Source organism: Microcebus murinus, chromosome 27 (assembly GCF_040939455.1).
Source record: "Microcebus murinus isolate Inina chromosome 27, M.murinus_Inina_mat1.0, whole genome shotgun sequence".
NCBI classification, from domain to species: Eukaryota; Metazoa; Chordata; class Mammalia; order Primates; family Cheirogaleidae; genus Microcebus; species Microcebus murinus.
Genome location: NC_134130.1, coordinates 8,636,945 through 8,925,302, shown reverse-complemented (window position 1 = coordinate 8,925,302; position 288,358 = coordinate 8,636,945). Strand labels below are relative to the sequence as shown.

At 38.1% G+C, this 288,358-nt stretch overlaps 1 protein-coding gene, 1 long non-coding RNA gene and 1 other non-coding gene across 4 annotated transcripts; 2 read left to right on the top strand and 1 right to left on the bottom strand.

Annotated features, from left to right (window-relative positions):
- Nucleotides 1-91,500: 91,500 nt before the first annotated feature.
- On the top strand, nucleotides 91,501-101,939 carry LOC142864848 (uncharacterized). The gene is made up of 3 exons (XR_012915153.1): nucleotides 91,501-91,566; nucleotides 96,950-97,064; nucleotides 101,852-101,939. It is a non-coding gene; the product is annotated as an uncharacterized LOC142864848 (long non-coding RNA).
- On the bottom strand, nucleotides 101,447-272,252 carry PRDM5 (PR/SET domain 5). 2 transcript variants are annotated; one of them, XM_012745854.2, is made up of 16 exons: nucleotides 271,915-272,252; nucleotides 259,123-259,206; nucleotides 220,237-220,359; nucleotides 201,305-201,473; nucleotides 197,958-198,132; nucleotides 196,501-196,593; nucleotides 196,118-196,239; nucleotides 191,754-191,833; nucleotides 187,057-187,141; nucleotides 185,682-185,839; nucleotides 180,842-180,935; nucleotides 177,602-177,762; nucleotides 173,595-173,688; nucleotides 150,579-150,664; nucleotides 114,006-114,110; nucleotides 101,447-103,281 (listed from the first exon to the last, which is right to left on the bottom strand). In XM_012745854.2, exons 1-16 carry the CDS (start codon nucleotides 272,005-272,007, stop codon nucleotides 103,117-103,119), a joined length of 1,887 nt encoding a protein of 628 aa, XP_012601308.1. In that variant the 5' UTR covers nucleotides 272,008-272,252; the 3' UTR covers nucleotides 101,447-103,116. The 2 variants fall into 2 exon arrangements, with proteins under 2 accessions (XP_012601308.1, XP_012601310.1); XM_012745856.2 differs by lacking the exon at nucleotides 196,501-196,593 and having other exon boundaries at nucleotides 271,915-272,251.
- On the top strand, nucleotides 190,215-190,321 carry LOC142864952 (U6 spliceosomal RNA). Its single transcript, XR_012915246.1, has one exon. It is a non-coding gene; the product is annotated as a U6 spliceosomal RNA (small nuclear RNA).
- Nucleotides 272,253-288,358: the final 16,106 nt, after the last annotated feature.

Genomic DNA, 288,358 nt, shown 5'->3' with positions numbered 1-288,358 from the left:
TATCTCAAGAATGGAAAAACAAACACCACATGTTCTCACTAAGCAATGGGAAGTCAACAATGGGCACACATGGGCACAAAGAGATGTAAAGGACATTGGAAACTAAAAATGAGGCAGGGTGGGGGGCAGGGATAAAAACTTAACCTATCGATACAGTGAACACTGTCCCTGTGTGGGGGCACACTGAGAGTCCTGACTTTGGCATGACACAGTGTACCCATGTAACAAAAATATTTGTATCCCCTTAATATTTTGAAATTTAAAAGAAGAATATTTATATTGCATAATAATTAAAACAACCTTTTTTATGATTAACCTCACAGAATAAACAGAGAAAGAAACAATGGACTTTGCCTAGACCATTCAATATATTTTGCTTATTATTTATAGCAATAAAAGGAACACATCAAAAATATAAGTGTATTGAATAGAATATAGAAGATAACTTACATTATGGTACATTTATCATGTTGATAAATGGTTGCATTTGCTTACTTGCAAAAAACATAATTTTAATTAGAAAAAATCTGAGGCTATATCAAAAGTTTGGCTCAATTTTTTTCTACTTTTTCTATATATCTTCTGTATCTTATAATATATTGTTTTGTAAGACATACAAGAATATAGCACTCACTGCATCTTGGAAAAACTGCTTAAAGTGTTCATGATGTGCCCCAGCAATAACGTTGCAATGGGTTTTACCCAGTTTGTTTTTGAAAAATTAAATGTTACATAATGTCCATAAGATTGAAAAATAATTTGCAAATTTAGAAGATAAAGTTTGGCTCCTATTTCTATTTTGAAGAAAGATAGTTTGTTATCTGAGATATAATCTCATTTTGTAACTCTTTCCTCACTGAGATGCTAGTGAAATAAATTGGGAAACACTGTACACAAAAGCCCCTTTCAGAGGCCTGCAAAGGTAATTATCATATGAAAGTCAATTTCCTACGCAAAATGGCAGTGTGAAAAAAAATTATTTTCTTGGTGGAATTTCTGGAGACAAGGAAATGGTGGGTCAGATTGTACTGAATGCCCATATACTCTGCTGTAGCGCCTGGCTAGCCGAAGGCTTGATGACAAATAACATTTCATAGTATTGGTAACCTATTCTGGGTCCCTGTTATGACTTGTAGACCATGAATTCAAACATAACTATTGGAATGATTTAATAGGAACCAGTGATCATCTAGCAAAATGAGCTCAGCTAAAGTAAACATACATGCCCAGGCACCAAATATAGATGCTGAAGCAATGGTGCTTATTTATTTCCCACTTCTCTTTTCATAGGGAGGAGAAAATTTCTAATCTCCCCCAGGGAAGAAAAAAGTATAAACTATATCCATCCAGCTTCTCCCTGCCTCCTTGTTCATTTCTTCCGAAGAGAGGATGAAGCTGGGAGACAGAGCTGCGCATGCTCAGCTAAACCCAGTCCACAGTCCTCTCTCTCATGTGTCTCAGCTCTGCCCACGTGCAGACGTGACCGGCTCCCCTTACGGTTGATGCATACACAAACTGCCTAGCTGCACGACTTGCCAACAGTGTCTGTAGGGTTTTGTGGTCAGCCTCTAGGCTTCCTAAGCAACAAATGTGTGGCCCCCAGTGGCTAATCTTGGCCTGACCTCATAGGTGCAACTTCACCTAAGAAGGCACGGCTCCTAAATTAAAATCATGAATAATGACAGCAATCATAACAGGGCCCACGTCTTTTGATTCCACAGATTTCTACTTCACAGTAAGATCTTTCGTCCTGAATATATTCAAATTGTGTCCCATTTCTGATACTTCTCGCATAAAAACAAAAGGAACCAAGCAAGTCCTTTGTGTTCTGTGAAAATAGATTATATGATCCAAAATCAGAAACAAATACTACATGGCATAATGCCATGATGTAAAACTGTTCTCGCAGCACCTAGAGATGTATATATAAATACACTTGAAAAATGCCAGGTGCTATATAAATGTAAGACATTATTGTTGTTGTTATTCATCCTTTGTTTATAAAGTTATTTGAGCCATTTTTTAATTCAAAATATCTGCTTAAAATTTGCCATTTTGAGCTTTCAGTGCAAGAGGATTTTGTGCATTGGCAAAATCACCCACCTGGCCCTTATGAGGTTGCTGTGATTGTGCCACTTGGATTCATGGCCCGATTTTATTGAGTCAGCCCTTTCATTTGGACTCTGCTTCCAGGGCCCTAATTATCTGGCTCAGTTCAGGTTCACAGATTTGTCAGACAATACTATTTGGCAATTCTAGAGCAGGAAAGGCCCCAAACTAAATGGAATTGGGAAATCGCATAGGGGTTTCATGCCAGGGCTTTCTGGAATGGGAAAAGATTTTTTTAAAAAGGCAGTAATGCATCCCTTACTCCTGGAGATGAATTAGGAAGCCCCTCCTCCTCACTCCTATCCACCACCTGCCACAAGACTACACACACATACACACACATAGACACACGCACATGTGCGCTCTCAACATTAGCATATTGCCTAATAATTTATTCTCTCTTTGGAGCATGAGAAAGCTAATGAGAATAATTCAAGAATGAAAAGGGACTGGACCCTGATGCATGTAAGACTATTACAGCACCATGGTAAGAAAAATCTTGTTTTATGTAAATGGGCTTTGTGAAACAGTTAAGAGAGCCTGAGCTAAGATGTATTAAAACTCCCAGTTATAGGCCGGGCGCGGTGGCTCACGCCTGTAATCCTAGCTCTCTGGGAGGCCGAGGCGGGCGGATTGCTCGAGGTCGGGAGTTCGAAACCAGCCTGAGCAAGAGCGAGACCCCGTCTCTACTATAAATAGAAAGAAACTAATTGGCCAACTAATATATATAGAAAAAATTAGCCGGGCATTGTGGCACATGCCTGTAGTCCCAGCTACTTGGGAGGCTGAGACAGAAGGATCGCTTGAGCCCAGGAGTTTGAGGTTGCTGTGAGCTAGGCTGACGCCACGGCACTCACTCTAGCCTAGGCAACAAAGCAAGACTCTGTCTCAAAAAAAAAAAAAAAAAAAAAAACTCCCAGTTATAATTTATACTAAGTTTGATTTCCATAATTCTAGACTGTATATATGCCATACACATTCCCGGATGCCTTTGGATGAAAACACCTTCAGGCCGCATGACACTGAGTCCTATTGCGTGGAAAATACTCTACTGGGCCCTTCTTTAGCAAAGCAGATGGACAGAGGCACGACTCTGAAGCAGTCCATGGTGGCCCTGAGAGGTACGGAGGCTCATCCAGGAAGCTAAGCTCCCAGGTGAGTGGTGGGTTGGATTATGGGAAGGGGCAGCTCTTTCTTCACTTCTTACTTTAATGGCTTTTGTTTGTCTTGTGGATATAAAACGTATGTGTCCACAGGTCTGCGTAGGAAGCACATTGAAATAAAGCATGCTTGTGGCTTGCAATGGGCTGCAGAACTCACCAAGTATTAATAGATTTTGCTGTTAAAACATCACTCCAGTCCAAAGCACGTGTACCATGTTAGACTACTCCATGCTGTCTCCGGTATACAGCAACTGAAACGTATGGGACCTGGACCCAAACCGCAGTTGGCCCCTCTGCTTCTGAGGTTTAGGCAGTGCCTTAGGGGGCTGCCACTTAGTAGGGTGGAGGAGAAAAATGACATAACCTGAGATGCCAGTCATGAGACTCTACCCTGCAGACTTTCTATTTTCTTGAAATCACACACCATCACTGAAGATTTTCCTTCCCCTAATAGATACGTCCATGCTTGACAAGTTTCTACACGTCTACACAACACATGCACGATGCACGTGCCATTTCAAGTGACCTTTTATCTAAATTCTTGTCCCTCAGCAAAACAGCTGTCATATCTGTTATAATGGTCGCTCCAATCACTAACTGCCATCATGAATTCTACAGCCAGTTTCTCAACGCAAGTGTCTATCTCTTCTTTACCTGCATCGTGGGACCCATGGGATGAATGTCTTCCAAAAGGTAAAAGCATCCTCCGACCAAGCATGTGACTCCATTAGAGCTGGGGTCTTTGTTTTGTTGACTGATATAACAAAGTACATATTGTAGGTGTTTAGTAAACATTTGTTGATTTACATTGTATTATTTATTTTAAGTGTATTTTTATTCTCCTACCTTTTGTTCAGTACTGCAAAGTTTCGCACAGCCAGGTTGTGATCTTTTCTTGTCCCCATTTCAGTCTCAGCTTCGGCCTCTGGCAATACAGAACACATTACCACGTGGTGAAGTCCCCTAGAAGCTCCTATTCACTCATAACCCTTTGATCTGTTAAGGACCACTAGTTTAAATAATTTCTAGCAGTAAATATATTTAAAAACACCAAGCCTTACATTTTTTTATATGAATACTTTTCAGTGACAAAGCAGTTTTTTTAAACAAAATAAGCGCACTTTTACAACTGGGAGAATTTTAGCAATCATTTAGTTCAAAACCTTATTTTTTCAGATGAGGAAATCACGCATAGAGAGTTTCAAAAAATATATTGATGATCACATTACTAATAGTAATTTTTCAAGAAATAATTGTTGCTTAATTGATTCAAAATATATAAGCACCTCCTCTTCTTTACATGCAAATTCCAAAACATTTATGAAAGTCTACTCTGAAATGAAACAGGATCTCTTTACAATTTAGTTTAGGAATGCCAAAAAATAAAGGATTTATGTTATTTGCCTGTTGTCTTATAAGAATGTAAGAGTTGAGTTCAGGAAAATTCGGCAAAAAACCCTTCGAGCTCTTGACATTCTAGCTTCAGCTTCCAAGAGCTTCAGGCTAATTTTCTTCCACTGGGAAGACAAATGGTTATTAAATTTCTTCAAGTAAGTATAACATAAGGGTTTAAATGGATTCAAATTTTCAAAATTGCACATAATTTCTTAGCTTGGTAAGACTTTACTTCAATTAAATAGTATCACATGTAGCTGGCAGCAGGAACAAACAAACAAAATTGATGACAATTACATATGTATTTAAAAAATACTTTCTGTGCATTCAATTTTAGGTCAGGTTCTAAAAGAATGCAGAGATGGAACAGGTAAAACGCTGTTTCAAGAAGCTTGGAATTTATTAGCACAGATAAAGAACATCTCTAATGGCAATATAAGACAGAAAATTAAGTATGCCATGCGTGGCTCTAATTTTATGGCTCTAATTGTTGGGTGAGCTAAGAACAAGTCTGAGCATTTGGTAGGTCTGGGTAAAACAGAAGTTAGGAGAGGAGAGAGAGAGGAAAAGAAGTGGAAGCCTAGTTCATGACCTAGACGTTGCTCACATCATTGCTGCTCAGAGTCTATTGCCAAGAACGTAGTCACATGGCCACTGCTAGCTGCAAGGAAAGCTGGAAAATCAGTTTCTAGCTGGCAGCCCATGCACTTGGCTAAAACTCAGAGAGCTTTAAGATGAATTTTAACTAATGTTTTTTCTGCATCTATTAATATGATCATATAAATGTTCCCTTTAATGTATTCTTGCAGTGAATTGTATCGTGTTATTAGATATTCTAATTGAAGCAATTTTGCATGCCTGAAATAAACCCCAATGCAATAACAATGTTATCTTTTATATACATTTTTAGATTTGTTTTCCTAATTATTTTAAATTTTTGCATTTATGCTGATTTTGTTTTTTTACCAGTTAGATATATTTTTTTCTCATTAACTGCAGTAGACTTTTATTTTTAATCTCTGGACTATTTCTGTTTTTCCTTAATACTCTCCAAATTGTGCAAATTTCCCCAGGATTTTCCACTTAGAAAAATATGCATTTAAGGCAGGGTGAAGTTCTTCCCTAAGTGTGATTCAGATTGATGGGTATGGGGGTCTGGTGTGGTGAGAAATCTGACCAGAGCCCGGGGGAACTCTAGCCACAGACATGACACACCATAGTATCCGAGAAAAAAAATCTTTTAAAGTCACCTTCTATAAAGGAATAAAAGAGAAAGGGATAGCATTCCTCACTTAGGATCCTTAAGCTCTCAGGGATGGCAAATGTCCCAGAGCCACTGCCTGGTACACCTTCTCGAAGGTTCTGGCCTCTGACAAGTCCCTCATTTCACTCAGCCATGCATGAAAGAGGTGGTTTTTATTCAAAGTCTTACTCATATATATTTTGCGTGGTTTTTATATGTGTTATAACTAAGAAGTAAAAGAGTCTCCCACTCACTCTTTGCAGCCAGTTCTTCGCTATGGAGAGTCTACTTCTGCTTCCAAATCCAAGCCCAAGAGCTTGTCTTCATCTTGCTCAGCCTGTTGACGACTGATTCTGTCCTCTCTTCTCTTCCCTTCCTTGACACCACCCTCTGTGGAGGCTCTTACACCTCTCTTACTACTCCCTCTCCCATTTCTTTGGCTGTCTCTTCCTTCTCAATCTCATTTCTAAATTTTGGAATGCCCCGTGGTTTTTTCCTGAGGTTTCCTCTAGCTCTACATTCTTGCCCTAAGAGATCTCACCCAGTTTGATTTAAAAATGCCAACTCAATGTAAATCCTCAGAGCTCCAAACCCATATTTTAATTTGCCCATGTCATTTCAACGAGACGGTCACAGTTCAATGTATCCTTAAAATCTGTTTTCCCTCCCGGCTGTCTCTCTTCCATTAACTTCCCCATCATGAGCGCAGATGCTGGGGTGAGAAGTACCTGGATAATCCTTCTTTCCTTTCCTTTTCTTATCCCCTGTCTCCAACCCATCTGCAATTTCCGTTTGTTCTGCTGTCAAAATGCAACTCAAATGTCCCCTTGCCTCTACATTCCCTGCCCATGCCTTATTCGAAGTGCCTTTGCTTTTTTGCCTTTGCTGTTGACATTGTCCCTTTTACTTTTGAATGGTCTCTCAGCTTCTAACCCTTTCATCAGAATCCATTTCCCACAGAGCAACTAGAATAACCCTTGGAAAACTTAATTCACATCAGTTTAATTGGCCTCCCTAAAATCATGCCAAGACTTTTGTATTTACTTATAATAAAATCCAGCATTGTAGTATAGTCAAGAAGCTCTGCAAATCCAGAAGTCTGTCTCTTCCCACCTCCTGCCATGCCACAGCCTGTACTTCATGCTGTCCTTGCTCTCTCCCAGCCCTGCTGGGATCCTTTTTGTCCTGCGACCCATGCCAGCCTTTGTACTGCTCAGGGCCTTTGCACTTGCTATTTTCTCCTTCCATCCTGTCTGGTTCTTTGGATGGCTTGTCCCTTTTCATCATTCCAGCATCAACTAAATTATAATCCCTCCAAGAGTTTGACCCTGGCCATCCTAGCTCAGTGGACCTCTGCAATTAAAATCTATCATATCACCTTGTTCATCTCATTCAAAGGGCCGATCAAATCTCTAACTCTCTTGTTTATGTGCATGTTCATTGATTGCTTCTGCACAGTAGAATATAAGCTTATTGACACCAGGACTATCACGGTCCCAATCATCCATGCATCGCCAGTGCCAAGAGCCATGCCTGTTACATCTCAAATTCAATAAGTATTTATTGAGGCCAGGCACGGTGGCTCACATCTGTAATCCTAGCACTCTGGGAAGCTGAGGTGGGAGGACTGTTCCAGGCCAGGACTTCCAGACCAGTCTGGACAACATACCAAGACCCCGTCTCTACTAAAAATAGAAAAATTAGCCAGGTGTCATGGTGCACCCTTGTAGTCCCAGCTACCCAGGAGGCTGAGGCAGGAGGACCACTTAAGCCCAGGATTTTGGGTTGCAGTGAGCTATGATGACACCACACTCTACCCAGAATGAGACTGTCTCAAAAATAAATGAATAAATAAATAAATAAATATTGAGTGCATAAATAGGTGAATACATTACTAAGTGGCACTAAATGCCTATAAATTGTTGGGGCTAACAGTCTCATATAACTAATAAATGTGATTACAAGCATGTATAATTTTCACTGTTTTATTCTGATCTTGTAGATAAATCTGTTTATTCATATCCCCAAAGACATTTTACAATATGATAATGTGGGTGTTAACTTATAATAGCTAAAATTAATAAACGACCTAAAAGCCCATCAGTAATAAATAAATAATTATTAAATAATTAATAATGTATAATATTATATAGCCTTTTAAAATGTTGATTAACTCTCTGGTTATGAAATTAAACAATGACCATCATATATTTTTACATGAAAACACAAGGCTACAAAAGAGCTTTGTATCATATTATAATATGATCTTATTAGTAGTAAACATGCAAACACATAGAAGAACATCTGGGAAAAATATATGCACAGATACTAGCATCTTGGATAGTGAGATTATAAGTGACTTTCACTTCTTTTTTCCCCCTTCCTTTATGATAGCATTAATGCATGTTCTCAAACAACTATATCTTGGACAGGTATTATTTTGTAATTAGAAAAACAGCCTGTAGCAATAGTTTTATTTTGGAAAAAAAAAAAAAAGATAATATAGATGCTAAACACTAATTTCTGTCATTTTCAAATTTTTTTTCTCTGTTTGGATCTTTAGCACCAAAACAAAACCCTTCTTTCATGTAATGTAGAAGGAAAAGTAAATTAAAGAACTCCATAAAGAATATAAAAACATCGTTAAGGTTTTCCAGTTGTATTTTATTTCATTTATTCTTAAACATTCTATACTCGTTCCACATTCCATCGCTCTCTTTTTCTTTCATGTTTTCCACACACCCTAATGTCTCTGTCACCTTTAAGTCAATAAATCTGGGGCAAGAAAATAAACCTCTCATTGATTTTCCTCCATTAAATCTGGATGAACTAAAGAGCAGGGTTTGTGTCTGCCCTGGTTATGAGACTTCTACTCTTGGCCGCAGAGGCCAAGAACCCAAAAGAGAAACGTGTGGAAGCAGAAACAGCTATGGAGCAGCATGGCCCCTTGCCTGTGCTGCTAAAAGCTGTGACTCAAAAGGGACAACACACGTGTCAAAGAAAGCTGTTTCCCCCCCTTTTATGCATCTTACAAGAGCCAATGAGAATCCCAACGAGACAGGATAACAGGGGTGATGGAACTTTATGCTCGGTCTTCATGCCCTTTCCTTCATATGCACGGACTGCCCACATAGTAAATATTTAGGTAGCTAGGAAATATCTCAACCAAGTTATTCTCACAGTCATTCCAAAATGACATTAGAAATAAAGGCCAAGGTTGATTTTGTTCTTCCTTTATTTTTGTAATGCCACAAATCTGAAGTTGTCTTAGTTTGAGCAACATGACATTCTAAGGGACATTGAGGATTAGCATTCATGCCTCAGGAGCCTAATGAGGTTCCATAGGTGAGTTTCGACTTGATTTGGGAAACGCTGCCACGCAGAAGGTGACACAGTCTGGATTCATGCCATCTAACCCACTGCTCCTGGATTTGATGGTTAACTCCTTGTCTTCTAAATCCAAGTTGTATGTTTCAGTGTGACAACTACCATTCCTAGGCACAGTGTCGAGTTCAGAAGGAAAGTCTCTCCTCCCATGTTCTCTTCTCTGTCTCCCTCCAGGCTCCCAGAGTTCCCTGACTGCTTGTCCTGCAGCTCCAGAGAGAAACCTGTCCTGCCACGAACGAGGGATCTTCCAATACGCATGTCCCAGGTACCAATGGAAAATAAAGATATATCTGTTTATGATCAACTGCAGCTTATCTTGGAAATATTACTAAATAAAGCAGAAGCCAATACTTCCTGAATCACAAATGGGAGATTTAATAAGTGTGTACATTGGGAAACTAGTTCAAGATGCAAAAATAGTGACAACTCTTACTATATTTGTGAGCCAACGTAAAATGTCTATTGTAAGTTTAGCAAATTTAATAAAACAAATAATATCAGAGACTGGTAAAGGCAAGGCTCCTAGCAATCTTTCATGCAAGATTCAAATCACTTTTGTGTTTAGGAGCAATCATAATGAAGAACAATTTTCTATATTAAGTAGTCATAATGGAAACGATTGACTGATGCCATGCCTGCAAACTCCTTCCTTGTCGCCAAGTGAGGCCACTTGACCCCTCATTGACACTTGTGATTTTTGGCTAGGAAATTAAAAAGAATCTTTAGAGACTAGATCAACACTCTAGCAGAAAATCATTCCTTTTTGATAAGATTCCCTGATAACAGGCCCTCTACTGCATTCCAAGGAAAAACTCTCCACCTTATCTCCAAGTCTGGGACTGATTTCCCGTCTCATTCACAAAGCCAGTGCTGCTGCTTGGCAATATGCCCAGTGCCCGGTATTTGCACCCTTCCACTGCAGGGGTGCCCTGCTTTTGTTGGCCGACACCATTCCCAGCACTGCCATCTTGCTGCTGCCCGGCTGCCCTCCCCAGACATCCTCAATGCCAGGTGCCAGCCTCCGCCCTACCCAAGACTCTGAATTTTAGCTACTCTTCTAAACCTGGCACTTGGCAGGATGAAAATAGTTATTTGGTGCTCACCCATGAAGCTGGTTGACTTGTGCTGGTTGTGCTTCTTGGTAGCATTCCTTGGATGCAGTGGTCTGCTTTCTCTGTTGGAGAAAGTTGGACTTTTCTCCAAATTCCAGCAGTTGGATGTTTCTTGTGGCACAGGGTGGGCAGGTGCATAGTGAGAGATTCCAGGCCTCAGGGGCTGCCTTGTCCAAACGCAGTTAAAAGACATGAGACCCACTGAGTGACACGTGAGCTCCATCTCTAAAGGCTAGTGAACATGGAACCATAATCCTGGAACAGACATTGAGACCATCCTGAGAGTCAAATAGTTGCTCAAAAAAGAAGAGTTCAAACTCCTGGCCAGGGGTGTGGCTTCCTCCTACCACACCACCTGCAGATAGATCTATCTACCGGCAGTTCTAAAAGCAACTCATGGTGGGGTGCAGTGGCTCACGCCTGTAATCCTAACACTCTGGGAGGCCAAGGCAGGAGGATTACTTGAGGTCAAGAGTTCAAGACCAGCCTGAGCAAGAGTGAGCCCCCGTCCCTACTAAAAATAGAAAAATTATCCTGGCATGGTGATGCTTACCCATAGTTCCAGCTACTCTAGACATTAATACAGGAGGATCACTTGAGCCCAGGAAGTGGAGGTTGCAATGAACTAAGATGATGCCACTGCACCATAACCTGAGTGACAGAGTGAACCTGTGTCTCAAAAATAAATAAATACAACTCAAAAAAACAAAACAAAACAAGAATGTGAAAGAAAAGGGAAAATAGTAAAGTGACATAAAGTTTAGAGTTTTAAGTTATTAAGTAAAATAAAAAAGAAAAGAAAATTCAATTTAATAAAATAAAATAATTAAGTATCAAAGATAAAAATTCAATGATTAAATATTAGGATAAAAAGTAATGAGATTTTCAATAAATAAAATAAAAGATTAGAATCAATGGAATACAAATTTAAAGATATGAGAGTAGGTGAACAAAAAATAAAAAACGAAATCTGCACAGTAACAACAATCTGTTACAACTTCATGGGAAGAAGGTGACTACATTAGGATTGGGGAGCAATGGCACAGAAATCTTTTCTGTGGAAGATTTAAAGGATTTTTCAAAAGGAATTTTGAACCCCAAAGTTTATATTTGTTGACATTAGAGTCTAACCCTCACATAAAATATAAGTTCAGTCCTTACCATAAATTATTTAATTTTGTCTTGACTATTTTGATTGCTTACATTTTCATCATTATACAATACTACAATTACTGACTTAGAAAGATACCTTTCTGATCCTTTCCTTGGAATTATTGGGTCAAATGGTAGAAATAATTAAACATCTTGAGAACGTATGACCAAGCACATTTTCAGAAAGATTATGCTAATTCATGTTTTTATGAGAAGTATATAAAATGCTTTTCTCACTGCATCCTTGCTGGCATTGGGTATTATTATTATTAATTTGATTTGATTATTTATTAATTTGACAGGTAAAGATAGTATCACATTTTACACATTGTGCACTAGGAATGTGTCACACTAATTTTCTCTAATTCTTGAAAACCTGGAGAATGAAGCATCACAAATGTGACAAGCACTTTTTCTGAGCATGTCAGCAACCTTTAAATACCTAATTAATGAAACATATAAATGAAATATTTAACAACCTCTTCAATATTTCAACATTCTATAAGAGACAAATATTCATATTATACATAGTAGCACCATGATGATAGGAAACCAGCATTGTTAAACTTCACTTTGTTGATTGTTGCCTTTGCTATGCAGAAGCTTTTTAGCTTGACGCCCAGAGTATACAAGGAACTCGAACAACTCAATAGCAAAAAAAAAATAAATCAACTTAAAAATGGACATAAAATCCAAAAGAAGACATACAAATGGCCAACAGGCATATGAAAAAATGCCTAACAACTCTAACACCAAGGGAATACACATCAAAACTACAATGAAATATCATTTCACCCCAGTTAAAATGACTATTATCAAAAAGACAGAAAATAACAAACGCTGACAAAAATCTGAGAAAGGGAAATGTTTGTACATTGTTGGTGGAAGTGTAAATTATTATATAGCCACCATGGAAAACAGTATAGAGTTTTCTCAAAAAAACTAAAAAAAACAAAAATAGAACTACTGTGTGATCCAGCAACCCCACTACTGGGTATCTATCCAAAAGAAAGGAAACTAGCATATCAAAGAGATCCCTGTACCCCAATGCTTAGTGCAGCATACTCACAATAGCCAAGGTATGGAATCCACCTAAGTGTCAACAGATAAATAGATAAAGAAGATGTGCTATAGATGCACAATGGAATATTATTTCATCATTAAAAAAATAATAAAATCCTGTCATTTGTAACAACATGAATGGAAATGGAGGACATTGTGTTAAGCAAAATAAAAGCTAGGCACAAAATGACAAATACCACTTGTTCTTATTCATATGTGGGAGCTAAAAAAATTGATCTCATGGTTACTAGAGGCTGGGAAGGGTAGGAGGGGTGAGGGGATAAAGAAGGATTGGCTAATGGACACAAAAATACAGTCAGATAGAAGGAATAAAATCTAGTGTCCAATAGCACAATAGGGCAATTATAATTGACAATAATGTATTGTGTATTTCAAAATAACTAGAAGAGTGGATTTGTAATGTTCCCAACACAAAGAAATGGCAACAGAGGCGATGGATATTCCAATGACCCAGATTTGATCGCTACATATTGTACGCTTGTATCAAAATATCACATGTACTGCATAATTACGGACAACTATTATATATCCATAAAAATTAAAAACAAAAATTAAAAAAAGAATAAGCTCTCTAGAAGCTTCTCTCCACAAGGCTTCCTGGGACTGACTGGTGCTATGAAATGCAAAACTAATGCTGGCCGAAGACTTAATGAGACCCCCACGATGATTTCTGGAAAATTCTGAGCCACTCACTGCTTAGCAGCCCCAAAGTCCCGCCTGTGACTCCTCGGCTCAGTGAGAGCTATGCTCTGCCCACGCTCCAGCTCCCTGAGCCACCATTTAGAAAGTGACCCCATACTGAAAGCTGGGGTGATTATAAGCTAACCACATACACTTCCCTTCTCTCAGGGATATCAGTCTCAAGAGTCCTGTTGCTGAATACCTGGAAACAGTTACTTCTTTTATTTCCACCAGGTCTGTCTTTGTGAACAGCATGAGTCTGCTACCAGTCACTCCCCTATACAAGTTTCTAAATGTTCTCTTTTCTATACTCTGAAGTTCTTTGCAGATGTATGCTAGACCTTCTCATTCTATTTGGTGGGTGGGGAGGTCTTTTAACTTCCTTACATATATTTCATTTCTTTCTCTCTGTGCTGGATTCTAAATAATAACTTTTGACTTGTATTATAGTTCATTAATTTTCTCTTCAAAGGAGTCTAACATGCTGATAAACACATGGATTGCATTTTTATCATTTATTTTTAACATGAAGAAACAACTAATGTAATATCTGTTTAGTTACTTTTATAGTTTTTTGCCCCAGGGATATCTCATCTCATATTTTTATTAAACATAGCAAAAAAATATATAATCTCTGTGATAAACTCAAACTAAAATCTTTGTAGGTCTCTTTCTGTCATCGTCTACTTATGTTGCTTCTCACTCATATTTTTGTTGCTTTTATCCATAGGTATTTTTTCCCACTGAGCTATTTATTATCCTAGGAATATTATCATTATTATTTTTAATTCTTTCATGCATTTAACAAATATTTATTTAGGACTTACTATGTGGCAGGTAACTGTTGGGATACAGATAAAATAGACATACGTCTCATTGTTCACAGAGTTTATATTCCAGTGGGAGAAGAGTCAACAGACAAGTAAATTATGAGACACGTACATATTCACAGTTAACTTGTTAGATTGTGATGGGGGTTAATGGATAAAGTAATTAATTTGTGGAAAACTGCAATGATTGAATGGGTGCAGGATATGAAGCCAATGGCCTGGGAAATTTCTGGGGGAACAGCACTCCAGAGTAAGCAGGGACAGCAAATGCAGCAGCCTTGGAGCTGGAGCATTCCGGAAATGCTGAAGGAACAGCAGGAAGGATAATCCAGTTGCCTGGATGTTTTATTTAGTGTCGAGACAAGCACCTGAGTCCATCAGATCATTTGGGCGTAATGGGACACAGGCGGGGAGCTGGGGAGGGAGTCAGGGAATGGAAGGCATCAGTAAGTTCAGGCCAGTTGATGCTGTGAGTGTAGAGGATTGATCCCAAAGAGATACTTCTGGGAGACAGAGGCTGGGGAGCTGGGATATTTATGTAATAATTCCCATCAGTCATTCGTCAAGGTCTGTTCCAAGAGGGCATTCATTCCTGGCATTTCCAACCAGCCTCACTGTGGGCAATCAGGATCCACTACAAGAAAAAGCCATCAGGCAAATATATCAAGGCCCTGACATGTGGAGCTAGGCCTGTGTGCACTGAAAGGTCAGCCAGAGGCAGTGGGCAGAGCACCCGGAACATAGAGGGGAGGAGCAGGAAATGAGGGCGGAAATGCCAGGGAAGTAGACATCTGGGGTCTCTTGAAGGTCATCAAAATGACTATGGATTCTCTGAGTGAGTTAAGAATCATTTCAATGGTTTCCAGCATAGGGATCATGCGATCTACATTTGAACAGGCTCACTCTGACTGTTTCATGGAAAATGTTTCCAGGGAGACAAAGACAAAAGGAAGGAAACCCTTTAGAGGACCGTTGCAACGTTCCAACAGGGAGAAAGACGAAAAACATTCTAAAGGTTCATCCAATTTGCTAATAGACTGGATGAGGTTGGAGAAACAGGGAATTGTCAAGAATGACACCAAGATTTTTGGCCTGAGTACCTGGAAGAGTTAAAGTCCCATTCACTGAGATGAAGGAGATTTCAGGAGAAGCTAAGATGAAGGCAGATCCCTCCAGGGACAATCTGTGATTGCTTCTGCCAGGCACCTAGATCAAGACCATTTAAAACAAGTTCCTGACTTGAGGGTTTTGTACCACACAGGAGGACAAAATAAATTTAAGAGTCAATTTAAGCATTAAAGGATTCATGAATCAGGCAGCACTCGAAACCAAGTGAGGTCCAGGGAGCTGTGCATTAGCCGTAGAGCAGGAGGTTTTGCAGGCTGAACTCGGAAGCAAGGTAAAGAAATGACTTGATTGGCTACAGATAGGCATTTGCCTTGTGTGGGTATGATCTGGTGAAAAGTCTCTAGTTAAAGGATAGCTGGCAGTTTTGAGTTAAGTTTAATGTAGCAGGTTCAGTGCCCTACTTAAATCTCTGGATTCACTTTCATTTAGATTTAAGAAGGTTTTTTTTTTTTTTTTCCCCAGCATTTCTAATTATTTTCTGTGGGAAAACAGCCTTCCAAATTTCAAGACCCATCTTTTCTTAAATGTGTCATTGATCTTTTAGTAACTGACAGTATTCCATTACTCTTTCACTTAATATAAAAATATATTTCCAAATCTACCCTGAATTATGGCAAGACTAGGCCAAAACAACATTGCACTGCTATTTCCATGAATTATTATTAGAGAAAAGTCAAGAGACATTTAGGCTGCAAAAAACACTCTGCGTACATATAACTCCCTAGTAAGTTGAAAAGCTGGATAGAAGAGTAGTTAAGAGCTCAGATTCTGAAACAGATATTATGGACTTGTATTTTCACTCTACCATTTCTTTCTGTCTAATCTTGAGAAAGTTATTTAACCTCTCTAAATCTGTTTCCCCAGAGGAAAATAGGGTTGTGAGACATAAATACAGCATGTAAATGACTACGCCCTGTGCCCAGTGCATAGTAAGTACACAAGCAGTGTTAGCCACTGTATTACATTTCTATTGCTGTCATAACAAATTACTACTAATTTGGTGGCTTAAAACAACACAAATATACTTTTTACAAGGTTCTCAACATTAATCTCCCCATCTCCAATTCCTTTTTGCCATAGAAGGTAACATAATCACAGGCTTCTGGGATCAAAATATGGATATTATTGGGGGGGCATTATTCTGCCTATCATAGCCAAGATTATTAAGTTTACTCAGCAAAAGGGCTGCAAACTTTAACCAACCATAGCCCAGCATTTTAATATCTGAAAAACTAGCACCAAAAAAAAAAAAAAAATCAGAAAAAGCCACAAAAGCCTCCAAAATGAGACTGTGGTCTTTAAGAAGAAAGACAAAATGAACTTTGAACTTTGGTGATGGTAGAGAGAAAATCTTAATTAAATTTTTCTAAGCTCCATACTCCACTTATGTTGGGGTCATGAACATCCTCAGCAGTAGCATGCACAGTTCTTTCTCTCTCCTTTCTTCACTCAATTATCCCTCATTCTCCATCAGTAAATATTGTATGTTTTACAATAATTATTTGAATTTAATTTTAGTTATTAAATACATTCCCAATAGGCTAATCACAAATAAAATGCAGATCTCAGTTTATCTATAATGAGTGAATTTGTTTGCTCTATAGTAGATTGATTTGATCTATTCCCTTAAATTTCAATTTTGTTAACATTTGTACTTTGGTTGGATATTTTGATCATTTTATATGTTTCAAATGAAGTTTTAGTGGCATATGACAAAATAATGAATATTATAAAATTTCAGTGAGACCCTACACTGAATAGGAGGTGTGTAACCTGGAGTAACCTGGGAAGAATGACACATTCTCCTTGGGTTTGTCTGTTTTTGTTTTTTTGTTTTCCCAAATCATCCATAGTCTTCCACCGAATCCATTTGGAAATTAATTAACCCACAGAACATGGTAAGTCATACAGCATTTGTCACTATGTCTCCTTGCAAGTGAAGTCACTCAGGGACAGCTTAGGGACCAAATTCCTTTTCATACTGTGAAGACATCTGGGTCTATTCAGGTCAACGCGGGCGTGGCAGGACAGTAGATTGCACTGCTACCTCTTGGGGGTGAGAAACTGAAAAATCTTTAATGCTAACAGCCTTTGAAGTTTCACACTCTGAAATGTACTATTTTCAGAGCTAGAGCCTTCCCTTCTCTGGTATAGTATCCTTGGAAGGAAATGCATGGACGCACACGCATGCACGCACGCACGCACACGCACGTACACGCATGCACGCACGTACACAGTCTCCTCAGGTGTAAACTAGTGTGTCATAAAGCCTCATGCTCCATGCTTACTCTTTCTTTTAGTAATGACGTTGAGTCTATGTGTCCTTTAAGCGCCTCCTTTATACAATTATAAGTAGATATATAGACACATTTTTGAAATATGTATGTTTTCCCTTCTTGTGCCCTTCTCCTTCTGAGATTGACATTGAAACAACTTAAAAATATTCTGCAAAGGAAAGAGAGCTCATCTTGATTTCATATCACATGCTGAAACCTCAAATGTGCGAACCTCATGTTGGCTGAGCAGATTTATTTGTGCTCCTACCCGGATCAGCAGACCTAAAGCATTTTCCAACACCTGATTCAGGTACAGGGATGGAGGCTGATGGTAGGGTATCATTTGTAAAAAGTAAAAATTTAGAGATACAGGCATGATAACATGAGTAGCAACAGCACAGATTTTTTTTTTTTTTAAATAGGTGTAATGGTTACTTTTATCTGTGAACTGGACTGAATGAAATGATACTCAGATAGCTGGTAAAGCCTTATCTGTGTGTGTGTGTGTGTGTGTGTGTGTGTGTGTGTGTGTGTGTGCGCTTCCAAAGACAGTAGCATTTGAATCAGTAGACTGAGTAAAGAAGATCCACCCTCAGCACTACGGGTGGGCACCGCCTAATCATGGAGGGCCTGGATAGGACCCAGAGGAGGGGTGAATGCACTCTCTCTTCTGAATGTAGAACATACATATTCTCAGCCATTGGAGGGAGCTTCTTTGTTTTTGTCTTTTGAAAATCTTCAGGCTTCAGGCTTGGGCAGAGAGTTACACCATTGGTTCCCCAGTTTCTCCAGCCTTTGGTCTCAGACCGAACTACGCTACCAGCTTTCTTTGTTCTCCAGCTTGCAGATGGCCCATTCTGAGCCTCCATGATCACGTGGCCCAATTTCCACAATAAATCCCTTCTTACATATATATCCTACTGGCTGCTTCTCTGCAGAACCCTGATATCATAGACTATTTTTAGTGTGGTTTTAGGTTCATGGCAAAATTGAGCAGAAGTACAGAAAGTTTATATGTACCCCATGTCCCACCCATGCATTGCCTTGCCATTATCAAAACCCAGACCAGAATGGTACATTTGTTATAACTGATAAGCCTACGCTAACACATCATTATCACCCTGAGTCCATATTTTGCATGGGGCTCACGTGTGGTGGTGTATATTCTGTGGGTCTGGGCAAATGCATAATGACCAATATCCACCATTGTAGTGTCATACAAAGTCATGTTACCAACCCCAAACTCTGCTGTGCTTCCAGTATTCATCCCTTTCTCCCCCTAACCCCTGGTAACCACTGATCATTTTACACCTCTATAGTTTTGCCTTTTACAGAATGTCAAATAGTTGGAAACATACAGCTTGTATACTTCTCGGGTTGCCTTTTTTTGATTAGTAATAAGCATTTAACTTTCCTTCCTCCATGCTTTCCATGGCTTGATAGATCATTTCTTTTTATCACTGAGTATTATTCTATTATCTGGATCTACCAGAATTTGTTCAACTACTAAAGGAAAGAGTTAATTGCTTCTAAGTTTTGGCAGTTAGGAATAAAGATGCTATAAACATCCATGTGTGGGTTTTTGTATGAATCTAAGTTTTCAACTCCTTTGGGAAAATAGCAAGGAGCATGATTGCTGGGTCATATGGTAAGAGTGTGTTTAGTTTTATAAGAAACTGTCAAATTATCTTCCAAAGTGGTTGTACCATTTTGCATTCCCACAAGTAATGAAGGAGATTTCCTGTTGCTCCACATCCTCACCTGCATTTGTTATTGTCTGTGTTTTAGATTTTGGCCATTCTAGCGTAGTAGCATCTCATTGTTGTTTTAATTCAAATTTCCCTAATGACATATGATGTGAAGCACCTTTTCATATGGTTACTCTTCATCTTTGGTGAGTTGTCTTTTAAAACCTTTAGCCTAGTTTTTATGGGGTTGTTTTCTTACTGTTGAGTTTGAAGAGTTCTCTGTATATTTTAGATAATAGTCCTTTATCTGATGTGTCTTTTACAAATATTTTCTTCCAGTATGTGGCTCATCTTCTCATCCTCTTGACAGTGTTTTTCATAAAACAGAAATGTTTCGTTTTAATAAAGTCCAGATGACCCTTTTGTTTCATGGATTGTGCCTTTGGTATTGCATCTGAAAAGTCATCACCAAATCCAAGGTCATCTAGATTTTCTCCTATGTTATCTTCTAGGACTTTTATAGTTTTGTGTCTTATATTTAGGTATGTGATCAATTTTGATTAACTTTTATGAAAGATGTAAGATCTGTGTCTAGATTCATTACTTTTTGCAAACGGATTCCTGTCATTACAGCACTATTTGTTGAAAAGACGATCTTTTCTCCATTGTATTACTGTAGCATAGATTTTTTTCAATCCCCAGAATAATTCCACAGAGAAACTAGGCTGACAAAATAAAAACAAACAAAAATCATATTAAAACATCTACAACCCGATGAAGTGACAGTATCCCACACACTGAAAAATATTTGGCTGGGCCAAACCACCAAGCACACCAATATCCATATAGTATAAAATTAAATGTGTGGAGTGGGAAAGAAGACTAAATGATATAAGGCTCTGAAGGCCAGGAATTCCCAGAATCACTAACAGTATTACAGATTATGGTAAGCAAAAAAAACCATTCCTACCAACACCAAAGGCATATGTTCATTTGATATGCCTACAACACAAATAAAAGCTATAATTCAATACTCAAATAGAGCTAGAAGTAATTAAGAAGACTTAGGAAACCAATAGAAGCTATTAAAGGATAATATATTGCTGAATTAGAAAAACATAAGAATGGACAACAGGAAAATATGAAATATTGCTAATATCTCAGAAAAGAATAAGAAACAAAAGGAAAAAAAATCATTTCAGGAAAAAATTAGAAGGAACAAAAGAGCCAAAGACAAGGGGGTAACATCACAAAGAAAATAGAGAACAACAAGGCAGAAAATGGGGAAAGAATTAAAAATGAGATTAAAAGGATTGAATATAAAGTGGTAGATATAAAATTTATTCAAAGAAGATCCTACCTAGGTAAAAGAATACACAGAATGCTTTCATTGCCCCAAAAAGAAACCCCATACCTATCAATAGGTGTACCCCATTTTCCTGACAACCACTAATCTACTTTCTCTAGGGATTTGCCTCTTCAAGACTTTTTACATAAATGAAATCATACAGTATGTGGCCTTTTGTGTCTGGCTTCTTTCACTTACCATAATGTTTTCAAGATTCGTTTCTGCATAGCACGTCTCAGGACTTTATTAATTCTGAAGGCTGAATAATATTCCACTATGTGAAGCCCCATATATTGTTTCTCTATTCGCCAACCAATAGACGTTTAGGTTGTTCAAGTTTTCTGGCTGCTATGAACGTTCATGTACCAATTTCTGTGTGAAGATATGTTTTCAGTTCTCTAGGGTATAGAGCTAGGACTGGTTTCACATTCTGAGGACCTGCCAATCTGCTCTCCAAAGCAGCTGCACCTTTGTTCATTCCCCCAGCAGCCTGTGGGGACTCAGTTTCTCCGCTTGCTCCTCAGCACTTGCTGGGTGTGGCTTCCTGATCACAGCTATCCTGGTGGGTTCGGATCCCCATTGTCCTGCTGGCTAATGATGAGAATCTTTTTATGTGTTTATTGACCATTTTTATGCCTTCTTTATAGAAATGTCTCTTCAAACCCTTTGCCCATTTTCTAACTGGGTCATTTGTCTTTATTATTGAGGTGTAAATTTTCCTATTCTCTATAGTATTCTCCATCAATCATCTTTTAAGTCTTCGAATGAAAATAGTTGCTGAGATTTGTCGTATGTTTTTCTGTCTTGATGGAGATGTGTTCTATTAATCTTCTTAATTATATTAAAGATTCCCTGATATTAAACTACACTTGCATCTTTTGAACAAACTAAGGGCATATTTTTCTTCTTTTTTCTATAATGTTAGATTTATTCTTTTTTTTTTTTTATTTCAGCATTCTATAGGGGTATAAATGTTTAGGTTACATATGTTGCCCTTGCCACTCCTCCCCAGTCAGAACTTCTAGAGTGTCCATCCCCAAGATGGTGTGCATCACACTCATTATGTATGTATACATCCATCCCCACCTCCCCCCTCCCATCTGCCTGACGCCCGATAAATGCTATTCCTATATGTCCACTTAGGTGTTGATCAGTGAAACCAATTTGCTGGTGAGTACATGTGGAGTTTGTTTTTCCATTCTTGTGATACTTCACTTAGTAGAATGGGCTCCATCTTTATCCACGAAAATACAAGAGGTGCTATATCACCATTGTTTCATATAGCTGAATAATACTCCATGGTATACATACGCCACATTTTATTAATCCACTCATATATTGATGGGATGGGCACTTGGGTTGATTCTACATCTTTGCAATTGTGAATTGTGCTGCTATAAACATTAGAGTGTAAATGTCTTTTTTATAGAATGTCTTTTGTTCTTTTGAGTAGATGCCCAGTAATGGGATTGCTGGGTCAAATGGTAGGTCTACTTTTAGTTCCTTGAGGAATCTCCATACAGTTTTCCATAGAGGTTGTACTAATTTGTAGTCCCATGAAGAGAGTATAAGCATTCCTTTCTCTCTGCTTCCATGACAGCATCTCCTGTTTTTGGACTTTTTAGTAAAAGCCAAAGCCTTATTCAATAAATGGTGCTGGGAAAATTGGACAGCCACATGCAGAATAATGGAACAGGATCCATATCTCTCAATAGTCCCTCAAAATTAATTTAAGATAGACAAAAGACTTAAATGGTAGGCATGAAACAATAAGAATTCTAGATGATAATGTAGCAAAAACTCTTCTAGATATTGGCTTAAGCAAAGAATTTATGACTAAGACCACAATGGCAATTACAGCAACAAGAAAAATAAATAAATGAGCCTTGATTAAATTTAAAAAGTTTCTGCACAGGTAAGGAAATAATCAACAGAGCAAATAGAAAACCTACAGAATGGGAGAAAATATTCACAAGCTATACATGTGACAAAGGGCTGATAACCAGAAACTACAAAAAACTCAAGTAAATTAGCAAGAAAAAACAAACAACCCCATTAAAAAGTGGGCAAAACAAATGAACAGCTTTTCATAAAAAGATGGACAAATGGCCAATAAACATATGAAAAAATGCCCAATGCTACTAATCATCAGGGAAATGCAAATTAAAACCACAATGAGATATCACCTTCCTCCAGTTAGAATGTGTACTGTGTTGATGTATTTTCTAGATAGAACCTTGCCACTCAAAGAGTGGTCTGTAGACCAGCATCATCATCACCTAGAATCCTGTTAGAGACACAGAATCTTGAGCCAAACTGCAACACTACTGAGACTGTGCATTTTAGCAGGATCCTCAGATGGTTCATAAATGCACTAAAGTGTGAGGCGCACTGCTCCAGGACTTCAGTGCCATAACTTCATATGTAATAAAGATACCAAACTTTGGTATTTGGTTCCTGCTTTAAATTGGAATGTCTCTAGTGATTTCAGCATGAAATACCCTTTTGAGTTGTTTTCAGATAGGTACTATTTATTCTGTTAAGAAAGGACCCTTTGATTTGAAGATAATAAGAATATTTTATTGTTCTATCTTGTTCTTCCCAAGAATAACTGTTGGATCTGGGTTTTAGCTCACATTCTACTAACTACTAATTGCATTATCTTGGGTAAATTTATTAACCCCATTGTGTCTGTTTCCTCCTCTGTAATATGCAGATCATAATAGTACCTATCATATCAGATCATTTTGATGATTTAATGAGATAATGCTTTTAAAGCATTTATTAAACACTCACTAAGTAAAATATTAATAATTACTATAAGGTTATTTAAGCAGTAAATCACATAGTGTAAACTTTAACATTTACAGATTCATTTTTGGGTTCTTTCAATATTTTCTTATTTCATCTTGTTCCTTTTTATCCTTCTCTTCATCGCCTCGTCTCTTCTCCTTACAGTTTTGTTAATATTAAGACCATTTAATTACTATTAAAGTTTAATTAATATTGAAATATTAATTTTGTTAATATTAAGAGTAGTCCTGGTCATTTTGGGGACATCAAGCAGAGATCTCCTACATTGTTTATTTGTTGCTTTTAAAAAATGTTTTCAGAGGCATATGTATTCTCTGACATTTTGTGATACAGGATCCCTCTTCCCATTCACCTGCTTGCTAGTTAGGAGTTGGAACCTTTGCTTTGGTATAGAGCTGAAGGCACAAATTGGCAACCACTGGACCTGTGTGGCCTCAGACTTCATTTACTTCCCCCATTTATTTTATTCAAATGCTAACTTTCTTTGTATCAGCAAATGCCAATTTAATTAGGTTCTACAGAAGCCCCCAGCCTTTTTGGCACCAGGGACCGGTTTCACAGGAAGACAATTTTTCCCGGGGACTGGGGGTGGGGTAGCAGCTCAGGCGGTGATACGAGCAACGGGGAGCGGCTGTAAAACTAGATGAAGCTTCGCTCCCACGCCTGCCGCTCCCTCCCCCTGTGCGCAGGCTCCGCCCAAGTTTCCAGGGAAACAATGTTTCCATGGGCTGCGTAGGGCCGGGCAGTGATGCTCTGAGACCTGGTCCCTTAGCAGGCTGCTGACCCAGGGCTTGGGGACCGCCCGGTCACAGTGACTCATGCAAATTTAGTGGAGTTATGAATAAACTGACCTCCACCAAACTTCACAAACGTATGTCAGCACATGATGAAAAAAGTTACTTTTCCCTGAGAAAGCAAATCTGTTACCTCCCTTTACCATTCACTTTCTCAGTCTAAAATTTGTTTCTCAGTTTTAAGTATAATCAGGAAATGCAGAGAAAAGTGAAATCACCGCATTTTATTTTCCGAAGTGTGAGACTGTGCAAATCCTGGAATGAGACTGAACATCCGAACTATCACACCGCAATCGTGGCTGGCCTTTGCTCTTTGCTCCTAAGTGACATGAGGCCCAAGACTTGGTTTTGAGTCTTACAATTTTACTTTCTTACTTAGGGTAGCTGTTTGCTAAATCTAAATCTTGGACATGGAGGCTGTGCTACAATCCGATTTGTGGGATTTCTATGTCCACTTTACTTTTTTTGGATATATATTTTTGGCTGACTTTTGTTTCAGGGGTTTTTTTTGTTTTTGTTTTTGTTTTTCTTTCTGATCTCAAAGGATTTTCCTCATGTCAAAAGACAAAATTCTAACTTTTCACATATAAATAAAAGAACACAAGCTCTGTAACACAAAGAGAAGCACAATGCTTTGCAGAGTGTAGACATAATCTTTCTTACAGGAAAAATCCCTTTCAGATGTGACCAAAATCGGAAACATATTCCCCTGTTGTCAGATAACACCGGCTTCCCTGATGCCTGAGAAGCAGCCTTCCGAATAGGTCAAGATTAAGCAGCGCAGCCAACGGCAAGCCCGGGCACTGGGCATGCGCAGTGACTAGGGTTACTGCTTCCTGGGTGAATTTCAGAAACTCTCTGTGGTCTTATTGCAGGGTTTCTTGCACTAAAATATTCTACTTCCCACATTTCTAATTTATGCCTTTTTAAAATAGCATTAAAACCAATGCAGGAGGCTAGTGATTAGAACATTCACATTTATTTTCCCACTTGATACAACACTTCAGGGCAATAGTGATGTTTAAGCAAAAGCAAAATTAGCCATGGGATATAAAAAGTTATACATCTGCCTACATTTTGGTGTGGGATAACTGGGATCTCGTGATTATAGGAGTAAACATAAAATAAAAATCTTGCTGAGTTTGGTCTAGCTCACCTAGATGTGGCCATACAAGCACAAATGCTTAATTATTATGGGTTATAATAGCTGTTGTTCTCACACTTAGAACTGTGTTATTTAAATATATGCATATTCACTTATGAATGTGCTATAATCTTGAACTTTAAGAAGGCACAACCTAGAGCACTCTTGTCAGAACTCTATGTAGAATTGATGAACTCTTATTACAAGTCATACACCAGTAAAACCTAATCCACAAAAATGTTCTCATGAAATGCTGTCAAGAAATAGATGAATAGCTATCTGTAAACTTCAGAATAAAAATAATTTCATATGTGCTGAATATTTGGTCATCACCTCTGTCTCACTCAAAAAGTTTGCCCTCATTGAATGAAGATCTCTGAGTTACAATACTAGATACTATACCAATTGGATTTTTCATTTGTGAAAGATGTTGAAATTGGAATATTCTGTGCTTTGTTTCCATAGAGTGTTTGAAAGACAATCATAGCCTGTAACATTAAGAACATATTCCTATCTAAACCTTGAAAGTAAGTGTCAGCTATTTGTCCCTTAGGTATTTGCCCATTGGAAATACTTAGAAATTATTGTTTGACTTATGCATGCAGTTTATGCTAAAAATAGCAATAGCCAAAATAGGTAGTAGAAATAATGTTATATAATTAGATATGTTTGCAATAACAAAATCATTCTTTATAATAAATTAAAAAACAGAAATGGAAAAATTTCTATGCTCACAAATTGGAAAATGTAGAGGAAATACTTAGTATAAATTTTTAAGTATCTATTCAACAGCATGTTCAAATGTGTAAAATAGACTTTATAAAGACCATTAAAATTGTTTTAATGGTTTGTATGTATAATTTTATTTTGTCTATTAAAAATTAAAACATTTTAATTAAAATGTTAATTAAAAATTAATTAAATGTTAATTAAAAATTAAAACATTTCTGATAAGGGTGTTTTTGCAACCTTAATGGAATAATAGTAGTAAGGAATAACATTGTACCCAATTACTAATTGATCTAGAGTTTAAATTATTAGATTTAATTTTAGAAATCGACATTATTTTAGATAAACTTTGACTTCTTGCTTTTGAATAAATTGTATTAAAGACTTGATAAATGCAGACGCAGAGCAAACTGAAAATGGTGTCAGCAAGAAAGCTTGACAGCTAATCTCAATTCTCACTAGTTAAGTGCTTTGAGCATCGTAGCCAATAATACCCATCTAAAATCTAACTAACTTGAAATGGACTACTTAGTAGATTACTTAGGCATGAAAATATTTTGCCCTGAATGTGTTGTCTAGTTACCCTGCCAGCATCTCATCAAAGCATGCTAGCAAGGTGTCTTGGTTTGCAGTAGCTGCTATGGGTGAACTCTGCTCACTGTCACTGCTTAGTAACAACCATTTCCTGGAAACCCAATGTGGACTATTACAAGGTGCAAGTTATGAGCTTCCCCAGTGACATCTCACATAGTTTATCCTTGCAAAACTAAATAAACCCCTAATTTTCAATGCTCTCCAAAATTAATAGCTGTCCAAAATTAATCTCTGATGTGACAGGTCTTAGAACTGAAAACTTGTTATCAATCCATACTAATAATGGAGATTATTCTTAAGAAATTTAGGTCATGCAGTAGGTATGAGCAAGACAATTGTTCTTTATCTAAGACAAGACACCTGGTGTTACTACTAAGGCTATATCCTCTTTTCACACACAATCGTTAAAGATAATTCAGCCAGATACACTATTTAATATGAACGGTTAACAAGTTGTTGCTTAAAGTAAAATAATTTCTCAGGGGAAAAAAACAACTGCCTTAATAGGTACTCTATAAACTTGGAATAATCAGAAAGAAAGTTAGTAAGTGAATATTATTTTGCTCTTTAATATTGTAGAGGCTAATCACATCCAGTTATTTTTTCCATTTTTTCTTCTATATTTTAGGTGAAAAAATATACTTGGACTATGGTGACTTGGGGAGGGGAAAGAATGTTATGAAATTTCACTCAGACCAAAAGATGAATACCTACTCTATCCATTGTATATTTTCCTCATTTTTGTCTACTATTTTTTGTCTGGCATATATTCTTAGACTGCCAATAAAGTTATCATAAATTTCCCATGATACAGACACACATCTGGGACATTTCCAGATATTCAATCACAGCACATCTAAGAGTAGCTTTTGTATTTGGCAATGACCCTATGGACAGCAGAGCCTTCTCACTCTGAAGAAACCTGAGTCTTGTTACAAAACAATTTCTTTACTTTTCAACTCAGTGGTTAACTCTAATTATTATTGGCCTTTAATTCTTTTATAGTCAGCGTAATTTTTTAGATTCTCTCCTCCAAATTTCTATGTTTCTATCATAGCACTTAGGGAACTGAAATACTTCTTAAACTAAAGACAGTCTTCATCTTATGGGACTCTGCCCATCGGAGCCAAGAGCTTGGCATCTGGCAGGCACTGGGATAATCATTGCTGGATTAAGTAGAACCACTTAAGGTAACAGTAGACTTCTACCTGTCTGCATCAAAGATCCCACCTGCAGTGCTGACTCTGCCTTTTGTAGAATCTATGGGGACAATGGGAATGAGGCCATACTGTCCCTGAAGAAATGTGGGGCTGAGGGGAGGGTGGAAATTAACATGCGTTTTGACCCGCTATTTTTTTACAGGTGAAATCTTCTGAAAGCATACCTTAGTGGTAACACCGAACAAAAAGTGAACGGAGGTGGACACCCAGGACGCTGGCGGATGTAGTGCCCCTGGTGATGCCGAACAGGGGGCCACGGGACAACAGCAGGTGGCTTCAGACCAGCACATGTTGGTAGAGTGGCCTGAGGACCTTAGATCATTTTTCAGTGCTGGCTGGCGACAGTAGACTTCTCTTCTGCTTCTTTTCCTCCCTCACCCAGGTCAGGAGTTCCAATCCAGCCCTAGACGTGGGTCCTTTTAAGAGGATGGAGCATGGAAGGCAAGAGCCAGGACAAGCCATTCCAATCTGCCACCCACTGGGCCCATCTGAGGGACATTTCCAGGGAAGGAGGCAGGATGAAAGGAAGTGCAGTGAAGGATTTTTGTTTTCTTATTGTCCCCATTTCATTCAAATAGAGTTTTCTAGGATCCCTTAATCCCGTATCTTCTCATTCTATCCTATAATTAGAATTAAGTTAATCTTAATCCTTCTTCTTTGGCTGGGTAGATAACAGTTTCATTCCAGTACTCAATTTGCTATTCTACGAAGGCTCAATGGTGTGTCCATAAGGGAGAACACACATTTTTTTTTTTTTTACAAATCTTTCCAAGAGACCCACCAGGAATCCCTTTAGAACATCAGAACCCCTTTAATTTCAGCAACTCTTCTCCATTCAGAAAAGGAAGATCTTAGGGAAAAATTAGGCCTGATCTTCCTGAAAACTGTGAAAGGAATAAACAAATTATTGGATCCCAAACTCTCTGTGGTCCAGTGTCTCCTCTTATCAGTTTCTGAGTGGTCCACACACATATTAGGGGTATTTTCTGTGATTGCTTTCTCTTTGGAGAACTGTACAGTCTGTGAGGGGCACAGTCCTTGAGCCCATTGAGTTGTGCTGCTCAGAGCCCTCATGAATCGTCACCCAAATAATAAAGACAGTCCCAGAAGACGGATCTCTAACTCAGTGCCTGCCACATGCTGATGTTTTCTTTTGTCCTCAGTTTTTCAGCATAATAGCTTGTCACGGAACTTTCTAAATGAAATATTTCCATTTTGGAAATTCTGTTTATTTTCATTATTTTTCAATCATAGTAGAGACATTTTCAATCAAACATATGAAAATCATACTGCACATTTTTATACATTTAAAAATGTGCTTAAAGTTATAGCAGATAGTAAATTTTTCTTTCCTCCCCTCTCTCTCTCTCTCTCTCTCTCTCTCTCTCTGCCATGGATCTTAACTTTCCCTCTTTGTATTTTTATGGGAAATTGAAGCCAGAAAGTTACTGAGTTTTGAGCAACCTTATGTTCAAAACTTTGGTGCAAAGCTTGGTGACAATCCTTATATAGATTTTGTTTTCACCAGAATAGGGTCAGCACACACATTTTCCACCTTATTATAACTTATGAACTACTCATCATCACTCCATTAATGTGTTTATGCCCACTTATTTCCTAAGAAGAAGCTATATCCTTTTCAGAAATGAAACTCAATGCTTACTTTTCTCATCATAAAGGCTTATGTACTGATTTTCCAAAAAATCGGTTGAGCCGAAAATGCCCTCCTTCCTAAGACCGGTCAAGACAGTACATCTCATGCCTTAGTTCCTCCTACACAATTAATTTCAGAAGACATTAGTGGAAGGAAAATACTAACAGATGGGCAAGCTTTTTGTTGATGGTGTTTTTCTTTCTCTTTAAGTAGGAGTACATTGTAATCTGTTGCAGAAAAAAGGGAGAAAAAAGCAACTAAGCACCTTTTTCTCCCCCAGATGGGCTGCAAGGATCTTCCTGCATGTGCTTTTGGTTGCTAGGTCAGCTCTTCTTCAGAGTTCAGGAGCAGGTCATTTGCAGAGTGCTGGCAACATGTGCTAGGTTCTTCAGAAACAGAGTCTTCCCTGCCCACTGGACTTCAAACACAAAGAAAAATGGCGAACCGAGAAGCCAAAAGTCATGTGAAAAGTAAAACAGTCAAAGCTCTTTTTTAAGCATGTGCTGTTAAAAAATAAATGTATCGGCCGGGCGCGGTGGCTCACTCCTGTAATCCTAGCTCTTGGGAGGCCGAGGCGGGAGGATCGCTCGAGGTCAGGAGTTCGAAACCAGCCTGAGCAAGAGCGAGACCCCGTCTCTACTATAAATAGAAAGAAATTAATTGGCCAACTAATATATATAGAAAAAAATTAGCCGGGCATGGTGGTGCATGCCTGTAGTCCCAGCTACTTGGGAGGCTGAGGCAGAAGGATTGCTTGAGCCAGGAGTTGGAGGTTGCTGTGAGCTAGGCTGAGGCCATGGCACTCACTCTAGCCTGGGCAACAAAGGGAGACTCTGTCTCAAAATAAATAAATAAATAACTGTATCGTGCAGATCAATTTTTATAATTCACTCCCTTCTTTTAGCTCTCTTTCTCTCTGTACACAAATTCATCCTTGAATTTATAAAGTATATTTTGAAGTGAGCCATCTTGTTCTGATGCTGGCACACGACACAGGTAGACTAAGGTTTGTAACCTTACCAGGGATACTGGTTTACTGGTACAAAACCAGACCTCATGAACTTTTCCCAGCAATCAGAACGGCATTGCTGGAAATACCAAAAATCTATGGTGACGACATGTCTCTAAGGCCACTTGGTGCTGATTGAAAGTCATTATAGCTTCTACTATGTGAAATGACCCAGGTGTGAAAGTATTCCCAAACAGAGAGGAAGGCTGGATGCAGAGATGAAGTAAATAAATATGTGGATTCTGCTGAGGAGTTTCCACAAATAATTAAAAAAATTATTTCCACAAATAATTACATTTTTCACACAACTGGATGTCTTCAGGGAGAATATGACAGGACTCACATGATTTGCCATTAGCTTTAATATTGGCAAAAAGTAAAACAACAAACTGGTATGCTCCGGATTTCAATTTGCTACCTCCTGGTTTTAGCGACATTTGTAGGTCATTCTTTGAAGAACAATCATACAAAATGGCGGAAGTGTAGTGACAGTCCCTGGCACAGTTACTATACCAACATATTCATCATCTATCTTATAATAGGTTGTAGAAGTTTTGGAGACTTTTATTTTAATCTACTGCCTTTCCTGATTCATCAAGAGAAGCCAAATAAATTATTATTTTATTTAAATGTGGAAGGTGTTTGATCACTTCATATAAAAATAGTAAGAACCATAATCTTAGTTAATATTTATTGATTACTCATGATATGCCAGGCACTGTGCTATGTACCTCATTTCTATGAACTCATTCAAAGAACTGTGAGTACTTTATAGTCCCATTTTATTGTCCCCATTTTATGGACATGAAAATTAGGAAACCCAACCAAAGTACAAAGCCAAACTCTAGAGGAGCCAGGTTTCCCTGCAGCTTTACGACAAAAGAAATTACACAAGCAAATTTCTTATTCTTACTTCAATACAAAAATAGAACGATGTAGTATCGCATCCCCAGAAAAAATAAAGCCTTGAAAAGGAAAATTGAAAATTGGTAAGAAAAAACTCAGAGCTACATGCAAAGCTGGCTGCTGTGTTACTCACAACTCAAGTTGTCTGAACCTATTACTTCCGAATTCTTTATCACAATCCATTGCATAAAACACAATTCTATCCTGTCCCAAGACATTTGTATGCACACAGAAAACTACATAATGGAAACCTTTTTTAAAAAGCAATATTTGGCCTTATTCAGATTATGCATTTTCTTCTGTCCTGCTGTATTTAATGTAAAAATGTTTGCCAAGCCTAACTCAAGTCAACTTTATGATTCTATGGCCATAACTGTGAGCAAAAGCTGATGTGAACTTCATAGGGCATGGTATCCGTGTCTACTTTGAAAGGAACGGATGATCTTCTTTCCTGGAAATCATGCTTTTTCTTCCTTCCAGAAGTAAAACAATAAGAAGTGAGGCATATGGAGCTTTTTAAAATATATTTTTAACCTTTTTAATAAGGTAAAACAAGAATATTGGCTGTACTGATTGATTATACTTTATAACCAAGATATTGCGCTACAGATCATCCAAATAAAGCAAATACATCCCAACCTAACCCTCAAGTATGACTCTCTCTCTCCCCAGTTTAAAATTTTTTCCTTGCCTTTACATGGCCTGTAGAATAATATTTAAGCTCCGTTTTACAGAGCACAAGGCTCTCATTCTCTACTCCCTAACTTGCATGACTATCGTTATCCTCCCTTTAAATTCCACTACTCAAAGTAAATAACACCCAGCACCCATAGAGATCTTGCATACCATCTCATGCTGTGGGTCTTTGCACATGCTTGTCTCTCTCTCTCTAGAACATCACTCTTTAACTCTCAGCTCAAACGCTGTCGACGACGTAAGCATTTCTTTGAATCCTTTTAATCTCTTTCCCCATATATGAACCATACAATATGGTCATTTTTCTGAATATATTTCCTGTCCACTGTAAATTTCAAGGGAGGAAAAAACAGTAGATGAACTTTGGTCTACAATATTTTACACCTGATCTTTTGGGATTAAATATGATTCCAAATTTTAAATATCAACTAAATCTATATCTGTATAATGATAAACAAGTCACAATTTTATACATACATTTCTTAAGCTTTTTATATTTTATTGTGATATTAATTGATGGGATAATAAATAATACTTCAATACAGGTTATATATTTTAAGTGATTAGGTAGCAGCAACACATAAATAAATGGGTGTCACCACAGCTCAAAATTTGCCAACCAGATTTCCATGTTTGAAATCTTTCATTATGGAATTCACTTTGACATACTGATTAATCATTTGAAACCCAAGAGATCATATCACCCAAAACCAGGATCTATAGCAAATTGTCCCTCAATGATTACAAAGATGTGACTTTAGAAAATGGGAAATTGTAAAAACAATCATATTACAATAATTCTATTTTCCCATGCCATTGCAGACTAGGGGTGGCCTGCTGGCATTGCCTCACCAGCTGCTGCAGGTGACCTTCCTCACTGTGAGTGCTGCCTGTTACCTGCTCAAAGCTGCCCCATTTGGGCAGAATCTCTCTGGGCTAAACAGAAGCCATTTCACCAGGATTACCACACTTCCCAGAATACCGAGGCAGCCTGCAGCCAGCTAATGACCAGCTGACGTGGGGCTGCACAAATAGGTTCCCACTTTCCTTAAGGTGGAATCAACTTTGTGGTGTAATCCATCCTGCAGAGCTCCATAAGGGATCAGGCTCACTCTGGACTCCATCTGAGACCACATCTTTGCTTAGCTCCCTTCCCTGGTCTCCCCTCTTTCCCTGGTTCCCCCTTTTCCTAAAATCATTCCCTCAATAAGTGTCACACATGCAAATCCCTGCCTCAGGCTCTGCTTCAAAGGAACCCAATGGAAGAAACATCCTCCCTGTGTTTTGCTTCCCAACAGTAACTGAATAAATAACGAGGGGGTGCTATGTTGTCCACCATTCTTGAAAAGACAATTGATTTTCATTTTGCTATGTTATGTTTATTGAAAGTTTGTTGTTTTGTTGAGTAAGATTTCCCATTATATGTGCAATTTAACTCTTTTCCAAAGAAATTTTCTTTGTTCTACTGTAAGCTTTCCCAGCTGCCCTCCTTAAATGTCATGTAACATCTTATAACCATCAAATAAATATGGTAGAGAAATGAACATACTTTCCCCAAATAAGCATTTGTCCTCATGCTTATAATGTCAAAGCTTATGTAATGACCCGCCACCTGCCCAATCCCATGAAAAGATATGTGGAGCTTTCTCTGAATCACTTTGCATAGTTTTTAGACTTTCCTTCTATAGTTTCGCTTCTTCAGTTTCAATTTTTTTCCCCCAACCAGTGCCCACATTTTCTGTTAGTTCTCATTTCCAAAATTACATACTAACAAGCTGAATTGCTTTCGATCCCTTCGTGCATTAGTGGAATGTTGAAATTGTCGTACACTAATCAGTATTTGCTAGCAGTTCACTCGCACTGACCCCCCTCAGCACTTCCGGGTCCCAGTTAGGATAAAACCCCAGATCGTTTCCTTTCCTTCCAGTTCAAAAAGGCTTTCTCTAAAAAATGACTGCTGTACCCTACATCGTTTCTTCAGCAATCGTTTTTTCTGGATTCTTGAATTCCATCGTGAACATTATATGACATATCTTTTAATATTCCCGAAACTCTTTTTCAATTTAAACTCATTGACTTTATCATATGCTTCCTAGTGATGCTGCCATAGCACTGTCATTATGTAAACTAGGAATATTCACACAATGAATCTGCAGGAAATCTTGTATTTAGCATACTGTGTTCTTCTGGCATTTATATTTTCCCTTATAGGTAATTTATCTTTTTCTCCACCTACCCACATTTATTATGGCATACATGCTTAGACATATCACTGGATCTTTGGCACAGCGATCATAACACAGACTTGTGGAATGTTGGAAATAAAAGTATATTTACAATTTATAATTGTAATCCCCTGTCTTTAAAATAAAATAATTAAGAGAAAATTCTACCACAGGCATCTTCCCATTGTAATACTCCAGAACCTTCTTCTCCCATTGACGTGTGTTCATTGTGCTTTTCAAGTATACAATTCGGTGACATGTAATGTATTCACAGAGGTGGAAAGCCATCATCATTGTCTGTTTTCAGAATGTCTTCATCACCCCCCAGGAAAAAAACCTAATACTCATTAGTAGTCACACCCCATTGCCCCATCTCTCCAATGCCTGGTAACTACTAATCTACTTTCTGTTTCTATGGTATTACTTGGTCTGGATATTTCATAAAAATGAAATCATATAATATGCAGCCCTTTATGACTGGTTTCTTAGCATGTTTTCAAGGTTCCTCAAGGCTGTAGCATGTATCAGTATGCATTCATTTTTGTGGCTGAATACTATTCCATTGCATGGATATACCACATTTCGTTTCTCTATACTTTATTGGGTAAACACTTAAATTTTTTCTACTTTTTGAGTATTATAAATAATACTGCTATGCATATTCATGTACAAGTTTCTATGGATACATATTTTCAATTCTTTTTTGGAGAATATACCTAGGAGAGGAATTTCTGGGTCATATATTATAGTCACACTATGTCTCCCTTTCTGAGGAACTGACAAAATGTTTTTCAATGTGGCTGCATCATTTATAATCTCACCAAATTGCCCCATTTTTAAGGGGCTCTGGTTTTCGTGCAGTAACACGCAATCACAGTGTCATTACAACCCTCAGTAAAAGTAAATTGTACAATTGAGGATCATTTACTCTTCCACCCCATTTACTATAAAGCAGAACCATTCCAGCAAAGCCTTTGTAAATATGAGCCTCATATTTTTTTTATTTTCTTTAAACTTCCCCACAGTTTTCTAAACTTTCCCCAACACTACTTCAACCTTGAGCATTATCACTTCGGTGCAATATTGATCTACTTGGAGCCCTTCCTGCAGAGGCTTTTCTTGTTCCTAAATCCCTGAGTTGCACCAAAGATAAAACATTCCCTCATGAATCACTGGGAGAGTTCAGCATCGAAGCTCTGGCCCCCTGCCCTGTCCCACAAGGTTTGAGTATTGCCAGACAGAAATATAGATATTAAAGTGATTTACAGACCTTCCTTCAAACTCAAAGTGGAAAAAAACAAAAGGAAATTTGATGGTGAAACTTATCAATGTCTTTTCCTTAAATTCAGTTGATGCTGCATAGGCCATTAGAGTAGCAATTGAAGAGAAAGAATGACCTAACACTGCAACGGACATCTCTATTTTAAGACATTAATAATTTGAACAATGTTTACAGTCTTTCTGATGTGTTCTTTTTTTTTTTTAACTGAAGTTCATAACATCATATGATATGCAGAAGACATAGCTATTATTAACAGTAAACCTTTGGTCTGCTTCCTCACCTACATATTTCCTATAATTTTTTTTTTTTTTTTTTTTTTGGTTTTCAAATGACTCAAGTAATAGGATCTTACCATTTCCTGTTGGTAGTAATTTTACAAGTTGATGCTGGTCCTAAAGGTTATAGTTATTCATATCTGATATTCAGTTGGACTAGATAGTTTAACATGCTCAATTTCATTTTGTTTCTTTAACTTTTTTATGATAAAAATGACATATTTACCTACTGTTTTATTCCTCCTTTTTTAGCTAATATATAGTCATGGTTTTATTTCTTTTTTTTTTCTTTCTTTCTTCTTTCCTCACATATCTCAAGATTTCCTGAGATGTCAGCTTTAAGATTTGAAAAGTGAAGAACAAAGCAGGAAGAAAGCAAACGCTGCTGAATTCCAGCACCATGGAAAAGTGACTGAGTGGGTACCAGGGGAAGGCATTACCAGCCAGTAGCAGACCATGGTACGCACGAGAGGCCAGAGTGTTCTAGACTTGCCACGTGAACTACCATAAAGCTCAGAAGTGAGTTTCCAATTCCAAGAGCTGTTTTCTTGGAGGTGCTTTGAGGGATTAGAGGAGAGAAGAAACTTCCAACTGCAAGTCTGTAAAATACCCAAGATGAAAAATTATTGTCCATGTTGTCCATACTTCATGTACATTTTGCTCTTACAGTTTAACTTTATTTGTCCTCATGTGTGGACTATGGTGCTACCCAGGAATTTATAAGTTTTGAGCTGAAACTGGTATTTCTTATATGGAACAAACCATGCAAATGTTAACCTTTAGGGCTTGTCACCTCTTGGTTACATTTAGGATTTACACATTGAAGTCCCCTGCAGCGAAACTATATTAGATTCTACAGACCTCATAGGTCTGATCCCTGAGTTTCTCTGGTTTCTATGGAGTTGTTTCATTGCCGAAACCGAGGTAATAGAAAACAAAACAAAACAAAACAAAAATCAAAATTATCTGATTGGGAAATATTATTTGGAAAGAACAAAGAACACGACAGTATAAGCCTATCGAGATGACAATGGGTTATATGACCCTAAAGAATTATTTCAGGAAACTATGGTTTATAGATCAGAGGAACAGAATTTGAAAATTGTGCTTAGCTTCTTTTCATAATGTAATTTGAGATTAAATGTTTATGTTTTATCTCTAATGCATTATGATGGGTATATTCAACACTTGAAAAAGTTAGAATTTAATTATTTTATTTATAAGGATGGGTATATAAAAATGTAAGTATACATTACATATATGATACGTACATGTAATATCATTTATATATATTGATATATGCTGTGAAAATATATGTAATTAATCTATCAAATATCAGAATAAAAGGTGTTTAATTATTTAAATACCTTATTTAATCACCACATATTTTCAGAAAAAGTACACTTATTTCAGATGTGCTTTCTAAAGATGTACATTCTTTATTCATTATAAGATACTATGGGATCCTCTTCACAGCCATCTGCATATTTCAATCTATTTAAAAATGTTTATTACAGAGTGAAAAAAAAAGGAATGCATGCACAGTATAATGTGAATATGTTTGTATCCAGAGATCTTCTACATCTAAGAATGTTTGGGTTTTTCAGTAAATTTCCACATGTTCTTCATTAAAAAATGAATAAGTGTGTCCAACCTGAATTTAGTAATAGACTTTAAATCATATTACTGTACCAGCGAATACTGTGTACTCTATCACCCTTTTTATGAGAGCAGGATAGAATACTGACAATACAGGCACTCCTGGGATTGAGTCTGTCCAAAGGTGATGAAAATCTTCCAACCAAGTTTGTGAAGAGAAATACTATTTCATTATTCGCTATTAGTCAATTAATGTTCCTAATTTTTTTAACTTCCAAAGAAACAAATGGAAACGCTTATACTTGCCAGATTCTTTGAAAGCACCGATTTTTCTTGTCTTCAATGTCATAATGAAGAATGGCTTTTAAGCATTTCTAAGTAACAATCACAATGTCACTACATTCGAAATGTTTCAAACAAGCACTTCAGAATAATCGCATTGTTAAAAGAAAGAAATCCATAGTTTTGTGTTTTGTCTATATATCACAAGTGAGTGTTACTCAGAAAGGATTTGAACTCCCTGAGCACATGTGTCTACTTCCACCATTAAAGTGGATTCAGGTGCTTGGCATGACTGTCTCCAGACAGGCTTTCTTTAAATAATTAATGGCTGTGGTCTTATTGCACCATCGAACTATATCTGGATACACTCACGTTGCTTTTACAAGAGTTTCATACAATTCCATGGTCTGCAGAACATGTGGGAAGTACCTCATAGTTTCTTTTATTAATATAAACTATTTTCACTTTCTCCAATGACAAATGGCTCCAAATTAGGTTTTTTACACCTATTATGACTGAACATGATGAGAAATTCATCTGTAGACCACAGCTGTGTATTGCAAGCGCTACGAACCCTTTGGTGGCCAGGGAGGTGACTGTTAGTTAATGCAAGGACCAAGCAGAAAGAGGGAGTTGTTTATTTTGCCAGGAGACAGAAATCCTAGTTTTCAAAAATTTTCAAAGTCATTAAAACATTTGTTCTTGGTATTCAAATTAGCCATTTTAAACTCTATCCAAAAGTGTATTGCTTCAATATATTATGAGATGGCGTTTGAAATCTTCTGTTGAGCCACTATATTGAAAAAGAAAAAATTCTACTCTTTTGTTATTATTTCAACATCCATTGAATGCCAGAAATGTGGCAAGGAAGCAATGCCCAGTGAGCGCACCATTTACATGGAACAGAGGAAATAGATCTGTGAGAGGACAGGGATGTCATCCATGCACTCACTGATGCCACATGTCCTACATGTATTTGACACACACGTTTACAATTACTCTCACCTGGCACAGTTAGTGTTGTCTGGTGATTTTCCATAGATGACAACTGTCCTCCTACAAAATATACCAAAAGAGCATAATGGTCTGACTTTTGAAAAGTTACTGATAAGGAACAAAAACATTAAAAAAATCAGATTAGATACTAACATCAAGGACCTTTGCAGTCAAAATTAGAAAACGATTGAGAAATCACAAATAAATTCTATAAAATTGAAAGAGACTTAAGCCCCATTCTTTTGCTGGATCATTAATGCATTTATTAGAGACACTTCCGATTTGACTACTCCACTGTAGAGTAAAAGCACACGACTGGTCATTGTTAATAAGAATTTGACATCAATACAGGATGATGCCAATCTCTGAATTTCATGAATTTCAGGCATTTTCTTTTCACATATCAAGAGCACCATGAATATTCTCAGTGTCTGAAGTATACTAAAATAAAAATATATTAATACTAATACTTCATGGAATAATTATAAAAATGCAACAATATCGCATTCACTGACTAACCATTTACTAGATCATTATTTTATTCTTTAATTATAGGTATGAGAACGTAACACTGTCAGTTGAGATGTATTTCTATAAGAAATACAAGATAGAGAATATGTATTTGTAAAGATGCTAACATCCTTTAAATTAATTATAGTCAACCACAGTTTTAATCAAGATAGAACATACGGCAGTAAATAAATAATTATTTAGGTTTGCCAACATAAATACAAAAGGAATACTAATTGTCATAATTTTTCTGTTTGTTCCATTTTATTTTAACATTAAACAATGTTTGATATTAAACACATCATACTAATTTTCTTTAATTTTATTTAAAACTTTTTAAACTATTAAGTTATTAAATTGGTTCACAGAATACCTTAATACAATTTATTAAATTCATCTCATGACTCAAAACCTTTTTTTAGAAATTAGCACACCAAAAATATTTAAAATCCAACTCAATACTATGTGTCACAAAATATGCAAAAACAAAATATGGAATGATTGACCCTGTAATGGACCTAATAATTAATAAATTAATTATAAGGGGTTTTTTATTAGTCATTTTAAAAGGAGTGATGAACATTGTAATTTTAAAAACTAAATAGTGTCTGTCAAAATATAATGGAACTTGAAAATTCTAAGTTAAAAAATATTTTTCTCAAGATAAATTTTTTCAGACTAGAATATGAAATTGCTTTTTGGATTGTAATTTTCTCAGAGTCATGGAGAATCAAACCCCAAAAAATAAAAAAATTCTTCAAGAATGTGATATATGCTTCAATTTATTTTTTTTAGAATAAGATAGATATAAATGAACAACAACAAAAAAAACCCCACATTCTATAAAGGAGGTGACACAGGTTTTCTTTAGAATATAAATAACAAGAAAGGAAGAACTATTTCCTATATATGTTCGAAATAATAAGTAATACCAAAATGCTCAAAAAATATTCTCTCAATAACAAACCAGCACAAGTACCAAGTATTAAAATAAGAACTTAACATCAAAAGGTCTTTCAATTCATCATCTTGAAAGAAATCTTAAAGGACTTTCTGTCGTGATGGTGATTCTTTACACATAGGCATAAGTGACCAAAGAAAGACATTGGGGGCTGGAAAATTTTTTAATCAAGGCAAAATGTTTTCCCTCTTAAATAGATGCAACTCAAACTTAGAATATTTAAAAATCATACTCATAAAAAAGCCATAAGACATAAGCCATATCAAAAGGTTATGAGATCATAATTCACATTCTGCCAAGTGAACACTTAATAACATTTATTTACATAATACTCATTAAAATATGGTTATGTATAGAAATAAAAAACCAATAGGCATCAACAGCACATTATGGCCTAAAAAGGAGATTTATTAACATATTTTAGCCAACATAATTTTCTATTTAAAATGATCTTATAAAAATAAAATATTGACCATTGCTAACATAGTGACTCTGTAGCTCACACTGACTTGGGGCATTTCTCCTTGCCTATTGCCTAGCCTGGGAGTAGACACACAGCTGCCTGCAAGTGCCTACTGCTTAGTCTCAAAACGTCCAGTGGCCGGGATGTCTTGTCACTCTCTGGTGTACATTACAGGCCTGCCCTTTTTATCATTCTGAGACGAGCTCTGATGTGATTGGCCCTGACAGCACAGAGTATAATCAAATGCCCTTTGAACCGAGCAAGCAGAATTTATTGCTGTTAACACATTTTGCAGTTTATAGGGTCATCAGCCCCTTAGCTTCTGAGACTTTTTTTCCAAGCGTGGCTTTGAATCTATAAATACAACTGATTTATATCACAAAATGGGCATGTAATAGAATACTTAGTGTTTTATTTTGTAAATTCCTTACCTCTTATAGGAAGTATAATTTATAAAAAATAGTTAATGGGATTATGTTTTTCCTTCTGTCATCCATCTCGGCAAAGAATAGTAACACAGTTCTTCAACAGTGAATTTTTTGTATGGAAGAAAAAGATGTTTTAACATAAATGTAGTCAATTTTTGAATAATTATAAATGTATCTTATAAGCCTTAATGAATACTTCTTAGGGTTATCGTTGAAAAATAAAATAGTAGATAAATTAAATAAAAAGAAGATATTATTTTGAAATACTATAGAAATTTTATGTGTCTACTTTTAGTTTTACCAACCACAACCTTTAACATTTTTTTGAATATGAAGAAATTCGATTTAAAACACTGAAAGCCATGTTTCTGTTGAAATCCAGTCTGAAGTTAGCGGTCTAAGGCAAGAGCCAGGTGCATATAAATGGAATCCAAGTCTTGAAGAACCTCAAAAAAGGAATTTTTAAATCCTTCCTTGTACAAATTAGCTGTTCAAGTTAGTTCCCAGTCATTTCAATCTTTCTAAATAAAACTATTATTTTTATAATAAAAATTTTAAAAATAAAATATTATCTATTTGCCAACAGTATGTGTATTCTAATATAAGATCTGTGATTTAAATTAGTAATGGATTAGGAGACAAATTTTTTAAGCAAGAATAATTGAAAGTATTCTTAAATTCTGAGGAAAAAGAAAAAAATGAAAATAAGTAACATAGACCAATAACTTTTTCTTAATTGGAGGTCAGTTGGAGTTGAATTCAATGACATACATTACTTAATCATCCTATAGGATTCATTTGCCCAGACAAAAGTTCAGTTTACCTTGAACTCAATTAGAAGCAAAACCATATTAGTTCTAGTACAATGGGAATCTGTTCATTGAAGTGGCTGTTTTAACATTAAAAGTTCAATTAAAGAATTTTCTGGACTTATGCCATATTGTCTTGCCTTTTAACTTAGGATGAAGCGTGAAGATGTGAAATAGGATAGAGTATATGTACTTACAAGTGTTCTTGGTTATAAACAACAGAAACCAACTCTGGCTAACTGGAGCCAAACAAGACTTACTGGATAGTTTCAACTTATAAATTTGGAGGAACACTGGCAAATAAAGCTAAGACAGCAAGAAAGAACCAAGGGAATGGAGGTCACCAAGAACCCAGGCACAGTTCAAATACTCCCTCTGCTGAAGCCACCACTGTGTCCTCCCCACTGAGCCCCCCAGCTCTCAACCCTGCTGCTTCCACTCTGACAGAACATCAGCAGAGCAGCACCCACCAGAGTGACACTAGTTGACACTAGTTGACACTTCTTGACACTAGTTGTTCAGGCTTAAAGTCCCATGGAGAAGGCATCTCGCATAGGTTTAGAGAGACCAATCCCATATTGGAAGCAAATCTCTAAAGGGTTTTGGATTGAATTGTGCCTCCCCAAAAATGTTTATGCTGAAGTCTTAATCCTGAGTCCTTTAGAGTGTGATGTTATTTGCAAATAGTGTCTTTGCAGAAATAAGTAGCTAAGAAGAGGTCATGTTTGAGTAAGGTCCTTATTCAATATGACTGGTGTCCTTATAAAAAGGGGACACTGGAGACAGACACACAGGGAGAATGCCACGTGAATATCAAGACAGACTGGGGTGATATAGCTACAGGCCAAAGAGTGCCAAAGACGGCCAGCAAACCTCAAGCAGTTAGGATAGAGTCACAAAATAGAGTCTTCCTCTCAGCCCTCAGAAGGAACCACCCCTACTGGTTACCTTGATCTTGGCGTCCATCCTCCAGAACAGTAAGACAATATATTTCCATTATTTAAGCCATCCATATACTTTGTTATAGAAGCCTTAGCAAACTAATGCACTCCACCAGTAGCAAATTCTCCAAAGATTAGCAAAGGGCTTATCTTCTGAGCAGTATTTTATAAAAGAAGGAAATAAAATGGCAAAACTAAAGAAACTGTATAATTTTCTGATCAATTTCTTTACTATAAATAATAAGCCTGATGCTTTAAATCTATAAGTAGATTTTACATATCTAAATTATTTAATTAAGATATGTACACTGGTATTATTTCATTATTGACTCTGGGTAAAAGTTTCTGTTTTCATGTGCTAGACCTGGCCTTCTTATTTCTTTTAACTTTTTTTGGAAGAACTTTGTCCTATTTGAGATTTCACCTCAAATTATTTATCGCTACAAAGTATAAACCTACATAAATGATGATAAATAGCTTGAAAGAATACATTAAATGCACTGTCTACTCCATTTTTCAGCCTTTTCTCACACAAAAGAGTCTAGCTTCCACTCCTCCTCCGTGCTGAAATTGCTCTGTTGAATTACAATGACCTTCCTTGTCAACTTAAACTTAATCTTTCTTACCTCTAAATCTGACTCTAACAACTTCTCCAAATTCCTTTCAATTGCTATTCTTTTCTCTTCGGTTCAGCCTTCACGTTCCACAGTGTTGAAGGTAAATTTACCATCTTGCTTAATTTTTTTCCCTCTCCTATCAGGCCCCTTGGTTAAAGATACCTTCAGCCTCTTGGTCACATAAGAACTGAACATAAGTAATCTTTGGTTTTTCCATCTCTTTCACCATACAAGTTCAGATGGTAGCCACAGCAGATACTTCTTATTATCTCTTTCTCCAATTTTCTGGTAACAGAATTTCCCTTTTTTGACAAAAGTTCCACTGTGCCTGTCATCCTGCACTTTGCAAGTTCAAGGCATAACTCTAAATGAGATATATATGTAATGTCTTTGAAGAAATTTATTCGTATGTAATTTTATTCATATTATGAGATTTTATTAACCTGCTGTGTAGCAAGAAAATTCTATGGTGCCCTTTCGTCAATATTTTTCTGAGAGTCATAGACGCCAAATAGCTTTTGATAGACACAAACCAGAATTTGGACCAGTGTGGATATTCATGACCTGTGTAGGTTCCAAATCATGTTCATGTTGAATCAGGCCCCATCATCAGCCAACCAAGAGTTTGTCTGAGAAACCAGAACGAATTGTGTGTTCTTTTCTAAAACAACGTGGACAGCAGAAGCAACTGACAGCCAGGGCTCTGCCTTAAATTTAGAACCCCTGGTGATGTTCTTTCTAAAGAACAAAAACCAGAAGTCTTGTCCATCCACCCAGAGTGACAGGAATTCCGTGGACGTGCTGGGTGGACCCAGGCCTGGTTGCATAACCAAGACCCTCTTACTGTGCACAACTTTCCAAAGTTGACTCAGTGAAAAGCTAATTCCTTCTTTCACAACGTACTCTTTCCACGGTGTCTTCAGCAACTTTACAATGAGCAGCTGTCCCCTACACTGGTGGAGAAGATTGGCCCATTCAGAATTTTAGGTTTGAATTTAGACGAAAGAGTCTCATTGTCAATTTCATTGTTATCATATCACAAATACCCTGCAGTAAAATAACCATCTGCTTGGCTGGTGAAGCAAAGCAACTCTTTCATGACAGCATTTTTGCCTTTTGTGGAAAAATTAAATCTTCTTGGGAAGAGTTCCCAAGGCCACCGAGAAAAATTTAACTATCTCTTGTCTGAAGAGACTGTCTTGTCTGTTAGAAAGAATTATGTCAATGTTCACAACAACTTGTGGAGGGGCAGGTTAATTTGTAAGACCCAATCTACTTAAAAATAAAATGAGTTTTGTGTTTTTGGTTGCTTGATCAATAGAAAAAAAATTACTCAGCATTTACTACTCAGGCTGATAATCTCTGAGACCTCTAGGTTTTTTCCAAATGGTAGCAATTGTACTTTAATAATGAAACTGATGGGGTGTTTATGGTATAAGACCAGAAATCAGAAGTCACGGGGTCTACCTTGGGCTGGAGTTGTCTCTATAACCTCAGGCAAGTCACTTTGCCAGTGTATTCCACAGCTTAATCATCATCAAAATTGTGATTTCAGAATCCTCACAGTGCGTCCTGGGGTGTCATGTAGTTTGATACTGTTTGTCTTTCTGCTGTCTTTGCATCTCACATTCCAGAAATTTACTCTCAGGCTCATAAACGCACAGGTACTGCCGGAAGTACATGCTTTGGCAAAAGATTTAGTAGTTGCAGAAGTCGGCTCTGGCAGCCTTTTATGAGAAATGCTCAAACCCTGTCTGTCCGCAGGACTGTGATCTTTGAAATGAGTTGTTGGGTCATTTAGAATCACCCCTACACATAGAAAAGGCATGACCAAAGATTGAATCTCTAATGGCTCAACAATGTCAATTGGCCAAAAGATATCTATTATTAATATTACTATTTATGTACTTTAATTCAATAGTCTTAATGCTGTGGCAAAAGATTAACAGGGCCATTTTCTCTGATCTGTTCAGAATTTTCTAGAAGGAATTTAATACTTACTCCTACTCCTCTTCTAGAGTCCCGTTATAGGAAAGGGCACCTCCAGTCTCCTCTCCGTCTGCACCCTGGTCAGACACAGCCCTGAGCATGCCAAGAGGTGCCTCGTGCCCTCTGTCCCCTGGAGTGAGAGCTATTTCCAGTCCAGCAGCAGGGACGAGCAGGAGGCTGGCTTTCTATCGCTCACACTTATTTCTTTGGGAACCAGTTGCCTGTTTCTGCTTCCGCAGCCATGCTTTCTGTGGCTTTCTGCTTCCAGGTGTCCTTCTGTGGCTCCTCTGCTGCCCAGCACCGAGCCCTTCGCCCTTCCCCTCCTCACTGCCACCCACGTTCCATGGCACAAGCACAAGCGCCAGCCCTCTGTCCCGACCCACTGCTCTCAGGTCCTCATTTGTCATTTCACTGCTGGCGTGGATGTGGAATTGGACAGTCCAGACACTTCTCAGTCTCGACATGGTCAAAACAGAGCTCACCTGGGCTCCCCTCCCTGCAGCACTGTGATGCTTCTGGACCTTTCTGCCTTGGGCAGTGGGGTCATCGTCACTCTCCCCGTCCTGTTGCCCTCAGCAGCACCTTCTGTCTGTGCCACCAGTGGTATCTTGAATCCGTTGGCTCCTCTGCCTGTCCCCGCAATGCACCTCCATCCAATCCTTCATCTTCCACCTAGACCTCTTGCTTCCTGTCTCCCCATGCAGATCCAGAGTGATCTCTTGAAGGTGAAAATTAAATACATTATTCCTCCACTTAAAACATTCCATTTCTTGTCTTTGTACCTAAAATAAAACCCTGTCTTCCTACCACGGCCGACAAGGTCCTAAATAACTGGCCCCTACATACCTCTCTACGCCAATCTGATACCAGCCTGCCTTTGGCTCATTGCTCTCCACTAGAACATCATAGTCTTCCCGCTTCCGAGCCCTGGTCCTTGCTGTGTCCAAGATATGAAAAACAGACCCTGTCACCCCCACCGTTATCACAGTCAGCTTATTCAGCTATTAGCTGAAAAGTCGCCTTCTCAGAGATGACCACTATAAAGTAGATTCTCCCCACTTACTTGGATCTTAGTACTTTTGATCTTCTAAAAATGCTTTTTACAACCTTCAGTTACTATGTTCAGTTATTTGTTTGCTAGCATGCCTATCTCCACCGTGAGAACATGAGCTCTGCAATGCACACGCCCTTGCTTTCTTCAAACATTTCCTTTGCAATTCTAGCATTGTCTGACTATAGTGGGAACTCAATAAATATTGACTGATTGGGGTTTTTTCAATGAATGATTGAATGAATACCAGTCCTTTTTCTTCTTAATTTTTGGTTTTGCTACTACTCATGAAAATTATCTGATAGGGTCTGTATCTTCTATTTTAGCAGTAGAACAAAACCTTTCTTTCTTTTCTAATTTTTGCTTTGAATGAGTAGCTTATACTTGTGGTTTTACAATGGGGCATCTCAAATTTGATAAGGGTGGATGGCTTAAATGGTAACAAGCATTTTCTATCAGTCATACATTTCTATCAATAATACATTTGACCCCTTGTCAATGGAGTGTGCTTTGTTTTCTATTTTTACTCTCTTATCAGAAAATGAAATTGGGACTCATCAGGACTGCCTGACTTGACTGAGGTTGTGGACCGACTTTAATTTGGGTGTACTTTGGAAAGCCAAGTAAATGATTCATAGAGCATATCTCAATTCTAAATTCTACTGCTAAGGTTTTCCATCACTCTTAAATACTCTGTTTACTCTCCTAACACATGGAAAATAATTCTTGACAAAATATTGAACTTTTATCTCATTTACTTATAAGCATGTGTACTTATAATAATTAATATCTTCATGCACAAATGGAAATAATTGATTAGGATTTATTCAGACCATAAGATATGGGTGGCTAGGATGTGCAGATGCTGTAGGAAGGAGGTGGGTTATATAGATAAATATTGAATAGTCTTTGAAGGATGTTGTATTCCAGGCACGCACACTCACAACTCAATGTGATGAATATGTTACACGTGTATACAAGTTCCCACAGAAGAACAGAGATGATAAATAGAGGAGGGTAGGCTGAATTCCCATTGTATTCTAGGAATTGTACATTTGACATATAAAAATCTCATTTAATTTCATAAGTATCCTGGGGAATCATAGAAGTTGAGTTCACAGAAACCTTGGACCTGAGTCGAGATCACATAGCTAGAAAATGTTGCAGTGAGTTTTCCAAGCCAAATTTGTCTGACTTCAGATGCCATGTTCTCTCTGCTGTATCAAGTTATCCAATTCTCCCTAAGAGACAAGGTGCTGGGAACTGAGAAGAGTCAAGAAAAGACTTAGAGGTGCTATGACATTTGGAATAAGAAGATATGCATAAGACTCACAGGTCATTTCACTGGGATTATCTTTGTTGGGGACAGAGATCTACCAATAGGTAGACAGTCTCAGAAACAGCAGTGAGCATGGCATGTTCAAGGAATGACACAAGCATTTCACAACAGTGGGAGCTTGAGGGAGGCTAGACATTGGCAAGATCTGCTAACGTAGAGGTTGACAGGGAACAAGTCACAAGTGGTCTTCCATGCCAAGCCAAGGAGTCTGACTTTCTTACAAAACAGAGGGGACACATTTGAAGGCTCTTGGGAGGAGGGATAACACAACTGGATATGCATGTCTGCAAGGAAGCATCTGGTAGCAGTGTGGAGAAGACACAGAGCAAGCAAAGTAGAAACCAATTTGCAATGTTCCAAACAAGAAATGATGATAACTTGAGTCAAATAGTGACAAATAGAATTAACAGGAAAGGATGGATTCTAAAGATCTTAAGAGTATAAACATCATAAGCTTTGGACTTGAACATACAGAATGAGGTGGGTTTAAATGTTATGGAGCACCCATCTCTCTCTTTTATGTCCTTTAATTTTCAGTTATTTGATAAATTTCTGTGTATGATTTTCAATCCATGATCTGAAGGGAAGAATTTTTTATGGAAATAGTAAAAAAAAATTCAAACTTACTTGCTATTTCAGTATAAAATAAGGATTGTAAATCACTGCAGTCAAAATATGGGCAAATTCAATTTTATCTTTAAGTCAAAATGAACCATAATACATGTCATTATATGTTCAGAAAGGGGTACCTCGTGAGTTGCCTTTTCTGCCCTGTTGCAACCAACTTCTATATGTGGGTACTGTGCGCACAGAACACAAAAATATGTCACATATGCACCAAAATATGCAAAGAACCACAAGATCTACCTCTCGTGGAAGAACACTATACATTCCAATTTGTTCCTTTGGAAGAACTCCTCTTTTAAAACACAGCTCCTTCACTTGGATCTGGAATGTATTATAAGACAACTTCCTAGCCTGTACAGAAGGTCAGATCAGGTTTCCTGAATCCACAGTCAGCTTAGAGAACATTCCCAAGGAGTGAAAGCAAAAATCAAACTCAAAAAGGGATTCAAGTTGGTGGGAAAAATAGAAAGTCACAGAGCACATGCAAGATGGTGACAACTACTGAGATGAGTGGCTAAGCTGTGAAGAGATGCTCAGTTGCTTCTAAACATATTATTTGGATTTATGCTTTGCTTTCTATTGATCAAGTGTTGTGACAGCTGTGAAAACCACCTAAGTCCCAAGGCATTTTGGAAATGTAATCTGAGTAGGAAAGTTCAAACTTAGATATAACCATTACAGGCCTGAAGACACAGCCATTAACCAGGATGGCATCAGTAATATTTACTTGATGAGCACCACTGGCTTAATCCTATGGCATTTTTCTCCCATTACAATAGTATTTGGGTGAATTTCCAAGCTCCATTTCCTTTCAGATTGCCATTAATCTAAGGAAATTGAGTCTTCCAAATTATCTTCTGCAATTATATACTAGTGTTCTAACTGCATGGTACAGAAACCATCTTTTACAATTCACTAATGCCAATATAGATCACTGCTACTTTCTGTGTTTCTTACATTGTAGGCTTATCCTAAAACCACTATGGAAGCACATTTGAATGCTCGGTGACAAGGCCTAGTAAAAATATATATTACTTTTCCTCTTCATCTTTCCCTGTCTGAAAGAAAAGCTGAATCTACTTCAAAATGAATCCAAAGATATCTCATGCACAAAATAAAGGGCAATAATGAAGCATATTTTATATATTTTTTTTTATTTTTATTTTTTATTTTTATTTTTTTTGAGACAGAGTCTCCCTTTGTTGCCTAGGCTAGAGTGAGTGCCGTGGCGTCAGCCTAGCTCACAGCAACCTCAAACTCCTGGGCTCAAGCAATCCTCCTGCCTCAGCCTCCCGAGTAGCTGGGACTACAGGCATGAGCCACCATGTCCGGCTAATTTTTTCTATATATATTAGTTGGCCAATTAGTTTCTTTCTATTTATAGTAGAGACAGGGTCTCGCTCTTGCTCAGGCTGGTTTCGAACTCCTGACCTCGAGCAATCCGCCCGCCTCGGCCTCCCAGAGAGCTAGGATTACAGGAGTGAGCCACCGCGCCCGGCCTATATTTTATATTTTTACCATGTTTACTCTGATATACACCTTTCAGCATTAATGACAGCATTAATGTAAGTGTAATTATTTTTTATCATTTTGCACCTTTGTAATGTCAATGAACACACTTGTCATTTTCCCCTCTAGCTAAATGACATCATCTAACCTTTGAACACCTTAGGCTGAAAAAAGTGAGATCACAAACATAGTGAGGTGTTAAGACATACTGTATTTCACATGCTTATAAAAATCATATCTACTTCTAGAGACCACTTGGTTTCATTTTTCCTTCCATCTGGTATTATCTTACATCTGTGGATATACGAGTGAAAGATCACTCCATTTGGCAATAGAAAATTGTAGAAACCCTTATGGAGTGGAGTGCACAATGCAGACATTGAAAAACTGCCTCAGGGGCAATCCCAACTGGAATTTGAAGTTCTAGGAGGATATGAGCTAAAGTAACCGTTTTAGAGCTATTGAACACATTTCTGTTTGTGAAACTTGGTTGGCCTCTGAAAATGAGAACAGCATCATCCATAGTTCTCTGTAAAGATGAGAAATGTGAAGAAATTCTATTTGAAAAATAATTCCTGTATTTTCTCATTTTGTCTCTCCTTTAAGCTCTTAAGTATAGTCAGCCATGCTTTCTTGCAAATCCCCGAGGTGAAGGAATCCCCCTCTTGCCCCTAAAGATTCTTCAGTGCAGCTACACACAAAATGTGGGCATCAGCCATTTTCCACACTCACCATCACTCCAATGAACCCACTATGTGTAGGAAGATGTAGCTAAATACCAGGTGAACAAGGGCTGGAAGAGAGATTTCTATTCAGGTTCTCTGGGGCAGTGGAATGTACCTTACAGATCATTTTCCACCAATATCATCTCCCTGCCCTAAAATCTACTTGTATTTATGATCAGAACCACTCTTAGATTTAAGTGCATTCTGGAAATTTTGTTTGGTAAAAAAGAAGGCCATTTACCCCAAAGCTTCTGTGCAGCCCAAATTCTAAAACCACATTAACGTTTCCTTCTGTGCTTGTTGTCTTTTTCACCATGAGCCCCAATCCCAGGCAAAGAAAAAAAAAAAATACCTAAAGCAAAAAGCCTATAAAGAAATTTGTAGAAAACATCTTCCATGAAAGAATAGCCCCCGTTGACATGATTGTTTAATTATTTCTTTCTTTACCACCACCCGCAGAGATGTTTGCAAGTGGAATCACATTTGCATTGACTTAAAGTGTAATTACAATTTGTTGTATCCAAACCTCATAAAACACAAACGGACTGCTACACAAACGTTTGGTGGTGGCTGAGGTAGAAGAAGATGGGCAGTTTCTTCTGGGAATAATCTCACAATTTGTGCTGAATCAACAAAATTGTGCAGTACTGTGTGAAATAATGATTGTTAAAAGTAGGAGGCAAAGCATTAGAAAAAGCTTGTGAGTCACTGTGGGGCACAGAGAGAGGAATGACAAAGCTTGATACACATTTGCCATGAGCTTGCTTAAAAAAAAAACCTTATTTTTTAAAATTTTAGCATATTCCAGGGGTACAAATGTTTAGGTTACATGTATTGCCTTTGCCCCACCCGAGTCAGAGCTTCAAGCGTGTCCACCCCCCAGATGGTGCCCACTGCACCCATTAGGTGTGAATTTACCCACCCCTTCCTCCCCCCTCCCACCTGCCCAACACCCAGTGAATGTTACTACCATATGTGCATGTAAGTGTTGATCAATTAATACCAGTGTGATGGTGAGTACATGTGGTGCTTGTTTTTCCATTCTTCACTTAGTAGAATGGGCTCCAGCTCTATCCAGGATAATACAAGAGGTGCTATATCACCTCGTCTTTCGTGGCTGAGTAGAACTCCATGGTATACATATACTACATTTTATTAATCCACTCAGGTATTGATGGGCACTTGGGTTGCTTCCACATCTTTGCAATTGTGAATTGTGCTGCTATGAACATTCGAGTGCAGATGTCTTTTGTTTCATAGAATGTCTTTTGTTCCTTTGGGTAGATGCCCAGTAGTGGGATTGCTGGATCAAATGGTAGTTCTACTTGTAGCTCTTTGAGGTATCTCCACATTAATTTCCACAGAGGTAGTACTAGTTTGCAATCCCACCAGCAGTGTATGAGCGCTCCTATCTCTCTGCATCCACACCAACATTTGTTGTTTGGAGACGTTTTGATAAAAGCTACTGTCACTGGAGATAAGTGATATCTCATAGTGGCATTTCCCTGATGATTAAAATGCTTAATACCGGATATTAAGCATTTTTTCATATGTTTGTTGGCCATTAGTCAGTCTGTCTTGTTTTGAAAAGTTTCTGTTCATGTCCTTTGCCCACTTTTTAATGGGGTTGTTTGATTTTTTTCCTTGCTGATTTTCCAGAGTTCTATTTTTGTTTCTGCATAAATTAGACAAACATTTGATCTACACTACCATTGCAAACAAGGTGACCAGCTTCAAAACATGTTTTGCCAAATCACAGATATTGGCAGCATTTATCTTTTTAAACTTACTTTACTTGAAAGCAACATTATTCTTAAAAGTACTAGGATTCTAATTTAGCATTTTTTTCCATTTCTTTAACAGTTCATCAGTATGAAGTAGTTCCAACATAGCTACTAGAGATTAAACAGGCAAAGCTTTGGGTATGGATCTGAGACCTCAGAGCAGACGTGAAAACCCTGAGTTAAATCCTATCTGCATATGTGCTCGGTTTTTTCAGCCACGCTGCGTGGAGTAGAATTTAAGCCTGTTCGTTTGTTCACTGAACCAGATTCAGAACACCTTTCCAAGAAGAATCTTCCTCTTCCCCTCCTCCTCCTTCCTCATCTTCCATGTCTCCCGGGAAGAAATGGAGTCTATTTCCCTGCCCTTATGTTTTAGCAGGTCTTATGACTTGCTGGGGCTAATAGAATTTGGCAGAAGCAATGTTACAAATGTTACACCCTTGCTCACTTCTACTCCCTCCTGCTCATAACTTTGTCTCCCCCCCCCCTACTGTTTCCAGAGCTGACAGCAGCCGACCAGGGACACCTGAGTGAGCCTGGCAAAGTGGCAACAGCCAGCTGATCTGAGCCCAGCAGAATCACGAACAATAATCAATAGATGTTTTACATCACACAGTTTGGGAATAGTTACAGAGCAATAGCTTCAAATACAACAAATCAATCCTTTTGAATTTCAATGACTATTTACTTTAAGAGCAATGGAAATTGATCTTTTGCAATTTTTCCTTTAAAAAGAAAACACACTCTTCCTGCTTTGCAATTACTTTCTTTCATTAAGACCTTGAAGGTTTTGAGCATACTTAGCGTATCTTTCAGATTATTACCATCTATAGAGTTTGGAAAATGTAAATTCTCTATTGGCTGTATAGCTGATTCCTCGTGATGGTATTCGTTAATTCTCAGTTTCCATTTATTTTTTATTTTATTTTTCAGTAGTTGCTGTTTGCCATGCAAGTCCTATACGCCCTGTGCTGTACAAGAAGGCTTAGAGGCCATGTTCGACTAGATTCTTCATGATATTCTTAATTATACTATTTAAGACCAATTTAGTCCCTGATATATGGTTCTTCTATTTTCCAGTTTACTCCCTCTTTCCTCTGGCATCTTCTTCCTCTGTCAGGCTCACCCTGTGATTTTCCAGCTTCGGATATGAAATTTTCAGTGTCAGAATTTCTCTCTTAAAGTTTCTATTTCTCTGCTAAGATTTCCTACATTCCATTATTGCTGACCTATTTCCTCTTACTTTATTTATCATAATCATAATAGCTGCTTTAAAATCTTTTATTTACAATATCTGGGTAATCTCAGATTGGGTTAAGACTGCTTTTGTTCTTGTGAGACATCACATTTTTCTGTTTCTCCACATGTTCAATAATTTTAGATTGCATGTGGGGCAATATTTTGGATTCTGTTACATTCCCATACCTGACACTATCTACAAAACTTAATTCATCATAAATCATATGCCTGATATCAGACTAAAGGGATATAAAGTTTGATATCAAACTTTAGAGGAAAACAGGGGAGAATAACCACATGACTTGGAGGTAAGCAAATATTTTTAAAACATGTCTTAAAATGCACAGATGTAATACAAAAAATCAATTAAATTAGACTTAGTCAAAATTTAAAACTTCTGTTCATCAAAAGATACCATTGTAAAAAATGAATATTTAGGCCTAGGCTAGGAAAAATACTTGCAAAACAAGTTTGTGACAAAAAAAAAAAAAACCACAAGCAACTAGTAGCTAGAATATATAAAGAACTCCTATACCTCAAAAATAAAAAGAAAACAGCTCAGTTAAAAATAGGCAAAATATTTGAACAGACACTTTGCAAGAGAAGATATACAAGTGGCCAATAAATACATGAAAAAGTTCTCAACATCATTTGTCATATTTAATTAAAAGGAAATAACTACTGGTAGGTAACATAGATGAATTTCAGAAACACTGTTCCATGAGAAAAAAAGCTTTACACTAAAAAGCTTATATTACTGGATTCCATCGAGACAAAACAAGGTGAAAATCAATCAAACTTTTGTTGCTTCAGGGCAGACGGTGGAGAGCATTGATTATGAATGAGCACAAGGAAATTTTCTTGCATGATATAATGGCTTGTATTTTAACAGCATATGGGTTATACAAATGCACACTTCGAATTAGTGGATGTAAATTTTCCATCAGAAGGAAAAACTACACAGATATTGAATTCTAGTTAACATATGCACGCTGAAATTTTTAGAGGAAAGTATTCCAATGTTTACAATCTACTTTGAAATGCACCAAATTAAAACAGACTAAAGAATAGGTCAAACATAAATGTGGATAGACATAGGATAGAAGAAAGATATCATTATGTGTTAATGGTATAATCTTGGTGGTGGGTATTCTGGTGTCTGCTGTGATTTTTAACAGTGCAAAATTGTGTTAATAAAATGTTGGAGAAAATGTTTTATTATATTATCCTGACTTTGTAGAAAAATAAAGATTAAAAGCGTAAGAATGTATTCATGTGAGTAGGAACTTTCTAGCTCTAGTTTTCTCAGCTGGCATCAGGAGTCTGCAGCACCCTTGCTGATTGGGTCCTTACAAGCAGGAAGGACCAGGAAATGCGATATTCATGGCTTGATGAACTACTCTCAACAACCATCTTACACCATTTGTCCTGATATTGGGTTAATTGAATCATCTTCCGATTATAGTTCAATTTCTCAAAGAATAAGAAGAGAATGAAGTAATCTAGACCCCATGTTTAGCAATTAATTATCTTTCTCATTGTAAATTAATACATTGTTTTTCTGGTAGAAACCAGGGTTATTTGAATGTGGATTCCTGAACAACTCATGGCGAATTGGCGGTCAAGATACAGGCTTCATGGAACTGAGAAAGAATCTCTGGGCTTAAAAATATATCTTCAATGCAAAACAGCAAGCTACAAGGTCCCAGTTATGTAACCTGATGTTCTCCTTGGGTTTATCAATAGCATGTACCAACAAAGTACACCAAGATCTCTATTTCCATGAAATTGCTTCAAAACTTATTGGGATAAAATATATCTGTTTATATTTAATTTCTCTTTCAAACAGAAAGTATTATTCCATATCAGCAATCTAGTGTCATGATAAACAGTTTGGAAACAGAAAGCCTTGTGATAAAATGGCTAACTCAGTGCTATTTGTTGAAATGGGACTCTATTATCTCCCATCCTACCCAGTACTGTAATGGTTTACTTTTCCTTAAAAAAAATAATGTTCCTAATATAAAAATTTTCTCAATTTGACTCTGTAACTCTATTAGGAAAAAAAAAACTGTACACATTCAGGAATATTGGGAATATGTTCTTTGTACTCAGCAATTCCTTATCAATTTAAAACATATTTTTCAAAATCTGTGGCTACTCGCCTACAGCACACATGACTTTCCCCAAAAAGAAAACTTGAAAGCAATTTGCCTATTTTAAATACTTTCTCTGAAATTCTGGAGGGAACCATATTATGCAAAGACAATGAGTATCCGTATGCCTTTCTTTATTACAATTATTTAGATGCTCAACTGTAGTTAAACTGAATTACAATGCCTTTCAGTAGTCTTTTAATGGAAGAGCCACAGGATGGCCATACAGCTCCACTGCAAAACTATAGCTCTTTCCCGTTAGCGGAATTTAAGGGTATTGTATACACCACATACTCTCTTGAGCACTGGAAATGAGAACACACCTAAGTAGTAGGCAGAGTACACTATTTTAGTTTAAGAAAAACCAAAATGCCTATCCAGAATCATGTTTGTGCTTTCTAAAGTTGCTCTGCCTCTGTGTTCCTAGCCCATAAAATAGACAAATGCAAGTTTCAAGCAGAAGAGTAAACAAATGAATTAAATAAACAAATAAGTCAATGGTAAGAGTTAGGAAATGAATCTGCAAGGGATAAACAGGTGCAATCTCTGTCATGGGAAAGTAGAAGTAGGTGACGAACATATCACAGTAGAGGAAAAAAGCCCTGATCTCAGGGTCAAGATGCTACTGTTGTTCTCCAACTTTAATAATTTATCAGCCCTTGGACAAATTTCCTAATAACCCTGAGCCCCATGAACTAATTGTAAAATAAAATGGAGAGAGTTCATTATGAGGATTAAATGAGCAATATAAACAGGAAACACTTTGCGAATTTAATGATGCTGTATAACTGACAATTCCCTTTTACGTTGGAAGCCTTTTTCTCTGCCTCGCCATGCCCAGGAATGTGTACCCAACCCCAATATGTGTAAGAGCGTCTGCCTATAACAGAGCTCCGGCAGGGCAGGCAGTGAGCTCACGGGCACCCCCCGTGTACTGGCGGTGACACTCATGACTCAGCAAGTGTGACGTGAGCAATGCTGCAGGGCCCTTTTTGCCCCTGAGATAGCTCTGAAATAATCCTCCCCTCCTTCCCTTGTGTTACAGTTAATGTTATTCATCTGGGTTATGATATTGTCTCCAAAATACATAAATACACATGTATGTTCCTGTGCCATTCCCTTCCCTTCCCAAACAATTCCGCCTTCCAGCCAATAGGTAGGACACGGCAAGCGTTAATTTTCTATTGCCGCCAGAACAAATGACCACATACCTTGGGGCTCAAAACAGATTTATTATCTCACATTTCTGGAATTGAAAAGTCTAAAACGGGTCTTATTGGGCTAAAATCAAGGTGTCAGCAGGACAACATTCCTTTCTGCAGGCTCTAAAAAAATCCATTTCTTTACCTCTTTCAGCTTCCAGAGGCTTCTTGACTCATGGCCCCCTTTCACCTAGGCCTTCTCAGCTGCCATCTCTTTAGTTTTCCCTCTTTTGCCTCCCTCTTCCACTTAGAAAGACCCTTGTCGTTAGATTGGGGCTACCAGAAAAGCCAAGATAATCTCCACATATCAAGGTCTCCTGATAGCAGCAGGCTTAATTCCGTCTGCAGCCTTAATTCCCATCTGCCATATTTCCTCACATATTAATGAGTTCCAGGGAGTAGGATGGGGACATCTTTGGGGGGGTCACCATTCTGCCTCCTGTAAAGTTTTTCCAAGACAAAAGAAACAGGGGTGGGGGTAGCAAAACAATGTGGCTTTATTGAACGCTCCCGGGTGAGGTTCGCAGGTCCCAAGGGGGTGCTGAGAAGTCACACCCGTTTGAAGGGGGCAAGGCTTTTATACCGTTTTATGTGGACTGAGGACTTTTGGCGGAAAGAGCTGGGGATTTTCCACTGTGACCTTTGGTGGTCATTGAGAAATAGGAGGGGCTGCAGTATTTGTGGAATCCAGGAACCAAAACTTTCTTATCCGGGTTGACATCTAGGTGTGGTTGTTCTCAGCGGGGCCTGGCAGTTGTCCTCGGTGGGTCTGGTCTCGTGAGCCTTTTCTTTATTGATCTAGGGAGGGGAGGGGCACCCGCCACCCGCCTTACACCTCCCACAGTAGACCATTGTGCCATCAGTGAGTAGCCCACAGCCTCAGCAGAATCAACAGGGTGGCCCCACAGAGAAGCAGCACGCACAGTGTCAGATTCGAAGCAGAATGAGGGGAGCATCCCCACGGCAACACCGTCTATGCAGGGTGTTGAGTCCCAAGTTCGACGCAGAGGCATCCGTGCGCAGGAGCAGCATGGCTGGGTGTCAGAACTCAAGCTATGTGCAGATGGCATTCACGGCCAAGGGCAGCCTGACTCCTGACGTTGGCACCTTGGTGGGGTGAGAAGGCTTCCCACAAGGGACAGTGTTGCAGCACCGGGTGTCAGAAACCAAGAAAGGTAGCCACACTTCCAGGGATGGGGAGACTGGCATGGAGAGTCAAAGCTTGAGCTAACGTAGGAGGGCATCGAGACACGAGGTGGCCCAGGGGCGAACGTCAGAGCCACAGAAAGAAGTCTTGTCTGTGAGGAGAGGCCCGACTGTCAGAGCCGGGCGAGTGGAAGAGAAGGGCATCCACATGGGGAGGTGAATTGACATGGAGACTGGCGTGCGTGCGGTGCCCACAGAGGTGGACAGAGAAGACAGGGTGTCAGGGCCCGAGCCAAATATAGAGGAAGTCCACACAGCATGAGAACATGACACTGAGTATCAAAGGCTAAGAAGTACGAGATTATCCTCGCAGGGGAGGGGGACCCATGGACTGTCACAGCCTAAGACATTTGAGAAGGGAAAGCCAATGCAGGGTGTCACACCCCAACAAAGGTGAGCGTGTCCATGGGGACTGGGGAGGAGGGACAAAAACCAATGGCTGAAAAGAGCATTTACGCAGAGGAGCATATGGGAAGTTGGAGACAGCCGATGAGAAAGGTATTTACGGGGCATAGGTCATGGTACAGGTCATGGTAACCAATTTGAGAGGTTGGTCACATATAAAGAAATTGGTTAATAAAAATCTAGTTTCTCATTGTCAGAGAAGAGGGTTAACAAATACAGAAAGAGAAAACTAGAGTGAACCATGTGGCCAACAAACATTTTTAAAATCCTATTGAATAAGTGTTTGAAGCAATACAAAAATATTCCACCTTGTTAGCTCAAGGTTGTCGCTCCAAAGATTTTCTTTATAAAGGGATGGCAATTTTAAGTTCACAAAAAGTTAGGATTCTATATAAAAAATGAAACCCCAAGATGATTTACAATAGAAGCAATTTACTGACTTGTTTTATGTCGTTAATTTGTATGAAGAAGTTTTCAAAAATAGTATAAAACAGAAAATAAAATATTTGCTCACCAACAATTTTGAAGATTTGTAGCTTATAGAGAGAGAGATTCCATGTCATAAGAGAGAAAGCAGAAAGAAAGGAATTAGCAGGTCCATTTCATTCTTATATAAATGTAATTTCTAGATACTAATATGATTTCTCTATTATCTCTAAAAGAAGCAACAGCCACTTCTAAGGAAATAGATATTATATAAAAATTCTACTTTGCCATGAAATCCTTCAATGAAAAGAAGTAACTTTTGCTTCTGAATGCTGTCCTTCCTAACAGAACCACTTACAATAGAACACTAAATTAATTTATATTGAAATCACTACTATCCTCTCACAAATTGTTTGCTATCCAATTTATTAAATTAACAACTGTGTTCTCATTATAAAATACTCAAGGCACATTCACAATCTACTGAGAGCTTTTCTATTATAATTATATTGCAGTATTCATGCCAGGAACAAGAGCTTTGGAACACCTACTGACTTATAGTTTCCTCTTACATAACTTTCCAACTCAATTTGATATTATAATTAAAAGGGTCCAGTAATTGTTAACATCATAAACACTTTTTCATTTAAAAATTAGAACAATGTTACTCAGAATGTCATATTTATTAACCATGGTAAAGAAAGAAGAAAACTGAACTGCCTTAGAAAGGAGTTGTCTCTCTGTGAATATAAATGAACAATATCAAATATTAGAAAGTGGAAAGCAATATTGATATGAGGAAGCATTTTTCTAAGACATTTACATTCAAAAAATATGGTTACCATACAAATGATAAAAAAGGGGATAATATAGAAAGAAAACTATTTCTTGATAAATATTAATAAGCAAAAACTTTCGCTAAGAAAAATACCAACTTGAAAATAAATGATAAAATGCAATGAGTACTTTAGGTAAGGGAAGAAAAATAACACTTTGCTCTTAAACACGAACCATAAATATGATGATGCTGATGGAAAATTTTCTAGGACTTGGATAGAAACATATATACTATTTCACATAGTAAATCACATTTCTTTCCTCTGTTATAATATTGAATGTGACGTTATGAATCTCTTCTCTTCAAAATATACTAAATTTTTCAAATAAATCTGAGTCACCATCAATCCTGCCCTTAGGCATAAGCAAAAGAGGCTTCTGCCTTGGTCTTCATACTTTAGGGTTCCCACGTATCCTAAGAACATAAAGAAACAAATGCCTTTACTAAAGAACATACGGACATCTCTGCACGTGGCCTTCTGCTGCTGGGGCTGTCAGGTGTCATCTGAAACTCCAAACACCCTTCTTATTCTTGAGCCTTTCAGGCCTCAGCGAAGTATTTCTCCACATCTTGAGCTGCATCTAAGCGCCATGAAGATTGCAGATCGTGCATTTGCTGACACCTGAAATACATAATGCTTTAGTTAGGTCGATATTTTTATTCAACTGGACAAGAGTCAATAATCATTATACATTTTGGATAGCAGGTATTGTTAAATAACTCTGTACTTTCAACTCCCCAGACACCCAGAAAACCCCGGATGGGAGCTGCTGTGAATGACATCTGTCCAACAGATAGCAGAATACAGAGGAGGCCCTTTTCTGAGCAAGTACACCCCTTTTGATCCTGAGCCTCTGGGGAACCGTCCAATGGGCAGCTGAGAAGCCTCAAGACCTGTCGAAATGGTTTCTCCTAAGGTGAATACTGAAAATGTTCCAGTCTTTCTGAACAATATCCCCAACAGTTTAGGTCTTCATAAAATAACAAACCTTCTAGATAATTTCTCTGAAATTCTATTTTACATTCAATCTTGCCATGATTGCATCAATCCCATTGTTTTGCCTTGTAGGAACGCTTTTTCTTCTTCCTCTCATCACAATCTTGTGATCTTTTTCTCTTTAAGATTCCCTCTAGGTTAATATAGTGATTTCCATCTTTTGTTCCACTTTGAAACCCCTGCCCCATCGGTCCCAGTTGGAGTTTTTAACCTGAGACTTCTAGAGATCTAAGAACTGCTAGAGATCTAAGAACTGCTAGAACCTTTAGCTATTTTCTAAAGGTTGGACAAGAAGCATGCACCAACAGGTTCACGTATAACAAAGTGTAGGGTAAGCAATGTCCTTCTAAATACAACGCGGAAATTACACGTTGGCTTGAAATATACACGAAATAAGTATTCTTTACTTCCTGCTGACAATCTTCACTCCACTTAAGAAAAAATAAGTGGCCCTATGAAAGCCCAGACTCCAGTTGATAAATAAAAAAGAGCTGAGTTTTGGCTTAAAGCAGAGGTTAGTCAGATCCTCTAGGTCGCCCTTCCAGCCTCTTTCTGCAGGAATCTACCCAGTGGAAGACCTTACGGACTGCTGAGACCATTGGAACCAGCTCTTTGATTGCACACGTGTGTCCGCAGTTGTTTTTGTCTTCCAAAAGGAGAAGGTAATCACTGGGGTAGGAGACAGACAGCCAGGCACAGAGAATTCATAACAGGCTCACTGTGCCAAGATGCGAAATGTACTCAAATGCCCCAGTTGCTCCCCAAAGCACCCTTGGAAAACACTATCCACTCACCCGCATCTGGAAACCACAACTGCTTCTTATAGAACGTTCTGTGGCTGAAGCTGGCAGCGGTGAGTTTCCACACAGCACACAGAGTAAATAAATGCAGGCTTTGCTTTTTACAATGTTAACTGGCATCGCTGACTCTCCACTGCCAATGGAAATACCTGATTGTCAAGATTTCCCTTGGAGAATTGTCATTCTTCCACTTCGAGAAATTGTACGTAAAATTAGTAATCAACACACCCAAAGCGTCAGAGTAGTCATAAAAGAGACAGAGGTCTTTTCTGAAAGTAAAGTACACCATTGTTGCTGTATGTGGCTCTTCTTTCCAGCCAGTGCCAGACTCTGGATTGTCACAGATGTCTGGAGTTGGAAGGAATCTTAGCAACCAGTTAGGCCTCCTCTGGCCCTTTTCCGAGCAAGTACACCCCTTTTGATCCTGAGCCTCTGGGGAACCGTCTAAGGGGCAGCTGAGAAGCCTCAAGACCTGTCGAAATGGTTTCTCCTTAAGGTGAATACTGAAAATGTTCCAGTCTTTCTGAACAATATCCCAACAGTTTAGGTCTTCATAAAATAACAAACCTTCTAGATAATTTCTCTGAAATTCTATTTTACATTCAATCTTGCCATGATTGCTTCAATCCCATTGTTTTGCCTTGTAGGAACGCTTTTTCTTCTTCCTCTCATCACAATCTTGTGATCTTTTTCTCTTTAAGATTCCCTCTAGGTTAATATAGTGATTTCCATCTTTTGTTCCACTTTGAAACCCCTGCCCCATCGGTCCCAGTTGGAGTTTTCAACCTGAGACTTCTAGAGATCTAAGAACTGCTAGAAATTTTATGCAGCAATTTTGTGCATGTACATATTTGTTTTTATTGAAGGATTAACCACAGTTTTGATCCAATACTCAAAAGATTGACATCCAGAGAAAAGTTAAGATTGATCGCCCTATAACATCAGATCCATGCAACATGCTGACCTTATGCCTTTGTGACTGTTCAATTTGCTCCTGTAACTGCATTCCTCTCTCCTTCCATGTGTGACAGTTGTCCCATATTGTCCCTGCTGCCCATGCACGTGGAGTGCTCCTCAGTCTATAACATAGAATGCACACAGCCTGCATTTTCCTGTAGCATCTAAAAGAATTATTGCTAATTTAGCCTGAAACTATTTTATTAGTTTGATGATTCGATATAGGGTGATTATGACTAAAAGGCACTAACTCTATAGAACAATAAATTTTGGTTGATTAGTAAAATCAGGTGATGGATCATCAAGTGAAAATATTCTGGGAGGAGGCACTATCTTGGTTGTTTTTCATTACACAAATAGCCAATATAATAGTGCTAAAATTCGAGACCAGAAATAGCTCTCAGCATTCAACAGTGGGTAACCACAATGCCCAATGTACAAACTTAAGATTAAATGGGGGTAGGGAGGCTGGCACACTCAAAAAAGACGAGGTTGCCAGGAGTGCACGGCCCAATCAAGCAGGTGAAATAAACATTTTGCTTTCTGATAAAGCATTCTCCAATTGTGTGCTATTCTTAGGAAATGGCTTGCTGGCTACATTGTATACAGTTCTAATTAATTTTCAAAGCAATTTCCAGAAAGTAACAAACAGGAAAGATTCTACATAAGATGGAAATGTGTTTATTTATTACCTTGGTGAAAGTAAAGACAGCTACTGTATTTCCCCAGTAGAAATTATCATCAGCACTATATCATTATAATATCATATGACACTCCTGCCAAATGGCTTCTTTTTATTTACTTCATAGTGAAAACAAGAAAATCATGAATAACTTGTTAATATATCCATGACTGATTAGCTGCCTCGTATTCAAGAAAATAGTCATGAATATCAGCCTCTGCTGGAATAAAATGTTTGTTTCGAATTTATTTCTTTAAGATAAAATCAATGTAATGAATTACATGTCTTACACAGACAAATGACAGAAAATAAAGGTGGTCTCAACACATTATTGTCACTAGAACAATGATTTGAACAAACATGCTATATTTTGAATGTTTCTGTTAGGTAAGAATCCAAACTTTGAATGTTTGCAAGTCTTTACATGAGGTTCAAGGTCACCTTACAGTAATAGACTATACCTGATGTCCAGGGAATTTCTAGTTCTTCATGACACTATATCATAATAGCAGCTATAATGACTTTTTACTATATAGTGCCAACATGCCAGACATTGGGCATTGCTATTAGATGCAAGGTTAGGATCTCAGAAAGGTTTTAAGATGGCTCTGGTATTCATTTTGTGTTATTTAGTGCAGAAATTTTAATATTTTTGATGTTTTTATTGGATTCTTTCTAGTCAGCAAAATAAATAGGTAGTTGATTTACCAAAGACTACCTTATTAAAGCTTTTTAATTGTCATTTCATGACTTCTTTAAACAATAAATAAAATTGAATGCAGGCTAAATTTCAAATTCATGTTGCATCAGTTCAGTGATTACCATTCCACTGTAGGCATAGAAAAAAAGATCTATTTTGCTACTATAGGCAGTGTCTACTCTGAGGTATTGAGTTACCATGCAATAATGAATATTTCCAAGACTTTCAGCTTTACTGAACATCTGCTTTTCACAACCACATTTTAAGGGGAAAAAAAAAAATCTAAGAGACAGAAAAACATACAAAATCCCCAGGACAGGAAAAATTTCCTTCTCATCTCTTCCATAAACCAGCCCCAGATTCCAAATTGAAACCACTGATCACATGAAATCATTTTAAATGTTGCTTTGTACCAGTCTCTTTTGTGAAGCAGAACTCAGGGGTGAAGGTGAGTGTGGTTTTCTGAACACTCTGCAACGATCATTGTTTCCAAAACAGAGCAGGGAGAGGCCAGAGTGATCAGACAGACAAAACTCCTTTCCTGCTCTTCAAAGGTCAAGCAAATCTGCTCTGTGGCTAAGAGGCACGCGTTGAGTTCTCAGTCTCCTGCTACCTATGGTGGCACAGGTCGTACAGTCACCCATATAGAAAATGTGCAGACGAAATGCTAGTTGCCAGTGGAGTGAGAGACTTTTCACAGATTATGAAAATACTTTCCTGAAAAGTAGGGTACACTGTCCACTCTGTGTTGAGAGTGACAAAATGAAAACTGACCCAGGGACTCTTGTGGACATGAGCCGGTCACACAACCCTTCTCCACGAGGCAGTAGCAAGAACCCTGCCTGAGTCATCAAGTATATCTTAGTGAAAATATTTTTCTTCTGGCTTCATATTTTTTGAGTACCCAATTCTAAAAAGCCTATTACGTTTTATATGTCCTAGAGATTTCATTGACGAGAACAGTCTTATTTTCAATGATTTGAGACAGATACATCCACCAACATGAAACCAGAGTAACCTTCTATTTTATGTTTACTTCATATTCTGTTAGGAATGCAATTGTATTTACATTTTAACATTATAATGGTTATAGAATTGTATCCGTTATAGAATAATGGCCCAAGACCAAAAGAATAAAGAATATGGAGTAACATAATTTTTAAGCTAAAAATAGTTCAATCATCTTCGATTTTAGATCCTACATTTTACAGAAGAGGGGAGAGATGTTTGTTAAGGGTCTCATGGCTTTCTCCTATGTCATCAATTTCCTTTTTTCTACTGGACCACTTCAATAAATATACAGAGATGTTCTGAGGTCCTCCTATTATATTAAAAATTAACATCCTTGGCTGGGTACAGAGGCTCACCCTATAATCCTAGCACTCTGGGAGGCTGAAGCAGGTGGATCGCTCAAGGTCAGGAGTTTGAAACCAGCCTGAGCAAGAGTGGCACCTGGTCTCTACTAAAAATAGAGAGAAACTAATTGGCCAATTAAAAATATATAGAAAAAATTAGCCAGGCATGGTGGTGCATGCCTGTAGTCCCAGCTACTTGGGAGGCTGAGGCAGGAGGATTGCTTAAGCCCAGGAGTTGGAGGTTGCTGTGAGCTAGGCTGACGCCACGGCACTCTAGCCCAAGCAACAGAGTGAGACTCTTGTCTCAATAAATAAATAAATAAATAACATCCTTAATCCATATGTTTCTGCTTAAGTACCACCATAGCCATCTGCTCCCTTCACAACAAAACCTGTAGAGAAAGGTTTCTATAGAGGTTGTCATCAACTTTCTCATCTCAAAATGTCTCCTCCCCCCACCCGACTCAGGCATATACCACACTATGGGAGCTGCTCTTATCAGATCCTCAATGGTCTTCATTTTGCAACCACCTAGTTTTGATATTCTATGACCTAGAAGAGCTGTAAGAGCAAAATTAATATTGATTAGGGATCATTTTGTTAGTATCTTTCTCGTTGACCTACTTAGCCTGCTATTTATATGATAAAAATAATTGAAACAATTTATCAAGTATTCGCTATATGTTGAACACTGTGAGGCGTCAAAAGAATATTAAAAAACAATTTTCCCAAATAAGCTTTCTTTCTACTTAAAAGGGTAAAATAGGGAAACCTAAAAAGTATAAAGGCAATTACCCAGAAAAGCAAAACCACAAAAACAAAACAATATATTCGTGCGTAAGTGAATTAGAGTAAGGACTAAAAGCATGTACAGAGGAAGCCAGATAGCTTAGAAAATCTTTTTGAAATAGTAGAATTCTGAGCCAGGACACGAGGACCTGCAACCCATACGTGATCTCTGATTCCATGTTGTCTTCTCAGCAAATATTGCTGCAAGAGAGCACAGAACTTATCCCAGGGATGTGGGCAGAAGTTAGTAAGTGATAGGTGAGAGACAGAAATCACATTAGCTTGTTCAAAGTACAGGGACCCTATTGAGAAATAATGTCAATGGTTGTTCCTTCTCATGCTTTGCCACAAGTCCTCTGCTCTCTCACTCTCTGCCCTTTCTCTAGGTGACTTCAATGACTCCCAGAAGTTCAGTTGTCACCTGTATGCAAGATGTATATTCCAAAATATACATCTCTACTCTAGATTGTCCTGATAAGGCAAATGTCCATGTGCTTTCTAGACAATGTCCCTGGGCAACCTGGCAGGGAAGCTCAAGAGTCTCCATATATTTTTAAAGATGATCACATTTCGAGAATTAGACTAAGCAGTGTGTTCCAAGGAAATTATTGGGAATGATGATACAAGTTATAACGAAGTCAGTTTTTCTTTTATATAATGAGACACTTAATAGGACGTTAAAATCCCACCCTAATTATCTTCTGGCTTAACATTCAGGATGTCTCCCGTTCAGCTATGCTGTCTAACCCCATCTGACTACTTGTCTTCCCTGACCAGGCTCCACACTTTTGTGCCATGAGGTTCCTCCCCTGTTGCCTACATAGATAACCCACCCACTCACCCTCATTCTACCACTCAGGGTCCAGCCAGGAAAATGGAAAACACACTAGGTGTTGCAATACAGGAATGACATAGAGAGACTGCCTTTCACAGCCTCTGAAGTCCTGAAAAAGCTAAAAGGGACTGAGAAAAGCAGAAATGATAACTGTAGGAAACAGCTCCACAAGGACTAAGGGAACAAAATGGTGGCAGCGGGAGTATCAGACCCTAGATAGAGATTCACGGAGTTGGTGTCCAGGCCTCAGAGGAGGGGATGTCCCTGGAGCCCTGGGGGCTGAGAGGAGGGACCCTGTGGAGCTGGAGCTCTGAGGAGCAGGTGCTGCCCAGCTGGGCTGGCACCACCATGGGGGTGTCACGTGATTGGCGCCCAAGTCCTTAAGGTTGGAACTTGGACTTACTCGACTTACATTTCATACCCGGCAGCTGAATCCAGTGCCTGACGCTCAAGCCCTTCCCAGCCCTCGTTTCTCTCCTTTGCACTCTATTCTACACACTGCTCTCAACATGCTCTACCTAATAACAAAATGCTAATCACGCCACACCCCTTCCTGAATCCCTATAATCATTTCCTGTTGCCTGATGTTTTAAATCTGTACCCCTCTCCCTGATGTCAATGGTCTTCAAGAATTTTCTAGCCTTTTCCACTGTTTCCCTAAGTGCCTTCCAGGCTCCCATGGTACCTCAATTCTTCCCTAGAAATGCAGCAAATTTTCTATCTTCAACATCTTATAGACCACGAATTTCAGCTTCATCTTATCCCTGAATATACTGTCAAAAAATAACAATACAGAGATGCAAAAATCACTTTGGCTTTCATTTCCAAGGGACCAAATCAGAGTGAATGAAGTCACTGCTGCACAATTAAGACTTCACATAGTTTCATTGAAAAAAAAGGAACCTAATTTTAGCCAATTAGAACTTAAGTGACAGCTAAATGTGTAAGGAAGACTGAAAAAATGCAACTCTGCCCATGCAAAGTTTTTACACCTTTTCTGATTTGCACATACATGGTAGACTGGTTAAAAGGGATGCGTTCTAAATTCTCAGCAGCTCAACAACTAGGACTGATTCTGGGCCACATGCAGACACACTCGGTAGAAGTAGAGTTTTATTGCATGTGAGTTGCAGCATTTCAGAAAATTCTAAAGCATCGTTTTCCCTTATTTTTCTTTTGAGTTGCAAAGTTTTGGCTTTCAACAGGAAAAGAAAATTTGCTACTTACCCTTGCAAGGTGCCCCTTTCATGTGTGAAAAACACTCAGGTGAAAATGTCAGATGCTTCACGTCTCCTCAGGCCTGTGAAATCCAAGGGATGTGAGATTTTGTTATTCATGAGATTCAGATTGGAGATTCAAGAGCATTTCCTGCTTCTGTCTACCTCCTGGTGCTGCCTTATCGTTTTATTTTGAAAAAGCAAATATTAAAGATTTTGTTCTTCCATTTCAAGTATAAAATTACTATTATTTCCCTCTATTAAAAAATGAAAATTATCCTGAAACTCTGAATTTGTGTTAAAAAAAATAAAAGCAAATGCCCACTTTAAATCCAATTTCTTTGTGTAAGTTCCAGACCAACTTCTGAATGATGAGACTCTAAATACAAATACTATTTCTATTTTGGTAAGAACTTGCCTACATGTCCAAATTATCTCAATCTATAACTTATTCCACTTCCAGAATCATTCATTTATTCATTCATTTAACCTATCCCGGATGCCTAACAGCCACCTGCTGTATATTAATGCATACTTCCTTCTGTCGTTTCTGGAACTCCTCCAACCATTATGAGTCATAATGACAATGTGCCACCCCATACATGGGCTGAGCACTTGTCTGCAGTGACAAGCTCTACGTTGGCCAATACCACCACGACTTAGTGCCTCAGTTCCTCCTGTGCCCTTGAGTCAATGGCATCGGGTCCGAATTTTGGATCCCTTTAAAGATGCATGATAGGTAACAGTCAACTGGTTAGCAGAGACACTTGCCCAGCCAATTAAGTATTCTGAAATCTGGGAAGTTCATGTAGATGAGGATAATTAGTATTAAAAATGAACTAAGTCTAATAAGCCTCAGGAGTGGAAACTAGCCCAGGATCTCATCTAATAAAAATAAATTCAGTTGAATTTTAAATTTTTGAAGGTTAAAAATATTTTAACATAAATTTTAGCATTTACATAAAAGTTTCCTTGGGGCTGAGATTATGTTTTAATAATGAGTTGTAAAAGCAATGTTGACTTTCCACTGTACGGAGACTTGTCCACATTGAAGAAACTGGGTCTTCAAAATATTAAGTAGGCAGCTCTTGGTTTTCTAAGCCATCTTGCTCTTTCCCCAGCCACAATCTTAGGATATTCCTTCTGGAAGGGCAAGCAGAGCTCCTCCCCTGGGAACATTCTTCTCTCCTCTCCTGCCCATTTTACCATAAGATGTACTAAAGTTAACATTTTCTTGGTTCTTCGTGGTAGCTGCTATCTCTTGTTTATTATTTAAAAAGAGAGAAAGGTATATTTTAAGCTTCTTTTACAAATGTATTCTTATTCTACATGTGATTATTTTAATTCACAGTACTCAAAGAAAGCTAAATTACCAAAATGACAGGAGAAATACACTTTCCTGGTTTTCTAAATAAGATCTTTTACACATGAATAATAAGTCCAAGTAAAATTTCACGCTGTTTATTTTTATGTGTCCTACCATTGAGAGACTGGATAACATAAAAAATAAATACTGATAATGAGAACTGTCCCTGTTTCTCTGGATTTGGAATTAGATATTTTATTCATAGTACAGATGCTGGTTTTGTGTTATAAATTGACTTTACAAGAACTTTTAGTATTGGAACTAGTTTGGAAATATAGAACTTGACTCAAAAATATAATGCCTATGCAGATTATCAATAATACTACTTTGTAAATGACAATTCTGGATTTTTGATGGAAAAATATGTTATAAAATAAGTTTCTTTGTGTCAATCTTACATAGTCAAAATCAAATTATATAAAATATTTTAGATTAATTAAATCAAAAGATTCCCTAATTATATATTAAAGTATGAAATAGTTCCCTTACAGAGTAAATAACATAAAGCTAGGGAAAGAAATAGATTAAAAAATTAGTCAAAGAAGAAAAAAGCTGCTAGTCTAATTTGTAATAAAAGGCATAAAAGTTTTACACCTGGAATTTATAAGATCATCAAGTTAAGAATTAATCTCTTATCCAACTGAACACAATGATAGGAAAAATGGAAAAAACAACACACTGAATGTGAGAAACAGAAACATAAAAGTACTATTTTAAATAACTATAATACAGTATCAAATTGAAGATAAGACCTATTGCTTCTATTGTTTCAAAAGAAATAAACATAAGGAGCAGAAAGTCATACTCTAAATGATATTTTTCTCCTGTTATTAATGTACTAAAAAATTTTATAGTCTGGCCTTATCAAAGTGTAAAAGAAGTGCATCTGATTTCACTATTGTTAAACTGGATTACAACAGGAAATCGGTTAATGCCTTAGCCCCTGGAGTCAACAGCCATATCCCTACAATCGTTTACAAATGTCAAAAAGACCTGTAATAAAATAAATTGGGAAATAATTTGAAAATGATCAATAATAATAATAAGAGTTAATCAAGTGTTAATTATGTCAGGCATGAAGGTCATCACTTAGAGTGCATTATCACATTTAATTCTATCAGATATCAGATTTAATATCAAATGTAGAAGTAGGTATTACTGTGCCTATTTTTGGGGTAAGGAAACTGAGATATCAACAGCTCTTCAATTTTGGGTGTGACACATTATGATTACGATAGCTTCCAAACTCACACGGGATTTGAAAGACCTTATTTTATTCTGACTTTATAAATTTGGGGCTATCCCTAACAGTAAAATAATATAGACTTTGTTGTTAATGAGGAAGACACACTTCTGCTGCTATCTTAAGCTTTAGGTCTGTGCCTTCGTCTACAAAACGCTTTAAAAACCACAGGGAGCTTAAACATAAAATGCATCTGAGAAACCATCATGAAAAGCATGTCCTAGCTTTTCAGTAATGATATTAGCTAGCATTTATTAATTGCTTGCTCTTAATATATGACCACCCTATAAGGCAAGTCATTATTTCTCCATTATACTGATGGGGAAACAGAGAGATGAAACTACATGGTCATATGGTGAATCAGTGTTGGAGCCAAGATTCAAATCCAGGCATTCTGGCACCAGAGTTTGCCCTCGCAACTACCATATAAAGCTTCCCTTTTCAGTCACATTAATTTTACCTAAATAATATTTCCAGAGATCCTACTATCTAAACAGACCTGTGGTTAACAGGATAGAGAAGACACACACACAACATACATGATCACAGAAATTAATGGAAATAGCACATACTCTGTGTGCTAGGCCCAGTACTAGATTACATGGGCTTAAAGCAAAATTTCTAAGTCATGGGACAAAGCCATCTCTTCCAAAAATCAAATGATTTTAAGAGCCATGCTACTCACAGACTGTCACACAGCATGCTTTACACAAGTACAGTACCTCGATCAGAGTCAACATCTGGTAAACATAGATTAGATGCCAGATCTCTCCAACTCCAGAACTGATGGTCTCTTCCTTATACTTTGCAAGAAGCGTAAACGAGGTTCCCACTTAAAATGTATTTGGAGAAACGAAATGTAAAAATATTATAGCAACACGATATTTGAATATAGATTCAAAGCAGCAATGAAAGTTGCATATCACTACATTTCCTGAAAGCAAAATGGCAAATCCCCTGCGCATCTTCAAAAAAGTTAAACATATACATACATAAATAGTTGTATTGAAAGACAGGAAACTTGCTATTTCCATTCTTCCAGACTACTTAGACTGCTTTTCTGCAGTTTTCTTTTTCCATGTATCTTCTATTCATGCAATACCAAACTGTTTATTATTTCCTAAATAATCTATAGTTTTGAAAATTCTTTGGAATGCCCTTCCCTCGTGAAATTCTATTCATGCATCAAGACAGTTTACATGCCATTTTCTTGGACAGTGTTGTCCCAATTTCTCTATCATAGTGAGCTGGCAATTATCATACTGTGTAACAACTATTGCTGTATATATATGTCTCCCATTACACAGATTGCTTCTTAATGCATAAGCCATGTTCCTTTGGTTATTTTTTTAAATTATTTTATGTTGACCATATTCTCTCTGGTTCACCTTTTCCTGGAATTAAACAATCTATATTATAAAGTATTCTAGGTGTATCTTTAAGAGTTCTAAAAACATTTCAACATTTATTCTGGAGAACTTTGGTCATTGCCTATTTTGTGTGTATTTTTGTGCTTTTAAAATTTCTTATGTTCAATACTTATTTCAGTTTTTAGACTTTTATTCCTGAAAATTTTATTTCTATTATTTCTACATTTACTTCTCTTGAAATATTTTTTATCTCACTCATCTGCCTTTTCATCTTATAATATTTCTACTATTTCTACATTTACTTCTCTTGAAATATTTTTTATCTCACTCATCTGCCTTTTCATCTTATAATATTTCTACTATTTCTACATTTACTTCTCTTGAAATATTTTTTATCTCACTTATCTGCCTTTTCATCTTATTCATTCAACAGTTTTTACTGAGCAAGACTTTGGAAAGAGCGGCAATGAACCAATCATTGCCCTCATAAAGCTTAAATCTTTATTCTGCAATTATTCGCTTGACTTTCTGTTCCATATCCTTGTTAGCCTGTGAAGAATACTAAAGAGCTTGATAAGACTTTTTTTTTTCCTGCTCTCGTATTTAAATGTTTTCCAAAATATGATTTTGTTCTGAATGTTCAGAGAAACACACTATTTCCCTTCTGCAGTTTAACATGCTTAGCTCCTAGCTAGATCACTGGTGTCTACCATCATTTCAATTCTGTCTGTGGCTCTCTGCCTGAGTCAAAATCTGCTCCTTCCCCTACTGCCTGATTGTCAGACACAATACAGAGACCAGTCTCTGACAGCATAAAATCAACAGCCTGTACTCCTACAAGGACACTTCCTAGATCAAGTGCATGAAGCATCATCACCAGGGCCTGCTGCCTCATTGCTCACGCCCGGCTCTGACCACTAGACGGACCTGCTGTCCAGCATCTCACTGAATATGGGAAGAACGAGCAGATGTGGGCAGACGTGAGCAGGATGAGGGAAAAAGCACTCAGTCCACCTCGAGAAAGGAGTACCCATGCCTTAAAAAGGGTACTCTTCACTTTTCTGATTGTGTTTCTCAGCCAGGAGACAGCCATTGAGAATACGGTGTTTTAAATCTTTAAGTCAAATTCTCTATTTTCTGTAAGTTATGGGCTTCACGTTACCATGTGCAATCCACATCCATTGAATTTGTTTTTAATGAACACTTTTTAATTCTGGCTATGGGTTAATTATTACTTCTAAGGTTTATCATGAGTGTTTTCATTATTATTTGTGTCTTCATAGTTTTTTTTAGTGGGAAATTAGGAAAGACCACATGAAAGCCTGCAGGAGATATCTCATTTTTAAAACTGAAATCTAACTTTAAAATTTTAAAGTTAAAACATTCAAATTATCTGATTCCCTTTGTATCAATTAACCTTTAAAACCAAATAATAATGAGATTAAAGATCTGTGCACTGAAAACTATTAAACAATGATAAAAAATTGAAGAAGACAAACGAAATGATACTCTGTGTTTATGAATCAGAAAAATTAATATTGTCAAAATGTCTGAAATTATCTTTCCTATATCTTAAATGATACCTTTGAAATGTTCCTTAAATAACTCTAAATTTGGGTAAAGGGTGACTATCCAGAAACATACTTCACCCTATTTAAAATAAAAAGTCCTCCCTGTCTATCAGCACTTCTTGAAACACATTCTTTCTTTTTATTCACTGCACTTGTCAGTAATATACAACATAGTTTATTTGATAACTTGTTTGGGTCCCATAATTAAAACATAAGCTAATGAGGGTAGATGTTTTCATCATATTTCTTCGTGCACAGAGTATCTTCCATGCCAAGAACAGGCTTGTCAGTGGAAACTCAATGAATATAGTTTTAATGAGAGAATATGAATGGATGATTCTATTGCAGTTATCTATGTTGTTTAAAAGATTTCTTGTTTAATCAGCAATTCTATTCCAAATGTTACCATTAATGTGTATGTCCTTAAATTGTCTTTTGCTGGTTTAAGAACTCATATTTTATATTTGCATTTTGTGAATTTCCATTAATTATAAGTTTAATGAAGCAACACTTATACTATTTTAAAAAATGTGATCCCATTAAAATAGAAACACAATAAATGAGGCAGTTGTTACTCTTTCACAAAGTAATAAGCTTGGTTCTTTTCCTTCTCGAATCTATTTCAGATTCTACAAATCGAAAATGTGAAAAAGACTTTATAGTCTTCCACTTGCAAAAAAAAAAATAATAATTTGAGTAGAGTAGAATAGAAGTAGAAGCCCTCAGGCTGTTTTAATATTGATATCTACACCCAGCTGCAATTCTTGCAACTTCTCTTGAAACCAACCTAGGTCTCTCAAGGTGCTGCTCTGCTGGTGAAAGCAGACATGTCTCTTAGATCAGGCTGTTACACAGGGGAAATAATCACCAACAGATGGTGATAATCTGTTACCAATCTCATGGCGATCCCTGAAGATATGCTGGGAAATGAAGTTTTCACTGAAGGACACTAGCACAAAGTGAATAAACAGAATATCCGGTACAGCTGGGAGGGAAGCTGCTTCTGATTAGAGAGGGGGAACACACAGCCAGTTTAAGTTCCAGTGGCAGAAATCACTCTACATCAATTTCTGTATCTGCTCTTGACTTTTAGCCTTGTTGACTGTGCAACCACTTACCTCTCTGTTGTCTGAGCATTGGATATGCTTAGTGACAGCTGTTGGGTGCAAGGCACCTAACACATGTGGACACATACACCTTGGCCTGTCTCAGAGAATTCATGTTCTTTACTTTTGGCTTTTGGGCAAGAAGCAAGGGTCAAGACTGTTCTGGAATGATTTCTTTGCTCATCCTTATAATAAGACGGTATTCATATAACCTGGATGTCATTCAAATATGGAAGATTTTTAAAGAGGCTTTTTATTTGTGTGCTTTCTTCAAACTTAGTCACCTCCTGTCTGTTATGGACAATAGTTAATGTCACTCTATTCAAAACACCATGAACTAAGCCATGATCTCTATAAACATGCTACTCAAAGTGTGGTCCACGGAACAGCAGTTTAGGAATCATCTGACAACTCATTAAAAATACAGAATTTCAGCCCCACCACAGACTAACTAAATCAGAATCTATGTTCTGTCAAGATCTCCAGCTCATACAGGGCATGTTACAATTTGAGGTGCATGGCTATGGCTCATAATATCTATACACAGGCATTCCAATTACAAATTGGATTTACAGAATTCTAAGCTACAAGGTCTGTACATGAATAGATAAATTGAAATATGCCATCATCATGTGATTGTGTTGCTATTCCCCAGAAATGAACCTTAGTAAATTCTTCAAGTCCATTTATCAGAGTGGTATCGATCGTATCAATCAAGTCATATATTTAATCAGCCAAGTGTCTCATAAACTATATACCCAAACACCTACTGTTATGCTCAACTTCAATGTATATAAAACTGAACTTGTCATTCTTTTTCCATCAATTTTTTTCCACTTACGTCCTCCATCTTGGTGAATAACTTTACCACTACCAGCACCTGAGCAAGAAAACTTAATGTTTATCATGGATTCTTTCTTCTCCCTATCCTCTATATCTGACAGCTCACCATTTCTCATTCATTAAACCCTCAATTATCTCTTTGATCTCTCTCTACTCTCACAGCTACCATTGTTGCTTTAGTTCAGGGCCCATTATTTCTCACTTGACCCTATTCCTATAAAATTCAACTAGTTGACTTATCTACCACTTTGCCTCATTGTAGAGAAATTTCTAAAACATAAATCAGGTTATGTTATATAATCAAGCCATTAAAAATAAAACCTTAAGACTGCTTATTGCTTAGAGGATGAAAGATCCTAAACATTAACCCCAAACTAGCTTTCCAGATTCATTTTTGGCTCCTATGCACCTTGAACTCTTGACCCAATCCATAGAACTGTCATTCCTTGCCTATGAGAAGTCCTTTCACAACTCGATGCCTTGAAATGCTTTTTCATCTATTCAAATGATTTTCCTCCTCTGTTCTGCTTGGCAAATTCTTATTCATACTTCAAGACTCAACTTAAATTCCTTAATGAAAATAAGGAACAAAATAGGAGAACCTTCCCTACTACACATGTTGGTAGTTTATTGCAACCTATTCTATATTTTCACCCTTTGCAATATAACATTGTAGATGCTCTCATCAAGGAGTAGATTCTGTCTTCACCTCTTGAATCTGGGCTGGATTTTTGACTTGCTTTGTTCAGTAGAATGCAGTGAAAGTGACAGTGTGCCAGTCTAAGCCTCAAGAGGCCTTGCATGTTCCCACCTTGTTTGGAGACATGTGGCTGTCCTGTGAGCAAGCTCAGGTTAGCCTACAGGAGTCTGAGACTAATTCTGAATGGCCTGAAGCTATTCAGAGCAGCCTAATATCAACTCACACCTAAACATATGACAGAGACTAAACAAAAGCAACAAAATCGCCTACCCAACTCACAATAGAACCTCCCTTCTGACTCAGAGACTCATAAGAAAAGTAAATGCTTATTATTTTAACCCATTGAAGTTTTTTGTGTGTGATTTTGCAATGACTAAGTGATACAGACATAAAAATTTTAAAGAAACTTTTAGCAGGGTTCAGTATACTATGCCTCAGGCCAAATCTGGCCCATAGTCTATTTAGTACATAATACAGCCTTTAAGCTAAGGATGTGTTTCACATTTTTAAAGAGTTGTTAAAGAAAAAAGAAGATAGAGACTCTCTTTGGCCTATAAAGCCATCAAGCTAAAATATTTACTATCTAGTCCTTTACAGAAAAATGTTTGCCAACTCATGAATACTCTGTGGTATTTGTAGAGTGATAGAAAAATAGACACATTGACTAAATAGGAATCCCAGGAATGAATCCTCACATATATGGACTCTTATTACATGACAGAGTTGATATTGCAGATCTGTAAGCAAAAGACAGATTTTCCAATAAATGTTGCCCAATAATTTGTTAGCTATATGAAAAAGAAAAAAATGGGACTACTTACAAGTAATTTCAGGCAAAGCTATAAGGACTCAGAAATAATATAGGAGAATATCCTCTCAAGCTAGAATAGTGAAAGCATTTCTTAAACAAGACATTAAAAGTACTAACTATAAAGAAAAACACATGAAATTATGGCATTAAAATTTAAAAACTTCAAATGAATAAAAAGACTAAATATAGAGGAGAAGATATTTGTGATACAGGTTAACAAAGACTACTACACAAAATAAATAAAAATTCTTAGAAACAATAAGGAGAGGACAGATAACACATTGGAAAACAGAGACAGAGAATTGAACAGGCATTTGACAAAAGATAAATCCAAGTGACCAATAAAAATAATAAAATATACTTAACCTCACTAATAGGAAAAAATTGAAACCATAAGAAGATACTATTACATACCCACCACATTAGCAAAAATAAGAAGGTGGACCAATGAATCTTAGATGTGTGCAATGGGATTTCATATCCTCTGCTGATGGAATAGACATTAATCTATATGAAATCTGGATTTTCTTGAAAAATCAGATGATCTAGTCATAAATACAGAAAATTATCCCTCAAAAAGAACCATGAGAGAGATGGGAAAAGATATCAGGTTTTTAATAATCTGTCTACTCTTCTAACCTTAGACAGGGCCCATGATTCCACAACTCTGCATCCTTTTGTTTTTCTTCGATGTACAAACCCAATATGCATTGATCAGAAGGCTGACTGTGTTATAAGTTTTAGAAGTAACCTGTGAACTGGAGTATCCAGACTCCAAATGATTAGTAACATTTGCTTTGCCTTTTTTAAAAAACTTTATCCATCTAATAGTTGGGCTATTAAAAGGTGACTCTGTGAAGTGAAGTACTTTGGCCTTGCTTTCTATAAATAGAAACAGTTCCATCAGGTGGCTGTTACATCAGAAATAAGTATGTTCTGTCTAATTTGTCTCTGTTATTTCCAGAGTCAAGTTCCTTCGCCTTCAATTACTTAGTCTTAGTGTGATATATAACAGAGTCAAGTGTTGCTGCTATCACCCAGAAAGTCTATTTCTGAAGGAGCTATACAGGGCACATAATATCCTTAAACATGCCCCAGCCTTCTCCATCTAAGCAAAATTGTTGAAAGTTTCTATAATATTTAAGATTCAGAATACTAGATGTCAACTTCCCCACAAAACAATGTATTAAATCTTAGAATGTATGGACCATAACATCACTTTTATGACAAATAATAAAATATTTTATGAGCTTGTTAGAAGAACTTGGGATTGTGAATTCAAATTGTGAATTCAAATATTTCAATGGAGTAAAAATTACTTCTCTCAACAATCACTATCAACATACTTAATAGACATATACAACAGCTCACTATATTACACATGCATGTAGAACACACATACACACATTCATACACAAGCTGGTTGTCTAAAACACAGGTTTACAAAGCTCAGAAAAGTACCAAGAAAAAAGAGAGGGCATCTCTGAGTCAAAAGAAGGAAAGAGAAGAAAACAGGGTGCTAAAATTGTGTAGGTAATGAAAATAAACCAAATGATATATATTTTAGTACATCCATTGTTATCATTAACAAAATTTTACCTTATGCTTCAGCCTCCCTACATGAGCCTTCAGACCATCATTCAAATCATATTGACTCTTGATTTATATGTAATTCCAAAGATATTGGAAACTGGACTTCTCAACTCATAGCAAACTGGAAGCAGTGATCACAAGCTGTCTGTAGAAGTCACACTGTCAAAAGAAGACCTTGGGAAGAGACAGAATTATTTTATATTAGGATATAGTATCCTTCTTACAATGGTTTTAGTATATAATGTTTAAGAAGCAAAGAAAAATAAAACAAGCATAATTTTCTATTTAACTACTTTAAAAAATATACATACTCATCCTAGAAAATTCACTTGTATTATTTTCCCAAAAATGCTGAACCTAGACATTGCTTCAGTTAATTTTCTTTGCTTCTCTATGCAGTATATTCTAGCATTCTAGCTATTAATTGATTACTATTTTATGTTTTCCAAATTATAAAGACCTAGTGGTAACCCATATTCCAAAGTATTCCCTTAAAGACTAGATAACCATCACTAATCTATTAAGGAACAATGACTGACTAAGCAGTTGGTATTTCAGCATTCATGTTGCTCTATGATAAACACTTAAAAAAATATGTTTCTGGCTATCTTATTGTCATTATGCATATATAGTTCCAATTTTAGCTGAATTACTCCACCTCATCAAAAAGTAAAAGATATATTAGGGACATTATTTCATTTTAAGAAAGTAGTCAACAAATGGCTAAAGAGTATACTTGTACTTTTTTTAATTTTTCAAATATTAAGGGGGTATAAATGTTTTAGGTTACATGGTTCATTTTTGTAATGCTTGAGTCCTGGCCATAGGTGTGCCCGTCACCTACATAGTGTTTACAGTACCCATTAGGTTGGTTTATTCCCCTCCCCACCACCCCCCATTACTTTCCACTGAGTTTATTTCCCTCTGTGCACTTGTGTGCTTATCGGTGAGACTTGTACTTTTAACAACTAAAACAATTTGCAATTTTTTGCAAGGTGTTTCATACAGAAAATTCAAAACAGATATTTGTTAGGGAAGATGACAATAATGATATTATTCATGATGATTTATGTGACGTTCAGCAGCAACTAGAAGAAGATTCTAAAGAGTCAAAAAATAGGGGCAAGAGGACTTTATTCCTCCTTAAGTTTGAAGTAGAAGTCTAGTTGCCGAATGCTTATCTTAAACCCATCATCCTAAGCCTTTTGTTTATATAAATACAAATATAATAAATTGGTTCTGAACATCTATTAGACCATAATTACATTAAACAAGTAAACTTCATGACTTTATGCCTTGGAGATTTCATATTTCAGCCTAGAAGGGGTATCATTGATTGGTTTGTTATTATAGAGCGATTTTATTATTTATCAGAACCTCTATTGACACATAAAAATTAAAATGTTCAAAATTAAAATTAAAATGCTCAACTTTTCAACCTGTTTTCCTAATTTAAGTACATAGTCTACTGAGCTGACTTTTATTTACTCGGGGTAGTGGGAATTAATAGACCTGTGGATAATATAAAACCACAGATGATCAATACTATCATTTCCATCTGTAAAAAAATAAATATGAATTATTTGACACTCATCAGCTGTTTTTTCCCCCCTAAAAGCATTCATGAAAAAGTGAAGAGGAGAAGGAAAGAGGGGAGTGAGGAATGAAGACAGAGGAGAGAGGAGGGAGAAGGGAAAAGGGGGCGATGGTGGAAAGACAGTTGGGGGGGTTGGACAAGAACGAAAGAAACAAGAAATAAAGAGAAGGAAAAGAAGAAAGTGAGGCAAAACGGTGCAGTGCTGTCAGGAAGATGGAGTGATATCACCACCAAAGCCATCAGAAGTTACTGAGAAACACCCCCACCATTGTTGCCACCCCCCACATTGCCCACTGCTCTGGTCACCGTCCCCCGAGTCCACCCCCGGCGGACACACGCGTGGCTATGGACCAGTAAAACGGGGAAAATGGTCCCGATTTTTATCCAGCTGTACCAGTTTTAGGTGAAGAGCTGGTCGATACATTTGACAACAAACACTTTAAACATATCTTTAGAGATGATTATTGAAGAAATAGCAATATTGTAAAGCAGATGATGTTTAACATTCATTTCTTTACATAGTTTACCTTCACAATTTGGCAAAAATGAATCAAATGTCATGACACTCAGAATAGAATGATGGAATCCCTTTTCATGCCACACACATGTGGGTATGGTACTTCCGTTAATTGGAACCACGTCCCAAATAAGCCTTCACTCACACATTTGAATCCCATTTGTCTTATCCATGCATCTTTAGGAAACGTGTCCAATAAACTGTATTTGAACATATTTTTTCCACAAGGGGATTTGAAGTGAAATGCAAAGAAATAGTTAAGTGTGCAAACAAAGCCAGATTTTTAAAGTCGAAATCTGTAGAAGAAGAGTTGATAAACTGTTACTCGCCCAGCAAAGAGCCAGAAGAAGGCTCTGCGTTTGCAAAGAAAAGGAGAGTCTGTGCCCAGGACGGAAACTGCATGACTTAACGCTGTTTAGATTATACTGCAAATGTGGGCTAGATAATGTGGGCTAGAAACATTATTTCATCCATTGGGCATATGGTAATCACATCCACATTAAAGCGCTTTTGCTAATCGCACGCATGCATATTCGCAGCTGGTGGCGTCCATCTGACACCAGGAATCCTGCACAGATCTGGGCTCATCAGCACATTTCTCTGCGTGTATCTCCTACCCCGGGGGGCAGCTGCAGCTCTTCTCAAATGACTTCTCCTCTTCCCCTCCCCCCCAAATGCCCTGCACAGAAGATGACAACATAAACACAGCACTGGACCACAAGTTTATCGTTTCAGGAGAGGAAGTGAATACAGCAGTTTTTTTTTAATCAACTATTGTTTTCCTTGAGCTCAGTCTGATAGGAGCAATCTGAGTTTTTTGGGTTTTTTTTCTGGGGAGGCCCCAGGACAGAATCCTATAGCTCCCTACAATGAGTGGCCCAAACTCAAACAAAAGGAAGACCTTGGGTGTTGGGCTCCCCCATGAGACTATCTTAAAATACCTTCTATATGCTACAGTCTACGAGAATTGGAAAAATAATTATGCTCCCCAGCTCACTACCTCCACCGTAATATGGAATTCAAAGGAAAATAGTATTTTTTAAAAACAGCACAAAACTACCGTGCATGCTGAAATTTAAAATCTCCCCGATTGTAAATCTCTGTTTTGAAAGCCTTGGGTAAATTCACTGAAAGTGGGCTTTTAAAACTCTACTTCCCTTACGTTCCCCTGTTGGCTGGTGGCCCGAGCGAGTATGTGGCATGTTGGTGGGAAATCTGGCTGTCACCTCCCCCCATCCTGCCGCCTGCATGGGAGCGATATTAAGACATCTTAATATGCTGCCTGCAAGACAAATAACCCTGATCCTCACATGCTCTCGCTGTGTTTTAGGCTTTTCCTGCCTGGAGAGTCACATTTGTGCCGAAGTCACATTTGCTGTGCTTATTTTAATGCTTGCCCACGTCCCTGTGGGGCTTAAAGAGATTAAGCCCTCGTGATAGCCAGATTGTTGGTGTTCAACGCTCCATTACTCAGCCTTCGGCGGGGGCCTGCAGTCAGGTGGGCACAACGGCTTCCAGAATACGAGCGATGCACATGCAAGTCCAGTCTCCATGCCCTTCTTGCCCAGTGTGTCAGGGTGACCCCTGAACAGGAAACGTGTGCTTTCCAGGAAACGTGGCGTGGAAAAGTCCACACGTTAGACGCGTCTTAATGTTCTCTTTGGCCATTAGGGGACCAAAGGCCAGATGATTTTCACAAGCCCTGTGCCGTGTGCCCCTTTTCAAACCAAATATTTCTGGTGGTGTTAAGAGACAACTCTCCTGTATTTCTGCCTGCCTCGCAAACAGAGGTGCTGACTCCCTTTGTTCTAGAATATCATTTTAAGAATGGTAATTGAACAAACAGCCTTGTAAGACAGAAATAAATGGTATCTCCCCCCCCAGAGTAAAAGGCAAGATTGGTTACTGTCCAGTATAATAAAAAGAATGTTTCCCTCCAGAGCTATGGCAGGCAGACTCGCTGCCCATTATAAAATATTTGGGTTCCCTAGGGTGGGGGTTGCTCTTTTATAACAAAACCTAATACACATGCAGGTGCCACCTGGCAGTCTTCAGATTGTCCTGTAGGACTTGGGCCTTGAGAATTAGTACAAAAATGATGTATTCTGGCTGTTGTCATTGTTGTGAGTAATAAACTGTCTTTTGTCTCTGACCCAGGAGTCCTGAGTCTCCTGCCAGCATCCATGAAACTGGTAGGTTAACTTATTACATTGCAAGTTGAATAAAAATCTCAGACCCTCTGAAGTTTTTGACAGATAGTTTTCAGTCCTTGTCGTTTTATAAGGGCATATGTATGACATGTTTGAATGTGTGTATTGTGCATTTATCCATCTCTTCATCTGTCTATGCATGTATGTATAATAAATCTATATTGTTAATATATTGTATAATAAATAAATATTATAATAAATAAATAAATAAAATAATATTGTATAATAAATCTATACATTTATACATATAAATGTCTGTGCAAAATCTTGTTTAATAATTTTTAATGTGACAATTGTATCTTCATGACCTGAAAAAACTGCACTTTCTCATGAGCTATTTATTAAGACAGAACTCAGAACTACATTTATTCTCTTTAAAAATGTATTTATCTTTGTAGGTACACTTATTACCAATTATCATAACAATAACTACCCCTTGAACTTCAAAGAGAGAGAAACAATTCACTTTTGTCAAAATTACACAGCAAATCAATGCTCCTTTCAATTGTGTACTAGCAAATCCTTTATAATTTTAAGTCTTAGGCTTTTTTACTCGTCATAAAAAATGATATGGTATATTGGGGTGAGTGGTAGTAATAATAATAAACATAATCCCCATTGGGTTCAGGAAACTTTGAAACCTCAAAAAAGATTTTGTAGGATAAAATCATGGTATCATAGAATGAGGACAGTGAAAGACAACATCCGATCCCTATCTAACATCTGAATCTTCCTCTATGAAATTACTGAATAGTCATTTTTCCAAACACTATCTCCAGAAAGAGAGAAGCCACTCTCTGAAAACACTCCATTTGAATATTTGAAGGACAAAATTCTTTTGAATTCTTCATCTCATTGAAGGAATGTTTATTTCTCTGAATTTCACATAGGATTGTGCATACAATGGAACCAAATGTCTGCTATGGATTCCACTGTTAGAGCTGACATTTTTCAGCTTGGTGACTTACGACATCTAACACGTCACAGCTCAGTCTCCTTATCTCTATAAGGGGCATAATGATGGTGGCTTCATTGTGTCATGGGGGGGGGCAAACTGAGCTTTAGCACATAGAAAGTGCTCAGGCGATGGAGGTCATGGCTATTACTCACCTTCATTTCATGTTGCGTGTGTAGGTGACAGTGTTGCCATTTCCTGGTGATGACGCTGGGATGATAGTCCAACCCAACATGCACCAGTCTGTACTTCGCTCCATGTCCACCCAAGTCCACATTAACACAGTATTGGTGTTAATACTTTGTTGGCTTTAGTTTTTATTTTGGTTTCAATTTGATGATAGTACAACATTTCTGCAAGGAAAATGGGGTCTTTAATCTTAGACAAGTTGTTAAAACCCTCCACTTAGGATTGGCTTTGTATAACTCTTAGACATCTTAGGTTTTTAAGATTGAAAAAAAAGAAAAACCTCATAATTATTGAAGTTAAGTTTAAATTGTTATTGAAAAAAATACAACTTTAGAGCTATTCATGTTTGGTACTTAGAAATCTCGCTAATTCTTCATACAATATTTACTACATTTTGTTTATGTTGAATAAGAAAAATGTCTATATTTGAATGCATGCTCAATCTCTTACATTTTTGGAATATGTACCCTCAACAAATATTCATTCATTCATTAAACACATACATACCCTGCCATATGTTATATTAACATATACTATAAAATATATAAAACTGTGAATCTTAAAAAAAGAAATTAAATTTGGAGTACAGCATTAAAATTTTAATTTCTTAACTGTAGTTAATGGTGGGAGATGCAAATGCTGATTTCAAATAATCCTCTTGGTAATTTTGAATTGCTATGGCCATTATCTCAGAAGATCTAATTATTTTTATCTTGCAATGTGGTCGACAAAGAAATGATAGTAGAAGAGGTGTCAGTATTACACTTTTACTTGCATTGCTGGTATTACTGTTTATCCATGATTTCCTTAGAGGAGTTTTTAGAGCATGTGTTTATTTTGTGAAGTGTGGTATTCAGAAATAGATAATAACCCATCTACCAACTGATCTACAATGCCCAGCAACATGCTCAAAAATGAGTGAGTGAGGCTGCCGCAGTGAGTCCCCTCCATGTGGAGGAACTGTCACATACTTAATGCAACATGTGACCCTCTCCTATATAGCCTGAGTAAGGGAACTAGTGTCAATCCTTGTATTGCAAATTAGCAAGGCTCATTCTTTTTTTACAATTCAGAATAAGTTCTCAATAGAAATTGCGATATTTTCTTCTTACAATTCCGGTGAATGCTGTTTCTTAACTCTGTGCTTGTTTTGAAGCTCTGTGTTGTGCTATATTACAGAAGGACAGCTGCCTGAATCAGGTGCAGAGCTTGGAAATGTGTTGTCTATGTGTAGGGTTTCACCTTTTGTAAGAAAAAAGATGCCTGGTCAGGGGTTGCATCACCCTTTGACGGGAGGCCACTTACAACGAGCCTATATCTAAAATAGTGGAGCTACATGTGCTACAGCTACCGAGCCGGTGAAGGCTTTGCACACCCATTGCATTTTTACCAAAACAGACAACTAGTCCAGATGTTTCAAGCTAACAAATAAATTTCCCAGGAATCGAATTGAGCTATGGAGGCCACCTACTTCGGCGAAATGCACTGCAGATATATTGGCACGTTCACCTTGTATCTGGGGCCTGCACTTGTTAAAGTAGGTGACACAACATGGCTTGCTGAGAGGCCAGAAAATGGATGATTTCTGGGATGTCTCATGGTGTGTGATTTGTCCCAGAAACTCTGACTTTATGAAGTGCAATTTATAACGTGCATTGATTCAGCAGTAGCTGAGCAAAAACGAACAAGATTTCCCAGGGTGCTGGGGTTCCAGATTGTTTCTCAAAGAATCACATCAATTACTGTGACTTTTTTTGGTCAGCTGTGCACCATGATTAATGGATGAGATCCAGATTTCTGCGCGTCTGATGTCACACACTTCTTTGTTCCCCATCTGTCTTGTCCAGCGTTGACCAACAAGTTTCACTTCTTACAGCTTGTCAAAGCCCTGGCAAATGCCTCACAATGGGGTAGAGAGAAGCACTGAAGATGGTGGAAATAATGACATATAATAGCAAAAGAACAATGATTTAGTAAAGAGGCAGGCTTTGAAGCATTCAAAAGGGAGACCTTCTTAAGTTTGATTCTCTTCTGTCATGTGTAAAATGCAAAGCCTTCTGCTAGATCTAACCAATTTAAATGGAGATGTTGAGTCTCGTACCTCCTATTAACAGAATCAGAAGCATGTAGATGCTTTGCCTCAAATAGAAATTGAAAACTAATTGGCCAAATAATATAAAAACATTAGTGGGAATGAAAAATTAATACATGGAGGATAAGGGGAGTTTGATCTCTAATGTGAAACCTCTTAGCAAAATGGAACCTTTTTTATTTTCTTTCTTTGCGAAACTAGAAAACAGGCTCACATTATCCGGCAGATGATGCATGGAGAATTATTGTCTATCCCAGGCTTTTTGAGGTTTCCAGTCATTTAATACTCTTAACTAACCTCCGTCAAACATTTCCACAAATAAAATCCTTTCTAAGCCACCTAAATCCTTTTTGGAAAATGGAAGGTTTATCAGAAAACAAAGATGGTATGCTTTGCAGCCCAGATCAACGCTGACTGTTGCTGAGAACAAGAAGTATCACAAACCCCAATGAGTATGATCTATTTTCACAATTAAAAGCCATCTCAGGATGGGAACCAGAGTTCTGCAACAGGCAAAACCTCTAGGGCTGGCAGATCATTTTGGATTTCTTACAAGTGCAGTCTATCCCAAAACTTTCAATCATATTTGCAAATATCTTTTAAATTAGTCCATACTAACTAAATCACTCTTATTTAAAAACTACAACTTATCCCATGGAATATGATAGACATTTGTAGTATGTGTATGTTCAAGGTGATGGTTCAGCTGGAAATCTTGAAATCTATATGGTAGAGTCCACCATCTGAAAATGGGGTTACAAACAGCTGTCATTGCTCAGCTCACAGGAAAGATGAGTTCCAAGAATGCTGGTTGCTCTAGAACTCCGTATAGTATGTTTTCTTTGGAATCTCAAAATTAGAAGCCAATGATTCCTTAAGCAGCCTTTTCTCTTTACTACTTAAATACTAAATCAATAAAAAAAAAATTGACTTTAGTGATTGGAAGTTTCTTAATGACAAAGAGTTAAGGACTTCTCCTTCTTAACTTTGCGTGGTAAATTCTCCTTACTCAAATTCTCACAAGCTTTAAAATCCACTGTCAATGTGGCACATGGAAAGAACATTTAAAAATAATTTAGACCAACTTCTTCAGGCTGGATCTTGTGAGTTGTTTTAAACGAGACTTTAAACTCTTAGTTCTCTGTTTGAAATACAGTGAGTGAAATTCATACTGAGACCATTATAATTTTTCCAGGGATAAGAATCTAAGAAAATGGTTTGAGTTACTCAAAACTCTCTTAGGACATTTCTGCATAAAGCTTGCATGCACACACACACACACACTCTCTCTCTCTCTCTCTCTCTCTCTCTCTCTGTCTCTCTCTCTCTCACACACACACATGAACTGCTAGAGAACATAATTCCAGAGCATAGTCCAACTGTGGATGCACCTTTGTAAATTTTAAATAGAATAAGGCCCTAAATGTCTATTCTTAGATGAATAAACATTTCAGAAAATGCATGCTTTTTTTTTCTTATTTTATATTTGTGGTTCTTCTTAACATTGTCAAGAGGATTGTATTTATTGGTTCTATTGTTGCATAACACATTACCCAAAAAATGCAATGTTTGAAAACAGTAACAATTTATTGTTTCTCACAACTTTGTGGTTACCGTGGGTGGTTCTTCTTTAGGTCTTGTGTGGGCTTAACCATATGACCACAATGGGCTGATGAATTGGCTGGGTGTTGGACCTAGCTGGGCCAGTTGGATCTCTTTGTGCATTGTCTTTAATCCTCAAGAAGACTAGATTCCTTTACATGACAGCAGGGGTGTTCAAAGAAGGCAAATCCTAATGTGCGAGTGATTATCAAAAGTCTATTAATGACCCATGGGCCCAAGTAAGTCACATCGCCAGCCCTGACGTCCATATGGGTGTGATGGTCAGTTTTATATGTCAACTTGGCTACAGCACTCAGTTATTTCATCTACATTTCAACACAAATCTAGGTGCTGCTACGAAGGCATTTTGCGGACGTGGTTATTAGCACCTACACCCAGGTGACTTTAAGTAAAGGAGATCGCCTTGGATGATGTATATAGCCCCCGTTCAATCGGTGGAAGGCCTTAAGAGCAAAAATAGGTCTCCATGTCATTGAGACAGAAGAAAATTCTGCCTCCAGCCTACAGGATCAACGCCTGACTGAGTTTCAAGTCTTGCAAGCCCCACAATTGCATGAACCAATCCCTTAAAATAAGTCACTTTATAGATGTCCTATTACTGTGTTTCTCTCTTTGATGCTGACTGCTGCCGTGGGGAACTGCACAGGAGGGTGGACACTGAGAGACATGATACACTGGTGTCATTAATGTGACAATCTACCACCATTTGTCCTCTACCACCATTTGTCCTTGGACCCTGTATCAGATTTTTTTCCTCCAAGAAGGAGTTTCCCAGATGGGATTAGACAGGCAATAGGTCTACTAGGGGAAATGCCGGGAGCCAGAGTTGTGAGAGCCCCAGACTGTGACCAGCTCTGGTGCCTGTGAAAGGAGTTGTTGGGAAGATGGAGGATTGAACAATGTGGGATCGCAGGGGAGTTCTAAGGAGGTTCCTCTGGGCCAACGGGAAGCCAGAGTGCCCCACACAGAAGCTCTGAGCTACCTCCAAAGTCTCATCCAATCAGGGCCTCAGGCTTGGAGTCCATCATCTCATGATCTGCATCAGGTCCAGGTGCAAATGAGATGCCTCAGATCGCAGCTCCTCTTGATCCAGAGATCTGAACAAAAAGACAAGTTATCTGCTTCCAATAACCCCGTATAAAATGGCAAGACAGAGACGTGCAACTGCAGTCCACACTCCTCTTCAGAAAGGGGGGCGTGGGGCCCTGGTTCTGTGAAAAGGGAGGCGGGCGTGCCTCGCTCACGGATATACCTTTCCAACTTGGAAGAATGGAGCTGTGTTTCAAGGAATCTGAAAAGTAACTAGCAGCAAGTGGGGTGGGAAAGAAGATCAGAATTCAAGTCCAAACAAATCAGAAGTAAGTATTCTATTATTATTATTTTCCTTCTGGTATCTCCCAGCAACCTATAAATGAGTCTTAAAGAGGGCAAATAGATGCCATCTAGTTCTGGCACAGAAAACAGGAAAAGGAACATGTAAACTCAGAGACAGTACGAAATCCCCTTCTCTTCTTTCTTTCCTTTGTTCTCAAACACTTGAACCCCTTTGTACTGCCATGGTGAGGAGGCAACAGCCAGAAACAGGGGCCGGCAGGAGCTAAACTCTGAGGGATCCACAACGTCTTCCTTGCTCAGTCATGCTGCAGTAGCAAGCGGGTGTCCAGTCCCCACTGCTTCTGTCCTGTCCTCTTGCTCCTCGACCCTGGATGCAGAGAAAGGTGCAGATGTGTAGGGGAGAGCCAAGTTACCAAGCCCCAGATTTCCAGTGGGAGGACAAACTGTTACACCAAAATGGACTGGGAAACAAACCGAGAGCCACAAGAGAGTACTGCAAAATAGGCTTTTATCACACCGATGGGCACCGAGGGGTCTCGCCTGGAAATTCTGAGCAAAATGGGGTCTATGCATGGTGGCTTTTGTATGTTACAGAAACAAATGCTTACAAAGTCTGCACAAGCTTGAGGTCTAGTCATCTGTTACTCTATAGTTACAAAGTCATGCTATTTTGCAGCTATGCATGATATTGAAATCTAGTCAAATGTCACTCTTTAGTTGCATGCAGTTATGCTACTATTAGGAAGTGAGTGGAAAAACTCTCCCTTACAAAACAAGGAGTCCCAGGGAATAAGAAAGTGCCAGGAAGATTGTGGAGAGGGAAGAACTGAGAAAAGCAACCTCATAAAATGAGGTATGAATCTTGATCCGGACACTAAGCAGTGCAGGCGTGGATGTGACACACCACTGCCAGGGTCCAAGACTGAAGGGGCAACATGCATGCAGGGTCCATCCAGATAAACTGCTAAATGTTTGAAAACTTCATTGCTGCTAGGAGTACAGCTCACAGAAGGCAGGTTGGAACTTGTGACCTGAACCCAACCAATTCAACTGCCTGCTAAAACAAAAATATCAACAGTCTCCACTAGATTTAAACCAAACAAAGAATCTCATAACATAATATTCAAAATGTTCAGGATAAAATCCATAATTACAAAGCAAACAAAAAACAGAAAAATATCAGTTGACATGGGAAAAGAAAATGAATTGATGCAAATGTCAACATGACACAGACATTGGAATTTTTTTAACTCAAGGCATCATGAACACTCTTGATGTCAATGAAAAAACGGAAATTTCCTTCAAAGAAAATTTAATATGTAAAAAAGAAATCAAAGAAAATTTTAGAATTGAAAATACAAAAACAAAAAGAAAAAACTCCTGGATGGGCTTAATAGCAGATGAAAGGTGATGAAAGAGAAAATCAGTGAGTTTGAAAATACATCAATATTATTAAATTTGAACATCAGAGAGAGAAGATTTACAAAAATATCAATAGCGCTTCAGGAACAATAACAGAATTAACATTTGTTTCGGTGGTGTCTGACAAAGAAAGATGAAATGCTAAAAATATTTGAATCTATAAGGCTAAAATTTCTCAACTTTGATGAAAGACATTAAAGAAGCTTGACAAACCTCAAACCCCAAGGAACCTATACCCGGGCACATGATAATCAAATTACTGATTACTGAAGACAAAGAAAAACCTAGAAATTGGTCAGTAAGGAGTAACATACTATTAATACTATTGGGGGAAAATGATACAAATGAGTACAGATTTCTCATCAGAAATCATGGAGGCCAGAACCAACATTTTTAAAGTGATGAAAGAAAAGAACTGTCAATATAGACTTCCATATCTGTTAAAAAATATCCTTCAGGAATGATAAGATAAACACATTCACAGATGAAGGCACAGTGAGAAAGCTCACTGCCGGCAGTCCTGCTCCGAAACATTTGCTAAAGGAAGTTCTTCAGACTGAACGAACATGATACCGGAAGGAAACCCGGGACCACCGGAAGGAAACCCAGCACTTCCGGAATGAAGAAGGGGAACACAGTGGTAAACATCTGGGTAAACAGAGCAGACTACTCTTTTCCACTTGAGTTCCTTTAAACATGTTTGATAGTTGAAAGCAAAAAATATAACACTATCTGCTGGAGTTTTCAAGAATAAAATTTAGATATGATACGTAAGACAAGTATGACATAAGGAGGGATGAATAAAGGAACCGATATGGGGTAGGATCTCTATTTTCCATTGAAAGTGGTAAAATATTGATTTTAAGTGGACCAGGAAAAAATAAGTATGTACATAGGAATCTCTAGAGCAACCACTAAAAAACTACAAAGAGGTATATTAAAAGACACAATAGACAAAATAAAATTTAAAAAAATATTTAAATAACCTGAAAGGAGGCAGCAAAGGAGAAAGAATGTAAAGTAATGCTACGAAAGAGAAAAAAAATAATAAAATAGCAGATCTAAATCCAAAAGTATCAATAATTACATAAAATGCAAATGGTCTAAACATACCAATTAATAGAGATTATTAGAATTGGTTTCAAAAATGTGAATCAATTGTATGCTTTATGCATGAAATTCATTTCAAATATAATGAAATAAGTAGACTAATAGTAAGTAAGGGAAAAATTATATCAAGTAAAAACTAATCGAAAGAATGCTGGAATAGCTAATTTAATGAAGTAGATTTCAGAACAAAGAAAAGTACCAGGGATAAAGGGACACATTACATAATAATAAAAGCATTGATTCACATACACGTACACACACACACACACACACACACACACACACAAATTCCTAAATGAGTAGGCACCCAAAAACAGAACTTCAAAATACATAAGGCAAAAACTGACAATGAAAAGAAGAAAGACATATTCACAATAATAACGGGAGATTTCAACACTCCTCTCTCAACAATAGATAGAACTAAGGGACAGAAAAATCAGCAAGACTATCAAGAATGAAACAGGGTCTAACTGACAAGTATGTAACACTGCACCCAACAACAGAATTCATTTTCAAGTACACATAAAAGATTCTTCAAAATAGATCATATCCTGGATCATTAAAAATACTAAAATTTTTAAAAATTGAAATAAAAGAAACTATGTTCTTAGGCTATAATAGCCATAATAAACAATAATGATGTAATATACACAATAAGAAGGAAATCAATCACAGAAAGATAACAAGAACTTCAAGTACTTGGAAATTAAACAATATACTTCTAAATATTCCATAGGCCAGAGTAAGGCTCAAAGAAATTTAACAAATATTTTGAGCTGAATAGAAATACAACATGTCAACATTTGTGGGATAGTATAGCAATATTCAGAGGGAAATCAGCAGCATTAAATGCTTCTGCTAGGAAAAAAGTCTCAAATCAGTTATTTAAACTCTAACATAAGAAACTCGAGAAAGAAGAACAAAATTAGGTCTTCTAAAAAAAGCAAGCAGAAGAAAGGAAATAATAAAGATAAGGATAGAAATAAATGAAATAAATACAGAAAAGCAATGGAGAAAAGCTATAAAGTCAAAAGCTGTTTCTTTGAAAAGATCAATAAAATTGATATCCATCTAACAAGACTGACCAAGAAATAAAGAGAGAATAAACCAATGTCAGAAATGAAGGAGAAGGTATCATTACCCACCCCAAACCCAAGACATTAAAATGATTATAAAAGAATACTATCAACAACTATATATATAGACGTGACAAATTAGATGAAATTGTTCAATTGACCAAAGACCAGAAAACCACAAACTACTGAAACTCACCCAAGATGAAATGGGTAACCTGAATAGTCCTACAGGGGAATAAAACTGTCCTTATTTACAGATGACAAATAGAGGAATGATAGGCACATAGGAGGTGCATAGAAATTCTGAAATCCCTCTGAACACACACTGTCAGAGCTTCCATTCAAGGCCGAAGAACATTCCTCGATTACAGCCCAGTGATGTTCCATAGGAGTGGTTCCCTACTTCATTGGTGCTATCCTACTCCTTGGTTCCAGCCTCAGAGAGGTCCTCCCTTTTTCATAAGAAATAAGTTGTGGAAACAACCCAAGTGCCCACAATACATGAGTGGATTAATAAAATGTGGTATATGTATACCATGGAGTACAATTCAACTTTAAGAAACAACGGTGATATAGCACCTCTTGCATTTTCCTGGATAGAGTTGGAACCCATTCTACTAAGTGAAGTATCCCAAGAATGGAAAAACAAGCACCACATGTACTCACCAGCAAATTGGTATTAACGGATCAACACCTAAGTGGACATATAGGAGTAACATTTATCGGGTGTCGGAAGGTTAGGAGGGGAGGAGAGGATGGGTATACACATACATAATGAATGAGATGTGCACCCTCTGGAGCATAATCATGCTTGAAGCTCTGACTTGGGGGAGGGAGGGATGGGCAATATACGTAACCTTAACATTTGTACCCCCATAATATGCTGAAATAAAAAAATAAAATAAAATAAAGAAATAGTCTATCTGAATAGTTTCAAATAGCTGAAGAGTTCTTCAGTCTTCTCTTCCCACTCATGGAATGTTGGGGCCCAGATGTTTTTTTCATTTTGTACTGATCGAGTTCCTTTTAGTATAAGCTGATACTCTTTGGGCATTTTATGAATCCAATCAGGGCATATTTGATGCCCCAAATATCACTTCCGTAATTCTTTTTAAGACTGCTCTCTCTACACAGCATGAAATGTCATGGACAACACTCTTAATAGAATTCTTAGAAATATTTCTGTCTAGTTGAACTGGGGGGGTCTACCTGGCGGCATCTTCAATCTTCCTGATGTCTTGGTAAAGGGTTTTATGGACAACATTCCTGATTTCATTTTACCCTGAGGCTGTTTCTTACTTTGAGAGTTTGTTGGCTAGAGATTGGAAATGGAAAACCATTCTGTATTCCTCAACTCAGCAAGACTTGGGCCATGTATATTTTTTCTAAATTCTGCTTGAAAACTGAGCATTCCTTCCTTAGTTAATCTCTTTTTCCTATACCTTATCATAGACAGCTAAAAGAAGTCAGTTACAGTTTCCTCTCTGTCTGTAAAAAGCTCCTTAGCTAGATCCACAAGTCCGTAGATACATATTTTCTATGTTTCATTTTACTACAGGGACAGTTATGCAGAATATTTCATAATGACAAAACATGGGTTACTATTTTCAAACCTTCAATATCATTCTCTTCAATGCTTTTTTGGCTTTTACTAAAGTTTGTTTGCCATTCTTCCAGCCTCTGTCAACAGCTTACTTGCCATTTTTTCCAGCTTGTATCTGCTTGATCTCAAAGCCAAAGGCATATATTATAGGATTTTGTCAAAGTAGAGACCTTTTTCTATGTATCAATTTCTGTATTTATCTATTACTTTGTAAAACTGTATTCCATAAATTGGGCATTAATAACAACAACAATGAATTATTTTTCATGATTCTGTAGGTAGGGTGGGAGTTTCTTCTACTGGTCTTGTCTATCCTCACTCATGTGCCCAAAGCCATGACTTGTTGGGAAACATTAATTTAACGGCCATACCACAGGAGTGTTGTGCAAAGAGAAGTTAATGTCAGCCATTTTGGTCCAGGAAATTCCTTCTGAAAACATATCTGAACAAACAAAAATTAAAAACAACAAAAACTTTAGGTACAATGGGCCTCAACATTTAGCATCCATATCCAAGCAGGTCCTTTTATATTAGAGATTCCAAAGCATCCTTCTCTTTAGAGAGAGATATTTTTATATATAATATAATAATATTTTATTATTTTGATATCTTGATTAATTTTAAAATTTTGTGGCTAACTTTGCAAATTAATTTAGTAGATTGACAAAACTTATACCTTTAGTAACTTCACTTTCAAGCACTCCAACTAAATACAATGTTCATTGTTGTTGATTAATGCATGATTTCAAACAGAATTTTTGATAATTTCTTTTTTTTTATTTTAGCGTATTATGGGGGTACAAGTGTTAAGGTTACATATATTGCCCATGCCTCCCTTCCCCCTTGAGTAAGAACTTCAAGTGTGTCCATCCCCCAAACATTGCACATCTTACCCATTGTGGTTGTATATACCCATCCCCTCCTCCCCCCTGCCACCCTCTCGACACCTGATAAATGTTAAGGTGTTGATCCATTAATACCAATTTGCTGGTGAGTACATGTGGTGCTTGTTTTTCCATTCTTGAGATACTTCACTTAGTAGAATGGGTTCCAGCTCTATCCAGGAATATACAAGAGGTGCTATATCACCATTGTTTCTTAAGGCTGAGTAGTATTCCATGGTATATATATATACCACATTTTATTAATCCACTCATGTATTGATGGGCACTTGGGTTGTTTCCACAGCTTTGCAATTGTGAATTGTGCTGCTATAAACATTTGAGTGCAGGTGTCTTTTTCATAAAGTGACTTTTGATTTTTTGGGTAGATGCCCAGTGGTGGAATTGCTGGATCAAATGGCAGATCTACTTGTATTGCTTTGAGGTATCTCCATATTGCTTTCCACAGAGGTTGAAGTAGTTTTTTTAATTGATGAAACATCCCATTAGAGAATGACATCCTTGTCAGCAAGAAAGAAGGGGAAATTTTAACCAGTTCATGAACATATCTAATTTGACTGAGAAAACAAATCTGTTTCTTTTGGACACTTTAATGACAGTAAGACCAAAGAGAATACAAACAAATCAGATTGTTTTTTTTCCAGAAATGACAACATATCTACTACTCAGAGCCCATGGAGGCCATCTAGTGCAAATTTGAAACTTATGGAAAAAGATGTTCAAGACTTTTAAGATTCATGTTCTTTATCATTCCTGGCTGCTCAGGCCTTTATCAACCACAGTGGGGAATCTCTCATTAATGCTTCCCTTTGGTGGGAAGCATTTTCCCATACTGTGGACTTAAATAATTAAAAGATTAATGGCATTTGTGGTGTAAGCTTCAAAAATAAGTGAAGAAAATCAAAAGAATACAAAGCATTATTTTTTCTTTTACCAACATATCTCAGGACCAACAATTTCTCTATAAACTCCATTAAATCTGCATTGTAAACTGTCCCTAATTTTAGAATATTGCACTATTTTTTGCTTAAGAAAATCAGTATTCAAAAATCATCTCAAAGAATCATATGAATAAAAAAGTTACTTTTCAAAGATATGCACTTATTTTTCATCTCATGGTATATAGCATTTTACCTTTTTTCCATTCAGAGTGCCAGCTGAATTTTGCCATAATGTATGAATGACAAACTCCTGGTTTTAAATCTCATCAGTGTATTCCTTCCTTCTCTTTTAATGTGTCTATAAAGGAAAGATGTATTTATGTTCATGTGTACATACTTGATTTAGTTTGTTGGGTTTACTGCAAATAAATTATTTTTAACAGCTATTCATTACTTACTGCAGAATTTCATTTTGAGATGAGCTACACCCCTTAAAATATGAATAATATGATGAGATCGTTCCCTCTTTTGTACATTTGATTACTGCTACGCATTATAATAATATTATGAATAAGGAGGTAAGTAGCTGAAATTTTATAAAATCAAAGTTATTGATTAATTTCAAGCTAAGAGCAAAATGTAGTTTGAGCATGATAAAAAATACCTGATAGTCAAGGCATTGATAAAAATGTCTTTTAATGCCTGAGTTAAAAGGATAGGCATCTTTGTTAAAGTATGATGTGTTAAATTGATAAATACAATGTTTAAGAATTTTCAAGACCATTTCCAAAGAAAATGTTTCTATCACTGTAATTATGCCAATGATATACACATGAAAATTTTGTCTCATTTAGCTTATGATGAGCTGGAATGTTGAGGAGTGGTATGAAGTTTCTGAATAGCATATATAGGCTGGCAAGGGAAGTATCTCAAGGAACATTAGGGCAATATTATTTTGTGAACTCCTTATGTGCCAGGCATCCTTTCGGAGAGTTAAATGAATTTTCTAATTTATCCCTTACAACAAACCCAACAAGTAGATAGTACTAAATCCATTTAATTGTTTAAAAAGTTGACATTATTCAGCTGAGAAAGGATATCAGAGATCTAGCATCTCTCCAAATTTGAGGTTCTTCTACCCTTTTTAATTCCTTTTTATCCTTTCTCCCTTCCCTTCTCCTCTATTCTTTCCTTTCACCCGTCTACATACGAGAGAATTGCAGGCTTATTAGCTTTGAATATAAGCTAAAATATTCATTTTGTAACTAAATTCTCATTGATGTTATACCATATCTTTGTACTTCCTTGGTTAAAGCAAAAGTACACTGGATATTTTGTGCCTATAAATGATTATCTTATATCTGATTAAAAACACAAAATTTGGTTATGTACTGTTCATCTCAATTTTGTACATGTGTTTTTAATTTTCATGTGATAAGTGTGTACATTTGCAATAGACACTCCAGGAAACAAGCTAAAAGTGTAATTTTCTTCAATGAGGTTGCTTCTTACTGTTGAGTTTGAGGAATTCTTCCTATATTCTGGATATTAACTCCTTACCAGATATATGGTTTGCAAATATTTTCTCCCATTTCACAAGTTGCTTTTCACTCTGATTAGTTCCTTTGCTGTGCAGAAGTTTTTAAGTTTGATGTATTTACATTTGTCTATTTTTGCTTTTGTTGTCTGTGCTTTTAGTGTCATATCCAATAAACTATTGCCAAATCTAATGTCATAAAGCTTTCCTCCCATGTGTTTTTTAGTTTTATAGTTTCAGGCCTTCAACATTTAGGTCCTTAGTCCACTTTGAGTTAATTTTTGTGTATGACATAAGGTAAGGATCCATCTTTATTCTTTTGCATGTGGATCTAATTTTCCTAATTTTATTTATTGACAAGACTATCATTCTTCCCCGTTGTGTAGTCTGGCACCCTTGTTGGAGATCATTTAAGCCATAGGAACAAGACTTTGTAGGCTTTCTATTCTGTTCCATTGGTCTATGTATGTCTGTTTTTACACCAGTACCATTTTGATTATCATAACTTTGTAATATATTCCCAGCTTTGTTCTTTCTCAGGATTATTTGGCTTGTAGGATATATATTTTGAATTCCTCTTTTCATCCTAGTCACTCTGTGCCACCCATATACTCTCTTTCTCTCTCTCTTGATCTGTGGTACGCAATAAGTCCCATGCCTTTTACTGAGCTGGTGAAAATGGGGGTAAGATCTATAATTTAGAAAACTATGGAATTGTTTTTCTCAGCATAAAACCACTTGGCTCAACTCACATACTCAGTCTAATCAACTAAATTCGTCCACCTCAGTTTCATATTTTATAGTCATAGAAAGGAAACAACTTAATATCCTAAATATCATAATTTGAGTCCAGGAATAAAACCAACTCATCACTCTTAAAACCCAGCTAATGGTGAAACTGGAGACTCCACCAAAGTTACACAGCAGCTGGAATAGCACAAGAAATGGATTCCACATGCAAAAAGCAGGAAAGAATGAAAGTGACACTTATTGCACTTGATCCTGTTTATTTTTCTTCTGGAGAAAGCTATGTACTTACGTTTATCAGGTGGAAGATGAGCTGCAGACAGTGATCTTATTGATGTGCTGCACATTCTGATTACAAAAATAAGGTCCTCAGAGGATTTCATATGTTTCAATATTAAAACTAGACTTAAGTCAAAAGTAGTGATTGGTTAATTTTTACAAAGTTAAATTTTTTCAGAATTCTTAATTACTGCATGTGATATTCTAGAAACAAACTTGTCAGTTTGCCAAGTTAAGTAAAGGTGGTATTGTTCCCATCTCCATACCCTTTGCATTCCCAGCAAAGGAACGGTATAGTTTGCTTCTATATCATATAATTTTCAGACCTTCCTTTGTCCATCAAAGACAATTTCAGTTCTCCAGATGCTAATATTTGCTTTAGAAAAGAAAAATATAGAGTTGGGGTCAGTGTATTCTTTGTTATGGGTTGCTTTATCAAATATTAAAGCATGAATAAAGGTTATGTTGTTTGAACAACTAATTCCAACAATGGATTCATTCAGCTTTCAACAGTTATACCTGTGTCCATGGTATCAAAGCCCCTGGGTTACTTTTTAAAGAATCTCTTTTGCTTTAGGAGGTGCATCAGCAGTTATCTTGGGTCAGCTGGAGCTATGCAGCGAAGGGTCTTGGATTGTGTACACCATGCCAGGTTTTTATCAGATTGGCACATTGGTGATGATGAATTTCCTGTTAGGGGTAAAACACATATTCTCTTTGCATACAGACTTCAGGACAAGCCCAGTCAGCTACCAAATGAGCCTAGGTAGGTCTGTGAGAAAGGCCAGACAAATCTGTCAACACAGACTGGAAAGCATTCAGCTCAGTGCTGTCTGTCAGGATAAAAAAAAAAAAAAAAAAATGAGAAATCCCAACATCAGTTGTTCAATAAAAGCAATCTAAAATTTTCATATAATCACAGAAAAGTTTTCAGTGAAAGAATTTAAAAAAAAAAGGATATGCTAGTCAAATAAGTAAAAGAAATCTGACAAAATTAACTTTAAGAAAAATAGCATTATTGGATGGTTTCTAAGAAGACAAAAAATCAAAAACTGAGTAAGTAATGGAGTGATTCAAGCATCCATTGTGAGCTGGGATTCTCTTCATTTTTATACTACTGATTACATAATTTTATACAATACAAATTGATTTTAACTTTTTAAGTGTAATGGATTCCTAGTAGGTCTACAGTTGTTCTTGTCAGAAAGCGATATTTCATTTGAACTCTTTGCACTAATTTAGATGATCAGGCTTCTGTGGTTCTACATCCTTTCTCAATTTTAAGCAAATGCATTATTGACATTATTTAAAATCGTTGTTTCCTTCTGCCATCTACTATGTCAAGATAGCAGGAGTTCAAAGAGTAAGACCTTATTCTAATTGCCTAAAAGTCTGCATGATTAGGAAGCCAAAAGTGCTATCAAATATTTAGGTAACTATTTTTTAAATTTTTATTTCAGATAACTAAATGCTATATATTTTATAACTAAATAGAAATATTTGTTTCAGTATCATGTCAAGCAGTTTTTTTTTTTAAGTGGAAGAAAAGAAATTTGGACACTAGATGAGCAGCCCCATTTTGGTATAAGATAGCTGTTACATTTCATACTATTCCATGGGCCTAGGAAATATAGAATGTTTTGACATGCCCACACTGAAGGCTCCAGAGTTAATTTTTGATTCTGTCATACAACAAATTAATAACATGGTGATAACACAGTTTTGAGCCCACTCTAGCCTAGGCGGTGACTCCGCTCCAAAGAACCAATGTCTCACACACCTCCCTGTCTCAGGAAGTGTCTGTTTTTGATTTGTCAAACAGGCCTAAAAAAAAACTTCTCATCTTTTTGTTATTGCTAAGTGACTTAAAAGTTGCAGCACACAAATGCTAATAAATCTGAAAACATAAATAATCCTCTTTTGGAGAAAAGATTTCAGCAATACAAATAGTCTTGAAAGGACTAGTTTGGCGTCAGTCCTTTGATAGGAGAGGATGATGTACAAGTAGGTCCTTCTACTGCATTTGCTAAAGATTCCCTTGTCTATAAACTTTCAGCAGGATAAGGCCCAGCACCTCTTCCTTTGGAGGTTCACACCAGGGTGACACCAGGGTTTCAAGGGTAATCTCCCAGCAGCCCTGTGAACTGTGACGTACTGAGATCACACAAAATTGATATTTGGACTCCCCCCAAATTTCACATTTAGCACATAGTCGGGATATGAGGCATCCCTTATAGAGAAGGCAGCATCCAAAGGAAGAAGCAGGACATGTTTAAATAACACACACTACCAAATTTCACAGCTGTCCTTTCAGATTCAAATGGTATTAAGCACACTGTCATGTTCAACTGAAAACGTTTTATGTCTAAAAATATATTGTTGAAACAAACGACACAGTGAGAAGTTAAGACTAAAATTTATTTTTATAAAATAGACTATAATTTCAGATACAAAATGCTATACATAGCCATACTTAGATAACTTCTAAATTAAAATTCTAGGATTTGTATTTTTAAAAGTTATCTCTGGGTGAGTTTCAAATTCAATATTTTACAGAGTTTAAATGTCTATATTGAATCTTTATGTTTCTTTTTAAAGCTGGATGGAATTGGGCATGAATATATTAATTCTAAAATGGGATTCCTGAAGTCAAGAACTGTGTCTTCGGATAACCTTTCTCAACTCCTTAGAGCCAATGACTTCCTTAAAATTATACTTCGTCTCTTTTGAGTAGGTTTCAGTTAGAGAGGTTCAAGATTTCAGTTTCATTTTAATATCTTTCTGTTTTTTGGATTCGTTTAGGTTATTTTGACATCACAATTGCATGGTATCATACCAACTCCCCAAACAAGCTGTTCATTGTATGCTGCCATCACGCACATCACTGAAATATAACCTAAAGGAAGAAATTAGACTTCTTGCTTCAATTTCCCTTAAACATCAGTAACAATTTCAATCATAACGACTGCCAGATTTGTATGTTTTATTCTGGATTCCTAATTATATGGGATGATTGAAGATGATTCAAAAGTGTTTCAGAATCACCTACTGCCAAGATTCTGGAAAATGTCTTTTGCAAAATGGAATGTTCATGCTCTGAGGACTCCACATCCGCATGGACGGGCTCTGAGTGGCTTTATGGAATGGGGAGGTAAAGGACTTGCTCATCGTAACTAATGTGGCGATGTCACCACTGTCCTGCCACCGAGTCACTCAACAAATACCAGGAAACTATTCTGTTTCTACTTTCTGTTATATGTATCTGTATATTATTGCTTTCTAAATATAAACAGTATAAACTCAGGAGAAACAGCCTGATGACTATTTAAATGTTATGGTCATTTTTGTGTAGCTCTTATAAAAGTGTTCCGGACCATGAACATCTACATTGGAATAATGAAAGGAAATGATGTTTCCTAAGAAGTCTCTTAAAATGAGCTATGTTTCAATAGATGGTTTAGTTCTCAAATATCTCTTTCTTTTAAACTCGTTTGTTGTATGGAGCTAGTAAATAAGATAAATTCTTGGTTTGTTTTATAAAATAGCAAGTATTAAATATTTACTCCACTACCATGTTTGAGACTTTGATAACTCTTGCCTTTACCCTCATTTGCAAAGAAACCGTTGGATATCTTGATTTCTTTCTACTTAAGTTAATAATAACCAGCTGCAATAACCAGTATTTGTAAGTGCGCGCACACACACACAGAATAATAATAAAATCAAAAGGTCTATTAGGGGAGTATGTTAAAAACTTCATTACAGAGAGATTGCCAAGAAGGAGAACCATGACTCCTTTCTTCATTATTATAAGACAGAGTATTTATAAGATGTAGTATTCTGCAAGGCCATGGCGTTGTTTTTTTCCATTGGTACCTCTCTTTTTTTCTTTCTTTCTTTCTTTTTTTTTTTGCATATGCATCTACAGGATCTACATCTATAGGCAAATAAGGACTGTGAAGCCAGTAGGTTAATTTTGGCTACTTCTGTCATGCTGATCAGGTGAGAAAAATCTGGGATTCACATTAGGAGCCCTTCTGAATAGTTTAATTCCTTTACAGCTCCCATTAGCTGTCAGCTACGCCATGGATATTGTCCATGTGCACTTTGAGGTAGTCATTCCTTGTAAACTTCTTATGGCAAAACTGGCATTCTGCCAGTGGACGATTGGGATTATGCGTCATCTTGTGTCGGATCAGCATTTTCTTCAGGCTAAAAGCCAAGTCGCAAACCTAGAAAAGACCCAAAGATACCAACCACATGAAATTGAAAAACCTGAACATATACCAATTTATCATTTATACAATACACATTATGCAAATTCCAAACTATCAAGTATGTAGTAACAGGCATTAAAAACAAAAACATTCTTGGAAGAATAGAGTTTCATGCCCAAAGTAATGGGCAAAGAAAATTAATGACAGTTCCCAAGAGTTACTTGCATTTAACTTTTGTCTTCTGTGCCCCGATCACCCTCCTCTCCCCCAGCTGCTGGATTTAAACATCTCTAGAGAAAAAGCTCCCTGGAAACAATAACTTTCTTACCATAATGGAGTGTATTTGCCATTTTACATTAAACTCCTTAAGCAAAATGCTTTATGGTCTAGATGACAACCCTTCATGTGGCATAAATGGCACAAGATATTTCTCACCAGTGTCCTTTCAATTCAGTCCCACTTGTAAAGTAAAAGGTTGACACTGCCTCAAACATAAGCAGAAATTTATGACCCACTATTCCATTCCTTATTTTTTATTATCTATACTTTGTTTAACTAAAGACTATAACAAGTTTACTCATCATAAGCTCTGCCACATCCACACCTGGCCCAACATACATTAAATAGCCTGATAATTTAAAATATTAAATTGCCACAGGAGATGTAAGGCATAAACTATCCAAGTTATAAAAGAAATGGAAATGGAATTCAAAGTTTGAGGACATTATTCACACAGATTCCATTTACATGAAATTCTTCAAAAGCACATCCATTGTACAGTAAGGCATGCTCAAATAATGTGAAAACACCATGAAAAACATAATGAATGTAATGAGAGAGGAAATGGCTTATAAAAATATTAAAGCAAACGAAATTGGCTCTCTCTCTATAGAGAAAGGACGATTGACATTCACAGCAACAGGAAACTCAGAAAGGCGCAGGCCCCCAACGTGGTAAGGAGGGAGAGTGACTGGTCACAGGTAGCAGCATAGCATGGTACAAGCTGTGAAGTCACACCACTTTCCCAGGAAGTCTGCTCTGACCTCCCGGTTTATACCTGAAACTTGCCATCCTCTTTGGGTCCCCTTTACTCTGCTCAAATTTACTTTTTTTTTTTATTTTGGCATATCATGGGGGTACAAGTTTTAAGGTTTCAATAAATGCCCTTTACCCCCCTCCCCCCAAAAGTCTGAGTTTCCAGCATGACCATCCGCCAGATGGTGCACATCTCACTCATGTTTGTATATAACCGCCCCCTCCCCCTCCCACCTGCCCAATACCCTATTACTGTAGTACCTATGTGTCCACTTAGGTGCTGCTCAGTTAATACCAGTTTGCTGCTGAGTATATGTGGTGCTTGTTTTTCCATTCTTGGGATATTCACTTAGTAGTATGGGTTCCAGCTCTAACCAGGAAAATATAAGATGTGCTATATCACCATTGTTTCTTAGAGCTGAATAGTACTCCATGGTATACATATACCACATTTTATTAATCCATTCTTGGATTGATGGGCACTTGGGCTGTTTCCACAGCCTTGCAATTATGAATTGTGCTGCTATAAACATTCGAGTGCAGGTGTCTTTTTTGTAGAGTGTCATTGGATCTTTTGGGTAGATGCCCAGCAATGGGATTGCTGGATCAAATGGTAGATCCACTGGTATTGCTTTAAGGTATCTCCATATTGCTTTCCACAGAGGTTGAACTAGTTTGCAGTCCCACCAGCAGTGTAGGAGTGTTCCTCTCTCTCCGCATCCACGCCAGCATTTATTGTTTGGAGACTTTTTGATAAAGGCCGTTCTCACTGGGGTTAAGTATTCGTCACCTTCTGACTCACTACCGTTAATTCACCTGCCCCCTTGTTTACTGTCTGTCTCCAGCACAGCTCTGCGAGACCCTCAGCGTGTGAAGGCAGGGATCTCTGTGTATTTATCAGCTCGTGTCTTCTCCTAAGGCGCGAGGCAATCTGTGGAGTGAGCACTCCATCAGGATTTGTTGAAGAACCAACTTGAGTTTGAATTCTGACTCTAACACTTACTAAGGAAGTTTAAACAGACCAAGTATCAATTTTAACTGTAGTCCCCTCACCTGTAAAATGACAATAATGGTAGTTACCTTACAGGATTTAAGATTCAATAAAATAGTGTGTACATAGGTATGATATTGCAAACACTTAAATTTTAGTGCCTATTTCTTTTCTTTCATCTTCTTGAGCAAGCAGTATCATCAGCAGGTTGGAAAGAATAGAGTAATGTTAATAGAGGTGGCCAAAAGCCACCAGAGGTGGAATAGAGAGAAAATACAGTTATTTTAAAGAGTGGTAGTCCTCGGAATATCCAAGTAATTTTGCAAGCAAAGAGGATAATTTCCCAAAACAAGCACAATGCATCCAATTAATCTCATAAGATGACACTTTTCTGTAGGAATAGTTTGTAAGCCTATGCTTTGTAATCATAATTAAAGACAGATGACATACCTTTAAAACGACTAAAGAACAAAGCTAAGTCAACATAATAGAAATCAGGGGGAGGGAGGAAAGACTCAGGAAACATGAAAGAGCATAAATATGATAATACACTTAAAATATATGAATCACGATATTGATATTAAAGAATTAAGTATCCTTATTAAAAGATAAGACTCTGAAATTTTGATAAGAAGTAAAACAAACAGTAAAGCAAACAGATAATGTATTTAAGAAATACATGTAAAAAAAATAACACATAGACACACAAAGGCAATTTTTAAAGGAAGGTTAGAATGTGCATAGAAGTGGACAAAATGATGCTGATAAAATGTGACTGGTACTGAGTAGAACTTCCTCAAAAGCAACTTGGACAGACAGAAAGAGAAGGCAAGATTTTGAAGACCCAGGGTACCACCTGTGAGAACATCTCCTTGTCAAAGTTTTATAAACAGGATGTTTACACAGAGTTATTTAAAAATTGAAATACTGCAAAGGACTTACTTGCCCAGAGTTAGTAGTTATGTTTATTTTGATATAATAAAATATGGAAATATTTTTAGCTGTTAAAAAAAGGCCATGATTTTAAAATATTTATGTATTTTATTTATTTATTTTGAGACAGAGTCTTGCTCTGTTGCCCGGCTAGAGTGCCGTGGCATCAGCCTAGCTCACAGCAACCTCAAACTCCCGGGCTCAAGCGATTCTCTTGTCCCAGCCTCCTAAGTAGTTGGGACTATAGGCATGTGCCACCACACCCAGCTAATTTGTTCTATTTTTAGTAGAGATGGGGTCTCGCTCTTGCTCAGGCTGGTCTCGAACTCTTGACCTCAAGCGATCCTCCCGCCTCAGCCTCCCAGAGTGCTAGGATTACAGGCGTGAGCAACCGCACCTGGCCATGTTTAAAATATTTTAAGGAAATAGAAAATGTGAAGGGAAGAAAGAAGAAGAAGAAGATCAATGCGATTTAGTCTAAAATACTGAAATAAAAAGTTCAACCCTATCTGAATAAATAAATATGTGAGAGAAATGTCAATAGATTAACATTAACATTAAGTGACATCACCTGGGAAATTGAGGATCATGTTATTTTTCTTCATTTGTTTCTGTATTTCCTCATGCTTTAGGAATTAAAAAGTAAACTTTTATAATCAGAAAGAAAATATTATTTTGGCATGAAAAAATATAGTTCCCTGTGTGATGATGGTTCTATGTGCTGTCTCCCATCCAGCAGCAAGACTTCTCTGCCTTGCTGTGGCCTCTGTTCACGTTGCTCCTTTACCTGACGCTCTTTTCCCCACGGCTGACTTTCCACATCTTTTAGGCCACTTAGAGCCACTTTCTTCCCTAACTACTCATTCATGGCCTCAGGGCTTCTTTTTTCTCCCCTTTCCTACTCTTATCATTAATTGTAATCAGATGTTTATTCACCTTTATTTGATTAATGTCATACTCCACGAGAATGTGGGTTCTACGAGGGCAGGGGACAGGACGTCTCGTCCACCCTTCCACCCCAGCGTCCAGCACGGGGCCTCAGCTTGGGAACTAACATGCAGTTTTCACTAAGTGCCAGGAACTACTCTCAGTGATTTCTGAAACTTCACTTTTCCAATCCTCACAACCACTCTTTAAAGTAGATATTAGTGCTGTTATTATCCCCATTTCATAGAAGAAAATGGAGACACAAAAGGTTAACCAGGTTTCCCGAGTTCAAAAACATAGGCAGGGGTTTCCAGAGTCTAAACCTAGACAGGGTGGGGGTTGCCGTCTACACTGCCTCCCAAAGGCTGGCAATTAATAAAGGATTTCACTTCAAACACAGATATGTGAGCTGACCATACTTTTTCCCATTTGCCTGGCTGACACCACTTGAAAAGCTAAAAATCACTCTGAAAATATAAAGAAGGTTCTCAGACAGTTCAGCTCACCAGTGGTGGGAGGGATACAAAGTGCGAATCCATTTGCACAGTCGCCATGGGAAAAGTGCAGCCGAGAAAGCTGGGGGAAACGGGGAGGAAGTTGAGTAAGATGCTGAAATCACCGATAATGGCTCGGAATTAAGGAAGTACTAGAAGCTCCACGTAGGAGATGAGATGGGAACAATCCAACAGATTGTTGGATGAGAGCCAGAGTAGAGGGTTAAATGTCAGCAGAGAGTACCTCATGTCACAGTTATAAAAGGGACTACCTGACATTCAAAGCTATGTTTTCATGAACTTAAATGCAGTCATTAAAAAGATTCCAAATGATGATCTGTATAAATCAACCCAATGCAAGAACGTTTATAGCTATTTTAAAATAGGAAAGAGCAATAAAGAGTTCAAACTGTACAACAGGGATGCTTCCTTTTCTTTCTTTTCACCTGTGGTTCTTATCCAACCCTTTGCCCTACTTTGACTTAGTATTAATTTGCATGTGAATAAATGGAAAAATATTTATTCTTACTATAAGCGAAAAGTAAGCTGATTTTGTTTTAAAAATAAAATGAAACAAAGTATTTAACTGAATGTACATTGAGAGACAGGAATTAGAAATTCCATATACACATCTTCAGTTAACAAATACTTATCACATACAACGTGTCTACCATTTCACTTAGAAACAGAATGACAAAGAGTACCAAAGAGTAGCCTGTCTTGCCCTTGGAGAGCCCACAGTCTCAGGAATAATCTTTGCAATGCCATGAACATAGGCCAAGAGAGGCACAGAGGAAGAGTACAAAAGCCCAAGGCCTGGAGATAAGAGGGAAGGCTTTCAGGAAGAAGTGGCATAAGACCTGGATCTGGAAGGATGCACAAGGGCTCAGCATGTCCTAAAATGGGGAATAATGTTCCAGGAAGAGGGAAGAGGATACACAGAGTGGCTGACAGTGTGAAGAACATGGCTCAGTTGGGGAAGTGAATACAGTTCACTAAAGCAGAAGATTAGACATCCTTAGGGGAATACATTGAAAAGAAGAGTCCAAGGCTGGAAACAAACCCTGGAGATCCTGGTAATCATAACAAGAAAGTGGAAGTATATTCTCTAAGTGGTGGGAATTCAATGGATTCTAAGTAGAGACTGGAGCTAAAACATCATTCAGTCAGCAAGATGGAGAATATGAAACTGCAGCAAGGGAGGCTAGTGCTATTGCTCCACCCCAAGACAGAAGTTACTTGGACATGAGCTAAGACAATAGTTATTGATTCATGTATTCATTCATTCAAAAATTCACTCAATACTCCTTATATGTGAGGCAGGGTTCTAGCTTGAGGATGCAACAATGTATCATAAAGACAAAACACTGCTGTCATGGAACTTATAATAGATGATAAATAATTAGACAAATTAGGAGAAGCAAAAGAACAAATTCTTAAGCAAAAGGACAAATTGGGAGGCATTAATTTACCAGACTTTAAGCTATAAACAAGGCTATAGTAACTAAAACAGCATGGTATTGGCACAAGAACAGAGAATTTGATCAATGTAACAGAGCTGAGAACCCAGACATCAAACTAACCTCATATAGCCATCTGACATTTGGCAAAGTAGACAAACACATACATTGAGGAAAAGAATTTTTATTCAATAAATGTGGTGGGGAAATCGGATAGCCATATGTAGAGGACTGAAACAGGATCTGCACCTCTCACCTTTGACAAAAATCAACTCATTATGGATAGCAGACTTAAATCTAATGCGTAAAAGTATAAGAATTCTAGAAGAAAATGTTGGGCCAGGTACTATGGCTCATGCCTATAATCCTGGCTCTCTAGGAGGCCAGGGCAGGAGCATAGCTTGAGCTCAGGAGTTCGAGACCAGCTTGAGCAAGAACAAGATCCTGTCTCTACTAAAAATAGAAAAATTAGCTGGGCATGGTGGCAAAAGCCTGTAGTCCTAGCTACTTGGGAAGCTGAGGCAGGAGGATTGCTTGAACCCAGGAGTTTGAAGCTGCAATGAGCTATGTTGACACTACTGCAATCTAGCTGGGGCAACAGAGTAACACTCTGTCTCAAAAAAAAAAAAAAAGAAAAAGAAAATGTTGGAAAACTCTTACAGACATCAGCCTAAGGAAGGAATTTATGAAGAAGACCTCAAAGGCAATCATGGTAACAACAAAAATCAATAAATGGGACCTGATCAAATGAAAAAGTTTCTGTACAGCCAAGGAAACTATCATCAGAAAAATAAACAACCTACATAAAGGGAGAAAATATTTGCATGCTATGTATCTGACACAGGGCTAATGACTAGAATATATAAAAACTCAGGAAAATCAGGAAGAAAAAAATCAAACAACCCCATTAAAAAGTAGGCAAAGGACATGAACAGAAACTTTTAAAAGAAGATAATGGCCAAGAAACATAAGAAAAAATGTTCAACATCTCTAATCATCAGGGAAATGCAAATCAAAACCACAAGGAGATATCACTTAACTCCAGTGAGAATGGCCTTTATCATAAAGTTCCAAAATGATAAATGTTGACACGGATGGGGAGAGATAGGAACACTTATACACTGCTGGCAGGACTGCAAACTAGTACAATCTCTGTGGAAAGTAACATGGAGATACCTCAAAGTGCTAAAAATAGAGCTACCATTTGATCCACCAGTCCCATTACCGGGCATCTACCCAAAGGAAGAAAAGACATTCTATTATAAATACATCTTCACTGGAATGTTTATAGCAGCACAATTCACAATTGCAAAGATGTGGGAACAACCCAAGTGCCCATCAATATATGAGTGGATTAATAAAACGTGGTATATGTATACCATTGAGTTCTATTCAGCCAGGTTCTGTACAGCCAAGGAAACTATCACCAGAACAAATAGACAACCTACAACCTGACATCTCTTATATTATCCTGGATAGAGCTGGAGCCTATTCTACTAAGTGAAGCATCAGAAGAATGGAAAACCCAGCACCACATGTACTCATCATCACATTGGTACTAATTGATCAACACTTACGTACACACATGGAAGTAACATTCATAGGGTGTCAGGCAGGTGGGAGTGGGGAGGAGGGAATGGGTATAGTCATCCCTAATGGGTGCAGTGTCTGCTGTCTGGGGTATGGGCACACTTGTAGCTCTGACTTGGGCGATGCAAAAGGTATTATATGTTACCTAAATGTTTGCACCCCTGTAATATGCTGAAATAAAAAATAAAAAGAATAAATAAGTAGTAATAAATAAGAATAATTATAAAAACATAATAAAAAGAAGAAAATCAAAGTAACATATCATACTAATAAAACAAAGGAAAAAACTACAAGGTCATCTCAATTGATGAAGAAAAGGCATTTGACAAAATCTAATATCTTACCTTGATTTTAATAAAATCAGAAAATTAGGGAGAAGGGAGCTTCCTCAACATAAAAAAGGGCATTTATTTAAAACTGCACAGCTAACACCATATTTAATATTGAAAAACTGAAAAAGAATACAGAAGAATGCACTCCTATCTTGTACCATATATAAAAATTAACACAAAATGGATCTAAGATCTAAATATAAGAGCTAAAACTATAAAACTCTTAGAAAACAACAAAAGGACAAATCTTGATGACCTTGAGTTTAGCAATGGATTTTTAGATATCACACCAAAAACATGATCAAATAAAGAAAAAGGATAGGTAAAGTAGACATCATTGACATTAAAACTTCTGTGCATTGAAGGATATTATCAAAAAACTGAAAAGGAAAACATACAGAATGGTGAAAATATTTGTATATTATATAGCTAATAAGGATCTACTACTCAACATATATAAAAAACTCCTACAGCTCAACAAAAAGACAGACAACACAATTTTAAAATGTGCAAAGTACTTGAATAGAAACATTTCTCCAGTGAAAACATACAAATGGCCAACAAGCACATAGAATGATACTCAACATCGTTGTTCTTAGAGGAATGTAAATCAAAACTACAATAAGATACTTCACATCCACTACAAAGGCTGTAATTAAAAAAAGGAAATAATAAGTGTTGACGAGCATGTAAAGAACCTGGAATCCTCGTGCATTGCTGGTGGAAATATAACATGGTGCAGCTCCTGTGGAAAACAATATGGCAGTTCCCCCAAAAAGTTAAACATAGAATCACCACTCAGCTCAGCAATTCCGCTCCTGGGTATAAACCCCAAAGGACTGATAATGGGTACTCAAACAGATACCTGTGTACCCATGTTCACCCTGGCACTACTCACAATAGCCAAGGCAGAAACTACCCAAGTGTCTCTCACTAGATGAAGGGATAAACAAATTGTGATGTATAAATGCCATAGAATGCCCTGCTACAATGTGCACGACCCCTAAAACATTACACTAAATGGCATGTGCTAGTCACAAAAGGTCACATATTACATGATTCGTCTATCTGAGACAGCCAGAATAAGTAACTCTATAGAAGGGAAAGCAAATGGGGAGTTGCCAGGATCTGGAGGAAAGACTGTTTAATGGGTATGGAGCTTTACTCTGGGGTGAGGAAAATGTTCTGGAACCAGAGAGAGATGGCAGTTGCACAACGCTGTCGACATACTAAATGCCACTGAACTGTTCACTTTAAAAAGGCTAATTTTTATGTTATGTGAATTTCACCTCAATTAAAAAAAAATAAACACAGCCCTTTGGCAGGATGACAGGGTGGATAAAATAAGAAATGGTGAGGGTCTGGGCTATGTATTACTAATAAATAGGAATGGAAATTGGAAGGAAGTCATGGATTTGAGAGCTTTTCAGGAGGGAGAAAGATTGGATGGGGGAAAAGAATGACTTCTATCTGCAATGAGTAGGCTCAGAGGACAGGATTTTGTAGCAAAAACAATTCTATACCGAGCAGGCTGCATTTCAGGCAAGTCTAGGAAGCGCTTAGAAATACTGATCTCTACTCAACAGACCAGTATGGGCTGCAAACGAAGACTACAGAGGTTTGAACGTATCATAGAAACAAACGGGATAGAAGCAGACAAAAAATGTCATGCTTATAACATTATAGTCTTAAAAAAATAACATCATGATTCAATTTACCTATGGAAATATTCAATAAAAACATTCGGCATAAATAAAAGATGGGTTGAGCGAGATGGTAGGAAGATGTCCACACACAGTTAACATTTAATTTCTCTTAAATATCAGTTACTTGCGTAGCTACACAATTAAATTATCCAGCTAGGTTTTGCCTTAATGAAAATGCTCTCAGTAAAAGCAGGAATGAGTTAAACCAACTGAAATGATTGAGCTAGGGCGCTAGCTCCAGTTCAGTATAGAGCTTTATACGTGTACATTTCTTTCTCTACAAGTGGTTCTTTCCTTAAAGAAGTTTACTGCTGATAAAGGTATTTTTATGAGTAGGCCCACTGGGAGTACATTGTTTCCTTAACCTCACCTCTGAAGTTTCATGGGAGGACAAGGAAAGCATCTTGTGTTTGAGTTTCCTTTCATACAGACTGCTCACACCATGATTTATCCATTGGGACATGCCGAAGGTGATGGAACTAAGTTCTTGAGTTTCCTTCAATATTTAAGGAGAATTCTATACTGTGCAATTTCATACATTACAACTTTAATGTTTCTTCTTGCATTGATTTCCTAACATCTGTGTCAACTCTGCCAATTGCCAATCTCACACAAAAGAACAGTGCTGGTTGAGAAACCATTGTTTTTCCTAAATTGATCAATGCTAAGGTTAATTTTACTGACAACAGTAGTATTTTTCCTTTCATAAATAAACAGCTATGTCAACTAATTCCATTTCAATTGAAATGTCATAAGCAGAAAACCTAAATACTTAGCAGTAGCACTATTTAACATAAAGGAGTCTACATGTTATTTTGGAAATTCATGGTTTGGCTTGAACAAAGTAAATATCCATGATCAGTCAAATCTCTGGTTTAACTGTCATTAACCTGTCAAAGATTTGGGCAGACATATGAAAGCTGCTTCATAGCATGATGCTCTCTAAGATGACTAATATGGAAAATTTTTAAAAAAGGGGAAAAAAAAGCATTATGCATTTATACCTTGGAAGAACAACTCAATGACATTAAAACAAGGTGCAAGTATGTCTTAAAGAAAAATCAGAGTTTATTTCCTGCCATGAAACCAAGATAAGTAAGATGACTACAATGTGGCTACATGGATTATGCAATCAAAAGCTATAAACAACACAAGATATTAACAAGCACAGATCAGCACTACAAACACACACACACAGATGCACACACACACAAACACACACCTCCTGTGATTGGAGGACACTATGGAAAGAAAAGAAAATCCAAACTCACATCACACTGGAAAGGCTTTTCTCCAGTGTGCGTCCTCTTGTGCTCATCCAGCCCTCGCTTCTGGCTGAAGGCCTTGCTGCACTCCGAGCACTTGTACGGCTTTTCCTGCAACGAAAACAGCGAATGGCTGAATGCAGAGCCCTCCTTATTAAGGTGCTGTGTTGAGGGAGGAATGTGAACGTATCAAGGGCTATAGGATGCTGTAGTAAATTCACAGGAGCTGTTCTGCATTTTCAGGGGAAAGAGCAATGATCCACATGTGTTGGACGCTGGAGACTACTAGCTCTAGGCAATCGCAATTTCCACATCAGATTGTGCTACATTTCTGTCCAGGGTGTCCTATCTTTGCACAGCTGGATTTTGGGTGGTTGCTGAGATCTATCTACTTACATTGAACTCTTGGGTAATTTCTTTCGGTCCAGAGGTGCCATAAAAATTTACTGAGACACTGAGGGGCACCAAATATCCCTTTACTGAAATACCAAGAGAGTCTGGGCAGCTCTGATCTGGATGGGGCATCGTTTACTGTCTCAGACGGATTCCTAGGAATGAAAACCTCAAAACTAATTTTTCTACAGATTTTGGGGTAAGTTTAAAACCTAGAGCTCATCTGGGATTTATGTATTTTCATGTCTATTACCCAGTATTTTTCCCTGGTGAATTTTATAAAATCGAAATTGCTTTTTAAAAATGAGGCATTTTTACTAAGTGAAGTATCTCAAGAATGGAAAAACCAGCATCACATGTACTCACCAGCAAATTGGTATTAATGGATCCACACCTAAGTGGACACATAGGAGTAACATTTATCGGGTGTCAGGAGGGTGGGAGGAGGAGGAGGAGATGGGTATATACAACCACAACAAGTAAGATGTGCAACGTTTGGGGAATGGACACGCTTGAAGCTCTTACTCGAGGGGGGAGGGGGGCATGGGCAATATAAGTAACCTTAACACTTGTACCTCATAATATGCTACAATAAAAAAATAAATAAAAATGAGGCATTTTTATCATAAAAATAATAAAAACCCTCTCAAGGAAAAGAAGTATTTCAAAACGAAGGAAAAAATGTCAAAATCTCTTAGCCATCATCTTCTCTCTCTCTCTCTCTTTTCTCATGGCCAGGACCATAGTTCATCCTTAGCCATCTTTGATGTTGGAAACTTAATTATATCACCATCTTCTTAGTCTGGATTGAATTGTGAAATAAATCAGTGAACATTGTTCCATTCAAACAACTGGCAAGTTACTACATCAATATAATGTTTTGTTTAGATTTAAGTAAACTCACAATGAGATTTTTTTTTCAAATATACCTTTAAAAATATTGCTATAACACTTTTTTGGATTTAGGCAGTGTATGTATGTTTCCTGTTAACAAGCTGTATTCCTATCTTCTCCTTAGTATTAAAATTTTTTAACTTTTTGCAGACCAACAAAACAGTATGTAAATGAGCAGACAGACATAGGTATGCCCCTCGACTAGCTTAGGAAATCAAATAATCTCAATATAGGCACACCTTGTGATGCGCCCCCACTCCGACCTGTAGCAGTCTCCCATCTGCTCAGGAATGACCACTCCCCTAGATATGCTACTTAGCATTTTCTTGTCTTTCTCTATATTTTTACTACCTCTATATGGATGGGACCTTAAGCAAAATATAGCATTATTTTGCCTTTAATAATATGTAAGTATTATACTATCATACTGTGTGTATTTTTATGTGTTCTTGTGAGATGTACTTTATTATTGCTCAACATTACTTTTACGAGCTTCTAGTCCTCCCATTAGTTCTGTGAACATGTGTAGCTCCCACTCACCAATTTTTAATGCTGTGCAATATTCCATTCGATAGACTTACACACGTTCTCCAGTGACGGATAGCTAAGTTTGTGCCAATTGCTCACTATTACAAATAATGATGCTCTGAATAATCTTGTGCATGTACACTTCAACACAAGCGAGGGAAATTCAGTCAGGAATGTATATCAGAAGCAGTATTGTCAGAAGCAGTATTGAATGTTCAACTTTTCTATGTGTTTTCTATGTGTTAAACCATTTCACACTCCAATATCCAATGCATTCTTGGAATTCTATCACTTTATCTTACAAAACTTGAGACTGTCATTCATCACACGAAAATATATAACTCAAAACTATTATGTTCTTGGAAAATAGAACATTTCATAATTCTCACTAATTATATGAAGGTATATACATTTAAAACTATTATGTTTTAGAAAACAGGATCTTTTATAATTTTGAAGTAACTTCTTATGTGTAGTAATGATTTTTTTTACCTTGAAATTAATGTGGTTGTAATATAGGTAATAAAAGCTTTTTAAAATTAGTATTTGCCTGGCATATCCATCTTTTTGCTTTCAGACAGTCTATATTCTTATGTATGAGAAATAACTCTTGTAAACAGCATACAACTGCATTTTTTAAATCCGAACTTTTCTATGATCCAAAGATTACATTTTTTTTAGATGGCAATTTTTGCCTCTTTACATTTGTGACTACTGATATACTTGAATATATTTCTAACATTTATTTTGTTGATTGCTTTTATCCTATTTGTTTTTTAAGTTTTTTCCCATATATTTTCTTTCATGTTTTAGATTGATCATTTCCTCCTATACTATTTTAGAAGTTATAAACTGTATTTCTACCCTTTTAGTGGCTATCCTTAAAATTACTTATCATATATGTTTAAAACTAAAGTTTGTCTATGTTTTCTTGCCTCCTGAATACTATGTGTACTGTAGAATGTTCCTGTTTTGTACGTTAGTGTGTAGCAGTATTGTGTTTACATCTTGATCTTTAATGCTGGTCTTAGCTGCTATAACAAAATACCATAGACTGGGTGGCTTACATATAACAGAAATTTATTTCTCACAGTTCTGAAGGCTGGGATCTGAGAACAGGGTGCCAGCCTGGCTGGGATCTGATGAGGGCCCTTTTCTGGTTTGCCGACGGCCTGTCCTCACATGGCAGAAGGAAAGAACTCTGGTCTCTCCAGCCCCTTATGAGGGCACTAACCCCCCGCATGAAGACCCCACCCTCATGACCTTATCATCTCCCAAAGGTCCCACCCTCCTAACACCAACATGGTGGTCAGGATTTCAACATAAAAATTTGGAGAGAACACAAACATTCAGCCCATTGCAATGTCTAATATGGTATCATAATTATTTTATATAATCATCGTGGTTTAGCTTTATATACATTTGCTTTTTTATATATTTGATCTTCCAAGGATCTGTTGGTGGTAAATTGTTTTTATTTGACCAGGAATGACTTTGTTTCTCATTTGTTGAACAAAAGTCTACAAAATCCATTAGATGTATAATAGACTCACTCTATTCTTTATGTCTCTTGACCTCTCTTCACTATTTCCATCTTTTTGTTTTGCACTCTATATAATTTCTTTAAAATCAGTTGATCGATTCTCTTTTGAGCTATGTATAACTCACTATTTAACAGCTTCCAAGGTTTTAATGTCTGTTAATCTTTAATTTTTAGAAGTTTTATTTGCTCTCTTTTCTAATTCCATTTAATTTTTTGATACAATCTTATTTTCACTCATGTTTATGCCTATTTAAAAATATTCTAGGCATTTATATAATTTTCTGTATCTGATAAATCATTATCTTAAGTTTTTTGAAAGTCTAGTTCTGCTCTTTGTGGTTTCTCCTGTCTCCTGTTCCTGGCTCCTGTTTCCTGGTGTGTTTGTGGGATTTGAAATCATGAGCTCATGTTTGGTGGTCTTTATCTGTTAACATCCTGTGACCCCTAGGCGGAGGGTAAGTCCCTCCAGACAGCATTTTGTGTTTGCTTCTGCCAGGCTCTTTGGGATGCTATCAATCAAAGACCGTTTTAAGTTTACTTCTTGCCTTGGGGATTTTTGGTGAGGCAGGTATTTTAAGTCTGAACTCCAGACACAGTTGAGGGAAGGATTGTGGTTACAAACTCGAAGGAGAATGCTTTCTCTAGCCAGCAATTACACCAAAATGGTTAAGTGTCCCAAGCACCAACCTTTGCCAAAGGTAGATTTTTTCTAGTCCCCAATTTCATTTTTGAGCATAGACTTTCTAGGGTCCCAGCACAATGGTGGGACAGGATCCCATATTGCCCTGTAACCTGAACACACAGCATGTCTCCTTTTGCCTGACACCATTAAAAATCAAGTCTTGAGGCTACCAGTACCAACAAACACCCTGTAGATACTACATTCTCAGCTTGAGCTGATCCCTCTGGTTTTCAGCTCCAGTTTTGTTCGTTGAATCCTGGGGATTACTGTTACTATTTTACAAGTTCAGATGTTTACTATGTGCTTTATTTTACCCAGCATTAATAGGTGTTCTGTATGGGGCCCTCTTTCCAGTATACGGAGTGTCCACCATGGTGCCAGAAATGAAATTTTATGTATAATTTTAAAGATATAAAAATATATTTTAAATGAATGTTCAAAGTCACCAGGAAAAAAATAATTACTGAATTTTCTTTGCAGGCCAACAAACATGATGTGCTTTTCCCTCTGGTCAGAATAAACACAATCCCTCTTCACATATTGTTATTATCTTTGGCATCTATTGTTGCTTCAAATGATTCCATAGGTTTTCAAAAGCTTGATAAGGAAAACGTAGTTTTAAACATTTAGAATAGAAATAGCTTGTAGTTGCTAGGATTGCTTATGAAGGCTTTTATTTTAGCCAAATGCTTTACTTATATTCTCAAAAACATACACAGATATGCTATTATTGGAGTACACAAGAAGAAAAAAGAAAATTTTTTCTTCCCATACTCTTATTTGTAAGAACAGAACTTGAGAAGCAATGAGAAGCCTGCCACCCGCGCGGCCCAGCCACAGCTGAGTGCTTGACAAAGAATGAGCTAAGATAGGGCCAACTACTCACACACCCTTTGAAGAGAGTGAGAAGAAGTTTCAGGGAAGAAAAGGCAATGAAAATGAAGGCCTGAGAACCACTGATAAAGAAACATCCCTCTTACCCCTTCCCACACTTCGCTTAGGTGATACTGTCTAGGTAAGTAACCTAAACACCATCCCTACGGTTCTTAAGAGAGTGGTTCCTACTTGGTATATTGAGAATCTGGTAAGGAATGGGGACTTTGGGGTTTAAAAGAGGTTTAAAAACCCAAATTATGTATTAAGCGTTGGCTTAGCTGAATAAATAATGTCTTATACACATACACACATATTCACCCATTCACATATTGATATTTTTCAAATGTTTACAGTACTACTGATGATTAATTCAATATACTTTATTTACAAATGTCATTGAAGTCATGCTACCTTAACTTATTCATTTTCTCCTTCGAAAGCTAGGGGATGAGATTTATAATGTTAAAAAGCTTCCTCCAATTTAAAAAGTTTGAGAATCACATTTTAAAGAGGGATTCATTTGATTAAGTAATTCTCAATCTGCCAAAACTCCCTCTTCTCTACCTATAACCATTTGAAGCTCAGGGTGTCCTTGGGATTTTGTCTTAAGAGAAGCTCACAAAGGCCCCATGATCAGACTTCTGTGTCAGTCTAGCAAGAAAGGTTCTCTGCACCCTCAGGCCAGGACCAAGTAATGTAAGAAGTGGCCATGCTTGCCCTTCGAATATCTGACTCTCTTCATCCTAGATCTTAAGCAGAGTCTACACCATGTCTAAAGATATGACAGGAAGAGATCAAATTCCTGACAAATATTGGTCAGACTATATGGTGCTCCTTGCAAGGTCTTCTAAAGCTCACCCTTGAAAGGAATTCCAATACATAGCCATCAAAGTGAGTGTTAGAGAATCCCCACTCCAATAAATAGCACTTACACCAGAGGCAGAGCCAAGAGGTCATAGGTCACGTACCTCAAGAGTTCAGAGAACGAAATAAACTGAGATAGGAGAAAATGAATGCCTTTCCTGCCACCTCCTCGCTTTCCTTATGGATTTCTTCTCGTTACCCGTGATAATCCGTGTCAAGGAAACAGCCATCCTTATGTGGTAATCAGAGTTGGACAGAAAGGAAGGCCACAGAGTGGCTGAGCCGTACAGGGTATGAGATCAGGGAGACGCCTACTTCTCTGTTCCTGCCCCTTTCTCTGAAAATTGTGGAAAAAGTCTTCATTGTCTCTAGAGCATTCCTGAATATACTTAGCCCTAACTCTCCAGTCCAGAAGGATCCGTGCATACGTGCAGGGGTGCAGGAGAACCTTGGCATCTCATTTTCAACCCCCACCCTCGTCAGAAAGCCCACTGAGGATCATGGTGGTTGGGGTCATCCCATGGTGGTTGACACGGCAAGGAACCATGTGACACAGAAAGCTGAGGATGACATCACAGGCTTTGAGTTCTCACTGTCAAGGCCGCCAGGAGAGCTGAGGCTGAGCTGCCTGCCTCCCTCTCAAGCACACACCAGAAACAATCCACAGGCATGGGTAAGCATGTTTGTATACACTGGATTTCCGGGGACTCTACCACTCCTTCCCCCCACATGAGAACTCATACAAATCATTTTAACATTGATCGTACCCTAATTCCATTACTTCTCTTCCTCTTCCACTCCATTACAAAAATTTTGAATAAGAGCGCAAAATCGGATTCAATAAAGTATTATGGAAATTGTTTATAACACTTTCAGAGTGGAAGATGTAGTATAAATTACACAGTTGCAACTCATTAGCTGGATTTAACTAGAGACAAAATGATTAGGTTCTTGATTAATTCTGTTTCTGAATGATTACACAATTTAACTGACAAATACCTTGTCCTTTGTCAGCGTAACTTGGGCACCATTACTAAGTAGAGGCAATCTATTTGTCAGTTAAATTGGATAATCTATCAGAGGCAGAATTAATCAGGAGTCTAATCAGTCTAGCTTTAATCAAATGACGTTTGTCAGAATTCATTCAGAAGGTAGGATTTACAGAGCTCTAGGCCCTGTACCCTGTGATATCACTAATAGTCATATTTTTGGTGTTGCTAATACAAAAGAAAAGTAACTTCAAATGTTATGTTTTTTGTCAACAGGAACTGAATTAATAAATCCCAACATCATTTGAGAGGGTTCTATAGAAACAAAGTTACACTTTTGGTAAATCTTGGAGGGATCTGAATGTGAAGTCCTTTGAAAGAGAAATTTATGAGAGGCTTCCTCATGGTTTAGCTAAGGATTGCTTACCAAACGGTAAAACTCATGCCCCAACTACACAGCCTACCAAAGACAAGCCTTGGCTTATTGGAGGAATCCGTCCAACAATGAATCATGGGCCGATTATCTGTGTACAGTAGGTCCATCATCTAAAGATTCCCTATAGTTGCTCCCTATGGTTTACATTAGACCACAATCAAAGAGAAACAGAAAATATAATAAATGAGCGTGTTCTCTTGTAGTCAGAGGCCAAACAAAGGTGCCAGAAAGCCATAGGTGCTTAATATATGTTCTTTCATAATACTGGTAGCCTGACACCACTAAAATGAAAAAAGAAAAATTAGTAAGCAATTAAAAGAAAACAGGCAGATGCAGATGCGGTGAGGCATGTCAGAGCCTGGGATATTTTGAATATACATAAATACAGGTTTGCTTAAGACAAGGTTCAACTTGAGAGTGAAACACTAGCTCTTCTGTTGTTGTATTTTAAGTGAACACACTCGAGGGAGTGCATCTGTCTTGCTCAAAGCTGTAACAAAGCCACAGTGTCCGCATTTAATGAAATAAATTACACATGAGCACCCTGAATATCAAATACAATATCAAATACAATCAAATACAAAACTCACCAAACAGGAATCAGATATGGAAATGACTGTTTCTTGCGCTCTCTCTCTCTCTCTCTCTCTCTCTCTCTCTCTCTCTCTCTCTCTCTCTCTCTCACACACACACACATATGTATTAGGATATAACAGTAATCTTTTGTTCCAAATTAATTTCATTTGATTACTTTTTCTAGATTAAATTATTGTATAGCTGTTAATGTTTACCCTATTATAGTTACAAAAAATGATATCTTTTGCCAGATGACTGTTTCCTTTTCTTTTCCTTAGAGACAGGGTCTCACTCTGTTGCCCTGGCTGGAGTGCAGTGGCACCATCACAGCTCACTGCAACCTCCAATTCCTGGGCTCAAGGGATCTTCCTGCCTCAGCCTCCCAAGTAGCTAGGATCACAGGTTTGTGCCACCACACCTGGCTAATTTTTTATTTTTATTTTTTGTAGAGATAGGGTCTCTCTATGTTGCCCAGGCTGGTCTCAAATTCCTAGCCTCAAGTGATCTTTCCACGTTGGCCTCTCAAAGTGCTGGGATTACAGGCAAGAGTCACAGCGCCCAGCCTCATTTCCTTTTCTAAATTTAAAACAAAATCTTTGGAAATTTTATAAATTTCTAGTTTCCTTTTTTTTTTTTTTTTTTTTTTTTGCTGCTATAGCAGTAGTTGATCTTCTCTTACTGGACACACTACAAACTGTGACACAGATAAAATTGGTGACTTATAAACAAAAGGGCTCCATTATATTTTTAAAGGATTTGGAAACAATTCATTTAACTTTCAAATCTGCTCATCTGCAAAATGGTTTTTTTCAGCATATTATGGGGATACAAATGTTAAGGTTACATATATTTCCCTTTTCCCCCCTCCTCTCTCGAGTCAGAGCTTCAAGCGTGTCCATCCCCCAGTTGGTGCACATTACACTCATTATGTATGTATATACCCATCCCCTCCCCCCCACCTGCATGATACCCGATAGATGTTATTCCTATATGTCCACTTATGTGTTGATCAGTTAATACCAATTTGCTGGTGAGTACAGGTGGTGCTTATTTTTCCATTCTTGGGATACTTCACTGAATAGAATGGGTTCCAACTCTAGCCAGGAAAATACAAGAGGTGCTGTATCACCATTGTTTCTTATAGCTGAACAGTACTCCATGGTATATATACAACACATTTTATTAATCCACTCATGTATTGATGGGCACTTCGATTGTTTCCACATCTTTGCAGTTGTGAATTGTGCTGCTATAAACATTCGAGTGAAGGTGTCTTTTCCATAGAGTGACTTTTGTTCTTTTGGGTAGATGCCCAATAATGGGATTGCTGGATCAAATGGTACATCCACCTATATCACTTTAAGGTATCTCCATATTGCTTTCCATAGAGGTTGAACTAGTTTGCAGTCCCACCAGCATTGTAGGAGTGTTCCTATCTCTTCACATCCATGCCAACATTTATTGTTTTGGGACTTGTTAATAAAGGCCATTCTCACTGGAGATAAGTGATATCTCATTGTGGTTTTTGATTTGCATTTCCCTGATGATTAGAGATGTTGAGCATTTTGTCATATGTTTGTTGGCCATTATTCTGTCTTCTTTTGGAAAGTTTCTGTTCATGTCTTTTGCCCACATTTTGATAGGGTTGTTTGATTTTTCCTTGCTGATTTTCCTGAGTTAATAGATTCTAGTTATCAGCCCTTTGGGTTGTCTGTTTGCTCTCGACAGTGTCTTTGGCTGTGCAGAAGCTTTTTAATTTGGTTAAGTCCCATTTATTTATTTTTGTTGATGCTGTGATTGTCTTTGGGGTCTTCTTCATAAATTCTTTGCATAGGCCAATGTCTAGAAGAGTATTTCCAACGTTTCCCTCTAGAATTCTAATAGTTTCACACCTAAGGTTCAAGTCTGTTACTCAGCGTGAATTGATTTTTGTGAGAGGTGAAAGGTGTGGATCCTAATTCAGTCTTCTACATGTGGCTATCCAGTTTTCCCAGCATCATTTATTGTATAAGAATTCTTTTCCCCAGGGTATGTTTTTGTCTGCTTTGTCAAAGATTAGATGGCTATATGAGGATGGTTTTATATCTGGGTTCTCTGTTCTGTTCCACTGGTCAATGTCCCTGTTCTTGTGCCAATACCAAGCTGTTTTAATTACTATAGCCTTACTGTATAGTTGGATTCTTGTAGTATAGTTGGAAGTCTGGTAAATTGATACCTCCCATTTTTTTTTTATTGCCTAGGATTGCTTTTGCTATACAGGATCTTCTCTGGTTCCATACGAAGTGTAAAATTATTCTTTTAATTTCCAATGTGGAATATGGAGCCTCAAGTGTAAGGATGGTCACACATGGTCAGTGTTAGTCTCTTTCCAGCCCGCACCCTGGCAAGACCCATCTGCCAAACCTTCCCCAGACAAGGCACAGAGCAGCTTATGCCCTCCGCTGTCATCTAGAGCAGGGTTTCTCACCTGTTTAGGGCCAGATGGTTCTTTGTGCTGGAGGCTGTCCTGTGCACCCACTAGATGTCCGATTTAAGCAGATGACCACACTCGTCCCCACGAGAACTCCACCCTAGTTGTGACAACCCAAAATAGCTCCAGGCATTGCCAAATATCCCCCCTGGGGGGGGGGGACAAAATCACAGACGCAATCACAGATAGCCAAGGATTCTCAAACTATCCCTAGGGAAAGACTGTATTTTTTCCAGTCTGTTACAGAGCGATACTCTTATAACATATAATAAAAATGAATAGCTAGAAAAATTGTCACACACTTGAATGCTGCAGCAATGTCAAAATGCTGTAAGAGTTGTAAACACTACCTCACGACGACTTTACTTATCACAGACGGAAACAAAGAGTTTGTGGGCTGCCACTGGTCTAGAATACAAATGTCTTTGATCATACTATGCCCATAATTCAATTTTATCTTCATTTAGGTGAACAAATTCTATAATACACCTTATAAAAGTATATTTACCATCAAACTTACACCTATACCTTGAATTAAATATCATTTCAATTTTACATATATAAATTCAAGTTTTATGTCTGGGTGGGTTAGTGGGGGAGGTAATAAATGAGGAAAGGATTAATGCTTATTGGAGTTGGCCAGGGATAGATACATGAGGATTCATTATTCTATTCTCTCTACTGCCATAGGTTTGTGATTTTCCTTATAAATACTTAACAAAATGTAAACTGCTTTAATGTTATTCTAAAACTTACAACATTACCATTCTCCCTCCACTTGAGAGGTCCTAACTGTCTCCATCTAGGGGAATGATTCTTGATATCAGGAAGAGGGATCACGTAAACAGGAAGCTGGCTGGAGAATCGGAAGCACCATCTTGCCTGGTTGCTCAGAGACAGCCCAGCACTTCAGTGACTGCCTCGCTGTTAGCCACAGAAACACGGCCTGGTACGCAACAGATTCCCAAAACCCAGCCCCCCTCTTCCCCAGCCCCCAATTCCCAGGCTGTTCACATGTGTTGGGGCTGAGGGGCTTCTTGTACCGCAAAGTATCAGTGTAACTGGGTCCACATCTGCACCTCACGTGGTACTCCGCACACTAGATCTTCCAAGAATAAAACAGAGCTCCAGACAGAACCTCGGTGGCCCTGACCACTGACCAGAGGTCAGCCTTGACCTGTGCCCCTCAGTGCAGCAGAGCTGGGAAACCCATTCTAATATTTCCAGATTCTTCCACTTTCCTAGATGCCAGGTAAAATCAGCAATCTGCCCTCAGTAAGATTGGCTTGGTGACCGAAACATCGAATTGGCAACAGAATGGTGGGTGAAATTTAGAGGAGCGTTTGCAAGTGTGGCCCCAGGGATTCCTGTGGCACATAGCTACAGGGACAGATCTACAGCTCGTGGTGCAGCCTGCCATATATCTAAGAGTCCCTCTTAATGGCCCTGATTGTGAAAGTGCATGTGCCACCAGCTGCATACAATCAAAACACACTGAGTTTCCCTATAACAAGCAGCCTTGCCTAGAAAACGTCTTTTACAGATGTTTATAGCTTTTGTGGCTTTTTATTCACCGTCTTATTTTTATAGCTGGTGTGATCTTTCAACATATGACAAAACATACCCATGGCCTAGTAAACAATGCACCTAAAAATTATAGCTCTTAGGAAGCCTACAGAAAGGTAGGAGACTATTTAGAGCGGGTTTCGACATAACACATCCATAATTGGTTTTGCATTGTAGCTAATGGAAAACACACTTTCTATAAACTAGGAAAATGAATTGCACAATCCATATATAGAAAACTAAAAATAAGCACAGTAAATAGGATATAATTTTTCTATTAAAGTGTTGCATAAAAATCTTTAAATAGCCATCAGGCACCTGGTCCCTTTTTAAACAATCCTCCCTTGAGGCCCACAGAATGATGCGTGTAAGGGAAGTGAACGGGCAGCCAGAAAGCCCCAACCCTTGCTCAGAGGTGACAGAAGAGCTCGTCTGGCATCAAGCAAGCAAAGGGTCATTCAATCTAGCTCAAAAGCCTTATTTTCCTGCGGCTGCAGGGGTGGCCCTAACTCGTCCATTTGGAACAGTGAGACAAAACCGACCAAACTAAACTTTTCCCTCATACACTCCTAATTTCTAGTCCAGTAGATTTCAGCCCTGCCTGCACATTCAAATTTTTAATCTTTTTAAAAAGATCCCTGGGGTTCATGCTTCGAAAGACTGATTTTAACTAGCTAGGGCAGGGCCAGGTGGCACTGGCATTTTAAAAGCCACCAAGGCGCTTCTGTGCGATCAGAAGTGAGAATGTCTTATCTGGTCCACTATAGTCTAAGGTAATCTTTGCAATGCTAACGATTACAACAACAATAGCAACAACAATAACAACGTCTCCTTTTCCTCCTGCTACTCTTACTTACGCTCTCCCACTGCTGCCCTGCTGCACATGTTGACATGGAGACGGGCTGGCAAAGTGCTAGGAACTTTCAGGACCTTCTCCCCGCCCACCCCCATTTAATTGTCAAGCAATGCTGCAAATTTGCTATGGTTATTCTCACTTTACAGATGAAGAAACATTAGCTTAAAAATATAACGAAGGTTACACAATCGGGTAAAGAGGGCAGAAATTAACATAAGGCACTCTTAATCCCGGGGCGGTTCTAGAGCAACTCTGCAAACTTCCTACCTTCCTCAGCCCTTTCCCTTTTCTCTGGCCGTGCTGGCAGAATCCTGGATCTGTTTGGGTGCTTACCTTCTGCCTCGTTAAGCGCCCTGGAGGAGGACATTCCTTGGCTCAGCCAAAAGAGTGACCCTTGACCGGGCTAAGTCAATGTCAGTTTGGAATCGTCTGCAGAGCTTCAAAAAGTACTGATGCCTGTGACCCACCCCCAGAGACTGTGATTTCACGGTCTGTGTCGTGGCCTGGGCTTTGGCATTTTTAAACCCCCAATCCCCGTGATTCTGATTTGCAGACACATTTGGGAACTGGTGGGCTAATAATGGCAATGCCATCGCCCTTGCAGCGATGGTTTAGATTAGAGCATGTGACCCGACTGTGGTTCTGATGCGGAAAATGTCAGGCGCCGGCACGCGGCCGCTTACTGCCTCCCCGTAGCTCCGCATCTCCTCGGGCCAGCGCTGTGCGTGGCCAGTTGGAGGGCACACTGCTAGGGCCAGCCCAGCGGCACAGAGCCACCCTGGGCCCCGCATGCAGGAATGCGGCTGGGCCCACAGCTGCCGCCTGTTTCCAGCCACACTGCTTACGTGATCCTGATTGGGTAATTTTTGAATCCCACTGTTTTTGATTGGATGTTAAAGCTTGTTGTTGATTGGATGTTAAAGCTTGTTGTTGATTGGACGCTTCTTGAGCCCTACCAAGGGTATAAAAGCAGGGGCAGAAGGGCAGGAAGAAGAACATCGGAAGACGCAGAGAGAGCTGTAACACTTAGGTGTGCTGAGCCTGCTGTGGAAGAATAAAGACTGTTCTCCGACTCTTCGTGTGCCGCTCGATTCTTTCCCTGGTCAAACGAATAAGAGCTGTAACAAGAGCTGTAATGCTAGCTGTATACACTGCCACAACAGTTCCAGAGGAGGGAAGGTAAGTCTCTCAGGGAGATTCTGGAAAAGGCCCCTTCTCTCTGCTGATGTAGGCTGCGTAAGGAGGGGTTGCCATAGCCATGTGCTGAGCACGTGAGAAGCCAGCTGAGAGCCTGCGCCTCTGATAGCCACTGCAGTGACCAACCAAGGGACAGCCCTCCTGCCGACATTCTCATTCTGTGACTGATTAAATATCTCTATCTTTTAAGGCCTTTTTAGTTGGGCTTTTGGTTAGGAAGGAAATCACCCTCCTGCCAGCCTCTTCCCAATCATCACGCCATACTCTAATGGCCCTATTCTAGTGAAACAGAAAACTTCTAGCTCAGATGGTAGCACAGCACTATGCCAAAGAACAGAAAACTCTAAGTCCAGTGACTGGCTATTAAAAATGACAATGTGCGACACAGTCTAACAACATCAGCTCTAAAAATGGGAGTAAGCGTTCTTTTGTACGGTAACATTTTTCTTACACACAGTCATAAAGGGAGCTGAAAATATGTTTGCTGATAAGAATTCTGAGAACAATGTTAGACTTGTGCATTGTAAAGAGTGTCCTTTGTAATCCTTGAAAGAAAAGGATTGTTGGTTAAGTGAATGTTATTATTTAAATTATCTAAAGGGAAACTACACTTTCCCTGCACAATGATTAATTGTTTAGATTTTATTTTCAAAAATATTACAAAAGAGTACTAATATGAACAGGAAAATTTTATTAGAAGAAAAAAGTTATGCACACCATCTTAAACAACTATGAATCAAACTTTGAAATAGAAATGCAAATTATAATGAAAATATAAGGAAATATAAAGAGAAGAGCTAGAAAAGAATATAATAGAAGTAAATATGATAAAAAATATAGAGGATATATAGAAAAGATAAAAACATATGTCACACCTACACACACACACATCCCTCTACACACAAAGATGCATATAGTGTCCAAGACAAAAATCTTACATTTCAAATAACAGAATGAAGTCAACTATTAAAATAATAAATTTTCATATTTGTATAATAAGAGCATAGGTCACTAATGTAACTACCTTATTCTCTTGTCATGTATTACCTTCATTGATTTTGTTTTATGATAAAATTTCACTAATAAAAATCAAAACAAGTCTTATAAAATTTATGATAGCCAAAGTTCTTTTGCATGTTGCAGAGAACTTCATTTACCAATGAAACATTCCTGACAAATTCACAGTCTCAAACACCCAGTAAGCCACTAAACAGGACAACTGTAGAAAGAATAAAACCACTTCCTCTATAGAGATCTTTTCCTATATTTGAACAAGTACTTTAAGCATACATACCAATTAATTTAACTGTTACAAGATCTATTTGCAAAGAATCTGACAGCAATCAAGAGAATTTCCATGATTAGATGATGTAACAGAGAGTAAACTCATCAGCAGAAGTCCCCGTTGAATATAGAGCAAGACATTGTATCAGGAACTGTGGAAAACAGAAAGGTTTAAAATGTGTTCCTCATTCTCAAGTAGAGTAAAGCAGATTTGCAAAGAAAATCCAGGGCAGATGGAGTAGATGGACTGCAAGTGCACTTAATGTGAAACCTTCAGCTTTTGTTGCTACATAGTCTGAAATGTGGTATGTAGCAAATACCAAATACCTCTGTCAGTGTTGGGGAATGAAGTAGGAGTACGGAGAATGACGTGAAATGAGAATTCAACACTGTCACAGACTCTGACATTCAAGAAGCAGATCCAACCAGTCCACAGAGAGTTGAATTAATTCAACTTGCTCACTTCCAAAAATAACAAGCATGCTCTCTGACATACGTGATAGTGGCAAGTATAATCCATCTTTGAATAAAACCATAAAGTTTGTTCAGGGGTCTGTAGGAGAAAGGAATTATGTAAATGCTAAGCCTTAGAAATGGGATATCTAATGTGAAAGAAATAACATACTTATCCCATTACACAATTTTGAAAATAATAAGAACACAGCAGAAAGGTGCTATCACACATGCAGCTAATTCACTCATAAGCAACAGAGCATTCATTTCAGCCAAGTTTATGTCAACAGGTGAAACAAACCCATCAAGCAGCGGGCAGAAGTCATAGGAAATCAGATCATCAATATAAATTACATCTCTGAGTCAACACACTGCACAGATGGCGGGGAGCTAGTAGCATGCCTGCCCCTTTCAAACTTCAAAAATGCTGAGAAAACAGCCTGTCTATTTGCACAGGTGAGGAGTACATAGTTGCCCTGGCAAAGATCTTGCTAGATTTGAATTTGTTCAAAAGGCATAAAATTTTTTGATAAAAATTCAGCATAAAAGGTTAAAAAACGTTGGACCTATGTGGACATAGAGCCCCAGTCACTGCCACTCCCGAGTGGAACGTCGCACATGTCCCTAGCCATACCAGCTGCTGTGGTCTGGTGAGCCACCCTGCTGCAGGCTGTGATCTTGTGACCTACCCAGGCACAGGCCAAGGCCCCCAGAACTGCCCAGGAGCCTGACCAGGTCCTGCACCTTACCTAGGGGCCCACCAAGTTCCCACGACCTGTGCAGGCACCAGCCACGGTCCTATGAGCTACTCCATGACAGTCTGAGGTCCTGTGACACACCCAGATGCCTGCCAAGGTCCTGCAAGGTGCTCGGGTGCTCTCCAAGGTCCCACGACATGCCTGGGAGCCCACAAGTTCCAGTGACTCACCCAGGCACTGGCCAAGGTACCACAACCTGCTCAGGTGCCTGCCTACAACCTGTGACCTGCCTAGGTGCCAGACAAAGCCCCGTGACACATCTGGGCACAGGCCAAGGTCCCTCAACCTACATGGGTGCCTGTCAAGGTCTCATGATCTGGCCAGGCTCTAAGCCAAGGTCCCACGATGCACCCAGGTGCCTCCATGGAGAAGGACTTGCCCAGCCCCCTGCCCGGGCTTCCAACACTGGCCTGGGAACCAACTCACCAATTCAAACAAATATCCTCCAATACTGGCTTACACTTCAATAACCACAGAGGAACAGGACAATGCAGGAGAACAGCTGCATTAAAGTCTCTCAGTGCATCCACCACTCTCCTGCCAATCAATCATCCAGAAAAGGACACAAAAGTGCTATCTAGAGAGTTTCTTCCTCCTCACCAAGTAGGAGAGTTGCCAGCAAAGGAGAATAGTTGTGCTGCAAACCTATCAGCCCTGAGCTGAGAGAGGAGGTTTCAGATGGAAAGAAACCAGCTAAAGAATTCTCCTAACATGAAAAAAAAAGCTAGTTGGATATCCTGAAAGGATCACAAGAGATTAATAGCAATGAATCCCAAACAAAAGGACATGGTCAAAATATCAATAATGGAATTCAGAATATTAATGGTAAATAAGATTAACGGGATTGAAGAGAAAGTTGAAATGCAACACAAAGAAGCCAAAAACATATTTCAGGACATGAATGAAAAATATAAAAAACTTGCTAAAGAGATAGGCGACATAAGAAAAGATATAACAAAACTTAAAGAAATGAAACATTTAGGAATTACAAAATATAGCAGAAAGCTTTAACAACAGGCTAGAAACAGCAGAAGAATCTAAGAGCTTAAAGAGAAGGCTTCCAAACTAACTCAGATAGTGAGAGATACAGAACAAAAGAAAAAAGAAGAATGAGTAATTACTTAGAGAATTATGGGACTATGTCAAATAAGCCAATATATGAATTATAGTTATCCTGGAGGGAGAAGAAGAAAAATCAAAAAGTACACTACAAGGCTATAGTAACCAAAACAGCATAGTACTGGCATAAAAGTAGACACATAGACCAATGGAAAAGAATAGAAAACTTAAAAATAAAACCACATAGCTATGACCAACTGATCTTCAACAAAGCACACAATATCATACATGAGGAAAGGAAGGGCTCTTCAATAAATGCTGCTGGGAAAATTGGATAGCCTCACATAGAATAATGAAGCAGGACCCCTATCTCTCACCATTTACAAAAATTAATTCAGTATGGATAAAAGACTTAAATGTAAGGCATGAAACCATAAAAATTCTAGAAGAACACCTAGAAAAAACTCTTCTAGACATCAGCCTAGGTAAAGAATGTATGACTAAGATTCCAATGGCAATTACAGCAGCAAGAAAAATAGATAAATGGGACTTAATTTAAATTAAAATCCTTCTGCAAGGGAAATAAATAATCAGCAGAGTACCTACAGAATGGAAGAAAATAAATAAATATAGAGCTACCATTCAATCCAGCGATCCCATTACTGGGTATCTACCCAAAGGAAAAGAAGTCATTTTATCAAAAAGACGCCTGCATTTGAATGTTCATCATAGTACAATTCACAATTGCATAGCTGTGGAATCCACCTAAGCTCTTATCAATTCATGAGTGAATACAGAAAATGCACACACACACACACACACACACACACACACACACAACCCATAAAGTACTACTAAGCCATAAAAGGCAATGAAATAACATCATTTGCAGCAACTTGAATGGAACTGGAGACCAGTATCCTAAGTCAAGTATCTTAGGAATGGAAAGCCAAACATCATATATTCTCACTAAAAAGTGGGAGCAAAATGATGGGTGCACATGGGCACAAAGAGATGTAAAGGATACTGGGAACCAAGAAGGGACTAGCCTGGTTTTAGCCCTGAAAATCCTACATCCTGAGAAACCTCTTGGTTTGGGGAAAACCAGGAGAGCCATGTTTAGAGCAAGGTAATGTCAAGTCAGTTTCTGTATTAAACAGCATCACCTGAATTCAGGAATGACACCTTATAGTGGCCCATTTACATACCATCTGAGGAGTGGACTATATCCGTCATCCCTGTTAACTCATTTAGCTGTCACTTGATCGGGAGATCGGGTCATACACTTCGTGGGAGACAAACGTGTACTTGCTGAATTCTCTCAGCATGTGGGCCTCATCGTGGCTCACTTCCTTTACGTACAAAATAGGAATTATATTAACGCAATCTTCTGCCACGTGTGTCACTAACATTGAAGTAAGGATACTGGCACGAGGTAAGGGTACTGCAGGATGGGCGGGGGGAGGGGAGGACTAGCGGGGGGGGGGGAAGTACTTAAAAATGAAGCACCAAGTTTGGCTTGTGAAAAACAAAATGGTTATTTTTCCACCTCAAGAAGGTATTTCTTTGTTTAACTTTAAGGGAAAACATTTTGACAGAGCTAGAGCTACTTATGAACTATCCAGGTTACTCAGAAATTGTTCAATTCATTCTCTCAGAATATATTAGGCAAAAGAAAAAAACTGAATTAAGGCAGTTTCCAATACAGAGAGAACCGCATGGAATCACAGATCTCAATTTTGAACCATTCCTGTGCACACTGAGATGATTCTGGGTTGTTTTCATTCTTTACTGTTTGTTCCTTGGTTGAGATATACCATTCAGAGTCCGCTAACATGCAGGAATGATCTCCTAGTGATTTGGTTCCATTCCTTTTATAATTGCAGGTGTAATTGTTTTTCTGCTAGTAGCCAGGTATCCTCCAAGTCACGTCAATGTCAATGACGCACGTGGCAGAAGACTGAGTTAATATAATTCCTATTTTGTACATAAAGGAAGTGAGCCACGATGAGGCCCACATGCTGAGAGAATTCAGCGAGTACATGTTTGTACCCACGAAGTGTACGACCCTATCTCCAAGGGCCTCTCTCCAGACAAGGATGAAAGGACATACCCTGACCACCTAAGACACAGAAGGGAGTGGGACAGGACTAAAGCAGGCCTCTGGTGCGTTTACGCCCAGAGCTGCAGGAAAAGGAACAGACTGTCGCATGCGGCAGTGCAGCACTGGCCAAGGCTCCACACAGCACAGATGTGGAAAACTCATGTCCTGCCAATGGGGAAATAGAAACAGAATTTAGTATGTAAAATATTCAAAATTTAGTCATCAAGTCATATATGACTTGGTGATAAACTGTCCTGCATGTTAAAGTGGAATGTCATTTTTTGGGCAATGACATTCTCGGTGGAATGTCATTTTTTGAGCAATGACATGGTATATTGCTTATGTATCTAAAAACACATGTTAAATTTAGTCCCTTCACTCTGTTTCCTCTACAAAGCCAAACACGCGTGATGGGGCCGAAGCAGCCAGGCACGTCACATTCCAGCGAAACATTGATTCTAACTTGATACTGGCACAGTGAGCCACGTACATTCACCCACTGAAATGGAGGTGCCGAAACAGCAACCTACAGCAGTATCCAGGAAAGGTGTATGTACGTACGTGTATGTGTACATATGAGATATGTATGCATATAGGTATGATTTATTAGATAATTACAAAAGTTTGACTTAAAAGGAATTCAGTGTATTGCATATTGCCACCAGTCCTGGGAAAGCCTATGGAACTGTTTCCCCTGATGTGCTGAATTTCTGGACTGGGGTCCAGTCTGTGTCTGGCATGAACATGCCAGGATATTTGAGACCTGGGTCCAGTCCAAGGCTGGCTAGCCAGGCACTCAGTGAGCCTCAAAGGGAGCCCTAAACCTTAGGGGGTTCTCAAATGTCTGTCCCCTTTTGCTGAAGCAGAAAAGTACTCTGCACTTTGAAAGTGCCAGCAAGGAACATCAGACAACTGGCAGACTTCTTTCCTGACAACGACCAGTCTGTAGACGAAAGGTTTGTGTCACTTCCAACCCGCCCTGGCTCAGCCACGGACCCTGGGTGAAAGGCTTCAGCTCCAATTACCAGTCCCCAGGGTCTCCTGCCCATTCCTCCAGCCTCAGGACTTCCAGAACAACAAATCACAAATCCGTAACCTATCCTGTTCATTGTCACCATCCCGCTCCAAGGCCATGAGCAATGAGCCCCATGCAAATCAGAAAATTTTATAAAAGAAAAGAAAAACTTTAATAATCCATCTGTTTGTTATGTCTTCACACTAGAAATAAATAACATTTGGTGATGAAAATACACTTTGGGAGATTGTTCTCAATTCTGGTTCCTATTATTCCCATTTATAAACTTGAATATATGATGACATAGAATACTAAATTAAGTATGTGTGTGTATATATATATGTGTGTATTTTTTTCTTTCTTATTCTGATTCTATGCAATGATAATTTCAGAGAACATTTAGGTACATTTAATAATATCCAAATATTTATAAAAATAAAAAGATTAGTTTGATTTCTTCACGGGAATGCGTGCTTTCATTTCACAAGGATATGACATCGTGGAACTTGATGTGCAAATTCTGATCTTCCATTTTCCCATCAACATTTCCCAGCAACGTCTAAGCCCCCGCCATATTCTGCCTGGTGCTGCATTAGATACATGGCATCAGTCTTCTCATATTCATATTTAAATATGCTCTAGAGAAAAACTGAGGTCCTAAGAAAGTTAACATCTACATTACAGATTTTCCATTGTGGGGACAGACACTAAAGAGAAAATACACATAAGAAATACGATTTGACTGGAAAATGCCCAAATGTGGGGTGAAGAAAGGTAATTTATAATTGAAAACAGAACTGAAGGTAAGATAAAAACTGAAGGCAAAGAATACAATTTTATAACTAGTATGTTTAAATATTTCTCAGAAGCAGGGGGACGAAAGCCTACCTAGAAAGATATGTAGGACCCCCCCCCCGAACGAGATGATGTTCTCTCTAATGAATTATGGTTGACACAGCAAGAAAAACTCAGTCTCAAACATAGCTGGAGCCTCGATGTTTCTGAAGATATGCAGATTTTTACTTCATTATAAGTATGGTTTTGGACAGTCAAATTATAAAGGATATTCATGTTCTCAGAACCACTACTGCCTGTTTTTGAATAAAAAAAATAAGAAATCAAAGAGTAACACCTTTTTTATGGAAAAGAGAGAAAGATCCATAACTATATTTTATGCTGAAGATCAAATGACCTTTAAGGTCCTCTGTTTCCTTCATGATTTTTAACAGTATATTTCACTATAATACCTAGAAATACTGAAATCAAAGCATTTAAAAAAAAAAACCCACAACCACCTTGAAAGGACAGCCGAGTGACCGAGAGGCCTCACAGGTCCCCAAAGCCGTAACTCGCACAGCCTCACTGTGGCATCAACTGCCTGTGTGGCCTGAAAGTCATTACTGGCCTAGATGCATCTTCTGGAAAAACATTACACCCAAAATAGCCTTCTTCAAAGAGCTGAAAAACTCTCATATTGAAAATGCTATTTCGATTTCCAATGATGCAAAGAAACTGCAATACAAGGAATGTGTGTAAAATGTGAAAAGTACATCTCTCTACATTGAAATTTCACTTAAAATAGAAGGGATTACAAGGCATGTGAAATCTCTCTGGTGGCTTTCAAAATATTAACAATATTTCAAAGAAAATATCTCATAAACTGCAAGTGATGTGAAAATGCCTGCAGAGGTCACACTGGTACCACTGAGGGACATCCTGTGAAGGGTCTGCGTGACAGTTACCTTGGAGCACTTTCCACCGAGCAATGTCAGAGCAGGAATCCTGATCACCACCCGCTGGGGACGTCCAATAGGCCCAAGAAATAATGTAGCAGCAAGAAGTTGTTGTTTCATTGAATGAGAAATAGACACCAGTTTTCTTAGATTTTTTTCTAAAGGATTGGTTCATGCAATATGGACCATCATGCTTTAGAACTGTGGTCCCTAACCCCAGGCCCACGGCCTGGTACTGGTCGGTGGCCTCTTAGGAACTGGGCCTGCACCACCGCCTGAGCTCCGCGTCCCCCCTGCCCCCGCTGGTCAGTGGAAAAATTGTCTTCCATGAAATTCCACCCATCCTGTTCAGAACGTCTAAATGACTGCATGCATAGTAATAAAGAATAATAAGGTCGTGGCAGTAATGACTACTTAGATGTGGGACAAGCTACTTGCCCTCACTAAGCCTCACTGTCCTCATTTGTAACAAGGGATGTGACACCCATGTCACAGGATTTTGCTTGTCTTAATGCCTGGCACATAGGAACTCAATAAGGATATTTTATGTATTATATTAACCTACTTTCCTCTATTTATTATTGCAATATGCATATGAACAAATAGCGTAATTCCAAATTGAAAAAGGCACACATATCATGAAAATATAACTGTGTGACTTTATGAAGAAGGAAAATTATGTATGAACTTCAACATAGCATTGTTCTGGAAATACATGAGTAGGACCTACCTATAAATAATTCTTTATTTCAAGATTCGGGTGATATTTTAGTAATTAAAACTCTATGAACAGGGTGCGAGATGAATATAAAAGTCTGTTTCAAAAAAAATAGTACAGAAAAATGTATTCCTTTTCTAAGAATAATGCACTCATTTCTTTTAAAGATTAATTGTATATTGCCTATCATAAAAACAAAGAAAAACTGTCTTTATATGTATTTCAGACAGCATGTACTTTCCTTTAAGTCCTGAAGTATATTATTAAAGTCTAAAGATAATACAGTGGTGCTGAAGCAACAATCAGCTTAAATGCTAAATATTTTTAGAGTTTTATTATAGCTAAATCTGCAAACTGCTCTACATATACTCTTTGTTGATAAACTAAGTTCACACAAAGGAGTTCAATAGACATCCCTGAAACTATACACAATTGCAAATGGGGCTGCCCAAGCCAGAGAGAGGGAGTTGTTCTCTGACACCGCTCTGCCCAGACCCCTACACCAGAACAGGTTTAGATCTATCAGAAGTCTCTAGAGTTTCCCTGGCAGCAGGCCTGGGAAATAAACAGACAGATGAATTAAAATACCACTGACTTAAAGCCCTGTGATTTGCACTTGAATATGGACTCTGGTACTTTGCAAATACCTAAGGAGCTCCTGCTCTGTGCCAGGCAGTCAAGTAGGCCCTACAGTTCCAACCATGAGCAAGACGTTTCTCAAAGGGTGTGTAATTTGAGGGAGAAAGTGATACCTACTCAGGTCAGGACGGTACAGTGTACAATGGGACGACAGCACATTGACCCAGCTATGAGATGAGATGGTCAGAAAATAATGAAGCAAGTGATTTAACTCAGCAGGGGATCTTTCTTTGTTTTTTAACTTACTTATGGGTAGGAAGCGAGACAGTAAAGCAGAAGACATTGCAGTTAAACCGAGAATAAAACCAAAAAGAGTCCAGAAAGAGAAGGGTACAAATTTGGGCCAGCAGATAATACTGGAGAAATAGCTCCCTTATATTTTTCCCTTTTTTTCACTAACAGAAACTAATTCTATCTGGTGGGGCAACAAGCTTAAGAAAAGATGATAGTTCCAGAATTCCTTACAGCTAAGTGAGTGTGGCCATGTGCCGCAGTTCTGGCCAATGAACGTAAGTGGAAGTTGTTGGGTGAGACTTCCAGAAAGCTTCCTAAAGGACATGCGATCAGCTTGGGCACACATCCTGTTGCCTCTCCCGCCTCCTCCTTCCTGTTGCCTGGAATGAGGATGTGATGGCTGGAATACCAACATACATCTTGAGTCACACTGGAACCTTGATCATGGAAGCCACACGCTATGAATGGAGAAACAGAAAAATAAAGGGAGCCCTGATCACTCTGTAGAGCTGCCAAACTAGCCCTGCACTGCCCAGCTCTGGGCCGTTACGAATAAACCCCTTTGTGCTTAAAACACCAAGGTTAAGTCTCTATGACTAGCAACAGAAGCAATTCCTGACACTGAGGTGGTTGAAAATGATTGGGACATAATTCTGTAAGTGGTGGCTGAAGCTGAAATGGTTACTAGGGCTGAGGCAGTCAAGACCATGACCACACCCTTAGTGTATCTGCTGTGGTGATCAACTGGATGCTGAGCCATCTCAAGATAAGGGTGAGAGTTTGTGTGGATTAAGAAGAACTTCTCCAGTCTTGAATACATGGAAATTATCTCTAAAAGATTGGCAGCTGAACAGAAAAATGTAGAAGTTATAAGATCTATTTTTTTTTGAGTTGAAATTTATGTTCACAAGAAAACTTGTGCATGAATGTTTATAGCAGCTTTATTCACAATTGTTAAAACTTGGAAGCAAACATGCTGCATGATCTCAACTATATGACATTTTGGAAAAGGCAAAACCATGAAGACAATAAAAAGATGGTTGCCAGGGGTTATAGGGAGGGAGAGATGAATGTGTGGAGGAGAGAAAAGTTTTAGGACAGTGACACTACTCTGTGTGATATTGCGATGGTGGGTACATATCACTATATATTTGGCAAAGCCCATAGAGCATGCATCACAAAGAGCGAACTCTAATGTGAACTATGGACTTCAGCTAATAATAATGTAAGAGAGCTGTCCAGAAAGTATCCAGCCATGTAACTGTTCTCATTGTAATAACAAAGATCTATTTTCTGTTTTTCTCTTCTTAAGACCAAGTATATTATATATAGTTGACATGATTATTGGGAACAATTTCTTGATTAGAGTACAAATTGTATTAATATATACCTAACTCAATGCACAGTATATATTCATTCTAAATAAATATTCATTCATAAATATTCATTCTAAAATGTACTCATTTATATCAAATATTAAATTATCACATGATTTAATTTGTTTTATACATTTTAAGAAACTTTATCCTTTGCACATTAATTAAGATCTATTTAGAAGGCCTTTAATCCTACATATAAGACAAATTCCAATAGTAACAAGAAACATAAATTCCCAATCATTAAGTAAATTTTATATTCCTAGTAACTTATATTTTGAAACTGAAATACTGCTTGAAAATAACTTTGGTCTCAGAGGTAACAAAATGCAAAATATCATAGTAGGTCAGTTCACAATGGAATATTTTTAAAAGAAGTAATAATTTTACATAAAATATTACCAGAGGTCAAAATACTAAATATACTATAAATAGTATAATATTCCTGCTCCTTAACCTAAATTATTAATCAGTTTCCCTTTAATTTCACAACCAGATGGATTTAAGGCAAAATAATGTTATAGAAGAGCTTGCGTGGAGAAACAAATGTTCCTGGTATAACTAGCTATACTAAGTTTTTAACATTTTTTGACTTAAATTCCCTCATTTTTTTTAAATGAAGGAATTGGATCAATTGACGTGCTTTCTGGCCATGATATTCTATGACCATAGACTGCAATCAAAATAGGTCATGAATAGTGAAGAAACTTCAGAAATGTTGAGCCTTATATTCTTTTCTCTCATTAGTAGTAGCAATAATTATACCTTTAGCTGTAATAATTGTATTAGTTATAATTTTATTAATCACAACCTGTAAGACTATTTTTGCAATGTAAAAAAAATGTGATATAAAAGTTTTTTTAAAAGATCAGGGGACAGAGTTGCTTGGCGTAAGCATTTGTCTTTATTTCATAGATTTGTATTTGGAACAAACAGGGAACAGCGAGTATGACTGCTTGTCTTATTATTTCATTCCCCCGCTGGGAAACCAGTAAAAGCCTGTGTAGACTCAGTGCCACCTCCAGATTCAACCTCTGTCCCTGGCTCGGCACAGACAGCACCTCACAGTTCTGACACACACCTTAGCCCCTACCTCGTGTCCCAGTGCTCATCAACACACATGTGGGCTGTGCCACGCTGGGCTTCTCAGCAACCCACGAAGCACAACTTCACATCCTTATATAACACTGAAATCTGAACAAATAAATTAAATTAAGAGCATTCTTTCCTTCCTTCCTTCCTTCCTTCCTTCCTTCCTTCCTTCCTTCCTTCCTTCCTTCCTTCCTTCCTTCCTTCCTTCCTTCCTTCCTTCCTTCCTTCCTTCCCATCCTTATATAACACTGAAATCTGAACAAATAAATTAAATTAAGAGCCTTCCTTCCTCCCTCCCTCCCTCCCTCCCTCCCTCCCTCCCTCCCTCCCTCCCTCCCTCCCTCCCTCTTTCTTTCTTTCTTTCTTTCTTTCTTTCTTTCTTTCTTTCTTTCTTTCTTTCTTTCTTTCTTTCTTTCTTTCTTTCTTTCTTTCTTTCTTTCTTTCTTTCTTTCTCTCTCTCTCTCTCTCTCTCTCTCTCTCTCTCTCTCTCTCTCTCTCTCTCTCTTTCTTTCTTTCTTTCTTTCGTTTTTGTGAGACAGAGTCTCACTCTCTTGCCTGGGCTAGAGAGCCCTGGTGTCAGCCTAGCTCACAGCAACCTCAGACTCCTGGGCTCAAGCGATCCTCCTGCCTCAGCCTCCCGAGTAGCTAGGACTACAGGTATGTACCACCATGCCCGGCTAATTTTTTCTATATATTTTTAGTTGTCCAGCTAATTTCTTTCTATTTTTTTTAGTAGAAACAGGATGTCACTCTTGCTCAGGCTGGTCTCGAACTCCTGAGCTCAAACGATCCTCCCACCTCGGCCTCCCAGAGTGCTAGGATTACAGGCGTGAGCCACCGCGCCCGGCCAAGAGCATTCTTTTTAAATAAATCACAGGCCTTGTGTGATTTATTTAAATGTTGGTGTGATCTTGGGATGACTGAAGTGAATAAGTTGTCACCATCATAACATTTTCTCTTCAATCCTTTTCAAGTGACAACCAAAGAGTCTAAAACTGGGTTATCTAGTAGTATCTAGTAATATTAAATATCTAGTAGTATTAAAATTAGAATATTTGTCTTGGGACACTAGGAATGTAATTCTTATAGCTGGGGTTGGTGGTCCAGCAAACTCAATCACGGGTGGGCTCCCCCCATGACTGGATGGTTGGTTGGGACGTTCCCTGTTTAAGGGTTTCTACTTTTTTAACACTTCTTGACTGAAGCTGTTCAAAAACACACAAACCTTTGTTTTTGAATTTAGCAAACTTACTGTTATAATCTGTTTATATGTTTCTCCTTTTTAGACAGTGACTCCTGTGTGGATAGAACTGTATCTTACACCTCTTTTTTTCCTCAACCGCTACGTGCCTACCACCTAGTACATTACCAGGTGTGTTGGATTAATGAAGTGAAATTATATTAGAAGTGAACTGTGTTCCATTTATCAAATGAACTCAGCAAATACACAGCTAGATGAGACATATGAATCCATTCATTCATTTATTCAAGAAATATTTATTTATTTATTGAGACAGAGTCTCGCTCTGTTGCCAAGACTAGAGTGCCATGGCATCAGCCTAGCTCACAGCAACCTCTAACTCCTGGGCTCAAGCGATCCTCCTGCCTTAGCCTCCCAAGTAGCTGGGACTACCGGCATGGGCCACCTAATGTTTTCTATATAGTTTTAGTTGGCCAAGTAATTTTTTCTATTTTTAGTAGAGATGGGGTCTCGTTCTTGCTCAGGCTGGTCTGGAACTCCTGAGCTCAAACGATCCTCCCTCCTCAACCTCCCAGAGTGCTAGGATTACAGGCATGAGCCACCGCGCCCGGCCAAGAAACATTTATTAAATGACTCCAGCGTGCTATGAAGTGGGATACAGCAGCGAACAAATCAGACCGGGCCTCTACCCTCAGTGGAGCTGGGAGTCTATCATTGGTTTAATTCTTGCTTCATCAAAGAAGGCTCGAAGATGAGAGAGTAGGTGCATTCAGTCGATATTTGTGATGTGCCTGCTATGTGTGGAGTCTGTGGTGTCACAGGCCCTCCCTGTGTCTGTCAGGCAAGATGAACACTAAGGACATTATTTTAAGCAACAAAATAATGACAAGTATGCCAAGTGATGGGGTGCGGAAGGACTGAACCTCAAGAGCCACAGCAAAAGCTACCAAGCTTCTTATGACCTGGCCTCTGAGGTTCTAGAATATCACTTCTGCTGCATTCTGTTGGTCAAGCAAGTCCTTGCACCCAGCTCCGATTCAAGGAAAGAGATATTAGACTTCACCTGTTGACGTAGAGAGCAGCACGCGCACGCAGGGAGGGGAGGGGTTGATGGCACTATCTTGGAGACCACCTCATCACACCGTTGCTCCAACACAATGTGTTTACATGGTGGCGTTAGCTTCCCTTCCCACCCAAATATCTCAAGTTGGGCACAGACATGTTGGATGAGAAGGCAAGTGCCATTAAAAAATTCCATAGAAAAATAACATTTGATACTCGGGGGTCAGTTTAGTCCCTCACATCAATATAACACTACTCTGGTAACCCTAAATAAATATAGTGAAACAGAATTTAATTCCACAAAAGAGGTTTGTCTATTTTCACATGGGATCATTAACCAACCCAATAAATCCATCAAGAGAATGAAATCCAATTTTTTAAAAATTTTTCTCCTCTTACATAGCCGATAGAAACCCAAAGATCAATCATCATGATCTAGAATACCTAGACCAAAAGTCCTTATTTTAAGAGTATCATTTGGCATGCCAGATGAGTAAGTATACCTAACTAGAAAATGTAAAATTTCTTTGCTGGTGATTTTAAGAGAGCAGACTGGCTCATGGCACATGTTACGTACAGAATAAGAACAAAGGGTGCCCTTCCAAGAGGGCTGACCATCAGAAAGAATCTTCACAAAAGAGAAAAGAAGAAAAAGAAAAGGGGAAATGATGCTGTCAGTCCTTGGAAAGGAAGTGATTTTTCAAATGGTCTGATTTTTCCTTTACAAAGGAAAAGCAGCTTATTGTGATGGGAAAAGAATGCTCAATTTCATGCAGGTATATAGTTTGAGCCAAATATAATACAATGGTATTTTAAAGTCATTTATCTTATATGATTTGTTTGGCAATGCATGTAAAATTCCCCAAGAAATATGTGGGTTCTAGGAACAATAAAAGATTTACCTATTCCAAAATCAAATCAAAGATGTTTTCAAACAGTGGCCGTGAGCCAGATCCCTCTAGTCCCCATAGTGTAAAAGCTGATGAAGTTTAGAAATTTTTAAAAATTTTACATTTTCTTTAAGATTATAATAGCTATTTTTAAAGGTTATAAAACTTGTGTTTAATCCCTTCTTCTTAGCTAGATATAAAAGCAGAAATAGCTGCGTATGATCCTCAAGTACCTAGCCGGCTCAAGTGTGAACTCAGCCCATCCTTGCTTTCCCTCACTTCTGCTCTACTACAAGCTGCCCTTCCTGATGCCACGTGGAACATCACAATGCCCCAAAGTGCCCCTTCTAGGCATCCTATGTTCATCTGTGACTCTTCTCTATTCTTCATTAGCTACACCTAATACACATGCACACTTTGTCAACACTTACCTCAAAGGTGTCTTGAACGCATGTTCCCTATTTTCAGAGTCCATGGCACCTGGTGTGGGTCCCCGCTGCCCTGGCTCCAGCACGCCTCCTTACCAGGCCTCCCTTACCTGAGAGCTGCCTCTTTCAGTTCTCACTGGAGAGTGACTTCAAAGCAACCTTTCTAAGGGACAGCACTGATATGTCACTCCTCTACTCCAAACCAAACCACACCCATACAACAGACTTTGTACCAACTTCTCAGTCCCAGTCTGTCTCCACTCCAGTCATCCTTCAACATGCATCCTCAGATCTAGTCACCGTCATAGGCCACCCTGACGGCATCTGCAGGCACTTCTCTCACATTACTCATGCCATCACATCTGCCTGGCATGCCCCCCGCCACACTCCTCCAAACTCAACTCACATATCACCCTCTCTCTCCAGCATTTCCTGAAATCTATTCACCCTTCCTCTCCCTGACTCAAGAGACTTGCTTTTGCATCTGTATCCCAAGCTTTGTACACACGCCTCGTAATGTGTTCAAGAGGATCCCGAGCTGATTTTCACCCTTAAAAGATTATTTTCTGTTATGAACCAAGGCTACATGTACCCTATACAGTGTTCCTGAAGCTAGGGAAATTCTCTTGCCTTTTCCTCCCGTTAGCATGTATGCCTCGCTCCTCTTGCCCTAACATCTTGGTCCACCTAGAATGAACTCTTTTCTTTTTCCTTCAACATCACACTTTCACTGCACCCACACAGTTCATCAGCTTGATGCACTGGTCAAAATCTTTTGGACAGTGTTCAAACGCTACATCAATATACCACCCAAAGCCTCTAGATAAACCCAGCGATGCCTGATGCCCAGGCACCCCACCCCAGTACGGGCTTACAGCCGCAGGCTCGCACTGCAAAGTGCTGGGGAAAAGGGCAAAGGGCAAAGGTCTGCTAAACCCAGACCTAAAATCTGAACAACCTGAGGATCTGGGACAGGAAGATTCATGAAAGAAAATTAACAGAATATAAAACAACATAACAGACTTGTTATTTGTAACCACGGGCAATTCCATTTTAATCCTGTAAGAACTGATCTGGCTGTTTCTACAAACAGCTGTGATCTTAGAAACCTGACAACTTGTGCAAGCTAATTGGGTGTTTGATGTGGTGTTCAAAACACAGAGTTTCTGGAATAACTTTCTAATGAGTCCAGGTGCCTTCCATGTTGAAATCAAAAGTAATTACACAAGACACGAAGCTTTCTCTGGTAAATGGTTACAAACAACAATTTCTTTTGAACCTAATGTTTACAAGATGGATAGTTACGAGCTTGTGCCCCAACTCACTGAGCAACTGTTTTGGCTCAAGGTGTCTAAAACAATACAAACATAAATTCCATAATTTCCAGATGACCCATAGTTCCTGAGAACCTGCTGAGATGGATTTCAGGCACTGCACACTCAGAGTTAAGCAACTGGCACGTACCTACCTCAGACACAGTCTGCAGTGGTCAAGAAGGCTTGCAAACACAGAGCACGGCGACCAGGAGGCAGGGTCTGGCGGCCTGGCTGGAGCTGCCCCAGGAACAAAGAGCCCGGGGAAAGTGCGTATCTCCTCTTAAGGTGGTTTATAAGTCTTGGTTGGAATCAATCCATGGTGTGCAAACTAACAAAATCTTCCCAGAAGAGGACCTGAGGACCTGCCCCTCCAAACAGCCACCTCCTCCTTCGCCCAGGCAAAAGACAAAGTGCAGGAGTGGGGTGGGAAGGCAGACCTGGGTAGAGATGCCACAGCCTAGAGGGCAGCTCACTGAGCCCTGCCTGAGCCCTGCAGGCTCTGCCCACATCGTTGGAAACAGAACCCTTTGCAGAAACCATCGCTAGGTGGCCTAAGTGCACGTGGGACCTCTTGATAGAGGTGCTTCCCTGGCTGAAGTGCAAGAATTTCTGCTTGTATCAGTTTCCAAGCAGTAAATTAATCCAGAGCCATTAGGTGAAAGAAGTTATCCCAAAAAACCCTAGACAGTCAAAGAATAAATTACTACTTCCAGGATGTGGAAAGCCACAAAGAATATCACCCCTACCCTGACAATGACAAAAAGACTGAATCATTTATAATCTTTTTTTTTTTTGAGCCTAAGGTCATGAAATATTTGGTGAGCTAAGGTCACAAGACAATCAATCAGATGAACCGAATGTCACCACTTCCCCCTTGTCAGAGAAGAGGGAGGTGGTGACCTTTGGTTCATTGGCTCTATCGGGAGGAGGCAGGCCGCATGCCGTTGAGCCCCGCCATGCCCCGGCCAGGTTTGCGGGTGCAGGAGGAGGACTAGCAGGACCCGCCCATTTTCTGTTCCCATGTGAGCACGGGTGATCAGCAGCCACTGCCAGGAAAAAACACAAAACCCCTGAGGCCACGGACCCTTCTCGTACAGAAACAGCCTTTTGCCTCTGAGTGAGGGTGAGACCCCTGCCATGTCCCAGCCCTCACCCTGCTGGGACAGGAAGGAAAATCCCTCTGCTGCGGGGTGGGACAGAAACCCTCCAGGTGTTCTGGTCCCAGGCAAAGGCCCCCTGCCTCTGGAGAGGGACACAACCCTGCCGACACCCACGCCCTACGCTGACCGAGGGAAGGGGCAGAAAACCTGCTCTTGCCCAGGAAGCCCAGCGGTCCCCAGGGGAGGGCTGCTGCTACAGGAAGAAGAGCAGGGATGTCACCTTCGCCCAAGCCCTCCGCTGGCAGAAGGTGGAGCTCACCTGGAGGAGGACTGGGAAACCCACCTGCCCCCCAGACCTGTGCTGTCCAATAGACCTTCCTGTGCTGACCAAGATGTTCCCTATCTGTGCTGTCCAACACGGTAACCACTAGCCACATGTGCCTGTAAAGTGGCTAGTATTACTGAAAAAGTAAATTTTAAATTTTATTTAATTTCAGCTAATTAAAATTTAAATTTAAAGAGCCACCACATGTGGTCAGGACACTGTAGCTGTCAACCCTGAATGGAGCCAGAGTCAGAGGTCCTCCGTTACCGGGGGAGGGGCAGAAATGCTGAGGACGCTGCAACCCCAAGGCTCACATGCAGGGGACCTGCCTAACTCTCACACTAGAGCAAGGGCCCCAAGAAAGCCGTCTGGCCCACCCAAGTCTTGTGCCGAGTAACAAGTGCCAGAAGACTGCTGCCAAGGAAGGACAAAGGCACACAGGGTCTGCCAAAGCCTGACAGTGAGGAAGACTCCCTAAGAAAAACTCTTAAGGCCTCCAGGCCTCGCACAAAGACAGGTAACAGCAGCCCTAGAGAAGCTTAAAACCTGTGGTAACCATAGCAACAACAAAACTCAAATTTAGCTCAACTACTGACTAGATTGGCTCAACCCCTTACAGTAATGGCTTGGCAGAAAAAGAGGTGTGCACCTATTTCCAGGCATAAATAGTCTATGCCTTACTCTCTATTATTCTTCTACGCAAAATAACAGGCATTCAATCATAAGTTATGTAACACATAAAAAGCAACCACCCAGCTCCCCCCATTATCAAGAGATAGAACAGTCAAGACAATAAGATCCAAAGATGGCCCAGATGGTAGAAATATTAGAGAATTAAAAATTACTATAATTAATGTCAAATAATCTAGTGAAAAAGGTAGACCACATGGATGAATAAATGGGCAATTTCAACAGAAATATTGAAACTATTTTTAAAAAGCTAAATGGAGGATGGACATGCTTGAAGCTCTGACTCAAGGAAGGAGAGGAGTCAAAGGCAATATATGTAACCTTAACATTTGTACCTCCATATATGCTGAAATAAATACATACTAAAAAGTATCAACCCCTCTAAAAAAATCTAAATGGAAGTGGTAGATATGAAAAATATGATATCAAAGATGAAATCCTTCAATAGTCAGACGGGGCATAACAGAGGAAAGAATCAGTGGAACTGAAATTATGTCAAGAGAAATTAGAAACATAATGACACAAAGAAAAAAACACTGAGATACAAAAACAAAACAAAAAGAAAATAAAGTAACCACGAACTCTGGGATGATATCTAATATTCTAACAAATATAACTGGTGTCTCATAGAAGACAAACAGAAAGGGACCAAAGAAATATCTGGGGGAAAAAATGGCCAATAATTTTCTGAAATTTAACTAAAGATAACAGACTATTGATCTAAGCTGGATACATACAAAGAAAAACATAGGCAGGCACCACATCGTCAACAAGCTGAAAGCAGAAAATAACGAGAATATACTGAAGGAAATGAATAAATCACTGCCCTTGGCCTCAAGCCCCAGACTCTTCACAAAAGGTCTATGAGTGTTTGCCTTTTAGCAAAATTTGGATTTTAGCAAAATTATCTCTGGCACTTGAGAGTCTTACTGGACTCTACAGACTATACCCAGAGAGAAATGGCTTTGTGTTCCTTCTCCAGGATGTTCATGCAGTTCCCACAGCATGTAAATCCGGGGTGCAGGCACAACACAGCACTGTGTGCAGTCTCACTAAAGCTTCCTAAAGCTGCAACTCACCGAATTGTATAATTTTTTGCTATTGCTATTGTTGTAATGGGATTAAAAGATCTTGAAATAGGACAAAATATGTCTAAGAACAATCTAAATGCTCGATGTAAAGTGAATACAAAATTGAAACTGAAATATGTTATGGTCCAAATGTAATAGTGTCTTTTTTTTAACAACAAAAAACATTTTTTAAAGCAAAAAAAAAAAAAAAAGAGTCTTACAAAACACAAATAATACTGGGAAAACACGACCTTGCAGAGGATGCTCCTTTAGAATGCTCTTTAAAAAAATCTCTTTTGATTCTTGATATTAATTTTATTGTACTAGCTGATAATCTTTTTTTTTTTTTTTTTTTGAGACAAAGTCTCACTGTTGCCTGGGCTAGAATGCCATGGTGTCAGCCTAGCTCACAGCAACCTCAAACTCCTGGGCTCAAGTGATCCTCCTGCCTCAGCCTCCTGAGTAGCTGGGACTACAGGCATGCGCCACCATGCCCAGCTAATTTTTTCTATACATTTTTAGTTGGCCAATTAATTTCTTTCTATTTTTAGTAGAGATGGGGTCTCGCTCTTGCTCAGCCTGGTCTCGAACTCCTGACCTTGAGCAATCCTCCCTCCTCGGCCTCCCAGAGTGCTGGGATTACAGGTGTACTAGCTGATAATCTTAAAATGCTTTTGAAACGCTGGACTAATATGCAAAGAATATCTGTACTTATTCAGTACTTAAGAAACAGGATTTCAAAACTAAAACTGGGTAAAATGTAAAAAATGCATGAAAGAGGAAGATTAAAGAAAAGTTTGAGGTAAAACCCAAAAAGTTTGTATTTATCTACCCTGTCCCTTTGACGGCGCTCTCCTCCATTGTGTGGGATCCTAGCTGCAGTCTGGTGCTTCTGGTCTATGCATTCTCTGGAGTTCCCTTCATCAAAAGCTGGAATTTATTTTCTTTTTGCACACTTAATTCTTGAAGACCCTGACAAGGTGCCATTCATCTGCGGCTGAACACCTGGGTGACAGTGATGGGATCTCAGAGTAAAGGTTCCAAAATTCAAAGGAACATGAGACTTTTAAGTTTGGGGTCTTTACTATAATTTGTTTAGTTTGAAAATATACAGGAAAGTACATGAGTCAGTGGAATGAGAAAATATTCAATTCAATAAAAGGCAAAAAAGTGGAGGACGGTCTCTGTACCCAGGATGCCAGGTTCAAATCCCAACTCTGTCGCTTACTTGTTGGGCCTGAGTTTCTCATTTTTCAAAAAGGGGTAGTAATGATAACTACTTCATAGAACTGTTGTGAGGCTTAAATGAATGATTAAACTTGAAGGCCTAACAGAATACCTAGCATGTAATTAGTGTTCTTCATGTTTATTTTTGTATTTTTCTTAACTATATGTATTATTCTCACTAATAACATCAAATTAAAACAAAGTAAAGAAACAAATTAATTGAATTGGAAATATCACACCCCCTCCCATGCCCCCTCTCCCCCCTGGAGTCAGAGCTTCAAGCGTGACCATCCCCCAAACGTTGCACATCTCACTCATTGTGTTTGTATATACCCATCCCCTCCTCCCCCCTCCCACCTGCCCGACACCCGATAAATGTTATTCCTACATGTCCACTGAGGTGTTCAGCTTTAAGAAATAATGGTGATATAGCACCTCTTGCATTTTCCTGGATAGAGCTGGAACCCATTCTACTAAGTGAAATATCTCAAGAATGGAAAAACAAGCACCACGCATGTACTCTCCTTTCATTTAAATGACCTGAAACACTCCTCCTGTCATTATACTTGCTCGTAAGTATTCATGGCCAAATGCTGACAGACTGGCCTCTACTCGAAACATGTTCCTATTATTGAATAGTCTAAAAGGTAAACCCTTTATATGTTAAATGTGAAAGTCTGTTAATCTGGCAGTTTGTCATTTATGATTCCAGAAAATTAATTCACAATTCAAAGAACAGGGAACCCTTTGGGATTTGAATTTCTGTTTTTCTTTTTCTTTTCCATTGTTTTGCCTTTAAAAACATCCTCCAATGTCCTTCATCAATAGAAACATATCATTTCAGATAGATCACCTTTATTTTCTCAGGTAAAGCTCAATATAGTTCTTTGAAAAATAAGTATGGTTTATCCGATCGATAGGAATGAGAATCTTACCCTGGTGTGAGTACGAATGTGCATCTTCAGTCCGTCATTTTTACTGAATCCTTTTTCACAGTAAGGGCACTGATAGGGACGCTCACCTACAAATAAAGGAAAACGGAAAGTCGCAGAGTCAGCCCTGTGCCACCACTCCTCGCATGCTCAGATCCTGGCCACCACATGGGCAGCTCTGTGCTACTTCAAGAAGAGACTCAGGCACGGCTGGACAGACACCACCGCGGGCCATGCAGACACCACCGTGGAGAGGGGACCCAGCCCACAGCACTCCCAGGGCTCAGACATGAACACTCTCCAATAGGACGCTTGCCCCTCCAATCCTTTTAATACTTGAGCCCAAATTAAATCTCCTAATTTTAAGAATTTGTTAAAAACATTTTATGTTAATCAATTTATTCTGTCACTAGGTTACTCATGACAGGGATCTTTATTTAACTGCTTCATTGATACTTTGTTTTTTCAAGTTTCATCTAAATGACTCTGTCCCAGGATTATGAGTTTCGAACAAATTTCGTAAAATTCACATATGTTAAACAGAACCCTTGGCCGGTACACTAGATAACAAGTGATCCTTACTTTCTGATACCATTGGTACCTCTCACCTAGCTGCTATAAGTCAGAAAATATCCAGGATTTTTTAAAACAAGCAAACGCACATACACATCACATTTAAAACAATTCTAGTGTGAAATGACTAGAAGGTGAGAAATTTAATCTCCAAGAGGAATCTGAAGATACTTTCTTGTCAAACCCTAATTATTTTGAAAGGACAGTAGCTCAAAATCACTCATTTATTTATTCTTTTATTAGCAACATACTTACAGGGCAGAATACTAGATTCTGGCTGCATTCAAAGATCAATACAATTAAATATTTGATTTTGCCAAATGTAAAATGTCTGCCTTCCCTTCACCTCAGAGCCAGGACTTTTGATTAGTAGTACATGTTCTTCCTCCACTTGCTCATGTTCCATTTGCTCTGGCCTCGTCACATCTGGGTATCACAGGCACTATCCCACTGAACTCACTTATTGGATCCACAAGGAGCCCCCTTGTTACTTGATCCCATGATTGTTTCTCATCAAGGCCTTCCCTGACCTCTCCCCATTCCTGACACTGCTTCACAAACCGACAGCGACATGCCCAGGTCTCCCCAGTCTGGCCCAGTGCCGTGGTGGCCCCTGCGTTGTTCTGGACTTTGTGGTTCTGGCAGGTGAGGAAGCACCTGCCACGGCGCCCTTTGAACTGGGCACTGTAAAATGGTGACAACCACCCAAAATAGAAAAAAAAAAAAAAACTAAAAACAACAATGGCAGCACAAATAGGAACAGATCCCTTCAATGAACTATCTAAACTTGCCAAATTCTGTGAGACAAAATGAACCTTTGCACTAGGTAAGCTGACCTAGAATTCTTGACCTTATGACAGTCATGACTCTAGAAAAGTGTGGCTTTTCACAGTCAGTAGAATAAAGGCTTAGTGACATCTAGGAAAACATAATCTTATTTTAACACTAAATTGATAATATGTGCTTATCTGAATTCCAGATCTCTGCTGGGTCCAGTCTCTAGGTACCCATGCGTCCATTGGGTATCTTCATTTGGATATTGGCAAACAACTCAAATTTAGCGTGCATGATTCCAAACTCATGCCATTTACCCTCAGATGTTGTGTGTCCTATATATCCTGCTCTGGTTGCTTAGACCACATTCATCTAGTTTCCAAATAAGAAACTTGGGAGCCATGCAAGATATCCCTTTTCTATTTACTTCTCCCTACATCTAGTCTCTAAGTCATAATGATTTCACTTCTATGATATTTCTAGAGTTCTTCTCCTTGGGGACAGTGACAAAAATGAAAATAATAGTGAGAGTAGTAATATCGGCAACAGTAGGAGTAGTACAGCAAGAACTATCACTGATTGATTTATTCTTAATCATTTAACCTTAAACCATGCACACACAAAGAAAAGGACTAGAAGAAAACATACCAAAATGCTAGTGCTAATGGTGGTTACTACTGGATCATAGAATTCCAGATAATTATTTTCTTCCTCGTAAAGTATGAAAAGCAAAAGAGCAATTTTTTAGATTTTCAAAGTAAGTTTATTTTAATGGTGGCTAATAAAGAATGCTAAAATGTTTCCCTCTTATTTATCTAATAACAAAAAAATCAATGAATTACATCAAGATGATGAATAAAGCCTCATAAAAATAGTAAAGTAGTTTACACTTCTGTAAAATTATTTCATAATTTTTCTAGCAAGCCTACAATAATTTAATATTCACAGCTATTCTCTGTGTATCACATAGCTTTATGTGGGGTTTTGCACTCCAAATATCCACAGAATAGCCAGCAAACAAAAATCAAAAACTTACAGTCATCAGGTAAATAACTATATGTTAATTAAGCCTAATATAATATGCCAAGTTACTATTTTCTTTCATAATAGCTAAAATTGATTACACAAAGGAAGAAATATAAAGAATACTAAGGAATTTTAAAGAATGGAGCATAACAGGTTCATTTCATATTTTACCTAGGGTCATCATATAAGAATTTTGTCTATAGACATGAAAAGGGTAAGTTCTTGCAAAAGCATAGCTTCTTCTCCTTTTTTGGAAACTGATTGTCCTGGGTTTGAATATTGCTCATCCTCCTTCTAGCTGTACCTGAGGGAAAGAGATTCAACTTCACTGAACCTTTGGAAAATGGGATAAATTATAGCTATCTTATAGGTATAGTGACCATTCATCCACATTTGTGTAAAGTAGTGTCAGTTTACGCCTCTTATCCCAGAATAATTATTAATAGCCAATTAAGTTTGTGTCGACTTGACTGGGTTAAGGGATGCCCAGATAGCTGGTAAAACATTATTTCTGGGTCTGTGAGGATGGTTCCAGAAGAGATTAGCATTTGAGTCAGTAGACTGGGTAAAGAAGGTCCACCCTCACCAATGTCAATGAGCATCACCCCATCCACTGAGAGCCCCAACGGAACAAAGAGGCAGAGAAATTATGGATTCTCTCTCTCTCTCTCTCTCTCTCTCTCTCTCTCTCTCTCTCTCTCTCTCTCTGTAGATTCTACCCCCCACACACCTTGATCTGGTATGATATCCATGCCCTTGGGCGTGGAAACTCCTGGTTCTCTGGCCTTAGGACTCTGAATCCCTCACCCCTTGTTCTCAGGTCTTCCATCTTGGACTGAGAATTACCTCGTTGGCTCTCCTGGTTCTCAGAACTTCAAACTCAGACCGAGCTACTCCTCTGGCTCTCCTGGGTCTCTTGCAGATGGCACATTGTGAGGCTGCTCGACCTTTCGCCTCGACCTTTATAATTGTGTGAGCCAAATTCCCAATCAATCTGCTCTCATACATCTCTCTACCTGCCCTGTCGGTTCTGTTTCTCTGGAGAACCCTGACTACAACAATATTACTCCCTTTCACTTTCACACGTGTCTCAATTGGGACAATAAAAACATATGGTGACTTGTTATGAGCTGAATTGTGCCCCACCTAGAAAATGGCCTTATTTGGACACTGGACTGTTGCAAATGTTACTGGAGTAGTTAGGGGCCCCTAATCAAATATGACTGATGTCCTTACAAAAAGATGGCCTTGTGGAGACAGGGACACACACAGAGCATGTCATATGAGACTTGATTATCCTGCCACAAGCCAAGGAACTACCAGGGATCAGGAGAGAGGCCCGAACTTATCCCTCCCTAGTGCCTTCGCAGGAAGCCTGGGCCTGCCGAGTCCTTGATCTCGGACTGCTGCCCTCTAGAACTGTGAGACAATGACTTTTTACTGTCGGAGCCACTCAGTTTGTAGCATCTGGTTACAGCAGCCCTGCCAAACTAACACACTCTCCTCGCAAGGTGGCAATTATTATCATCACTGATGCTGATCTAACTGCTGCCCATGAGTCCTATATAAACCGCCTGGAACAGAAATTGCTGACTGCACATGTGTGGAGTTCCTACCCCACTGCCTCCAACCTTGAGACCCAGTGGATACCGACCTGAAATATTTGGGAAACTTGGGTAAGTTCAATTCCACTCATGCATTCTACTATCCCAGAATATAATTCCAGTTTTCAAGTAAATCACCATGTAAATAGCTTTGCTTGAAAACTAGAGAGTGTGGTTTGCAAATCAGCCTAGACTCTACACATTAAATTGCTGCCCTCTCGGCTGGAGTTTGTTTAGGGAGATACTGGCTCTCTTCGACTCCAAGAACAAAGTTACCTGCTGTACACACATCTGAAACTGAAGGTTACCTGCGTGGTCAACATGTTAACAATGATTAAGGTCATTTTCATAATCTGCATATTAAAGACAAGTTGTTATTCTTTGGTTTTCTTCACATTATGCATATAATACTTTCCTTCATTGTTTCAAATTACTATGAGGAGTGTTTCTAGAAAATATTTTTGTCTACACATAAAATTATCTTGCTGCGAAAAGGAACTAACCTTCAATTTGAGTTAACTAGAATACAGATCTTTCTTTCTTACTTGAACACTGTCAGTACATAGGCTTTGATGTACAATATGATCCAAAGAACTACAATTTTTTAATATATCAGGCAGATTCAGACACTGTCTCTATTTGTTTAGGCTAATCATAGTATTCAGATTCTGACTAACAGAGACAAAAATCTCTGCTTCTCACAAGAACAGTTATCATGAGCCAGATCTTTCTGGCTAGTAGATTCAGGCATTTTTTTAGTTACCAATGCCCATCAAGAAAAAGTAGGGGGCAGGTCAGGAAATGTGTGTTGTGACTTAACCTAGATCTCAAGTAAATGCAAATACTGATATAATTTTAAGGTGTGCCTTGAGAACTATATATAGGTAAGCACCTTCAGCATTTAGAAGGAAAATATAATATTGGCAAATCTCACAAAGATTTAGCTACCAAAAGATTTAATGGGCAGGGCAGCATAAACAATATTGAAGTGTACATAACAGGAAAATATTTTTGAGTACAGGAAAACACATGAGTTCTTTGCATGTGTTTCTTTCTTTAAATTATGTTCTAACACTGAATAACATTAAAATCCACTGTGTTTTCCTTGAACACATCAAGAAACAAACAGAAATATGATGGTAATTATAAAAGGTTAATTTTAAGTTAATTTTAAAAGGGGCCACAAATTGAATGCTCCAAGAAGAAAATCTACTTATTCACTAAAATAGATTTTTTTTTTTTTTATCATATACCATCTTCTAATCATTGTCTTGGGCTTTGGGGATGCAGTTGTGAATAGAGCCACAAAATCAGTGGCTCTTCAATTTTCACTAGTGTAATGAGAAAGTCAAGAAAAAGTTAAAGAAAATACATATATAAGATAATTTTGGATATTGATAAATTATAAGAAACAAGGAAATAGGTTTAAGATAGATCCCTGGGCTGGGGAAGTGGACAGGTGAAGGACTTAGCTAAAGTTGTTAGGAAAAGCAAAAGAATTGACTGATGCCAATTTAACATTATTCAAGCTACATTTTACAACTCTTCATCTTTCAGTTGGAAGTATTTCAGCTTACTGGGCTTGAAGTAAGAGTCTCCAAATTCTCACTGCTGGCACACTTGAGATGGAAGTAGCTTAAAAGTATTTGAAATGTGTGTGGGGGATATTCAGAAAACAGCTCCCGAAAATTGGAGATGTCCATCCAAAGGGAGGTAGTGACAAATGAAAGGGAACATCTGGATGCCACATGCAGCCCCTTAGCGGAGACCAGCCTGGCCCCAAACAAGCTACCTTGAGCCTCTGACAAAGAAAATGCATTATGATGACAACTACCCACTGGCAAGTATGGCTAAAAGCAAGAGGAAAAATAATCAGATTCTAGTTTACCATAAGTCTTCAGGATTAAAATTTATTGACATTAGCATTGTTTTATGCAATATAATTTTAATTAAGGACATTAGAAAAACTCTAACCCTCACCAAAAGATTAATATACTAATATTAAAACAGCATCTTAAGAAAATTTGTAAGGGAGTTTAGGGCAGTGTGAATTTATTGGTAAAAGGATCCTAAAGCCTGAATCATTGAATGGCCATCTATTGCCAAGTAACCACCTCGATATGCAACGTCTGGACACAAATGCCTTCTGAAAATATGTGTTTATATAACATGAAATGAATAAAGAAAAATCTTACAACCCCTTTAATCTTGACATTCTTAGATCATGGATTTAATTTAAGAAGTGAACTTGACCACTCTAGCAGAAGATTCAGAAGTCGAATTTTCGTTCTTGCTACCAAACACACTGAATGAATAGATTTAGTAATAACGACCATGATCTATCTACCTTGAAGATTAAAAAGTGCACAAAACAGTTAAGATGACAAATTACATAATGTATATTCTACCACAATTTTTAAAAAGGTGTACATCCAATGTGCCCTATGCTTTAAATGATTTTATAAACAAGCAGCAAAACTTAATAAGTAATGTGTATATACGAGATTAGGATTAATATAAAAATAGGTCATTTACAAAAATCATTTTAATAATTTTAACTTTTATCAGTATTATTTCTGAAAACCTATGTAGATTTCAGAGTACTCTCATAATTCTTTGATAAGATGAAAAGATATACACATAGAGAAAATGTAGTTTAAAATGGAATAAAGTCGAACTCATTTATTTTCAATGAATCCATATTAAATAATGTTTAATTAATGATGTTTAAAGATTTGGGATTTTTTACTTATTTTATTTTTACTTTGAGTTATGTAACAAAAATAAAATTTGGATATGGCAACACTTTTAAATGAAAAAGGAAACCTCAAAAGTGTATGTTTAGTGAAAAAATATTCTGATATGGTTCCATGTGATTGAATTTTAAAATACATGTATTATAAAAGAATTCTTTAAAGAACTGTACATTTGTTTTCCCCAAACATCAGGGGACTGGCTTATTTTGCTTCTGTAAACTAAGAAAATTGTTACCAAACAGCAGTCCGAATCATTCTAAATGAAAATTAAACCAAAAAAAATATAATTGTGAAAGTACCACCTAATCACTTTTTCAATTCAACCATTCCAATCCCCTCAACGTACAGAGCATCTAATAAATCTTAAGTACACTACGGAGAGAAGTGAAATGCCCCACTGACAAATAAGAGTAGCTCAAGTTCATTCTTGGCACCTTTCTGTGAATTGAAATACTTTTCTTTCTCCTGTAGCAAAAACAGCCATGAAGCCTTCCCGACCTCACTGAACCCCACCTTGCTACTCTTGGAACACTCCCATTAACCAAAAACCGGGAAATCGCACTTGACCTAAAGAAGTTAAGTGCAAGAACACCATCTTTGAAAGAAAGGCAACAAAAAACTGAACTTGACATTTACACCTTGAATATTTACAGAAGTATTCTACTTCTAAAAGCTTAAACAGTTTACAATTGTACAGAGGTGGGCAATAAAATGTAAAAATCAAATAGGAGGAACTTTTACTTCTCAAAATACTCCTGCTACCTGAGTCAAAACAAATGGAGTCTTTTTAAACAAACAAACAAAAAATCCTTTTCCTTAAAGGATATATCCCTTTCCTTAAGACTCTTACAATTGCACTATCCTTCCCTCATTTCTGAAGAGATGCCAAATCAAATGAGGTGAGGAAAAAAGGGGGTGGGGGAAGGAGAGCCATTGCTTACTAACTTTCTAATCTGAAATGAGAAAGAGCCTGGCTGATTGATGGCAAAACCAAAACTTAATTTTACTGATGAAGCCAAAAAAAAAAAAAAATAGAATATAAGATGCAGAACAAAAACAGGACAAGAGTTAATGACAAATTTAAACTACAATTAGCTAGGAAGAGAAAGTAAAAGATCTCCTACCCAGGAGGCTCTGGCTTTGACCAACCAGGTGTATAAATGACATGTGATTTGTCTGAAAGGAGCAAGATGGCTTTATGAGGCCCTGCTGTGAGCGCCGGCAGAAGCAAGGGGACAAAGAGCAGAAAGATGGGAACAATTCAAACACCGGCAAAGTTTTCAAGGTTCTGACCAAGAAACAAAAATTCTTCCATGAGACTTCCACACTGCGATAAGGAACTATTAAAGATAAGGAAGGCATGTTCTTAATAACTGATGTGCTTTTGTTGTTAGGAAGTCAGACTTTGGTGGGAAAGTCATGAATTCTTTCACCCAGCAGTTTTCCATTTTTAGGAATTTCTACCACAAGTTTTATTTTACCTACTATTTATTAGTACAGTTGGTGAACAATAGTCTTGCAGTTACTAAGCTGTTAAACCTTAGGTGTCTGCATGCAGAGGAATTTCCTATAAATACTACCAGCAAGAAAGAATCAAAAGGATGTAACTTTGAGTAGTGAGAAACCCATAAAATTATTCTCCCATAAAATCAAAGATATAAAACCTTCTCTAGCCCAAAAGCACAGTGCAGGGTTGTAGAAAACATAGAAAATTGTTCTTGGAAGGGAAAACGGTAACAATGGTAGGAGAAACCACAAATTAGAAGAAATCAAATCTGCTTTAGTTTTACTAAACAAAAGAAAAATGTTGGCAATCCAAACTTCATAGAGGTATGCTATTAAAAATATTAGCTAATAATTTACCAATAGCCAAAGCTATTGAAACACAGTTGATGAAAACTGTTCTGTGGGCTGTTTCCATTTTTGAGGATTCTGGTATATAATAAAAAAAAACAAAAGAAAGAAAAGATATGATAAAAATTCAAGTTGAGCTGGGCATGGTGGCTCACACCTATAATCCTAGCACTTTAGGAGGCTGGGGCAGGAGGACTGCTTGAGCCCAGGAGTTTGAGGTTGCTGTGAGCTCTGATGACGCCACTGCTCTCTAGCTGGAGCAAAAGAGCAACACATTGTCTCAAAAAAAAATTAATAAAAAAAATACAATTTATACAAAGAATGGTATATTTTACATGACCCATCTTTACTAGAGTCTGTGGCTATATTATTAATTCACTTGGTAATTGTTCATAACACGGTATTTCTAGACAAACATCACTCACTCCCTCCCTCTTCACTCCGTGCTCCTTAATCCAAGTGATGACAAACCTTGACAAAAGTTAAGGCCTTTGATTTTTGACAAAAGAAAATATAGCCATACTAATAAGGAAAGCTAAAATGAATGTTTTGCTCTTAAGTTGCTATATATGCTTGTCACTAACCCAAAATCAACTAGATCAACTGGGTAGGAGCTGAGTACAAGAAAAAAAAAAAAAAGAGGAAAAACAGTACATTCCATTTATGTTGTTGGTGATCAGAAATTATTAGAAATGTCAAAACAACACTGAAATAACTGAAACCATACAGTTCAAGACTTTACCTATGAATAAGAAAATTCCAATCAGACATTTCTTGGGGAAGACATAAACTTTCTAAGTGTGATGCTTAGGAAATCATTTATTTCTATGCAGCTTCCACATTCAACAATTTTGTTAACTATTAGATTATCTGCAGGTAAAAGAACATTTGATTTGGCCTAATGTTAGCAATGAACCACTTAGAAAATAAATATCGCAAAACAATTTCCCCCTCAACATAGACTGGGGGTCACCTAATTCTTATAAAAATTTGAAAAACATGTTTAAATTTTCATGTCTTTATGATTAACTTGTTAATGTTTCTTAATAATCATTATTGTCCTATAATTACTTATAATTATTTGTAGCTACTGTTTTTACAATGTTGAACAAATATTCTAAAAAGAGTGAACTAATTCCTTTAGAAAAAGTATTAGAGAATAATGAAAAAGTGGCTAAAATTCAATTATAATCAAATTGTAATATATTGATTCTTTATTTCTAAGCTGATCACAGGTATTTATCCAAAACATGAAATATTTACTAAGAGAGTGATTTATTACTGCATTCAAATATAAACGTGCAAGCAAGCCTAGACCAACACAGCCGGAATCTATTAACACAGAAAGTTGGTTGGAACTGTAGGCGAGTAATTAACCTTCTGGCCCAGAGCTTTAAAAAACCAAAAGCAGTTCCTAGAATTTCTTTCCTAATTTATGAACAACTGAAGGAATTCATGTCCTAATCCACGGATTCCCTTTCTGAATGAACCCTAGCTCTCACTGACCCTAAGAAGCTATAAATGTGCCCTACCGTTTCAGCCAACCCACAGAGTGCCATCTCTGTCACTCTAGCATAGGAAACCAGATGATGCGTCACAGAGCTGCATGCCAGGCACAGTCCCAAACATCTCCCTTCAATGACAATGACAGCGACACACTGCACATGCACCTTCACTCACCTCACACCAGCCCTGTTCGACAGCAAACCCTCATCTATATTCTACAGACGATCTACACGCTGCTGCTAACTTTTATGGGAAGATAAGCATGATGACACTGAGAACAGAGGGTCAACCCGTCTGTCAAGGGAGTGTGTATACTTATGATTAAACGCAGGCAGAAACACAAAAGCAAAACACAGCAGCAATGGCCCACAGTAGCGCATGCCCACGCTGTGCACAGCAGAATGCAAAGCTTTTACAATATATTTTCATTTGTTCCTTAAAACAACACTATGTAGCTGGAATTATTATTATCTCTCATTTTCAGATGAAGAAACTAAGTTCTGAAGAAAATAGCAACTCATTGTCTACGGCCATACCACCCTGAACACGCCCGATCTCGTCTGATCTCGGAAGCTAAGCAGGGTCGGGCCTGGTCAGTACTTGGATGGGAAAACAGCAACTCATTAAAGCTCACTCAGGGAGGAAATAAATAAAATGGAGCCTGAAACCTGTAACTGGACTCCAGGATTTATAGTCTGGATATGAACCAGTATTAAATAATACGGTAGCTAGCAACCAGTACTTAATAATACAGTAACTATTGATCGGTATTAAATAATATGACAATTAATGGTGGTATTAAATAATATGGTAACTAATGACCAGTATTAAATAATACAGTAACTAATAACCAGTATTAAATAATACAGTAACTAATAACCAGTACTAAATAATAAATAGCTGATTTTGCAGTGGGAAAGTTCCTCCATATCTGGAGTTAACTTTTCACTTAGACCATAGGTAACAAACTACAGACCCCTACGTTTCCAAGTCAAGATTATTATCTTCAATTATTATCTTCAATTATCTTCAATCAACAAGACAATACTGTCAAATATTATGAAAGGAACGCATGTAATTCTATGGCAAGTTCAAGGGTAAAAGTAAAGGTTAGCGGGTAATGTTACAGAATCAGAAATAAAAGTATCAGCCATGTGATACATTGGAAAAAGATCCAGCTTTGGTTTAGTTCTGCATGAACCACCTACAAGTTGTATGACCTTAGGCAAATTCTTACATTTTGCGGGGCATTCATTCAAATAAGAGGCTTGAACTAGATAATTTCGGAAATTGCTTTCTATTCTGAAAGTCAAGAATATGATTTTTTAAAATCTACAAAAGCAGGTGCCTTATGCACACTTACCACCTCCCTATTCTCATCACCAAATTACGCAGAATGGAATGGACTTCAGAAGGCAGATATAAGGGTCATGGAAAATAACATCTTCAAAGTTAACGGAAAGATGGGCTTTGTCAGGGTTCACGCTAGCGCCGCACAACAGTGGCGACAGGGAAGGACAGAGGGAGGCGCGGAGAAAGCAATAGACGCAGCAAGGGGGTACCTGCTTGGTTACTAAGGTGGGAAAGGATAAAATAAATCATGGCATGGAGGAATTGGAGGGTTTTTTTTTTTTAAATGTAAATACTATAAACAAAAAATAAAAACAAAGATATAAATGATAAAACTCTTCCCAGAACTTTAAAAGGGAAGTAATCATCCAATAATCAATTTAGCGCTGTCTTATAGAATGATCATTAGTCATGAGCCAATTAAAAAAATACCTGTTCTAAGAAAATTAAAGTGTATGAAGGAAACTGCCTTTAATGCTATACAAAACAACACTGTCATTGTACTAGACAGGAAATGATGAAAGATACCAATTAGCAAATTGGAAGGAAGAAACATAAACTAGAATCTTATTTCCTCTTTGTAAAACTGAGTGTTATTCGGTGTCATAAAAAAAGAACAAACTTCCTTAATTATTGATAGACAGCTTGGATATTATTAAAAAATAAAATTTATCCTTTCAACACACTAGGTAAAAGATTGAAAGACTATTAAATACATAAAACTCTCATCACATTTCAGTTATATTCAAAGGTCCAACTTCCATTTGATAATCATTTCCTAGGGGGAATAAAAAGGAATGTGGTAAAACTAAACTTAATCATCATTTTCTCTGTATGTTACCAAAAAAAAAAAGGCAATGCACCATTTGGCTCTAAAGCATAAAGCTCCCATAGTACTGGAATTATACAGTACTTTTATTTCTCATTTTTTATACTGGGGAATTTATAGAATTTCCATAATTCTTATAGTGATTATTATAGCTGTGTCGCAAAAACAGGATAACATAAAAATAAAACAGAATTTGAAGTCAAAAAGTTTGTGTCTTATTACCTAGATACTGAAAAGGTCATTTGCGTCTCTGAATCTGAGTTTCCTCATCTAGGAAATGAGAATAGTCTTCGGAATTACACCATTGTCAGTAATTATTCCAGCTCTGACAACAGAGACTCACTCTCGTCAAACAGAATGGATGGGGCCTTTGGCAGGACCAATGTCCTCTACCTTCTTTCTATTTTCTAATGAGCAATTTTAAAAACTAGGCCACTCCAAGCTGAAATCAGTCACAGTGAGTTTGGTAGTGGTTGGCCAGTACTACTCCTTATTTCCTTAGTTAAGCACTGTAACATTATGGGCACTGGTGACCCAGATCTCAAACCATGTTACTAACGATTATTTGTTACACAGTTTCCCAACAATTACAAGGTGAAGCGACAGGATGAAGAATGGAAAGGAAAGCAAATGTGGGTGGGCCCAGCTCACAGATTGGGAAGTTCAGCATTTTCTTCTTGAACGTTAGCATTTCCCAAAGAGAATTCCACAGATTTTTGTGGGTATTAAATGAAAAACGGATTTTATGGTCAATTAAATTTGGATTTGAATCTGGGACTTCTCACTCTGAAGCCAGCAGCCTTTTCACTATCTCACAGGTACTGCAACCAATTAGTAGGCTCTTTTATTTATTCAACAGCACTCATAATTTCTTACTCTACGCCAGGTAGTGCACTGAATGGGAAAATAGTAAGGTATCAGCTATGGGCGCAGCCCCAAGGGAGCCAAGATCCAAGAGGTCACTGGAGGTGACCGTGGGCACAGGTGATGGGACGGGTGCCGGGCTACAGGAAGCACAGGAGCATGGAGTGCGCCAGTCGATCGGGGCAGGGGTCTGAGGCAGGTCAGGAAACACGCCATGGAGAAAGCAATAGCTGGAGCCTGGAGGAAAGTGAAAGATGCCTGGTAAGCGAGGCTGGAATGTAAACAGTGAGAGAGGCTGGTAGCCGCTGAGTCTCATGAGAAAGGCAGGGGCAGGCACTGTGCCCAAGGCACAGAGGAGCCACTGAAAGCTTGTAAGTGGGATAACAGAATGACTGGGTGAGCCTTATCAATTCTTTACACCGTCTTTTACAAAGATTGCACAGACTTTCCAAAGCATTTCAAAGAAAATGTCTGCAAAATCCATGAGGATAGCAAATTCCACGAAATTCCTTTTTCAAGGAGATGAACCTAGCATGCTTAAGAAGGATTAGGCATGAAGGAATGACATTTGGCTTCTTCAAAGGATGCTGAGCTTTCTCCAAGCAGTACAACCGTAGGAAAACAAAACCACAAAAAGTCGTCTATATGTAAGGATTGTAAGTCTTCCTGTGGAAACACTTAGGCTCCAGGGCAGATGATGTGAACAAGACCTAAGCTATGAAGCTGGATGTTTGAGCGAGAGTTCTCAGCTACTCTTAGGTGGCATCTATTGCCACTCAGTTGTTTTCATTGAAATAAAACACCCCCACTAATTTTTCATTATGGAAGTTTCAAACATGATGAAATACTGAAAGAATAGTACAATGAACACTATATATACTCGCTTTGGTTTAATACTTGTTAACATTTCACCATAGTTGCCTTCTCATTCTCATTTCTCTATTCCAATATATATTTTTTATATGCACTTCTTTTTCCTGGCCCACTTGAGAATAAGATTCAGAGACATTTCACACCAAAACACCATAGTATAGATCTTCTGGTAATAACAGTTACCTGCATAATCATGATATAAGGTTAATATACTTTAAATATTTTATTATGTAAAAAAGTTATTGTAAAAATTAGAAAACAGAAAATCATGAGGAAAATTTAAACTATCCATATTTATAACACAAAGAAATGGCCACAGTTAATAATCTCAGACTTTAATAAACAAAAGTTTTATTCTTATAAAAATATATCACTCCACTTTTATAATTTATCTGTCTCGTCTCTTTTCATGATAATTAATATATAGTTATAATATCATTTTTATTATTTACATAATATTCCAATTTATAGATATGCCATAATTTATTTATCCAGCCCCTTCAATATTAGATATATATAGACTCTTTTCCAATATTTTGCTATTCTAAACAGTTCTTCTAGGAACAGGACAATATTCTTTTTATAAAACAAACTTTATGCCCATAACCTCTTTTGGACTTATAAATCAAACATACTTTGTATTTATGCTTAATAAAGAAGGTAGTAAAATTTTAAAAGCCTAGGACAAGTTTTGATGTGACAAAGCAAACTAAATTTATAAAAGGTATTTTGGAAGTCACTACAATTTAATTTCAAAAAAGAAATTAGCAGTACATACATAGTTCAGAATTTTAAATACCACCAGAAAAGATTTTTTCAACTGAGTTCCCCTTTAAACATTTATTAAAAGGAAGACTTAGTCAAGAACATAGCCATCTAAAATGTATTTTCCCCAAATAAATACATTTTAAAAATCCCATAATTATAATTATGACAAACATCATGATATTAAATTAATTCCTTATTAACCGTCAACCAAGAATATGTTTATAAAATTTGGTTAAGAACATTTCACATGTTCAACAATTTAAGATCTTAATAAAGTTGGAAGAAAAGGAAAAGGTATTAAACATGAAAATCCTCAGTATAACGTCCTACAGGAAAGAAAACCTAAGAAGAAAAAAAGAAAATAATAATGTAAGAAGTTACATCAGTCAGTCAGTAAAGGCTTGCTACTCAATGTTAATAAACACAATTCACTTAACACTAGAAAGGTAGTCTTAACAAGGGGCGATATTAAAGAAGAATTTTAGAGATTATACTTATGACAATGAACTGACCATCTATTACGAACTAGCACTAAGTATTTCACAGACACGATTTCATTTATTCTCCACAAAGAATGTCTGAGGTAAAATGGGACGTAGAAAGGTTAAGCAGTCTATGGCCAGGCCTGGTTAGTAGTTGGATGGGAGAGGTTAAGCAATTTGCTCAAAAGTGCACAGCTAGTAAGTGGGAGCCAGGATTTGAACTCAAGTCCCTTGTCTCCAAAGCCCCTTCTCTTTCCACTACGCAAGGGCGACTCCCACAGCAGAAGAGTGAGAGCAGGAAACACACCAAGCCCTGTTTCTACCAAGCAGGGCAACTCTCTGGTGGGGAAAGTTACTCAATCTCATTATAACTCAGAGTCTCCTAAACCCCAACTAAATAGTTTCAAATATCAGTAAATATCTTGCCGATAGGATAATCTTTCAGGAAAGTTCTATCTTTTGCTATCTGCAGGCAAGTTTTAGAGTTAAGTTCTGTAGCGTACCTACAGATATGCCCACATCTGGAAACCCTTTATGTTCTTCTGTTTACTATTATAAACATAGCATTATGAGACCAACAGCAAACAACTCCTATACAAAAGCAGCATCAGAGCTGGCTCATCAAACCCACTCATCAGATGGCTTTTTAAAATCCTGATTCTAGCCAAGGCAATGACAATGGACACCATCATAGAGCAGCAACAGCAGAAGCAGCAGCGGTGGCAAAAGCTTGAGATTTTATTATCAAGAAAGCCAGGGCAACACTTGAACACGATACCATTCTGATCAATCAGATAAGAGAATCTGTCAGCTGGGTCCTTATGTGCACAGGCCGACGCTTTCTTCCTTATACACATATAACTGTTTTTATCCCAGGTATTTATCATTGGCTAAAGGTCCATCAAGAGTGTTAGTTCCCAAAACACGGCCAATATACTCCCGGAGATTCACAAGACTCTTTCACAAGGTCTGCAAGGTCAACACTACTTTTATAATAATATTATTATACTATTTGCCCTTTTTACTATGTTGACATTTACCCTAATGGTACAAAAGTAATGGTGGTAAAACTGCTGGTACCTTGGTATGTATCAAGGCAGTGGTCAAACTAATAAATCGGATAGCCACATGCGGAAGACTGAAACAGGACCCGCAACTCTCACCTCTCACAAAAATCAACTCACAGTGTAGAACATAACAGACTTAAACCTAAGGCATAAGCCTATAAGAATTCCAGAGGAAAATGTTGGAAAAACTCATATATACATTGGCTTAAGGAAAGAATTTGTGAAGAAGACCCCCAAAGGCAATCACAGCCACAACAAAAATAAATAAATGGGACCTGATCAAGTTAAAAAGCTTCTGCACAGACAAGGAAACTATCAAGAGAGCAAATAGACAACCCACAGAATGGGAGAAAACATTTGCATGCTACATACCTGATAAAGGGCTGCTAACTAGAATCTAAGGAGAACTCAGGAAAATCAGCAAGGAAAAATCAAACAACCCTATCAAAAAGTGGGCAAAGGACATGAACAGAAAATTTTCAAAGGAAGATAGACTAATGGCCAACAAACATGAAAAAATGCTCAACATCTCTAATCATCATGGAAATGCAAATCAAAACCACAATGAGATATCATTTAACTCAAGTGAGAATGGTCTTCATCAAAAAGTCCCAAAACAATAAATGTTGGCATGGATGAAGAGAGATAGGAACACTCATCCACTGCTGGTGGGACTGCAAAGTAATATGGAGATACCTCAAAGAGCTACAAGTAGAACTACCATTTGATCCAGCAATGCCATTACTGGACATCTCCCAAAGGAAAAAAAGACATTCTATAAAAAAGACATCTGCACTAGAATGCTCATAGCAGCACATTCACAACTGCAAAGATGTGGAAACAACCCAAGCTTCCATCAATACATGAGTGGATTAATGAAATGTGGTTTATGTATACCATGGAGTTCTACTCAGCCACGAAAAGCAATGGTGATCTAGCACCTCTTGTATTATCCTGGATGGAACTAGAGCCATTCTACTAAGTGAGGTATCACAAGAATGGAAAAACAAACACCACATGTACTCACCAGCAAATTGGTATTAACCGATGAACACTTACATGCACATATAGTAGTAACATTCATCGGGTGTCAGGCAGGTGGGAGGGGAGGGGGGATGTGTATACACACACCTAATGAGTGTGGTGTGCACTGTCTGGGGGATGGACAAACTTGTAGCTTTGACTCGGATGGGGCAAAGGCAATATATGGAACCTAAACATTTGTACCCCTGTAATACGCTGAAATTAAAAAAATAATCCTAATACAAGTCACTGCCACACACTCTCAGTAGAAATAAATGCCAGTTTCACTTGAAAACAGCCTTGATGTTCATCAATTTTAATAAAATTAATAACTTCTAATAAACCCTAACTCTTGTGTACCGTATTTTTAATACTCATAAATTAACCTGAAAGCACTTATAATACATGCTGATGTATGAAAGTTGTCTCAAGTAAAACACTTGTGTGATTGAGCTGTACGCTGAACTGGAAGCTTTTTTCATGGAACACCATTTTTATATGAAAAAATGCTTGACAGACATATTAGGGTTATTAAAAATGTGGTGCACATATGTTTTTTGAAAATAAAAAAGTGAGCCTGTCATTTTAAAAAGAAAGAAAGAAATGATAGTATTTCTTACCAAATACAAAAGTTAGAGCAGTCAAGCAATATTTAGAATTTTGGAAGACTTATATCAGCTACCAAGTATTTAGAGGTTTCTGAAAACTTAGGCTGTCTATCAAGGTCAGCAATGATATTAACATATCAGCCTATAAGTAAAATAAAATGTACTTCCTATGAGTCAAATAAAATGTGGATGATATGCATAATTTAGTAAGCCAATATTTTCTAAATTACCTGTGCATCAAGTTACAGAATCATGCATGAGTAAAAAATCATCCAAAGTGCAACACGGAACAATTGATTTTAACGTAACATAAAAGAAAAAGTTCACTGAGATAATTTTAGGTCATGCAACAGTAAGTCTTTATAAAAAAAAACTACCACTTTTTTAGTTTTAGTGCAATAACTAATAATATCTAAAATTATTTGACAAAGACTACTAAAATACTCATCCCTTCTAACTACATATCTGTGCAAGGCCATATTGTCTTCAAATTCTACAATCAAAAGAACATACTGCAGCAGGATGAAGAAACAGACATGAGAATCCAGCGGTCTCCTCTCAAACCAGACAATGATTTTCAGAAATATAAAATAACGTCTCCTTCCCCACTAAATGATTCCTGGTTTGGAGAGTGCAGTTATTTGTTATAAAAGTATGTTATGTTAACATGTAATGGGATTAATATTGGTATTTTTAACAAACTAGCAAATATTTTAATATTCTCTAATATGGTAAACAGCCTTAATTTTTAATATGGGAAGCAGCTATAGGATAACCCATGTAAACAAAAGCTTTCCAGAGTCCTCAGTTAATCTTAAGAGTGGTGTGGAGTGATGAGGCCACCAATGAGCCCACCGATCCTGAGGGCCCTGCTCCACAGAGGCTGCATCAGCTGTCCTCTCCTGACTGTCCCCACCCCACCTTCCCTCATGGTTCTCACCACTTCATTGCGTCCTCCCTAAATAATATATAACTAAACGCTGCCTACAGAATAGGGCATGACCCTTATCTATGTCATGCTACAACACAACCATTAACTTGCTGAGCCTAGCATTGAGAAAGGGACTAATAAAACCACATGACTCCATAAGGAAAAATAATACAAGGAGAGAGACAAATGAATTTACAGAACTCCAAATGTTATGAGCACTGCTGTCATAGTAGCGAAATCACTCCGTAAGTCCAAGTGATCGTGGAGCCAGGTTGTAGCTTGGGAGGGTAAACGTATGTACAGCATTTGGGGGATAGGATGAAGCAAATAAAAGAGAAGCAAAAGCATCGTTTGTTCATGCAGGAAAAGAAATCTGCTCCAGGACCATTATGGAAACCCAGATGCCAGCCACCAGCCAGGTCTCTGCAGGCAGCCACACGCTGCAGCCATGCTGCCAGGCAGTTGTCACCAAGAATATAGGCTTGACATCACAATAACCCAAAGAAGAATTGTAAAATGAGAAAGTAAAACCAGTCTGATTTTAAACAGAAAAATCTAGTTATAACTAAATAACTAGATGAACAATTGATTATACAATTATTTGTATGGACATAAATACATAAACTATCTCTTTCTTTTTCTCTCTTCCCTTCTTTAAATATTGTACACACACACACACACATATATGTGTGTATATATATATATATATAAAATCCCCATGTATCTATCTATGTACCTAACTGTATGTGCTGGTTCACTGTGCCTCAGTACTGCTGTCTGAATTTAGATGGACAGTTCTCTTGATCAGAAAGCCACATTTAATAGGACAAAATCTGTACCAAGATTTGGCCCAGATTCATGCATACTATACATAATGAAATCATGCATAAAATTATTTTGATTTTTGAAAATTCTTTAAATTACATACAATATAGAACATGGCACAAGACAACAACAAAAGCATGACATATTATATATTTTCAACAGAATTCTTGAAGCTCAAAAGAATCCTCTTATTGCAACTTCATAGAAGACAGTAATAGTTAAAATTTTAGGAGCTATTACTAGTTTAAGTACTTTATTCTTCTCCACTGCCCATCCTTATTATGAGTAAAATGAAATGCAGGCACACAGAATTCTCAAGGATGGAATTATTTGGAATAATCAAGTGCTTGACTTGATTGGTTTCATGTGCTCTGTGTGGAACCTATGTTTCAATGCATTCTGAACAATGTAAGTCCCTGGCTTTTGAAAACACACTACACCAAACATAATACAATTATAACATGTCTTGGGGCATTATTATAAACTTATCATCTGATAAGCAGATATAATACACTTTCCCCGTTCCCTAATTGCCCTCCACTCATCACAAATTATATGCACGAGCACGCAGAGACAGACACGAAATCTGCGAGTGTTGCACAAAGACATCTTGCAAGAATTACTGATGCAGAGTGGAAAGCTGTTGACTTCACTCCTGCCCTTACCTCAACCCAACTCCACACAGCCCCAAATGCACCTAAGAGAGGGCTGCCCAGTGACATCAGAGAATACACCACTAGATTGTAGGGGCTGGCTCCAAACTTCAGAACTCTCTGTGTCTTCTTCACCCATCACTTGCTGCCGCTGCACCATCAGCGATGGTGCTACTTCTAGCACACCTGCCCTCAGCGTGGCTCTCTCTGCTGCTCAGGCCCTAGCGCTCCTTTCTACTTTTCTTTTTGCTACTCTCTGCTTCTGCCACACTTTGTCCCGAAAGCCTCACTTTCTCCAGATGACATCTAATTAAGAAGACCTTCCTTTCCTTCTTTAGAGCACCCATGACTCCACAGCCAACTCTTCTGGGTTACATGTTTCATTGGAAAATATTTAAGTGGCTATTCTAAGATAACAAGTACCAAGTTGACTGTATGTCTTTTAGCTTTAGCCAGAAAATTTCCAAAATTAGAATTTATGTTCCACTGTTGTCCTTCCTCCACCTATGTCTAATATTCACAGCATTGCTCCTTTGGTCTGCTTAAACCATTTCTTCATTCACAACATAGTTATCGTGCTAGACACTGTGCCCAGTGCCTAGGGTACAATGGCAAAGCAAGCCTAACACCGGCTCTTGAATAGGAAGCCTCACCTATACAATCCGATTACATAGTTTACCATATAAATAGAGTCCAGCTACTAAAAAAGTTTTCAGACTAATGTAAAAGCATCTGGTTATCAAAATTAACAGTATTCTTTCAAGTCTTTTTAAAGTACTCATCTACATGATAGATAAAATCCAGAAAAGGTTCTTTCAAAAATGTTTCGTTGCTCATTTACCCCTCACTGGGCACAGCCCTTTTTCACTGGAGAAACTGCACAGAAACTGGTAAGAAAAGAAAGAGGCCTTTTAAGGAAGAAATCCATGACATAAAAAAATATTACAGTCACACCAACCTTGTATCCAGTAAAATCTTATAGCTTACAAGCAACAGTGTAAGGACTTTTTCAATTTAAAAACGTCACATTTGACAGAATAAAAAGCGAAACTGTTATTCCCTATTCCATCCATCAAAATCATATTAAAATCAAAATTCAAAAAACCATATTAAAATCAAACAAAACACAGTTACATCACAATCAAATATTTAAAACCTTATGTTTACTATTAGATGTTTTACTTAATTTGGGGGAAGGGAAATATCCGGCTATTAAGTATGAAATGTTGGATTTCCTTAAATATTAAGTTTGACAGTTGATATCTCTGACATTTCACTTTGACACTTCTTGTTTTATTTTTATTGTGAAGGTACATCCTCAGTCTTTGACATGCACATTTTGGCTTGTAATTATTTTTCAACTTTTTTAGAGCAATTTTTGTGAAACCATAGATAAAAGTTCAAATATGAGTGCCATCATGGAACCAATGCAGTGTAGACAGCTCAAAATATCAACAAAGTGTTTGGGAAGGATATGGCTAATGAACACATGGTACGTCTATGGTTTGAGAAGGTCCATTCTAGTGATTTTAATCTTGACAATGAACCATGAGGGTGACCTGAGACCAAGGTGGATAACAATGAGCTGAAAGCTGTAGTGGAAGTGAATCTATCTCTCAACCTACACAAGAATTAGCAGCAAGGTTTGATATTACTATTTCAACAATATTGGACCATTTGAAACAAATGGGCAAGGTAAAGAAGCTGGATAGATGGGTACCGCATGAATTAAATGAGCGTCAAAACAGAAATTGTCTGAAAGCTTGCCTTTCTTTGTCTTTCTCATGACATAAAGGTGAACCATTTACATATTGTATTGTTACATGTGATGAAAAATGGATTCTTTTTGACAATCACAATCAGCACAATAGTTGGATAAAGATGAAGTGCCAAAACACTGTCCAAAACTGAACATCCACCAAGGGAAAAAAAACTAATGGTGTCTATTTGGTGGTCCAGCACTGGTATTATCTGCTACAGCTTCTTGAAACCTGGTCAATCAATTGCAGTGATGTCTACTGCAACCAACTGGATGAAATGATGAGGATGCTTGTGATTCAGCACCTGAGATCGGTCAACAGAGACAGGCCAATCCTCTTGCAAGACACGCTCAACCACAGGTTGTACAACCAATGCCCTCAAACTACTGAAGTTGGACTTGGAAATTCTCTGTTATCCGCCATATTCACCAGCCCTTGCACCAACTGACTACGCTTCTTCCAGGCTTTGGACCCCTTCTTGCAAGGAAAAATATTCAATTCTCAAGAAGCCGGGGAAAATGCCTTTTGCGTTTTGATCACCACTCACTCTCCAGGCTTCTCTGCTGGCATAAACGAGCTACCGTTAAGATGGCAAAACTGTGTGGATAGTTTAGGCGCATCCTTCGATTCGTTGCACTGCGTCTTGTTTGAGGTATTAATATAATAAACTACACTTTTGATTTGAAATCAGACATTTCATATTTAATGACCTAATACACTTATTCAAAATTCTTCTAGGGTAAGAAACTGGGTTTTATAATACTTTGAAGGAGGGAAAATAGGAAGGACTCGTTCTTAATCTGGGAGATATTTTGTACTATTATAATGTTTCCTGTCTTGGAAGCACATGGCTTTTCTGAGTTTGTTTTCATCACCAGTCACCGTCTTCATACCTGTGTGGCTTCGGATGTGAACCCTCAGCGTGCCACTGCTAGCAAATTTCTGGCCACAATATGGGCAGACTTTCTCCTTTTCTCCTGTATGAGTCTAAATGGAAAGGAATACAAAGAATTAGGTAAAGATGATTAAGTGCCTCTGACAATAGCAAATCCTTCTGTTCCAGGATTATGTTTCATTAAAATGATTTAATATCACAGTGAGATTTTAAACAATTTATGATGGATATTCCCACTGACTCAAAAAAAAAAAAAAGGACCCTTAGAATCATGCATTAGTGTTAATGTGAAAATAATTCTGTAGTTTACTTTTTAAGCCTTATGGAGGCCCATCTACAAGTGATTAAGTTATACTAAACCCAGTATATGCTGGCAAAACCACACACTCCAAACGGGGCCACAGCTGCCCTTGACTGCCGCCAAGAAACACTTCCTTCGAAGCATTTTTCACATTCTTTGTGTGTATTTAATTCTTGAGGACAGAATTAATCTCAATAAAGTCATCTGTTACTTTCATTATGCTGTCTGGCTTTACTGCAGAGTAAAAGGGAATATAAATCTGATTTGACCTTTAAAATCAGCAGGTGTTCATGGAGCAGTCAACGTGAAAGAGCTTCTCTGCCCTCAACATACCTTTAATCTAGGCAGAAAACAATCACACGGGAGGAAAGGTGAGCGAGTAGCGTCAAAAGCAAGTTTCAATACATGCTGGGGAGTTCAAAGAAAAAGGAGTGGCCCTTCCCCAAAAGAGCAGGCAGGTGGACCATTTTAAAACGGCCTCACAATCTCATTAAGAGAACAGTTTTTCTCCCAACATCAAAACAGAACATTCCAATAAATTACGGGGGTTGAGCAAATTCTCAAGCTCCTGTGTTTCTCAAACTTAGGAGAAGGAGAAAAAAGGGGAGCAAGAGGCAATTCCTTCAGGTATCTGAACATCCTCCACAAGACTGCTTTTAGAATTTTTTTTCAATGATAATCTAAACTTTTATAAAAGCATATAGTGCATCATCTGGATTACAATCACAAAACAGCTCCCAGGACCTGTGTCTGCATCTGTTCTTATGCAAATTACTGGCAAGTATTATGATTTGAATCACCATGGACAAATGAAAGGAAAACTGGCTGGGATAGAGAAAAAGGGGTGGGGCAGTGACCTCATTACCTGACAACTTCAAAGAATAGCCAATACAGCAAAACATGATCATCTTCCATATTAGATGAATTGCTAACTTTAATGTAATTGGTTTCATAGCCTTCTTGGTATTTAATTTGCAAATTTGCAATTATGTCATCTGCATTTGGATGTGTACTGTTGAATTCACAATTTTTAAAAGCATGAGAAACTGCTACCTTAATCAACATCTGTATCTTTTAGAGTTTTTTTTTCCCCCTTGAAAGGATTTATGTTATACTCAAGTTTGAGAAACATAGTCCAATCAACTACTACGCTAGCCAACAACACTGTGTACCACAGGCGTCTCCTTGATTCTGCATTTGGCAGGCACTTAACTTTCCATTTTCACTACAAGCTCTTATACAGAAAAGAGTTACACAGTTTTACAGGCAGTAAGAACCTTTACTCCCCTGGTCCACATTACAGTTCAGTTTAAAGTAAAAGGTCTAACATTTTAACGTATAACAGACCTATCTTCTCAATGCCCTGACACTAGAGGGAAAATATGGCAAATCTTTCTTGATTAGTTAGATACAGTTTTAGATACAGTCTTTTTATAAATTATATATACATATATATTATTATTATTACTTGATTATTCCAAATAGGTAACTACCAATGAATTCATAAGATCTTTCTAAAACCACAGGATTTCTTTTGCTGCTACTTAAATATTAACGCTGTTTACTTACATGACCTAAGGCACTTATGAGTGGTAGAAGTTTTAACTAAAGGATATTAATGGTATGTCAATGAAAAAAATTGAAATATTCCTTTCTCAAAGATATGTCTATTAGGTACAGGATTTGGTTAGCCAGTTTTAAGACATTAACAGTATATAATGTTAAACTATCTTAAGCATGGTAAGAAAGCAACAAGTCAGCTCACTGCAAGAACAATGATGGGTGCACAGGGAGGGCGTAAAACTCAGTGGAAATCACAAAGGGGCGGGAGGGGGAGGGGCAAAATCCCACCTAATGGGTACAGTGAGCACTATTTGAGTGATAGACACACACATAGCTGTGACTCAAGCATTACAAAAGTGATCCATGTAACCTAAAACATTTGTACGCCCTTAATCTTTTGAAATTTTTTTAAAAAATTGTTTTTAAAAAGGACAATGCTGGGTAAATGTATGATACAAAAATAAACAACACACTACAAAATATACTCTGAGACGATTTATTATTGCAGACAAATTACATAATCTCTCTTGAAAACTCATTATACTTTTCCCTATTTATTCAAAAACAACAAAAAATGTGTTAAATTTATGCAAAAAAAAGTAATTCAAGAAAAGAAAGTTGAAAGACTATTATATTCAGAGATTTTAAAAAGGAAGACAATATCATTATTGAGCATTAAAGATAGAGGAAAAGAGGCCAGGCTCACACCTGTAATCCTAGCTCTTGGGAGGCTGAGGCGGGCGGATTGCTCAAGGTCAGGAGTTCAAAACCAGCCTGAGCAAGAGCGAGACCCCGTCTCTACTATAAATAGAAAGAAATTAATTGGCCAATTGATATATATATAAAAAATTAGCTGGGCATGGTGGCGCATGCCTGTAGTCCCAGCTACTCGGGAGGCTGAGGCAGGAGGATCGCTTGAGCCCAGGAGTTTGAGGTTGCTGTGAGCTAGGCTGACGCCATGGCACTCACGCTAGCCTGGGCAACAAAGCAAGACTCTGTCTCAAAAAAATAAAAAGATAGAGGAAAAGAAATTTACTAAATTCAGTCCTTTTGAAACAGTTGCATTCAGTAGAGGTGCTCAAGTAGAAGTCACACGGAAGCAGAAGTCATCTCTTCACATTCATTCAGCAGCACACACTAACTGCCAGAAGACTACCACACTTCATAGTTATTTCTAAAGCTAACATTAGAGCCTTTAACTGCATTTGATATAAATTTTGGTACTTCAAAAATACACGTAATGTGGGCACAAAAGTTATTTTAAAAATATTTTTAGAGGTTAGCTCACCATCATTAATATAATAGTGCCTTTACATTTTTTTACTTCATTTTCAATAATACTCCAACCCATGCAAATATATTATAGCAGATTATTTTACGGTTTTAAGAACTATATAACTGAAATCTATATATGAATATTACCTCTTTCAAAAATTGTACTAATGCATTCATTGGACATTCTTTCCAATGATGCCCTAGACAACAATAAAAATAACGAACCACTGCTGTGGGGAAAAACACACTTAACATATGTTTATTCAACAAATAAAAAGCAAACTGTTGATCTGCTTGAGGTACTTTATCCAATTAGCATAATGTAAAAAAATATAATCTCCAAGTCACTGTAAGTGAGAACATCATTTCACTTGAGGTAAACAACTACTTACCACGTCCCTGTTCTATGCCAGGAAATTCCCTATGCCCTAGAGATGCAACCATGAAGGACTATTCCAATCCTAGAAGGGCTCAGTCCAGTAACTTGCCAATAAACATAGGAATTAGCTTTCAAAACCAAAATTATTAAGGCACTACCCATATTTCTTCAAAAGAAAAAGCCTACATTAATTCAAATCTGTATAAAAATTGATAAGCTCCCGTTCACTGAGTGCTTTGTACCAATCACCTATGAGCATAGCTAAGAGTTACAGAGAATCTGCATCCAACTCTGAGGTTCTCTGCCATGGAAAAAGGAGGTCTATGCTGAAAAATGAAGGAGGTGGACATTTTCTGAAGTGCTGATATCAATAACGCATTTGTCATTTTGAGTTGTTAAATGAATATAAAATTATCACATGATAATATATATTCCCATATTGTGTAAATATATAATCCATTTAAATTAACAGAAAGCTTCTACTTACTTTCTTATGACTTCTAAGCACTGAAGGTGTAACAAATGCCTTATTACATAGCTCACACCTGTATTTCTTGTGTCTTTCATGGACCACTTGGACATGAACATTTAACGTATCCTTCCTTTTAAAGGTAGCATCGCAGTGATGACACTTGAAAGTCCTCTCACCTTAGAAACAAAAAAGCCACATAAGAGAAAGAGAAACATCGGATGCAATAGCAGGGTCCTATTAGCTCCTCCTAACGTATACCAGACTTAGTCTCGTTTTCTCCAAATAGTCCATCTGCACTCGAATGTTTGGAGCAGCACAATTCACAATTGCAAAGATGTGGAAACAACCCAAGTGCCCATCCATACATGGGCGGACTAAGAAAATGTGGTCTATGTATACCATGGAGTTCTACTCAGCCACAAAACACAATGGTGATCTAGCACCTCCTGTATTATCCTGGAGAGAGCTGGAACCCATTCTACTAAGTATCCCAAGAATGGAAAAACAAGCACCACATGTACTCACCAGCAAATTGGTATTAACTGATCAACACGTAAGTGCACATATAGTAGTAACATTCATCGGGCGTCGGGCAGGTGGGAAGGGGGAAAAGGAGATGGGTACATTCACACCTAATGGGTGCAATGGGCACCATCTGGGGGATGGACACGCTTGAAGCTCTGACTCGGGTGGGGCAAGGGCAATATATGCAACCTAAACATTTGTACCCCTGTAATATGCTGAAATTAAAAAATTTTAAAAAAAAGCTCTAATAATTTAACATAATTTTTTATAACAAACTCACGATCCATATTTGCTAATTCACTGTGTGACCAGGGGACAGTCCTTTAATCTTAAACTTTTCAATCTCTTCAACTGGAAAATTCAGAGATTGAACTACCTAGTTTTCTAAAGGTACCATGAAGGTTTTTTTTAAGTATATATTTCTAGGGCGAGGGCTGTATTTTGAGGTGCGTGGACTCCTGCAGTGACACAAGGCCTCTATCAAGCAAAGCTCCCCTCAAATCCCACCGCTGCCCCATGTCCTCTAGTGAGCGGGGCACAGGCAGAAGCCACAAGCCCCCTCCTTCCTCGGCGCTGTCACAGGAACCTGGACTGGAGGCTCCCTGCCTCCTTGGGCTGCTGCGGAGCAGCTGCCCAGGCTCTCAGAGACAGGAGGGGAGGCCGCCTGCCAGAGGGGCAGTTAGCCTGGGACAGGGAGGAAGACTGGAAGCTACTGTTTTCTACCCTGGAGCCCTTGGGTACCTGAGAGTTTTCACCTTTTTGTCATCTAGCCTCGGCCTAAAGGAAAAGCAACTCCAGATACTAGGGTTTAGGGATCTTATGGTACTTTGTAACTCACATAATGCCATCTTGGTAGCTTTTCTTAACACCTCAGACTAACTTTTGGCAGTCCATTTTAACACAATTTTAGCAATGAATGTGCACAATTAGAAGAGAGTGCTTTATACTGGGACGGTATAAGATGCACATAGCACATGATTATACGAATAAGACAGACTAGTATTTGGATATATTTTCCTTTTTTAGAAAACAATTATATTAGCATAGATTGCCATATCATATCAGTTTGAGGCAAAATATAGAAATAACTAAATCTCTATACCTAAATAAGAGATTTCCTCAATTTCAGCCAAGTTCTTCTAATTTCTTTCCATTATAAGTAGCATTAAATTTAGAAATGTAAAGATCCTATTATTTTTCATACCAAATGGAAGAAAGGGAGGAGCAAGGGAGGGAGGAACAAAAAGAAGAGAAAAGAAAAATTACCTTTCCTTTGTCTTTCAAGTAGAATTACAGCTAATTTCAAGTTTCTTAGAGTTCTATTGATATTTGATGTTTAAAACAAAGTGATATCCAAACCATGTGTAAACTACATGGATTCTGACAGCTTTGTTTGTTGCCTTTGTGCGTTATTGTTGCAGGTACTATCCTTATAAACTACTTTGTCTTTATATATATTTTTTAGATTTATTTAAACATTTTATGTGTATAAAACGTATAATCAGTGACAGTATAAGGAAATATCAATTGATATAGGATTATAAAAGTTAATATTAACAATATGACATCTATTTAGGCACTGAAAGGGACTTTCTTTAAAAACAACTTCCAAGATTGCTCTTATCAAAGCATTTTCATTAAATTATCAAGTAAATCAAAATGTTGGTCCCTGGGCAAAAACTTCAACAGGCTATACCAAGAATATACAAGCTATTTTTTTTTCATATTTTAGGTCCAGATATTTTGTCTTATATTTATCAGAATTATTAAATTCTGATATGAGGTTTCATCTGATTTTTTCAGATTTCCTTGTCTTAAATTTATCATAATTTTCCCTGTCTTAATACCCAGAAGCTAGCCAGCAACCTGCCCTTTAGTTTTCAGTATATTAGGAAATAGCAATAATTTCCAAAATAATTACAAGTTATTCTTCATATTTTGAGCCAGAGTGCTGATGTAAGTTTCTAATAACAGCCTTCGTATTTTAAAGTTAAATGGGTTTTAATTTTCATATTATGTCAGACAAGACCTAGTATTTTGTCCTCTCTATTTTAACCATTTCTAGTTTTCCCATTCTTTTTACTTACTGATGTCTAACTTTACCTTAAGCAACTCGCTTACTCACTCAGCTATCAAAGTTGACTTTCCTGGCCAAATGTCATGACGCAGGTTCATAAAGCCTGTGATTACTGTGCTGATCGTCATCTTATTAAACACACAATACACACGCGGTAGTCACTTCAATCCTATTTCTCAAGTTGATGATAACCAATAAGTTGAAATCAAAAGTATTTGATTCCTTCTGTTAAAAATTCCTTGCTGTTATTAGAAATAAAATTTCATCTTTCAAAAGAAAAATTTCCTGAGCATTAGGCCGAATTTAGTAAATCTATATAGGTTGGATGAAGTTCACATACCTGAATTCCTATTTTAAAATCCTTTTATTTCACACCAGTTATTTTTCTTAATCAAAATGGTAGTGAAATAAGATGGAAATTCCTGCTATTGCACAACAAATTTTATTTCTTAAACATATAGCAGTGATTTATAAGGAAGATGGAAAGTTTTGCTAGTAAGTTCTGGAAGCTAGATGCTGGATGCAGAATTTTCATTCCTTTTTATGTTCAAAAGCAGATTATACACCTACTCACAGGTACACCCTGGGAAAGTTTGTAAGAACAAAGCACAAGATAATTCCTTTTGTTTTCGACTGCCTGAATTGAGACTTACTGTTATGTATTAGCAAGTGTCTCTGCAAAGAAAATGGGGTCCGGAACAAAGCTTTGCACTCCTCACACTGGAATGGTCTGTCCTCAGAGTGGGTCTGCAGAGAGAAGACTGCGAGTCAGGAGGATCTAGAATCAATAGGTCATGACAGTCATCAGAGCTGGGATTCATGATGTGAAAGAGCAAAGAAAGGAAGCTGGACAATAGCTTATTTCTTCTGGTGACATTCTTCCACCATAAAATGGTAAACACAAATATTGTGTTGTGTTCACAAGAGAAAAATAACTGTATTTTCAATCTCGCACATTAATAATTTGATAAATACTAAAGGAAATCATTGCTATTACTTTAAACTGCTAATTTCTGAATACACACAGATTTCTCAGGACTTGCTTTGCAGATTTGCATTGGGGTGTAATTTCTCTAAAATCTAACCCCCTCTATCACCGACCAGGCTTTTTTTTTTTTTTTTTTTGAGACAGAGTCTCACTTTGTTGCCCAGGCTAGAGTGAGTGCCGTGGCATCAGCCTGGCTCACAGCAACCTCAATCTCTGGGGCTCGGTGATCCTCCTGCCTCAGCCTCCCGAGTAGCTGGGACTACAGGCATGCGCCACCATGCCCGGCTAATTTTTTGTATATATATTTTTTTTTAGTTGGTCAATTAATTTATTTCTATTTTTGGTAGAGACGGGGTCTCGCTCAGGCTGGTTTCGAACTCCTGACCTTGAGCAATCCGCCCGCCTCGGCCTCCCAGAGTGCTAGGATTACAGGCATGAGCCACCACGCCCGGCCTGCCGACCAGGCTTTTGCTGGTACAATATTTGCAACATAGACAAAGGAAACTGTTTAAAGGAATTGTTTTCCCTCTTTTCCTTCAACTTCACTGAATAACTTCAAATAATTTTTAGTCATAGGCACTGTTTTCCCCTAAATTCCATTAGAGCATTTATTCATGGTATAATTAATCCTAAGTAACATTCATTAAATTTATCGTTTATTGCAAATGCTATGGTAAACACTTTATATGATTTTTTCATTTGATTCCAACAATAACTTGATGAATAAAACACTGTTACTGTCTCCAATTGACAAATGAGAAAACTAAGGCTCAAAGAGTTCCAGTAACTTATAAAAGGTACAAGCACAGATGTAGTAAACACTATTAAGCACTATGGTACATGACGAACAAAAATAAACAGATAAACAAGAAACAACAAAAAGTCATCAGCTATATCTAAAGTTCAAAACAAAAAAACAACAAGATATAAAACAATCAAAACAGCCAAAGCGTGTTTACTCCACTTGTTATCCATTATGTATCGGTATAAACCAATTTGGCACAAATTAGTAAATAACTTTTTATTCTACCATGGATGGCAAAATAAAAAGGCTCATAAAAAATATCAAAAATTGAACTATGCTCTCTTAATATTATACAATGAAACAAATCACATAACAGTTGGGTTTTTATGTTACACGTGGTATAAAAATAAAGGGAATAATTTAAAGGAATTCACTTATCACGGCACATTGATTTACACATTTTCTTAGTTTAATAGACATAATAGTATTCAAGATATAAGTATTACCTATTAACATAATGTGGATGAGGAAGAGATTACCATGTTTGTATTCAGTTGTGAGAAATATAGGGAAAGGATGAAAGGAAGAGATATTTAAGAATCAGCATAAATTATAAATATTCAAATGTGCTATTTAGCCACAGAAATTAAAATGACAGCATGGAAACACACATATAAATAAAACAGAAATTAGAAAGGTTTCTTTCATTATGCAAAATATATGAACATTTAGTACAGGAAAATATGGCTTTTCAAATTGGTGAGAGAAGAGCAGAATATTTAGTAAATGTTTTTGAGGCAACTGTCTGAAAAAAAAATAAAGTTGAGTCTATTACTCACTTCTTATAATAAGATAAATTTCACATCAATTCAAGTATATTTGAAAAGTGAAGAATAAAACCCTAAATGTACTAGAAGAAAATATGAGTGAATTTTAAAATAACCTTTTAGTGGGAAAAGGCTTTCTAGCATGGCAGAAAACCAGATGTTTAGATGAGAGAAATAAATTTAAAACTGCAAAGCAAAAATTTCCATGACAAAGAAAACATGGGCAACATAAAATGAAGTTTAATATTGGTAATATAGAGAGTTATGGCACATTAATAAGAAAAGATAAAAACAAAATGGGAACAAACAAAGGGCAAAGACTAATTGACCAGTTTCTGTCTTCTGTGGTTCTGAAACATCTGTCCAATTGTGATTTAAAGAATCAAAGTAAAGCTGGATCCAGATAAAGAATCTTTATTTTAGCTAGGTCCTAAAATATAATTATAAATTATATCAAATGATTAACACAAAAGAGCAGGGAGAAGGTAAACTAACCTTTGAACCATTATAACTGGCAAGATGATGAAGTAAGTTCTAAAAAAAGAAATCACCCCTTCAAAATTTCACTATATATCATCATCATCATAACAAAAAATAATACTTATTTTTTCGAGCAAGTTTAAATGTTAAAAGACAAAATAACTCAATTAAATATAATAAAAATGCACAGCTTACATACTCAAAAAAACAAAAGTAGAATTAATTTATTTAAATACCAGCGCTTGGACATGCTACATGATAAAGATCACACTGACTAATTCTGATTTCCATGGTATATCCTTATTTTCAGTTTCCTAACTAGCCCTTAAAGAATAATGATAGAAGAAAGGATTGATCTGCTGTTTTTACATGATTCTTGGAGAATATTTCACATATTTTCACATAACCATTCCAAACATATGCTGGTACCATAACAGTGTGAAACACGTTTGTCTGGAGCAGGAGGATTGAATGTGCTTTCTAAAAATTACAGGCATTGTTGTTTCTATCTTTCCCAAGACATCATTATTACTTTTGTGTGATTTATGGCTGAAACTATGAGACATGGTGCAAAGATCCCGTGCCAAATTCCCATATGGCAAACTGTAACATAAGGCAAACTGTAAAAAACTCATAAATGTGGGTAGACAGTTTCATCAAAGAAAAGAGATAGAGGGTTCCAGAGACTGAGGAGGAAACTAGCCAGATAATTTTTTACAGTCATGTAATTCCAAAGCAGCATTAATGAAAACAGTTCTGCCCTTGAATATATAATTGAGGTAAATGTAAAGATGGTAAGAAATAAATTAGGCAGAGATGATTTGAGACAGTATCAGTCAATTCTATTTATTCTTTCATAAATTTGCCTTTTAATTTTTCTTCTTTGACAAAAGCTGAAATTGATATAATAATTTTTTAATAATTTTAAAAGAGATAAAATGATTTCATTGGAAAGTCCACATAAATATTGAAGTGACTGTAATCTCCATGGACTATGACAAGTGAAAATGTAAGTAGCAAGTTATTTTTTAAAAGATTATATACATGTTATTTAATAGCATGCTAAAATATATCAACCAAAATCAATAAGCAAATATTTGTCATATCACAATTATGTTTTTACGTGCATTTCTAAAACGTTGAAGGTCTTTGGACAAGTCTCCTAAATTCAATTCAAACATTATTTACTACTTACACAAAGTAGATAAAACTAATACATTCTGAAGCAAGAAGTTGAGCAGCTTGGTAAAGTGTAAGAAATGAAGACAAGAATCAACAGAAGAAACTAAGAGACTATAAGTTGAAGAGAAAGGAGAAGTCAGATCATTAAAAAAAAAAGAGACAAATATCAGGTTGTTCTAATGCAGAGAATAGAAAAATTAAAAGCTGGACAAGTGGGTTGAAGTCACTGCAGAGAACTACGAATGACAGAAGGTGTGCATACTATAACGTACACAGGCATCGGAAATCTACTTCTAAAAATTAGAGTATGAGAACGATACACCAGAGTTATGTTTTAGAACAACTTACCTGGCAGCATGGATTGCATGAGAAGTGACAAGGACCAAGACGCCCATTCAGGAGAGGATTGAAGCAATCCAGAGGAAAATAATCAAGACATGGAATGGTCAAGGATGGGACGATTGAGAAGGTGAAGAAATAAGATAGAGGACAGAGTCTTTATGATTTGGTTTCTAATTTCATAAAGTGGCCAAGACTGAAGAAAGAGACTGGGATAATTATATAATTTTGTCGTTAACAGAAAAGGGAAACTCCAAAAGGGAAGTTACCTGGGGCAAAGCGAATGAAGAAGTCATCCTGGGGCATGATGAATTCACCATGTCAAAAAGACACCCAGCTACGGATTGAGTGAGCAGTTTAAAATGTGAGTCTAAAGCTGGGAACCAAAGAAAATAAATCACTGGGAATTCGTCAGCATGGCGCTGGTAGCAGAAGCCACAGATGGAGTTGCCATTTCTCAGGGAGAGAGAACACAGAAGAAAGAGGTCCACAGCCAAAGCACCCAGGATAACCTCCAGGGGAGGAAGGGAAATCACAAAAATGTTCAGAGAAATTGGTAGAAGACCTATCAAATTATACTACAAAGGCACAAAAGATAAAGAGAATTTCAAAACGGTAACATAGAGTGTCAAACTTTACAGAATGACGGAAGAGAATAAATATTTCACAATGAGTACAACCCCACGGCCTACAAATCGGCGGAATGGGTGAGAGTCAGGTCACTGCACACTTTGCCTGCCAGAACATTCCCACGCAGAGCGGAAGACACATGGAGGCCGCGGCCCGGCTGGGCGAGGGGGTGCCGGGCAGGGGAGGGTCTCTGGTGGTTCCAGCACGTGCAGTACGCCCAGATACACAAAAACTTCTTTAAACAATTGGAAATGAAATCAGCAAATGAGTAAAAAGATAATGAAATATTAATACGCTTTTACCTTCTTGTGATTCTTGTAAACATTTCTGTGGGCAAATCCCTTTCCGCAAAGCTTGCACTTGTAAGGTTTGTCTTCGCTGTGTATTACTTTGTGGGCACCCACTTGGTCGAGCCTCTTGAAAGACTTATTGCAAATCTCGCAATGATAGGGGCGTTTTTCTGTGAAAAAAAATGAGTGGAGACGGTCTCATCTCTCATAAAGGTTAAGGCTGAGAAGGGAAAGGAAGCATGCTCACCTTGCACCGCGTCCTGCGGCTGAGCCACCCAAGCACGGCCCAGCGCCTAACAAGGATCCACCCCCCAACCCCGTCCCCTACATTAGGGAAGGGCAGTCTCCTCGCAGATGAACCCTGAGCTTGTTCTCTTACACAGCTAGTCTGTAAACTGAATGTGTAAAGTAGCTTAGATATAAAGAAGTTTACATGCAAGAAAAAAGTCCTATTTCCAGATGAAAATGTGCTGCTCTGCGTGAGTGGATCAGGGTTCCAGCCCTGACTGCTGAGTGGCCCGGCAGTGACAGAGGGGACAGAGGGAGAGGACAGAGCTGCTGCTCCAGAGCTTCTGACACTCAGCAGGAACTAGACACTGAGGCATGTAAAAGCCATATCGATGTGATATTCGTACAATGTTGACAACTAAATATAAATGTGTATCAAAGCATACTTGAAAGCCAACAATTTTTTTGATCTCTGATTTTAATTTATTTAAATACCTACAACTATCTCCAAACAAAGGGGACATTCAAAGTATTGTAACTTCAATGGCCTCAAATTGTGGATATACTGCAAAGGGAATCCACGCAACAAAAATTATTTTCAGAGCTGATTTTTCTTGAATTTGTATAAGTAACACAGACCTATTACTCAAACTTGCTTAAAATGAAACTATGGCTTAAAAAACATACATTCTCAAAACGTATTTATAAATGTAGCACTAAAAAATTTATTAGTATCTTATTTAGAATGTAAAAGTATCAAGAAACGTAGGAACTGTAATTGTTGAATCTCTACCAGACGCCAGACACGATGCTGGCACTGTACCCGATGATCTCTTCTAACCTTAATAGCTATTTTGAAAGGTAGGCACTAGTGCCCATTTCACAGAGGAAGAAAAAAGAAACTGAGGCTCAAAGAGGACCAGGTGACAAATCATATGGTAACTTTGAAGATCTTCAATATCATTTAATCTAACTACCTTTGCTTTATAAATAAACTTAGGTCTAGAAAATGAAGTAACTTGTTCAAAAGCAAATAACTAGTTAATGTCCAAACTAGAATTTATAGCCAGGGCTCCTAACTACCACTCATAGAGTCCCAGAAAATGACAAAGTAATTCTTCTGTAGTGATTTCAAGATAAACAAAAGCATGTAGTTTACCTGAGTGCGTGATCATATGACGTTTTAGCTGATTAGCCGAAATAAATTTCTTCATACATTCTTGACAATCAAATATCTCATGAATCTGCAAAAGGTTAAACTGACAGTTAAATCAACTGTCCAATACTAATAAATTATATACAGTGCAAGCAAAAATGTAAACATGTTGACAGTTGCTACTGTCATATCCAAGCTATATATTACAACTCAGCCCTAACTTACTCATACTATCCTATATAAGTTGATAATGCAATGAACATAAGTTGCCTAGTAAAAACTTATCACTAAAAGAAAACATAAGATTCACAGTCCTTAATCATGTAATATAACTGACCTCATTAATACATATTAAATTTATACACTCTGTAAAAATTTATACCTAGTAATACTGAATTTATTGTTATGCACAAATTTAGACTTGGAAATAAATATGTAACCTGCAGGTAATAATATTCCCCTTCACAGTAGCCAACAGTATTTTAAACTTAAATGTCTACAGTACAGAGCAAAACATTAATTACAGTGAGAGACCAGAAAATAAATAATTCTGAAAACCATTTAGCTCACAACAAAGAGTCACATGATAGAAGGACCTTGATAAAAAAAGGGGGGGAGGGAATATAGGTCAAAGGATACAAAGTAGCAGTTATGCAGAATGAATAAATCCTTAGATCTAATGTACAACATGAGGATTATAGTTAATAACAGTGTATTGTATCCAGGATTTTTGCTAAGAAACTAGATTATAGCTACTCTTGCCATGGGGGGGGGAAGGAAATAATAGGTAACTGTGAGATATGGTAACTATGTGTTAATATTTCACTATAATAACTATTTTACTACATACATATCTCATAACATCATGTTGTATACCTTAAATATACACAATCAAATTTATTTTAGAAACATAATAAAGGAAGACATAACTTCAGCAAACAATTAACTAATATAAATATTACAATTGAATGTTAAATCAGTTCTTTCCCTCCCAAATACAAAAGCAGAGAAATTGAATAGGCAGTATGAAAGGTAGAGGCCCAGTTTACTATCAGAAACAATGTACTCAATTGTAAAAGGAATATATTACATGATGCCTTATATTAGAAATGTTGACCATCTCAATGAACAAGGGCATCACATTATTTCGCTGAATATTCAAAAATGGTTTTGGTGAAGCCATATTTTTGTTTCAACCTCATTAAAGGTCCAGCTCATAATGCTAAACCCCAGGCAAGCAAAGACCCTTCTTTCTGCAAGACGTCAAGATGGTGGTGGTCCCTACAGAATAAGTAGGGGCAGTACAAAGACTGAGGCAGAAGACCTGAACTGGTACGGCACATGGGCAACGAGTAGAGGACTAGGTTGGCTCCTGGTTAACGGCTCTCCTGATCTAAGCGGCAGGGAAAAAGGCAAGGAAACAGACGCTGGGGCAAAGCTAACAGATCCCAGGTCTGCAGCCTCCACCTTAGTTCTGTGCCCAAGCACAGGGCCGGTCTCAGGCTGCCGACCCGCCTCTGATCTGACTCTTGCTGAGTCAATAAGCTCAGCATGAGACGCAGGGGAAGGAAAAGGAGAGAAGCAAGGCAGAAACCAAAAGATGTCATCCCACCAGAATCTGACTTTATACCCCTTGCTTAGATGCAGCAGCATCTAATCTTGATCAGGGGATATCTGGCATCCAAAGAGCACCACGGTTCTTTTAGGAAGCTGCATGGGGTCTGCACACCTGCCCGCACAAGTACTCAGAATGCTAGTATCACAGAGTACAGAAGAAAAACTTCCAGCCTGAGACATGTTAAAAGCAGCCTCTCCAATCATCAAAGACCTTCACAGTGGCTTCAGTTGCACACCTACGTTTGAGGAGCAATGATATGATGTGTAATGTTTATTTAAAGATAGTAAGAGTAGATTTATATTCTCAAACTATTTTCTATAATATATAATTTTCTAATGACAAGCACATGCTAAAAATGTTATGCATTCTGAGCAGTACATAAATGAAAACTTTTATTTAGTTTATTTTCATTTTTCTTGGTATCTAAAATTTTAAAAATTATTAATCCACATATTAAATAGTAACTACAAAATGCTCATATTCACTTCTTAACTCTCATGGTTTCTGAAACATGAAAAATGTTTCAAAGTTGAATTGAATTGATATTCCCAATATCATAAAAAAGAACATTTACTATATATAAAAGCATTTTTTCATTATCTTACTTATAGTGAAAATTCAGGCCAAAGATATTTTCAAAACTCCTTAAAAGTCTTAATAACACAATCAGATTTCAAGCAAAAATGACAGGGTAATACTATTTATGCCTCATGCTAAGTAAACCATACCTTTTAAAAATTTTATAAAATTTCCAGTTTACCAAATTGATTTATAGAATAGTATTTTTGAATTTGAAGTCCCAAATTAAATAATTTTCAAGAAGGATCATAATATACCTTATTGGAATAACCTGCAGGTATTACATAGAATTAGGTTACATAGAATATAGGATAATATATAGTAATTTTAGTATACTATACTATAATTTGGCATTGTCATAAAGCACTATCTACTGGCAAGGTAAAATACTGCAGCTAAACTCTATTAGACATTAGATATACCCAACTATAAGAACAGTCAAAATTGGAGCCAATAAAACTGCCTATGGATTCAGAAAGGCTGACTAGTGAGGGACTACGCTATAACGAAGGAAGGACTGCATTGTGCTAATAAGTTATTAATATTATGAATAACATTCTGCAAAGACAACTCTTGAGCTCCAGCTTCTGTATTCCACAACCACCAGTGGGATTTCCTTCTGCCAAGATACTCCTTTCTCAGGGGAAAAAAGTTCTTACATCATGAAGAAAATAAATGAAAAGGGGGACATTATTCAGAATATGCTCTACAGCCAGCTTTGCTGAACACTCTAATTGGTAAAATATCAACCTCTAAAATGTAAATAGATCAGAGAAACAAATCATAGAATCATAGAAGTAAGAGGATGTTTAAAAGCTATCCTTTCCAGGAGACTTAATCTCTTTGTCTCAGACTAGGGCTCTGCTTCAGAAGCCAGAGAGATGAGGGGCAAGAGAAAGAGAGACCTAACAGACGTGCCGTCTGGAGTGGCATTCTGCACAAGACTCCTATAAGAGCAATCTCAGTGCTCACTTCGGCAGCACATATGCTAAAATCAAAATCATACAGAGAAGATTAGCATGTACCCTGCACAAGGATGGCACACAAGTTCATGAAGCATTTCATATTTTTAAACAATCTGACCACTTCTCAGCCTTTTGGCTAAAATCTGATGCCATCTAATAAAATCACCACTTGGAAACTGAAAAAAAAAAAAAAAAAGTAGTTCCATGGCACTCAAGAAGAAAAACAAACAAAATAACACCAATCAGTTCAATGTCCCATTTCATAAATGAGAAAACAATGGCCCAATGTGACATGGAGGGCTAGTGACAGAGAAAGAAGAGACTCACTGCTTCGACTCCCAGTCAAGTACTTGTCCCATTATTTCTCCCTAAGGATCAAAATCACTCAACAAAAAGGATATATAACACAATAATTTAACTGTCTTACATGTTAAAAGTTAAATCCACAGCATGTGATTGTAGCTACTGCATTAAAAAATCATATGAATTTTAAATCTTGTCAAACCACTTTGGAATGCAGCTATATATAAGCAAAGAGATAAAATTCATATTATAAATCATAACAAAAGGAAAATTTTGTTTTCACTAGCACCATCTCCCTTCTCCTTTGGTACAAAATCACTAAAATAAAGTATTTCAGGCTCCTAGATATTCCAAAAAAAATATGTGAAATTAGAAAATGATCATTTATATCTTTGTTATAATAATAAAATACAATATGAATATTTGGACCCAGTCATGATACGAACAAAAATCTAAATTCCATTATAATTCTATTTTATTGTAAATTATACTAACTCGTTGCTAATGTTGTTAGAGTTAATAACTGTCATTTATTTTTCAGATTAACTTTTCACATCAAAATAATAATACCAACATATACTTATTCAAAATATGTTCATTTGATTTCCTCCTAATATAATCATTTGTTTCTGCGAACAACACTTGGGCATACAAATCTATGAGTTAATGCTTAATCACCTTAATGGTAAAAGAACGGCAGAAAGTAAAATCAAGTTCACTGAACATTATGTTGGCAACTCGTTACATTATTATAACATATTATTATTACATTACTTTTATTTTTAGCTTGTCAAAATATTGCAGCTTATCTTTGTTGTTGCAGACTAAACTATAATATGCAATCATTTCAGTATCCAAATGCTATGGCCCTCCACATTATAAATACATAAAAATGTATACTTTCCTCATAGATTTATATTTCCTGAGCAAGTAGCAACTGATAAAGCTTAAAACCAAGGTGGGGTGTTATAAATGAGAAACTCATCCAGACATGGCACTTCACATTGAAGAAATATTTCTACTACCTCTGAATAACAATAAATAATTTAAAATATCCTTATGCAGTTTACTTTTCTGCATGTTGGCCTTGCATTCTAGAATATATTAGTGCTAAAATTAATGACATAGCTCTGTCTTAACAATATAAAACAATCAACTAAAAATTTACATGGCAGACACTATAAATGACCAAAAGATCTTATATTGTGCTGACTGCTAATGTTTATCTTACTGACCTTTCTATGTTCCTGTAGGCTTGATGCTGATGAACACTTTTTATTACACACTGAACATATGAGCTTTTTCTTAGGATCTCCTAAAATAGAAATAAATACCATCATGATTTAAATGAGACTATTAAGAGGAGCAACAGATACAGTTTTTCTAGGTGATATGTAATTTAATCTTCACAATTTAGAATTCTAAACTATTCAGTGTTATAGACATATCTATTAAACTCAAAGAGTAAGTTGTATTTTAAAACCTTTCTTTTTAAATCAGAGAAATCTTCCATTTCATATACTACTTTCTACACTTATAAATAGGCCTTTCACCTTTCCATGTACTAATTAGTGTATAGTATTAAAAGAGAAAAGCATATATCCACAAAGAATTCAAATCAAATTTAACCAAATATATTTATAAACAAAAAAATTGGATTTATCAATTCATAAATTGATTTTGCTACTTCTTTTCCATTTCAATAGAATATTGAATTTCCATTTTCCATTTCAATAGAATATTGAATTTCTAATTTCTATTGAAATTCCATTTCAATAGAATATTTTATTTAATCAGCTAGGTTTTTAAAGATGGAATTCATAGATTATGCTTTTCAGCACTAGACTCTTGTAAAATCTATGAGCAGATGCTTTATCAAATTAATGTTAAAAATAAAATAAAGTTCAATAAAACATTATATTGACAATTCCTATTATTACACAGATCAAAACAAAGCCCAATTTTGTCTTCTCACATAATGATTATGCTTATAGTAGCTCATTTCATATTTTGAATTTCAGTGGTTATAGAAATGAACAGTCAATAAAACATTTTTTAAAGTGATGTAAAAACAGTATCATCTGTACCACAATAAATAACCACAAAACGGTTTATCAACTTTTAATTGGCTGATTTCAAATACACATAGAGCAAGCACATAGTGTAATGAACCACCACGTCTATATCACCCAGCCCAACAACAGCAAACCCACGGCCACTGCCGCCCCAACCTGAACGCAAGCACTCCCCCATTCCCCCATTATCTTAAAGCAAATCCCAAACAAGTGAAACCAATATTACAAAGTGATTTGATTGTATTATAGCACCATGTTTATGAAAGAGAAACACATTTGTAGAAAATGCAAAATATGAATTTTTGTGCTATTATTCAAGCTACCTGTTTCAATGTTTTTAGTATGCTAAATATTACAGCCAAGAATAACTTTCTTAGTAATTGACAAGGCAATGGCTACAAAAGGAGAAAATTCTCTCTAGCAAAATGAATATCTGATAGCATGTATTTTGCCATCAATTCCCCATACGTATGTTTAGGAAACGCTTATGATTATTTATCTGAAGGTGTAGATAGATATTATCTCCCATAAATACAAAGTTTCTATGTTAGCATCCACAGAATCTGAGCAAAAGAGCACTATGGGAAGTAGGTTTAGGAGCTAAGCCCCTCCAACCTGTTTCTACTGGGTAACTGAAGATTCTCATCGCCCTAACACTTCCATAGGTTCGAGAACAACAGCATCTACAAAGCCATTGTAGCCAGTTGAGATGCAACTAACAAAATATTCAGGGAGACATTACTTACAGCAGTAGAGAATGGGGGAAGAAATCAGTACAACTGTACTGAATACATACTCACTTAAGTACTCGAGTTTCAACACACTGTGAATTAAGTATGGTTTTAGGAGCTGGTCTGAGAACCTACCTACCATATATTATGGTTTCTATGGGAAAATGTGATCAACATTTAAAAGAATCAGCTTCTCTCCTCTCACGATCTTCAATTCATATCACCTAACAAGGAACATTTGCCATCACAAGTGGAAAAGCTGCAAGATCTTCTCTTTCCTTGAATATCTTTGCCTTTTTCTATAACAAAACATTCTATAATCATATTTATGAGTACAGCTTTGCTTGCTATTCCCAACAGGGAATATTCTTTCCCAAAACATCTGTGTAGTTCATGGAAGAAAGGGGCCTATGAATGAGAGAATCAAATTATGCACCAATTCCAGCAAGAGATACGGCATAGTGACCGTTAGCCGAAATACAGCAAGAATTCACATTTGATACAATCCACGACATAGAAAAAATCAGAAAACAAAATTTCCTTGTATGAATTATTTCCTACAAAATCACCATGAATTTCCAGAATAAGTAATAGTACAATATCCAAGGCCAATTATAAGAAACCTCAAAGAAATTTTCTTAGAGCACAGCCTGAACACCATATGCCCTGTAAGATAAATGCAGAAGTTTCCAGAGATTCAGAACGCATCTGGTTTTTTATTTAGTTCAGCAAAGTTAACTTTAAAACTGACATGAAAGTTCTGTTACAATATATTGCAGACATAGATGAAGAAAATTAAGAATAGCATTTTAACTAGAACGGCATTAAAAAAAAATATGATGGCAAATCTATCAAAAAGTTATGCTTACCTTTTGCAAATCATAAGGAAGGTCTCAGTATACCGAATTCAGAAAAATTTCATCTTCCCCTGATCAGCCACATATTCTTTTTTTTTTTTTCTTTTAAGACAGAGTCTCACTGTGTTGCTCAGGCTAGAGTGCCATGGCATCAGCCTAGCTCACAGCAACCTCAAACTCCTGGGCTCAAGCAATCCTCCTGCCTCAGCCTCCCGAGTAGCTGGGACTACAGGCATGCGCCACCATGCCTGGCTAATTTTTTCTATATATATTAGTTGGCCAATTAATTTATTTCTATTTATAGTAGAGATGGGGGTCTCGCTCTTGCTCAGGCTAGTTTCGAACTCCTGAGCTTGAACAATCCACCCGCCTCGGCCTCCCAGAATGCTAGGATTACAGGCATGAGCCACCACGCCCGGCCTGCTATATATTCTTCAAAAGGAATGAAAGAAACCAGAACACTGCAGGGTCCTAGTAAGGAGCAGCGACCTGAAGGTGTATTCTGCCAGGTCTCCTCCTGCCACCAGGGCGCTCATGCAAACCTCTCATGTAACGTGCAGCTCAAACCGAGGATGCAGCTAACGCCAACAGCCACGCTCACACGAGCCTCTACAACTTTAACATTATTAAATATTACTTTAATAGTATTAATTAATTAATGTTATTAAATTAACATTATTAAAGTAGGTACTTTTTGGACAATGAACAAAGACAGGATACAGATACTGGGTACAGACTGTCCTTGTCACCTAAATATGAGAATAACCAAGAAGGGAGAAAAAGAAATCCACTTTCCTCCATATCCAGTGACGCATTTCTATCTGCTTCCCAGAGCCAAGGGCAAAAGTAAACACGTGAGAAAAGGAAATGCACAGAAGAACATGCAGAGTTCCCTGAACCTCCTATCAGGAGACCTGAAGAAGTCAAAAGTCAACACTGGCGACACAGCTACCCCTTCAACTCAGCGCTGCACACCCCATCCCTAAACCCAAGTACACGTACTGCCTGCCTCCCATGTGCTGAGCAGATAAAATCTAAGTGACAGTCAAATTTTATATTTGTTTTACTGTTTAGCTAGCCATTAGAAGGAATTCGTAGAGTTTGTTTTATGAACCTAAATGTTTTCAATGTCTCTGTCAAAATGTAGTTAGGGATTTTCTTTAATATGGGAGAACTTTAAGCATTAAAAAAATCAGATTTGAGTGCAAAAATGTTAAGGCAGAAGGGTGTCACTTAATAGTTTCAAAATATATCTACAATCATCAATTTTAACAATTTATAAAATAAATTCCATATGCCAAAACATTAAAATTGTTGTTTAAAAAATATCAGTTCTTCCATACTATTAAGTGAAGTTTCCCAAGAATGGAAAAACAAGCACCACATACACTCACCAGCAAATTGGTATTAACTGAGCAGCACCTAAGTGGTCACATAGGTACTACAGTAATAGGGTATTGGGCAGGTGGGAGGGGGGAGGGGGGCGGGTATATACATACATAATGAGTGAGATGTGCACCATCTGGGGGATGGTCATGGTGGAGACTCAGACTTGTGGGGGGAGGGGGGAAAATGGGCATTTATTGAAACCTTAAAATCTGTACCCCCATAATATGCCGAAAAAATATATATATATATCAGTTCTTAATGCACCTGACACAGCATATCTAGTTACGCCAAGCATATCTAGACTCTAGCTAAGGTTTATAGTTATGAATAATTCAGAGAGGGGGGAAAATGACAAATGCTCCTGAAATCGACTTAAGAAAGAAAGAGTTTTCAGTGAAAGAAAAAAAATCCACTGCCAGAGCCGCACATCTGTGTGAAGCACAATGGAAAAGCCAGCTCTCTCTCCTCGGGAGTGAGAATTAAAAACAGATCACTGCGGCCTGGGGAAGGAAGCCCCTTGAAAAATGACACCCCAGTGACTCCTCACCAGTGTGGACATTCTCCTGGTGCCTTTTCAGGGCATCCTTGCTCTTCAGCCTCTTCCCACAGCTGCCGGCCTTGCACACGAACCTGGAATCCCCCCGGCAAGTCTCTTGATGCTGCTCAAAACTACAAGACAACCAGCAAGGGGAACAGGGAGAAGAAATGGTGAAGACATACCCACAAAATTCAAACATCACAGCAAGCTTTGGTAATACATGCTCCCTGTGGAGTCTCGGGATCATTCCATGCATTACCTCTGCAGGTAAGAGGAAAAGCATTTAAATTCGGAAGCCATGTGATACTGAATTACTAATAAGCATGAAAGCATGCATGCAAAAAAATAACCCACAACCATACAACAGTCATCTGATAACTCAGACACAAAACCTCAATGCTGAACTGAAGGAAGAATTGCAAACAGAGCACTGAAAACCTCGCGAAGAATTCTTCAGACTGCTTTTCGCTGTGCACTGAAGAACACTAAGGGAAAATAGGAAAAAAAGAGAGAGAGAAACAAAAACTGGAAATCTAAGACAAAAATGTATAAGAATATGCCAACTCTGAATAAAGTCACATTCATAATCCCTCTTTTCATTCTGTCTTTTTTGCCTTTTAAATATTTTAGTAGTACCTTATTTAACTATAAGTCCCAGCTTGGCAAAGGTAACTTCTGTATAAATATATAATACTAACTATAATAAAAGCTGACTAGAATGCAATTTAAAGACTATTTAAAAAGTATACAGCCCTTGTTTTCTTAAGAACCTGTAAAAGAATCTCTAAATATGTAATCTCTTGCTATTATAAAAGTTTCAATGTTTTAAACATTAAGCTGAAGTTTTAAGCAGAAATTTTTCATCTCCATTTTTATAAGTAAAAGCTGATGCATATAATATATAGAAATAATCTTAATGTGAAATTAGCATATTTCAAATTTTACTTTAATGAAACAAAAAATATAACATTAAACCTATGTTAAAATTTTCTTGCTCATATATAAAGTGCCATTCTGTTAAAAACAGAAGTTTGGAGAAAGAAAGTAAATGAAGGCAAGGGAATGCAAAAGAGAAGAGAGAGACGTATATTGATGGCATGGGATAATGTCATTTTTATGACTTTCATATTGGAATTAATTGGTTTCAAGAAAATGATAGTCTACAGTGGTATTGAATATGCAAACATGCTTTTAAATTACTTAAATTCAATTATTAATTAAAATAAAAACCTGTAGTTAGTAAAATAAAAATAACATTTTACAAATACATGTACCCACTTTTGCACATTTAAATTTTATGTTGTAATTATAAATTGTTAAAATAATAAAAGCACAGAGCAATGCATGGGATCATTAATTCATCATGTTGTCATATCCTGTACTTATTCATCTTTAAATTATTCTTGCAAAGTTGCTGTCAAATAAATAGGGCTTCTTTATACTCTGAATTCTCTCCATTTCTGAAACTTTTCTTTAACAGATTCCAGAAGGAATATAAAACATAGACAACTAAAACTTGATCTGTCACCCCAAAACATTAGCTAAATTAAGTATATCTGAATTTCAAATTAAACCAATAAGCTTGATATTTAACAGCAAGCTATTAAATGAACAAAGATTGATTAGCATAAACAATATGTACTTGTTAGAATTGATGACCAGAATATTTCCAATATCGACATACATGAGTTAATGACAATGACAATGGAAAAGGTTTGATTTCTCTGTCACTCAAACACACACAAACATATGTGCACACACATGGGTTAGAAACCATAAGTCAAGCTGAATGAAATAGTTTAATAAAGTGTTAGCTTATAATTTTACAGACATTCTTTAATATACGCACTGTCTTTGCAAAGCCTGCTTAACTGGGAATTTCTTCCCACAGTTCTTGCACTTAAATTCTTTCTCCTCTGTGGGCTTCTGGTGCAGCGTCTGAAGATGCTCAGCAAGAATGTCCTCACTGGTAAAACTCGACTCGCAATGAGGACAGGCACAGTCCTCTTGACTGCCAGGGCGACCTGCACATGCATAAGGAAAAGCATTTGCTCACAGCCCAGAACTGCTCAGTTTCACTCCCATTTTAAAATCAAAATTAATGTGCTTAATGGTACCATAGACATAAATTCTTATTACCTCTGTGAATATTAACAGTACTGTCCAGAAAACAGGAAGTGTTACTAGAGAGAAATACATTATTTGTTAAATATTTTTACATGTGTTTTCACCAAATTAATACAAAATCAAATTCAATATTTAACTTGTTCTATAATGTTAACTTCCCAGAGTTATTAACAAATGTTACATTACAAAACAAAAGTTTTCCCTGCAATGAGTCATTTTTAGCTCACCATCCTTCACAAGGAGAAAAATACAACTGAGCCATACTATGTTGAATTATCAAGGAGAAACCCACAGATAAGTGGGAAAAAAATCAAGGTCATTAAAACCACATTGGCTACAACAAGAATGTGAGTGAGACTCTATTGTCCCATGTGGACTGAGGCATTTCTGCCTAAATTTCTCAGAATGCCATGTAAATTACACATATTTTATTCTGATTATCAAATAAAGTTAGATTTAGAAAATAAAGAAAATCAAAAACACCACTAATCCCATCTTAAAGAGACAATATATTTCCAAGCCTGACTTATCTTTAGGGCATATATATTTTATACAATCTAGGAACAGGTACATTTATGATCATACTTAATATGCAATTTTACATGTTGCTCTTTTTTGTAATTTATCATCTTTTCTAGTCAAATGTCTTGGGGTTGTTTTTTTTTTAAACTTAAAGTACCATAATTTATTTAACTAAACGTTTCCATTGTTAGACATTTGGGTGGCTCCTTCGCTTCTTTTTTTTTTTTTTTTTTGCTGAGTTTTGTTTAGTCTCTTTGCTTTTCTAAACAAGACACTAAGAATTCTAAAATCAAAATAGCAACAAAGTATTTGGCTCATACATTTGAAAATATTTGTTTCGGTTTCTGTTGATTTTTTTATAAAGATAATGAAAACTGATATTTTGATAACTACGGCAGAAAGCAGGTCAGTAATAGATAAGTAGGAGACTTACTTTTAAATCAAAATAATGGACATAATAATAACTAGTCCTGGGGATGACAGGAAAAAAAAAATGCTAAAACAAAGAAAATACAGAATGATGCAGAAATAATTCCCATCACCCAGAATCTGATATTCCAAACAGCATAATACATATTTGAAAATAGAACAGACTATAAGCCTGTCCTTATCTTCCTATTAAAAAATTCAACTAAAATAAAGAAACAGAAGCATAAGTTGACAATGGGGAGAGAATGCTCATACTCTCTCATGTTAACGGAAAAAAAGCCGAAGTCTGAAAAATAATTTAAAGAGATTTATTCTGAGTCAAAGTTAAGGACCATGACCTGGAGCCACGCCCAAGAAGCCTTGAGCAAGTGGATTCGCTGTGGCTGGGTTTCAGTTTGGTTTTATACATTTCAGGGAGACAGGGGTTACAGGTAAAGTCATAAATCAATATGTGGAAGGGAAACATTGGTTTGGCCCGAAAAGGTGGGCCATCTCGAAGCAGGGACTTACAGGTTATAGGTGGGTTTAAAGAGTCTTTTACATATAATTGGATATAGACGTGAAGCTTTGTCTAAAGGCTTGAACTGTTTTAAGATAAGGAGTTGTTTATCAGAGATAAGCCATGGGACATAGATTTGCTGTGTTAATTGAGGACCTGCAGGTCTGTCTTGCATACCCTTAGGCCTATTAATGGGTTACAAAGGATGTCCCCAAGAAGGGACATGGGCATGATGAGGCCTGTCTGACGTCCCTCCTCATGGCAGGCAATTTAGTTTTAGGATATCCCCCTGGCCAAGAGGGGGGTCCATTCAGTCAGTCAGTGGAGGGTGAGCCTTAAGATTTTATTTGAGTTCACACTCAGCTGATGACCTATGGTTAAAATAGAAAATTCATATGAAAAGCATTACTACCACTATGACTAATGAAACCAGTGTCACTTCTGAAATGGCTTTGCTATACAGAATAGAAAAATGCTATATAGTAAGTACCAGCCTGGTATGGTTTGAAAGTTCATGTACCCCCAAAATTCATATGTTGAGGCCTACTTTCCAAGTGGAATAGTATTAAGAGGTGGGCCTTTAAGAGGGACTAGGTTATGAGTGCTCTGTCCTCATAGGTCAGCTTAGTGCCCTTATAAAGGAGGGCGCTCATATGGTCCTTCTTTTACAGGAGGACACAGCTAGAAAGTGACATCTAATGAGCAATGGGCCCTCCCAGGACACCAAATCTGCTGGCACCTTGATCTGGGACGTCCCAGGCTCCAGGACTATGAGCGAGACGTTTCTGTTGCTTACGAAGTACTCAGCCTAAGGTATTTTGTGATAATAGCCCAAACGGACTAAGATACAGCCTATTACAAAGTATGAATACCTAGAACATCATTCATATGTCCCTCAGGAGGAAAACACACCGTAATAGAAATGAGGCCCAATAATTGATTATTCCCCAAAAGTTGACAAGCAAGTGACATCTATCTCCTGGATTGCAGGACTGACTGATTTAGTGATCTCTGACTATGGTCCCTGACTGTGGTCACTCGTTTTGGTCATCAAACTATGAAAACCTGGCAATCCCACAGGCCTATGATAGGAACAGGAAGAGATTCCCAGAAGCTCCAGATTCCCAAAAGATCTCAAACGAGAGATCAACCCAGAACCTACCTCCAGGAATCAACGCCCTAGGCTCCAGCAGGGCCTTCTTGTGCACCTGACCTCACCTTTTCCCACGTGCAGAAGAAAACGTAATGTCTCAGGGAATTAGCGACTTGCCCAGTGTTGCAAGACTGACAAGTGACAGGGCAATGGCAAGAGTACAGAAGTCCTTACTACTTGTGACCCCAATGTACCAGTAAGAGCAGTGAGCGCCAGAGGCTGCCCCAACAATGCCGCGCACCCCTGACGTTGGCAGCTCTACAGGGCACTTCTGTCACCCATCCCCAGCGTTCTTTTCCTGCTGTCAGAAAGATGAGCCCATAGCTGGATACCCTCTGAGAATAGTTTCAACAAAAACTCCCTTTGAGACCACCATATTACAATGCAACTATAATTCAACCGCAGCTCAAACTACATTGCTTCTACAACGATTGTTCTCTCAGATCACCAATGAAAGATGCAATACCTTTCCTGCCAGGTGTGGATTCAGAATTTTCAACTTCCCCTTCCTTGATGACTGTCATAATGTGCTGTTCTTCCTCGTCAGCCTCCATGTCGCTATCCAGGTAGCCAATCAGAAGTTCTGTGTCTGTTTCTATGTCTTCAACTGCCAAATAGAAAATGTTTTCCCCTTCCTGAAACAAAATTTTCAAAAAGCTGAACCATTCATTTGTTTCTGATAGTGATTAAGAAATCATTTTAAGATACAATGAGTACCATGTGCCCATGAAAAATTACTATTATACTTATTTTATATCTCCAATTGATGTGGATGCTGAAAAAGTAAAGTGGCAATATATATATATATATATATATACATATATATATATATTGACACAGGAAATACGGATAATTATGTCAAATTTTTAAGTAAATTCTGCATCATTAATTGGCCTTATGCAAATAACACCTTGTGGAGGCCTATAAATGCAGTTTGTCAAGCAATGGTGTCACTTATACATCCAGACAGAAAGCAATGAAATAGCAATGATTTTATTATAATTTACATTAGGTGCAAAACTGAAAGAAAAAAATGTTTTCAAGTTTCAGAGAAATTGCAAACCAATTCTTTCCCTGAAAGAATGTACAAAAAGCTAAATCAGAAATTGAAAAAGAGACTAGACATCTGGTGAGTTCAAGGTATTGACTGAGCTGTCATGTGTACCTCACCTCTTTGGCCTCCTAAACATCACTGAAATGAGAGATGAGAAGGGGGGAAAAAAACCAAAAACACTAGGTCCACCATCAACATAATAAAATTTTTTAGAAAATCATAGAAGACATGGTTGAAATGACAGATAATCGAGGCAGAGGAAACCTCAACTAATCACAGACACGGAAGAGGAATGTTGCGAAGAAGAACCACCTTTCCAAAGAAATCCCAGAGAAACTTCACACTTGGAATCAACTGGCACAAAAGCCCCACTGGGCCTTGGGCCAATCACCAGGGAAGCTGGAACTGAAGCTTCCAGGCTGGCCATCCCGGGAGAAAGCACCAGAATTGCTTTCCTTTGCATCGCGGAGGGTTTGTTCCAGGAAGTTTCCTGGCTGGGCTGTGGAGGATAAAGGGAAGCAAACCACAGCCTGGATTTACTGAACCTTCATGTTGGGCAAAGAAAATATGCTCCACCCACAAGCGAAACTCAAAAAGTCTTCTTTTCTCTGGCAGCACCCAGACTCAGGCTACAGAGAAGGAGGGGAGCTCAAAGGGGAAGAGGCAAGAGAGGGAGGAAGAGGCACCTGTAACAGACGTACAGGTGTGCATGCGTGTACACACACAGAACGCTTGTGAAAACTGGAAAGGTGTGCATCGAATTGTTTACACAGTAATCACTGTCGATGGAAAAGAAGCCAAAGTCTGCAAAATAATTTTAAAGAGATTTATTCTGAGCCAAATTTGAGGACCATGACCCAGAGCCACACCCAAGAAGCCTCGAGCAAGTGGACTCACTGTGGCTGGGTTACAGTTTGGTTTTATACATTTCAGGGAGATGGGGGTTACAGGTGAAGTCATAAATCAATACGTTGAAGGCATACATTGGGTTGGCCCAAAAAGGTGGGACATCTTGAAGGGGGGGACTTACAGGTAATAGGTGGGTTTGAAGACTCTTTGACTTGTAATTGGTTAAAGACATGAAACTTTGTCTAAAGGCTTGAACTGTTTTAAGATAAGGAGCTGTTAATCAAAGACAAGCCACTGGGCATATATTTGTTGTGTGAATTGAGGACCTGCAGATTTGTCTTGCATACCCTTAGGCCTTTTATCAGGTTACAAAGGATGCCCCCAAGAAGGGAGGGGGGCATGATGAGGCCTGTCTGACCTCCCACTTCATGGCATACAATTTAGTTTTAGGATATCCCCTTGGCCAAGAGGGTGTCCATTCAGTCAGTCGGTTGGGGGTGAGCCTTATGATTTTATTTTAGTTCATATCACTTGGACGTTGGGAAGGAAATTGCATTTGTATAGGCAATGAGTTTTTTAGGCCAAGCTAAGATGGCTGCCGCAATGTTTCTTCTGGCCCTGGGCCCCCCACCGCCCCCTCCAAGCCGGCCTTCTGGGGAGGCATGAATCAGCATGTTCATGTAACCAAATTGTCATCTCCTACGTGAACCCATGTGATCACGCTTTCCCATGGCTTGCTGCCACTGTTGTTCTGAGCCATATATAAGCGCTCGCCATGTTCTTGGCCATGCTTTTCACCATGGCTGAACCCCCTTCCCTCAATAAAGAGCATGTCTCACCTGCCTGCTGACACTCACCTTTTCTTCCAATTTCCGAAGCCTGCGCCACAGCACAAGCTAGCCACAGAGTGTCCTCCTCACAGAGAGGGGTTTATATTCAACATTGTTTTAGTTCTGGGGTTTGTTTTAAAGACAAGCATAGATTATTTTGTAATTGAAAATACAATATATATCAGAAAATCCCATGGGATAGACAGAAATGATGATTATATTCATCCAATACTGTGGAAGGAGGACTTGATGCAAAAGTTCAAAGCACTGAAGCAAATCTAACCACGACCTACACATAATTAAAGGACTTTCCTGTAACATCTTGAACATTCTTAAAGGTGTTTGAATTCATTCCTCTGGAAGCATAAAACGTTATTTCTAATTAAGAATGCTGAATAAACTTTTATGCAATTGTTGTTCCTGGTACAAAAACAAACACACAATAGACTTTCAGCAAAAGAGAGGTCTCTTTAAATTCACTCAGAGGCAGCACTTCCCCATGTTTGGAAACCACTGGCTGAGAGATTATCCAAAGCACCTGAGGCCTCACCTAATGAAGCCTTCAAAATACAATCATAAATCTCAGTGTGTATCTGATCGATATCCAAGAAAGTTAATTGAAATGTCTTCCTAGTATATTAGTCATTAGTTGTGTGACAGCTCTCATAGCACCAAGAAAAGATAATAGTTTTTAATTTTAAAACATGATAACATTAACTTAAACTGTAAGCATAAGGTATAGTATGTTTATTTCGGAGATCTGTAATAAAAGACAATTGTAATATACCAACTAAACTTTAAGGAAAGTAATAGCAGCATAATAAGCTCCAAAGGACCAACCACAGGTTGTTTCTGTTTGTCAAAAAAGTGATGTGGCGAAGAATATATCTACAGGTATTACTCTAATGTGTTTATTCAGTGGGGCTATCTAGATACCTTTGTATATATAATTCCTACCACTGCCCAGAACAAGAGTCTCTTCCTTTCCATTTGCTACCACAGTTGTACTAAAAGGCCTCCCTCGCACAGCCTCCTTGCCTGCTCTGCTCGGCCTTAATCACCCTGCAGTTCTCACAACTCTCCATTGTCGTTTTCCTTCTCAACTTCTGAATGTCAGAACCTGCCATGCTCCTAATTTGAGAAACCACTTGTCCCACCTGTAGGCTCGTCCCAGGTCCAATCTCTTGCCCTTGGCAAGAAGGATGAGGAGTGTTGGTCCAATGCTCCAGGTCCCAGTTTCGACTTCCTGCTGTCATTAGCCCGGCTGCCACCATGCGCTCCAGACTTAAGAGGTGCTTTAATATTCTGACTCTGAGATGTGCTTCTCCTCACTACAGCTACCATTTCTGGTCACTGGGTGTGTGGCTTAGTCCCTAAACATAATCCCTCCATGACTTCTTGTAGATACACTTCAGGGATTAGTGCCTTCCTGTGACTGACTGGGGGCTGGAATCCACACTTAAGGTTCAAGCCATTGGCTACAGATGATTTTGCTAAAAACACTTAGAAAGCTGTTGAACATCATGGTCCGCTCAAAAGCAAACATTCCTCAGCCATTGGTTACCACAGTATTGCGATTTCAATATAACACAGAAAGAGAGATTTTTACAATTGTCATTCTTCTCTTGCATAACTGTCCATCATTCTGAATTTTTTTTGTGTGTTTTTTAGTCTTGTTTCACTTTGCTTTATTTTATTTGCACATAATTTTTGGCTAATTATTTCTATTGCAAGCTTTTTATAATGCCAAAAAGTTGCAACAGCCTAAATGCCCAACAATATAAGTTGGAAAAAGTCAAATATCTAACAATTGATTTTAAAATTGATTTTGAGGAAAACCCCCAAAGCAATCACGGCAGCAACAAAAATAAACAAATGGGATCTGATCAAATTAAAAAGCTTCTGCACAGCCAAGGAAACTATCAGTAGAGCCAATAGACAACCTACAGAATGGGAGAAAATATTTGCTCTCTACACATCCGACAAAGCTCTGATAACAAGCATCTATCTAGAACTTAAAAGAATCAACAAGAAAAAAATCAAACAACCCCATCAATAAATGAGCAATGGAAATGAACAGAATCTTTTCCAAAGAAGACAGAATAATGGCCAGCAAACATATAAAAAAAAAAAAATGCTCAACATCTCTAATCGTTAGAGAAATGCAAATCAAAACCACAATGAGTTATCACCTAACCCTAGTGAGATTGGCCTCTATCAAAAAATCCCAAAACAACAAATGCTGGTGAGGATGTGGAGAGATAAGAACACTCTTACACTGCTGGTGGGACTGCAAATTAGTGCAACCTTCGTGGAAAAGAATTTGGGGATACCTCAAAGAGCCAAAAATAGAAATACCATTTGATCCAGAAATAGCATTACTAGGCATCTACCCAAATGAGCATAAGACATTCTATAATAAAGACATCTGCACCCAAATGTTTATGGCAGCACAATTCACTATTGCAAGTATGTGGAAACAACCCAAGTGCCTGTCAATTCATGAGTGGATTATTAAAATTTGGTATATGTATACAATGGAATATTACTCAATTATAAGAAATGACAGTGACCTAGCACCACTTATATTTTCCTGGATTGAGCGTGAGCCCATTATCCAAAGTGAGGTGACACAAGATCGGAAGAATGGGCTCCACATATGCTTGCCATCAAATTGGTACTGGCTGATAAGCACTACGGTGCTCAAATGGTGGTGGTGTTCACCAGGGATTCGGGGATTGGGAGCCTTGAAACCAGGAAGTGGTACTATATGGTGACTACAAAGCACAGGGCTTTGGGCTACCCAGGGTTCAAAGTGTCACTCCAGATTAATCAGCATGTGACTGAGAAAACAGCCTGATCTCTCAAACCACCAGTTTCCTTGCCTGTGAAATGGAGAACACAATAGTGCCCACATCACAGGAAAGCTGTGAGGACTGAAGATGATAACATCTAAAATCTAGCAAGGTACCCAGCCCATGGGAAGCATTCATGAATGGTAGCTACTATTATTATTTAGCAAAAACTTGAAAGCCAGTGGTAAAATACTCACTGTTTTCAAACTCTGTTTCAAGCAAACTATGGCACAAAGGTGCTTTTGCCATGCTGCTTTTGATTAAATTCCACATGGCCAAATTGCTGTCAGCCAAAATATAACCCAGCTCCAAGCCCTGCCCACCAGAGCTCCGACATGCTCTGCCCTGATCCCTTGCTGTCATGCTCTGCTCACCTGTAACATGCTAGCGTGTCACTCTGGTTTGGAACTCTGCCAATCACTTGTCCGAACTTCACCTGAACTGATCGATCAGGAGGTTTGCCTATAACTGGGGGCTTCCCGTGACGTGGATGCTCTCTGCCTCCTTGCTGCAATCCTCAGCATCCTCTGAAGCACAGCTCACTTTCTCCTTTCTCCCTGAAACCTTCTCTAATCTACCAAACTCATGGACACTCTTTTAAGTAGGAGTTGTCTCTATAAACTGCCTTAATTCGACCAGACACTTTCGTATACTTTATTTCTGTGGGGTTTTGTTTCCTTTAATTCATGTCATCAAGGAATATCTAATATGCATTGCTCTCATCTCTCCAGAAGCTGATTTTCTCAAGGCAGTGGACAATAATTATCAAGTACAAGTGACACTCATAATAGTTGCTAATATTTTATAAATAATAGTAAAACACTTGTGCCTGCAGAAGAAAAACACCTATTAGTAAAAAAAACTTACTCATATTTTTATTTTTTTTAGTTTACAGCTGGGAGGCTACTGTAATAGTTCAGGTGACAGATAGGGGTGACTTGGTGAGGACTGCCACGGGGAAGCGTGGAGGCCGTGAGAAGAAATCAGATTTTAAATATGCGTTGAGGGGAAGGCAGACGCCATTTCCTGACGCATTGTATATGGAGTGTGAGAAGAAGGGCTGAAGACGAGTCTGAGGTGATGAAGTTTTCCCCAAGGCATTCACAGATGTCGCTCTACATAATAATAATTCTTCTTTAGGATTCAAAACAAAACGCCAACTATGAATTTTCGCTTTGAATCTACATGTTCTCTGTATACGTAAATATATTTTCATGAGGTCCTTCACTCAGGTACCCGAGAATACCAGTCGATTTAGCCATTTACTACACTTTAAAAAAATCTATAAATCTACAAAGCAACAAATCTACATCATTATATAATCCCCAACCAAAAAAAAAAAAAAATTCTTTTAAAATCCTTTGGACAGCCAATGCATTTTTACTAGAAAAGCATGGAGTGAATTCTCTTTGAACAAAACTGAATAAAACAGTACTGGCTTAGATTTTATTAATCATTTTGATAACATCACATAATATGGAATTCAGATTTAAAGGCAAATTTACATACATAAGAGCTTCTCCAAATATGCTGGTTGCCAAGGTTTTCAAAACAAACTTATATGATAAAAACAAACAAATCTGGGAAAAAAACAATAATCTGACTAGGATAAATCAACAGAAAAGTCAGAGGTAGTGCCGTGTGGTTTAGCCACTTCAGAGCATTCTCTGGAAGAAAGGGCTCCACCAAAATTCCTATGCACCAAAATAATCATTTCTAAATTCAGAAAATTTAGAAGAGTAGCTACATAAATACAGGAGTATTCAAATAAAATTGCAACTGTCATGAATTTTGAATGGTTAACTTTACGTGAATGATCTTAAACAACACTATAAGAAAAAAGTATTATCATCAATATCTCACCACACAGAAGGAATGCAATTCTTAGCTTCCCAGGATATCTCAGTGCACTGGTTGGGAAGTTCTATCACAGAGAACAGAATCTCAGCCCCTATACCAGAAGCAGAAATCAAAGCCTGAGAAGAAACACTGGAGGAGGTAGCCAGGATGGACTTTAGAGCCAGACTAGGAACTGAAGCTGCTCTGTCACTTTATGGCCATGTGGGCATCTGTCTTATGCTCGTGGGCCCCAATGTCCTCATTATAAAACAGAAAACAACGACACCCCTAGACTTATTGATGCTCTGGGCCCCACTGCTAATTTCTGATAAATGGCTAAGAAAACTTAGAAGAAAGAACAATATCCCACATTTATATAGCACTTTACAGTTTTCTAAACTTTTTCATGTGCTTTATTGCATCTTCATGGTAACCTTGGAAATAGAATGGAAATGCTAAGTATCTTGGACAGATAATGAGCTTTGGAGTCAGAGAGACTTTTTGGATCCTAGCACACAACTTATTTCTTCTAGATCCCTAAGAAAGGTTATCTTAACTTCTGTTAGTCTCAGTTTCCCCATCCATAAAATGGGGTCGAGTATCACAGAATGGAAAAACAAACACCACATGTGCTCACCATTCATCTGGAACTAATTGACCAACACATACAAGCATGTACGGAAATAACATTCATTGGAAATCAAGCAGGAGGGAGGGGGAGGAAAGAATGGGTAAATTCACACCTAACAGGTAAAATGCACACTATCTGGAGGATGGGCACACTTATAACTTTGATTTGAATGGTAAAAAAGCAATTCATGTAACCAAAATGTTTATATCCCTATAATATTCTGCAATTTAAATATGAAATCAATAGTATCTACCTCAAAGCATTGTTCTGAGGATTAAAAATATAGAATATGTAAAGTCCACCTGGTGGACAGTGGGCACGTAGGAAATGGTTAGCATCAGGATCCACCCCCACCCCCAACGTAAGTCCCTCCACGCCACCTGCATTTTATATATGGCAAAACTGAGGCTCAGACATGATAAACAAAGTAGAAAGATCGCTCTAATAGTAAATCCTAGAGCCTTTCTAGAACCTAAGACCAGAACTAGAATCATGAGAAGAACTGCGATGATCAGGTCAGGAATGAAGTAGAATTATTTCATCTGTGTATAATTTCAATTTCACTAGATAAAATATTTTCCAAATGAGCCTAAAATAATCCAATGCATTTATGAACCAAAGGGAACTTGGCCCCATATCATTTTGTATTACTTTTCAATGACTTGTAAAACAATTTTCTTTTTTTGGCCAGGTGCTGGGCTGGAAAGCTTTTATTTACTATATGCCTCATGCAGGAGAGACAGTCCACTGCCAAGTGATATATGATACTCATATATTCTTAGAGTAGCTACTTATATGTGGTATACAATAGGACAAACACAATTAGGAGCTAAAGATTACTCTTCTGGCTGTGGCTCTGTCACACTTAGGCTCCATCACCTTGGGAAGGTCTCTTATCACCTAGAACTCTCTTATTTCATCTGTAAAATGATAAGAGTTGGACTTTACTACCTCTTCCCTTCCAGAACTAGATTCAATCATAAGTGAAATAAACTAATTTTTAGGAATCTGGTTAATGAATCTAAAAGGAAAAGTACACATGCAGGCTGATCTGATCGTTGCTTTCCCTCTCAGATCACTCTACTAAAAGGAAAGTCAGTATGGAATTAAGAGAAATATTTAACTAGGTTGCCAAAGAAAAGCTGCAATACACGGGTTGTAAGGTCAAGAGGCCCCTTCTCCAAAATAGAGTAATGTAAGCCAACATTAGATAAGATTTTATCAAGGTGACTACTTCTGCACTGTGGCAATGGTTAGGACCAAATGAACTCAAGATGCCTTCCAGTATAATTCTCTCTAATTCTACCACTACATGAAAGCATTTACTCCTGGATATCTAGGAGATAAACCTACCTTTCAAGTTCCCTATCACCCTTCCACATCCAGCATTACTTATAAACTTCAACTTTCTCTGACAGTTCTCCCATTGTCCCTCCGCAAGTAGCATGCCTCGCCAGGATAGATTTCACGAACTCATGCGTTTGAGGTTCTGTTCTGCGATTTCAAAACAGCAGAAGTAACAGTCCGTTGTTTCACAAGAAAATACTGATCCCCACTGTGTGCAAATCAATATAACTCCAGAGGAGGCCATGGTGATTTGGTATTTCAGCTGCATTTGTCAGTAGTGTCACTTAGCTTTTGTTCACTTGTGGGCAGGCTGCTGTCCACATGAGGACAATGTAGGAGAAACCATGACTGTGAAATTGGCAAAGGCACAATCCATTGTACCGAAAAGGTAGTAAGGTGTGAAAACCCACACTGTCCAGCTAAAATGATTAATGGATAATCCATGCAAAAGGAAATCATCTTCAAAACAATTTTGGCTTACAAATTGACAATTTATACCAGTGGGTGGGGATGGGGGAGTTTGGATTGCACCTCAATCAACAGAAGTATTAATAGGAGACAAGTGATGAAGGTACAGAAAACAGAAAGAACTAGTAAGAATTTCATATTAATATCCTCTCACTTAAATCTTCTTTAACAACACCTTGAATAAGTGTCAACTACATATCAAGTTCACTTTGATACTTTAAATGTGTTGGATTATTTTAGGCTCATTTGAAAAATATTTTATCCAGTGACAATGAAAATCATTTCCATATAGCTCAATATACAAAGCTGCTAAACATCAGGAAAAAAATCATTTTCAAAGTAAAATTTGCAAAATATATCTATAATAGCAATCTAATGGTAAAATCTTTAAAATGAGACTTAAACATTCTAATTTATTCACTCCCATCCCAGCAAGAGGACTATACCAAGTTGCTATGTGACTCAGAATGCTACCTTTGGGGACTGTGTATATCTTAAGAGTAACCATGTAGCTTGCACTGATCCATGTAAACAGTGACAAAATGCACCATACCCAAGCGAAAGCTACAGTTTTGGCCACTGATTCTTTTCCCTTTGCCAGGAAAACACATGTCCCTGATAATGGCTGTTTCGTTCAGATACCGTGTGGAACTGAACTGTAGACAAAGTCACAGCCTCTGGAAACCCACACTTTTGTCAGCAAAAAATGATCTTTTATTGCTATAAACCACTAAGAGTTTAGAGGTGTTTGTTAAAGCTGTCTTCTTAGCAAAAATTGACTGATACAATAACTTAGACAAAATAATATTTTAAAAAATTATTTTCCTTGTAAGTAAGAAGAAAGCGTCTCGAAATCAAGGAAAATAATGTGAGACAGGAAAATGAGAAGATGCATTTAAAGCAATGAACAGTGCAGGATACACTAATTTCATGTCCAAAGTGCATTAATCAGGTCCTATATGAAAAACAACATTTCAAACAAATGCAATGTCTATTTTCTAATCACACCTTATAATCAGCCACCCAGCGAGGAAATGGTTTAATAGGATTCCTCAGACCAGAACACTATATTTAACAAAAAGTCAGGTCTGTAAACAATATCAATTACAAATCACTGACATGTACACATGTGTTTCTCTCAGGGCTCAAGCAGAGATAGTAATGTTTGAAGTTATCTCATGAAACAAATTTGACATGGAAAAAAGAGTCAACAGAAAGGATGAGGAGAATAAACAGAAGAATTTGCTACTTTTTCTTGTGATGTAACCTCCAGAAACAATGGCTTGGACAGAATCAAACTCTATCATTTTAGTTAAAAATCAGTTATCAATAGACAAACCAGGAAATCTTAGAATGAGATAATGTTACAGAGGAGAGGGCAGCCATTTTGCAGGCAAGTGATCAGAGGGCAAACTGTGTCCCCAGTGGACACTTCTTTTATTTTACACCAGAAGCTCTTCTAACTGAGCTCCACTTAACTGATTCCCAGAGTTAGCTGACACTCCGCACACCCTAGAACAGGCGTCCTCAAACTATGGCCCGCGGGCCACATAGGGGTGTTATTGCCCGTTTTTTTTTTACTTCAAAATAAAATATGTGCAGTGTGCATAGGAATTTGTTCATAGTTTTTTTAAAAAACTATAGTCCAGCCCTCCGATGGTCTGAGGGACAGTGAACTGGCCCCTGTTTAAAAAGTTTGAGGACCCCTGCCCTAAAACCTGCTGACTGATGCCCAGGACAAAGTCTCCTCGACCAGGAGGCTGCTCTCTGCTGTGCCCACACCTCTGTCCCCATGCTCTGACTGCCACGCACCCTTCCCAACAGTCCCTCATGTTTGTTCCCGCACCTGTGTAAGACGAGTACACAAGTTATTGTAATTATGTCATTTAATTAATTTCGAATAATCCAACGTACACAAGTTACTGTAATTATGTCATTTAACTAATTTTAAATAAACCAAAGATATCTGAGTAGGAAAAAGTCAATTGTTTCCAAGAAAATCAATTGAAGGTTTTCAAGACTCAAAGATAAGTCTACAAAACAAACTATCAAATTATATGAGGCAAAGCAATTATAAAAGCAGAGAAACCACAAATCAAGAAAGATTCTGCAAGTAGGTTGCTTTGCAAGAGTCCACTCAAATTACTTTAAAAATGGGAAAACTGGATACTATACTGAGTGGTTATGAAAAAATACGGCAGCAAACTCTGATGAGAGAACTTAGAACCAAAAAGGCTTTGGTTATAGCTCAAAAAATTAGTGAACAAATATTTATTTATAAGACTTCAAATAACATGTTTAAAGTATCAAGTCTACAATCCCCCACTAGGACCAACTTTTTCTATTAATTGACAAAGAAATGGTCCATATCCCATCATAAAAGAGAGTTTCAACTAAATTATTAATACATAAGCAAGTCTGAGCAACAGGTCCCTCAAATGTGCCTCCTAACCATCTATGCTGTCCCTATCAGAGTATTGACCACGCTCACCTGTATTTATTTAGCTGCATCCACAACTAGGTTGGAAGTTCCATGAGGATAGGGATTATACCCCCAAAATATATATAAATCATCATTCCCAAAATATTTATCATTCTACATTGAATGAGAATTAGCTACATACAGGTCTCTCCTCTCTCTTGCCTTCTCTCTTTCCCACAAGATTGTTAGCCCCATGACGGTAGGCAATATCATATTCATCTTTGTATAACCCTAAATACTTGATGCAACGTCTTGCTCACTAAGGCTATCCGTAAAGCATCTGCTGAGTTGAACTAAATATGAGAAAAAAAACCCTGTCATTTCCTTTTGAATTAATAAGACAGTAAAGGCAAAAATGTCATTCAGAAAGCAGAATGAGCTACAAAATCAGTTAATTAATTTCTTATCCCTAACAAATTGAATTCTTAAGAATGCAAACATTAGCTGACACTTGGGAGTGTTGGGCAAATCTAAATAAGAGAACAGATTAGACAAGCAGCTGTGCTCCCTGGAATTGGGTCAAGCATCCCCTACTTGACATACCAAAATTTAATTCAAAAACCTGTTGGAATAAACTGGTTAAATAATAATATAGTAGGCCCCCTTATCCATTCTTTTACTTTCTGTATGTGTGTGGTCAACAGTCTGAAAATATTAAATGAAAAATTCCAGACATAAGCAATTCATGGGTTTTAAATTGTGCACTGTTCTTAGCAGCATAATGAACTCTCCTGCCATCCTGCTCCGTCCTGCTCAGGATGCGAATCATCCCTTTGCCTGGCGTGTCTACGCCATCTATGCTGATTCATCACTCCGTAGCCATCTCGGTTATTGGACCAACTGCCATCAAGCCAGCATAGTGCGTGTGTTCAGGTAACCCTTGTTTTACTTATGAATGTCCCTCAAGTACACGAGCAGTGACCCTGGCAATTGGAATATCCCAACAAGATGGTGTGAAGCACTTCCCTTAAATGAAAAAGTGAAAGTTCTTAATAAGGAGAGGGAAAATAATCATGCACTGAGATTGACAAAACCTACAGTAAGAATGAATGTTCTCTCTGTAAAATTGTGAAGAAGGAAGAAGAAATTCATGTTAGTCTTGCTAACACACCTCAAACTGTAAAAGTCATGGCCACAGTGCATGATAAGTGCTTAGTTAAGATGGAAAAGACATTACATTTTAGGATGGAAGAAATGAACAGAATCATGTTCCTGCTGATGGCAACTGGGTTAGGAATGACGTGTGGTCTCAGGCATCCACCAAGGGTACTGCAACACTTGCCCAGTGGGTAAGGGAAACTACTGTAGAGGGTAAAAGGTATTTGCACAGAAAACAGCAGCTGTAGGATTTGGGGGGAGTAATTTCATGATGATGTTTGAAATTCACTCTGAATCTTTGAAAGCTAGGTAAGTTCTGGACAAGATAAGATTAGTAGGGAATGGGTTCATCAAATTAGGGAAAACAACATCTGCAAATTCAAATCACTACAGAAGGTAGATTCATGCAATGGAAAGCACCAAACCTGGCTAAAACATTGGTTGTTACAGGAAGGAGTAGAAAACTATACTAAAAAAGTAGCTTCAACCCATGTGAGGAAACTAAAAACTCAAGCATTAATTAAAGGTGCCCTATAGAGTGCACATTTGAAGAAAGAAGATTAAAAGTAGAAGCCGTAAGAAATTTTGTTCATTTAATCAATACAATGGCTAATTTTATATATGTTATAGACTGAATATTTGTGTTTCCCCAAAATAAATATGTTGAAACCTAATTAATTCCCAGTGTGATGGTATTTGAAGGTGGGGCCTTTGGGAGGTGATTAGTTCATGAGCACAGAGCCCTCATGAATAGGATTACCAGCCCTATAAAAGAGGCCCCAGAGAGCTCTCTTTCTCCCTTCCACCATGTGAGGTTACAGCAAGAAGGCAGCCACCTATCAAACAGAAAGCAGGCCTTCATCAGACAACTGAATCAACAGGTACCTTGATCTTGGACTTCCCAGCCTCCAGAACTGTAAGACATAAATTTCCAATGTTTATAAGCCACCCAGCATGTGGCAGTTTTGTTATAGCAGCCCAAACAGACTAAGACAATGTGTAAACTTGACTGGGCCACAAGTTGCCTCGATATTTGGCCAAACATTATTCTGAGTGTTTCTACAGTGAGAGTGTTTTTGGGTGAGATTAACATTTAAATCAGTAGACTGAGTAAAGCAGATTGCCCTCCCTAATGTGTGCGGTTCAGTCAGTTGAAGGCCTGAATAGAACAAAAAGGCTAACCCTCCTCCAAGCAAAAGAATTTCAACAGCTGTCAAAGTGGGACTTCAGCTTTTTCCTGCTCTCAGACTCAAACATAGGTCTTCCTGGGTCTTGAGCCTGCCTGCCTTTGTGACTGGCCGTGTGGTCTCAGGCAAGTTACTTAAGACTCTCTTGTATGTCGGTGTCCTTATCTGACGAAGGGAGATAAAATTGTAACACCTTCTTCATAGGGTCACAGTAAATACTATATTAATAAATATAATTGTTTACTGGCATATAGTAAACATTCTGTAAGTGTTAGCTGCCATCATCATCAAGGATTAACATATATTTTAATTTTATCACTATATATGACTTATGAATATTTCTATAAATACTTACTTTACCTGCCCATATGCTAAAACCTGAATGAAAATAATAAATTGATAAGTAATAAAACTCTCCTATACATGCCCACAGTAGAGCTGGTATTTAAAACCTCACAGGACCAATTGCTTACAATTTTACTTTCATTTAATAATTTACCTTAATAAAAGACAATTATGTATCTTATTGGAAGATAACCCATTAAAAGACAGATTTGCAAGTTATTTAACTGATATTTTTATATTATTATTGAAGAAAATTACTAGACAGTTGTACCTTACTATTTTGTAATAGGCAGATTCTAGGAAATATTGTGGAAATACCATTTATATAAATCTGATAAGAAGAAACAGAAATAGAAAGAGAACGAGAAAAAACTATAATTTTGTATATAAGTGATAAAATATTTTTGAAATTTCTTTTTGTTGGTTGTTTGGTTGCTTCGTTGGTACTGTTGCTATTTGAACTCTGTCTACATCAACACTCTTTGGATCTTGGTGGCTTGGTGACAATGTAGAAAGTCCTATATGTACTTTAAAAACATCAAAGTTGCTTCTCTCTTTAGAGATCCACATTTGATCTTCTAGCTCCTACATATTGGAATTTCATGTGTTGCTAGAGAAGACCCTATGATAAACTGCCTTCAACTGTCCATCAAGCGAGGTAGAGATGAGAGATCCAATCATCTGTGAGAAAATAACCCTCCTGGTCATGGAGAATCTAAAGTAACAGCAGAACTGGAGCAGAGCTGTGCTGGTTATCTCAGTGCCAGCACATTCTCAACTCATTTACACCATCCCCACATTCTGACACCCCTTCACGGTGTTGACCAGGGCCCAGACATTTTCCCATACGCTTCTTTTTCTTAGAAAATCAAGCCACCTTTTCACTTATGCTAAAATATATGGTCAATAGCCCCAGGGAAGACATGTCTGGAAATATGTTCTTAAGAACATGAGATATAACACTCTATCTCTGAAATTTTCAAATAATTCAAAATTTCAACTCTAAATAGCATAATACTGATCTCAACAAATAGTTGTCTCCCAAAAGATCAGAAATTTTTAAAAGCCTGCAAAACACTAATTAGTTCAAATATGTTTTCAAATAGTATACATACATATTTTTCTTTTAGGGTAACAAAATTAACATTTAATAAGAATCAATCATTTCTTATGGAGCTTAAGAATGTTTAGGCTCATTTTAAGCTATATCTGCCACATTTCGAATTTTCCAGTCATAGCTGGAAACTTTTCAGAAGTCTGAACATACAGTTCAAATGATTATTCTAAAAAATGTGCACATGGGAAAAACTGTTTGCTTACTAGATCCTTCTTCAACAACTCAGATACTTAAATCATTTCCAAAGCAAATTTTACAAAATCAAATAAATTGCAAAACTAGAAATGTAATCAAGTCTTCAAGAAGGAGTTTCAATCCTCTGCCAAAACAGACCTCAACTTTGTAATCCCTTGTTCAAAAAAGTTGGACCAAGTATTGATGTTTTCCACCAAGCAAGCCACATAGCCACAAACGTTTCTCATTTATTCCACTCCTGGGACATACAGCTCAAATAAAAAATTTCCTGAATACCCCAAATTTCAGATGCAATTTGGAATGCAAGAGATTCATAATGTTATGCAGGAAACATTATGATTTTCTCTTACCGACTCAGTGTTTCTGGAATGCAATCCTCAGGAGATCATTCCAACCAATTAGAAGGCTGACATTTCTTTCAGCCATGTGACCCAACTATTGTGCTCTCTGCCCTCGCTCAGATGTGACTGTGAAACCTCAGCAATCTGTGACTCTAGCTACTGTTCAAATACAAGAGGTGTTACCTCAAGGGAACCAGCACAGATCCCTACTGGCAACAGGGTACTCCAACCCCCCATTCAGAAAGTATAAAAAAGAATTAAAGCCACTGTCATTGCTTTTGCACCAAAAACCTCTCACAGAGGCCTCTGAACAAAGATCCTAATTAAATTCAAGAGTGAAATTTCACAGAGCCTCTAGTTACATAAGTCCTATTCTAATTCCATCCCTACCTTACCCTCCTTGTTAAGTTACTGAGAATGTCACAGACTAAGTACCAAAGTTGTGACTTTCATCCTCTGTAGATTTCTACTCTCTTTCAAAGAAAAAAAAACAATTGAAATAAAGGAAGAAAAATACTGTACTGAATACACCAAATGAACATGAAAATTCTGTAAGTCCTTAGAAAGTGTGATCACTAAAAATGAGAGAAGTGTAAGTGCCTACAACATGGTAAAATATAGGGCACAGTAGAGCAGCAAATGTGGACATCAAAAGATCAAGATAAACACTTTTTGATGTACTGACAGTTTTTCATTCACTAAACATGTCATTATAAGCAAGATGTACAGTGAAGGGGACTCTTAAACAGCGATTATCTGAGGGAGTCTGAGGCAAAACTCAAAGTTAAGCACATAATATCTTGAAAGTTTAGGCAAAATAAGAGAGATACTGATTCTATACAAGTACTAGGCAATAGGAAGAAGTTTCTCAAACTAGAGGAATTTGAGGAAAGCTTAAAATCATTATTTAAACATAAACAAAAAAATCTACTTTAAATAACTCTCTTTACAAACAATGATGGAAAACCTACCAAAACAATAGATTTGCTTAAAATAAATTCATGGTTCTATAGGCAATTTTGATAACAGTAATACTGACAATTAAACTGAGCCTGTAAGTTAAAATCATGACATAACCAAAGAACCCATGAGATCAGTTTGTCTCAGGAAGCCATGAAAAAATACAAAAATACTTGGAAATAATGTCTACATGTTAAAAAAAGACAGCTTAAATATGTGGTTGGATGAATAATAATGAAAAATTTGAAAAGTAACTTCAATATCTCTAGCTTTGAAAGTCCTATTTTCTGCCCCACCTCAGCTGTTTGAGAGAAGTCATCACTCAAGTATCAGTACAAACAGAGACAGTAACCACACTGATCATTTAATACTTATTTGTACTGAAAAAACATTGGTTAGATGACAACATTAGGAAATGGAATATTCTAGATGACTGTGTTTTCTGAATACTTTAAAACTTAATTCTGTGCATTATTCTTTGTGCCACTGTTGATTTAATACTCAGAATTGAATGAAATCAGTGTAATCCTCAACAAATTATCAAACTATAAGCATTTCTACAAATAAATGCCCAGATGCATATGAAGCTTCTAGAACAGGACACATGGTGGATATTCAAATACTGTTAGTTCCTCATTCTTTTCCCTTCCCTTCTTGCTTCTGCCAACCCATAGCTTTACTCCCTGTTCTGCAATTTAGGATTAAAAAGGCTGAGCTTTCTCATTTGATCAATAAATTCTTTGCCAGAACTCAATGTTTCCTTGTGCTCTTAGTCATCTGATCAATGGATTTTAATTGTTGGGTCACTCTAAAAACTGAGTATTTTTCCCTTCTTACCTTAAGTTCCACTGAAGGATCACCTAAGTTGAACCATGGTTTGTATCAGAGCCTAATGTTTTGTACAGCCGGACACTAGGACACAGGCAGACAGAATTCAATAAAACATGGTTCCCACCAGTCAACCCGACTGGGCCACAGGGTGCCAGATAATTGGTCTAACATTATTCCAGGCATTTCTGTGAGAGTGTTTTGGGATGAGATTAACAACTAAATCTGGGGAATGGAATAAACTACATCACCCTCCATCATGTGGGTAGGCTTCATGCAGTATATTAATATATCCAATATATTAATATATTCTGATAGGACAAAGGGCCAACCCACCTTCAAGTAAGAGAGAATCACCCTGCCTGGCGGCCTTAGAGCTGGAACGCTGGCTCTTCCTGCCCTTCAGGCCTTTGGACTTAAACTGGTATATCAGCTCTGTTGATTTGGGGCTCACTAGCCTTCATAATCATGTGAGCCAATTTTATATATTTATTACATAAATATTATTACATAGATATTTTTATTACATATATGTTTATCACACACACACACACACACACACACACACACATCTCCCCTATTGGTTCTATTTCTCTGAAAAACCCTGACTAACACCATAACACAGAGTATAGTACTAAGAACCAAATAAACTTTCAAACCAAAAATAATACCCATAAACATTCACAGAATGAAATAAAAGTACTTGGAAAGAAGATCTGCCAAGGTCAACATCAGACCATGCAACTCATTCCCTCAAGAATTCTCATGAAGCGAGCGACCCGGCGTTAGCTCACAGCGAGGCTCCCCCTTTCCTGCCCACGCTGACTAGATGAGATTGCTCCACTTTTATAAGGTAGTTACTGTTATTTGAAGCAGGTCATTGGGAAATAAATTTAAAACAGGGAGTAGAGTTATATATTAATTCACTCCCCCTCACAGTGCATAGTACAAATAAGAAGCAAATAAGCTCACCTGAATGGCAGCCAAGTTCTTCTGCTCCTGCGACGGTGCCTCGTGGACGAAGCGAAGCCAGTTGGAGTGCCGTGGGTTGGTGGCATCCAGAATGTATAAAACTTCTCCCTCACTCCCACGAACCTGAAACATAAAAGGCTCCTGAGTTTACATCCGAAGGCAGGATACGCCATACAAAACATATCAAGGGTAGGACATGGTATTTTTTCATAAGTATATGCCTTTTCTATTGACAGGTGTTACATGCTGGATTAGCATGCATTCTTCCTTTAAACATATGTACAAAGAGAGCCTACTATTTCATCTGGCAAATATATAGATGGCTCACAACTGCAATCAACTCTCCAGGAATATAGCTGTTCTCTAGCCAGAATTATTTCTCTCTGTACGTATATTTTAATATATGTGTTGCGATCACAATTGTTCAGGAGGTAAATCATAATTCCAACCCTTCTCCTTTTCTCCTTTGCTCCATGGAAGAGGCTAGTAGTACTGGTTGTTTCTCAATTGTGGGGGGCGGGGGTGGGGGAGTAGAGCAATTATTAACACTTCCGGTTTCTCTCTTCACCTGCTTACTGAATCATCTTCATAAACGGACAGCTTGCTAATCTAACCAGTGGGAATCTGCCATGCAATGGGATACAATTTCACATTCTTTACTAGTAGATGAATGAAAGAGTTCCATTTTGTCTTTTCATGGCCTGTTCATGGACTGCTAAAAAGAGCAGGCTTCCTCTTTTTGTTCTCAAGCCATAAGACTTCACTGGTCAGACTTTACAGTCAGTCAGCTGGAGGGAGGGGTGACTGCCAAAGGACATTTCCTGAATCCAAGTAACTTCTCTAAAACCCCCACATTATGGGTTATTGGGCACTTGCCAAGTTTTATAAAACATATATACTAATTTAGAAGCCCCAGTGGTCAGCATGCAGTATTTATACAACATATATACCAATTTCCATTCAACTTTCATTTCATGTTTATATTTAGGTTGTTAAGTATGAAATGTCCCATTTCCTTAAGTATTAAGTTTGACAGTTGCTATCTCTGACATTTCACTTTAACACTTCTTGTTTTATTTTATTGTGAAGGTACATCCTCAGTGTTTCAAATGCATGGTTTGGCTTGTGATCATCTTTCACATTTTGGTGGGGGGCAATTTGTGTGATACCACAGATAAGACAAAAATTCATGTTATTTTCGAATATGAGTTCTGTCGTGGAACCAGCGCAGTGCAGACAGCTCGAAATATCAAGTGTTTGGGAAGGATGTGACTAATAAACACATAGCACATAGATGGTCTGAGAAGTTCCATTTTGGTGATTTTAATCTTGAAAATGAGCCAGGTGGGTGACCTGAGACCAAGATGGATAATGATGAGCTGAAAGCTGTAGTGGAAGTGAACCCATCTCAACCTACATGTGAATTAGTAGCAAGGTTTGACGCTACTATTCCAACAATATCAGACCATTTGAAACAAATTGGCAAGGTAAAGAAGCTGGATAGATGGGTTCCTCATGAATTAAACCAGCATCAGAAGAGAAATCATCTCAAAGCTTGCCTTTCTTTGCTGTCACGACATAAAGGTGAACCATTTCTACATCATATTGTTACATGTGATGAAAAATGGATTCTTTTTGACCATCACAAGCATTCAGCACAATGGTTGGAGAAAAACAAAGTGCTGAAACCCAGTCCAAAACCAAGTATTCATCAAAAAAAAAAAAGCAAATTGTGTGTGTTTAGTGGTCCCGTGCTGGTATCATCCACTAAAGCTTCATGAAACCTGGTCAATCCATTACAGCGGGTGTCTACTGCAACCAAGTGGATGAAATGATGAGGATGCTTGAGATTAAGCAGCCAAGAATGATCAATAGAGACAGGCCAGTCCTATTCCAAAATGACGCTAAACCACATGTTGCATGACCAACGCTGCTCAAACTACAGCAGCTGGACTTGCAAACTCTCTGTTATCCACCGTATTCACCAGACCTTGCACCAGCTGACTACCACTTCTTCCAGGCTTTGTGCCACTTCTTGCAAAGAAAAATATTCAATTCTCAACAAGCTGTGGAAAATGCTTTTCACGATTTCAACGCTACCGGCTCTCCACGCTTCTTGGCTGCTGGCATAAACAAGCTATAGTTTAGATGGCAAAACCGTGTTGATGGTTTAGACCCATACTTTGATTAATTGCACTGCTTCTTGTCTAAGGTATAATAAACTAAACATTTGGTTTGAAATAGGACATTTCATATTTAATGACCTGAAATTTAATTAGAATCCAAGAGAGGAAGGGAGAGGAGTGAGCGATTAGCACTCTAGATCTTTGACAGGAAGTGATACAAAGATAAAGGCTACGCATTCACCTTTCTAGACGTGGGGAGTGAGAAACAAATTCCAGATTTCCAAAATTTTATTTTACAAAATAAAAAACAAGTCCAGTAAGGTATGTCTTTTCATGATACCTTTTGAAAATCATTCATTCACTCAACAAATAATTATTGAGTCCTTAACTGCTTAAGGCACCGGGAATCTTTCAGATAACAAGACAAAGCCCCTGACCTCACAGCACTTAAAAGTAGACAAACACAGACTATAACATCATGTGAGGATGAGCGTATGAAACAGGTCAAGCAAAATAGAGTCCTGGAGAAGGGCTCTCTCTCTGATGAGGTGGCCTGAGAACAGTTCTGCAGGAAGGGAGGGAAGGGAGGGAATGGGCCAGTAGGAGCTGGGGAGAGAGTGCGGGGCAGCAGTGAAAGGAGAGTGGGTGGCCTCGAGTTTGGAAATGAGTTAGGCGGACTCAGAGAACAGTAGGAAGGTCATGGTGTTGGAAGAGGAGGAGCAGAGAAAGTGATGGAACTGAGATCAGACAGATGGGCCTGGCAGTTCATGCAGGGGCCTTGGGCATATACCAATTTTTACTCCCAAATCTGCTATAAAAATATCTGCTACGTAGACTGCAAAAACTGATGTTTCAAGATTCTAGCACATATTTGTCCAGGAAATAACACAGTTAGCTTGTTCCTACTATCTGACCTACTGCCATGCTTCTCAAACAATTCCTGTTTTGTTAAATGCCCAAGAATCCCCAATAATCCTTTAAAAATCTCTCTTATAAAATGTCAGGCCCTCCCTGGGAAGAAGGAATTTAATTTTCTATATTATAATTGCTAAAAAAACAAAAAAAGGAACTGATGACTATAAATACCTCTTATGTATACATGCTCATGTGTGAAGCCATGGGAATTTGTAACACTTCTCACTAAACAATGGCTAAATTAAGCACAGCAGGTAGCAAGGCCACTAGAGACTTTGCTGAAATCTACACAACCCGACTAACTTTTTGGAGGGACACACCAATAGTTTGCTCACAGCATATCCAGCACTGCTTAGAGAAGCTCGTTCATGGCACTTCTTAGTCATACATCTGCTACCCAGGATTGAGCACAATATGTATCAGATGTGTCTGACATTTGGAATTCTTTCTTCAAAGATGTGAAACATGACAAAGATTTCTCTGTGGCTTATTATAAGGAGCACATTTGAATTTTTACCAGGGGCATTGTTTGTTCTTCATGTATTTCAGCTTTTTCTCAGGCCCTTTAGCTCCAACTACGTTTAATCCCTCAGCTAGACTAGTAAGCTATTTTCCTGCTCAGTCTGTTAGATGTATGCACTTTCTGGCTAGTCCCTTGTCACACAATGCCCCATCTTAACAGAAATGCCCAACTTAATTTTATACTCAAGCTCTTCTGAAATGTGTCACTTTCAATACATGCAAACTTACATACTGATTTATTCTAATCACTTATATTCTCGTAACAACACCATCCCATTCAACAATATACTATATGCTGCCTATGTATTCATATTTGAAATAACTTTCTTTGTTCGTTAACAGAAGCACTGACCATTTTATTCCAAACACCTTTACCCCAAACAGCGTTTAAGTTCATGCACAGTCCTTGCTCTGAGGTCTACCAGCTTTCTCCAGCTGTCCTGGGCTTGGTCACTTCCTCGTTCTACCCTCCCACCCAGTCTTACACACTTCACCAAAGCCATTGGATCACCTGTGCACATGACTTTTATCTTCCCATCCTAACCACGGCTATTCCCCTCACTGACACATCATCCGAAAGAGACATCCAACAATAATCTATACATCCTTCCTCTTTCCAGCCATGCCAAACCAAAACATCTCCAGATAGATGGCCATTATTAAAGCTCCATTTATCTGTTTCAATTTAATATGACACCCAAGGGAATAACTTGAAAATTTTAAAGGCTAAGCAATAAAGAAGACTGAAAATTCCTCTTAGAACCATATTCCAGCATCTTACTAACTTTGGCAGCCAAAGCATACTTTTTTCCTGTCAAAACTAGTCTTCCAAATGCCACCTTATCCTATTCGAATTTTCATGGCAATGAAGTGTATTGGTTACTGTCCTACTTAGAACTGTCTTCTGCACACCTGAGAATGAAGTCAACATTCTCATCTTGTAGTAAAAACCATCTCAGTTCTGAAGGTTTGCTTTGCACAAGCTTCCTACGCCAGTTCGACAAAAAGGTTAGCTAAAGCAGGAAAGAAAAAGAAACCCTCATGAAAATGTTCATGCTTCCATATAGTTGCTCATATCTAATGACTTTGCCACTTTATATTTAATGAAAATTATTCCCTTATAGGAACTTGGCAGGTTCTATCTTCTTTTGAATGTTTACTGACATCACTTTTCAAGTGTCTAAGAGAAAGAATGTGCTGGCCAAGGCTACCATGTATCTGTACCTTTCTCCACACTAAAGATTAGCAGCACTGAATCCAAACCATAGTTGATTGTGTCTTCCCACCCAGAAAAGGACAAAGGAAATCACAAAAAGAGCAGCTCAACTGCAGAAAATGCCAACATGTAAGTGAAAGAAAAAAGTGGAAACATGTAGTCAATACAAGTCTTCTTTCCTTGATCTTAAATATTTTCTTTGTGAAATGGGGTTAACGACACACAGAGAAGCTCCTTTATATTTGGATGGTTAATTTTCAAAGGAGAAGGGTCTACATCATTACTTACTCTGTTATTTTCCTTCTGTCATATCAAATGCCTGAGGAATTTTCCACGCACTACATACATTCCAAGGGAAAAGCTCGTCAGCCAAAGCTCCCCCCCAGAAGTGATAAATATAACTGCTAAATAGAATTTTACTTAGCATATGAAAAAATGTAATGATAGTAAAATATAGTCAGTTCCAAAAAAAGATAGCAATGATGTCCTTCATAAGAAGTTACAATGTGTTTTGTTGCATGATTTATTGGTTAAAGAAAATATATCTCCCTGTCTTTCAACAGGCTTTACAAAGAAGGTAGTTTTAAGCAGGAAAATTTAGAGTATGGATGCCTTTAGAGTATAAAATGTCATCATATTTTTGTATTTAAATTACAGGCATTCTTTCTGCAATTGTTTTTAATTGAAGTAAGACCATATGCCTTGCCTTCAGTGTTTAATTAACCAGACTTCAGAATATCTTTAGGGGCACAAAAAAGCAAATGTGCCTAAGTTGAGTAATCAATTCTGACAGCACACTGTTAGGTTTAAACAGAAAGACACACTTTCAAAAATCAGCAAGGATCATCGCTATGAAATTATAGTGATTTATAGTTTCCAAGAAAAGGCCGTGGGTTTTTCCCCCACTGATTGTTCAAAGGATTCTACCTAAACATATTGCTTGCTTTGGTACTTATAAACACACACACACACACACACACACACACAAATGTGCTTATAACTCCCTCTACTCCCCCTTTTTCTGCATCTCCCAATTACTATCTGATAATCCTGACCCACAGAATCCTCAACTTCATACGGGAAAGGAAATGCTCTTCATCCTTGTCTCTACTAAATAACATCATCCAGAACACAATACACACGAAATTAATTCTTAACCTAAAAGGACTGATAAGAAAAGCAAAGCTTCTTTTTGTGACAAACACTTAGTGCCCTAAATATTTCAAATAGAAAGGAACCTCAGGAAGCGTTCTGGAGTGGTAAAACTGCTAAACTTAGAATCAGAAACCCAGGTGTTATCCAAGGCTCTGACTGTATCACTCTGGGTGAGTCATTTCTTCTCAGTGAGCTGGCTGTTATCTCTTGACTTCTAAAACAAGAATAACAGTCTCTGCGCTGTGACCTCACGGACACTGAGAGCATCAAATGGAACAAGACTCGTGACAGTTCTTTGTATCAACGAATATCCTGCAATCACAAGGTATTTGTAAAACCAGGAAACTGGAGGGCCCACAGTGGCTAAGAAACACCCTAAAGCCAAACTTTCTGCTTTCGGTGGGACAGCTGAGAACACATTTACCATTTTTTTGCCATGTCAACTTTTTCAAGGAACAAACATGGAGGAAATCGTAACGCTACTATTCAAATCCAAATGCATGAATTCAAATAGCCTCTGCTTGAACATCATGAGGTAGTAGCAAACCCAGACATCATTTCAGCTGTCCTGACACTGTTTCTTATCCCAAATTAAAACATGATGCTCTGGGACCCATTGCCACAAACTCCAGCTCTGCTCTTCAAGGAGTTTTAAGTTTTCTTTCACAAATAGCTCTTCGAATTTCTGAAGGCAGAAATCCTCCCTTCTCTATGTTTTCTCTTCTCCGAGACAAATAACTCTTTCCTCATATGATGTGATTTTAAGTTCCTTCGCCACTCTGGCTGTAGTCTTATGGACGCACACCAATTTGTCAAAGCTCTCTCAACAAGTGACAGAATCCAACACACAAAGGACTTTATGAGGCCAGGTGCGGTGGCTCATGCCTGTAATCCTAGCACTCTGGGAGGCCGAGGCAGGAGGATCACTCAAGATCAGGAGTTTGAGACCAGCCTGAGCAAGAGCAAGACCCCATCTCTACTAAAAATAGAAAGAAATTAATTGGCCAACTAATATATATAGAAAAAATTAGCTGAGCATGGCGGTGCATGCCTGTGGTCCCAGCTACTCAGGAGGCTGAGGTAGAAGGATTGCTTGAGCCCAAGAGTTTGAGGTTGCTGTGAGCTAGGCTGACACCATGGCACTCTAGCCCGGCAACACAGTGAGACTCTGTCTCAGAAAAAAAAAAAAAAGAGACTATTATGACCTACGATCTGAGCCCTCTTTCTATTGATGCAGCTTAAAAATCACAAAAGCTATTTTTGGTTGCCACATCTTACCTTTAACTCAGGTTGCCTTTATAAACAATTTACCTACATTAAGGAAGGTCTTACGATACTATCAAAGGTAAGTTTAACTGAGGAACTTGGTCAAGTTTATGCAGCTAAGCAAATCCTATACCTGGGCAACTGACCACTCAGAGATGAAAGCCTTTTATTCGATATGATCTCAATAAATATTTTATTAACTCAAAGCTCAGCTAATGTATCTGCTTTTTTAAAAAACAGACATTGCTTTTATTTCCCTTAAAAGCTCAATAATATTTTATGACAGGTAATGAGAGATTTAATGTAAAATATTTAAAAGCACTACATGTCTTGCCTTTCAAGGTACTTTTCAAATTGGGCTATTTCTTTAAAAAAAGAAATATCTGACATAAACTGAAAGACATAGTGAAAAGCACATCATCTTTTCCACAGTAAATGTATGAAAGAGCCTTCACAGAACAGCCCATTGTCCCTTTCTACAGTTTTATAAACACATTGAGCTATTTAGATTTCAGTGGCATTTTCTGGACAGACAAGTTTTTTATCATATAAAGGATAAAGTCGGCCGGGCGCTGTGGCTCACGCCTGTAATCCTAGCTCTTGGGAGGCCGAGGCGGGCGGATTGCTCAAGGTCAGGAGTTCAAAACCAGCCTGATCAAGAGCGAGACCCCGTCTCTACTATAAATAGAAAGAAATTAATTGGCCAACTGATATATATATAAAAAATTAGCCAGGCATGGTGGCGCATGCCTGTAGTCCCAGCTACTCGGGAGGCTGAGGCAGGAGGATCGCTTGAGCCCAGGAGTTTGAGGTTGCTATGAGCTAGGCTGACGCCACGGCACTCACTCTAGCCTGGACAACAAAGTGAGACTCTGTCTCAAAAAAAAAAAAAAAAAAAAAGGATAAAGTGGATTTAACTGACATCAGCTTATTATAACCACTATTTTAGAGGTTTTCTGTAAAGAACATACAGGATTTTGTGCACAAATGTTACCATGTCTATTTTAGTTACTTGGCTTCTTTTTTTATTTTTCATTTTTGTCAACATCATAAGGCAGGTGACTTCTCTATAAATGAAAGTGCTATTTCACCAAAGAATTAGAAAATCATATTAATAAAGCAGCATCTACTGGATCCATAAGCAACAATTCTTAAAACTTTAAGTCTGATTAAAGTTCTACAAGCCTTAGTGCTGCCTAGTTTTCCAACATAGGTGTGAGACTTGCAGACTCCCAGCCTTGTGGTAAGCTTCTGGAGAACTTTCCCTCTAGCGTAATAAAAGGATACCCAAATGGAACAAATAATACTGAGCAACTTTGGTAACAAAGCTTTAATCATCAAACATGAAATCACTAGAAAAATCCAAGATCTGGAGATCATAGTTTTGATGGTGTTTTTAGAAGATGATTTGTATCTGAAAACTACTATGCAAAGGTTATAGAAACACTAAATAACAAAGAGTGTCATGCAGTCCACAGGAATGAAAAAATGAAATAAATAAAATTCATTTTTCCTTTGATCCTAATCTTCTAACCAAAATTCCACTCTTAAATGCACACTTTTCTATAACTACTAAAATTAAATCTACCCAATCCATTTAAATCTAACTATATTCTCTTCATTCACATCATCAAAATATACATAACTCAGTAAAGAAACAAATTAATGATCTCAGAATAAGAATACACCAAAAACAAGCAAATAATCCGTGATTACTAAGGTAATTCTCATAATCATCCAACAATCATAGTTCTGTGCTATCTCAATTTAATATACTTATAACCTGGGCACTATTTGCCAAGTGGTACACAGAATTCTAAGAAAGACTCCCCATGACTCTCACATTTATGTAATGCCCTGCCATTTGAGCATGAATGGAACCCGTGAGTATGATAAAATATCATTCCCACAAGCATGTTATATTACATCACAAAAGAGAGATTGTCTTTGGGTAGCTGAATCTATTCATACAAGCTGTTGAAAAGCAGAGGGCTTTTCCCTCTCTCTGGCTGATGAGCAGAGCAGTCAGAAAGACTGAAAACATGAGAAGGAGTTGACATGACAGATATTCTCCATTGCTAAGGTTAAGGTCCCACAGGGCGACCTGAGAGAGGCCACTAAGAGATTTAGAGACTGAAAACAGTCCCTGGCCAAAGGTCAACAGAGGACCTCAGTCCTATAACCTCAAGGAGCCAAGTTCAGCCAGCAATCTGAATAAGCCTGGAAGCAAGTTGATCCTCAAAGACTCCAGATAAGAACTCACTCCTGCCAACACCTCACTCTGGGCTTATACGACCCTTAAGCAGAGAACCCACCTTGACTTCTCATCTATAGAAATGTAAAATAACAATAAAAAAGAAAGTGTTGTTTGGAACCACTAAGTTAGTGGTAATTTGTGAGGCAACAATAGACAATCAATGCCCTGCTTAAGGAACCAAAATCTCTATTAGTTTTCCATTATTGCGCAACAAATACCAAAAACATAGCGGCTTAAAACAATACCCATTTCTTATCCTATAGTTCTGTAGGATGGACCTGGATATGTTCTCTGGGCTCTGGGGTCAGGCTCTGTGAATCTGCTTCCAGCTGCTCTAGGTTGTTGGCTGAATTCCTCTAGTTCCTTGAAGCTGTAGGACTAAGGTCCTGATTTTCTTGTTTCTTTCATTTTAGATGAGACAATAAATGATGATTTGTAATCTCCAAACTCTGTAAATGCATTTAAATACAATATAGACACTGTTTAATATAAAGAATTTAGTGTTATAATAAAGGAAAGAAGGTGGGAAGAATGTAAAAAAAGAGGGAAAGAACAGAATATTGCATATACTTTCTCAATTTTAATGCTAAGTCTTGAGTTATAGGCAGAGAAAATCAGTTCCTCTCATGAATAAAATTTAAAACTTGTTTTCTTTCATAGACCTACTTATAAAAAAAAGTTTCTACATTTCCCATTTCATCAAGTTTATCTAAATTTTAAGCTTTATATTATATGAGGTTTTTTTCATTTATTATTGAGTTGTCTGCATATACTTTCACCAGTATATACAGATATCAAACTTGTATCCAGAATTTAACACATAAGGAAACTATTGACCATAAATATTTTTCTATTGCTTTTTTCACCTCATAAAGACATAATAAACCATTAAAAATACAGATGTAGAATACAATAAAGAGAAGAAGTTGGAGAAACCAACACTCAAAAGGTATTATGTAACTTTAGTTTGGGTTTTTAAAAGTGCACTTACAAATCTAGGGCTATCCCCAGGGGAGTGTTCTTAATTTTCCAACAAATTGCCCTTTAAGTCATCAAAAATTACAAAGTAACAAAAACACCTTTTTTGTCCAGAGATGTCTCACTTCATTGGCAGCTGTTAGCACAAAAGTGAGAAAAACTTGTCCTGTGCACATACAAAAACCCTAATGTTAAACTCTTATGACCAGCAAACTGGACCTCACCTTCCAAATGTGTTCACTGAGTGAAATGGAAACAACATTGGGATGTTGCCAAGAAACTCCTTCAAGACAGAACTTGTAAACGTGGGTATTATCCTGTTCTTATCCTGTTCTGTTTCGTGAATAGGAATAATATGTTACTTTCATTAACAAACAGTCCCTTATTGACTCTAAAATCTACTACTTTATTCACACATTGTTGCCTTATTATATCTCCCTGTAATAGTTCTCTCCTACAGAAGTATCTATAGGTCTCAGGCTCTTTTACCTAAACAAGAATCAGAAATGCTCCTATGTAGTATCACAATTCTTCAATCAGATGCTCCCGATAGTTGATTTTTTTTAATTTATTTTAAAAGGTAATATGACACATACATTTTGTCTACGTAATATTTTCTGTAGGATTTGGGCACCACCCCATAATTAAGCAGATTCACATTTCTGCAACTAAACATATGAACAATTATGCTAAGTAGGATAAAAACAAAAGCCTACAAACAGCCTCACATAAGTTCAAGTCAGATTTTGCTGCTAAAGGAGTTTTAAAAAAATAAAAAAGAAATTTGGCCTTGAGAGCTTTCTGGATTTCAGACTTCCAGATGAACGGTCTGGTAATGTCAAGGTTAGAATGAGTGATCAGACAAGCCATCAGAGTCCTTCTCCTCCAGAGAGAAGAGATAAAGTTGTTAGAATGATGACAGGTGCTCTGGCAATGGTACCAAGGAAAAGCCGCAATGCCACAGAATTAAAGAAAAGCATGTTGATTTACCTGAAAACAGAGATCCTTAGTGTACTAAATCCGTAAAACGTGGCCTGGACAGAAGATAATCTGTGAAACTGGTACTCAGCACTACAACTTCTAAGAAAACAGATTTTCTTTGTGGAAAACTACTTTCATACCCTTTGACCTGGAAATGAAGCTCATAGATAAAATCAGGGCATCTAATACTAGGATCTGCAGTCTCTTCTACACTTATGAATATATTCTTTTTCATGTCACTTGCAATCTGTTTCTTGCTATGCAAATTGGAAACAACTCTCAAGTCCTGGGCAATAGATCAGCAGCATGGCCCTCCTTTGGGTTCTGAAATGTCTGAGATTTATAAAATGCAAAATTACCATCTTAAATGTAGACAAAACAATATATATGTGTTTCAATTGATCTCTAGGGCCTGACAGAAGGAAAGATTTTTTTTTAAATATGATTCATTAAAAAGTTAAAAAGTAACAAATATGCACATCAACAATAATTATCTAAGCTGCCCTAAAAATTCTTCAGAGAACAAAGTACTTCAGAGTAGTCATTTATCATACAGTAAGGAAATTATAGGCCAAATCATTAAATGGAATTTATTCAAACCCATGAACATTAATCTTCTTTATATAACAAGAAAACAAAATTTCTCAGGTAGAATTTTATGCATACTTTCAGCAGTGTTTAGAGAGCCTCTATGGTGTGCAAAGTCGTTATATTCATACCAGTGTTTTTGACTTGTAGAAATACCATACCTAACTTCAGAAAAAAAATCATTAAATCCACTTTTTTATATTATACATAAATTAGAGCTACAATTGGTTACCAAAATATACCTAAAAGTAAGTAACCTCACAACAACTCATATACTCAAATACTAATAAATGAAGTTGCTCATAAAGAGAGTTCCAGCCTGCCTGTTGTTCTCACATTTAATTTACTACACAGAAACAACCAAAGGTCTTGGCAAACATTAAAATGTAAACTACCCTGAGTACAAACAGAGCCTGTGTTGCTACAGTATTAAAGAATCAACAGATGGCTGGCATCAGGAGACTGGCACCGATACAAAAAAACTAGAAAGACAAGTAAATAAAAGGACAAATGTGTAGAAATTGCATGAGGTTTCTTTGATCCTCCTTTGCTATATTGAGAAAGTACCCTCATCTCAAGAAGGACCCCCATTCCAATTTCGTGCAGAAGTCTGGAATCTCCGTCAGCATCTATGAATCTGAGATCTTGTGAAACACGGTGGCTCAGTTAACCCGTGCATGAACTGCAGAATAAAAAGGGCCTGCCAAACTCGACATGAGACCACTGTGTGTGTAAGGCAGGCATCCTCAAACTATGGCCCGAGAGCCACATGCAGGTGTTTTGCCCATTTGTTTTTTACTTCAAAATAAGATATGTGCAGTGTGCATAGGAATTTGTTCATAGTTTTTTTTTAAATTATAGTCTGGCCCCTCCAACAGTCTGAGGGACAGTGAACTGGCCCCCTGTTTAAAAAGTTTGAGGACCCCTGGCATAAGTGACACGGAAAATGTCGGGCGCCCGGACGCAGCCACTTGCCACCTCCCTGTCGCTCCGCACCTCCATGGGCCAGCGCTGCACCCAGTTGGGGGAAACGCTGCTGGGGCCAGGCCCAGTGACAGAGCCCCTTGGCCCCGCGTGCTGCTGGGTCCCGCATGCTGGAAGAATCCTGCCAGGCCTGCGCCCCAATTTCCGCCTGCTCGGTGCTCGCTGCCTGCTCCTGTCATCTGGCCAAGCTGCTCGCATGATCCTGATTGGGTAACTTTTGAATCCCACTGTTGCTGATTGGATGTTAAAGCTTGTTGCTGATTGAATGTTAAAGCTTGATGCTGATTGGATGTTAAAGTTTGTAGTTGATTGGATGCTTTTTGAGTCCTACCAAGAGTATAAAAGCAGGAGGAGAACAAGGAAGGGGGGTGAGAAGATCAGAAGACGGGAAGAGAGCTGTAACACTTGCTGAGTTGAGCTTGCTGGCCGAACAAAGACTGTTCTCCAACTCTTCCTGTGCAGCTCGGTTCCTTCCCCAGTCAAGAGCTGTAACACTAGCTGTACACTTGCTGCCACATAAGGAGACTGCGCAGTTTTAAAAAAGAGAAAAAGAAAAATGAGAGGAAGAAAAGGAGGAAGGAAGGACAGGGGAGGAAAGAGCAGAGAGGAGGAGCTGGGGGGGAGGAAGAAAGTAAGAGAAGAGGAAAAGGGATGATGAGGAAGGGGGAAGAAGGAGAAAGGAGGGAAGGGGGGGCCTGCTTGCCACCCCCTCTGATTCACCAGGCACACCCCACCCACACTCAGCTTTCTAGAATCATATGGTGACCTTATGATCTAAACAGAAAGTACATACATTCAACCCTTCTATTATTCCAAATATTCCAAAAATCATTAAGCAACTACGTGTCAAGCACTATAGGCACGAGGACACACAATTCAAAGACTCCGTCCCATTTCCTTTCATTCAGTAAACATTGTTCGCACCGAGAAATCAAAGACCAACAGCATCTCGTCCCTGCTGTGAAAGTGCTTGCAGCCCAGTGGGGACCGGAGGGTGGAGTCGGAGGACAGACACCCCAAGGTGTGGTAACCGCAGTGACAGCCACATGCCATGCTTGCCTTGGGTATCCAGAGGACAGTGAGGAGAGGCCCCCAAGCTGAAGGAGCCAGTGTGGACGAGAGAAGAGCTGGCAGTCCAGCTAAAGGGACCAGCCGAATTAAGGGCACATGTGCGGCTGTGAGTTAAATGTTGAGGAACAAAGCCAGGGAAGCCAGCAGTGAGTCCGATCGTGGTCTCCATAGGACATTTGGTGGCAGTCTGGAAAAGGAGGGCAGCTCATCATCACCCGCAAGTGGGTTCTCAATAGTGAGGACAGACAGACAGTGTCCAGGCACTTTGCTTGGAGTCCAGGGCCAGCAAACAGGCCCCAGCTATGTCTCAGGTTTTTGTGTGGGGGGACCTGCTTCTTACCCATCTTCTCACACTCTTGGGCATAGAAGGTGGCACGGGACAGTTTTCACACAGATTCACCTTCCCAGGTTTCTCATTCGGCGGAGGGACATCCCTTACAGCCGCGCTCCTGCCCCCGCGCCAGCCGCTGTCCCGCACGTCCCACAGCGGGGACTGCTCGCTGCGCGGCGGCAGCGTGCACAGCTGGGCCCTTCTGACCGCCAGAAAGTTCTTCCTCACGTTGATGGGAAACCCGCTTCTCTCCAGTTCCACATAATGGTTTTCTTCAGTTCGTTCCTCACACAGGAAGGCTGAGTCTCCGCCGTCTCCCACATGACAGCACCTGAATCACGTGACAGCAACTCTCCGCGTCCGCTTCTGCTCTCCGTCAGGACAGAGGCCCCCGTCCCCTCACTGACGGACGGGAAGGTCGCCGCTTCCAGACCCTTTCCGTGTTGCACATCGGCTGTTGACCAACTTCCAGGTCCCCGTCTAGCAGCCGCACCTTGACACAACCCTCCTGATGTGGTCGGACCGGGACACAGAGCAACAGCACTATTGTCTCCCACGGGCCGCCCACTCGATTTCTTTTATGGCAGTCTTTTCGTTCTAGCCACCAAACAATGCTGCTAACCAAAATTTCCATATAAATCAGGTAAGGCATTTTGCACATGGGTCAAGTCAATATTAAGTCTACTATTAAGTAATATTAAGTCTACTATTAGTAATACTAATATTACTTATATTATTATATATTATTGTATATATCATATAATTATTATATATTATATAATATATTATATAATTATTATATATTATATTATTACTTATATTATTATAGTATACATTACTAATATTACTAATACTGCTAGTAATATTAAGCCTACTATTAAGTAATATTAAGTCTTATTAAGTCTACTATTAAGTAATATTAAGTCTACTATTAGTAATACTAATATTACTTATATTATTATATATTATTGTATATATTATATAATTATTATATATATTATTATATAATATATAATATATTGTTATATAATTATTATTACTTATATTATTACTTATATTATTATAGTATACATTACTAATATTACTAATATTACTAATACTGCTAGTAATATTAAGCCTACTATTAAGTAATATTAAGTCTTATTAAATCTACTATTAAGTAATATTAAGTCTACTATTCCTCATCTTAAGTGTCAAAAATTATACCTATCCATGCTGAATTTCATCATATATGCATTTAAATCATCACTCCAGTTACTAACATTTTTTGAATATTGACTATATATCTTAAAATATTATCTATCCCTCACACCCATTAGGATAGCTACTATTTAAAAAACACAGAAAGTAATAAGTTTTGGTCAGGATATGGAGAAATTAGAACTTTTGTGCATTATTGGTATGATTGTAAAATAGTGCAACTGCTATGGAAAACAGTATAAAGCTTCTGCACAAAAGTAAAAATAAAACTACCGTATGATCCAACAATAGCACTTCTGGGTATAAACCCAAAAGTTCAAAGTAGGGTCTCAAAAGAGCTATTTGCAATCCCATATGCACAACAGTCCTATTCACAATAACCAAGAGGAGGAAGCAACCCGTGTCCACTGAGGGATGAATGGATCCACAAAATGTGATGTATGCACACAAGGAAATGTTATTCAGCCTTAAAAAGGAAAGATATCCTGTAACAAACTATAACATAGAAGAACCCTGAAAACATCAGGTTAAGTGAAATAAGTAACAAAAAAAGACAAATACTGTATGATTCCACTTACATGAGGTATCCAAAGTAGTCAAATTCATAGAATTTAAAAGTGGAATGGTGATTACCAAGGTTAGAAAGGAGCAGGGGAAAGCAGAGATATTTAATGGGTATAGAGTTGCAGATAAGCAAAATAAAAAAAGTCCTAGAGTTCTGTTTCACACAATGTAAATATACCAAACACTACTGTACTCTTACAATGGTAAGGTAAGATGGTAAATTTTATGCTATGCGTTTTTTGCCACAATTTTAAAAAGAGAGAGAAATATTACCTATCCCTGACCTTCACCCTAGCTTATACAGACAGTGGGCTTAAGGTATGTTCTCAATTTTTATGAATCTTTGGTAAAAATATTGAACAGGAAGAGCCAAGACAGAGCCTGCCGTTTAATTAAAATTCAATATTCTGGCTGTAAGTGGTTAATAATCTACCAGTCCTTCCAAGTGCACTATCACCCAGCCACATTTCTGTATCTCTCACAAAAAGTTATGATCATAGTTATTGTTACCAGCCTCCAAGTGGAGGCCTTTGAAGTTCTTGGTGTTCACTGCAGAAAAGAATATCAAGACGTACCATGTAAGCCAAGCAAACAAAAGCTTTACTGAAAACGAAAGTACATTCAGAGAGAAGAGAGAGCAGCTGCCCTGAGAGGAAGTGGTCTTAGATCTTTTGTGGTCTTACTAATTGAGGCAAGGAATATCCAAGGCCAAAGAATTGGCTTTTACTAAGAATGTGGGTAGTAATTCCTAGAATGGTGTCCCTTCCCATTTTCATACTTTATATGGGTGTTTCAGACCTGTCATGGCAATCTCAAAGGCAGAGAACTTTTAAAAGCACAATGGGAGTGATATTGTAATTAGCCAAAGTTCATGTACAGAGGCAGCTGACAGGCTGGTTGAAGCCAGTTCTTGCCTGCAATTGTCAGTTAGCTTCTGCTTAAGAGTTGTTAATATTTTAACACCTGTACCTGATTTTCAAGCCCTTGCATCCAGTCTCAGCCCTATCTCCTAGTCTCATATGCAAACAAAGCCTTTCACTCAAATCGAAAAGCCATTAGCTCTACTGGACTCTCCTGGGCATATGTGAACCATTAAAAATATCCTACAGACTTCTAGTGTTTGCCGCTGTCGTAAATACTGTTGATGTGTCTCCTATTTCATTCTAAAATTTTGTAGCTGAAGAACTTAGTAACTTCCAAAATCTACCTTTTCCTCACTTGGGACTTCATTTACCATATTCACCATGATTTCTCAAAAAATAACAGAAAGTTTCTGAAAGAACAGCTATTTATTTTTTCAGCACCCAAGTATGTAATTTTTCTGCAACTAGAGATATAAACTAGTTTAAATAGGTGCTTTCTTATTAGCTCCTCATGCATCAGGGGCTGTTATGTAAACTTTATAAAGTGCTTATTCAGTTTTTTATAATTATTTTTAATTGGCACATAATAATTATACATATTTATGGGGTACAGTGTGCTATTTCAATACACATATACTAATTTGTAAAGACCAAATCAGAGTAATTAGCATATCCATCACCTCACACTTTTATCATATCTTTGTGTTGAGAACATTGAAAATCTGCTTCTCTGGCTATTTGAAAAGATACAATAAATTGATGTTTTTTATAGTTCCCCTATAGTGCTATAGAACACTATAACTTATTCCTCCTATCATAATGAAGATTTTTACAATCAATTGTCCAAGCAATAAAAATCAGAAATTCCAAAATTCAATAGTAAAATATTCTATTATTGAAATAGAAGATTAATATGTGACGTCCATAATGCCAACTTAATTCAAAGATCAACAAAGCGCGGAGAAGTCAGAGTAGGAAGCAGTAGAACTGAAATATTTTCTGACATATCAGATGAAATAGAGGTTAAACTGTATAGCAAAACTTAAAATGGGATGTCTGCTTCAGAATTACAAGAGAAGGTTCAAGTAAATAAAACATCATCTGCCTTAACTTCATTTGGCTGGTTTCACTTCTCACAAGATCCCTGATAAAAACTTAGTTCACCAAAAAGATGCAAACGACAGCCAATTGAAATGAAAGCCAATATACTTAATGATGAAACACATAAACGTTGATATTAAAATCCAGATTAAGACAAGATTGCTTATCATCAGCCCTATCATTTAACACTTGTGAAAAATATCTAGCCAAAGTGAGTTTCTTCTTCTCGCCCAGTACTGACGCTGCAGGCACGCTGTGGAAGCTGTCCCAGGCTGCAGCCCGGTGTAGACATTATAGGTATACTAAGGAAGCTGGTCCCAGGCTGCAAGGTTGTCTATATCTTTCTGAAGCATTTAAGCCCCTGGCCCTGAGAGGAAACATGTACTTCCTCGGGCCTGAGACCACAGCCACTGTCCTTGAAGCAACTGTGGTGCCTCAGAGGGAGGAGCGGGAGGAGGCCTGAAGTGTGGCCAGTGGTGCCAGCTCCATTGTCACCTGGCCTGGCTCTCAGGCAGCAGATCACATCATCGGGCTGAGAATGAATTTTCTCTACTAGGCAGCAATGGCAAGTGTTCTCTAGCTGTGATGATGTCAAAAGGGACTTGCCTGGCCCTCCCTGATGAACTGGCTAGGATATCTGGAGTGAACTGCCTGGCCAAATTTAGTGACCTAAGGCATGTGCCCCATCTTCTGCATTTACCTGTTAGCCAACCCAGGGCCCTCTCTCAGGACACCCTGGAAGCCAAGGTCTAGACCATGCAAACACAGAAAACAGATGAAACAGACAGGAAAAGGATTTCAACTTGCATGCCAACTCCAGGTGATCAGTGGTGTTTTCCTGGAGCACTGTGCTGAGAAGATTCTGAGACTGCCAAGGCACCAGCAGGTCCTTTGTCTACATAAATGATTTGATTAGGGTATAGGGCAGGAGTTTCTTTTCAAGCCAGTGTCAGCCAGTCATAGCATTTCAACCCTGAAACCATCAGTTCATTTATGCCTAGGACGCAGAGCAGCTAGAAAGGCTAACTATGGGTTCTTGGTGGCCAGGACAAATCAGTATGGGAATCAGCCAAGTGTCCACGAGAAAACTGGCCATGTCAAAAGACAAAGCGTTGGATCTCAGAGGAAACTATAGGAATATGATCCATCTAAGGGCAAGGGAAAATGTGATATAGGAAAAGCAATGCAATAATTAACAGATTCAGTAAAAAGTAGTAGACAAGGGGCAAAGCACAAATGAGGAAGCATTTTGATAGCAACACCTTAAATAAGAAAATGCTTCCAAATATTTCTTTCTTGCAGAGAATAGGTCCTTAAAGGGTAGATACCATGTTGAAGTGGGTAATTCAAGCCAAGTTGTTTCTAAAACACTATTTTATAAAGCTATAAAATCATCATTATTTCAAAACTATGTAAGTTTGTTCTCCTATAATACCCGTTTTTAAAATGCCAATTGGTTCCAACATGATTGATACATTAGGGGAAATTTTAAGCATAATCCAAATTCTGATTTTGCACATGCACAATTTCATTTCTCAGAAACACTAGGTGAATGCAGAAAACTGCGCCCAGCTGAACTGAGCCATACAGAAATACACAAATACTCAGACCTCAGATTCCTACTGCTTTCCTCAGTTCGACACACACACTGTGACACGCACCCATCACATTAGGTGTTACAACCTCCATCCAATCTCAGATAACCCTCTTCCCACCACTTCAAAAAATCTCATAAGCTGCAACTCTTCTGATGTACACACAAGTACATTCTAGGACTTCTGAAAAGTAAACTGTGATATTTATTATACTATTTATCATTTCCTAATCGTTCAACATGTATAAACCTGTACTACCATTTTTATTAGATTCCTGTCTTTTATTTTATGTGTCAATGCGGAAGATTTCGTGTATTGTAGCCCTAACCCATCTTTCTCATAAGCCTTGTGATTTTTATTATTCAATTTTGCAAAGCACAGTGATTTTTAAAAACATGTATTATAGCAGAACTGACTATGTAACCAAACAGCTAAAGAGAAACGAAGTCTAAAAACATAAATACCTTACAAAATAAAAAAGTTGAAAACACTTAAGACCATGAAATTAATTCCAGGTCTGATATATATTCCAGGGTGAAACTAAAATTTCATAAGCTTTACTTATCAGAGATATATTTGATTTTTTAATCCAAGAATTCTATTTACTAGGAATCTCTGAAATCCCCAGGACATGAAGGAATGCATGCAAAATTTTAGAAAAATAAAAACCACCATCTTTCTCTGTTGCTAGAGGAACTAGGATGTACTCTGCTTTATGTAACTTTAATAAAATATTGACAAAAATTTACAGTACCATGTGAGATCAGTCAGATCCAGAGGAATCCTTAAAAACAAAACAAACCCTTATAAGACATTCTTCTGCAAAACTCAAAATAGTTGTGTCACCAAAACCTATCCAAAAAAATCTTATCTGAGAAATAGCACATATAATTTATTATAAATGAAAAATATATTTTCTTCATGAGAAGAATAAAGATTCACTTGCTAAAAAAATTACTCCAATGCTAACTTTGAAACAAGGTAGTTTCAAACAGCCAGAGTTCAGAATATTAAGTTTAACAAGTAAGTGAGCGTGAGGTGAGAGCAGCTTTACTTTTATGATCTTGAATAAAAAGAAGACTTTGTTTCTGAATCACAAGTGACCTTTACAAGTAGCAAATAGTTTCCTCCTCAAATACCCATATTTCTGACCATGGCTACTTTCATGTACCACATCACTCAAGCTTGAATTTTAAGTGAATAATCAAGGTGGCACTTATTTAGCCTTCCAGTCATGTATGTGGCCAGGGGCTGTGATAACCACTGTTAAGTTCCTGGGATAACTTTCCAATTTAACAACTCAGTTGCTTTTCTACTCCTGGTCCCAATTTTTAACTCCAGGCTATCTGAAGAACGATTTCAATTAAAATGAACTTATCTTTAGGCCAACTTTGTGTTTACTGCCCAGGAAATGATAAAATGTAGCATGTAAGAATCTCTTTTTTTTCTGGCAAAACAACAAAGACAAAAGAAGAATAAAATAAAGAATTAGTTTTTGATTATTAAAAAAGAAAAAACAAACCTGACCACCTTGCTTCCAGATTGAAAGTTAGTGAAGTCACTAAGATATATCTGAAATCTCAAATATTATGTGTCCATAATGATAACTACACATTCCAGAGAGAGTAATATAATTTTAAGGCAGAAGCTGACTGCTACAGAAGTCTACAAAAGGTCTAACTTCTGTAGCACTTCACCTCTGAGTCTTTACTATACCTATGACCCCTCCCTAACTAACAAACTTGTTGAAGTTAACTCTTAATTAAAAATCAATCTGTAGGAATTTTTGTCAAAAAAATAAGATGATTAACAAAGAAGCAAAAAGAATTCAATGGAAAAAAGACAGTCTTTTCAACAAATGGCGCTGGAACAACTGAAGATTCATAGGTGAAAAATGTATCTAGAGACAGAACTTATACCTTTCACAAAAATTAACTTTGTAAAATGAATCACAGACTTAAATGTAAAATGCAAAACTACAAAACTCCTATAAGATAATATAAGAAAAAATATAGGTAACCTTGGGTTTGGTGATGACTTTTTAGATATAACACCGAAAGCACAGCTCCATGAAAGAAAAAATGTAAGTTTAATTTTATTAAAATTAAAAATTTCTGCTCTGTGAAAAACAGTATAAAGAAAATGAAAAGACAAGCTACAAACAGAAAATCCTTGTTAGTATCCAAAAGACACAAAGAACTCCTAAAACTCAAAATAAGAAAAAAACACAATTTTTTAAATGGGCAAAATATAGTCCAAAAAAGATATACAGATGGCAAATAAGTACATGAAAGAATGTTCAATATCACATCATTAGGGAATTGCAAATTAAAATAACAATGAAATACCACTATACATCCTTCAGAATGGCCAAAATCCAAAACACTGACAACACCAAATGCTGACAAGGATATGGAGCAACAGGAACTCTCATTCACTGCTGAATGGAATGCAAAACACCACAGCCTCTTTGGAAGACAGTTTAGCAGTTTTTTACAAAACTAAACACACTCTACCAGATGATCCAGCAATCACCCAATTTGGCATTTACCTAAAAGAGTTGAAAATTTATGTTCGCATAAAAAACTACCTGCAAATGATTATAGTAGCTTTATTCATAATTATAAAAATCTGGAAGCAACCAAGGCGTCCTTCAAAAGATGAATGGGTAAATAAGCTGTGATATATCATACAATGGTATATTATTCAGCAATAAAAATAATGAGCTCTTAAGCCTCAAAAAGACATAGAAGAACCTTCAATGCATATTTCTAAGTGAAGGAAGACAGTCTGAAAGGGCTACACACTGTATGATTGCAATTACAATCAACCCTTGAACAACCCAGGTCTGAGCCATGCAGGTCCTTTTATACACAGATTTTTTTTTTAATAAAAGTTACACCAAGTGTGCCTGTGTCTTCTCCTGCCTCCCCTTTCATCTTCTCCACCTCTTCCACCTCCACTACTCCTAAGACAGCAAGACCAACCCCTCCTCTTCCTCTTCCTCTTCAGTCTACGAAACGTGAAGATGACAAGGATGAAGACCTTTATGATGATCCACTTCCACGTAACAGACAGTAAATATATTCTCTCTTCCTTATAATTTTCTTAATTTTTTTTTTAGACAGAGTCGCACTTTGTTGCCCAGACTAGATTGAGTGCCATGGCGTCAGCCTAGCTCACAGCAACCTCAAACTCCTGGGCTCAAGCGATCCTCCTGCCTCAGCCTCACAAGTAGCTGGGACTACAGGCATGCGCCACCATGCCCGGCTAATTTTTTCTATATATATTAGTTGGCCAATTAATTTCTTTCTATTTATAGTAAAGACAGAGTCTTGCTCTTGCTCAGGCTGGTTTCGAACTCCTGACCTCGAGCAATCCGCCCACCTTGGCTTCCCAGAGAGCTAGGATTATGGGCGTGAGCCACCGTGCCCGGCTGATTTTCTTAATAACATTCTTTTCTCCAGCTTACTTTATTATAAGAATATAATATATAATACGTATAACATACAAAATATGTGGTAATTGACATTTATGTTATTGGCAAGGCTTCTAGTCAACAGTAGGCTATTAGTAATTAAATTTGGGGGTAGTCAAAATTATGCACAGATTTTCAACTGCACAGGGATCAGAACCCCTCCCCTGCATTGTTCAAAGATCAACTACATATGACATTCTGGAAAAGGCAAAACTATGAAGACAATAAAAATGTCAGTAATTGCCAGGGGTGGAATGAGGGAGGGAGAGATGAATAAGCGGAGCACAGGGGATTTGGGGGCAGTGAAACTATTCAGTACGATACTTTAACAGTAGACACATGTAACTATACATTTGTCAGAACCCAGAGGATTAGCCGAAGAGCTCAAGGCTGCAGTGAGCTATGATTGCACCACTGCACCCCAGCCTGGGTGACAGAGCAAGACTTCATCTCTATTAAAAAAAAAAAAAAAAAAAAAGCCTGAACTCTAACGTAAATTATAGACCTCAACAATAATGTAAATATCTGTGTAACAAATGTATCACACTAATGTAAGATGTTAAAAATAAGGGAAAATGGGGCAAGGGGCAATTGGAAATAGTAACTCTCAGTACTTTCTGCTCAATTTTTCTGTTAACCTACAACACTCTAAAAAATTAAGTCTATTAATTAAAACACACACACAAAGAAATGAGCTGAAGCTAAGATCAAATGTCACAATTAAAGTAAAAGATATACAAACTAAAATATCAATGCTCACTTTCCCCATAAGGATGACCTAATGTTTCTCTATAACTTTGCCATGAGCTAATTCCTCAAAAGGCACATGACACTGTCCATACGGGCACATCAATTAGACATGTAATATGAGCCATATATGTAAATTTAATTGCAGTCACATTAAGTAGAATAAAAAGAAATAGATCAAATAAACTTTAATAATATATATCTTTAACCCAATATAGTCACAATATTATCATTTCAACATGGAATCAATGTAAAAATTATTAATGGGATATTTTACATTCTTCTTCATTCATCAAAGTCTTTGAAATCTGGATGTGTTTTATATTTATGGCACATACCAATTCATGCGCTAAATTTTTATCAGAAATACTTTATCTCTGTTTAGATTTCATTAACTTCATAATGAAGAAATAGATTCACAAAACCAAACTGTTCCAAAGAAACTTAAAATATTCCAATAACTAAATCAAGTACCAAAATATTGTTCTTTAATATATTCACATACACATTGACAAAAGAATGATCTGACTTTGAAGGAAGTGCATATCAATTTCAAAACTACATCTATCCAAGTTAAGCAAATTCATTAACTATAGTATCAACAAAGTATGAATGAAATTAAATTGAAAGAGATATTTCATAAATTGAAAATCAACTCTAAACTTAGCATTATCAACAAAGCATTCATCAAATTGTTCTCACAGTTTTTCACAGCAAGTTTACAAAACACTATACTACAATTAAAATCAGCTGCATATTTATTCACTTTTTTAAAAATGTGAAAAAACAGTGTTGATTTATATTAAAAGTTTCAACACCAGCTAGGTTATAAAAATGTTTTTCCTTTCTTAGAGCTTCAAATTTCAGTCATTTATATTCAGTGTGATATTGGTGAGAAAACATAACTCACACTGAGTTTCTTTTATCTTTGAATATATGTCAAGCATTCCTTTCTTAAGAAAATCTTGCAGTCAGTAGTATAGTAAAACCTTGTAAAACTCTTTCACACCTCAACCATAGAGTATTGGCAAGGAGTACAAGATCCATTAAATTCATTGTCTTTTATTACATTTAATAGTTCCATAAACTGGCAATGATTAAAATCATTTCCATATAAATAAATGAATTTAACAACTGAATCTATGGCACTATTCATAGAGTCCACTAAAGCAGAATTAATCAATATGGAAAATATTAGTTTCACATTTTAAAAATTTCATAAATCTGGATTTTTTTGATCTACTATAGCTGAAGCACCATCCTCTATGAAGACTCTAACCACGTAAATACGTTTTTTAAAATCTACATCACAAGTTCACTTATTTAGACCAAAACTGACATTTCTTTGTAAATTTAGAAGACCTTTGACACCAACTGTATGGAAAATATTAATTGGGTGGTGTCTCATGTCACATGACTCATCTAAAACCAAAGAAAAACACTTGCAACTTTTTCCAACTTTTACTCAAATGATCTTTCTTATTGTTTAGAAAGGCTATGTACTCTATGGAAAATGGCGTGATCTTTAACTTTTAGGCTTTTTCTCATAATTTTGCAATGAAATTTCAATAACTGAAATCATTTCTTTTACACTATCTCTAACCGAAAAGGACTTATTTTTTCTTGGAGCAAGAACCCAGCTGGCCAAAATGACATTCTCATATCCTGTTGAAATCACATAAAGAATTTTCATCATAGGCCCCCTGTCCGCATATGCTTGCGTTCCCTCAGCCTCCTTCCTTCTCTCGGCCCTCATCCAGGGCCTGGGCAGGCAACCCTGTCCCTCTGCATGTCCCTCCACTGAGCTGCCAATAAACCTGCAATGAGCCAAAGCACAGCAAGTGGCCAGCAGGCCCCGGAGACTTGAACCAATGCAAGAAGCATCTGGCACTTGGGAAGATAAATGTTATTTCTCCTTTTTTAATTGGAACTTCTGCTTAAAACCTTGTACATGACTTTTCATCTGTACCTGTTCTTGCAGTAGCCACTGACTTTTGAATCGCCGGAAGAGCTCTGAAGTCTGTATCAAATGACATCAGGGAACAGTGTGTCCTCTTTCACTTGTCCAGCAGTAAAGCGAGTGCTGGGCTGGAAACAAGGTGATGAGAAGATGTGGGCAGAAAAGACAGTTGATGCTTTCGTGGAAAAGCTAAAAAAGGAAAAAGGGTGCCATCGAAGAACTGGAGAAAGCCCTGAGCAGCCAAGACAGGGAGCAAATGTGTCACTATTTCCAGATCTTCAGTCAAAGACCTGCAGGTTTCTCCCGGGAAAGGCCTACCCCACATTACATCTTGTGCTTGGCACTGGCTTGATTCGAAGAGTTGTCATGAGCTGAAGCCACTGGATATTTACGAATTTCCTTTTGGATCTAAGCAAAAAGAAGTTTGTGTCAACCTACCCCCGTAAGAGAGTGGAAAGGCCGTTTTAGCTCCAGCAGTAGTGCCTCGTAATGATGAATTCAATCCACAGCACAGCCTTGGGTGCAGGTTAGCATTCTGAGCCACAAAGAACTGCACATGCCACAAAATGCCCTGTTCCCAGATTATTTCCACCAGATCGACAACACTCCTTTCCTCTTATCTCCGGACAGCCCTAGCCCCTTTTCCAGCTAGAAGCACACATCCAAAATCCCTGGCAAGTCCTGGAGCTGAGAACTCCATCTCAGCTCCCAGCTGGCAGCCTCCCCTGCCTGTAGGCCACCGAGCATCAGATGGCTTGTGGCCATCCCCAGCCTCTGGACACAAGCAGTCATAGGATTCCTCAAGTTATGACCAGGATATCCAGAGATATTCAGCCTGTTGCCTACGAAGCGCCCAATCGCTGGTGCTGTGCTTATGGTTTGGCCCGGCCAAACCTCATGTTGAAATCTGATCCCCAACATCAGAGATGGGGCCTAAGGAGAGGTGTTGGGGTCCTGGGGACAGATTTCTCATGAATACCTTGGTGCCATCCTCTTGGTAATGAGTGAGCTCTCGCTCTGGGAGTTCCCACGGGAGTTCCCCCAAAAGCTGGTTGTTATCTTCCCCCTTTTTCTAGCTTCTCCTCTCTCTCCATGTGATCTAGGCACATGCCAGCTCTCTTTTCCTTCTGCTTCCGCCATGAGCAGAGGCGGCCACCAGACACAGGTGCCAGTGTCGTGCCTCTTTTGCAGCCTAGACAACTGTAAGCCAAATAAGCCTCTTTCTCATAAATTACCCAACGTCAAGTATTCCTTTATAGCAACACAAACAGACTGAGACAATGGTGTTTAACTGTCTTCTGTGAATTAAACAACCATGTAAGGGAAGTGTTTCGTGTGTCTTCTATTAGTGTGTTAGTATTTAACAGATGGATTTGGCCAGGTGTGGTGGCTCACACCTATAATCCTAGCACTCTGGGAGGCTGAGTGGGGAGGATTGCTTGGCTCAAGAGTTCAAAACCAGCCTGAGCAAGAGCGAGACCCCGTCTCTACCAAAAGATAGAAAAAATTAGCCAGGCGTGGTGGCGTATATCACAGTAGCTATAGTCCCAGCTACTCAGGAGGCTGAGGCAGGAGGATCGCTTGAACCCAGGAGTTTGAGGTTGCTATGAGCTAGGCTGACACCACACTGCACTCTACCCAGGGTGACTCTATCTCAAAAAAAAAAAAAAAAAAGGATGGATTCATAGATCTTATAAATAACAAAAGTAGATTCTGCATGGAGTTACTGTGAAACATTAATTGTAATTTAACAATTGAAACCACTAAGTGACATACAGGAAAACTAGAAAAGGTGATTCTCTGTACTGTGTTGGCAGGGAGGTGCATGCAAATTCCTCAGTGACAGTAGCATATTTTCACAGAGTAGGAGCTCCAACAGCCATCACTGCTGTCGTCCTACCACCGTCTGTAAGATCCTCAGGAGGGATGGTCTCAAAATTAACAATCAGGAATTTGCTCAGCTTCTGGCTCAGTCTGTCAACCACAGTTTGAGGCAATGTGTGAGCTCACCAAAACCATACCATTTGAATGCATCTTGCCAAGAACCCGCGAGCAGAATATCGCCGGCAGGATGTTAGCAGCACCCCATGCTGCATTCAGATTCATTTTCATGGGCCTCTTTGGTGGCTGAATAAAGTCCTCAGATGGGCTCTCCTCCAAACCCCACTTCTTCTGTTTATAGTGCAGAAGCCTTCTTTTCAATTATATTATTAGCGAATTTGGTTTGATTTTACAAAACCTTTTGGTGCAGGTATTGTGAGCTTACTTAGAAAACATGACACTGCAGCTCATTTTTTTTCCTACATAATTGTGACCAACACATTTGTACTTTGTGGTTGAATCTACATTTGTTTATACTCAGGTTCATGTGATGAACTCTCAGAAGTGTCGTTAAAGTTGCAGAGTAAGCATTATACCCCAGTTCAGAAATTTGGCATTGATCTTAAACTGGAATTATTTTTTGCCATATTGTCCCAACAATTCGTTTATTTGTTACATTATATTACAATACGTTGTATTGTAATATATACAACACAATTATATTACAATACATATACACTTTACAATATATCACATGATGAAAAATTATAACAGTATGAAAGGGTGCACAATGAAAAGTCAGCCAGTCTTCCCTCCTACTCTTAATCCTGAAGATGCTGTATTTTTTATCAGTTTCTTTGCCCCACCAACTATAAAAAAGTATAATTCAATGTTTTGCAAGAACATATGGCAGGGACTTAAAAGAAATTATAAAAGATCTTTTATTTGAAATAACATTATGCAGTGTTCCAACACATAAGTGTTCAGTAAAAGCAAAGTCATCTTTTTCTAGATGACATCTTAAAATTTACATTTAATAGAGCTAAATGTTGGTCAGTATAATGTGACTTTATGCATTATATCTTTTGCAAAACATTTCCATTTTTAAAAATATTATTACAAATAACTGAAAAAATTTTATTGTATTGCATTTAATTCTGATTTCAGGAGACTCATTTCATAGATTCTTTTTCAAATATTGAGAGGAAATTCATTATCAAACTGACTTCAGCAATTAGCTGAAAATATCTTTCATATTGTTACCTTTATTTATTTATATTTTACCCAAAAAAAAATTTTCTTTTACTTTACCATAGAAATACAAACAGCATTAGTGTGCAATTTGTGGCATATCTTCTTTTTTTTTTTTTTTTGAGACAGAGTCTCGCTTGTTGCCCAGGCTAGAGTGAGTGCCGTGGCGTCAGCCTAGCTCACAGCAACCTCAAACTCCTGGGCTCAAGCGATCCTCCTGCCTCAGCCTCCCGAGTAGCTGGGACTACAGGCATGTGCCACCATGCCCGACTAATTTTTATATATATATATTAGTTGGCCAATTAATTTCTTTCTATTTATAGTAGAGACGGGGTCTCGCTCTTGCTCAGGCTGGTTTCGAACTCCTGACCTCGAGCAATCCACCTGCCTCGGCCTCCCAGAGTGCTAGGATTACAGGCTTGAGCCACCGAGCCAGGCCTATGGCATATCTTCTTTTATATTCACTTTGTCCTCTATTGTTCTGGTACTAGCTTCTATATTTCTATTTAATTCTCCACTTAATCACTTTCTTTATATAATTTTTTCCATAAAGTCTTTATACTAGAAAGCTATGTAATGATACAGTAATTAAAATATCCATTTTCTAATATATAAATATATACAAAACATACTATATATATAAATACATGTATAACAAGAGTTCTATATAATTGTGCATTAGAATCTACAAAAGTATTATTATAAATCATGCTGTCTGCATAAAATATTTAAATAAACTTCTTAAATATGTTACATCAACATGTAGGGAAAATTATTTTATGGATTTTCAAAAATTACTTGAATTATTCCACTGACATCAATTAACTCAGTGATATGTTTCTGTGTAATATTAAAAACAAGGCACATGCCTGATACCCTACAAGTACAGTATTTCACAAAATGGGACAGAAAAGTAAAATGTAGTCCTACCCGAGAATAAAGCTGTTTATTGAAAAGATATTATATCCTGCTTCAGTGTTTTAAACTAATTAAAACTAAAATAAAATCGAAAATTCCGTCCTCAGTAGCACTAGCCGGGTGACAAGTGCTCAGTAGCCATATGGAGCCAGTCGCCGCCATCCTGGACAGTGGCCATTTGTACACTTAAGGTTAAATGACGTTTTGTAAAGTGTTATTTTAGAAAAAAAGGTTTGACTGCAGATGCATTACTTAAATTTCCCCCTTTGACCTTCATTTTTTGAGCTCTCAATGTAAAGCAAATAAGACCATTAAGTATTATAGAGTTAGAAGGTATCATAAAAATCAGTCTAATCACCTCAGCACTGTGCGACATGTAATGAAAAATAAATGTTTTGAACACATGATAACCTGGTTGATATAAGCATCCCCCTTAATTTACACTTTTCCTACCCTTATTTACACTCTCTCTAATTGAAATGCTTCCTCCAACCTCTAAAATTACATAAAAGTACTGTTCTTTTAATAGCTCTTATAACCAAAAACACTTTCATTTAGTGTGCTTTCTATGTTCCCAATCAAAACATTTGAATATCATGGAAATAATGAAAGATACAAATATTATACTCCTTATCAGCCGTGAAGTTTTACCTTCTCTGCCAGGTATCTTTTGATCTAAGTAAATAAACCCAGAGCCTAATACCTCATATCTGGGACAGAGTAAGCATTCATGGCACACTCGTTGAATGAACAAGTAACAAATGTTGTCATTCTCATGGGGGACAGTGCTTCTGAGTATATTCCCTGACCATCCTCCTTCCTCAAAGAACACTAGATTTGTTCATATGTCCACCCTTCTATGAAGCCTGAGAAAATGGTGACCTACCCCAGCTTCACGTTTTCCCTGACTAAGAGCAATTTTAGTCCCTTTGCCAGTTCAAGAATGGACATGTTACCTACCTCTGACATATTATGGGAGATCTACTAGAGGAAAAAAAAATTTTGAAATGATATCCTTTTTCCTTATAGACACTATCTTGTCTGAAACCTGCCTGATAACTTGCCAACAGCTTGAGGACTCAGCCATGGCCAAGGCAGAAACGTAGAGAAGTGGAAAGAACTTGGGTAACATCAAGTTGGTTAAACAGCCATGCCTGAAGTTTACTTTACCACTGGACTTCTCCCACTTGACATAATGTCCTTCTTCATTATTTGAACAAGTTGGAGTTGCTGTTATTTGCAACCAAATGCATCTATTTCATAAAATGACTGTAATGCTAGAAATTGTGATCAGAACCACAAAGATGATGGAAGTACTCTAACGATATGGAAGTTTTTTTTTTCTTTCTTTCTTCTTAATAACACTACTTAGCCACAAACTCCTAGCATTCTTCTAATCAAACCTCAAGTTTGGCTCAATGGCCAGAGGTTGGCTGACCTACTTAGGAAGGGCAGATAAAGGACAGCCACAAAAACAACACAAAACTTTCAGAAAACATGAAATATCCAGTTGCTTTGCATTTACCCCAACTAGAGAACTAGTGTCATGAGAAATGTACTGTGACATTTGTTTTAGGAGTCCCAGCATTCTAGAAGGCTTCATAGGTGGTATTTTTCCACCCATGTCTACACTAAGTGATTCCATTTGGAACCTAAAACAAAATGTTATCATCTGCAAAAGAAAAACATTTGGTGGAGAGATTTCTTTGTTCCAAACACCTAAAAGGACTCCCATAAACAATAAAGAAAAATAAAAGATTTTGAACAATTGAAAACATTTTTTTCCAAAAACTGAAACACATTGGAAACCTGGTACTGAGTCAAGTTCTCAGCAACATAACAGCTGTAATCACAAAATAACTACAAAGAAAGAGAAAAACATATAAACAAAATGTCTAGTTTAATATCTAACCAATCAGCTCCTTTGAAAACTGCATTTCAGTGAAATCACCATCTTCATGAAAAAGAAAAGAAAACTGTCTACAAAGTAGGCAAAACCCAAGTAAAATACTAAAGGAATCAACAAGTTGTTTCTGTTTTTTAACCTTTAAGTTATATATTTTCTAAGAATGTCAATGATAAAAATCATTTATATGATTATTCAATACCTTTATTGAATATGAATGATTTATTGACTATTGAATAGGAAATGAACTTTTATTCAATCACATTTATGTTCTGGGCACTGTGCAAAGACCTGGGGAATAAAGATAATAATAAAGCAGTAATAAGACCATGCCCTTTCTTCTAGTCCACCCCACACTGCCAACCCTCTCACTCTTACTCTCTAACTGCCCTACCTCGGATATATCGCCACCTTCCACTCCATCCATATGGCTCAAGCAAAATGTTTAAAGTCATTCTTGACTCTTTCAACACATACTCTAACAGCAAGCTCCATAGGTGTTAGTTACTTCCAACATAAGTCTCTTCCATGACTTCCCTCTGCCACCAGAATAAACTTTGTGATCTGACTGTAACCGCCTCTCTGATCCCATAGACACTACGACTGGCCTCTCATCCACTAACCACTTCCTCGTTGGCTGTTTCTGTCCTTTGAACAACCCCAAGTCACAGCTATTTCTGCTACACTCTGCTTCCTCACCCCAGGCTTCCTCGTACGGCCACCACTCTCATTGTGCAGGTCTCCGCACAACCTGACCGCTCAGCCAAAGTACAAATCCATGGCCCCGGATTTTCATCCCATTGTTTGGTTGTTTTAAGTGAATTTTCATAGAAGCATAACACGATCGCTGAGAAGGGCAGAACCTTAAGCATACAGCTCAAAGATCTCTCACAAAGTAAACATACCCATACACACAGATCAAGAAACTGCACCCCAGAATCTTCCCAATATTTTCTACTGACTCTTCATCAATCCTATTTTTTGCCTTGTCATATACACTAATTCAAACGCTGAGTTCTCCATTTTGGTTATATTTTTCTGTTCCAGAATATCCATTTGCCACTTACACTTCTCAATTTTCTTAGTCAAATTCTCCATCTTTTCATCTGTTTCTCTCATCTTGTCTTTCATTTGCTAAGACATAACAATCGTGGTTATTTGAAAGTCCTCATCTGCCAACCCCAATCAATATTTGAAATGTCCTTAAGTCATTTTCCACTGTTCAGCTTTTCTCTTTTCTCTTGGTTTCAGTTCTATGGTCTTATCTCTTAGCATCTGGCTATGTTTTATGAAATGCTGGACATTGTATATCGAAATACAATGGGTCCAGATATTAAATTTCTCCATATTAGGTTCACCCTGTCCTGTGCCAGGGAAAGTATTAATAGCAACTGTTCACCTTAAACTAATCACAGAGTGAGCTGATCCAAGGCTAAGCTACAGTTGTGCAAGGTTCAGTTTGTTTCAATGTACCCTGTTCCTGCCCACAGCCCTACAGGGCTTCCAATTCAAAGTACGGTATCCACTGGGGGCCTTTCCTCAGCAAGATGAGATTGCAGAACGCCCTGCTTTTCAGAAGTGGATGGCTTTACTTTATAGCATTCTGCCACGCAGCTTCACAATTTGCAAATGTCTTGAGGAATAGCCAGCAATGTTTTTCAGTCCCTTTGGGTCCCTAACACTGTCACTGCAACCCCACAAGATTTCTAAAGGCTCTACCTGTTTCTCTGTCCTCAAACAGTAACTCTCTACACAGGCCAGGCTCAGATTTCCAGCCTCTTGCCTATACTCAGAATCAAGCAAAAGTCTGACCACTTCCCCAAGAGAACAGAGGCTACGGTTCACCTCTCCAAGGTTTTCTCCCCTCTGGAGCAGCCTTAGTTACTGTAGTAGTCCTTGCTTTAACAGCTCTTTGATGCCCTTAAACAAATTATTCTTACATTGAATCTGTCTTTTGGAGTTGTTCTCAGCAAGGTTGAGAACATATTGAAGTGTCCAAATTAATAGTGAATTAATATTAAAGGGTTCAAATTCCTATCAGATAGAAGTTTTCTTGCTCTATTTTCTTTAGACCCTATATCACTACTTATCCTTATGTTACTTATTAAGGGTGTTTTATATCTATCTTTCCCTACTGAATCATGAGCCCTAGGAGACAGGGTGTCCTGCATTCTAGGGGTGCAGTCAGACTGAAACTGCCTGGCTCTGCTATCCTTCCTCTCTCCATCACACCTCACTCATGATGCCTATTTTTGCTTTGTAAAGAATTCCAGGGCCGGGCGCAGTGGCTCACGCCTGTAATCCTAGCACTCTGGGAGGCCCAGGTGGGCAGATTGTTCGAGGTCAGGAGTTCGAAACCAGCCTGAGCAAGAGTGAGACCCCGTCTCTACTATAAATAGAAAGAAATTAATTGGCCAACTAATATATATGGAAAAAATTAGCCGGGCATGGTGGTGCATGCCTGTAGTCCCAGCTACTCAGGAGGCTGAGGCAGTAGAATTACTTGAGCCCAGGAGTTTGAGGTTGCTGTGAGCTAGGCTGATGCCGTGGCACTCACTCTAGCCTGGGCAACAAAGCGAGACTCTGTCTCAAAAAAAAAAAAAAAAAAAGAATTCCAAGCAGGCTTATCATTTTTTCAGGAGGAGGAAAAAAAAAACGTAATTCCACCTGTATGTATTCTCAGTAAAAGACCCTACTCCTCCTGTTCATATTGCCTCACTTCCTCCCCCATGAGAGAGATAAATTATAATAAATACACTTGGGTTTCTCTCGCAGATGGTTCCTTCTCATCAGCTGAATATTGAGAGGCTGACAGGCACTGGGTCTGATACTTATTTGTGGCTATCATACCTTAGGGGGAAAAGGCCAAAATCTCCTCTCTACACCCAGTCTCCGCCACGGAGCGAGCAGACCGCCACCAGACCCAGGCTGTGCCTTCCACGGCAGGCCACAGACCTGCCTCCTCCCTCTGCTGTGCCATCCTTGTTCCCACAGCAGGTAGCAAGGAAAACGTGCAAAGTGTTCCTGCGGTCTGCGGGTGCCAAAACTTACAGGTTAGCATAGAGGCAGGGCCTGGAGAGAAGCATTTGAATTGTGGTTTGAAAAGCCTAATAAAATATTGTAGAAAAGGAATGTCTTAGAGATTTAAAAACAAAAGATCATTGACAGTTTAGCAACAGTATATGAATGGATCTAGATGTTAGAGCAAGTCCGAGAGAACAGAGAGTGGAAGGAAATGTATCTCAAGCTCCAAACCACCTAGCAAAAAGTAAGCAAAAAGCCTTCTAATTAAGAGAAGAATAGAATCCGGTACAAACAAGTGAGCACATGCTACCAAACTGTCAGTGAGAGGCATCTACAGACAGGCACTGGTTCCTAACCTCAAGCTCTACAAGTGGCCCGAAGCCTGAAAAATCCATAGTTCTTCTGCTAATGCACTTAACTTCATAAGAAAAAGTAAAAATTTCTACAAATTCATTCTTGATAACCTCATGATTATCAAGAAGCATTATGGCAAACAAGACTGAGTTTGTTTTAGACAACAAGTTAAAATCCTGGTGGCCAACACAAAAAGAGGCCAATGTACAGTGAAATCTCTGAATCAGGTGGCACAAGTACGCTCCAAGCTGCACCTGTGGACAGAGAGGAGAGCGGACAATGTCACTGCTCCCCCTCTGACCCACGATCCCTTTATACACTGCCCCAAGCTCACAGGGGCTCACACCTACCAGGAGGCTCAATCTTGAGTGGTGCCTCCAAGTTCTTTGGTAGGAAATGGTCACCCAGGGGCTCCGGGCCTTGCCCACCAGCACTGACGGCACCATGCACAATGGGAAAGAATCAACTGACCAAGGGCCATGCCACATGCTCTCTCACGTGACAGCATTTTCCAGATAGCTGGCTCCCATTCCATAACCATAACATAGGCACCTTATTCACTTGAAAAGGGCTACCCATTTGAGAGCCACATGTTGATTGGCAATGTAGCTATGGGGAGCATCAGAAATGACTTAAATGACAAATCCCAGTGTATCCACCAGAGGAGAGAAGGCTTGTTATCTCCCTTGGGGAGACTCAAGAAGGGGAACCAGTAGTAGGCCCAGTTACTCTCCTGTATCTGTGGTCCTTTCGAATCTTGGCACCTCCAAAGCTAAATAATCAAAAAGGACTCTCAATAGATAACTCAGAGTTTGGGAAACAGTTCACTTACTGGACACAATAAAGAATAGGATTAGAGCTAGCAGGCAGGCAATAAACCTTTACGATTCAAAAGGTGTTGGATGCTTTTTAAATGTTCCCCCCAGAAGACATACCACTGAGAGAGCAGCTGTAGCTTCCCCTGCCCTGCAGTGGGACTGGACCACAGCAGGGGGCGGCTGACAATCCAAAGTGAAGACCAGACCACAAGGAGGAAGAACCCCTGGGGGTCATGGAAGAGGCACCTAAACTAAGGGGTTAAATAGATCAAAGGTCTTAGGTAAAAGAGCAGACTTGAAGGAGATAGAAACTTTTATCAATACCCTTTTATACCTTCTGAATTGTGTAACAAGTACAAACATTACTTATTCAAAACACAAACAGAAGTACAAAGTCAAATGAAATAGACGATAGCAATCATGTGAATGTACCATTACCTAAGCATAAAAATGTATAAAATCAATACCTCTTTGGGCAGCAAAGTGAGAGGGTTGGGAATAATTAGTATGTAAAAGCAAAATAATAACTTAAAGACATTAAAGAACCACAGGAATAGATAATGCAAAACTAGACAATCTGCTGAACTGCCAACTCCGTAACAGTACAAAATCAGCCTTAGGTTTCCTATATGTAAGTCTTCCTTTTTAAATAAAAACTGTAATTATTACCTGCTAATACCTCCTAACCAGTTGTGCAAAACAGTAATGTGACTATCACACTAAAACTTTCAGAACAAAACAAATATCCAAAGCCCTTAAACACAGAGCTAGCCAGTGGCATGCAGGGGCACAACAAAGCGTAAGGACACTGGAAACCAAGAATGTGGGGTTAAAACACACCTAGAGGAGCAGTGTGTGCTACTCAGGGGACGGGCCAGCTAAAAGCCTCAACTTAAGCATCATAAAAGGTATCCGCATAACAAAAACATTTGTACCCCCTTCATAGTTTGAAATAAAGTAAAAAAGTCATTAAACAACCTGTTAATAATTTCTATTTTTACCATTTATGATTTATTTAGGTGGGTTTTTTTTTTTTGGTCACATAAATATTCATTTCTGAAAATCTTCATGGTAAAAGAATTAACCACGTAAGAAACTAAGACCTTATAGAAAAAATAGTGAAAGCAATGAAAGATATTTTTAGGTTGATTAAAATACACAATTAAAACAGCAAGCTATATTAAAGCGGTAACAATAACATTTCCCACTTAAATTACAGTGAGGACTAAATTACGCATTTCCATCACTTATACTTCAGGAACCTTTCAGAATGCTTTTTTAGGCACCCCAGCAGTTTCAGCATTAGAGATAATACTTACAAATGTGTTTTTCTTATAAATACTACACTCTGATCATTTTATATGTCTAGGCTATAGTACTCAGTTATTTAATCAAACAGTAATCTAGGTGTTGCTGCGAAGATTTTGACATCTATAATCGGCTGACTTTAAGTAAAGGAGATCACCCCCCATAGGTGCGTGGCCCTCATCCAATTAGTCCCAGCCCTTAATTAAAAGAAAGAACTGAGGTATTCTGGAGAAGACATTCTGCCTCAAGACTGCAGCCTCAACTCCTAGCTGAGTTTCCAGAAGATTTTAGACTTGTCACCTCCACAATAGTGTGAAATAATACCTTAAAATAAATCTCTTTATTTAAGTATATACATACACACACACACACACACAACAAAGATATATATAAAATATTTTTGGTTCTATTCCTCTAAAGACCCTGACTGATACATACATAGTCAGAGACTTCCTGTGAGTGGTTCTCTACTCCAGTTTTCCAACCTTTCCTGATTTTACGATCCCTGCCTCTCTCACCCCCACCTACACGTCTCAAGTCTTAGCCTCCTCACAGAAACCACGAAATAGTCTTGTGCTACCTAGCAACGTTTCACTCAGCAATGGACCACATACACAACAGTGGCCCCATACAATTATAATACCCCATTTTTACTGTACCTTGTCTGCATTTAGATATATTTAGGTAGTCAGACACTCACCATTGTGTTACAGTTGCCTACAGGATTCTGCACAGCAACATGCTGTCCAGGTGTGTGGTCTAGCAGCAATGGGCCACACCATACAGCCTAGATGTGTAGCAGGCTAGACCATCTAGGTTTGTGTAAATACACTCTATCATGTTCACACAATGACAAAACTGTCTAACAGTGCATTTCTCAGAACGTATCCTTATCATTAAACAATACATGACTGTATAATTCTTGGGCCTGAGTTTTCCAAATTTTTGTTTCAACAGTTTCTACACCTCTTCTTTCCTATTTCTATCCCTCAGACCCTTCTTCTAATAGCTAGAAAAGAATAGCAATAAATGTAATTGGCATAACAAAGATGAAAATTCTCAGAATACACAAACATACACTGGCATACACAGATTCCCACATAACGGAAACCTCAGATTGCAAAAGACCGTCCATGGTGTCACAGTTCTTTTATTATATGTTTTTAAAGGTAAGATACATTTTAAGGTGGGATTTTTGTGCCAATATGAAACTCGGAATTACTTCTAGACAATTAGAAGGAAATAGGGAAATACAAATTAAAGGAAAAGTATAATTTCACTTACAGAAATCAAATTCTAAACCTAATGCATGCCTATTTTGAAATCCAAACAACCTTACACATGAAAAACTTATTTTTCAATGATGAACTATAAACTTCACAGTTCGAAAAGAATTATCTAGTAAGATATTTCAACAGTCTACTTTTTCTAAAAAATTGTTAAACTTTCAAGTTACTCATGTTCTTTAAAATTAAAACATTTTAATACTTAAATATTTAACTGGAATCAATATTGATTCATATAGCCTTATAAATGCATTAAATAATATAAAAGAACATTTTTAACACTAAAAGTAAGGCACACTCACCTCCCACATCAACCTGTAATCCATATTTTCATCCAAGTCTTCAGGCATTCTCTTTTCTCCAGCGAAAGGTCCAAACTTTTCACCCTGAGTAGCAAGAATTACATTGAAAAAGGATTAGCACAATAATCAAGTTGTTAAAATAAACAATAAAATAAAATAAAATAAAATAAATAAAATAAAATAAAATAAAATAAAAACAATAAAAAAATAAACAATAAAAATTGTTTTCTTCTGGACTTTTTTTCCTCTAAACCTTCATGCCCAATGATTGAGATACTTTTAAGACTTTAACTAATTTGCATAACATAAATTTAAAATCCAACTTCATCTGTTTTGAATCTCAGACCCTGAATGTACAACATGGGAGCCAACATAAAAGGATTAAATTGCTTAACCTTCAAATTCTGGCAAGGCGCTGCACCTGGAGCTTCATGTTTCAATCTTCTTCATAGCCTCTGTCAAGTGGGCTTGAAAAAGCACTGAGTTTTGCTTGACTTGAGAGACAAGCCCACCAGGCAGAAAATCACCTGGTTTCCATAAAAATTATAAATTCATCCCTATTGTGAATGATGAGAAAGAAGTAGGCTTGCCATTCTCAGAGGTAGACTGGTCCATAAATAAACTTTACACTCACCTGTCAATCTCTCAATCACCCAAGTGGGCACACTTTAAACCAGGGTGTCACCAAGCGTGTGCTCTGTAGCCCACCTACATGAGAATCACCAGCTGCTGGTTTCAAACACAGAATCCTGGGCTTTGTTAAAATCAGAATCTGGAAGTAGGGTGTGGGGAGCTGCACGTTGACAGATTCCCAGGTGAGAACCTCTGGCACAGGCCGAATGTGTGAACCAGGAGTGGCTGGTCCCTGCGGTCCGCACTGCGGGGACTTACAAGGACATGTTCAAGGGGCAAGCAATGCTTGTTCCTCTCTACAGCCACCAAAGCAGGAACTGCAGAGACAGAGGGAGTCAGTCGTGTCTGTCCAACCAAACACCATGTAGAAATGTGTACAGAGAGGACACAGATCCACTCGCGCCTTTGTGAGCTGCCTCCAAACCTGCCTAGGACTATTTTTCCATGCTTCACACAGAGTCAGTAGGAAAAAAAAAAAAAAAAAACCAACAAACTCTCCAGGGGAACTTCTGATGAACATCGTTTGGGGAAAAATAACCACCAATGCAATGTTTCAATGAATATAAATTACTTAATGAACAACAGAAAACCCAACTCTCGGGAATAATAAAATTTTAAAGCTGAAAGAAGTTACAAACAGCTAACCCAGCCCCTCCATTTTACAGATGGAGAAAAGACGTCCTAAATGCTGGCAGGGCCAGGAAGACGGTTTCTTTAATGTTAACCTCAGGGCAGAAAAGACCTACAGGGATCCCTCAAATTCCGACTATAATTGTAAATAACTTAAACACAGGCGTAGCAAAGAAACAGGGAGACTGCTGACTATTTATAATGACAGTAGGAATATTAATATAGAGAGCAAACTTAGGAGAAGCCGGAAGCCAGCTTTGCGTCGCAATCCTGTCATGCTAAAACGGGCACTTGGTAACACATCTCAGACAAGCACAACAGCCCCAAAGATGGTTTCTTTAAAAAGTAATCATTTCTCTCCTCAAGATAGGACCTAACCAGTCCTTGATGGTAGTTAAGAAAAGCTCCATAAGAAATGAAAGAACATGGGAGGGGAATTAATATTTACTTAACTACTATGTGCCACATTCCCCATTGAACACCTAAGAAAACTAAAGCTCAAAGAGTTTCAATGACTTGCTTCAGGTCAATCAGCTAGATCAGGGGTCCTCAAACTTTTTAAACAGGGGGGGCCAGTTCACTGTCCCTCAGACCGTTGGAGAGTGGGCACTGCGGGCCCGGGATGAGTCGGCTGCTAAGCAGGACAGGCAGCAGCAAAAACACCCAGCCAGATAAATGTCCTAGGCGGGTGGGTAGTTTGAGGACTCCTGATAGATGATCAGAGACAGGATCTATTCTGAGTGGAGGCTCAGGCACCTTCCACTTGACCAAGCCAGCACTCCGAATCCTGACGGATGCTGGTACATATGGTTCAGCGTGCCAGGCAGCCTGGTGCCACCCTCCTCAGCTGTCCATTGACCACGACTTAGCAGTTCCCTGGGCCGGGCCTTGCTCAGTGTACACACTCAGTATGTTGACTGTTGAATTGAAGAAACTGAGTGAACTGATGTTAAAACTAATCGAGAAAACAGACCAAAAAAGGAAGGTGTGTTTTTTTGTAGTAAATCTGAGGATTTGATATTAATGGAAGTGGTTCAACTTTCAGTCTACACTGCCGTGGCCTTTATCAACTATTGCAGAAGGTAACAATAATCTGAGCACACACTTTCCAATGGAACTGATCTACCCAAGCCAAACAGTCAGTTACTCTTTAAAGTAAAAAATTGGAGGAAGAAAAATGGAATCAATCAATTCAGCAGTATTCAAAGGACTCAAGAGGAAGGAATGGAAACCCAAATAAATGCAGTGGGGTCAGGGAAAGAAGCCTGCTTGGATGCAGGCCTAGTAATATTATTAAAGGACTTAAAGCTTTGGAAATGCAAGCTAAGAATCAAAATGCTGACTTTAAACCTTCACCATTAATAGTGAATCGTCACTCTCTATCTAAACTCAAACCACCCGGTTACAATAATAAATAGTGGCTTTTAATTTTTTCCTCAACTCTTAGTAAGAAATACACTTTGCATCCCAATCTAGCACATTCACACATACATATAGAAACACACATTTATAAAATTAAAATATTCTATATATGTCTCAAAAAAAGTACTATCCTTACTCTGTATAATGTACTCCCATATTCTCTATTCACTTTGCTTTTAAAAAACAATAAGTGTTTTGGCCCAATAGATTAATTTTGGAATTTACCAATGAGCTGCATTCCACTTTGAAAAACAATGACATAAAAACACGGATAGAGGGAGTGAATTAATTAAGATAAGTGTATTTAGCTCTCTGGCTTTGATGAGATTTCCTTCAAAGTACATTAGTGAGTGTACTGGAATGATTTGATCAAATAAACTTGAGTTTCTGTGCTGCAAGATTATAAAAATGTAAATAGCAAACTCTCGATTATCCATAATACCTGTGGTAAGAAACAATGTAGATATTTAAAATATAATTTATATTCAGCTTTAGGTGAAGATTCCATACTTAGTAGACTCACCCTCACTATCACTTCCCTAAGAATTCCAGCACCTGATACCTACCTCTTCTCTCTTTGTTCATTGTTGTGTCTATTACACATATAGCATTTTCTAAAAACTGGGATTGTAATTTTATTTTTAGTTGCTAACCATTTCCTATGGAGAGTCTAACTTAAGCATAAGCCTATTCTACCTCAATAGGCATCAAACTTGCTTGGGTAGCACAGCTATGAATTATTTTGTCTAAGTAAAATCATATGAAGTTGTCAATATTTGACCATTTTCAAGCTACAATATGAAAGTTTTTCATGGGATACATCATAAATTACATACACGTACATTAGTATATTAAACACCTACGGGAAGGTTCATAATTAATGATAGGAAGGAAATATATGGATTTCCTTCCTAGTCTTCAAAAATTTCTGGCTGACTTCCTGTCATCATTGGTTTCACTTTTTGTAATAAAGCTGCTGAAGATCTTATACCAGCAGCAGCAAAACTTCCAGCTCTTCCATTTTCTTGCTTTCCACTTGTGCCTGCATTATCGAATTCCCTTCGCTCTGTAGTTACTTTGCAAGAACCGTCTTCAAATTCTTTGCTTGTAACTATCTCAAGGATCACCACCTCCAAGGCTGACAAGTTCAGCAAGGAGGCAACACAATACCAGCCACCCACAATAAATACGTAAATGATGCATTCAGGAGTGGCCAGGAGGTGAGTCGGAAAGGATATGCACACCTAAAAAGTTTTTTCACTCTAACTGAATGAATGTTGCTACATCACAATGTTGGCCCAACGTTACCAATAACTGATGACTCAGATTTGCATGGGAAAATACTACTTTCCCATATTGGCAATGAATTCTGTGTTCTCGAAACTCTGTGCAGGTCAAATAAAATGTAGCTTCAAGACAAATTCAACACCTATGCACAAAATTGTCTGAGTCAAACTCACTTCTCAGACTGATCCAATGTCCAGCCTACAATGGTGCTTCTTTGTTTATTCAACTGTTTCTGAAGAAAGCAGATAATTAATGCATTCGATTTGTCATGCACTAAACTGGACAGTAATTCTGAATTGAAAAAATGTATGATTGCAAAAATGTGGGCCATTTTCTCTCATTTTGCTTAATATTAGGAAAAGGGTGAAAGCAAGATTTACTGCAGATATTTCTGTTAAAACAGTGGGAAAAGCACTAGGTGAGGCTTCAAAAGAAGCCTCCTAATTCCTGTTCTAGTCTTAAATGATGGCACAAACCTAGAGCCTCAGTTTCCTCCACTATAAAACTTGGGGATTTGAAGTAGTTAATTCTAAGATTCCTTCTAGTTCTTAAACTCCATTAGAAAGAGCTTCCACAGGACAAATTAGAACAATATGAGAATCAAAGAGAACTGGAGTATAATTAACTGGAAACACATTAACAAATTCCATAATGATTGTCGGAGAAAGAAAAAGAAAATTTAAAAAAAATACCTCATTTGCCATCTTTAGAGTATAATAACTTATTATAAAAATTAGTAAAGGGAACGAAGCATTTTGTCCTGCCTTTTCAATAGTACCCACAGTTCAGGATCGGCAGACAGCAGCAATTAGTGATGGCAAGCTCTTCTTCACAGGGAAATGCTCACTTATAAATAAAGGGGAAATATTTGATTTAGCAAATCACCGTTTTGAAATCTGAATAACATAACTGATTTGGGCAAGTATTATCCACGGATGCTAAAACCACGAGGTGAAATGTTGATAGTGAAAAAGATATCCATACAGCATCAGCTCACAGATTACTTGCTAAGCACAAAGGGAAAACAGTACCTTTGCAAGGGAAAAATTACCTTAAGCCAGTGTTGGCATCAACTAACGGTGGGAAAGGCAGGCATGGCCCACGTGATAAAGCAGTACAAAGTAAACCAGCATCGCTCTGTGAGGTGTTCTTGCCAAAAATATTTATCTAACTTCCAGACTACAGGAAATACAGAAGATAGAGAAATAAGTTAAATCAAACCCTGTGAAAACGATCAGATAAATCCAGATGTGAAGTATTCTATGAGCAACTGGACTAATCTGTTCAGAAAGTCACTGTTATTAAAAAGGGGGAGGCATCTAGTTCATAGACATAACTAAAAATTAGTAAAATTAGTAAAAAAACTAAAATTAGTAAAAAACTAAAAATTAGTAAAATTAGTAAAAGTAACGTGTTATCCTGATCAGATCCTGGGTCAAAAATAAGCTATAAACACATTTTGGAGACAACTGGAGTCATTTAAATATGGGCTGTTACTTAAGACATTAGGAAATTACTATTATTTTTGTTGACCTTAAAATGATATTTGGGCTATTTAGGAGAAAGTCCTTATACTGAAGAATTGAAGGGTAAATTGTCATCATGCCTGTATTTACTTTGAAATTGTTTAGCAAGTAATAAATATACATATAGATGAAATAAATTACATTAAAGGGAATCAATCTTCTGCCGAATCATTTCTATTTGAAATAATGATGGTTTTTCAAAGGAGTCTAGGGTCCTGGCTTAGAACATAATTATGTTTCAATGCTAAACTACTGTGTGTGTGTGTGTGTGTGTGTGTGTGTGTGTGTGTGTGTGTGTGTGTGTTCTTGCAATATAATTAGGCCTCCAACAATGTATTAAATATGTTTCTCAAAAGTTCAATGTGAAAAATCTCCAATCTTCTTTCCCTGCTAGGAATGCTGAGGCACAGACCACTTGCCTACGTATCTCCATTCTCCTAAGTACTAAAACACTGACCTTGTGAAGGGCACTGGTATATCCAGGTAAAATCCACACTTACCTGGAGGAAAGGAGAGCAAACTACCTACAAGCAGAAACCATTGTATGGAATCACTACAAAAGTTCTTAAATGAAGCTGAGTCAGCTGAAAAGTATACCCAAATACCAATACTTTGGATACTTTCTCTTTCTCCCCACCTGGGATATGAGCGTGATAGCTGGGGCTGAAGCAGCCACTTGAGGCCAAGAGGACTGCAAAGATTTCCACTCTAATATTTTGAGCCACTGAACCAATGGCAACAAATGTCTACCTGCCAACTTCTTTTATAAGAACATAAACACTAAGGTTTAGATTACTGCAGTTGTCTCTATGACTCTCAGTCGATACAGCAGAGGTCAGGGGAAAGAAAAGAAAGTGGTACCCAAGATATAACAAAATTCTTTATGAAATATATCACTTATAATAGGAAATGGGAAAAGCAAAAACGTTATGAAGAAGAAAGAATTGTGAGTATGTGGTGACCTAAATGCAGCCTCTTTCCCCTTCATCCCCAAACCTAAGCTACTTGCTGCTCTTGAGCAAAACAACTGCTACTAACTAGCACCTGTGGGCAACCAGGTATAGGAGAGACCTGAGGTTCTGACGGAGACCTAGTGTGAGATGTCCCTCCAGCAGGCTGGGGGGTAAAGTGCCCAAATCTCCCCTGCTTAGTGGGAATGAACTGGGCTGCCTAATTTATAACATTGCCCCACAAGTACCCACACAACTATTCTGCCAAGTCAACCCAACTCACCACATTTTAACATAATGTCAAATTTCTCTAATAAGTTTATTGTTATTTTCTGTCTCCTTTCGCTACAATGCAAGCTCCGCAAGAAACTGAATAGCTGTTTTCTTCTTTGTACCCCAAAGTGACTAGCACAAGTCTTGGCATACTATGTGATAGACTTTTTGAATGAATGTGCTAAACAAGACCTGAATAAACGAAAATATGGCACGTCCACAGCATAGAATATATTTAGTCATTAAAAATATTACGGCCAAAGTAGATGACTTAGTGGGATTCCCACAATACCTGGTGAATGAGAAATGCTAGATAATGAAGTGAGTTCGCTCTTTTGTTACATTTGTCAAATCATTTTTTAAAGTGTGTGTGTGTGTCTATATGTGTGGATATAACATTTTCTGGGTAAAGACAAAAAAACTTAAAAAAAGAAAATGGGTATATGAATGACCTGAATTCAAATTCTGATTAATCCACTTCCCAGAGATACTAGTGGTCAGCTTGTAGGCCCACCGCAGGACTTAACTACGAGCTGCACGAAGCATCCAGTGAAACAACTGCCATTGCTCGACAAATACTTCTTGAATGAATCAATTGTAGCTGCTATCATCACAAAATATAAAACGTGAAGTTTTGGAGAAAATATTAGTTTAAGTGGATCAGTTATATATTTTTTAAATTTGTGATGACACCTAGAAAATGGAGTTACTATGAAGAAATGTGAATGTGTGAACACAGAGATAAGACATGTGGCACGCTTCATGGGGATTATTTTTCCTCTAATTATGTTTCCAGATTAGTTATCGTCAGCCACCAGGAAATGTAAACAAACATCTATTTGCAGAACTTTAACCCTAAGATGCAAATGCATCGTTTCTGCAGGAAAGTCACCTTCTAAGCCGATCAACACAACACCTTATTGCCAGCAGGTCCCCAACGTTCTTGGTACCAGGACTGGTCTCCCAGAAGGCAATTTTTCCACAGGAGGGGGCAGTGCACTGGAGCTCACGCACCCACCATGTGAGTGATGGGCAGCAGGCCACAGCCTGGTGTTGGGGCCCACAGCCTTATTCCACAAAATCTAATCTTCTTGTATTAACATTTATGCATGATGATTTTTTTCCTCTGCCTGCTTTGACTTACTTTTTTCTTTTTAGGTATTTTTTTCTGTGAGGTATCGTGTTTCCTAACCCTGCACAATTTGACTTTTTATCTTACTGCATTTTTACAAACTCAGCTTTAAACCTTTATTTCAGGTATCTTTTTATTTGGGATTTTACCTCACCGAATGTCTTCAGTACAAATTCCTCATGAGAATCAAGGCGTCTGCCTTGGTTTGAAACAGAGTACGTTGGTATTGTGGAAAGGCAGGGACCTGAGAGGCAACCGTTGGCTGCGAGACTCCTCACAAATCTCTGGTTTCATCATTCTCGTTTGTACAACGATGACATGCCAACTAGATTACTTCCGAAGTTCTTTTAAACAGTATCATTTATAACACATCAGACTGTTTTCCACTCTACTGCTCATGTACACATTTTTTCTTCCTCTTTCTGAAGGAACCACTCATCCAGGTTTTACTGCATGAATGGCAACCTTGTAGATCTTGCTGGAATCAATACTGCCAACAAGGTAGAATACTAATCGTGACATCTGCAATGGAAATACCTTATCACGACCAGTATGAGGGGAAGGACTCATCCCAGTCACTGTAAAATGCTCCAGATAATCTAGGCAAGGAGGAATTACACTTTGGAGCCATGGTAGACTGAGTAATGCCCCATGAGCTGAGGAATGCAGCCACTAGAAAACTGCAAAGGCAGAGAAGTTGGTTCCCCCAGAGCCTCTGGAAGGAACCGGCCATGCCCTCCCTCATTCTAGAATTCTGACCTCCAGAACCATAAGATAAATTTGTGTTGTTTTAAGCCACTAAATTTGTGGTTATCTGTTACAACAGTTAACAGGAAACAGACTGCAGAACCATCAATAACTTTTGCCCTGAAAAGCACCTGTGGACAAGAGCCTAGCGGACCCAGAAAGTCTGAACTAGGAACTCGCATTTGTTCATGAAAAGGGTAACGCATAATGGGCTCAGGGTGCGCAGACATGGGACTCCATCAGGAGCTCGTGAAGCAAAAGCACCAAGTGGGAAGGGAGGGAAGCCAGGAATGGAGCCACTGCAGCAGGTTGAACGCACTGGGACTGAGTATTAAGGAGACCTGGGCAGGAGCAAATCTCTTCGGTGCTTTTACAGGAATTAGAAGACCAGAAATCTGCATCTTATTTCATTCATACGTTATTTCCTTTTTGCTTTTCTTCAGCTTTCCCTTTGGTCTTTGGTTCTTTTTTAAAATCCCAACCCAGCTACCAAATAGCTTTGCTATGCTGAGGGTGTGCAAGTTAAAGCACTTCTAATAGAGATGCAAAGGAAAATAACTACAGTAGACCTTTGAACGACTCAGGTTTGTAATTGCATGGGTCCACTCATGTGGATTTTCTTCTGCCTCTGCCACCCCTGAAATGAGAAGACCAACCCCTCCTCTTCCTCAGCCTACTCAACAGGAAAATAAGATGACAAGAATAAAGACCTTTATGATGCTCCACTTCTACTTAATGAATAGTAAATACACTCTCTCTGCCTTATGCTTTTCTCAGTGACATTTTCTTTCCTTTAGCTTACTTTATTATAAGAATACGTATATACTGCATATAACATAACAAAATATGTGTCAATCAAGTGTTTATGTTATCAGTATAGACTCTGGTCAACAGTAGGATCTTAGTAGTTAAGTTTAAAGGAGTCAGAAGTTATATACGAATTTTTGACTATGTAGGAAGTGATATCCCCTAACCCCTGTGTCGTTCAAGGGTCACCTGTATGTATCCAAAGATCAGTTGAGGTTTTAGCATGTTAACACACAGAAGGGATTAGAAAGCAGAGAAACATTTTAAAAGATCAACATAAGGAAACTGCCAAAATTCTGGCAAGAAGGAATAACTGAGCAAGTTTGTTATCTGTAAATTGGGGATAATAATTAACCCAGTAGGACCGTTGTATGATAAAATGAGACGACATATGCAAGTGCATAGTAAACAGAAAATCCAGACTCCAAAATATGTGACTGTGTATGATGCTGTCAGGCTGCATCAATAGAAATGTTTAAACAACTTCCTTGGTCTGTTCACAAGGTCTAGCTCTTCAAGGTCTGCTTCAATTTTATTTCCAACAATTCTCCCTACAAACGATCCAAACTGATTAAGAGCACAACATTTGGTCAGATTCCCTGAAATCAAAATCACAGGTCTATCATTTGGTCTGTGACACACTGGCCAACCTCTCTGTCTCAGTTTCCTCATCTGAAAACAGGTATGATAATAGTACTGACTTCGTAAGGTTAGTGGAAAAATAAAATGAAATCGTACATGTAACACAAAAATGCTCATTAATCACAACAATAATAATAGTCTCCATGAAATTCACCTTCTCCATAAAGCCTTGATTCCCCCCATTTTCTGATGATTTACTGTGACAAGAATCCATCCTCTTCTGAACTCCTGCAGTACACAGCTTACACAACCTCATGCACTTGTCTATCACAGCACTAGTCAGATTGTATGTTTACTTCTCTGTCTCCCTCACCTGACTAAATATCACTAATTTGGTAATTCCACTACCTAATATAGTGTCCACCAAAGGTCCTTAATATAGCTGCTGCTAAGTCTCTCTTCTCAGATCCCTTAATTTATGGCCAGAGTTAGGCCTAGTACAAGGTGACTTCAAGAATTGAGAGACTGACTCTACACAAACAGGTAAGGGTGCATTGCTGTTCAGCTGCAGCTTTATAATTCGGCTAAAATCTACTATTCAGCTTTAGCTTTTTGCTTTCAGCCTTTGGAAGGCAAAGGAGCTGAAGTTTGCTTTAAGGTCATTTCTGGCATCAATGAACCTATCTATGACTTTGTGATCGAATACGTTGGGATCATAATTAAATATCAATAACAGTTTAGATTTATTGCAAACATCTGCATATTCACTTTGAGATATAGGTAAGAATTCTAGATGTTATCTGGATGAAAATCTTTACGTGTTTTATATACGTTTTCCTGGCCAATATACTAGTTTACTAGTAAGTTACAATAGCCAGGAAAAGATTAAATATCTCCTTATCATTGTAATAGTAAAATGATGCACTAATATATGATGATTCTAGAAGCTATTCAGTCCATGCAGCAAAATAAAATACTTCCAAATTATCAAATACATAAAAAAAAGTTGAAATTAACAAAAAAAAGAATCAAAAGAAAGTACATTGGCTAGTTGTTTATAAAAACCTAAATGCTACTATAAGGCAAAAACAAAAAACAAGGACTGTGTAATAATTTTAATCTTTGTTAGGATTGTTTGGTATATTACTATTCATCAAACAAAATTCCAAAATTATTTTTAAGAACTGTTTAATCTTTTTAAGTAATTACATTTAAGCCAAAGACCTTCAAGAAAAGTCCATTGGGGAATTTTTCACATCTTGTGAGAATGAATTGAAAGAAGATTTTCAACTCTGTACAGAAGTCATTTGATGATAGCTGTATTTGGTTTTGGAAGAATGTTGAATTTACCATGTGGCCATTTGGCAACCTCTATTCAATACACCTCTACTTCCTGTTTTTTTTCACATTTGAGCATTCTCCCAAACACCATCTGAAAACGTAAATACGCAATTTATGTTTTCCAGTTTTGCCCTGAAGTTATGTTGTAGATCATGCTGTCAATGGGGGCGATTTTGGAGATTTAGGAGCACTGTCCACTCGCCTTCACCTGCTGTTTAGGTCAGAGGCAGAGGAAAGAAAGTCACACTCAGATGAAAGTGACCCTGGTGTCTCTGCGTGCATCCTCTGAACCTCTTGTTAGCATATCTTACCTGAACAAGCCTGCTCTTGCCCAACCTCCATTTTACAAAATACCTGCTACCAAAGGCAGGGGGGTGCGGACTAGGAAAATGGCAGGGCTGGAGGTTTATAAGGCCCAGTGTTCCTTAAGAGGCAACCAGTGTTCTGGAAAGAATGCGACTTAGAACTTTAGTGAGACTTAGATTTGAAGTCTAACTCAGCGGAAAATACAACTTTACAGAATTTCTGCTTTTTCATCTCTAAATGAGGATTAAACCTGATCTCGTGGGAGTGTTGTGCTGGTGAAGCTACCAATATAGGGAAACTTCCAAGATGGGCCCTGGCACAAAGTATCTGCTCAGTAAACAGTTCTCCACTGCCTTCGCGGCTCCGGCTTTCACCTATCCTGTGAAACAACCACAACGCAAGTTATGGTGTTAGTAACTTCAACTCCAAAAGATTTAGAATGTTCCCGTAACCTCTTCTTCTAGGCCTTTGCTTTCAACACCCAACACTTCCAGGCCATTCCTGTGTGAAAACAGCAATGCGCTTGCTCTGATAGCATGCCTTTAACTAACTTTCTAGAAGGAGAGAGCAATCCGATGTCAGAAAAAAAATCCAAAACAGCAGAGAAAAAAGATACAGAGATTCAAAGATCACCCAGTTGGCACCTCCCAGAAGGCACAAACATTCCAGGAGGGAAGAAACTGGGTGTCTGAACGAATTCTAAGGCCTGTGTTGAACTAACTGCACCCCGGGCTGCCCTCCCCACCCCCACGTGGAAAGTCGGGGGGTTCTCGCCACGCCAAGTCATCCTAAAGGGAAAGGCGGCTGCGGGGCCGAGCGTGCGGGAGGACACCCGCCACGCGTGCCTTGCCGCGCAGGGACGCGGCTCGCCGCCGTCACCGCGGAAGAGGGAGGCTCCCTCGCACTCACTTCCTGCGGGAGCGAGGAGCGACGCCCCGCGCGGGGAGGCCGGGCGGCCGGCCGGGAGCGCGACGCGCCGGCGACACCTACGTGGCGCGGCCCGCGGAGGGACGGCGAGCGGAGGCCGCGCGCCGCCGTCCCGGCCTCGGCCCGCACCGGACACGGCCGGGCCAGAAAGGGGCGACCCACCGAAGCCCGCGGCGGCCGCTCCGGAAGGCGTCAGGGCAGGGCCGCAGGCCGCCGCCGGGTCACCCACCTTTCTCACGCCGCGGGCGGTGTAGAGCCCCATCCCGTCCTGCACGCGGGAGGACTTCAGGGAGAACCTGTCCGGCACGTACATGCCCAGCATGTTCCCGGCCGCGCCGCCGCCGCGCTCGACCCCGACGCCCTGCGGCCCGGCGGCGGCGCACCGAACTTGGGGTGCCGGGGTGGAGGGGAGCCGCCGGCGGGGACGGAGGAAGTGCAGTTTTCCTCCCAGAATCCCCACCGCCCTGCGATTCCAGGATCCCCCGCGGCTCAGCCCCTCCTCGGCCCGGCTCGGGCCCGGCCCGGCGCGGCCGCTGCCATCGCCACCGCCAGCGCCACCGCGGGGGCGCGGGCCGGGCGCCGCGCTGATTGGCCTGGAGCCGGCGGCCCGGAGCGCCCGGGCGCGGAGCCCGGAGCAGGGCAGACCCGGACCGCGACCCCGGCCGGCGGCGCGCGTCCCGCCGGCGTCCGCGCCGGGTTTCGACCCTTGCCACCCAGGACCAATCCTCCGCGCCGGGGAGTTGTGCCCGCTGCCCTCTGGATGCGGGCGACGCGGGCCTGGACGCCGCGGGAGCCTCCTCCCAAACTGCGTCGCCGGCCCCCGACTGGAGGCAGGCTCGGCCCCGCGCCCGGGCAGGCCGTGCGGCCCCGGGCTCCCGCGCCCGCCCCCGGCTCGCGGTTGGAACTCTGAGGGGATCAGAAAGTGTGTTGAGGAACGTACGCCGAGACCGGTGGCGAATAATTTAATACTCGAAGCGCTAGAAACGAGCCCCTTTTGGGGAACGGGACCCCTGGCAAGGTTTACACGTCCCAAGATAGGCTGTCCCTGAGTCCTCCCTGGCTGGCTGCAGACCTGCAGGCGGGAGCGAGCGCCCGAGCGGCAGTTGTCGCCACAGACCTTGGTTTAGCGTTTTTAATAAAGTGGGTAGGTTGTGCAGCGTGCTCAGGAGCTTTGAAAGCCTGCTCCATCATCTGCCCATTTCTCCTGATAGTTATGGGAATTTTCTACCGGGGGTGGGGGTCGTTTCTTGGAAACCATTTGGTGTTCCCAATTCATGTTCTCATAAACCATTAAAAAAAATACGCATAGTTTTGACAAAATGAAAGACTACACACACACACACACACTCCCATGGAAACGATTCCTGTTTCTTTAGAAAAGTCTTAGAACACAAAACAGTTCCTAAGTACTAATAGAAAATTTTGATTTAAGCAGAAAGGTTAAAAACAACAAAAAGAATTATTTTTTTAAAAGTCCTCTAATATCAATATTCAGAGATTTAAAATAATACAGCCAATGATTCAATAATCCTCTTTCTGAGAAAAGTTAAGTTTGACAGTTCCTTAATCGCTTTTGAGTTTTGATCCCCTTGCTTTGCTGTAGAGGAGGATCTCTAATTCCTGTAGGAGGGAAAATGAGTCAAATAAACTCAAAGTTTGGGGGAATTTGTAGTTAGATTGTCTTGAAACACATAGTAGGTGTTCAGGAAATATTTCCTTAATTAAAATCACTTCTGAGACTGATCTGACATTTTCAAACTAGTCTGTGGTGAGCCCAGAATTTATTTTGCTGTTTGTTGGGCCTCCCAGGAATCTGGGCTAAGCAGGTTTTCCAGGGGTCCTTTGAACCAAGGCTGAGGCCAAGCCGGACTGGCTGCACTGGGGAAGTCTGAACCAGACCCCGACGCAGAGGGTGGGGCCTTGGCATTTTCCTCAGGGCATTCAGCATGGTCAGACAGTCTTTCAGCCACCCTCAGCCAGACAGGGTGCTCAGTCAAGATGCTCTGCCATGTTTCTTTGGGCACAGAAGTTTCCACAGCTTTTGATCACTAGAGAGGAAAAGAAATGTCTGACAGAACCGTTATTCACTGAGAATCCTGCTTTGGCATATCTCTCTTTGGGTTGCGTGCTATATTTCTGGGGAACAAGGCTGCAGTCTTGAGAATGTTTTTCTCTCTGAATGTAGGTATCTTTACTAATTAGGAAATGGTATAAATAAAATTTAAAGATAAATCTGAAATCAATACCACGAGAAACTTTCCAGATCTTTTATGAATCTCTGTCAGAGATTTTTTTTTTTTTTACAATTGACGCAAACACTATCTTTTATGGAAGCATACAATGTTCTTTTTATCTATTTAATAGAGTGCTCTGAAGATCAACTAACTAAAACATGGGAGCCAGCAATAAAAAGTTCTTAATAATAAGTTCCAATACAACACATAAAAAAGGATACATGTTTGCCAAATCAAAATGCACAATGCTGACCGGAAATTTGATTTTGAAGCCTATATGACAGTGGTAGTACAGTGAGTCATTTCTTAAAACTTTAAAAGCTAGAAAATGACCTTTCAATACTATCTTTGAAAAACGGGAAATTAAAAGTCTGCTTTATATCAAGAGTTTAAATCCAGACTTAAAAAAATAAATAAGAAAATCAAAATTTGATATTAAAGTACTACCATGCACCTGATTTACTTATTCTAGAAAATATTGCACTATCTTGACACAAGAGAAATTACTCAAAATACATTTCTCTTTACTTTCAAATTTGCTTTTAGAGGATTTTTTTCATTGGTATGCCTAAAGCAAGCTCTAGTTATTGAATTCAAACTTGTATACTTGTGTGGGCCTTGTTTTCTCATTTTAGGGAAGATTTGAATTATAATTCTATATTAATTATTTTACCACACATACTGTTGAATTGTTTTAATTGTGCCTCAGTTATGAATGACTGATTCCAAGTGCCATAGTACACTAAAAGCTTGATAGAAAAAAAAACTGAGATTTATTTGTCTTTGGTTTCCAGAAAGCCAGGAGGGATTTTGTAGTGAATGGATATAAAACTAAGTTTGCAAAGCAGAAAAGAATAAAGATTTATTTGGTGTGACTCAAAAAAAAAATCATTAAAATAAAATCCAGAGTATGGGTGTCAGATTCTTGCTCTTAAAGCATCTCTCCTAAGCATTGATTCTACAATAGCCATAGCACCATGAAAAGATGACTGTGAAACTTGAAAAAAATCTGAACATTAAATTTTTCTTAATCTCTTGTTTTTAAGAGATGGCGCTGCACACTTGAATGCAGTACCAAAGAAGAATCATAAAAATTTTTAACTTTCTAGTTAAAAACTAAAGTTTGTCAGGACTAAAGTGAGTAACATTACTCTATAGTTTGAATGTTCCCCCCAAAAGTTCATGTGTTGGAAACTTAATCCCCAATGCAACAGTGTTGGAAGGTGGGCCCTAATGAGAGGTGATTGGCTCATGAGGCGAGAGACTTCATGAACTGATTAATGTTATTGCAGGAGAGGGTTAGTTATCTCAAGAGGGGGTTGTTATTATAAAAGCTAGTTCGGCCTGATTTCCTCCATCTCTCCTGCTCACTTCCACCTTCTACCCTTCTGCCATGGGATGACTCTGGCCAAAGGCTAGGAGCATGATCTTGACCTTCCCAGACACCAGAACCATAAGCCAAATAAGCTGCTTTGTGAATTAAGCAGTCTGTAGTAATCTAAGAGTAGATTAAGATTAAGAAAACAGATTAAGAAAGAAGATTGGGGGGGTAGGGCAGGTATATACATACATAATGAGTGAGATGTGCACCTTCTGGGGGATGGTCATGCTGGAGACTCAGACTTGTGGAGGGAGGGGGGAAAGGGCATTTATTGAAACCTTAAAATCTGTACCCCTATAATATGCCAAAATAAAAAATAAGAAGAAGAAGAAAGAAGATTGGTTCTGAGATGTGGGTTGTTACTATTACAAATATCCAAAAATGTAAAGCAGTTTTGGAACTGAGTAATGGGTAAAAACTGGAAGAATTTGGAGGAACAGGCTAGAAAAGGCCTATATTGCCATGAACAGAGCTTTAAGGGCAATACAGGTGAAGGCCCAGAAAAAGATGGCAGAGCTAGGGACATTATGAATCTTCTAAGAAATTATTGAAGTGATCAAGACCAGAATGTTGGTAGAAATATGGACATTAAAGGCCTTTCTGGGGAAGTCCAGACAAAAAGGAGGAACAAGATATCAGACACTGGCACAAAGGCCATCCTTGTTATAAAGTAGCAGAGACCTGGGCTGAATTATGGCCATGCCCTCTAGAACTTTATGGAATGTAGAACAAGAATGATAAGCTAGAATATCTGGAGGAGGAAATAGCTTAGCAGCAAGCTTAGAGGCTGCTGTGTAGTCACTTTTAACCATATACAGTGAGACATGAAAGAAAAAGAATTAATTAAAAGGGAAGCAATATGGAAAGATTTAAAACATTTGCAGGTTGGCCACATAGAGTGAAAAGCCTCTTGGAGAGAGAATACTAAAGAGATTAGCATGGCTAGAAAGGAGCCAGGTGCTATTCCTCAAGACAATGGGAGAAAGACCCTTGGGCATTTCAGAGATCTTCAAAGCAAAGTCTCTAATCACAGGCCTGGAGCTTGAGGAGGGCAGAACGGTTTTGAGGCATGAGCCCAGGCACTGTCCATGGGCTTGCTGCCTAGAGCCACCTTAGGTCTCTGCTTGCCCCATTTCAGCACTCTGTTCCCAAGCTGCCCTCAGCTGTGGCCCAAGTGGGCCCAGCTGCAGTTCAACCTGTCATTCCAGAAGTTGGAAGGGGCAAATCTTGGTAGCATCCATGTGATGTTAAGTCTGCAGGCATGCAGAATGCAAGAGCCCAGAATGCATGGCTTCCTCCATCTGGGTTTCAAAGGATGTCACAGACAACCTGGAAGCCCAAACAGAGCCTTATTGCAGGAGCAGAGCCACTGGAGAGAACCTCGCTAGGGCAATACCTAGTGGAGCTATGGGAGCAGGACCACCACCAAGACCCCAGAACTGTAGAGCTAACAGCACGAACAGCTAACCCAAGAGAGCTGAATCGTGGGCTGAGCCCAGCAAATCTGGGAGGGCATGGTGACTCAAAGCCTTGGTGACCCAACCCCTCCCCGGGCTGCTCAGGATGGAAAGTGTGCAGTCAAAGAAACTATTCTCCAGCTTTAAGATTTAATATTACTATTTTCTCTGTTGGGTTTTGGACTTGCTTGGGGCCTCTTATTCCTTTCTTCTTGCCTATTTCTGCCTTTTGGAATAGGAGTTTCTATCCCATGTCTGTCCCATCATTGTATTTTGAAAAGAGATAACTTGTTTGATTGCACAGGCTCATAGCATTAAAAAGATTGCCTCAGGGTGAATGATGCCTGAGTCTCACCCACATCTGATCTAGATGAGACTTGGGGCTTTGGATTTTTTTATTTGATGCTGGAATTAGTTAAGGCTTTTGGGACTCTTGGGAAGGGATGAATGTGTTTTGCATTATAAGAAGTACATAAATTTGGGGGACAAAGTGTGCAATGCTATGGATTGAATATGTCCCTCAAAAGTTCATGTGTTGGAAACTTAATCTTCAATGCAACAGTTTTAGAAGGCAGGGCCTATTAAAAGGCAATTGGTCTTAAGGGTAGAGCCCTTATGAATGGATTAATGTCATTATCACAGGAGTGGGTTAATTATTGAGAGAGTGGGTCATTATAAAAGCAAGTTTGGCCCAGTTTTCTCTCTGTCTCACATGTTTGTCCCCCTTCTACCCATCTGCCATGGGATGACCCTCATCAGATGCCAGTGCCTCCAGAATTTTGAGTTGAATAAACTAGTTTTTTTTAAATTACCATTTTGTGGTATTTTGTTATAGCAGCAGAAAATGAACTAAGACACATTATAAAAACAAAATCTGAAGGATAAATTAGTGGTCCTTTCACCCCAAAGGGCAGTGCTGTTCATAGAGAAGAGTACGGAAGAGTAACAGGAAACCAAAGAAAAGTGAGAGAAAGAAACCAAGGTTGAGCTTCCAGCTGCTGAGTGCCTAGTCCACGTCAGAAACCAGACTAGGTTCTTTGTATCCATTCTCTTAAAGCCCTAGCAGCCCTACCAAAGCTCCAAAGTTCCAATAAGAGAGAAGTGGACAGATTTGGGCAAGCATGTAGTCAGCAGGATTTCCAGAAGGGAGTTTTGATCAACTGAGAAATTCCCATGAGAGAAGCACAATCCAATAGAGAGAACAGAGAGGCTACACACACACACACGCACACACACCATGTACACCACACACGCACACATACACACACAGTTAACATTTGAACAACAGAAGGGTCCTGACCATAAACCTCTAAAAAATATACTTTCAAATCTTATTATCAGATTTCAGCAAGAACAAGCAGTAAATATTCCTGGCAGCATTGAACACATTTTTTTTTTCTTTTTCCTACAAACCAAAGTATCACTCAAGTGACTCAGAACCGAAACCAATATGCCTTTTATGAGTTAACCATGGATGCAAGACACATCCTCAAAAGAAGGTGCAAAAAAGAGGCAACCCTCCTAAGGTCCAGAACCACTCCCAAAGACAGCCAAAAGAAAGACATGCACAAACCCGCCCGCAATAGCTGGCGACAATCAGTATGTTAGCTGGAAAGAGGTGCAACCCACACTTTTGTCTGGCCATATTCTTGAGGCCCCAACCTGCAGTTGGCTGCCTGCAAATGCAAAAAAACAGCAACTCATGCACCTTTGACAAGTGGAAAGTCAAGCCAAGTTCTCAGGAGACTACAACGAGACAAACAGGAAAGTAATAGCTGTTTCTGAGAAGAAGGGGTCAGTACTGCTGGGTACCCAAACCCAATTTAACCAGAGTCACAACCCAAACAAATGATTCTTCCACTAATCTGAATTTGGAAAGGAGAAATTTTTACCTTCCTCTCTCATCTAGGCACTTCAGATAGAGACGTGAGAGAGCTGGCCTGGTAAGAATTCCTACCTCTCTCTCATGTTTGTTAGTTTTCCCAGGACCTCATCTGCAGGCTCTGGACTTAGGGGGATGTGCCAGCCGTCCCTTCATGGTGGCTAGAAACTGCAGAGAATACAATAATATCTTTTCCTCATTCATCTCTGGGACCTTCATGGCTAAGAACCTAGAACAAAAGACCATTAACAAGAAAAAGCCATGAAACTTTGGTTAATAAGTTTTATTTGACAAAAGAGCCTTCATAAGGAAATAAATACCCAAAGAAACAGGTACCCCTGATTTGTCAAAGAAGTGGACAGCAATGGAGAAATATAACTGGTCAAAGAGGTGTGATCTAATGATAATAAACTGAGGAGCATTTGGCAGGGTATGCCTGTTTGTTCAGATTCTTCTCTGTGTTCCTGTGTCTTCAGAAATAAGGAGGTTCCTTTCCTCTGAGTATAGCTAAGGTACCTCTCAATCAGGGCCTAATGCTCTCCTTCAGGGGAAGATTCTAGAATTCTTCCTAGGATTTATGACCTGCTTCAAGGGAGGAGAAGGGCAAGAGAGTGAGCTTCTGCTTCTGTAGTTTCCTCAAATGCCAGAGTGCCATATTTTGGGGTAGCATGTCCTGAATCCCATCACCCGCAAAGTAAATTTTCATAGCCCCATTTTACACACAAGGAAACTAAATCTTGGAGAGGTTACTAATCTTAGTAGTCAATTTCATACATTCATGAAGTGGTGAAGGTGATTCAAACCCAGAACTGGCTGATTCCCTAAGTCCTTGATTCTATATCCTTCCTAGTCAGTCCTCACCACTTTCCGGTTACACTTCCCATGAGGCTTAGCGGTGGCTCTAGGACAGGTAAAGTTTTCAATCTCTCTCTCTCTCTCTCTCTCTCTGTCTGTCTTCCCTCTGCTCCCATTCTTCTTTCTACTCCTCCTCTAGAACAGGGCAGAAAATTTGATTGGACAAGCCCTTTGTTCTTGTCAGGACAAAAAATTAACAACAATAATAAGAATAATAAAAAGAAAACGGCTAGTCCTTGCTCAACTTTGATCTAACAAACTTTGGCCAAGAGAAGACCCTGTTTCAACAGGGATATCTCTTCATCAGGGAGGGGCTATAAGAAAAGACCTTCCCTTTCCAGAAAGTTTCTCTGAACCTGGCAGGTATTTTCACACTTGGTCTATTTATTACCACAGCATAGCTCATCCACAAACTGTTGATTCGCAGAAATGATAACATTAAAAGGCATCAATAGGCTGGGCGTGGTGGCTCACACTTGTAATCCTGGCAATCTGAGAGGCCAAGACAGGCGGATCATTTGAGCTCAGGAGTTTGAGACCAACCTGAGCAAGAGCGATACCTGTCTCTACTAAAAAAATAGAAAGAAATTAGCTGGACAACTAAAACTATATAGAAAAATTAGCCGGGCATGGTGGCACATGCTTGTAGTCCCAGCTACCTACTCAGGAGGCTGAGGCAGTAGAATTGCTTAAGCCCAGGAGTTTGAGGTTACTGTGAGCTGACACCACGGCACTCTAGCTGGGGCAACAGAGTGAGACTCTGTCTCAAAACAAACAAACAAACAAACAAAAAAAGGCATCAGTAATTAATCAAAAAGCAATACTGGCTTCCTGTATTTGTCTGAACCTCTCAATTTGTTCTACTGGCTTCCTTTTGGCCTTATTGATTTTCTTTTTTAATTTCAGAATATTATGAGGGTACAAATGTTTAGGTTACATATATTGCCTTTGCCCCACTCAAGTCAGAGCTACAAGCGTGTCCACCCTCAAACATTAAGCACCACACTCATAAGATAGGAATATACCCATCTGCTCCTCCCTGCCACCTGCCCAACACCCTTGAATGTTACTACCAAATGTGCACATAAGTGTTGATCAGTTAATACCAATTAGATGATGAGTACATGTAGTATTTGTTTTTCCCTTCTTGTGACACTTCACTTAGTAGAATGGGCTCCAGCTAGATCCAGGATAATACAAGAGGTGCTAGATCACCATTATGTTTTGTGGTTGAGTAGAACGCCATGGTATACATATACCACATTTTATTAATCCACTCATGTATGTATTCATGAGCACTTGCGTTGTTTCCACATTTTTGCAGTTGTGAATTGTGCTGCTATAACATTCAAGTGCAGATGTCTTTTTATAGAATGTCTTTTTATCCTTTGGGTAGATGCCCAGTAATAGGATTGCAGGATCAAATGCCAGATCTACTCATATCTCTTTGAGGTATCTCCATATTGGTTTCCACATAGGTTGTACTAGTTTTCAGTCCCACCAGCAATGTGGGAGTGTTCCTGTCTCTCTGTATCCACAACACAATTTGTCATTTGGGGACTTTTTGATAAAAGCCATTCTCACTGGAGTTAAGTGATATCTCATTGTGGTTTTGATTTACATTTCCCTGATGATTAGAGATGTTGAGCATTTTTTCATGTTTATTGGCCATTAGTCTATCTTCTTTTGAAAAGTTTCTGTTCATGTCCTTTGTCTACTTTTTAATGGAGTTGTTTGATTTTTTTCTTGTTGATTCTCCTGAGTTCTATATAGATTTTAGTTATCAGCCCTTTGTCAGATGTGTAGCATGCAAATACTTTCTCTGATTCTGTAGGTTGTCTATTTGCTATCGTGATAGTTTCCTTGGCTGTGCAGAAGCTTTTAAATTTCATCAGGTCTCCTTTATTTATTTTTGTTGCTGCTGTGATTGTCTTTGGGGTCTTCTTCATAAATTCTTTCCCTAGGTCAATGTCTATAAGAATTTTTGTAACATTTTCTTCCACAATTTTTATAGTTTTATGCCTTAGGTTTAAGTCTGTTTTCCACCATGAGTTGATTTTTACGAGAGGTGAGGATCCTGTTTCAGTCTTCTACATGTGGCTATCCAGTTTTTCCAGCACCATTTGTTAAATAAGGATTCTTTTCCCCAGTGTATGTTTTTGTCTGCTTTGTCAAAGGTCAGAAGGCTATCTAACGATGGTTTTATATCTGGGTTCTCAGTTCTGTTCCATTGGTCTATATCTCTGTTCTTGTGCCAATACCATGTTTTTTGGGTTGCTATAGCCTTGTAGTGTAGCTTGGAGTCTGGTAAATTGATGCCTCCCAATTCGTTCTTGTTGCTTAGGATTGTTTTTGCTATACGGGGCCTTCTCTGGTTTCATATGAAGAATTATTTTTTCTAGATCTGCAAAAAATAATGTTGGTATTTTAATAGGGATTGCATTGAATCGGTAGATCTCTTTGGGTAGTATAGACATTTTAACAATGTTAATTATGCCTACCCATGAACATGGTATGGTTTTCCATCTGTTTGCATCCTCTGCCATTTCCCTCCTCAGTGTTTCGTAGTTCTCCCTGTAGAGGTCTTTTACTTCCTTAATTAAATATATTCCTAGGTATTTTATTTTCTTTGTTGCTACTGTGAAGGGCATTGAGTCTTTGATTTGGTTCTCAGTTTGACTGTTGTTGGGTGCTGACTTATCATACAGAATGTGGTTGATCCTTTTGCCCTTATTAAAACAAAATGGTGACTTCAAAGCTAAACTATTTTGAAAACAAAGGACATCTTTTTAGCAAACCATTCCAGATGAGTAAGGAGGACTCTTAGCTAAGTGATCATTTTCTTTAAATTCCCTGAAACTATGTAAATAAAGTAATAATAGCAATAATAATATCTTACTAATTATTTAACACAGCAGCAATAGTAAGCTTTTTCCCTAGAAAATGCTATTTCAAATATACATCACAATTAGCTGCTGACATCTGGGTGACCTCTCAATTAAAAGGGGCACTTGCACAGCCAATGACATAATCCACACTGAATTAGAATCTTCTACAGCCTCCTCTCTATCAACTGTTCCATCTTATGTTTGGCAGCTTAAAGTTTCAGGTTGAATTTAATCATCAGAAAAGTGAGCTTCTAAGTCCATCCTATTATGTTTAGTATAAAATCATAGTAAATTAACATTGTTTCAAGATCACTAATTTTAAAATTTCTCTCTGTTGTTTCCAGCAGAACTAAATAGCATATTAACAGAGTTTTACATGTGAATTAAGATTTTTAAAACTCAGCTTATTAGATAAGTTCAAAATAATAATGTTTATTAACATTGGTTTTCTGTGTTTTGAAAGTCTTTGTAATTAGACAATAGTATATCAATGTCACCTATTTCTAACACAGTGACAAAATTTTGTGTTGCTGAAACAGGTATGTAGATTTTAAACTCTTATATCCAACCCTAACTTGTGAAGTATAGTATTTATATTGTATACATGGCTGAAATAAGAAACAATATATAATTCTGAAAGTGACTGATATTGTTTTCCCTGAAAGTAATTTAAATCCTTTATTATAAGTAACTTGTCAACATATGGAAAACCAAATTTGAAGGCTGCTGGCTGTGTGACAGGTGTATTCCCTGGAGAAAAAGATACCAAAAAAAAAAAAAAAGAAAAAAAGAAAAAGAAACACACACACACTCACAAATACAGCAGAAATAACAGATTCTCTTCTACCATTGAGTCAATTGTTTCTTCCATGAGTTATAATCCAGCCACCCTTAGCACTGCTGTTCTCTTTGTGTGACAAATTCAGTTATTATAAATCTGTCTTTATTAAAGGCAACTATGCAGCTCTAAAGAAAAATTGGCATCATGTTTATCCCTGAAGTCATGAGTTCTGAAATTTTCTGCAAAATTTTACCATAAGCAACCTTAGATCAGAAAAGAGCAAAAAGACTTTGAAAACAATCGCAACAACATATAGCCTGTATCAGAGTCTGTGCTAAACAGCATACCTTACCCGCAAATATGGCTTCTGGAACCTGCTTCCTCCAAATGCAACTGCCAAAATACTCTCTCTGCATTGCTCTTCCATGGGGATCTCGCGTGTGGTACGGGTGTTTCCCATCCCTGCTGGGGCGGTGAGGAACCATGGAAACAGCACAGGAATCAGGAGGCATGAGGTTGGAATCACAGATCTAAGATGTATTAACACGAAACCATGAGGAATGTTAATAACCACTTTAAGACTCAGTTTCCTTTTCTGTACAAGGATGATAATGCCTATTTCCAGAGCCCAAGGTACAAGATAGATAGGGTCAAATAATGGGCATTACTGTTATTACCATGGATTAGGAGTGTGTTTCATAGCTGTACTTCAGTGTTCTCCACCAAGCCATCTGAATTTTGCTAAATTACACAGAAATGAGTCTATTACTGTAGCATATGGCAGCACCCAATCATCCCCCAAGGGCAATAATGATGTCTTCAATATCTGCTTAATGCTGGGCCAATAATGCGTACAGAGAGATGACTATAATCCTAAAAATTTCCAGTGGGAGTTTGCAGGAATACTTTTTTCTCCCCTGAGCTTATAGATCATTTGTATATCCAAAAAAAGGTGAAAATAATTCTGCCGGTAGATAAATTTTTAAACATATTTTGTCGTTTTGAAGTTCTTGATTACACTGTCAATTCACTTAAAATTTTGTAAGAAGTTCTTTAATTTTTAGCTCAAAATATGTGGTATCTATATAAAAATAAACCTTTAAGATCATCATATATTCCTACAAGTATTTATAGAATTTCTAATTATGTACCAAGCACAAAGAATAAGCAATACTAGTTATCAGATTTTGCAAATACAAGAGGGTATGAAACTGTTCCTGTAATTGGCATTACTTCAGGGTGGGAAAGAGGGACAAGGGAGCTGTTTCATGTGTTATAAAGAATGTCTTGGCCAGGCGTAATCCTAGCATTCTGGGAGGCCAAGTCAGGCGGATTGCTCAAGGTCTGGAGTTCGAGACCAGCCTGAGCAAGAGTGAGACCCCATCTCTACTAAAAAAAAAAAAAAAATAGAAATTAATTGGCCAACTAAAAATATATAGAAAAAAATTGGCCAGGCATGGTGGTGCATGCCTGTAGTCCCAGCTACTCGGGAGGCTGAGGCAAGAGGATCGCTTGAGCTCAGGAGTTTGAAGTTGCTGTGAGCTAGACTGATGCCACAGCACTCTACTCCAGACAACAGAGTGAGCCTCGGTCTCAAGAAAAGAAAAAAAAATGTCTTATCCAGGCTGTGTTAGTGCCCAGTTGAAGGCTGGGTAAATTTGAGTACAGAGGTGGAGGCAGTCTTCCTAACAAGGAGACTTTAACAGCATTTCTGTCACTATAGCATTTATCTTACTATTAATAATAGGAAAAGAACACAGAAATGGAACAGTCAGATTAAAGACAGAGCACTGTAGTCCTACACAGTAATACAAACATATTGTAGAGCTCACAGCAAAGAAGCAAGGCCTTTCCTAAGCCATCAATTACCACATTGCATTTCAGCAAGTGCATAAGCAAAGTCAGATTCATCAGCAAGGTTCTAGAAAGTAGAAGTTGACGTGACATCTTAACCTGAAAGAACAATTGTAAGGAATATACTCAGCATGATAGACACAGAAGAGGATTCACAAGGGCCAGAGTTGAATCTTTGCACTTAAGTTTAGGAAATGGGTAATCATGGGGCAAGACACATATGGTACATGTAGTAAATTGTACACACGGCAAGTTATAAAGTATTATGAGGAATAAAGTGCAAATTGTTCTCATCAAGAGGTTGGGTAATATCATCTTAAACAAATCATTCATTAGGTGCTAAGAAAGTTCCTCTACAACTAATTAAGTATCAACAGAGCTGAATGACCCCTAACTGTGTTCTACGACCAAAAGTCTAGTGCTAGGAGTGGACCTTGTAGAATTCTACCTATCGAGATTGAATATTGTCTGGGTATACATGTTACTCTATTTAGAAAAGATAATTAAGGTCAACACCAAAAACCCAGAAATATTTGAAATCTTTGTAATAATTGTCACACAATGAAAATATAAAATGAAATAATATGACCTAATCTTAAAACTATTTGGTTAATTTATTTTGGATTCTTGGGTCTAATATTTCACACACATTCCCCTCTTCTATCCCCTCTATTTCTTTTCCCTTTTCCTGCCAGTCTCCTGGAGCTCCAGTGTTATTATATGCTATAAAAAATATTTTACTCATGCAATTGCATGCTTCTTAACTTTCAAGCTCAGCAGGGAAAAATGTGGAGGTATTTATTCTCCAGTTTTATATTTTTTCATGGGAAATGAAAGTTGAAATCTGAAAAGTAGCAACTTGCAGCAAAACATTATTTCTCTCCTTTTCCTAATATGTCTAAGTGACTTCAAGTTCAAATACTTTATTGTAGATGATTCTAGCCAATTTAAATATTCAATTTCTCAATGAAATATGAATCAGGAAAAGTCCATATCTTTGCAAATATAATTCCAAATTTTGCCCTCAGATAATCTAACTGAATTTCCACTCACTTCTGTGGGATTTATAAAAAATAGATCTGGGCCGGGCGCGGTGGCTCACGCCTGTAATCCTAGCTCTCTGGGAGGCCGAGACGGGCGGATTGCTCAAGGTCAGGAGTTCAAAACCAGCCTGAGCAAGAGCAAGACCCCGTCTCTACTATAAAATAGAAAGAAATTAATTGGCCAACTGATATATATATAAAATTAGCCGGGCATGGTGGCACATGCCTGTAGTCCCAACTACTCGGGAGGCTGAGGCAGTAGGATCGCTTGAGCCCAGGAGTTTGAGGTTGCTGTGAGCTAAACTGACGCCACGGCACTCACTCTAGCCTGGACAACAAAGCAAGACTCTGTCTCAAAAAAAAAAAAAAAAATAGATCTGAGGAGAGAATTTGGCCCGTGAAATTTAGAATGATTGTAAAGTAGGTCAGATAGGTGAAGAGTTTTAATGTATTTTAAAGAATATACCTAATATAGAACGCTTTATTAATTCATTCAAAAATATATATTCATAGCATCATTTGGTTCAAAGGATATTTTCTAGCCCAATAATATTCCATGTGACAACTAATTTTAATATACAAACCTCAAAAAGCTCCAAGTACCACCTAACATATAGTGTGAAAGAACCATTTTGATCCATGGAATATATTTCATCGTAAACAAAAGATCCTAACACTGATTCTAAGAAAAATAAAGACATATACTAAGATAATGAAAATAAATAAATACATATAAATAAAAACTGGCTTTAAATATTTCTTCACTGAATTCATAAATTATACCTTTAGCAATACAACCTCAGTATTAGATTAATTATTCTGATTTTGCTACTCTAGAAATAGTTCTGCCAACATCTGTGCTTGAAATGCTGACTCCTTGTTTACCAAATGTCTTTGAGTTGGATTCATTCCATTCTTGTCTTGCCACTGCCCATATCACTGGCACTACCCATAGTTTAGGCTCTAAATCCCAATATTTGTATGCCTCTACTCTAGCGTCTTTTTGTTTAAATACACTGTAGGCATCACTGCTAGATTTATATTCTAAAATACCACTTTGATACTCCCTTTTTCTAACAAATTTAATAAATCCACATACCAACTGAACATTCCTAAATCTTTATCCTGAAGTCAAAAAGCTATTCATTGTACTCTTCCAAACTTAACTGTCACTATTTTTTAGAAATCCCCATTCAATCACTTATTCTCTCTTCCTTTGTTATACCTGGCTCAATGTCATGATTACATTTTTTTCCATCGCCTGAAATGTCTTCTCCATTATTTTCTTCTTATTTAACTGCTATCATTCTTCACAGTACAATCTATGCTTCAACTTTTCCATGATACCGCCATTGTTGTCTCTTCATTCATTTGGCACTTAACAATCACATTCTTAGATTCTAAAAGAGGAACAGAACACATAGCTTAAAAGGCAATACCAATTAGATTTGCATGAGTCCTCTCATTAGCAATACCGGACACGGTAAGGCAATAATGCAAAATCTTAAAACTGACTACCAATAGAGGAAAAGAAAACTGAGCCTAGAATTTTATATCCAACCAAACTATCAATCAAACCTAAAAGCAAATAATGATTTTTTCAAATATACATGAATTCACAACATTTATTGCCCAGAAACTCTCAGAAAGAAACAAAAAGGTATAAACCAAGTAAAAGAAAAATAAAAGTAGGTTGAGGTAATGATATAATAAACAATGAAAACCAAAAAATAAGTATGAAGTATAGAAGTATATAAAGCAGATAAGTATAAAATATATTAAGTATATAAATGAATATAAAATATAAAAATATAAAATATAAAATGAAAGCATAGTTATGGGATGTAAAACTTCAAAAATCTTTTAATATATCAATCTAGATAATAATTCTAGATATTATTGACATGTAAATTGGAGGTATACATTAATTTGAAGGCTGTAAAAGGAAGCAGAGGTGTGTAAAAACATGTTAAAGTTTAGGAGCTTAATTTGATTGGTTAGCTCTAGAAGTTGTAAGGGAAAAAGTTTAGGCATGTATGTTAAAATTTTCGCAATAATCAGAAGTAGCAAAAGAAAAAAAGGAGATGGGTAAAGAGAATGATAAAGATAAACACAAAATCAAAACACAGAAGTAATGACAACATATGTGAATGGTCTAAAATAATCTGTAAGAAATGGAAGCAACTTAGATGTCCATTAAAGAATGCCTGGAAAACAAAAATGTACAGCGTACCTGTCTTAAAAAGGAAGGAAATCCTGCCATATGCTACACATGGATGAACCTCGAGGACATTATGC

What these genes read in the sequence shown, in the direction of transcription:
- PRDM5 (XM_012745854.2), bottom strand. Translation starts at nt 272,007, where the DNA reads ATGCTGGGCATGTACGTGCCGGACAGGTTCTCCCTGAAGTCCTCCCGC. An exon ending in AGAACTTGGCTGCCATTCAG is followed by an intron (nt 201,474 to 220,236) that starts GTGAGCTTATTT and finishes ATTTTGTTTCAG; the next exon opens with GAAGGGGAAAACATTTTCTA. An exon ending in TGCTTAGAAGTCATAAGAAA is followed by an intron (nt 173,689 to 177,601) that starts GTAAGTAGAAGC and finishes CTTTCCATTTAG; the next exon opens with ACTCATACAGGAGAAAAGGA.